The sequence below is a fragment of the Elephas maximus genome, chromosome 9, assembly GCF_024166365.1.
Source record: "Elephas maximus indicus isolate mEleMax1 chromosome 9, mEleMax1 primary haplotype, whole genome shotgun sequence".
In the NCBI taxonomy this organism is placed as follows: Eukaryota; Metazoa; Chordata; class Mammalia; order Proboscidea; family Elephantidae; genus Elephas; species Elephas maximus.
In genome coordinates this window covers 57,272,233-57,560,590 of record NC_064827.1, presented here as the reverse complement: position 1 = coordinate 57,560,590, position 288,358 = coordinate 57,272,233, and positions in this window count along the sequence as shown.

The window sequence follows — 288,358 nt, the reverse complement described above, 5'->3', positions numbered from 1 at the left end:
ACAATTATAGTAGGAGACTTCAACACACCACTTTCGGAGAAGGACAGGACATCCAGTAAGAAGCTCAATAGAGACACGGAAGACCTAATTACAACGATCAACCAACTTGACCTCGTTGACTTATACAGAACTCTCCACCCAACTGCTGCAAAGTATACTTTTTTTCTAGTGCACATGGAACATTCTCTAGAATAGACCACATATTAGGTCATAAAACAAACCTTTGCAGAATCCAAAACATCAAAATATTACAAAGCATCTTCTCAGACCACAAAGCCATAAAAGTGGAAATCAATAACAGAAAAATTAGGGAAAAGAAATCAAATACTTGGAAACTGAACAATACCCTGCTCAAAAAAGACTGGGTTATAGAAGACATTAAGGAGGGAATAAGAAAATTCATAGACTGCAACGAGAATGAAAATACTTCCTATCAAAACCTCTGGGACACAGCAAAAGCAGTGCTCAGAGGCCAATTTATATCGATAAATGCACTCATACAAAAAGAAGAAAGAGCCCAAATCAGAGAACTGTCCCGACAACTTGAACAAATAGAAAGTGAGCAACAAAAGAACCCATCAGGCACCAGAAGAAAACAAATAATAAAAATTAGAGCTGAACTAAATGAATTAAAAAAAATGAATTAGAGAACAGAAAAACAATTGAAAGAATTAACAAAGCCAAAAGCTGGTTCTTTGAAAAAATTAACAAAATTGATAAACCATTGGCCAGACTGACTAAAGAAATACAGGAAAGGAAACAAATACCCCGATAAGAAACAAGAAGGGCCACATCACAACAGACTCAACTGAAATTAAAAGAATCATATCAGATTATTACGAAAAATTGTACTCTAACAAATTTGCAAACCTAGAAGAAATGGATGAATTCCTAGAAAAACACTACCTACCTAAACTAACACAATCAGAAGTAGAACAACTAAATAGACCCATAACAAAAAAAGAGATTGAAACGATAATCAAAAAACTCCCAACAAAAAAAAAGCCCTGGCCCGGATGGCTATACTGCAGAGTTCTACCAAACTTTCAGAGAAGAGTTAACACCAGTACTACTAAAGGTATTTCAAAGCATAGAAAATGACGGAATACTACCTAACTCATTCCATGAAGCCACCATCTCCCTGATACCAAAACCAGGTAAAGACATCACAAAAAAAGAAAATTACAGATCTATATCCCTCATGAACGTAGATGCAAAAATCCTCAACAAAATTCTAGCCAAAAGAATTCAACAACGTATCAAAAAAATAATTCACCACGATCAAGTGGGATTTATGCCAGGTATGCAAGGCTGGTTTAATATTAGAAAAACCATTAATGTAATCCACCATATAAATAAAACAAAAGACAAAAACCACATGATCTTATCAATTGATGCAGAAAAGGCATTTGACAAAGTCCAACACCCATTTATGATAAAAACTCTCAGCAAAATAGGAATTGAAGGAAAATTCCTCAACATAATAAAGGGCATCACAAAGCCAACAGCCAACATCACTCTAAATGGAGAGAGCCTGAAAGCATTTCCCTTGAGAATGGGAGCCAGACAAGGATGCCCTTTATCACCGCTCTTATTCAACACTGTGCTCGAAGTCCTAGCCAGAGTAATTAGGCTAGACAAAGAAATAAAGGTCATCCGGATTGGCAAAGAGGAAGTAAAATTATCTCTATTTGCAGATGACTTGATCTTATACACAGAAAACCCTAAAGAATCCTCCAGAAAACTACTGAAACTAATAGAAGAGTTTGGCAGAGTCTCAGATTATAAGATAAACATACAAAAATCACTTGGATTCCTCTACATCAACAAAAAGAACATCGAAGAGGAAATAACCAAATCAATACCATTGACAGTAGCCCCCAAGAAGATAAAATACTTAGGAATAAATCTTACCAAAGATGTAAAAGACCTATACAAAGAAAACTACAAAGCACTACTACAAGAAATTAAAAAGGACATACTTAAGTGGAAAAACATACCTTGCTCATGGATAGGAAGACTTAACATAGTAAAAATGTCTATTCTACCAAAAGCCATGTATACATTCAATGCACTTCCGATCCAAATTCCAATGTCATTTTTTAATGTGATAGAGAAACAAATCACCAACTTCATACGGAAGGGACAGAAGCCTTGGATAAATAAGCAAAGCATTACTGAAAAAGAAGAAGAAAGTGGGAGACTTCACTCTACCTGATTTCAGAACCTATTATACAGCCACAGTAGTCAAAACAGCCTGGTACTGGTACAATAACAGACACATAGACCAATGGAACAGAACTGAGAACCCAGATATAAATCCATCTGCATATGAGCAGCTGATATTTGACAAAGGCCCAGTGTCAGTTCATTGGGGAAAAGATAATCTTTTTAACAAATGGTGCTGCCATAACTGGATATCCATTTGTAAAAAAATGAAACAGGACGCATACCTCACACCATGCAGAAAAACAAACTCCAAGTGGATCAAAGACCTAAACATAAAGACTAAAACGATAAAGATCATGGAAGAAAAAATAGGGACAACCTTAGGAGCCCTAATACAAGGCATAAACAGAATACAAAACTTTATCAAAAATGACAAAGAGAAACCAGATAACTGGGAGCTCCTAAAAATCAAACACCTATGCTCATCTAAAGACTTCACCAAAAGAGTAAAAAGACCACCTACAGACTGGGAAAGAATTTTCAGCTATGACATCTCTGACCAGTGCCGGATCTCTAAAATCTATATGATTCTGTCAAAACTCAACCACAAAAAGACAAACAACCCAATCAAAAAGTGGGCAAAGCATATGAACACGTACTTCACTAAAGAAGATATTCAGGCAGCTAACAGATACATGAGGAAATGCTCTCGATCATTAGCCATTAGAGAAATGCAAATTAAAACTACGATGAGATTCCATCTCACTCCAACAAGGCTGGCATTAATCCAAAAAACAGAAAATAATAAATGTTGCAGAGGCTGCGGAGAGGTTGGAACTCTTATACACTGCTGGTGGGAATGTAAAATGGTACAACCACTTTGGAAATCTATCTGGCATTATCTTAAACAGTTAGAAATAGAACTACCATAAAAAAAAAAAAAAAATAGAACCCAGAAATTCCACTCCTCAGAATATACCGTAGAGAAATAAGAGCCTTTACATGAACAGATCTATGCACACCCATGTTTATTGCAGTTCTGTTTACAATAGCAAAAAGCTGGAAGCAACCAAGGTGTCCATCAATGGATGAATGGTTAAATAAATTGTAATATATTCACACAATGGAATACTACGCATCGATAAAGAACAGTGACGAATCTGTGAAACATTTCATAACGTGGAGGAACCTGGAAGGCATTATGCTGAGCGGAATTAATCAGAGGCAAAAGGACAAATATTGTATAAGACCACTATTATAAGATCTTGAGAAATAGTATAAACTGAGAAGAACACATGCTTTTGTGGTTACGAGGGGGAGAGGGAGGGAGGGTGGGAGAGGGTTTTTTACTGATTAATTAGTAGATAAGAACTGCTTTAGGTGAAGGGAAGGACAATATTCAATACATGGAAGGTCAGCTCAACTGGACTGGACCAAAAGCAGAGAAGTTTCCGGGATAAACTGAATGCTTCAAAGGTCAGCGGAGCAAGGGCGGGGGTTTGGGGACCATGGTTTAAGGGGACTTCTAAGTCAATTGGCAAAATAATTCTATTGTGAAAACATTCTGCATCCCACTTTGAAATGTGGCGTCTGGGGTCTTAAATGCTAACAAGCGGCCATCTAAGATGCCTCAATTGGTCTCAACCCACCTGGATCAAAGGAGAATGAAGAACACCAAGATCCCACGATAACTAAGAGCTCAGGAGACAGAAAGGGCCACATGAACCAGAGACCTACATCATCCTGAGACCAGAAGAACTAGTTGGTGCCCAGCCACAACCGATGACTGCCCTGACAGGGAGCACAACAGAGAACCCCTGAGGGAGCAGGAGATCAGTGGGATGCAGACCCCAAATTCTCACAAAAAAACCATACTTAATGGTCTGACTGAGACTAGAGGAATCCCGGCGGTCATGGTCCCCAAACCTTCTGTTGGCACAGGACAGGAACCTTTCCCGAAGACAACTCATCAGACATGAAAGGGACTGGACAGTGGGTAGGAGAGAGATGCTGATGAAGAGTGAGCTAATTGTATCAGGTGGACACTTGAGACTATGTTGGCATCTCCTGTCTGGAGGGGGGATGGGAGGATAGAGAGATTTGGAAGCTGGCAAAATTGTCACGAAAGGAGAGACTGGAAGGGCTGACTCATTAGGTGGAGAGCAAGTGGGAGTATGGAGTAAGGTGTATAAAACTTATATGTGACAGTCTGACTTGATTTGTAAACGTTCACTTGAAGCTCAATAAAAGTTAAAAAAAAAAAAAGAATGCACAGGGTCAGTCTTTCACCTGAGCAGAGGCAGTGCAGTCCAGAGAGAACCCATCTCCTATGGAAGCAGAGATCGCCAAGGCTGTCTCTGCATGAGCCAGAGGGCTGGGTCTCCTGTGCTGGACCATTTGGCCTGGATTTTACATTCCCCAGAATATTAATATCACAGAGCTGAGCAGGATTGAAAAAAGCCATCGGCACAAAGTTTTCTTGTTTTCTTTTAGCTTCTCCAGAGATAGGTCTACAACTTTCTTCAAAATATGTTCACTCTCCATATCATTTAAAGCAAGCAGTTCTTTCTAAGTGGAGCAGGTGGCATTTGGGATGGGACAATATTTTTGTTGTGCTGGTTACTCCCTTGATTTGTAGGGTACTTCTCATTCTTGATCCCTGCCACTAAATGTGAGTAGGGCCCCCACCAGCCAATGAAACAACCAGAAATGTCCCACATGTTTCCAAACACTGTCCTTCCCCAGGGGAAAGTTTCATTTCTAACTTAGAGCCATTGTATGATGTCACCAAATTTGGTTTTAATTGAGGCTCATTTATTGCTTTTTCATGTGAATAATACAAGAACAAAATACCTAACTCCTATTGTGCACCTTAGGAGTCCCTGTGTGGCTCAAAGATTAAGCACTTGACTACAAACTGAATGGCTGGTGGATCAAACCTACCCAGAAGCTCCTTGGAAGAAAGCCTTTTGATCTATTTCTGAAAGGTCACACCCTTTAAAACCCTATGGATATAACACCAGATGTGAGTAGTGTGTGCACATCTTGACCAAGGTAAATGACGCCACTAAGATGTACACAAGAAAAAAGGACCTTTGGTAATTGCTATGACATATATAATTTTTCAACAACCCAAAAATATACCTGCGTGTATATATGTATGTATGTAAGTATATATGTGTATAGGTATGTGTATGTGAGCATATATGTATGTATATATAAGTGTGTATATATGTGTATGCGTGTATGTATGTGAATGCATATATATTTACACATACAATAAAGCACACAGGGGCCACAGTCACAGATACTCCTTAAAAAAAAACAAACCCAGTGCCGTCGAGTCGATTCCGACTCATTCCTCAGAGGATTGGTTTTCTGGATTTGAAGGCTTGGGACCATAATCTCGTGGGGCAACACAGTTAATTGACATAATATAGTTCATAAAATTCATGTTCTACATCCTAGTCTGGTGAGTAGTGCCTGATATCTTAAAAGCTTAGGAGTGGCCATCTGAGATACAAGTATTTGTCTCTAGTTGTCCAGAGCGAAAGACAAAGAAGGAAACCCAAGACTTAGAAATTACTCTATAGAACTATCTACACACACCATGGCCTCATCTACCCTGAGACCAGAAGAACTAGATGGCTCCCAGCTGCCACTACTGATCACTCTGATCAGGGCCACAATAGATGAATCTCGATAGAATGGGAGAAAAATGTGGAACAGAGCCACAAAATATTAAAAAAAAAAAAAAAAAATCCAGACTTACTGGACTTGTTGAAACCAGAGGACTCCCCAAAACTATCAGCCTGAGATACTCTCTAAACCTTAAACTGAAACTATCCCCTGAGGTCACCTTTTAGCTAAATAACAAATTGGTTCAGGAAGAATATCATCCATGAGTACTGTGCTTCTTTAAAAAAATTATTTATATGTGGCCAAATGGTTCAACAACTACTTTAAAACAAAGATGAGAAGGTAAGGGGGCAGGGAAGCAAGATTATTGGAAATGGAACAAGATCAGAAATGACGATGTTCACACACTGTGAAGAATGTAACCAATGTCGCTGAACAATTTGTGTAGAAATTGTTGAATGGGAACCTAATCTGCTGTAAATTTTCACCAAAAACACAATAAAACATTATTAAACATATATAGAGAGAGATGCAGTTCTACTCTGACATACATGGGGTTGCCATGAGTTGAAGTTATGCACCTACAATTGTCACGTGCTGAAGGTCTACAGAGGTAAGACACCTGCTCAGATCTTACTCTAAGTACAAAGAAAAAAGCAAATGCAAATATAATATTCAGTCATTCAAAAATATGTATTGAATATCTGTTTATGATTCAGACCCTATCCCATGTATACAAGACAGAATGTGGACAACCACTATGTGAGTTAAGAGGGAGAGGGAGTCTTCTCAGTGGAGGATCTAGAAAAGTTTCATGGCGGAAGTTGTGTTTCAGTAATACTTGGAAAGGATTTGGATAGATAGGGATTGGAGATGCCTGGGAGAAAACAGCACAGGTGGAGAAAGCAACACATGCAAATGAGACCAGGTGACCCAGTTTGACTGCGTGACAAGTGAGAACATGTGTGTGTTGGGAAAGGAGCCTGGAATAGTGACAGAAAAGGGCTAGAGAACTCTTGGGGAGTTTTGTTTCCTCTCTGTTGGCTACTGAAGACATTTCAAAGGGCGTGTTTATTCCAGATCCAGAATGCTAGCAAATGCTTGAAACCATTTCTCAGGCTTCTTTTCTTCTACTCTTTCCTCTGCTTGCAGGTCAGTGCACACGCATGTACACACAGGTTCACACACTTCTCCTCGTTCCCTTTCTGGGTAAAATAGCCTTTGTCCATTTTTTCTCATAGAAACTGTTTTCCAGTAAAATAGAGTTGGCAGATAGGATTTATTTATCCCTGACTGTGGTTTTTACAAATTGAATTTGACTGTGTTTAGGTCCGGCAGGACCATTGCAACTTACTGCAGGCCCCAATACTTCCTAACATCCACCACTACCACCTCTTGCCTTGGCTCTCTCCAGGTTGAAAAGTCCTTTGCCCGACCTTCAAAGCCTCTCATTATCTGGCCCCTGCCAACTTCGCTGTCCCGTCTTCTGTAGCTGCCTCATGTACCCTTCACCCCAACCATACTGAACTGAATCATTTTCTTTCACTCCTTTCTGCCTGGTTTTCATGACTAATTCCTGGCCCTTACATTTTCAATTCATGTAGTACCTTTTCTGGGATGTCATCCCCGAACCTCTAACCTAAATTAGATGTCCCCCCCCCACCTCCCTCATACCCCTTCTACCACTGTCACTCCCCACCCATCCTGACTTCTTTCAATTCCCATCCCAGTCTACCTCCTGATGCTGTTTTAAAGTACTCAACCCCTTTTTCCTTCTAACATTTATTGACTGAATTATTCATTTGACTGCATAGTGCACATTATTGCTATATTCTATTTCTTTTTTTATATGTTAACATCTTACGTATACTTCTTGTGGCTATCCAACCACTCTGACCTCCAATTGCATCCTGCCCCAGGGCGTTTGTGCCTTCTCTCCCCTTTGCTAAGAAAGCAATTCCCACCTTCACCTACTGCCACCTATAGGAATATAAAACAAATCCCACCTGTCTGACACCAAACCATAAAGATCAATCAAGTCAATGTTATCTATTATCAATTCTGTTCCCCTGTGTTCCACTTCTGTCCTGACACCAGCTGCACCTGCAGCACTTCTCCCTGATCCTAACCTGGGAGTCCCTCTATCCCCTCAGGATACCAGCTGTAAGCTCAAGGGTCCCCAGGCCCTTCACTTCTTATCTGCTGGCTCCCACTATTCTCTCAGGTTTGATAATTTGCTAGAATGAATGACTCATAGAAATGACACATATCATATGGTGTGGGACCTCATATACCTAGCCATGGAATTCGATTTACCTCTATCTAGCTGTGTTGTTGTTAAGTGCCGTTGAGTTAATTTCCGATTCATATTGACCTTATGTGATGAATTAGAACTGTCCCACAGGGCCTCCAAGGAGTGGCTGGTAGATTCAAACTGCCGACCTTTTTGGTTAGCAGCTGAGCTCTTAACTACTGTGTCACCAGGGGTCTGCCCCCTAGCTATAAAAAAAAAAATAGTGATTGATAAATGGTAAAAAATATCAATGAGAATAACAGTTTTATCCCAACCTGCCCTTAGTCTGGAAAGTTCTAGTCAAGGCAAAATGTGCCATTTTTTACTTTTCTTTTTTTTGTTTTGGGCTAGAAATTTAAAATGGAGGTTTTGAAGGGACTTTTGTTTCCCTTTGATGCTGAGATTTGTTGTGTACATGAGACCCTACATACAGACTTTGCTCCCAAAGGATACTATCACTGACTCATCAGGGAGAGATTTAAAAATGTGGTTTCTAATTGAATCATCTGTAAATCTATCAGGTGCTTCCTATGAATTCTATGGTAATTGAGATTCTGCCATGAGATATCAGTCATTACCAGCTTTTCTCATAATCCCATCAGTTCTCCTGGAAATAGAAAGGCTCTTAAGCCACCATTCAACCATACTGATTTATTAAAATCTAATGACCTGGAGTTCCATTAGCATTCCATGCTGATGACATGTTTTCTGGTAACTCCTTTTCTCTGGAGAGCAGAGGATAAATTTACAATTCTTAAGATTACGTCTTGGTTGTACACATTTTTGAACTTAGAAGCAAAATACAGTATCAGCCAAAAAACTAGCAATCCTTGAACTCAATATCCAGGGTCCATCTCTCCATACCATTCTCATGAAGGCCCTGGGCCAGGGGAAGAAGTGAATAATTCAGAAGTCAAAGTCCAGTTCTCCATCCAGACTGCTAATCAAACTCTTATTACCAACTATCCCATCCTGCAAGGGGCATATGAGGCTGGACTTGAGCTGTGAAGTCTTAACCGAGAACAGAGGATTCTAGCCAGAAGGTGTCACACGTTAACTGATCACTACCCTCCTCTCTGGAGTCCCTGGGTGGTACAAATGGTTAACAAGCTCTACTGCTAACCAAAAGGTTGGAGGTTAAAGTCCACCCAGAGGTGCCTTGGAAGAAAGCATCTAGAGATCTACTTCTGAAAAATGAACTATTGTAAACCCTATGGGGCATAGTCCTACTCTGACACACGGGGATGCCATGAGTTGGAATCGAATCAGTGGCAACTGGTTTTTATGCTTCTCTCTGCAAAACAGTAGGAACAGAGGCCAGGGAAATGCCAAGATCAGAAGAAATGAGCTGACTGACAAAGCACAGATGCCACTTATGCCACAAAAGTCCAGGATAATGTCTTGCATATCTCTCTGGCTTCCTTCTCTCCTGCCCATGTGCTCCCCCAGCCCCTTATATCTTTTGCCTCATAGCAGTAGTCTCCTGGACAGCTTGCCTCATTCCCTAGTAAAGCCGACAGACCTGGCTTTATTCATTCTCCAATATTTACAAGGCTCAAACACCCTATGCACTCTTTTCTGTATCCCACTGCCTTTCTCCACATCCATACACCCTCCCCACCTGCCCCCACCCCGGACATACACACACCATGCAAAGAATCCTTCCCTTAATATCTGATTTCCAGAGACTTCCCTCAGCCATAACTGATGGGTATAAATGGAGATGATGGACATTCATTATGCTGTAACAGACTTAAGGCTTGACCTTTCAGGCTGATGATACTGAGTGTTCCCTTCAATTCACCTTCCTGACAGTCAGAGTGATCTTTCTGAAATACTGCTCCTACCTTGTCACCCTATTCCTCCCTATTTAATAACATATGCCATTCCCACAATGCATAAATAACAAAATCCAAATTTCTTAACCAGGCATTCATTGGCCTTCATTCTCTCTTCCCAGTTCTCATCTTCTACCATTCTCTCTGCCCCTTCCATCCTAGACTCCCACCATTAGTCGTCAAAGCAAGCTTTTCCTTGTCTCTATGTTTTGCCAATGCTAGTCTATCTGCCTTAAATAAACTTACCTGTGTACATCTCAGAAACCCTGGTGGCATAGTGGGTAAGTGCTATGGCTGCTAACCAAAAGATCAGCAGTTCGTTTCCACCAGGCACTCCTGGAAACTCTATGGGGCAGTTCTACTCTGCCCTATAGGGTTGCTATGAGTCAGAATCAACTTGATGGGAAAGGGTTTGGTTTTGGTTTTTGGGTGTACATCTCCACCTGGAAAACCTTCGAGGCACAGATCCTAGTTCCTTTGCTTTCTTCTTCCTCACCCTCCCGAGCCCCAGAGTAGGGATTCCCTTTTCTATTTTCTCTTAGCTTCTACTTATACCCCTGTTTTAGTTTCTAAATTTCCATTAGGAATAGGGAGACCCTGGAGTATCAGATCCAAGTGGGGACCCAAAAGCCAAAATTAGGCTGCCAGGCCAAGGAGGGGAGGAGAAATAAGGTGTATTGTTAGTTTAGCCTAGCCATCAAGTGTAGATCAATGGAGGCTTGAATGACAGTCATATTTAAGAGTGAGGACAAAGGGATTCATCCAAGAGGGCCATGAAGACAGGCAGAAACCAGATACTTTAAAGCTAGATAAAAAGAGGGAACTGTACAAAATAGAAGGAAGAGTTGTGTTTGGGGGCAGGGGTGGTTGACGCTGGCTTTCATAAGAAGATGACATTTGAATTGACTGTTGATGAATTTGTACTCTTCAGTCTCAAAAGTAGGTAAAAATATCCCAGGGCCCTGTCATCAGTTTCCAGCAGCCGGGAAATGAATGGAGGATCACGCCAGAGAGTAAGGGATGAGCAGCCCTATTCACTTTCTGTAGAAATGTTATTAGTGTCAGCAAATTATTTGGAAATAGTGATAAAAATTATCTAGAGCTCTTCTTTGAGCTGATTCATACTCATGCATACTTACACTCGGAGATTAGGGGAAATTTATAAGCTCTGATTTCAGAATCATAACGAGAAACCTATTGGGTCATTCTGTTAAAATGATAACATCTTCTATTTATACAGAGGCTTACAGTTTGTTACAAAAATAACAGCTGGCACCTTCTGTGTATTTGGGAAGTGTGTTACATGCAATATTTTATTTAATCCTCATAACAATTCTATGACTAAGTCTTGCTCTTACCCACATTTTATAGATAATAAAATTGAGGTGTATAAAGAAGATACACAACTCACCTAAGATCATATGCAACAAGGACCTGAAACTAGGCAAGCTTTTCCTTGTCTCTATGTTTTGACAATGCTATTCTATCTGCCAAGATGCCAAGATCCTAAGCTATTATTTGTTTCTTGAATTCCCCTCAACCACTGTGAATAAGGAGAGGGCAAATTTTGTGACTAGAGTTTCTTGGAGAGAGCTGTTCCAGTACTAAGTTCTTTCCATCTCAGACAAATGTCAGAGACTTCAGTTAGATTATTTGGAGAGCCTTGAAGTGTGAGGGACACAGAAACTGGTGTCCCCAGCCTGGGAAATCTAGGGAGTGAGAGGCTAAAAGCTTTAGGGCCAGAGCCTGGAGAGTGAGTCTGTTTGACATCAGTCTGTTTTCCACGGTTGTTGGAGCAAGTGGTTTATGGTGTTTCCTGTGGACAAATTGTGGGCCATGTGGGAGAGAAAGGGGTGTGTGTGTGTGTGTGTGTGTGTGCACGTGTGCATGTGTGATATCTTTTGACCTATCCAGTGGTGTCACATTGAGGTGGGAAAGGAAACTGGAGGGTAGGGGAGAGAAGTCACTGGAATTTTGGACTGAGGAAGGAGTTGAAAGGGACCAGCTGGAATAGTGTTGCATCCATCCTTGCCTAAGAACTACAAGATAGAGGGGCCTAGAACGGACCCTCCAAAGAACCCACAAAAGTGCCTACTAAAGAAAGAATCAGCTCTAGACTTTTGCCTGTCCCAGAGAATTCAGAAGTAGCTTAGAATGGGATTCATACAAGCATGACTTTATCTATCCCTCTATCTCTCCTTTGATTTCTGAGTGGCACAAATGTTTTGTGCTGGACTACTAACCTAAAGGTTGCTAGTTTGAACCTACCCACCATCAGCAAGGAAGAAAGACCTGGCAATCTGCTTCCACAAGGATTTCAGCAAAGAAAACCCTATGGAAGACACATCAAAACTTCCTGAGGGACCAAATTACTAGGCTAAGGGCTGTGGCGACCATGGTATCCAGGAACACCTAGCTCAACCGGCGTAACATAGTTTATAAAGACAATGTTCTACGTTCTACTTTGGTCAGTAGAGTCTGGGGTTTTAAAAGCCTGTAAGTGGCCATCTAAGATACTCCACTGGTCTCACCTTGTTGGGAGCAAAGGAGAATGAAGAAAACCAAAGACACAAGGGAAAGATAAGTCCAAAGGACTAATGAACCACAACTACCATAGCCTCCACCAGACTGAGTTCAGCACAACTAGATGTTGCCCGGCTACCACCACTGACTGCTCTGACAGGACTCACAATAGAGGGTCCTGGACAGAGCAAGAGAAAAACTATCCAACTACTGAAAGGGGGAGAGTGCTGTCACATTACAGGGATTGTAACTGATGCCACAAAACAGTATGTGTATACATTTTTTTAATGAGAAACTAATTTGAGCTATAAACTTTCCCCTAAAAAAAAAAAAGCAAGATAAAATTTAATAAATTATCCAACTACGCTTGCTGATTTATTTATTTCTCCCCACAGTTTTATCAGTTCCTGTTTTATATATTTGGAAGCTTTATTGCTAGAGGCATATATAATCATGAAGGACTCAAAAACAAAAACCAAACTCGTTGCCGTCGAGTTGATTCTGACTCATAGCGACCCTATAGGGTTTCCAAGGAGTTGCTGGTGAATTTGATCTGCCGGCCTTTTGGTTAGCAGCTGAGCTCTTAACCACTGCCACCAGGGTCCTATAGGGTCACTATGAGTCGGAATTGACTAGACGGCACTGGGTACTGGGGGATCATCATGGAACCCTGCAGAGAGGGTGGGGGAAGAATGAATGCCCAAAGATAGTAGGTCAGCAAGGTTCTGTTTTCATTCCACCTCTTGCTCAAGCCTGCTCCTCCACACCATCACTGAGGCGCTGCCTTGTTCTTGAAGAAATGACAGATGCCTCCCAGCTTCTGTGGATGTGATGTAACCCTCAGAAGACCCACTGATGCATGAGAGGAGGGAAGGTCAAAGAGCATCGATACAGGGAGCAGAGGTAGGGCTTTACAGGGTACTCTGTGATGAGTGGTGCATAGAGATTCAGGAAAGATTTCCCAACTTTGGGAACAGTTTCTTGCAGATATACAGAAGTTAATTAATAGCTTAGAGATAATTGCTTTGTGGTTACTATTAGTTGTTAGAGTTTGGCCAAGTCATGCACCTCTTTGAGTCAGTCTCCTCATCTGTCAGATGGGATAAGAAGTACCCCAAACCCCCATCCCACCATAGGTGGGATTGCAGGCGACACTGGGTGAGAGGGGCTTGCAAAATGATCAGGACAGCGCAGGCAGCTTGAGACCTTATCCCGTGGCCAACCAAGTCCTCACTTCTTTGGTTCTGCGCTTGGAGGTTGAGTGGTAGACTTGGCCCAAGGGCAGCACCAAAGCTGTCATTGTGACCTATGAAGGTAGCATATTTATGTCCCTGGCATAAGTGCCACCCCCATGGATCTTTTCTGTCCTTGACTGATCTCAGGGCTCAGAAGCCTGGTGGGGGCAGACTCTGTCTGGGTTCTCTGCTGGTTGAAGGCCATGCAGCCCTCATCCACCACTGGATCTTTCAGCAGGCCCTGGACAGAAAGCGTTTGCTTGTTACTAATTACTGCGAATCTGCAGAATGAGGGATCTTATCCAGTCGCCACTCACCTTCCTCTCCCTGGAAGGGTGTGTTTGAGGGATGAGGACAAATGTACCAGCCCGTGCTTGGGGTGCTATAATAAAAGGGATCCCCTAAGGCAATCATACCAGCACAGGTATACCTGCACACCTCGGTGTCACCACTGCACTCAGCTGTGGGAGCTGCTGGGCCACCTCACCCCAATCAATCACGTGCAAGAGATCCTAAAGGAAACGGCTAGGCACTTATGTGGAAGAATCTGCAAAGGGCAATAATATTTCCTTCTCTTTATTTATTTATTTTTATACAATGAGTTATTTGTCACTAATGCAGTGCAATTTATTAATAGATTGTAGACTTTGAAAGCCCTGGATTTGAACCCTAACTTCACCACTGGGTGGCTGCGTGTCCTTGGACAAACTGCGTAATCATCCTAAAGCTCATTGTCCTTACTCAGAAAGTGTGACAATAATAACTAACACATCATAGAGTTTTTGAGATAAGTGAAATATATGACAACATAAAATTAAAAATGACTGAGCCTTCTAATTTAAATAAAGTGTTGGAGACTATGAAGAGCTATGTAAATGTTGGCTGTTAACCAGTATCACTTGCCTAGTTCTTGGCAGGATGTGTTAGTAACTAAATTTGTTTGATGGTATTTGTTTTGGGGTGATTCCTAAATTCAGAGTGTATTCTTAAGGTTCCAAAACCCATGTACCTGCCCTTGAACCCAGAAAACAGAACTAAAATTTTTTGAAAGACAGCCACATTCCAGGCACATGAAAACCCTGACTACAACCCTATATAGGGGATGTCTTATCCGAGATGCCCCCAATGATCTTGCCTCCTGTTATTCACATCCTTGTGTAATCCCACCCCCCTCCCACCACCCCAACATTGTACCAAGGTTGGTCTGTGTGACCAGTATAGCACAGGAGAAATGATAGTATGTCACTTTTGACATTTGGTTATAAAAGACCCTATACTTCTGTCTTGGGAAGTCAGCTGCCCTGCTGTGAGAGACCCACACGGGAAGGAACTGAGTCCTCTTACCAACAGCTATGTGAGTGAGCTTGGAAGTGAATCTCCCAGCCCCAGTCGCACCTTCGAATGTCTGCAGTCCTAGTCAACTGCTTGACTGCAACCTCTTGAGAGACTCTGAGCCAGGACCACCGAGCTGAGCCACCCCTGGATACCTGACTCAGGAACTGTGCGATAATACATGTTTGTTGTTTTTAGCTGCTAACTGTTGAGGTGATTTTTTATGCAAACATAACTAATACAGGAGGTATGATCATCATAACTATTGTAGAGATGAGAGAACTACGAATCAGAGAGGTTAAGTACTTTTCTAAAGTCATACAGTGAAAATACTGCATTTGAGCCCAGGTCATCCTGACTTCAAAACCAGCATGAGCTTGTCACTGATCGCTTGCCTCCTTCCCATGATAGAAATACACTAACACTCTAAGGGGGGAAAACAAACAAAAATTAGGCTTTTCAAAAAAGATGTATTCTTGTCATATATAGTTTTTATGATTAGTGAATGCTTTGGTTTGGGTTTTTTTTTTTTTTTGATAAATTATTTACAGTAATGAGTACTCCCCCCAGGTGAATACAGAAAAGAATTGGGGGGTGGGGAGAATTGATTCCTTTCAACACAAATGTCTTGCTGTCTACTGAATGCAAGGTTCTAGGGATAAATACAAACACCATGATTCTTGTTCCCAGGGAGATTACAGTCTGCTGTGGGCAAATAGGTAAGGTTCCAAAACTTATGTATCTGGCCTTGAACCCCTTCAAACAGAACTAATATTTTTTGAAAGACAGCTACGTGCTAAAAAAAAAAAAAAAAATTTTAGGCACATAAAAATCAGAAGATTACAACGGATAACACAGTCTATAATAGTAACTGAGAGCTTTAGAATCTGGTAGAATTTTGTAAAAATATACTACTTATCACCCATCTGATCTTGGGCAAATGACTGCTAAGTTTCTCATGTTTATCTTCTCTTGCTGTCCTTACCGAGTGCTAAGCTCTTTATATGCATTGTCCCTTTTAGTCCTCGTAATAGCACTACTAGTAAGTGTTATTACCCCAGTTTCATAGATTAGCACCTATGTCAGGGTTGCAAGGAGAATTAAAACATGTAATTCCTATAAAGAGCTTGACCCAGCATTGAGCTCTTGGCAAGTACTGACTAAGCGGTTGTGTCCTAATTTGGGTTACTCCCAAAGCAGACCTGGAGACAAGGATATGTGTGCAAATAGTTTATTTGGGAAAGAATGCCAGGAAGCTGTGAGAGAGTGGAGAAGTGACACAGGGGAAGGAAGAAAGCTAACAAAGTGTGTCTTAATGAGCAGGTTACTTCTGTGGGCAACTGAGGCTTAACCCCACTGGGGACTTTGAGACACGGTATGGAGCACACCTCAGAATTTTCCCACCAGGGCAAAGAAGATGCATTATTTATCCACCAACTCTTATCCCTCACTGGCTGAGGTTACCTTGCCAGTACTGCCCTACATGCACTCTCTGTGACCAAGGAACACTCTCAAGCAGAGGCACAGGAAGATCTTGAGTAGGGGAAATGCGTGCAGGTGACTCAAGGATAGGCCCAGAGAGCAACTGTTACAAGTAGCTATTATCAATGTTACTTTTACTGTTAATATTGTTAATAATAATAATATAGAATGATTGATACTGTGATGGGGAGATGGTTTAGGTTGCCATAGAGCACACAGGAGGGTTGCCTCACTAGCCTTGCAGCAGGGAAGTCAGGACAGGTTTCTCAGAGATGTGAAGTCATAGGAAAATGAATAGAGGTTTGGGAGAGGAAAATGGAATAGAGAAATGTTCCAGGCAGAAAGAAGCATGTATGAGAAGTAAAACCAAGGGACAAGAAAAAAAAAAATCTGTTGCTGTTGAGTTGATTCCGACTCATAGCAACACTACAGGACAGAGTAGAACTGCCCCATAGGGTTTCCTAGGCTGTAATCTTCACGGGAGCAGATCACCAGGTCTTTCCTCCCAAGGAGTGGCTGGTAGGTTCCAACTACCAACCTTTTAGTTAGTAGCCAAGTGATTAACAATTGTGCCACCACGGCTCCTTTGGGAAACCATCACAAGGAGTAATTTCAGTAGAATGGAAAGATCAGAAGTCAGATTGTAATGGATTGAGGGGTACATAGGAGGTGAAGAATCAGGGGCAGAAACTATTGGCTGTGAAAGGTAAGCATGGAGGGAAACATGTTAAAATGAGGGAGACACAAATTTTTAAGATGAGAGAAAAGGAAGAAACCAGATAAAAGATGAAGTCCCTAAGAAAGGAGTAGGAGATGGGATCCAGAGTGAGACAGAAGGAGGGGCACTTCAGCCACAGTAACAAGAGATGAGGAAAGATGGGGCATTCCATGTAGAAGAAGCTGATGTGGAACAGGGAGACTGGAGAGAACTTGGCAAGTTCAAGTAACAGCACAAGTGCTTCTCTGTGGCTGAAGGCTGGCTGCCCTGGAGCGGAATGAGAGGAAGGAGAGTGGGGAAGAGAAGAAGAGGAAGTTAGGCAGGGACTGACACTGAAAGGACCTGGAGTGACAAGTTTAGACCTTATCTTGTATGTAATGGCGATTCATGTAGGTTTTTCATACAGTATGATGATACTTTCCTCTCAGACAAGACTGCTGACCAATTATATAGGAGAGTGAGGGAGAGGATGACAGTGACATTTCTAGCTTGGGAAACTGTGAGATGTTGATGCCACTAACCTCCACAAAGACTACAAGGGGAGAAACAGGACTCGACATTTATTTTGAAAACCCTGGAATGTATCAGGATTGGTGCTGAACTGGGAGAGCCAGACTCCATATCACTGACATAAGGGAGATCGGCACTCAGGAGTTTCATAGCCAGAGCTTGTCAGAGCATCCAAGGCTGCAGCTAACACTAAGCAACAGGATGTTGCCAAAATGGCTTCCCACACTACCAACAGAGTTGGAGGTTAGCTTGAAAGTGAACTTTATCTGCATCTAGCTTGTGCCCACCAGAACTAAGGGACAAATGAACACCAGGCTGAGCTGTCAGATTATAAAGACAGAGTCACTGAATAACAGAATTGGGAGTCACCTCGGAGCTGATGTAACCCTGGTAGCAGTGGAGAAGTGGGATACGGACCTTAAGTACATCAATTATCTACTTGAGCCTCAGATTCCTCAGGTAAAATGGTGAAGATAATGCCTACTTTAAAATGTTCTGTCAAGACTAGTGACTTTTTATGTATTCTATATTTATTGACTACATATTTATCAGCGTTTACAATGTCTCAGGAATTTTTCTAATTAGTTTACAAATATTAGCTAATCCAACCCTCAGAATTACTATTATGAGGTAGGACTTTTATTACCCCCATTTTAAAGGTAGGAAAACTACAGCTCTGAGAGGGAAAGAGACTTGGCCCAAGCCACCGAAGTATTAAAAGACAGAACCAGAATGAGCATCCAGGCCTCCTGACTTCAGACCTGTGCTTGCCACTGAATAAACACAGGCTTTTTCCAGCTGCATCTTCACGTGCCTTTGCTCTGCTGCTGGATTCCAGGATGTGGCTTATGCCTGAGGAAATGCTGGGAACACTGTAGTGTTAAAGGGTCACACAAGTTTCCATTAGTGTTTCCTGAACATCTTCTCTCAGGCCCTTGGCCAGGTGCGTACTAATGCAGTTAGCTCTGCTCTGTGTGAGGAAGGTGGGCACCCCAGAGGCTAAGATCTTGGGATACCATGTCCTAGTAATACGTAGAAACACCACCCAGGCCTACCCTTTTTGACTTTCTGATCTGGTTAATCTTGAAAGGTTCTGCAAGGCTTGTTTCTGCATTGAGCGTTTTTCATTTCCTTCATTTATTATTCTTTCAGAGGAAAGTCACCAGCTAGGATCATGGAATTGTGACAGTAATTGGAAGCAATCAGTATTCTTTTGCTTATATATTAGTTCGTAGACACAAGAGTGTGGGCTCTACATTCCTCTCCTGCAGAAATATAAAAAGAAAGTTGGTAACCCCAGCTCTTAGGTATAACCAAAAAGAATTATAGAATCGCTGGGTTAGAAAAATACAGTCCACCTCACTCATTACAATCAACTAAACACAGGTTGCTAGGGTTGTTAAGAACCTTAAAATCCATCTGATCTAAATGCCCATTTGATGCCTGGAGCTCCTCCACCCCTCTATCAAACAAACATGACCCCACAGCTTGTTCGCCTCCAGAGGTAAACGCTTTACCTCTATGGATTTGACCAACTTAGCTTTACCTCTAAGTTGGTCAAATCCATCTCTAGAAATTTCCAAATGCTAACCAAAACCCCAATGCCGTCGAGTCTAGAAGCTCTTTATTACCCCGAATCCAAAGATTTCTTCCTGCAATTTTCCCTACCAGGCCTAGTCTCAATCTGCTAAAGAGTGTCTCTGTGGAGTCTCTCATCCAAATTATGGACAATAGACTCTTCTGAGCTTTTACCATCTTATAGAAATCTCTCCTGTTGTTTCTTTGTTTAAAATGGAAATAGCTGTCTTTCTTTTCACCATCAAAAGTCCTTTCTTCCCCAAACTTCAAATAAAGTACTTTCATGATTTCAAAGCTTTTCATATCCTAAATGACCTAATTGTTTTATCGAAAGAGAAAAGAATGGAGCCACCCAAACCCTTCCACATGCAGATATCTGGGGAACACCTGGTACCTGGGAAGTATTAAGCCAGGTCCTGGTCACAGGAGGAAATGATTTGGATAATCACGCCTGGTGCTGGACACCATCATTCTGCTATTCTGTGAGGACCCAGGAACCAGTTTGTGTCTCAGATCAAAGAAGCAGTGGGCCTCAGGGGAACTGATCACTCGAAGGCAGGCAGCCAGAGAGCGACAGTGAACCCTCACCTGAGACCGGCCAGAAAAGTGGATTTCCCAGTAAGGACCAGCTATGCAATTTGTGAGTCCAGTACAAAGTGAGAATTAGAGGCTTTTGTTAAAATTATTAAGAATTTTAAGATGGCAACAGCAGAGTGTTAAACCAAGCCGGGGCCTTGTGCAATTACGCAAGTGTGGGGCCGGGACTCTGGACTGCGTGGTTGGTCCCGTTCCTTCTGCTCAGGGAAAACCCAAGCTCTGTAGGGCAGGGAAGGCAGAAGAGAAGGACCTCTTCTCATCCTCTTATCCAAGATCGCTATAGCAAGATAATGGGACCAAGTCCCCTGGCTTCCTACCTGATGCATTTCTTACTCCATTCGCATTGTTCAGTTCAGTGAGAGAGTTCTTCTGGCCTTCCTTGCAGGAGACCCGGGTTTGATTCCTGGCCAATGTACCTCATGCACAGTCACCACTCATTTGTCAATGGAGGCTTGCATGGTGCTGTGATGTTGAGCTGACTTTAGTGGAGCTCCCAGCTAAGATTAGGAAGAAAGTTCTGACCATCTGCTTTGGAAAATCAACCATTGAAAACCCTTCGGATCACAGTGGTCTGATCTGCAACCTATCACGGGAATGGCGCAGGACCTGGCGGGGTTTTGTTCTGCTGTACATGAGCTCACCGTAAGTCGGGGGCCGACTTGACAGCATCTAACAACAACAATAAAGTCAAGAAGGCATTAATCCGTGGTTACTTATTCAGATCTGAAGAAACACGCTTGTCAGATTACAAAATTACTCCCAGGAGGTGGTATATAGAGTGGGGGAAACAGAGTCTGTCATATAATTCCCAGCTCTACCACCCACTAGCCAGGTGATTTTAAGGATGTCCCCTAAAATCTTCCTCAACCCTAGAGTGGGAATAACGATTGTCCTTCCTTCATAGGCAGCATTAGATAAAAATAATACATGGTAAGCGTTTAGCACAGGACCTGACACACAATAGTCAAAATATTTCATTAGTATTTCATTGAGATAAAAAATGGAAGAGGGGAGGGAACATGAAGAAAGGAGGGGGGGAAGTGAAAAAGGAACGGGGCGCAATCTTTCTTACCTCTGCTTCTGCCTAGAATGCCTTTCTTCCTCCTGAACGCCCCTCCTCTCCATGCCAGCTCCAGCATCATTTCCCCGGTGCAAGTAGCTCTCTTCTGAAACTGTTCATTCCCTATTTCTGGATTCTCCTCAGTCGTGGGCCTCAAGAAGAGAGACTGTGAGTGTCTGATTTCTTTCCTGTCACTAGACCAGTGCTCTTGGAGACATGGTCCAGCCATACCTTCCTTCCTGGCCCCAGGGTGTCTTCTTGTGCTTGGCACCGAGGAAGTGCTCTGTTCATGCTTACTGAAAGAAGGAAGGGAGAAGATTGAAAAAAAGAGAGAAAAAAGAAATTGAGTGAATAAAGATGGACAGACCTGCTGGATGCCAAGTCTACTGGGTCATTGGTTTACTGTGGAGTTGCCTCTTACAGTGAGGCCAGTTTTCAATGCCTGTGAACCACCCAGGCCCATTAGCATCCTCACAATCTTCTCCATAAGCCTCAACTTGTAGCCCCATCTAAGCACAAGTTCTTCTTCTGAAAGATAACAAAAGCATGAACATGGGTGGAAGGGGTGTCCAGGATTGGGAGAGGAAGTGATGGGGCAGATCTGGAGTTGTTGCCATACCTACACCCCACCCCCCATCATCCGCAGGCTCAAACATGGGCCCAGACAATGTAAGAGACTCAGAGTCCTGGGCAAGCCTGGTCAAGGCACTAAGCAGAGGAGGAAGGAGAGGAGAGAAGGAGAGGCAGTGTGGAAAGACAGTGCTAGAAAGGCTGAGGAAGAGGTTGGGTCCCAGTGGAAAGGGTGTAGGCAATTGCTGACCTAGTCGCTGAGGGGGGTGAGTAGAGGTTGAGGTAGGAGATCTGGAACACAGAGCTGGAGAGAAATATACCTTGACCCTTAGAGAGATATGGGGAAGGCTGGTGGAAGGCAAGGCTGGAGCCGAGCATTAGAATGTTGGCCGCAGTCCCTGCAGTGAGAGGTTAGTCTGGGCATTTTGGAATGGAAGTTCTCCTTAGGCAAACTAAAATCTCATAGCCCACCCTGCACAGAGGGGGACTTGCTCCAAAATTGACCCTCTTCATCTCCAATGCACCTCTTTCCACATATTCCCCCACATTAGCACCCTCCCTGAAGCCCTCATCTCAGTTAATGGACAATTTCTAAGTCATTCCAGCAGAAATATCAGAATCATCCTGCCCTTGAACTTGCCTCACCCTCCCTTGTAGCCATCCAATCACAATTCTCTCATCCTGTCTGCTACACTTGCCCATTCCTCTGCCACTGTCCAGTTCAGGCCACCACGATCTTGAACTTGGAGTACTGCAACAGCGTCTCTCCTTTCTTCCTTTCCCAGGACTCCTCTCATCAGTTGTCTAGTCTGCAGCCAGTTATTTACGTAAAATAAAGTCCTAATCATGTTTCTTCTCTGTTAAACACTGCCATAACTCCTTTGGGAGTTCCTGGGTGCAAACAGTTAATGTGTTTGGCTGCTAACTGAAAGGCTGGCAATTACGGTCCACCCAGAGACACCTCGGAAGAAAGGCCTGGCAATCTATTTCTAAAAAATCAGCCATTGAAAACTATTAAGCACTGTTCTACTCTAGCATATACAGGGTTGCCATGAATCAGAGTCAACTCAGTGGCAACTGGTTAGGTGCCGTGACTGGCTTGCACTCAGCTGCTAACCTAAATGTTGATGGTTCGAACCTACCTATGAGTACCACAGAAGAAAGGCCTGGAGATCTGCTTCCATAAGATTACAGCCAAAAAAACTCTATGAAGCACAGTTCTACTCTGTAGCACATGGGGCCATTGTGAGTTGGAATTAACTTGATAGCAGTGAGTTTGGTTTTGGTTTATATCTGCTTTGGTGTTTACAGGATCAGCTCCTTGGCATGACTTTCAAGACTCTTTGCAATCTGTCCCCAAACTACCTTTCCAGGCTCACCCCTCCTACTCTGTTCATATATCCCAAGCATCAGCCGTGCTTCAATCATTCCATGCCCTTTTACACCTCTGTGCTTTTGCTCAAGCTGTTTCCTCAACCAGGAATGCAATTCTGCTCCACACCTTCCTGAAATTTCCTGCTCACCCCCTATGAAAAGCCCAGCTAAACTGTCCCACCTTCACGGAAATCCAAGCCTCCGGTAGAGTTGCTCAGTCCTCAGCCTATTCCACAGAACTGGTCTGGGGCACTGATCACCTTGCAAGCTAATTAATGCCATGTGCCTGTCATGTCCCCTCCCTAGAGGCTGAGAGTCCCTCAAAAGCAAGGACTCTGCCTCATTCATCTCAGAATAGACTTTAGTAGACAATTCTTGAGCTGAACTGCTTTGTAATATGCCTGGCACCTGACTTTCACTGTGACTAGGGCACAATTGCCTAATTAAAACGCACCCACGACACTGTTTCTCACTACATTAAATCCCCCTGGCAGGTCCTCCGGGGAGAGGATATATTAACATAGACAAGTACATTACCGTAAGCGGAGCATCAGACTCCTAATTAGGAGATAAACATCTGGATCACGTGCATTTCAGCATCTGCAGTCTACACAGAGAGCCCGCAGACAAGTTAAGGAGAATGCACGTCAGTTCACACTGCCTGCGTCAGGCGGCTGGGATGTGTTTGTCAGCACAGTTGTATAATAGCTGCATGCTTCTCTGAGGGTGTGTAGATGAGCAGGCTGGGAGCTCATGCATCAAACTCTCCTCCCTTAAGCCTCAGGGATGCAAGTCCTAGAAAGGTACAACAGTCGAATCCAGAGGGGACAAGGATGACCAACTTAGTAAAGGGCTGTGGGGCACCCTGACCATGTGGGGCACTTAGAGATATTTTCAGCTGCTGCTCACAAGATGCCAGCAAACCCCTACTTTGCCAATCTCCCTTCTCTCTGGGTTCCCATTTCTCCTTTATCTAGTCATAAACCCACTTAGGTAGCATTTTCCAAAGTACTCTTTCATGCATGACCTCGTTGAAGTGATGTGGAGGGTAACCTGAGGATCAGAGAGGTTAAGTGATGTGACCAGGATCACACAGCAAGTGAGTAGTGAGTGGCAAAGAGTATTTTTTTCTCTCGTTGAATCCATCTGTTATTCTTCGCGTCTGTTGTACAAGACAGTTGAAACTCTAGAAATAAAAAAAAAAAATTTTTTGGGGGGGGAGGCATTAAAAGTGATTTTTAATTTTATTTCAATCTTGCAAAGAAATAAGATCCCATGAATGTCTTCTCTAGATAAATATGAAGGAGGATAGAGTTTAACACAGAGAGAAGATGGGGAAAGAGAAATAAAAACATTTTGGAGGCCAATATGTGCCATCAGTAAGAAAACAATATATTATCACAATTAACACCCATGATTTGGCTCGATCAATATTATTTCCACCTTATTCTGCAAATGAACCAAGCAATATTCTAGTGACTGAGCTAGGATTTGAATCCAAGTCGACTGATGGAAAACCCTACGTCCTGCATGCCTGTGTTGATGCCATTCTGCCCCCTCCCCAAGGCAGTCAGATCAAGGGTCCACAGTCATCCCCGGCCTACAGGAGCCTGGAGCCCTGATTTTCAGGGAACCTCTGTCCTGCTCCCCCTGTGCCTCACTCCTCATCCTCATCCTCATCTTCCTCACATTCTCCTATAGTGTCTGCCTGAATCACGGACAAATCTCCTCTCGCCAGCACCAATGCAGTGAGACCTGGTGCCCCCCAAGGGGCCTGGAATCATTCAGCCCAGAGACAAAGCAGGACTTAGGATTTTGTACATGTTCAGCACAGACCCTGTGCAGTGTCCTGTGCTGAGCTCCCTGCAGGAAGGGTTATCTAACTCACTTAACCCCTCCAGGCCTCAGCTTTCTCCTCTGTAAAATGGTGGTGAAGTTAATAGTCCTTAATATGGACTGGACTCATCCTAACTCGACTGCTTAGCAGCCGTGGCCCTTGGGCAAGTTACTGCTTCCCCTCTCGGAGTCTGCCTCCCACACAAGGTCTGACCGGAGAGTGAGAGGCTGTATGTTGAAATAACACATGCAAAGCTACATGCAAAGAGGTGTGTAGAGGTCAGTGGTTATTCTTCAACAAAAATGATTTTGTTTGATTCAGACTGTTTCTTTAGTCTGCCCAAATATTTTTGACAGTCCAACAAAGCACCTAAAAGTGTGGCTCCGGAGCCAGACCACCTGGGTCGAATCTCAACTCTCCTATTACTAGCAGTATGGCCTCAGGCAAGTAATTTAATCTCTATATTAGCTTCCCCATCTGTAAAGCTGGAAAATGCGAGAACCTACCATGTGGGGCTGTTAGTACAGATAAAATGATTAAATCGGCAACTGGGACTAGGAAGAATTTAATGAACATTAATGCTTTTTTAACTCAACATTTTTTACAAATACATTTTTGTATCCCAATTCCTTTGCAGGCACAGGGAATGATCCAGATCTGTCCTTGCTGTTCTTCTTTGAATGCACTTCTGTAAAATGTAGGTTGCAAACAATTACCCAAAGTGATTAGAAACTGAAAATGCAGAGATGGCTTGGTATGGCGAAGTCTCCACCTCGAGTTGAAACTCTGCCACAAGGGCTGTGTGCTCTTGAGAAAGTCACTCCTCTTCTTTGGGATTCAATTTACCAACCTGTGAAATGTGCATGTAGGTGTATGTCTGCACATGTGTGATTGTGGCAGGTGGCAGGAGAGGTGGAGAGAGACAGTGGTTATCTGACTTCAGTACTTTGAGGTCATGTCTGGCACGTGGCAGAAGCTGATGATTCCATGTGTTAGCAGGGCATCTCCACCACGTGACAGGGATAACAATAGACCATTCCATTCAAGCCAATATCAAGACAAGGCAGCAGGCAGGCCAGGTAAGGAAGGCACAGAAGCTGCTCAGGTTTGCAGGGCCAGGCGTTGACATGGAGCTACATCTTTCAGCCAGACCTTCTCAGGCTCCAGTGTGGAGGCCAGCAAGGGAATTCTGAGGTGCAATACTACCAGAGCCACACTCTGGTCAGGAGCAGAGCAGCACCCCGGGGCAAACCACAGAAGATCACTAGTGTGGGAATCTCATGATAGCCCAGGCTTACTGCTTGTCATGCCAACACAGCCAGGCAAAACCCAAGATGCATTTCTCTAAGTCCAGCATCTCTCAATTTTCCAAGTCACCACATTTTATAGCTTCCATCCCCAGGGTGCTAATCTATGCAGCCAACATTGTTTTGTTCCCTGGTCCTCTGAGACTGACATGCAGAAACATAACAGCCACGTGACCGACTTGAAATGTTAGGAATTGACAAGCGTCAATTATGTTAACTGTCTCCAACCGTTGCTGCGTGGCCTTGAATCCGATATTCCATCTGCTGGACTCTGTTTCCTCATCTGTCAAGAGGAAGGATGAGTCAATCTCTAAATAGCTCCCAGCTCTGGAATTCTTCAGTTTCAGCTTTTCATGTGAAACCTCAGTTTTCCTGCAGTCCCAATCTATAAAAAATGGAACACCCTCTGTATGTTTTCCGCAACACTCTAAGAGAGAAAATAAGCATTTAATGAATATCCCTAACCTTAAAAAATGTGCATTCGCTTGGCTACTTTCTTCATAAAGAAGCTTTGGAAAACACGGTTTTACTTAAAAAGCATAAGTGTTATAGCACCTAGGCTTAGAAAGACTGCTGACTTTGATCCAGAGCTACGTGTCCTTAGGCTTTGAACATCCCTGTACAACCCCACCCATGAAACACTCCAAAGCCAGTATGAACATCGATCTCCGAAGTATACCCCAATACCAACTTGGTTTGGTTCTTCCCAAGACTTTCAGTTTCTGATATTGGCTTTCCATCCTCCTTATTTCAAGGATCCATGTAGACAGACAGCTTGGGGTATTAGTATTAACTTTTGAGACTTGGCTCAAAACCCCATTGTTGTTAGTTGCTGCTGAGTCAGCCCTGACTCTTGGCGACCTCATGCACAATGAAACAAAATGCTGCCCATTCCTTCGCCATCCCCATGATCAATTGCAGATTAGACCGTTGTGATCTGTAGACAAGTTCATTGGCTGATTTTCAGAAGTAGATCGCCAGCCCTTTCTTCCTAGTCCGTCTTAGTGTGGAAGCGCTACTGAAACCTGTTCAGCACCACAGCAATACACAAGCCTCCACTGAAAGATGGGCAGAGGCTACACGTGAGGTACATTGGCTTGGGATTGAGCCTGGGCATCTGTCGTGGAAGGCAAGAATCCCTCCAGTGCACCACCACTGCCACTATAAAAATCCCACAAGCTGTTCTGATTCCATCAACAATGTCTGCTCTGCATAAGAGACACTCATATCAAGAAACCCTCGGGCCTCTCTAATTCTCTTCTCACTTCCTTCTCAGGAAAGGACTTCAGAAATAGCCTCACCTCGAAACTGGGCACGAGACTAAATTATATAGCAAATGTAGAAAAGGGAGGTTTGTAAACGAAAAACAGCCTCCTAAACAGGTTTTTTTGTCTTCTTCTTTTTTTTTTTTTTTTAATACTGGTCCAGAACACTGGAGAAAGCAGCTAGCTGTGCGGGGTTCTACTGTTGCCTGGCCATGGTGTGGGGGGAAGAAGGCAGGCCGCCCCACCGCAGTGGTTCTCGCCTTTGGAAAAGCCAGATCGCAGAACGTGCAGGCTCTTTGCCTCCCAGGGGTCGTGATGCGGTTCCTGCTAATACAATAGGAAATTCAAAACCTACAGTGCGGCATAAAATATCAATTTAGCCCAGGCTCCGAGTGCCGTTGCATGTTGGAGAGGAAAGAGGGAAGTGGCGGGAGGGGGTGTAATTTGTGTGGAGGAATGACAGATGTGGTCGATCCACTTTGGATTTATCTGCCCATCTGGACTTTCAAAAGGCAAGAAAGTGGTGTGGTAACAATTTCCTAGCATAGGCCACAGGCTGGTTAATCTTCAGGGATTTTTTTGAGCTAACTTCTGAAAACGTCGATTTGGCCTATTGATTTAATATTAATTGGCTTTGACTAGCTGGGGCGCCGCCAGAGAAATTCCGGGCACATTGCATGTTGCACTTGTCAATTCGCTGTCCTTACTGCAGTCTGGGCGGCGTGGCTGGGTGGCTTCTGCCATGGCACGTGGGCCCTTTTTAGGAAGCCCTTTTGGCCTGACCCAGGGATTCTGAAGCTGGGAGAAAAGTTGATGATGAGGGAGAAAAATTAACCCTAAGCGTGCAATATTAGCTCTCTGGGAAACTGAGCCCATTTCATTTGGGAAATGGGCCAAGCTGCTGAGTTGTGTGAAGAGCGAGAGAGAGAGAGAACAGACACTCAGAGAGAGCCAAGAGAGACAATTGAGTGACAGAGAACAAACAGAGAAAGAAAAACCAAGAGATCCAGAGAGAGACAGTGAGAAACAGAAAATGAGAGAGAGGAGAGAGAGAAAGACAGAAACTTATGATGAACAAATGAGACAAAGCCTGAGACACATAAAGAGAGAGACAGAGACACAGTGAGAACATAGATACAGAGATCCACATAGAGAGACTCAGAGACAGGGGCCCAGAGATGGAATGGAGAGAAGAAAAGAGACAGAGACAACACAGATAAAGGCAGATGAGAGAGAGGTATGAGAGAGAAAGAAACAAGAAACAAGTAGAGGGAAACAGAAAAATGGCAACTCATGGAGACAGAGGAAGACAAAGCAGAGGTACACAAAGAAGAGAGAGAGATAAAAAGAAGACAGAGAGACAGTGAAAAAACAAAGAGGAACAGACAGAGAGAGATCAAGACAAGAAGAAAAAGAAAGAGATAGACACAAAGAAATAAAGATACAGAGATAGTCACAGAGATAGCTAGAGGCAGAGGGAACACGGAGAGGCAGAAACTTACAGGGACAGAAGGAGACAAAGAAACAGAGGCACAGAGAACAGGAGATGTAGATGCACCTTCAGAGAGACAAAGAGAGCTAGGTGGGTAAGAGACTCAGCCGCCAAGGGAGCAAATGGAAATGCTGGGACTGGGAGAGAGTGCAGAGATAAGGAGAGAGAGAGGTACCCAGAGGGCAAAGAAAACAGGGAAGCATGAGGTAGCCGCAGCCCCAGAGAAAACCCGGGGAGGCCCTGAGAACAGATGAGGAGTCTCTCTTCTGGTCTGCTGCCTTTGCCTGCAGTCCCCCCAGGAACCGAGACGGCCGGTGCTCCAGTGCACTTTAGATCCCAGGGCCTGCAGAACCGGTTAGCATGTTGTGGTGTGTTGGGAACAATGACTGAATCATGAACAACTGAAAACGAAGGGGGGAGGAAAAATCCCATAATAATATTTTGTAGTCCCAATTTCCTACGTGCAGTTGCAGTTTCCTGCTGTGTGTATCTCTCGGTCTTAAGAACAAGGGCTATGCGAAAAGCTGGTTCATGGAGGTCTGCTCTGTGGCCTCCCAGTTCTCTGGGGCAGGGGGGCTGTTCTCCCTGGGGGGCCAGGAGAAATGCATCAGTGCTGAGGAACAGAATAAAAAGAGACAGGCTGTTCAGTCACAGTGGCTCAATTTTCTCCCAACTACCCAGTACGTCACAGGAAAATATGGCAGCCATTTAGTATCTCAGGAGCCCTGGTAGCTCAGTGGTTAAGAGCTTGGCTGCTAACCAAAAAGGTCAGCAGTTTGAACCCATCAGCGGCTCCTTGAAAACCCTATGGGGCAGTTCTACTCTGTCCTATAGGGTCACTGTGAGTTGAAATTGACTCAATGGCAATGGTTTTGGTTTGGTTTTTCAGTATCGCAGGGACGTACAGGCACCTAGGTTGAAACTGACTCACTGAGCTTCTCCCTCTGTAACCCGTCAGTCACTAGGGCCCCTCCTAACTCCTCGGCCCTGACTATTGCTGTGCTTATTCCCTGCTGCTAACACCGAATAGTTTCTCTGCCGCCAGCCTGAACTATTTTCCTCAGACACAAATCTAATCATGCCACCCCATGGCAGAAGCTGCATCCGACCCATGTCTGTGGACCAGTATCTAGCACAGAGGTGTTCTGTTTGTGGTTACAAATGAATGAAAACTCCAGCTTGATGAAATCATAGATTTGTAGGATCCAGCCATCTGGCCCAGCCCCTCATGTTATAAATGACTGAACACACGCACAGGTGCCTGTGGTAATTTAATGTTAATAAACGTTTTGGTTGGAATCCCTGGTAGTGTAAATGGTTAATGCATTCAGCTGCTAATAGAAAGGTTGGAGGTTCGAGTGCACCCAGCGGTGCCTCAGAAGAAAGGTCTGGCAACCTACTTTGGAAAAATCAGCCACTGAAAACTCTATGAAACACAATTCTACACTGCCACCAAGAGTTGGAATTGACTTGATGGCAACTTGGGGAGGGGGGGAAGCAAAAACCGACGTTTTGGTCACTTCCAACCCAAAGTTTTGCATTGTTCTCGGGTTAATTCTCTATTCCTCCCTCCACCCCTTTGGTTCACAGTGGCTGATTGAGGACGTGCCATTTCTAGTCTGGATTCAGACGTGCTCAGAAATGCCAATGGGCTGGGACTAGAGCTAGAGCCTTGGCCTCAGAATTACTCCCTCCATGTAAGATTTTCATTTTGGGGGACTCTATCAATTTCAGTTTTGTTTTATTTTTTTATTGTGAGCAAGGAATCTACTGGCTAACTTAAGGGGGAAAAAAAGGAATTTATTGGAAGGGTATAAGTTAGTTCACAGGAAATATATGCAAGTATGGCAAAGAGAAAACAAGATCCAGGGCAGCCCTGAGGATGGAGGTTTCTAGAAATGCGGATAGGCTTCTCACATCTCAGCCCCAAGGAGGAATGAGCCCTAACCCTCTTCCACCTGTGGTACCAGGCTCAGAATCCTGAGAGAGTCTGACTGATTTAGACGGTGTCAGATGTCACCCCCTTGGCCAGGATGAGGGGAGGCTCTTGGATAAAAATCCTACCAAGACAGACTCACAGCCCCACAAAAAGCATTAAACGGAGGAGCTGAAGTTCACCGAAGAACAAGTTCATTGATGGTATGAAGAGAAAAGGGTAGGGACCCTGCAGAGGAAACAGCATTCACTCTGGGATTTCCCGGAACTTGCCCGTACCCTCCAGGAAGTCATTATAAAGCCATAGCATATATTTCATTCAATATTTACGGTGAGCTTATGCCTCCTTTTCAAGTTGTCTGGGGAGAGTGCTGGGAAGGTGGGGCCTCAGAGGGTCCTAGTCACAGGGCGTGGAAGAGGGGAGAGGGCCATGGAGCCTGGCTTGAGGAAAGTCAGCAGCAGAGGGCTGGGTGTTCATGATCACCTGAGGCTGGGCAGCGAGCGGGGAAGGTGGGGACTGATCTGCCTGCAGTGCCCCTTAAGGGGCCCGGAATTAATGCTGTCACCTTGACCCCAAGGCAGAAAAACAGAGAGAAATATGTCGTAGGGGTCTGGCTCTTTCTGTACTCTGACTGTTTGGAAACCTCAATTCTTTATAAGCCAACGCATTTCCTCGCATCAAATTTCATATGAGAATATATCAGGATTTTTCAAAAGGCAACAGCTCCAACTGTTCAGCAGATGAGTTTACCCTTTGGCAACAGTTATGGGGTTCCCGTAACTGAGATCAGTGCGGACAGCATCGGGCCTTTAATGTTTCTGTGAACACCCACTGTTCTCTGCTCACTGCTCACCAGGACTTTGTCCTGAGCGCTTTCTCATAATGGAATAGGCCATGAATGGCCTTGTGATTCCATTATGCATCCCGTTTGCAATATTTTAAAGGCTTAGTTAAAAAAAAACAAAACTTTCTGCCTAGAAACATGCAGACCACTCCCAATTATAAGCACCAAGCCTAAAACTTGGCGGATCTTCAGGCTGAACACCTGGGCCTCTCTGGCTGCTGCCAGTGGCTCAAGGAATGTGCGTCTATTTCAGTACAGCCCACACAATAATTAAAAGGACAATTTGCTTCTACATAAAGCATCGCAGAATGCAGCCCCAAACCACATAAAAGCTGTTTCTGTGCTCACTGTAGTTTGGCTCTCCCCAGCCGGCCACAGTCTCCACTGGGGATGGTGGCTGCTTTTGTCTGGTAGTGCGTCAGTGACTTTCAGAGGCAGCGAGGTGGTGGGGAAAATCCCTGATTTCTACTCCTCACCTTGCTCCATCGTTTCCATGGAACCATTCCGAACTGCTGTTTGCCCACCTGCAAGTCGAGAATAAGAGACATAATTCTGCCTTTCTCTTAGGGTTGTGGTGCAGCCTCAAATGAAGAAATGTGTGTGAAACCACTTCAGACAGTACAAGGGCTCTGTACAAATAGTTTGCTACTTTGACTTCTGTGATTATAAATACCAAGACTTCTCCAGAAATATACACCTAGAGGAAATAGGGGTGAAGGGGTAGAGTTCAAAAGCATTTGGGAAGGATGGGAAAAGAGAAGCTAATCCACAAAGCACCAGTAAAATTAGAGGATACACTCCTGAATGAGACCCTAAGTTAGTGGTGTTCTGGAAAATATTTAACAACTTGCTCTCTGGGGGGAAAAAAAGGCCTCAGTTGCAGCATTTGCCAGTTTCCATGGTGTAAATACTGTCAACCATGGCCAATATTAAGACACCAACGTGACGTCAACTGGCTAGCAAAATTCCTGAAAATTTAGTAATTCTCTTTCTCTCTTTCTCTAGTGGGAGATGGCTCCAGCATACCACTGTCCTAAGACTTAATTGAGGTTAACTTCTTCACAGCAGCCTTACTCTGACATAGACCAGTTCACCTCCTGGATTTCAAACAGAGTTCATTGAGAGAGGAAAGCAGAGATGGATAACTCTAGAAGGTAGTCCTCCTCTGTGCTTTGTGTGTGAGGGACCCTGCAGAGACAAGTCTCTTGTCCACAGTGAAGTTGACAAGGAAGGGTCTTCTCTAGAGAAGGACTCTTGGATCTCTGCTGCCTCCAGGCTGAAGCACAGGCTGACCCCTTGCCCCCAGAACCAGAAAAGAGGAGGGTCTCTTCAGGGTTTGCATGGTTCACTTGCTCATTCCTTCTACCAATCTTTATTAAGCACTTCTGACCACCAAGCCTATACTGGCACAGTGGTTTCAAGGATCAGTAAGTTATGTTGCTTTCCCTCAAGTAAGGGAACAATGATAAAGAAATGAGAATTGTGCAGGGCATTCTAGAATAGCATCATCCAGGCTAGGAAGCTCAGGAAAGACACCCCAGGTTTTGCATGAGAAAATTACGTCTACTTCTATAAACAGCATTTGTAGGGTGCTGGGGAGTTTGTGGACACGTTCACATCCATCATCTTGTTTGACCCCACAATAGCCCAGGAAGCAGATTCAGCAAGGACTCCCACATTCTCCTTCTACCATCTCTGCTCCATGAGCAAGGTGGAGGAAACAGAACAACCTCAAGCCTGAGAAGAGAAAACAAGAATGCATTGCCAACTGATAGCAAAAAAGGTGGGTTTTAATCACGGAGAAACTTTTATGTTGGCTATTACTTTTTTATTACTTCTTCTAAGGAGCCCTGGTGGTTCAGTGGTCAAGCTCTCAGCTACTAACCCACCAGCCACTCCATGGAAGAAAGACGAGGCAGTCTGCTTCCGTAAAGATTTGCAGCCTTGGAAACCCTATGGGGCAGTTCTACTCTGTCCTGTAGGGTTGCTATGAGTCAAAATCAACTTAATGGCAGTGGATTTGGTTATTGCTCCTTCTTAAAATAAAGAAAAGTGCTCCTGGTCAGTGTCTAATTGGTACTTGGCAGCTCAAAATTCCCTGGGGGGGTGCCCCTAATAGTGAGGTAGAACACAGCTAGAAATAGCCACAAAATGGGTATTCATTCACGATTCCTAGAAACAATAAGATTTTCCTGAATCTGCTAGCACACTTTTTGCTGAGGGGTGTAAACTGGAGTTCTGTCAACGTTCCATCCTTCAGTGGCTTTTAGAACTGAAAATATTAGGAAAGATTTTGGTTTTCCTTTTTTTGTTGTTGTTTTTTGGGAGGAAGACCCCAGTTTCAGTATTTGTGAAAGGGGGATACCATGTACTCCTTCCCAGACAGTGGGGATGTTAGTGACTTAAGCATATAGGCCCTCGCCCTGTAGTCAGTGTCTTTCGTGCAACTAGTTCTCCTGGATCCATTGTGCTTGTTGGTGACTACAGAGTCAGGGAAGTCAGTCATCTGTCTTGTTTATCAATAACCACCCGGCAAACCTGTCCTTGAGGGATCATCTCAGGGGCAGCTGCCATGTTGTTGATTCCCACGGCCCCTCAGACCTACCTTTCTAGGTGAGCTGTGACATCAGGATGCAGGAAAGCTTAGAGTCTCTCAGGTCCAAATGGTGCCTCTGAAGGGTCCGCTGACTGTCAGCAAACAACTCATGAAGTAGCTGCTCATGGCTCCCTGAGGGGAGGAATTTTCTCTCTTTCTTTCTCACTCTAGCTCTCTCTCTCTCTCTCTCTTTTTTTTTTTTTTTGGCTCATGCAAGACCCAGAGATTCAGCTCAAATCCTCCAGTAGTTGGAGCTGGGAAAGTGGAGTGCTTTCCAGGCCCCGAAAATATCTGTTCATTTGTCTTACTGAAACGGAATTCGTGGTTTTAGGTGAAGTGCCAGGGCTCAGGAAGGAGCCTTGACCATCCACGCTAAACTGAAAATGCTCCAGAAAAGCCATTGGGCACCCCCCCCACCCCGGCCCCAAGAGGAAGAGTGACTGCAGAGGAGACATTAATATCTCTCATCCAAATAAAGTGTCCATCAATCTTCTAGATATTTTGTCAACAAATACCTTATCTACAACAGCTTGAAGATAACCACAGATTTGGGGAGAGCAGGAGTCCCTCTCCATTTGCCCTTCTGCTTCGTTAGTCTAGATGTGGGCATTTTTTAAAAGAGCAATATAGCAACATGTGTCCCCTGAGTGACAGGCCCTGTCTCAGTTGAGTCATTTAGGAGTCACAGCCCATCTACAGGCCTGTATGTAAAGGAAAGCCAGGACTCACCCCTTGGAATGTGTAAAGTATATTAGTGTGATTTTGTGCTCAATTTAAAAACTGAGTTTTGAAGTCTGACTCTGCGCCTCAGCTTTCTTTGGTGAAATGGGGTGTAGTACCAGTCCCAGCATCAACCAGTTTGTTGTTGTTAGGTGCCATCGAGCCTGTTCTGTCTCATAGTGACCCTATGTACAACAGAACAAAACACTGCCTGGCTCTGTGCCATTCTCAGTCATTATGCTTGAGCCCATGATTGCAGCCACTGTGTCAATCCATCTCACTGACATTCTTCCTCTTTTTCGATAGCCCTCTACAAAGCATGATGTCCTTCTCCAAGGACTGGTCCCTTCTGATGACATGTCCAAAGTATGTAAGATGAAGTCTCACCATCCTCACTTCTAATGAACATTCCGGCTATACTTCTTCCAAGACAGATTTGTTCCTTCTTCTGGCAATACATGGTATATTTAATATTCTTCACCAACACCACAGCATTTTTTAGAACCGTGAAAAGGTCCTAATGTGCTATACACATAATGGTAGAATTAGCTCAGGAGCCTCCCAGTAACCAAGTGGCACTCTTAAGTAGTGGGAGGGGAAAGGCTTTTGCTTTTTCTTCTCATATGGAATCTGAGCACCGTCCAGATGATACTGACATTGTGAAGGTCAAACTCCAAAATGCATCTCAAGTAGTTTCTACACATAGGTCATGTGGAAGAATACCAGAGGCTTGATGTCTATGAGATTAAGTAGTGAAAATTATTGGACAATCATTCCACAGAATTATTCCTCACCAAGGTAGCTGTCTTAGCTATCTAGTGCTGCTATAACAGAAGTACCACAAGTGAATGGCCTTAACAAACAGAAGTTTATTCCCTCACAGTCTAGTAGAAGCCTGAATTCAGGGCACCAGCTCCAGGGGAAGGCTTTCTCTTTCTGTAGGCTCTGAAGGAATGTCATTGCCATCAGTCTTCCTGTGGTCTAGGAGCTTCTTTGCACAGGGACCCCGGGTCCAAAGGACATGCTCTGCTCCTGGCACTACTTTCTTCGTGGCATGAGGTCTCCATATCTCTCTTCCCTTTTCTCTCTTTTATATCTCGAAAGAGATTAACTTAAAACACAACCTAATCTTGTAGATTGAGTCCTGCCTCATTAACATAACTGCCACCAATGCTACCTCATTAACATAATGGAGGTAGGATTTACAACACATGGGAGAATCATATCAGATGAAAAAATGGTAGACAAATAAACACAATACAGGGAATCATGGACTAGCCAAGTTGACACACATTTTTGGGGGGACAAAATTCAATCCATAATAGTAGTGAAAACATTAAAATAATGATTCCTGACAAGTGCTGGAAAAGGTGGTGTTGAGTAATAAGTTCTGGCACACACCACTGCACATCACTTGGTACAAGCTGGATCTCACAGGCAGAAGGGTTAGTAGGCTGCAGGAATGCCCTTGTGCAAAAGTGTGGCTGGGCCAGGGGACAGACAGATGACTATGGAGTTACACTCTCGGAGAGGAACCACCCCATTGCTGCTCTTGGGTATGGGGCAGGAGAGAAAACAGTTTTGTAAGCCTGGAGACAATGAGCTTAGTTTGGGCCTCAGCTGCTCTGCAGAGGTGTGGGGCCAATGCACTTGGCAACCTTGTGGGAAGCTGGCTTTGTGTGTAGGCCTTCTGGCTAGAGGGAGACACTGAGGCCATCAGTGAGCAGCCTGGCTTGTTTCTCTGCAGAATTCCTCCCTGGATATATGAGGGGGAGAAGGGGAGGTGGGAAAAGGAGACAAAAACTCAATTAACTGAGCACCTACTATGCATCAGGCTGTGCCAGCTGCTTTACATGTTTGATGTCACTTAATTCTTCCAAAAACTCTATGACGAAGGTATTAAATCACAACTGCAAGATGAAGGTCTGAAGCACAGGAAGATTAAACAGCTTTCTCCAGTTACTGAAGGAGAGAGACAGGAATCCACTGTGACTGTTTCTGACTCCAAAGCCATAGTTTTTTCTTCTTTGCGAAGATGAAAGAAGTCTCATGAGCTTAGAAACGTGGCTCCCAATTGTAGGCAGACACTGGCATCACCCAGGGAGTAGGGAGCTTAAAAAATAACCATACTCAGACCCCACCCCTAATGATTCTGTTTTTACTGGTTTGGGCTGGGGCCTGGGTACTGGTATATTTTAAATTCTCCAGATGATTCTAAGATGCAGCCTGTTATTCTACTCAAGAATAGTGAATGGACTCTTAGGCTTATACTTCTGGTAACAGCCCAAACCAGCTGGTGAGAGGACATAAGTGATTCAAAGGCTACAACAATCAAGACAGTGCATTCTAGTAGCCCATCTACATATATTGAAAGAAAACAAAACAAGATAAGACTCAGTGAGCAAATATAAAATAAATTATTACAATATCTTATGGATGGCTCGGAGACAGCAGTTGATATCAAACCACATAAAGAAGCAGACCATGATTGCTTCTACAATTCCCCAAATTAAAGAATCAAAATCTTTCCCAAATGAAGGTACAATCCTGGAATTGCCAGATGCAGAATATAAAAAACTAATTTACAGAATGCTTCAAGACATCAGGGATGACCTCAGAAATGAAATAAGGCAATCTACAGAAAAAGCCAAGGAACACACTGATAAAGCAGTTGAAGAAATCAAAAAGATTATTCAAGAACGTAGTGGAAAAATTAATAAACTGCAAGAATCCATAGAGAGACAGCATTCAGAAATCCAAAAGATTAACAGTAAAATTACAGAATTAGACAACTCAGGAGGAAGTCAGAGGAGCAGAATCGAGGAATTGGAATGCAGAGTGGGGGAGCTGGAGGATAAGGCAATTGACACCAACATAGTTGAAGAAAAATCAGATAAAAGAATTAAAAAAAAATGAAGAAACCCTAAGAGTCACGTGGGACTCCATCAAGAAGAATAACTTGCGTGTGATTGGAGTTCCAGATCAGGGAGGGATAACATAAAATACAGAGAGAATAGGTGAAGATCTGTTGGCAGAAAACTTCCCTGACATCATGAAAGACGAAAGGATATCTATCCAAGATGCTCATCGAACCCTATATAAGATTGATCCAAAAAGAAAAACACCAAGACATATTATCATCAAACTTGCCAAAACCAAAGATAAAAAGAAAATTTTAAAAGCAGCCTGGGATAAAAGAAAGGTCTCCTACAAAGGAGAATCAATAAGAATAAGTTCAGACTACTCAGCAGAAACCATGCAGTCAAGAAGGCAATGGGATGACATATACAGAGCACTGAAGGAGAAAAACTGCCAGCCAAGGATCATATATCCAGCAAAACTCTCTCTCAAATATGAAGGCAAAATTAAAACATTTACAGATAAACACAAGCTTAGAGAATTTGCAAAAACCAAACCAAAGCTACAAGAAATACTAAAGGAAATTGTTTGGTCACAAAATCAATGACATCAGATACCAGCACAACACAAGATCACAGAACAGAACATCCTGATATCAACTCGAATAAGCAGACCACAAAAACAAATTAAGATTAATTTTAAAAAGAAAAAAATGCTCAAAACAGGGAATCATTGAAGTCATTATGTAAAAGATCACAATAATCAAAAAGAGGGACTAAATACAGGAGGCATAAAACTGCCATATGGAGAGGAAAACAAGGCGATATAGGACGATACAAGTTAGGTTTTTACTTAGAAAAATAGGGGTAAATATTAAGGTAACCACAAAGAGGTCTAACAATTCCATAACTCAAAATAAAAACCAAGAAAAACATAATGACTCAGCAAACATAAATTCAACTACTATGAAAATGAGGAACAAACAATTTACAAAGAAAAACGTCTCAGCACAAAAAAGTAAGTGGAAAAATGAAATTGTCAACAACACACACAAAAAGGCATCAAAAAGACAGCACTAAACACATTCTTATCTATAATTACACTGAATGTAAATGGACTAAATGTACCAATAAAGAGACAGAGAGTCTCAGACTGGATAAAGAAACATGATCCGTCTATATGCTGTCTACAAGAGACACAACTTAGACTTAGAGACACAAACAAACTAAAACTCAAAGGATGGAAAAAAATATATCAAGCAAACAACAAGCAAAAAAGAGCAGGAGTAGCAATATTAATTTCTGACAAAATAGACTTTAAAGTTAAATCCACTGCAAAAGATAAAGAAGGACACTACATAATGATAAAAGGGACAATTGATCAGGAAGATATAACCATATTAAATATTTATGCACCCAATGACAGGGCTGCAAGATACACAAAACAAACTTTAACAGAACTGAAAACTGAGATAGACACCTCCACAATTATAGTAGGAGACTTCAACACACCACTTTCGGAGAAGGACAGGACTTCCAGTAAAAAGCTCAGTAGAGACACGGAAGACCTAATTGCTACAATCAACCAACCTGACCTCATAGACCTATACATAACACTCCACCCAACAGCTGCAAAGTATACTTTTTTTTTCTAGTGCACATGGAACATTCTCTAGAATAGATCACATATTAGGTCATAAAACAAACCTTTGCAGAATCCAAAACATCGAAATATTACAAAGCATCTTCCCAGACCACAAGGCCATAAAAGTAGAAATCAATAACAGAAAAATCAGGGAAAAGAAATCAATTACTTGGAAAATGAACAATACCCTGCTCAAAAAAGACTGGGTTATAGAAGACATTAAGGAGGGAATAAAGAAATTCATCAAATGCAACGAGAATGAAAACACTTCCTATCAAAACCTCTGGGACACAGCAAAAGCAGTGCTCAGAGGTCAATTTATATCGATAAATGCACACATACATAAAAAAGAAAGAGCCCAAATCAGAGAACTGTCCCTACAACTTGAGCAAATAGGAAGCGAGCAACAAAAGAATCCATCAGGCACCAGAAGAAAACAAATAATAAAAATTAGAGCTGAACTAAATGAATTAGAGAACAGAAAAACAATTGAAAGAATTAACAAAGCCAAAAGCTGGTTCTTTGAAAAAATTAACAAAATTGATAAACCATTGGCCAGACTGACTAAAGAAATACAGGAAAGGAAACAAATAACCCGAATAAGAAACAAGATGGGCCATATCACAACAGACCCAACTGAAATTAAAAGAATCATATCAGACTATTATGAAAAATTGTACTCTAACAAATTTGCAAACCTAGAAGAAATGGATGAATTCCTAGAAAAACACTACCTACTTAAACTAACACAATCAGAAGTAGAACAACTAAATAGACCCATAACAAAAAAAGAGATTGAAAGGGTAATCAAAAAACTCCCAACAAAAAAAAGCCCTGGCCCGGACAGCTTCACTGCAGAGTTCTACCAAACTTTCAGAGAAGAGTTAACACCACTACTACTAAAGGTATTTCAGAGCATAGAAAATGATGGAATACTACTTAACTCATTCTATGAAGCCACCATATCCCTGATACCAAACCAGGTAAAGACACCACAAAAAAAGAAAATTACAGACCTATACCCCTTATGAACATAGATGCAAAAATCCTCAACAAAATTCTAGCCAATAGAATTCAACAACATATCAAAAACATAATCCACCATGACCAAGTGGGATTTGTACGAGGTATGCAAGGTTGGTTTAATATTAGCAAAACCATTAATGTAATCCACCATATAAATAAAACAAAAGACAAAAACCACATGATCTTACCAATTGATGCAGAAAAGGCATTTGACAAAGTCCAACACCCATTCATGATAAAAACTCTCAGCAAAATAGGAATTGAAGGAAAATTCCTCAACATAATAAAGGGCATCTTTTTTTTTTTTTTTATATAAAGCCAACAACCAACATCATTCTAAATGGAGAGAGCCTGAAAGCATTTCCCTCGAGAACAGGAGCCAGACAAGGATGCCCCTTTTCACTGCTCTTATTCAACATTGTACTAGAGGTCCTAAAAAAAGTCCTAGCCAGAGCAATTAGGCTAGACAAAGAAAGGGCATTCGGATTGGCAAGGAAGAAGTAAAATTATCTCTATTTGCAGATTACATGATCTTATACACAGAAAACCCTAAGGAATCCTCCAGAAAACTACTGGAACTAATAGAAGAGTTTGGCAGAGTCTCAGATTATAAGATAAACATACAAAAATCACTTGGATTCCTCTACATCAACAAAAAGAACATCGAAGAGGAAATAACCAAATCAATACCATTCACAGTAGCCCCCAAGAAGATAAAATACTTAGGAATAAATCTTACCAAAGATGTAAAAGACCTATACAAAGAAAACTACAAAGCACTACTACAAGAAATTAAAAAGGACATACTTAAGTGGAAAAACATACCTTGCTCATGGATAGGAAGACTTAACATAGTAAAAATGTCTATTCTACCAAAAGCCATCTATACATTCAATGCACTTCTGATCCAAATTCCAATGACATTTTTTTAAGTGATGAAGAAACAAATCACCAGCTTCATACGGAAGGGAAAGAAGCCCCGGATAAGTAAAGCATTACTGAAAAAGAAGAAGAAAGTGGGAGGCCTCACTCTACCTCATTTCAGAACCTATTATACAGCCACAGTAGTCAAAACAGCCTGGTACTGGTACAACAACAGACACGTAGACCAATGGAACAGAATTGAGAACCCAGATATAAATCCATCCACATATGAGCAGCTGATATTTGACAAAGGACCAGTGTCAGTTAATTGGGGAAAAGATAATCTTTTTAACAAATGGTGCTGCCATAACTGGATATCCATTTGTAAAAAAATGAAACAGGACCCATACCTCACACCATGCACAAAAACTAACTCCAAGTGGATCAAAGACCTACACATAAAGACTAAAACGATAAAGATCATGGAAGAAAAAATAGGGACAACGTTAGGAGCCCTAATACAAGGCATAAACAGAATACAAAACATTACCAAAAATGACAAAGAGAAACCAGACAACTGGGAGCTCCTAAAAATCAAACACCTATGCTCATCTAAAGACTTCACCAAAAGAGTAAAAAGAACACCTACAGATTGGGAAAAAAATTTCAGCTATGACATCTCCGACCAGCGCCTGATCCCTAAAATCTATATGATTCTGTTAAAACTTAACCACAAAAAGACAAACAACCCAATCAAGAAGTGGGCAAAGCATATGAACACGTACTTCACTAAAGAAGATATTCAGGCAGCTAACAGATACATGAGGAAATGCTCTCGATCATTAGCCATTAGAGAAATGCAAATTAAAACTACGATGAGATTCCATCTCACTCCAACAAGGCTGGCATTAATCCAAAAAACAGAAAATAATAAATGTTGCAGAGGCTGCAGAGAGGTTGGAACTCTTATACACTGCTGGTGGGAATGTAAAATGGTACAACCACTTTGGAAATCTACCTGGCATTTTCTTAAAAAGTTAGAAATCGAACTACCATACAACCCAGAAATCCTACTCCTCAGAATATACCCTAGAGAAATAAGAGCCTTTACATGAACAGATCTATGCACACCCATGTTTATTGCAGCACTGTTTACAATAGCAAAAAGCTGGAAGCAACCAAGGTGTCCATCAATGGATGAATGGTTAAATAAATTATGGAATATTCACAGAATGGAATACTACGCATCGATAAAGAACAGTGACGAATCTGTGAAACGTTTCATAACATGGAGGAACCTGGAAGGCATTATGCTGAGTGAAATTAGTCAGATGCAAAAGGACAAATACTGTATAAGACCACTATTATAAGATCTTGAGAAATAGTATAAACTGAGAAGAACACATTCTTTTGTGGTTATGAGAGGGCGGAGGGAGGGAGGATGGGAGAGGGTTATTTACTGATTAGTTAGTAGATAAGGACTACTTTAGGTGAAGGGAAGGACAATACTCAATACATGGAAGATCAGCTCAACCGGACTGGACCAAAAGCAAAGAAGTTTCTGGGATAAACTGAATGCTTCGAAGGTCAGTGGAGCAAGGGCGGGGTTTGGGGACGATGGCTTAAGGGGACTTCTAAGTCAATTGGCAAAATAAATTCTATTATGAAAACATTCTGCATCCCACTTTGAAGTGTGGCGTCTGGGGTCCTAAATGCTAACAAGTGGCCATCTAAGATGCATCAGTTGGCCTCAACCCACCTGGATCAAAGGAGAATGAAGAACACCAAGGTCACACGATAACTATGACCCCGAGACAGAAAGGGCCACATTAACTAGAGACTTATATCATCCTGAGACCAGAAGAACTAGATGGTGCCCCGCCACAACCGATGATGACTGCCCTGACAGGGAGCACAACACAGAACCCCTCAGGGAGCAGGAGAACAGTGGGATGCAGACCCCAAATTCTCATAAAAAGACCAGACTTAATGGTCTGAGTGAGCCTAGAAGAATCCCAGTGGTCATGGTCCCCAAACCTTCTGTTGGCCCAGGACAGGAATCATTTCCAAAGACAACTCATCAGACATGGAAGGGACTGGACAATGGGTTGGAGAGAGATGCTGATGAAGAGTGAACTACTTGTATCTGGTGGACACTTGAGACTGTGTTGGCATCTCCTGTCTGGAGGGGAGATGGGAGGGTAGAGAGGGTTAGAAGCTGGCAAAATTGTCACGAAAGGAGAGACTGGAAGGAGAGAGCGGGCTGACTCATTAGGGGGAGAGTAAATGGGAGTATGCAGTGAGGTGTATAAAGCTCATGTGTGACAGACTGACTTGATTTGTAAACTTTCACTTAAAGCGCAATAAAAATTATTAAAAACAAAAGATGCAGCCTGTTTTGTTTTGTTGCAAATAGTGTTCAGATAAGGTCCTATTTCATCCGGAGTGAGCACAAAATCTACTTCTAAGATGTCCATCTGGGAGATCCCTAAGCAGGCAAGGGTAAGAAACAAATAGAAGACCCTTGACCCAATGGAAACTTTGTCGCACACGTGCTATGATAGTAGATTTGCAGTGAGCTCCACTAGAAGACCAAATGATACTGCTTTTTAAATGATCTAAAAATGTTGTAATTTGTATCTGAAAACATGTTGGTGTTTAAGAATTAAAGACACGCACACCCACACACGCACCAACTGACTGCTGGTGACAGGAAGCATGGACCAAGGAAGTGGTTCCTGATTCTTGTCAAAAGGCAGGAAAGACAGAGACGTCCGTAGGTTGTGAAATAATAACAGCAAATTTCACTGGAAATGTTTGCAGCAGACTCATCCATCCTTGAGAAATATCTCTTTGGCCCTCTCTGTTTTATTTTCTTCAACTCCCTTTTTCTCCATTAGCCTTTTTTAGGCTTCTGTCTTCTCCTGTGTTGCTGAAGGAGCCCCAGTGGTGTACCGTTTAAGCGCTTGGCTGCTAATGGAAGGGTTGGCGTTTCGAACCCACCAGCAGCTACATGGGCGAAATATGTGGCAGTCTGCTTCCATAAAGATTACAGGTTTGGAAACCCTATGGGGCGGTTCTACTCTGTCCTATAGGGTTTCTGTGCATCGGAGTCAACTTGACAGCAGCGAGTTTGGTTTTGGTTTTTGGTTCACATGTTGCCGTCTACTTGTTGATAAACAACACCAACACAGAAAGAGCAAATAATAAAGAAATGGACCTCCACTCTTCTGTAACCTGTTCTCCAAACCTCAATCCTTCTGATTAAACACCTTCATTGCCCATTAGAAGGTCATGATCAGAGGGAGGGAGCTGGAGTCAGACAGACAGGTTTGAATCCTGGCTGGGCCTCACTGTACCTGTGTTAAGCTTGAGCAAGTTACTTAGCCTTCTCTGTGACTTGTTTTCCCCTTGTGTAAGGTGGGGATAAAAATAGTGACTCTCTCATAGCATGATTTTAAGTATTAGAGTTAGTTCATTTAAAATGCTTAGAAGTGTACCTGGCAGGTATTAAAACTACCAAACCAAATTCGTTGCCATTGAGTCAATTCCAACTCATGGAGACCCCATGTGCTAAAGAGTAAACCTGCTCCGTAGGATTTTCTTGTCAGGTCTCTGTTCTGTGGAGCCTCTCTGTTTTGTGTACTTGTTGTATTAAGTGTCTACTGTTGCTGTAACAAATTACCACTAACTTAATGGCCTGAAACCACAGAAGTTTATTATCTTACAGTTCCGAAGGTGAGAAGTCATCTGGACAGTGCTCATATCCCATAGGAGAAGGACAAGCAAAAGTATTTCCCCTCCCCCTACTCAAGTTGTAAAACATCCTTCAGGTACCAGCATTCAGGGATCAATAAGAATTCATGGGAAATGAGCAAATTTACATATGTCTAATTCCATTGGAAATGGTTTCTGTGGTCATTCAAAAAGTTTTCTCAAGTAAGTAAAACATCAACTCAATAATTATATTTGTATCATTGATTTGCTTATTAATGTGTTTTTTTCTCATAGATAAAGCAAAATAAAATCTTAACCCAGCCATTGTCCCTATTATGAGACTCCAAATCCGTGGCCCTGGAATGAATGCGGTTCTGTAACTATTGTCAACCCCATGGTCTAATAGCTCTCCTTCCTGACCAGGCAGGAGTTCAGTGATCACCTGAGTGTGCTCCATATAAAACCAGCCATGGCAGTGCTGCAATATGAGCTTCAGAAAAATCACATGTTGTGAGCTATATGGGGAATGTTCATCGAAAGCATAAACACTTGGAACCCGTCAAGTTTATAGGCATTGGCAAGTGAGGATGTGCTGCTACACAGGAAAGGAATGAAGTGTTGAAGCAACCCAGTCTTTCCCCCCTGCTGACCATAACAATGATAATCTCGGAATAAAGAGCAGAGTACTCCTCCCTTACGTGGATAAAGCCCTCTGCCTCCCTCCCCTTTTGCACTACACCCAATGCCAGACGAGTCCCCTGAATTCATTCACTTTCACGTATCTTTGCCCTGCTTAGATCACCCTTCTCTGCATACTTCAAGGCCCTTCTCAAATGTCACCTCCTCTGTGAAGCCTTCCTGGCAGCCTAGGTGAAATTGTTTTCTCCTCTGTGTTCTTATAGTCCTGACCTCATTTCAGGTACATTCTTAGCTCTTTTTGAGTCTGTCTTTCCTACTAGACAGACAGCTCTTTCAAGGCAGGAATGTCTTTTTTATTTTTGTATTCCCTGATTTTAGCATAAGGCATGACATAAAGAGGTGTTTAATAAATATTTGCTTGAGGAAATTATAGTTTACCATCATCTTTCCAAAGGTCTGCCCTGAACCCTGCTTGCCTTTACTGACTGTGAGTACAAACACAAGTGCACACATATGTCCTCACTGGGCATGAACTGAAAGTCATACACAATGAAGCACAGATATACAAAACCTTAAGTATGAGGATGAACGACCTTGAAGTCAAGGAGATAAGCTGCCCCTCTGTACCCCACTGAGACAAAGCTACTTTATGTGACCACTTTTTGGTCATATCTGTATTTTAACCTGCTTGTTTTTGTTTTATATTTTATGATTCAATTATCTTTGTAATAAAAAATTATGCAATTACGCAGTAACTTTTACCTCACCAAATTAGGATTGGGCTCATTTCCAGGGGCTCATTTTTTGGTTACTAGTTTGAAACTCTTATTATTGGTATTAATCCTTTGTGTTCCATGTAACAAATATTTTCTCCTAGTGTTTCTTTTTTTTTTTTTAACCTTTTTCAGTTAACTTTTTCCAATCAGAAATTTTAAATTTTAAATTAAGTCACATTTATTGCTTTCCCTCTTTAACCTTGTTTTTTTTTTTTTTTTGCATATTGGTTAAGGCTTACTTATCCCAAGAATATATAACTAAAGTGTTCTTTTTACATTTGAGTTTTTAATCCATCTGGATCTATTCTTGAAATGGTGTAAAGTGCTGTACACATAATGAGTATATTCAATGGACAGTCAATTGCTCATTTAAAAAGTCCCTTTTACTGTACATTAAATTTATATTATACACACAAGTTCATTTCTACATTCTCTATTCTCTTCCACTGAGTTATATAGATATTCTTCCATGGATACCAAAAATTATTTTATTTACATAGCATATTTATGATAACGTTCTATATATGATGTGTCATCTATTTCAAATATAATTCACATGCATGCACACACATTCATATTTGGAGGTATGGAGAAAGAGTTACAGGATTTCATAGGTGAAAGAGTTTATTTGTAAATTGGAAAATCAGAGAACAATTTGAGGAGGAGGTGGCATTTGGGTTGAACCTTGAGGAATAGGTAGGATTTGGCCGTGACATGACAAGTCAAAGGAATGTCAGAAAAAAGATTTGCTATACCAAAATGACAGAGGCACGTGAACGCAGTCACAACCCTGTCCACCTCCAGCCCGTAACAGCAAGCATTGTAGTTTGGTTGAACTTTAAGAAATATTTGGAAAGGAGAGATGTTGGAAAGAAAATTGAGAGAGACAGATTGAAGCAGGATCATGGAATCCCCAAATGCCAGGCTAGGAAGGATGAACAAGCTTGATTCTGGGGCAGTAGGAGCCCTGAAAGGGTTTAGCAGTGGTGTGCCCTTACCTGTGTCTTAGGAAGATAACGTGTGGACAGGATTTTCTATTTTCGTCCTAATACATTGTATTAAAAGGAACTGATTAAGGATTGCAGAGCCAAAAATCTTGTATTTATGCAACAAACAGAACAGAAAAGCTGACATTCCCTTTTTTTCCGCCCAAGAGGCCTCCAGAGTCCTTAAAGTATTAAAATCTGTGAAGTGTGGCTATATCTGAGTGTCCTTGTAACAGCGATCTTCTAGGAGAGTAACTGTGACGGGGGACTTCTCTCTTATGCAGGGTTTCTCAGCCTTGGTGCGATTGACATTTTGGGCTGAATAATTCTTTATTGTGGGTGCTTGTCCCGTGCGTTAATGTTCAGCAGCATCCCTAGCCTCTATCTACCTGATGCCAGTAATAACCCCCCCCACCCAGTTGGGATGACCAGAAAAGCCTCCAAACATTGCCAAATGTCCCTTTGTCTAGTGGATCCTTGAGCCAAGTAGGTCCAAGGTGTTAAAAGAGCTAAGATAATAGAAGGAGCTTGAACTTTGGTGTTGGACACAACCAAGACCCACCACTTAGTAGCTGTAGGTTCTTGGACAAATCACATATAAACTCACTGAGTTTCAGTCTCCTCACCAAGAAAATGAAGATAATAATAACGACTTCACAGGGATGTTTTGAATATTAAATGAGATGACGTGTGCGTAAAGAGACAAATACTGTGCATGGCACACAGTAGGCGCTCAATAAATACGTGTTGACTCAGATGTCATTATCCTCATCTCCTTAATGCAGTTTTTCTCCGATACAAAAGAAGACTTTTGTCTTTGCTGAAAGTGCTTCTAAATGCCCAGTCCTTGGTATACCGTTAAATGCCAGGTTTCAGAGTCTTATGCATTGTTTACTCAGCATTGTGAAGAATGTTGAGCTGCCAACCAATGACCCAGGTTCTAGTCCATCGTCAGTCAACATGGAAAAGGTGGTCTTCGGTTTGGTTTTGTTCAGCCTCTGAAATAATTTTGTTATGGGTAATGCACAGTAACCAGAATGAACTCTCCCCCTGGCTAGGCTGCTGGGGCAGCTCCATTAGGATCAGAGCCTCTGGAGTTTAAGGATGAGAAAATTGTGGGGAAAAAAAAGCAAATATAATGGCCCTTCATTCTGCCCAGGAAGAATCCACATGGTAATTTCTTATGGGTATGACTCTTTTTCTAATTTTCTCTCCCTTCTAATTCTTCCTCTCTCTTCACTGAGAGTTGATTTTTTTTCTCATCATCTTTTACCCTCTTCCGCTCCTCCCATCTTCCTCCCTGAATAGAAATTTTTGCTCTTTTGCTATGGATAACTTTTTTTTTAAATCTCTCTCTCCTATCTTCTCCCTGTCATTTTGCTGCTTCTCAACATCTTTCTCTTTTAACTCCTCATTGTATATCCAATATTTGGTTATTTAAAAATAAGCTGTATGTTCCCTGTTCCAAATTTTAAAAGCAGAAGACTTGAATATTAAATTTATTTTTATATTTTAATTATATGTAATTTTTTAAATCTTCTAAACCCCTGACCTAAGTAGAAAGCTTTCTAACACTCTGACACTTTCACCCAACTTCACATCTTTCCCTCATCACTGGTGTAACGAGAATCTATTGGGATTCTTGAACATTTTTCTTAGCAGCTGGTTAGGCAGAGCTGGGGGGATTAATGTGCAAGTAGGTGAAAAACACTCTGTATTTAGATAGCACTTTGTTCCAAGAATCTCTGGAGAGCTTGGTTATTCTTCACAAGAATAGAAATGGAATCATTAATGCTCACCTGAGCTGGATTCCTGCTAAAAGAGAAAATAAACAGCTTAACACCCCCCCAACCCCCGCTGCCAACACAATTACCCTTTCATTTCACTTCCTCATTTCCTTTGCCCCCTCTGAACCAAACATCCCAGAACCTTTCTCTTTGACCATTTCTCTGCAGCTGCTGGTTGAGGCGGTCTGGGAAGCAGAAGGCTGATTATTATCCTGGGTAGGAGCCCAGGAAAACTGCCTTTTGCACTTAGTAGGCACTCATGACAGAAGATCAGATGAGTTGTGGAATGACATCAAGGACATCATACATGCAGGAAGTAAAAGGTCATTAAAAAGACTGGAAAAGAAAGAAAAAACCAAAGTGGATGTCAGAAGAGACTCTGAAACTTGCTTTTGAATACAGAGAAGGTAAAGGAAATAGAAAAAACAATGAAGTAGAAGAGCTGAACAGAAGATTTCAAAGGACGGCTCGAGAAGACAAAGTAAAGTATTATGATGAAATGTGCAAAGACCTGGCATTGGAAAACCCAAAGGGAAGAACATGCTCAGCATTTCTCAAGCTGAAAGAACTGAAGAAAAAACTCAAAACTCAAGTTGCAATACTGAAGGATTCTATGGGCAAAATACTGAATGGTGCAGGAAGCATCAAAAGAACATGGAAAGAATACACAGGGTTACTGAACCAAAAATAATTGGTTGACATTCAACCATTTCAGGATTGACAGAATACCAAATGAGATGTTTCAGCAAATGGATGCAGCACCAAAGGTGCTCACACATCTATGCCAAAAAATTCGTAAGACAGCTACCTGGTCAACTGACTGGAAGAGATCCATATTTTTGCCCATTCAAAAGAAAGGTGATCTGACAAAATGTGGAAATTATCAAACAATATCATTGATATCACATGCAAGTAAAATTTTGCTGAAGATAATTCAAAAGCAGTTGCAGCAGTACATCAACAAGAAACTGACAAAAATTCAAGTCAGATTCAGAAGAGAATGTAGAATGACAGATATCATTGTCGATGGATCTTGGCTAAAAGTAGAGAATACAAAAAAACGTTTACCTGTGTTTTATTGACTATGCAACGGCACTTGACTGTGTGGATCTTAACAAATTATGGATAACATTGTGAAGAATAAGAATTCCAGAACACTTAATTGTGCTCACGTGGAGCCTGTACATAGACCAAGTGGCAGTTGTTTGAACAGAACAAGGGGTACGGCGTGGTTTAAAGTCAGGAAAGTTGTGTGTCAAGGTTGTATCCTTTAATCACGTCTATTCAATCTGTATGCTGAGCAAATAATCTGAGAAGCTGGACTACATGAAGAAGAATAAGGCATCAGGATTGGAGGAAGACTAACAACTTGTGATATGCAGATGACACAACCCCTTGCTTGCTGAAAGTGAAGAGGACTTGATGCACTTATTGATGACAATCAAAGACCACAGCTTTCAATATGGATTACGCCTCAGCATAAAGAAAACGACAATCTTCACAACTGGACCAATAAGCAGCATCATGATAAACAGAGAAAAGATTGAAATTGTCAAGGATTTCATTTTACTTGGATCCACAATCAATACCCATGAAAGCAGCTGTCAAGAAATCAAATGATACATTGTATTAGGCAAATCTGCTGTAAAAGACCTCTTTCAAGTGTTTAAAAAGCAAAGATGTCACTTTGAGGACTAAAGTGTGCTTGACTCAAGCCGTGGTATTTTCAATTGCCTCATATGTGTTCAAAAGCTGGGCAATGGATAAGGAAGACCAAAGAAGAATTGATGCCTTTGAATTATGGTGTTGGTGGAGAATACTGAATATACCATGGACTGCCAGAAAAAAACACCAATCCATCTTGGAAGAAGTACAGCCAAAATGCTCCTTAGAAATGACAATGCTGAGATTTCGTCTCAGATACTTTGGACACATTATCAGCAGGGTTCAGTTCCTGGAGAAGGACATCATGATTGGTAAAATAGAGGGTCAACAAAAGAGAGGAAGCCCCTCAATGAGATGGACTGACCCAGAGCTGCAATGACAGGCTGAAGCATAGAAAAGATTGTGAGGGTGGCAAAGGACCTGACAGTGTTTCGTTCTGTGGTGCGTAGGGTCGCTATGAGTCGGAATCAACTCAACGGCACCTAACAAACATGCACTAGATTAAATGGAGCCCACAGTTGCCCCACAGCTGGGGATGGAATTTGCATCTTGAAACAACACCCCATGATTTAATCTTTAGTATCTTGTATAACATGTATACACAACGAACGAGCACAGCAGAAAAGGACTTCAAAGAGATACCAGGATTCACTGTTCTTGTAGGTTGATCCAACAAGGGTGAGGAATAAACCAAAGCAATGGTTTAGTAAAATTTACTCTGAAAAGTGTCCACCGGTGTCTTGGGAAATTTTACCTTTGGGGCCAAATCCAGGACTTGAGAGTTTGCTTGGAGACCACTTAACTTGCAAGAGAAGAACCCCAACACACAGCCAACTGAAATGGCACATGTAGGTAGTCTCCCACTCAGGTTTTGGAACTCAGACTAATTATTCCTCCTTTTTTGAGGCCTTCCTTTTTGTCCAGAGGAGATCAGTTTGCTTCCTTTTCTTTGATCCCACAGCACTTTGTGTTCACTGTGTTTGTTGCTCTTAATATGCTGCAATGCAATGATGTCTTTTCTTATCTCTCTAAGTCAAGGGGCAGACACAAAACACTTTGTTCTTCTCCATATCTATACAGAGTCTAGCACAGAGCTCATCCCAGACAAGGACTGAAGAAGAATCCCCTATGCTGGACCAAATCCCATCTACCTCCTGCGTTTATAAATAGTTTTATTGGAACACACGATCATTTGTTTACGTATAGTCAGTGGCTGCATTTGTGCTACAATAGCAGAGTTGTGTAGTTGTAACAAGACACCATATGGCCTGCAAAGCCTAAGCGATCATTACCAGTTGTAATTGAGTTGATTCTGACTCATGGAGACCCACGCGTTGCAGAGTCGAACTGTGCTCCGTAGGATTTTCATAGTTGTGACCTTTTGGAAGCAGATCACCAGGACATTCTTTGGAGGCACGTCTGGGTAGGCTCAAAGTGCCAGTTTTTCAGTCAGTGGCCAAGCTCTTAGCCACTTGCACCACCAGCCCTTTGCAGAAAGTTTGCTAACCTCTTCACAATGGCACCTGGCCAGTTTAACAGAGTCAACCCAAATGTCACCACATGAATGTTAAATAAGGCGGGGGAGGCTAGGTTATTACTGAAAGGAAAGAATCCATTCTGTCTTCTTTCATAAAGGCCTTATCTTTTGTTTCTGAAACATGAACGTTATCTCACTTTTTCTACATTCGCTCTTTTCTCTCTTTTTTTTTTCTTTGATAACCCTCCAGGATATTTCTGAAATGTTTTTTCTTTTATATATCAGTAACAAGATATGATTTATCCACTAAGTGTTATCTTCTTGAAGCGTGTTTTATATCATAGAAATAAAACTAATAATACAAAGCGAAAAAAGCAAAATACAGAAATTCACATACAGCCTAATTCTAGTCAATGTTTTTAAAAAGCATCATTCAGGGACTAATAGGAAGAAATAAACTAAAATGTCACCAGTGATGGCATCTAGGTAGCTAGATTCGAGTGGTTTTTCACTCTTTTCTTTATATTTTAGTCTATTTACAATAGTAATGAATCTAGCCCATCTGCCGAGCATCTTTGATAGAAACAGTTCTGATTCCAGTGTTTTTGTTACTAAGTGGAGGCTGCAGGCCCTCCTATGTTGCTACATGTTAGATGCACTCACAAAGCCTACCTATAATTTATCTACATCTTATTGAGCTTAGGATAAAAGTTGCTGGGTATGTGGAAAATATTGTTAGCGCTGTTTTTTGCATCCCCAAAACCCAGTGCAACCCCAGGGGGAAGAAAATCAGGTCTTCCCTAAAGTCTAATTTGTGATGTTAAGTCTACTTCTCAGGCTTATTCATGAAGATGGATTCCATTTTTTCAGCTGCTTTCTTTAATCAGCTTCTTTCTAATGCAGGCTCTAGGTTTCTGCCAGGAACCAGAAGAGAAAGGACCGCAGGCAGCTTTTTGTACGGTGGGAAGACACTGCGGTGTGGTGCCTTCAAATGTGGACTCCAGCTTCAGCTTTGCTACCTCCCATATATGTGGTCTTAGGTAAATCACTTCAGGTCTCAGAGTCTCAGTTCCTCCTCTGTGAAATGAAAAAATTACTAATAAATCACAAGGAGACCTGGTAGCACAGTGGTTAAGCACTTGGCTGCTAACTGAAAGGTCAGCGGTTTGAACCTACTAGCCACTCCACAGGAGAAAGATGTGGCAGCCTGCTTCCGTAAAGATTACTGCCTTGTAAACCCTATCAGGCAGTTCTACTCTGTCTTGTAGGGTTGCTAGGAGTCGGAATCGACTTGACGGCAAATGGGGTTGGTTTGGTTGGTTTTTAATAATTCACTGAGTTATCAGAAGGATGAAAGGGAGCAGTTTTTGTGTAAGAACCTACGATAGTTCTGGTACCCAATAGGTTCTTGTTAAATATTCTTTTATTTAAAAAAAAGAGAGAATGCTTTTTAAACCTGTGAAAGTGTTTGTTATGGAAGGGAATGCAAGGGGTTTGAGTGAAAGAATCTGAGGGGGAAATCACACTTCCTGTCTCTCTGACTCAGCCAGAAGCAGGAAGGATCTTCACTCACATGCTCTACTGGTTACAGGTTCTACTGTAATCTGTTTGAAAGAGCACTGAAAGATGAGTTAGGGAACCCAGGCCAAGGTTTGCCTCTAATTTCCTGTACAATCTTAGATAAGTCACATCCTTTCTTTGGGCCCCTCTTTTTTCACTTGTAACATAAAGTTATTACACAAGATTCTCTCTAAGGTTTTGAATGTCTAATACTCAAAGATGTTGAGAATTCAAAAGACTGCAAAAAGCATAACATGATGAAAGTAATTAATATCTCTGAATTGTACATGTAAAAAATGTTGAAATGGTAAATGTTTGGAGATATATATGTGTGTGTGTATATATACATGCATATACACACATACACATATCTCTAAACATATATATATATATATTCACCACAATAAAAAAAATTAATTATAAACAAAACAAAAAGCCCTGAGACAGTCAAACAAGGCAGTGGGGGCTGTCCTAGAATCCTTACTAGGAATGTTCGCTCATTGGTTATTTGGCAATTTGTTTAATTAAGATAAATATCAGTTCTGTCATAGACCCAGAAGATAACTATTGGGTACCTGTAACAAAACAAACTAGAGAAGATCATGGATTGCTGTTTAACTTTTTTAAGACAAAAATCGAAACAAATGCAGTCTGTTCTGCCAAAATAAAATAAAAAAAAAAATTGGAAGACAGTGTCATATTAACCAAATAAACCAGTAAAAATTTTTTAAAAATCACCTCTGGAATGAGAACATACAACATAGGTACAGTAATTTACAGCCTACCACATGCTTTTGTATATATAATCCTCAGAACAGTCCTGCGCCTGGGAAGGTCAAGTACTATGATCCCATGTAACAGAGAAGAAAAACAGAGGCCCAGGGTCACATGGCTAATAAGCGATTGAACCCAGACATGAACCCAGGCCTACCTGATACCAACTTCTGCAAACTTTATATTCTACCAAGACAGATACATTTCAATGCTCTGGGTGTTTACCTTGACGACCTTAAGTTTCAAGTGACTCCTTAATTAAATTACCACATATTTTCTGTTAGATTGTAGGTCTTCCTTGCTGTGCTCTGGAATTTACTCACCTAGAAAATTCATTTGCATGGGGTCATCTTTACAATGTCCACAGTCTTGATTTTATTGACGGAGAGTCCAAATTGAAAGGCAGTCCCACACGGGGCACCCAGTAACACCAAGAGTCAAGGGAGCAAGCTCAGTGTATCATAAGAAGCTCTGTTATGACAAAAACTTTTTTTTTTTTTCTGTGGCCTCGGAGAATAGCCTCAACCAGAGGTGAGACTGGGTCTGAACTCAAGCCAGGCACTTGCCGTAGCAGGATGCGGGCTGGATTGGTGGCTTAAGTGCTGGACAATGTGGGACAAGCCGCCTATCTCCTCTGAGTCTCAGTGTCCCCATGGGCTGATCTGCAGAGTAAAATGCCTAACAAACTTCTCCTTGACCTTAACACAATGGCTCAGACATCTCTTCTCCTAGGAAATCCTCTCTGGTACCTTCAAGCAGGACCCAGTTCCTCCTTTCTACCGTTGCATCACAGGCTTCCTTTTCTACAGTATCTATTATCACAGGTGTTATTACTATGTTTACTTACCTATCTCTCGACTACACTGTGAGCTTCTTGAAGGCAGAGATTGCATGATTTTTTTTTCTATATATTTTTCCTGTCTGAGCTATTCAAGTCCCCTAGAGCATTCACCCTTAGTGTTTGCAATATTATCTCCTGACAATATTTTCACAGTGGCCTTGAAGATATTTTAGGACTCTCTTTAACCCTTTATCCTTCTGAAATCTCCACATTTTTCATTTCACTTTAGCCAAACTGGCTTCCTCACTGTTCCTCAGATACAAGGAGCACACTGCTGATTTGAACCTTTGAGGGAACTTGCCTCTCCCTGGAAATGTGCTTCCCCCAGAAACCTCCAGGATAACTTCATCACCTCCTCCATGTCTTTGCTCCAATCTCACCATCTCCATGAGGCCAAACTTGACCACCTATTTAATTCCGCAGCATGCCTGCCTGAGCACCACACAGCACTCCTGATACTCCTTCCCAAGCTCAACTATTTCTCCTCCATAGTGCTCTCACCTTCTAACAACTATTTATTATTGTGACTTTCATTTGTCTGTCTCCCCCTGTAGAATTTAAGCTTTGTAGAGCAGGGATCTTTGTTTTGTTCACTGGTGTATCCCGTGTCCCTAGAAAAGTGTCAGGCGCGTAGTATAAGTTCATAACGTAGTTGTCAAGTCAAATGAAAGCTATTGATTCTTTTTTTTTTTTTTTTCTGCTTGAGGGCTTTAACTTCCCCAGTCAGGCTAAGCTCTTCCAATATTTTGAACTAAATATTCCAGATGATCCCTTAGACTCTCCCCCAGCCTTTGTGCAAACATTGCCCTAAGGATAAGAGTCCCATGGGATAGCTTTGCATATAGGAGAGGACAGCTGAGATAACGCAAACCTAACAGCTATTTCATGGTAATGGTTTTGCCTTAAAAACAAAAACAAACTTGTTTCTGCTCATTAAATAGCCCCCAAAGTGGATTTTCAAAATGGGTAGAGGCTCCAGCCCTGTCCCCGCCGGCCCCACCCCCCCACCCCCACCCGCCAAGATAAGATGAGCTGCTCTTAATTTGGACAGTACCAGGCAGGAGCTTAAGTTCCCCTCTTTGTCTTTCGCACCAGGGCTCCGTTTCCGCCTCTACGAGTCGTTAACTATACTGATCACAACTAAAACAAGGCTAAGAATCGCTCCTTGGAACGTTGTGCAACACCGTGGAACGTTGCCATAGTCCTCCGAGAATCGCCCCCAACTCTGCTCGGACTAATTTCTCAGGGATTTTACCTCGGCCAGTCTTTAAGCTGAATGTTTATCATTTTCCTTTATATTGTTTCTGGCTCCTCCCTTGCCTTTGAAGTATTCTGAAATCTTTAAGCATTTGGCCAGTCTCTATACACCGCAGGTCTTCTCCTTCGCAGAGGGCGCCTGGCCAAGTGAAAGGAATTGGAGCTCCCCTCTTGGCTGAGCCTATAAAACAATCAGATCGCTCTCCGCAGCCTGCCATTTGAAACGTGAGCTGTGCTGAAAGTACAGATAATGCGGCCTGTTCCAAAGAGATTAGAATATATCCCAGTAGGATTTCGGGTGAATGGAGAGGGAGAGTGTAGAGTCCCCCCCACACAGTGTAACCCTGTCTCCTCCAGACTGCACTGTCTACACGGGACGATCAAGGGGATGACCCCGCTCCCCTCCCTTCCTATCACCACCCTGACTGGTGAAATCTTACAGGAGTTTCCAGGTGGGCATTTTCCACAAAAGGACCATTTGGTCACGTCTATCAAGAATCACCGTTTTCTTGGCCTCCACAATCCCAGATCCCATGGCTTCCTCACATGGGAGGCAGACCCCATGCTACTTCCTTTGTTGTCCCCTCTTCCCCAAACAGGGAGAAATTTCTTCCCCACTTCCCAACCCACTCAGGTTTTCAGCTTTTTTTTTTTTGACAATTTCTAAAAGAAGAAATAGGCTTGAGCCATCATCCCATGAGAAGACCCTGGAAAGCCCAGCTCAGAGTCCAGAGCGGGCATTGCTACTTCAGGAAACAACATATTATGTACTTGAAGTTTAATTCTTATGAATAAGATTTGGTTGCAAATAGGCTTTATTCTTTTGAAGACTAAAAAATCAAGAATTAAAAAAGTTGAGGTGATGTTTTATTTCACCCAATGCTAATGTTAAGTTTTTAAAAATTGTTTTATTGTAGTAAATACAGATGTAAGAAAACGCTGGCCATTTCAACATTTTCGGGACTTACAATCCAGTGACATTTATATTCATCATGTTGTTCAGCTATCATCATTATCCATTTCCAAAAATTTCCATCACCCTTAACAGGGAAGCTCTGTGCCTCTTAGGCAATAACTACTCCGTTTCCAACTCCACCTGCCCCAGGTAATCACAAGTAAACTTTGGTCTCTCTGCATTTGCCTATTCTAGATATTTCATATAAGTGGGATCACACATTATTTGGCCTTTTCTGACAGGCTTATTTCACTTTTTTTTTTAAACAGATTTTTTTCACTTTATAAGCGTGTTTGCTATCTTTTATACATCATTCTTGGAACTCAAACTCAGCCTCACGTGGTACCAGCAGCACTGTGATGAAATACATGTACCTGGGAGGAGTAACCCTAGGAGGTGGGCCCGCAGGATGGAGCCAGGTGAGGTGAGCAGTGGTGGAGGCCAGAGTGGTGCGTAATTAAGTGTGCTTGGAAGGAGCAGAGGGGCGGATGGGATAATAAATGTCTACCCTGAGTGAAGATATGGCAAGGCCAAGCCTGCCCATGATGGGCCCCAAACCTCCAATCATGTCCAGCCTTGTGCAAGAAAAGCCAGATAGACCAGGGAACTGATGAAACTCCAGCAACTGATGAAAAGGGTTGTCACTTTCCTGGTGAGTCACAGAATTTGAACCTTTGTCTTGTCCAGCCTCAATCCCTGTCTCTCTTTAGTAGGGACTTAAGAGAATTTTGAGGAATGTGTTGAAAGGTGGCAAATGCTCTCTAACGTGGAAAAGTGGCAAATGTTTCAATGTTCCTGCCAAGCTCATGCTCTAGGTAGTTATGAAATCACTGATCCCCAGGAGCTCAAAGGATCATGTCGTTGATTCCTGGCCTCAGTGAGTGGACACTGGAATCCCAGCCAGAATATGCCTGCCAAAAGCCCCTTCAGTCTCCGTTTGAATGCCTCCAGGGGAGCGGAGCCCTTGACCCCTGGAGGCAGCTCAGTCTATAAGCATGCATAGTATTTCTTTAGTCTGTTTGGATTATTATAAATTTATGATAATGTGGTCTAAATGTCTAATGAATCTATAAGTATCTCTTGAAAATAGCAGGATCTCATGGTCCCCATGATTTCCAGGGAATTCCCAAGGAAAATCCTCAAGCTCCCCATATTGTAAAGGTGGCCACTAGTCACCTCTTCCAGCTGGCAAAGCTTGAAACAGTAGCTACGAAGAGGTCTCAGGACACTTTATATGACCTTAACCATCAGCCATTCCAGGCTGCTGGCTTGCTCCCTCTCCCCATCCTCATTCACTGTGAATCAAAGTGCCACCTTCTTCACATTTCCCAGCAGAGATTACTCTCATGTCTATAGTCTGCAATCCCATTTTATGGACACCTGCCTCAGTCTCAACATGGAAAGAGAAAGAATCTCTCAAATGAGAGCTACAATTACTCCCCTACCCACTCCATACCAAGAGAGGAGCCTTACAATAGCTAAAATCACACACACACAACATATTAATATGAAGCATTTGGATTAGTTCACTGTCTTAGGTCAGTCTCCCCAGAAGCAGAATCTGAGATGGCAATTCCAATACAAATGATTTTTTAGGGAAGTGTTCCCAAGAGAATCTAGAAAAGGAGTGGAGGAAGCAGGATAGGGAAGGGGAAGAAGCCCGGCAAGGGTACAATTTCAGGCAAAGTTCACTCAGCCTCAGCCTGATCCCACTGGGGAGTAAATGATGCCTCAGAGTTATCCAGGCTCCAGACAAGGGAGCTGAGGGTTAAGGTCCTTCCTCAAAGTCAGTCATTGGCAAAGGGACACTTCAGCAGGATGTAAACTCCTGGGGACTTCCAGCTTTCTGAGAATTTGAGCAAAGTGAATCCAGTAACCCAAGGGTGCCACCTGATAGAAACAAAGGCACCCAGAAGCCAGAGGAGGGGAGCATAGAAATGGAAATAGGGCCTGAGGGGACCTGGACAGAGCATCGACATGCCCACTCATTCACCCATGTCATCTTCCAAACAAGGAGTTTTATTGGCCCTAGACTTTATGTGAAGCCTCTGGGTGGTACAAACAATTAACATGCTCTGTTGCTAACTGAAAGGTTGGAGGTTCAAATCCACCCAGAGGCCTTGAGAGAAATACTGGGCAATTTACTTCCAAAAAATCAGCCACTGAAAACCCTATGGAGCACAGTTCTACTCTGACATATGTGGGGTCACCATGAGTTGTAGATGACCCAATGGCTACTGGTTTAGACTTTACGTAACTAAAGGACTATAGCTCTCAAATAACTTGCTATCCCTACAGTAAGAAATGGTCACTAAACTTCACATGGAGTTTTCAGGATAGAGTAGGGAGGGGAGAATTCTGCCTCACCATGCACCCCACTGTGTAGATATAATGCAATTTAGGTCCACACTGGCCGTTTGGTGGTGGACACTCATGTTTTGACCAACGCCATTCAAATAAATCTTTAAAGCCAATTTATAGACGCTGCTGCTAAGTCTTGTTGCTGAGCCTCTATATGAACGTAAGCTTGGTCGTGTCCCCAGCGTCACTAGAATCTTCTCTCCAGCTGCCCTTGAAGGCCAGTTGAATTACCTCTCAAAATATGGTAAAGACATTTATGAGCAAACCTGGAGCGTGTCCCCCATCTGCAGATGCTGGCATCTCTTGGAAGGTGGTGTTCATGTACATGCAAACTCACTCACATAAAACTCCTCTGTAAATACAAATGCAAACTCAAATAAAGCTGCTTTTACTTCCCTTACAGTAAATGAACCAAGACCTAGAAGACTATCAAATCAGGTATTTATCTTTGTATGTTTTTATTTAATTTTCCAATAATAACTACTAGACCTCTGGCGCCTTATCATTTTGTGTCTAGGAACCTATAACCCGCCAAAGAAATTTCAAAACACTGTCATTTCAGTTTTACCAGAGTTTTAATGGCCCAATATTAGGTTCTGTTCTGTCTTTCTCTCTTTGTTTTTCCTCCCTCGAGTAAATAAAAGCATACGTTCCTTTCTCCTTCTTCCCATTTCACCTAAATAAGCAGGAGAGAGAGTAAACCCAAAGAACAAAGCTCTTAAGTCAAACCAGCCCATACAAGTTAGACGCTTATGTCTGTTTTAACAGAATTTATCCTGTTTCCTTTGCCACCCACTTAATCCCTGGCACATGGGAGTAGGCATTCAATAAGAGGGCCTTACAGTTCCTCCCTCCTTCTTTTTCTGTAACTCTGGCCCTACCAAATCTCATCCTCCCCTGTACTCTCTGGGTGATGCAAACAGTTAATGCACTCAACTGCTACCCAAAAAGTTAGAGGTTGAGTCCACTCAGAGGCACCTTGGAAGAAAGGCCTGGTGATCTATTTCCAAAAACCCAACCCTTGAAAACTCTCTGGAGAATAGTTCAACTCTAAAATACATGAGATTGCCATGAGTCGAAATCGACCAATAGCAATGTACTATTCTTTCTACTAGCCCTTGTTGCTTGCCTTGAAAACCAGTTTCATGGTTTATCTCATTGTCCATTGCTCTCACAGAGATGAGCAAATGAATAACTGTGCATTTTTCAGCTCTTACTATGTGCCAGGCACCTTCCATTCATCGTCTCATTTCAATCTTCACAGACTCACCTGTGAAATAGAAATATTTCCCCCATTTGGACACAAGAAAACTGAAGTGCAGTGGATGTAAGTGACTTTTCCTAGATCATGCAGCCAGTCAGGAGCAGAACTTGACATTGAACTCTTGTTTGACTAAGTCTAATCATTTCTGTCCCATCCTATTTCCCATTTCCTGGAATATGCTTTGAGTCTTCAATTCCCATGTGAACACCACAGAATTCTAAGCACTTCTGAGACCCCACACTGGCGACCTATGATGAGAAAACTCTGATTTTAAGTACAAAAACCCAAATAACAAAAAGCGCAGCACATACTAGGAGAAAGAGAAGTGACATCTTCCTTCATTCAAAAACACACCCAAAACCCACTGCCATCAAGTCAATTCTGATTCATAGTAACCCTATAGGACAGAGTAGAACTGCCCCATAGAGTTTCCAAGGCTGTAATTTTTCAGGCGCAGATTGCTAAGTCTTTCCTCCCATGGAGCTGCTGGTGGGTTCTAACCGCTGACCTTTTGTTAGCAACTGAGCACTTAACCAGTGTGCCACTTAACCAGTATGCCACCAGTGTGCCATTTAATGCCTGGAATAGACCAGCATTATTGTCAATCCTGAACAAGACCAAAAGAATTCTTGTTCATGATTTTCACAGACTTACCTTGTAATAAGAGTTTTTAAAAAACATTTTGAATATATTGTTCACTCAAGTGCCAATCCCCATAGCTTGCAACTCAAAATGTCAAGATGGTGAAATACTCATTAGTCACTTGCTATAAGTTAGATGGAATGTGCTGGGACAAGGTGTCTGTAAAAGCAAATACAGTCTTGCTAAGCTGTCAGGTCACATAATGTACAGCATCACGCAAGGACACTCATCAGCAGAAGGGCTTAGATTTTGTGCTTCAAGTACACTGAGAAACTGGTTTCTGGAAACTTGGCTTTTCATTGAATGCTCTTTAAAGCCAAGCTAATGTGTTTGCTACTGTTATAACAACAAAATGTGAGTCACATCTGTGGTTTCGAGATTCCTAAGCTGGATCTGTGTGGCTGCTGATATAATCAGAAATAACCTCTGGGTCTTTGAGATTTGAAGATTCAAGAGGAAAATTGCCCAGCTGATGCAATGGTGATTTTCTTTATTGCTATCACCAGCTTTCCTGTTTTTAGCTCTTTCTGGGAAATTAACTAATGTTATATTTTCATTAAGAAATTTATTTACTAACAACACAAAATATTTCCTGAATTCAGCCTGCAAACTTAAGTTGATTCTCACCATGTGGAGATATTTCATTATGGGGGCGGGGGGTGAGGAACATGGAGTTGTGTGTCAGATTTGCATTTGAATTCCAGCTCTGGCACTTACCAGTTGTGTGATTTCAGATGGGTTGCTTAACTGCTCTGAGCCTCAGGTCCTTAATCTAGAAAACTGGATAATTATTTCTGTTGTCGTTTGGTGCTGTCCAGTTGGTTCCAACTCATAGTGACCTTATTTGCAATGGAATGAAACGCTACCTGGACCTGTGCCATCCTCACAATTGTTGCTGTGTTTCAGTCCATTGTTGCAGCTACTGTGTCAATCCATCTTGTTGAAAGTCTTCCTCTTTTCCTGACCCTCTGCCTTACCAATCATGATGTCCTTCTCCAGGACCTGGTTCCTGCTGATAACATGTCCGAAGTACCTGAGTGAAAGCCTCACCATCCTTGCTTCTAAGGAGCATCTTGGCTGTACTTCTTCCTAGACAAACTTGTTCTTTCTTCTAGCAGTCCATGATATATTCAATATTCTTCACCGACACCATAATTCAAATGCATCAATTCTTCTTTAGGCTTCCTTATTCATTGTCCAGCTTTTGCATGAATATGAGGCAATTGAAAATACCATGGCTTGAATCAGGCACACCTTAGTCTTCAAGATGACATCTTTGCTTTTCAATACTTTCAAGAGGTCTTCTGCAGCAGCTTTGCCCAAACCAGTATGTCATTTGACTTCTTGACTGCTGCATCCACAGGCATTGATTGTGGATAAAGTAAAATGAATTCCTTGACAACTTCAATCTTTTCTCCATTTATGATGACATTGCATATTGGTTCAGATGTGAGGATACTTGTTTTCTTTATGTTGAGGTATAATCCATACTGAAGGCTGTGGTCTTTGATCTTCTTCATTAAGTACTTCAAGTCCTCTTCACCTTCAGCAGGCAAGGTTATGTCATCTACATATTGAGGGTTGTCAATGAGTGTTCTTCTAATCTTGATGCTGCATTCTTCTTCATATAGTCCAGCTTCTCGAACTAATTGCCCAGCATACTAATTGCCCAGAATAATTATAATGAAAGCATACAGCCCTGACACACACCTCTCCTGATTTTAAACCACACAATATCCCCTTGTTCTGTTTGAAGGACTGCCTTTTTGTCTATGTACAAATTCTGCATGAGCACAATTAAGTGTTCTGGACTTCATGTTCCTTGAAATGTTATCCAAAATTTGTTATGACCCACACAGTCAAATGTCTTTACATAGTCAATAAAACACAGGTAAACACCTTTCCAGTATCCTCTGCTTTAAGCCAAGATCCATCTGACATCAGCAATGATGTCCATCGTCCCATGTCCTCTTTGAATCTGGCTTGAATTTCTGGCAGTTATGTCAATGTACTGCTGCAACCGTTTTTGAATAATCTTCAGCAAAATTTTATTTGCCTGTGATATTTACTGGGTTCTGGGTGTGATTTTAATGACATTGTTCAATAATTTCCACATTCTGTTGGATCACCTTTCTTTGGAATGGGCACAAATATGAAGCTCTTCCGGTCAGTTGGCCAAGTAGCTGTCTTCCAAATTTCTTGGCATAGATGAGTAGGTGCTACCAGCATTGGATCTGTTTGTCAAAATATCTCAATTGATAGTCCATCAATTCCTGGACCCATTTTTTTGACAATGCATTCAGGGCAGCTTGGACTTCTTCCTTCAACACCATTGGTTCTTGATCATATGCTACCTCCTGAAATGGTTGAATGTCTACTGTTTTTTTTTTTTTTTTTTTGGTACAGTGACTCTATATTCCTTTCATCTTCTTTTGATGCTTCTTGCATCTTTCAGTATTTCATCCGTAGAATCCTTCAATATTGCAACTCGAGGCTTAGTTTTTTTTCTTCAGTTCTTTCAGCTTGAAAAATGCTAAGCGCGTTCTTCCCTTTTGGTGTTCTAACTCCTGGTCTATGCACATTTCATTATAATACTTTGTCTTCTCGAGCTACTTTGAAATCTTTTGTTTGGCTCTTTTACTTCAGCAGTCTTCCATTTGCTATAGATACTGTACATTCAAGAGCAAGTTTCAGAGTGTCTTCTAACATCAGTTTTGGTGTTTTCTTTCTTTGCTGTCTTTTTAATGACCTTTTGCTTTCCTCATGTTTAATGTCCTTGATGTCATCCCACAACTCGTTTGGTCTTCAGTCATTAGTGTTCGATGCCTCAAATCTGTGCTTGAGATAGTCTCTAAATTCAGGAGGGATATACACAAGTTTGTACTTTGACTCTCATGGACTTGTTTTAATTTTCTTCAGCTTCAACTTGAACTTGCACATGAGCAACTGATGGTCTGGTTTGCAGTTGACCCCTGCCTAGCCTTGTTCTGACTGATGATATTGAACTTCTCCACCATCTCTTTCCACAAATGTAATTGATTTGGTTCCTGTGTATTCCATCTCGTGAGGTCCACGTGTATAGTTGCCGTTTATGTTGTTGAATAAAGGTATTTGCAATGAGAAAGTTTTTGGTCTTGTGAAATTCTATTATGATGTCTCTGGCTTCATTTCTATCACAAGGCCATATTTTCCAACTACAGATCCTTCTTCTTTGTTTCCAAATTTCGTATTCTAATCATCAGTAATTATCAATGCATCTTGATTGCACACTTGATCAATTTCAGATTGCAGAAGTTGGTAAAAATCTTCAATTTCTTCATCTTTGGCATCACGGTTGGTACATAAATTTGAATAATAGTTGTATTAACTGGTCTTCCTTGTAGGTGTATGGATATTATCCTATCAATGAAAGAGTTGTACTTCAGGATAAATCTTGAAATGTTCTTTTTGACGATGATCGTGACGCCATTCCCCTTCAGTTTGTCATTCCCGGTATGGTAGACTGTATGATGGTCCAATTCAAAATGGTCAACACCAGTCCATTTCAGTTCACTAATGCTTAGGATATCAATCTTTATGTGTTCCATTTCATTTTTGATGACTTCCAGTTTTCCTAGTTTCATACTTCATACATCTCACATTCTGATTATCAAAGGATGTTTACAGCTGTTTCTTCTCATTTTGAGTTGTGCCACATCAGTAAATGAAGATCCCGAAAGCTTTACTCCATCCACATCATTAAGTTCAACTCTACTTTGAGGAGGCAGCTCTTCCCCAGTCATATCTTGAGTGCTTTCCAAGCTGAGGGGCTCGTATTCCCACACTTTATCAGACAACGTTCTGTTGCTATTCATAAGGTTTTCACTGGATGATTTTTTTAGAAGTAGATCTCCAGGTCCTTCTTCCTAGTCTGTCTTAGCCTGGAAGCTCCGCTGAAACCTGTCCACCATGGGCATCCCTTCTGGTATTTGAAATGCCAGTGGCATAGCTTCCAGCTTCACAGCAACACTCAAGCCACCACCGTATGACAAACTGACAGGCGAGTGGTGAAATTATTTCTTCCTCACGATAAAGAATGAACTTAGATATGAAATAGTATCTGGAAAAATAGTAGGGATACAGCAAATGGTAACCATTATTCTTAAGGAGAGATTAGAAGAGGCACATTCTGCCTCAGGTCCAAAAAGGCAAGGCATGTCTCTGCTACTCTCAGGGCCAGTGTGGGGCATAGAAAAGTTCTTTGGTCTGGAGCTAGAAAACCCAGGCTTGTGTCTAGTGCTTTCACTTACTAGGCGTCTGACCTCAGAAAAGTCATCTTACATCTGGGAGCCTGAGGTCCTTCACTTACCAAATGAGGATCATATTTTGTCTTCTGATCAACTCATGAACTATGAGGATCAGTCAGACAGCAACACTGTAGGCTTTCCACAGTGTTGAGCCCTGTCCCTTTGTGAGAGGTCCATGTTATTTTGACCAGGCTTCCTTTTATATAGCTGAGCTAGTTGCTGTTCACTGGAGCTGTGTCTCCCTGATCTTTAGGCCAAGGCCTGGCCCTTGGAGAGTAGACCAGCCCCAGATGAGGCAGTCCACAGCATCAGGGACACAAGCTGAACAGAAACAGGTATGACCACACTCACAGAGTTCATACATCCTGTGCAGGGGGTAATTGTTCTGGCTCAGAGTGTAAGGGCTGAGGAGTTGCCTGGTGATCCAGGGGGAGGCTGAGGACATGAGTTCTGCCCAGACAGGGCAGTTTTGAGAAACCAAGGTGTTGTCTGTGTTACGGCTGCTTCTCCTCTCCTCTGACTTGCAGTGGGTCACACCAAAAAGTCAGCCCCATGTAGAAAGAAGCGGAAGGGCTCAGCTTTTGGGGCAGAAAGACCTTGGGAGAACCACTCCCCTCTCTGAACTTCATGTGTACAAACTTGTTATGTGAATTTAATGAGCTGACTTATGAGGAAAGACAAAATCATGTGCTTGGCACTTTTTTATGTAGCAAATGGGTTGTATTGATAAACTTCCTGCAAGGTGGTTGGTAAGACAATGGAGAAGAAAATGAAAGGGGGTATAGCTCTTTCTCAGTCACTCATGCCTGTGAACCATCCACATCACTACAAAAGTTTCCCTTCTCAACATCTTCAGATCAACCCTTTCTCCACTTTGCCTTAGATATTTTAAGCCAGCTTGAATAGCTTGGGCTATACACCCACTGATGTACGAAAACAAAGCAAGGATGCCCTTGCAGTCAACAATTGCCTTAGAACAAAGATGATAAATTTATGGGCACAGTGCTACTAGACCCCTCTTCCCAAGTCTATGACAAACATCACTAATCTTTATAACAAGATTTTCTGTTAAGCTTGATGTGACTTTGGAATTCTTCCCAGTGGAATGCTCTAGAACACTGTTACAAGACTGAAATATGTCACCTATTAGTCAACCCAGCCTTAAACCTTCCATTCTGCTCCAAAGTTGTTTTAGCCAGCTTTACACCCTGAACTTGATCTTGAATATTGGAACCTATGGATTTGCTATTTGCACACAGACAACTGGTGTTTGCATCCAGGCTTGCCTGCAGGAAACCTTGCTTAGGTAATCCTCTCAGTCTTGAACCCTGTGTGGCCAAGACAGTAGCCTGCTGTAGCTACGGGCCCTCCAGGCCCTGCTGCTCTCAACCTCTAACCAAGAGATTCATCCAAGCACTCCCCAGGGATTCACAGGAAGTTAAGAGGAAAATGATAAATGATGGAGTGAGATGTTTGTGCAGGAGGGGTCTTCTCTTGCCAGAACGATCTTTCCTATGGGAATGCCAGTTGGCAGTCATTAAAATGGCAAAGCAGCAGGTGTATATAACTATCTAGCACAAAACCTCCAGAATTTCTGTGAGCAGCCTCTTTGCATCCGAATAAGAAGGGGAGATGTTAGTGGAAGGAAGGGGATCATGGAAATACTGCAAATCCATATAGGCAGAAATCAGGGTAGAAGAAGAAACCATAAATTTTCTGTGAGCTATGGATGAGTCATTAAGCAGGAAAGGGGAGGATCCTTACTGAGTATTTCATTCTCAAGTGGCCCAGAAGAAGGGAGCATGAAGAATTTGCTCTGGGGACCACATCATAGTGTCTGCATTCTCAGCCTTTCTCCGGTTAAAAAGCTTTCCCATATTTGCCAGGTATTTTGAGCCTCACCCCAATATCGTGAGTCAGGAATCCCCTTTTGACAGATGAGAAAACCAAAGCACAAAACCCTGTCTGATTTGAGAATTCTCTGTGGTATCATACTAGAGAAATAGCCACATGGAGCTACAGCATGATAGGTGTCCTTTGGTTTACTTTTCTTTCTTAATTGCATCATGAAATTGGATTATATCCTGTAGATCTGGGGAAGGGCAGAGAATGTTATACAGTTTATAAAATCTTTGATATTTTAATGGTTCTGTTCCAAAAGAAGCAAGAGAAGGGAAAATGCAAAGAATAAAATGCTGACATTAAAATTCTGTAGTGAAACTCAATGGGGTGGAGACGCTATGTTCTTTAAAGTTCATGAAAAAAAAAGAGAAGTGTCTTTTAAGAAACAGTAACCACTGGAGATCTTATCAAAGGCAAAAATGCAAATGAGAAATTGTTTCCACTTTCTATTAATATGATTAACTAAGTGCTTGCCATGTTCTAGACAGTATGTTAAGTGTTTTGCCTTCATATTCCCTTTAACCCAATGGGATTGATATGATTGCTTTCCTCTTTTTAGAGATGAGGACTAGTCTTAGAAAGATTAAATAACTAGATCAAGGACACTCAGCTGGTAAGTGGCAGACCCAAGACCTGAACACACTCTGATGACAGAGTGTGTGCTCTTAACTGCTACCTCCCAGAAACTGTACTGGCAAATCACACACATTTTTTCATATAATTTTCAAAGAAAAGCTTTATGAGGTAGGAATTATTACTCTAAGTTCTCAGAGAAGGAAATTCATGTTCAAAACCCTGAAGTGACTTCTCTATGGCCACACAACTAGTTAGGAGAAGAGTCAGGATTCAGACACAGAACTTTTGGTTCCGTACCTAGGGCTATTTCTTCCTTCACATCTGGCATCATAATTCTTGTTGAGAAAAAAAAAATTTGAGTTAGTGCAGAATTAATTCCTCCATAAGAAGGTTTTGTTAAATTCCACAAAGGCTTACAGCAAATAAGACCAACCCACTCACAGCTGAAATACTCATTCACTCAGTTGCCCACTAGTATTTATTGGGTATCAATATGTACCAGGCATTGTCAAGTACCTTGGAGTACAGAATAAACACAGAATAAAAGACAGATCTCTATCCTCATGGTGCTTATTTGGTCCCACAAATGCTTTCTTTCCCAGGTACTCTTCTCAATACTGATGGATGTCATGGCTTGAATTGTGTCCCCCCAAAATATCTGTCAACTTGGCTAGGTCATGTTTCCCAGTATTATATGATTGTCTACCATTTTGTCATTTGATGTGATTTCCCTATGTGTTGTAAATCCTATTGCTATGATGTAATGAAATGGATTAGTGGCAGTTATATTGATGGGATCTACAAGATTAGATAGTATCTTAATCCAATCTCTTTTGAGACATAAAAGAGAAAAGTGAGCAGAGAGACATGGGGATCTCATACGCTAAGAAAGGAGTGCCGAGAGAAGAGTATGTCCTTTGCACCTGAGGTTCCTGCGCAGAGACGCTCGTAGTCCAGGGGAAGATTGATGACAAGGACCTTCTTCCAGAGCTGACAGAGAGAGAGAGCCTTCCCCTGGAGCTGACACCCTGAATTTGGATTGTAGCCTACTGGACTATGATAGAGTAAATTTCTCTTTGTTGAAGCCACCCACTTGTGGTATTTCTGTTATAGCAACAACAGATACCTAAGACAATGGACCACGTGGTTTCCTACATTTTCCCTGAAACCCCCAACACCTTAGGCAAAGCCTGGCTGCCAATCTGTGCTCAGAAACTGGCCTGGATATTTTTTGGGTTCTACAGAGATGCTACCCTGAGAATCCAGTGAGGCTGAGTGTGGTGATTCTGACAAATACCTTAGGCCCCTCCTTCACAAGTCTGGATTAGCAGCTTGTCCTGAGCAAATCTGGCTGCCAAGCAGAAACCTCAGAGCACAGACACATGCCTTGATGTCATCTGAGTACAGACACCTGCAAAGCAACTCTCTTTGGACCTTCCGCAGGACTGATTTCTACAGGGAAATCACTCTCTGAGCCTTATGCTGGTCTGCATACATGTATCTGCAGCCTTTCTGCTGCCTGGAAGAGCCTCCAAAGGGAGATTCCTTGGAGTGGTAATGGAAGCGCATCTTGTTTGTTTGGCTTCTCCAAATACAGGGAAGGGTTGGAAAGAAGCAATCAGATGGAATGACTGGCCATTAGCAGTTTCCAGTTGACTTTGCCAGGACCAGAAGAGCTATGACCTAACCTCTGCTTCAAGGAGACTGCAAACAAATGTAAACAATCAGTTTCCAAGCTCGGTGTCCAACTCTTGGTGTCCTGGTCCCCTCTGCATTGTAATGTATGTCTCCGTATCCTGGTAACTGCTAGAGAGAGGCTCTCAGTTGAGATGACCAGTATAGACTGTAATCTCAATAGAAGGCGAGGTCCATGTGTGCACATCATTTTACAGTTAATAAAGTCCTGCTATTTCCAATACCTCATTCAATGCTTCATTCACTAATATCGAAAGGCAAGTTTTGCTATTCTCATTTCACAGATGAAGAAATTACAGAGTTGTGGCTAGACACTAGTTCTATCGACTACCAAAACGGTTCTCATTTTTCTGCTTTATCTTAGATGAGATACATTTAAAAAGTAAGATCTTCCATGAAAGTTTCTTGTAAAGGTTGGAGATTATATAAGTCAATCAATCATCTGGCCCAGCACCTGGCATAAAGCAATCGCTTGGTAACAAATAGCCTTCTTTTTTTTTTTTAATAATTATTTTTTGGTAAGGTAGCATAGTGTAATTGTTCCACCATGGTTTCTGAGCTCAGGCCAACTTGCAGTGATATCTTGATTTGGGTAACTATTTAACCTCTTTTTGGAGGGGCATCATGTTTCATCATCTGAAATATGAGGATACTGATAAAAACTTTCTAGAGTTGCGTACATATAGATAAGAATTTGCTCCCAACACTGAGGTTCAAGAAGCAAACCACTACTTCAGCAAGGTAAATAGGAACAAGCTCTGTCTTCTTTCTAGGCAATTTAGAAAGATCCAGGGGTTTTCCATGGAGTTTGACAAATGAGAGAATTTACTCTTCAGTCCATAACTATTCACTGACATGTAAAAATAAACATGTGTCTGGGAACTCTTTCCCATTATGGTCAGTGTGGGCATTGGGCTATTTTGCAGTGGATCTGAGGCCTTGACTCTCAGTGGTCAATACAGTAGCATTCATGTAGAGTGCTAGCATTTCTCAGCATGCCCCATAAGTTCTTGTTCCTGTGGGACCTCCACAGCAGGAACCTACCTACCCAGGCTCTAGAATGATAACCTTCATTTCCTTTGTAGGCTGTCCTGCCTCCTTCTCCATCCAAAACACCATCCTCCCTCAATAAATTCCTCAAACAAAGTCCTGAGGGTGGGGGTAGGTGTGGGAGTATCTTCTAGGTGATTTTCCCTCGCAGGGTTGAAACAAAGAAGTCTTTAATAACTTCCTCAGGGGAGGGAACACATACTCCAGACACATTCTTTCCTACTTCTTATCATATGGTAAACACAAATTCATATTCTAATATGTTTTCTTGCCACATATAACAACAAGAAGAAATTTAAAAAGAAAAAAAAAATTGGACTTCATTAAAATTAAAAACTTTTGTGCTTTTTTAAAAATAATTTTTATTGAGCTTTAAGTGAAAGTTTACAAATCAAGTCAGTCTCTCACACAAAAACCAATATACACCTTGCTACTTTTTTTTTTTTACATACTCCCAATTACTCCCCCCTAATGAGACAGCCCACAATCTCCCTCCACTCTCTCTTTTTGTTTACATTTTTCCAGCTTCTAACCTTCTCCACCCTCTCATCTCTCCTCCAGGCAGGAGATGCCATCGTAGTCTCAAGTGTCCACCTGATCCAAGAAGCTCACTCCTCACCAGCATCCCTCTCCAACCCGTTGTCCTGTCCAATCCATGTCTGAAGAGTTGGCTTTGGGATTGGTTCCTCTCCTGGGCCAACAGAAGGTCTGGGGACCATGACCACCAGGGTCCTTCTAGTCTCAGACCATTAAGTCTGGTCTTATGAGAATTTGGGTCTGCATCCCACTGATCTCCTGCACCCTCAGGGGTTCTCTGTTGTGTTGCCTGTCAGGGCAGTCATCAGTTGTAGCTGGGCACCATCTAGTTCTTCTGGTCTCAGGATGATGTAGTCTCTGGTTCATGTGGCCCTTTTTGTCTCTTGGGCTCGTAATCACCTTGTGTCCTCGGCGTTCTTCATTCTCCTTTGATCCAGGTGGGTTGAGACCAATTGATGCATCTTAGATGGCTACTTGCTAGCGTTTAAGACCCCAGATGCCACTCTTCAAAGTGCAATGCAGAATGAAAAACTTCTGTGCTTTTAAGAACATTATCTAGAAAGTGAAAAGACAACCCACAGAATAGGAAAAAATATTTGTAAATCATACATCTGATACAGGACATGTCTTCAGAATACTTACAAAATATAAAAAGTTGTCAACAATAAACAAATAACCAGTTTAAAAATGGGCAAAGAATCTTAATAGACTTTTTTTAATACAAAATGATCAATAAACACATGAAAATATGATCAACACCATTAGCCATTCCAAAAAAAAAAAAAAAAAGCACCGTCGAGTCAATTCTGACTCATAATGACTCCAGGACAGAGTAGTACTGCCCCATAGAGTTTCCAAGGAGCCCGTGGTGGATTCAAACTTGTTAGCAGCTGAACTCTTAACCACTATATCACCAGGGTTTCCCCATTAAAAAATTAGGGACATGTAAATCAAAACCACAATGAGATGCCACTTCAAAACTTCTAGGATAGTGAGTGGTGTGTGAGAACGAATTCCTCAATTACCATATTATGATAATGTCAATAAATAACATTCGGCTCAACAGATAATGTCTAAAATTGATATAATACAAATATTATTCAGAAGTATAGCTTAAATACCAGTTAAGGTAGTTGAATACCTGAATATGGGGTCAGAACCAGGGAATACAGAAGGAGAGATAAAAGATTGCTCTTCTTTGTTATAAGATCTTTAACAGTATTTGATGTTTTAATAATCATGTTTATGTATTATTTAGTTAAAAAAGTGAAAATTGATTTTAAGAAAAAGTAAAAGAAAGACATGTACTTCAAGTTTTGTAGAAATTGACAGATTGAAAAGCATGAACAATTTGAATTTAAGAGATTTGGATTCAAAGCCATTCCATTAATTCGTGGTTACGTGATCTAAGACAAGTCACTCAAATCTTCTGAGCCTTAGCTTCTCATCTCTAAAATGGGTGTAACACCCTCCAACTTTCATATCTTCACCAGCTTGTGCTGTAGATCAACTGAGAACATGGACATGAAGAAGATGCTTTTTAATCTGTAAAGTTCTCTACAGATGTTAGCTAACTGCAATACAGGAAGAGACTTAAGCACTAATATTTCTATCCAGATAGTAATAGCTCAGTTTCCTGCCATTCAGCCCAACAGTTGTCCATTGTCTAGCACAGGGTCTGGCACACAGTAAAACTCCTTTGCTGCTGAGTCGATTCCAACTCAGGACACAGTAGAGCTCCATAAATATGTGAAAGAATGCATAAGAAATGCTTGATCAAAAATCATTTTTTTAGTTACTGTATTCAGTGCAAAGGGGAAAGGGTGCAGAATTAGGAAAAGGGGCTTATTCGTCTAATGCTTAAAGTTTCAGTAATATTTTGGTAATTAACCTTAAGAAAACTCACTCTTAGAAGACACAGAGGTGAGACAGAGCAGGCAATGTTTAGAAATCAGTAACTAATCAGTTCTGACTGACTGAAGGTGACAGGTTGGAGATTGAGAGAATTACAGAGGTCATTGAATGGCGGACCACAGAACTAGACTCAATATGACCAGCAAGAGGTAGCAAAACAAAACAAAACAAAAACCAAACCCACTGCCACCGAGTTGAATCTAACTCATAGTGATCCTATAGGACAGAGTAGAGCTGCCCTATAGGGTTTCCAAGGCTGTAATCTTTACGGAAGCAGACTGCCACATCTTTCTGCCATGGAACGACTGGTAGGTTTGAACCACCGTCCTCAGTTAGCAGCCAAGCACTTAACCACTGCTCCCCCGGGGTTCCTAAGCAAGCAGTAGGTAGCCCTTCTGTATTTGAGTGCAAAGTTGTGACATGAGGCAGAGCCAGGCTTTGGGAAAATCACTCTGGTTTCTATGTTGAAGGATGGACTGGAGAGGGGAGAGGAAAGCCTCGAGCAAGAAGAACAAGTAGGAGATTTTTGCATCAGTTTCTGAGATAGAGCAAGGTTGGATGCTGGCTGGTGGCAGTGGAGCCAACCAAGAGGAGAGGTGGGGTCGATGGGATCTTAAGCTGCACAAAGACCGAGGAAAATAGAGCCATGGACTGGGCAACCAGGCCACTCTTGGCGACACTCTCCAATACGAAAAGCTGACTGGAAGTATTCCCAGAACACTCCTTAAATTAAAGATTCACTCCAAGATCCTATCCTTCTGACTTTTGCTGGAATATGTAGATAAAATTTATGTTGAAAACTAATTTATAAACCAGGGAGACTCATGGGCAGCGTGACTCAGTAGAATGATTGTCCTTTGGACAGATAATTCCCAGCTCTGAAATTCATTAGTGTTGTGGGTCTGGGTGAATCACTTAAAAAACCTGAGTGTCAGTTCCTTTTTCATTAAAATAAGGATACCAACCTCAGCTGTGGAGGGCTGTTGGGTGGATTAGAGAGAATATATGGAAGAGGCTGGCATGGCAGACTATCCCGCCAATACGTACCCTTCCTCTCCTCAGTGACGCATCCCTGCCTGCACTCTCCAGTAGTCTTTCTTTGTGAGTCCTCATGCTCACTGCAGTTGAAATATTTTGCTTTTTCCTCAGGGAAAATATATTTTAAAAAATGATCATAAAAAAATTTTCATGGCCTTTTTACCATCTATCACTTTCTAAATCCATAACCTTCATCCCTGTCTCTTGCCCGACATTTCTGCCTTATTGAATTGTGTGGCTAGCATGCCTCAACTTGTTACTTCTCTAACCCAAGTGATACTTGCATAAGCTCAGAGGCATTGCTAAAATAAGGATCTCCTGCTGCCAAAGGTGCCAGTCAGCTGGCACTGTTGAGCCCCTCCCTCTAAATGTGCCCATACTCTCCCCAGTAGTGGCTTCCATGACTGATTTCTACCCTCAGTTCCCATGTCTCAGCTCTCTTTTCAGAGTCTGCCTGTCCATTACTGCCTGCCTCCTCAGGTGACAAAGAATGGCCTCCTACCAGATGCCAGCCAGCCTTCTGAATGTCCCTCTTAGTTTGAGAAAGGAACCAGGCTGAGCATGAAACAGTTCTTGGCAGACGGCAGGGGGGATGAGTCAAGGCAAAAAAGAGAACTGAGCCACGGTGACCTTTAGTCACCAGACTGGCATTTGCCATTCAACAAACATTTATCAAGTTCTGCTGTGGCTGCAAAGAAGAAGGATCAGTATTTGGAAAATATGGCCTTGATGACAGAAATGATGCTGGAGATCCCACGATAGCATTTTGCAAGACCAATGACTTAAAAAAAAAAAAAATCTGTAAACACCTTTATTCAACTTTTACATATATATATATATTTTATATATGTGGACCTTGCTGGATGGAATACACAGGAATCAAATCAGTTACATTTGTGGAAAGAGGCAATGCAAGAACCTCAATATCATCACTCAGAACAAGGCCAGGGGCCAAATACAAACCAGACGATCAGTTGCTCCTATGCAAGTTCAAGCTGAAGCTGAAGAAAATTAAAACAAGTCCACAAGAGCCAAAGTATGAACTTCAATATGTTGTTGTTGTTGTTAGGTGCCATCGAGTCAGTTCCAACTCATAGCGACCCTACGCACAACAGAACGAAGCACTGCCCAGTCCTGCGCCATCCTTACAATGGTTGTTATGCTTGAGCTCATTGTTGCAGCCACTGTGTCAATCCACCTCGTTGAGGGTCTTCCTCTTTTCTGCTGACCCTGTACTCTGCCAAGCATGATGTTCTTCTCCAGGGACTGATCCCTCCTGACAACATGTCCAAAGTATGTAAGACACAGTCTCACCATCCTTGCCTCTAAGGAGCATTCTGGCCACACTTCTTCCAGGACAGAATTGTTCGTTCTTTTGGCAGTCCATGGTATATTCAATATTCTTCACCAAGACCACAATTCAAAGGCGTCAACTCTTCTTCAGTCTTCCTTATTCATTGTACAGCTTTCACATGTATATGATGCGATTGAAGATACCATGGCTTGGGTCAGGCGCACCTTAGTCTTCAGGGTGACATCTTTGCTCTTCAACACTTTGAAGAGGTCCCTTGCAGCAGATCTGCCCAAGGCAATGCGTCTTTTGATTTCTTGACTGCTGCTTCCATGGCTCTTCATTATGGATCCAGTAAAATGAAATCCTCGACAACTTCAATCTTTTCTCTGTTCATCATGGTGTTGCTCATTGGTCCAGTTGTGAGATTTTTGTTTTCTTTATGTTGAGGTGTAATCCATACTGAAGGCTGTGGTCTTTGATCTTCATTAGTAAGTGCTTCAAGTCCTCTTCACTTTCAGCAAGCAAGGTTGTGTCAGCTGCATAACGCAGGTTGTTAACGAGTGTTCCTCCAATCCTGATGCCCCGTTCTTCTTCATATAGTCCAGCTTCTCATATTATTTGTTCAGCATACAGATTAAATAGGTATAGTGAAAGAATACAACCCTGCCCAACACCTTTCCTGACTTTAAACCAATCAGTATCCCCTTGTTCTGTCCAAAAAACTGCCTCTTGATCTATGTAAATGTTCCTCATGAGCACAATTAAGTGTTCTGGAATTCCCATTCTTTGCAGTGTTATCCATAGTTTGTTATGATCTACACAGTCGAATGCCTTTGCATAGTCCATAAAACACAGGTAAACATCCTTCTGGTATTCTCTGCTGTCAGCCAGGATCCACCTGACATCAGCAATGATATCCCTGGCTCCACATCTTCTTCTGAAACCAGCCTGAATTTCTGGCAGTTGCCTGTTGATATACTGCTGCAGCCGGTTTTGAATGATCTTCAGCAAAATTTAGCTTGTGTGTGATATTAATGATATTGTTCTATAATTTCCACATTCGGTTGGATCACCTTTCTTGGCAATAGGCATAAATATGGATCTCTTCCCGTCAGTTGGCCAGGAAGCTGTCTTCCATATTTCTTGGCATGGACGAGTGAGCACATCCAGTGCTGTATCTGTTTGTTGAAACATCTCAATTGATATTCCATCAATTCCTGGAGCCTTGTTTTTCGCCAATGCCTTCGGAGCAGCTTGGACTTCTTCCTTCAGTACCATCAGTTCCTGATCATATGCCACCTCTTGAAATGGTTGAATATCAACTAATTCTTTTTGGTATAATGACCCTGTGTATTCCTTCCATCTTCTTTTGATGCTTCTTGCATCGTTTAATATTTTCCCCATGGTATCCTTCACTATTGCAACTCGAGGCTTGAATTTTTTCTTCAGTTCTTTCAGCTCGAGAAATGCTGAGCATGTTCTTCCCCTTTGGTTTTCCATCTCCAGCTCTTTGCACATGTCATTGTAATACTTTACATTGTCTTCTCGAGAGGCCCTTTGAAACCTTCAGTTCTTTTGCTTCATCAATTCTTCCTTTTGCTTTAGCTGCTTGATGCTCAGGAGCAAGTTTCAGAGTCTCCTCTGACATCCACCTTGGTCTTTTCTTTCTTTCCTGTCTTTTCAGTGACCTCTTGCTTTCTTCATGGATAATGTCCTTGATGTCATTCCACAGCTCGTCTGGTGTTCGGTCACTAGTGTTCAATGCATCAAATCTAGTCTTGAGGTGGTCTCTAAATTCAGGTGGGATTTACTCAAGGTCATATTTTGGCTCTCATGGATTTGCTCTGATTTTCTTCAGTTTCAGCTTGAACTTGCATATGAGCAATTGATGATCTGTTCCACAGTCAGCCCCTAGCCTTATTCTGACTGATGATATTGAGCTTTTCCATCGTTTCTTCCCACAGATGTAGTCAATTTGATTTCTGCATGTTCCATCTAGCAAGGTCCATGTGTATAGTCACCGTTTATGTTGGTGAAAGAAGGTATTTGCAATGAAGAAGTCGTTGGTCTTGCAAAATTCTATCATTCGATCTCCGGCATTGTTTCTATCACCAAGGCCATATTTTCCAACTACTGATCCTTCTTCTTTCTTTCCAACTTTCACATTCCAATTGCCAGTAATTATCAGTGCAACTTGATTGCATGTTTGCAGCTGATAAAAATCTTCTATTTCTTCATCTTTGGCCCTAGTGGTTGGTGCGTAAATTTGAATAATAGTCATATTAACTGGTCTTCCTTGTAGGCATATGGATATTATCCTATCACTGACAGCGTTGTACTTCAGGATAGATCTTGAAACGTTCTTTTTGATGACAAATGCAGCACCGTTCCTGTTCCAGTTGTTATTCCCAGCATAGTAGACTGTATGATTGTCCTATTCAAAATGGCCAATACCAGTCCATTTCAGCTCACTAATGCCTAGAATATCAATGTTTATGCATTCCGTTTCATTTTTTGATGATTTCCAATTTTCCTAGATTCATACTTCATACATTCCAGGTTCCAATTATTAACAGACGTTTGCAGCTGTTGCTTCTCATTTTGAGTTGTGCCACATCAGCAAATGAAGGTCCCAAAAGCTTGACTCCATCCTCGTCATTAAGGTCGACTCTACTTTGAGGAGACAGGTGTTCCCCAGTCATCTTTTGAGTGCCTTCCAACCTGGGAGGCTCATCTTCCAGCACTATATCAGACAATGTTCCACTACTACTCATAAGGTTTTCATTGGCTAATGCTTTTCAGGAGTAGACTGCTGGGTCCTTCTTCCTAGTCTGTCTTAGTCTGAAAGCTCAGCTGAAACCTGTCCTCCATGGGTGACCCTGCTGGTATCTGAATACCAGTGGCATAGCTTCCCGCATCACAGCAACACACAAGCCCCCACAGTACGACAAACGGACAGACATGAACTTGAATATATACCACCTAAATTTACAGACCATCTCAAGAAAAAAATTGACACATTAAACCCTAATGACCAAAGACCAGATGGGTTGTGGGATGACATCAAAAGCATCACACACTAAGAAAGCAAAAGGTCATTAAAAAGACAGGGAAGAAAGAAAAGGCCAAAATGGATGTCAGAAAAGACTCTGAAACTTGCTCTTGAACGAGGAGTAGCTAAAAAGAACGTTAGAATGATGAAGTAAAAGTGCTGAACAGAAAACATCAAAGGACAGCTCCAAGAGGCAAAGTAAATTATTATAATGAAATGTGCAAAGATCTGGAGTTAGAAAACCAAAAAGAAGAACACATTTAGCATTTCTCAAGCTGAAAGAACTGAAGAAAAATTCAAACTTCGAGTTGCAGTATTGAAGGATTCTATGGGCAAAATATTGAACAATGCAGCAATCATCAAAAGAGGATGGAGGGAATACACAGTCACTGTACAGAAAAAAATTGGTAAACATTCAACCGTTTCAGGAGGTAGCATTTGATCAAGAACTAATGGTACTGAAGGTACAAGTCCAAGCTGCACTGAAGGCATCGGTGAAAAACAAGGTTCTAGGAATTGATGGAATGCCAGTTGAAATATTTCAACAAATGTTTGCAAAGGTGGAAGAGCTCAATTATCCATGCCGTGAAATCTGGAAGACAGCTATCTGACCAACTGACTGGAAGACATCCATATCTGTGCCCATTTCAAAGAAGGGTGTTCCAACAGAAAGAAATTACTGAACAATATCATTAATATAACACGCAAGTAAAATTTTGCTGAAGATAATTCAAAAGTAGTTGCAGTGGTACATTGACAGAAAAGTGCCAAAAATTAAAGCCAGATTCAGAAGAGCATGTGGAACAACAAATACTGCTGATGTCAGATGGATCTTGGCTGAAAGCAGAGAATACTGAAAAGATGTTTACCTGTGTTTTATTGTCTGTGCAAAGGCATTCAACTGTGTGGATCATAACAAATTATGGATAACATTGCAAAGAATGAGAATTCCAGAACATTAATTGTGTTCATGCAGAACCTGTGCATAGACCAAGAGGCAGTTGTTCAAACAGAACAAAGGGACACTTTGTGGTTTAAAATAAGGAAAATTGTGCATCAGGGTCCTATTCTTTCACCATACTTATTCAATCTATATGCTGAGCAAATAATCCAAGGAGGTGGACTATATGAAGAAGAACGCAGCACCAGGACTGGAGGAAGGCTCATTAACAACCTGTGACATGCAGATGACACAACCTCGCTTGCTGAAATTGAAGATAACTTGAAGCACTATTGATGAAGATCAAAGTCTACAGACTTCAGTATGGATTATACCTCAACATAAAGAAGATAAAAATCCTCACAACTGGACCAATAAGCAACATCATGATAAATGGAGGAAAGACTGAAGTTGTCAAGGATTTAATGTTACTTGGCTCCACAGTCAATGCCCATGGAAGCATCAGACAAGAAATCAAAGGATGTATTGCATTGGGCAAATCTGCTGTAAAAGACCTCTTTAAAGTATTAAAAAGCAAAAATGTCACTTTGAGGACTAAGATGCACTTGACCCAAGCCATGGTCTTTTCAGTCACCTTATATGTATGTGAAACCTGGACAATGATAAAGGAAGACCAAAGAAGAATTGACTTATGGTGTTGGCGAAGAATACTGAGTATACCGTTGACTGGCAGAAGAACAAATAAATCTGTCTTGGCAAAAGTACAGCCACAATGCTTCTTAGAACTGAGGATGGCCAGACTTCATTTCACTTACTTTGGGCATGTTATCAGGAGGGACCAGTCCCTGTAGAAGGACATCATGCTTGGCAAAGTACAGGGTCATGGAAAAAAGAAAACTGTCAATGAGATGGACTGGCACAGTAGCTGCAACAATGGGGTCAATTGTAGCAATGATTGTGAGGATGGCACAGGACCAGGCAGTGTTTCGTTCTGTTGTACATAGGGTACTATGAGTCAGAACTGATTCGAAAGCACCTAATAACAACAACATAGGATTAATAACATATCCTTGTTGTTTTACCATGGGCTATTTTGAGAATGGATTGACTTAACATATATGAAGCACAATAGCACATAGTAGGTACTCATCAAATGTAATTTTCCTCTTTCTTGTCTGATCTCTTCCCACCAAACATGGTGTTGTTCCCAAAGCTCTTCCAGTCAGTGCTTTCCTGATGAGTTCCCTTTCCTGATTATTTTGTCCCTTTCTAAAAGGACAAAATTGTATATAGACTCCCTTCAGAGCAGATATATTCTTTAATTTCTCTGAGCCTATGTTTCATGACCTTCAGGATAAAGTTCAGACTCCTTAATCAGATGTTGAAGTATTCCATGTAGATCTCAACCCCTTTGGTACTGCCTCATCTTTGAAACTCCTCGTCTTCCTTATTACAGCTCTATGGTGAGAGCACTCAGCCCGTGAAGCCACTGCCTGTTTGGGGAAATGTACCCAACACTTCTTGAGGATTGGACAAACCTTATTCACCCTGTGTTCCTCTGTTGATTAGCACAGAACCTGGCACAGAGTAGGTGCTCAATAAACATTTGTTGAATTAATGCAGGACTATATGAAGAAATAAATCAGTGAATCAATGAAGGCAGAAAATGATACCTGCCCTCCTTAAACTTGTAGAATTATTATTGTAACAAAAGATAAAAGATGTATGAGAGCAAGACACAATAAGAGATTCCAGGCAGATGTGGACCATTGTTCCCATGGGTTGATAAAATGGATCTTGAAGAGTTAGTGTGTGTGCTCAGATAGCATGTACTGGTTGCTGGAAGTGCTACTGTTTTGGTGGGAGCAGCTGAGGAGCCCTTAGAAAGTAATCTTGTTTACACTTATAGAAGGGACCACATTGTAGTTTCTGAATAGAGCCTGGCATAGAATAGGCATCCAAATCATATTCAGTATCAGCAGGGGCAGATACAATCCAGAGTTACGTTTTGTCACCAGGGGGCATCTGCCATTTCACTCAGTGATTTGCCAGTCTGGACTCTATAAACTCCACAAGGTTCAAATTGATCTTCTTAACTTCTCTGTGTCTCAATTTTCTCCACTTTAAATGGAGACATAATAGCAGTTACCTTCCTGAGTAGCTGTGTGAGGATTGTGTAGATTAGACAATGCATGAATGGAAGGTGCCTGTCATAGTTCTGCTCCTTCCTAAATGCTAAGGAACTGGCAGTGAAACTAGAGACGATAATGACATCGATGAGGCTGGTGATCAATAGTTCCCAGACCCCAGCCCAGGGCCTGGCTTGCACTAAAGCAATGTTTTTATTTATCTATTTGTAATAATATTTTATTACGTGTTAGCTGAAAGTTTTCACAGCAAATTAGGTTCCCATTTAACAATTTTTATACAAATCGTTCTGTGACTTCGGTTACAATTTTCACAATGTGTCAGTATTCTCATTATTTCCATTCTGTTTGTTCTGTTTCCATTGATCTAGCTTCCCTTCCCCTCCTTGCTTTCTCATCTTTGCTTTAGGGTAAATGTCGGTCTCATGTAGTTGATGTTTTAAGGGAGCACATTACCCGTGGATGATATTGTTCATTTCATAATCCAATCTATTATTTGGCTGAAAGTTAACCTCCAGAAATAGCTTCGGTTCCAATTTCAAAGGTTGTGTTAGGGCAGTTGTCTTTGGGGTTCCTCTAGTCTTCATCAGTCCAGTAGATCTGGCCTTTTTTAGAAATTTGAATTCTGTTCTACATTTTTCTCCCATTCTTTCCAGGACCTTTTATTGTGTCACTGGTCAGAATGGTCAGTAGTGCTGGGCACCATTTAGTTCTTCTGGTCTCAGGTTAGAAGAGGCTGTAGTTCGTGTGGGCTGTTAGTACTGTGGACTATTTTCTTCTTTGAGCCCTTGATTCCCTTCGTTCTCTTTTGCTCCATATGAGTGGAGGCCAATAGTTTTATCTTAGGTGGCAGCTCGCAAGCTTTTAAGACCCCAGATGCTACTGGTGTTGGTGAAGAATATAAAATATACCATGGACTGCCAGAAGAACGAACAAGCCTGTCCTGGAAGAAGTACTGCCAGAATGCTCATTAGAAGCAAGGATGGCGAGACATCGTCTCACATACTTTGGATATGTTATCAGGAGGGACCAGCCCCTGGAGAAGCACATCATGCTTGGTAGAGTAGCTGGTCAGTGAAAAAGAGGAAGATCTTCAATGAGATGGGTTGACACAGAGGCTGCAATGATGAGATCAAGCATAGCAAAAATTGTGAGGATGGTGCAAAGTCCGCAGTGTTTTGTTCTGTTGTACATAGGGTCGGTATGAGCTGGAACCAACTCAACAGCACTTAACAAAAACTTGCAATATTTGCCCTTTTGTGATTGGCTTATTTCACTCAGCATAATGTCATACAGATTCTTCCATGTTATGTTTCACAGACTCATCATTGTTCTATACAGTTGCATAGTATTCCATTGTAAGCGTGTACTACAATTTGTTTATCCATTCATCTGTTGATGGTCACTTTGGTTGTTTCCATCTTTTTGTATTGTGAGTAATGCTGCAATGAACACAGGCGTGCATATTTCTATTTGCATCACTGCTCTTATACCTCTTAGGTATATACCTAGAAGTGGGATTGCTGGATCATAAGGTATTTCTATTTCTAGCTTTTTGAGGAAATACCATACTATTTTCCATAGAATAATGGTTGCACCATTTTACAATCCCACCAACAATATATAAGAATTCCAGTCTCCCCACAACTTCACCAGCATTTGTTGTTTTCTGTTTTTTGATCATTGTCATTTTTGCAGGGATAAGATTGTATCTCATTGTAATTGTGATTTGCATCTCTCTAAAAATGGCTAATGGAGCCCTGATGACACAGTGGTTAAGAGCTTGGCTGCAAACCCAAATGTTGGTGGTTTGAATCCACCAGCTGCTCCTTAGAAACCCTGTGGGGCAGTTCTACTCTGTCCTATAGGGTCGCTATGAGTGAGAATTGATTCGACAGCAGCAGGTTTTTTTTTTTTTTAATGGCTAATGATTGCAAGCATCTTTTCACATATTTGTTGGCCACCTGAATGTCTTCTTTGATGAAGTGTCTGTTCATGTCCTTTGCCCATTTTTTGATTGGATTGCATGTCTTTTTGTTGTTGAGTTGTTAAAGTTTTCTATATATTTTATATATTTTAGAGATTAGACCCTTATCTGATATGTTATTGCAGAGCAATGTTTGTTGAGGAACAAATCAAGTCAGACTTCCAGAAGAACTGCATTAGGCAAGAAGGATAGACATGTGGACTGTTACTCAGTAAATCAACTGAACCCAAGATTGTAAATGATTTTACGAGAAAAAAAGTTTGTTTCTTTATAAAAGGGATGAAAAATGTGGTGAAAAAACAGGAAACTGGGATCTTGATGAACCAGAAAGAAGGGCAGTAATTGAAAAAAGCCAGATGGTCTCTTCTTTTTCTTAGCATTGGTTCCTTCACACGACAAATAGGAAACTACTTTGTATAATCTGCAATCATTCAGCTGGGCTAGACTATAAGGTATACTGGGACTCAGTGATCATTTGGGATTGAGAGGAGGGCTCTGGGACCAGCAGGGTTGGATGACTTAACAGAAGGAGAGGTAAGGCCAATCCCTGTTGGCCTGTAGTAGCAATGCATGTAAGATACTCTAAGTATTTACAAGGATATAGTTGTTTAGGTATAAGTTGTCTTGCTCTGCGTAATATGACCACTCTGTCCTGGTGAGAATTGATGGGGCAAAGGATTCACCTAGCCAGAATCTAGACATAAGGTATGAGCTGCAGCCTAACTCGATTGCCTGGCTTGAGAATCTGCCCTACAGGAATATTGCATATTGTATGCTGAGAAACAGACACAATCAGGTCTCTCTAGGGAAGTTCTAGACTGACACACAGAGAAAATTAAGTGAAAAAGAGTAGATATCATGGAGAAAAGCTGATACTAGAGAGAGAAGAAATTGGAGATAAAAAGAAAGAGAAAAGCTGAAGCAGAAGGCTGGGAAGCACTAACATAGGGATCAACAGAGCCTGAAGCCCATTATGGTTCATAAGAGGCCAAAGCTGCCATTGCTCCCCAAGGGGTCCTTATGCTGTTCTCTATGAGCCCTGGCAGAGGATCACCCAGCTTCTGGTGCTTCCCTACTTCCCTGTGTGTCTTTTCACAAAACCCCAATACTGGAGGCCACCTGACTTTTTGTTATTTGCAACCTGAAAAAGCCACCTGCCCACATCTCCTGTCTCAGGCTTGGTCTGCACCTATGCTGAGATTTAAAGGAACCTGCTCTGTAGAGGAGATCCCTGGGGCAGATGTCTTCATTTCTCCAATCTACTTGCCTGCCTGGGTTAGGATATAACCCTATCCAATGACTGAGGGTGAGGGAGGAGGCCCCAGCCCCCAGGAAGAGGGAGACTTGAAAGAGATAGGCCCTCAGGACTCTAGGGAAGAGATCTGAGGTGTCAGACCAGGCACTTGTCCAAGCAGGAGACAGGACTCATGTCAGGAGTCCAAGGAAAGCCTGGGATATCAACGGGCACCCCTTGTCCTAGATGGGAATATGCTCTAAGAAGTTCAGGAGCACAGAGCTGCCCATGCTGTCCCCCGGCTCACAAGATACCAGACACTGGCTGGTAGGGCCCCTCTCAGAGATACTTGCTATTTGAACAAGCTCCTCAATTAAGGGCAGTGCTGCATTGACTCAGGCAGGGTAAGGCTGGATTTGTAAGCTAACAGTCTCATTGGCTGTTTGTTAGTAGGCCTGGAGAAGACAGGAGCTTACAGCTGCACTCTTGTTTATTCATTTTGTACATATCCTAGTTAGAAACACGCTCTGCTAGGCTCTAAGCTATGGTGTTAGTAAAGACCACATCTCAGTCTTCTCTGTATTACATAGGAGGTATCCAGCAAACCATGGCATAATATATGAATAAACACTCAGAGTTGGGGGACACAAAGGAAAAACATACTGTCCAAAGAAAACCACAAACCTAAGATTTTAAATCTTACACTCTAACCTGAGCCTCTTCATGTATCATAGGCAGGATTCATCAAAAGGCTTCATGCTAGGAACAGAGGTCACCATGACATGGAAGAAACAATTCCATATCTGGTAATCCTGGTTCAAATCCTGCCTTTAGCAATTTTGAGCTAGAGGCCTAACAGAGGGTTACTTAACATCTCTGTGTCCATTCTTTTCTGTAAACCGAGCCCATTGTTGCAGCCACTGTGTCCATCCATCTCGTTGAGGGTCTTGCTCTTTTTTGCAATCTTCTACTTTACCAAGCATGATGTCCTCCTCCAGGAGCTGGTCCCTTCTGATAACATATCCAAAGTATGTAAGACGAAGTCTTGCCGTCCTTGCTTCTAAGAAACATTGTGGCTGTGCTTCTTCTAAAACAGATTTGTTTGTTCTTCTGGCAGTCCATTGTTTATTCAATATTTTTCACCAACATCATAATTCAATTCTTCTGTTTTTCTTTTTTATTGTCTAGCTTTCACATGCTTATGAGGTGATTGAAAAGACCATGACTTACTGCACCTTAGTCCTCAAGGTGACATCTTTGCTTTTTAACACTTTAGAGAGGTCTTCTGCAGCAGATCTGCCCAATGCAATGCCCAATGCAATACGTCTTTGATTTCTTGAGTGTTGCTTCCCTGAGCATTGATAGTGGAGCCAAATAAAATTAAATCATTGATGACTTCAATCTTTCTCCATTTATCATGATGTTGCTTATTGGTCCAGTTGTGAGGATTTTTGTTTTCTTTATGCTGAGGTGTAATCCATACTGAAGGCTTTGGTCTTTGATCTTCATCAGTAAGTGCTTCAAGTTGTCTTCACTTTCAGTAAGCAAGGTTGTGTCATCTGCACATTGAAGGTTGTTAATGAGTCTTCCTCCAATCCTGATGCTGTGTTCTTCTTCATATAGTCCAACTTTTTGGATTATTTGCTCAGCATACAGAGTGAATAAGTGTGGCAAAAGGATACAACCTTGACACTTACCTTCCCCAACATTAAACCACGCAGTATTCCCTTGTTCTGTTCAAAGAGCTGTCTTTTGGTCTATGTACAGGTTCCTCATGAGCACAATTAAGTGTTCTGGAATTCTCATTCTTCACAATGTTATTCATAATTTTGTTATGATTCGCGCAGTTGATTGCCTTTGCATAGTCAATAAAGTATGGATAGTCCTATACAGGGGATGATAAACCAGTAAGCAAGCTCTGCAATGGCCTACAGTAAGCAAGGTATGTACAGGTTTAATTGTGCTTACTTACTAGTCTGTAGTGCATAACCTGAAATCTTGCATTACAGATTAGTAAGTAAGCACAGTTACACCTTTGCATACCTTGTTTATTATGTAATCCATCCCTGAGCTTATATCGTAGATCTGGAAAGAGTCAGGAAACCTCGTTTCAGGCCCAGGTGCCACCTCTTATTGGCCATGAGACCTTGGGCAAGTTGCTTTACTGCTCTGTGAACCAGTTTCATCCTGTATTAAATGAGAAGAGAATTGGGGCTTAAAGAGATAATAACTGGAAAATGGCATGGGTACTCTTAAAGCAGTACACAGAAATGCTTTTTGTTTGTTGGCTTGTTTGGGCAGGGGATTCTAACCTCTGGACATCCTTTTAACTCAGTACTGAAGTCACTCCCAAGGATCACCCTTCAGCCAAAGACTAGACAGGTCTATAGGGCAAACAATAACACACATGAGGAAAGTGCTTCGTAGTTCAGTCATGCATATGAGACTTAATGGGCACACCGGCCCAAAAGCAAAGATGAGAAGGCAGGAAGGGACAGGATAATTGGATAAATGGAAACAGGGAAACCAGGGTGGAGGAAGGAGAGAGTGTTGACACACCGTGGGGTTGGCAACCAATGTCAAAGAACAATTTGTGAATTAATTGTTTAATGAGAAACTAATTTGCTTTGTAAACTTTCTAAGCATAAAAAAAAAAAAAAGGAAAAAAGAAAGAATCTAGGAGTCTCTGTAGATAAAATTAAATAGAGGAGAAAAACCATAAGCCCCCCTCCCTGAGCCCCTAGACTGCATGACTTTGGAATTTCTTCCTGGTTTATGTGGACAGTGAGTTGCCTAATAGAGGCTTACAGGAAAGCTGAGGGCTCCTTTTCTCTCCACCTGGAAAAGGAAAAATCCCTGCACCATTTCAAGGAAAGTAGACCTTCTCCACCTTGTAGGTTCCCTGTTTATGTTAGCAGCACCACTGTCTGTCTAGCTGCCTCAGTGGGGCGCCTGACTATCATTCCCAATCTCCTCCCTCGACCTCATCTCCCATATCCAATCTGTCACCAAGTCCTGTAGATTCTACCTCCCTCACCTCTCTCCAAAATGCCACCACCTCTTCCATCTCACTATGTAATTTGGTTTCCTTCATCCTTACTTTTCACCTGGCCTATTGCAACAGTCATCTAAATGGACTTTCTGTCTACTCAGCTCCCCTCACACTCACACTACCACAGAGGTCCTGCATATCAGCGGTGTCACTAGGGGCATGAGGGAGCAGGGGATGGAGGTGCAGACCACACAGAATGACACTGTCAGAACAGATGGCACCAACTTCCTCTTGGGCAGGCTGTGGGATGCACTCACCTCCCCAGGCCTGGCCTGGCATCTGTGCCCCCCACGGCACCACAGGACAAGCACACACAAGTATGAGAGCAAACCACACATACCTCCTCTGAAGCTTGAAGGATGGAGACACAGCCTGAGAGCAGCCAGGCCCTCTGGAGCTCTGGGCTAAGCAGTTCAATTTGAAGAACAACTCCACGCTGCCCCTAGCTGCACTATCACCTGTTTACATGCTGCCCAGGGCTTTTCTAACATCATGAAGCCGGACACCAGTGGGAACCTAGTCAGGACCTATGCTTGGGCAAATCTGAACATGCAGGGGAGTTACCATTCCACTGGGCAATCCTTAGTCAATGGAGGGATGCAGGTGGATTACAGACAATTTCGAGGCGCTTCTATACACTCTTCAGAGGCCTCCCCTTGCCCCCGAGGCAGAATCCAACCTCCATTGCTCATTTCGATGTTCACCTAGATATAGCATCCTTGTGTTGGCTTTCTTCCTTCGCTGTGTCTCTGCTTCCTAGTCCTCTAATCCTGAGATTATGCCCAAAGAGTAAGAACCTGCACACAAACCCTTATCTCAGGCTCTGCTTTCTGGGGGGAACCCAGGCTATGACCATTCCCTAGCTATCCTTCAAACATCAGTTCTGTCTTAAACTGTTCTTTATATTAGGCTTCTGTTTAAGATTGCTTTTGAACAAAAGATCCCACCGTTAAAACGAAGAGAGAAAGAAAGGAAGGAAGAGAAAGAGGGAGGGGAGGGGGGAAGGAGGGAAGGAGAGAAAGAGGGAGGATTGAAAGCCACTGGCCTGCAGAACAAAATCTGTACTCCTTACATCACCATTCAAGATCCTTCATGAAGTGACTTCTTCCCTTTCCAACCACACCTAGGTGCTCTAGAAGGAACTCAGCCTCCACACTGACCCACATCAAGCTGCCATGATTTCCCAGGAATGGCATGCCATTTCATGCTTCCTTGCTGGTCCTTTTTCCCCATAGACTCCTCTGCCTACTGGACTCTTACTCATCTTTTATATCCCAACCCAAATGCTGCCTCCCCTATGGTGCTTTTCTGGTGCTCCCACATCCCCTGCACATCCACTGCCCCCCACTCTGGTGGCTCTTGAGAATACCTTGTCAATCACCGTCATTATCAAGGTAACATTTATGGAACTCTTACAAGGGCTAGGAGCTCTGCTAACTGCTTTCAATGGACCATTTCACTTCAGCCTCACAAAAACCCTATAAAATAAGTATAATTATAATACTGATGATATATCTACAGATGGGGAAACTGAGGCTCTGGGAAGTTCAGGAGCTTGTAATGTTGGAGCACCTATTCCTTCAAGATTTTCACAATGTTGAGATTATTCATGCTTCTCTTCCATCAGACCTAAGTTTTCCTTCGGGGCAAGAGATTGTGTCTTACGCATCTCTATGTTCTCCTCAAAGTGTAGCCTAGCATGGAGTCCAGCACATAGGTGCTCAGAGAGTATTTATATGATGAGGTTACACATCAGTATAGAGGGAGGTCTCCTGGTCTCAATTAGACACCCCCAAAGCTTCCCACATGTCCCCACTGCACTGCCCCACCCCCCAAGACTAGATTCTAAGCCATCTCACTGCTTCTAAAGCTCCTGTGCTTTTCTTTTTATACAAATAATTGTTAATTTTTCTTGAGAATTTGCTCCAACTAATTTAATAATAAGTTTTTGTTGTTATGGTATTGTTACTGTCAGCTGCCCTGCAATTGGCACCTGACTTATAGCAACCCCAGACACAGTGGAAGGAAATGCTGACTGATCCTGTGCTGCTGCCCTCATGATCAATTGCAGATATGACCAGATGGTTGTGATCCATAGGGTTTTCATTGGCTGGGTTTTGGAAGTAGACTGCCAGGCCTTTCTTCCTAGTCCATCTTAGTCTGAAAGCTCCACTGAAGCTGGTTCAGCATCATAGCAAAACGCAAGCCTCCCCGACAGGTGGCTGGTGGCTGCGCTTGAGGTGCATTGACCAGGAATCAAACCTGGGTCTCCCACACGGAAGGCTAGAATTCTACCTCTGCTGCCTCATTTTGTTTTTATAGTTTGTTTATATCGTGTTATATAATAGTTTCTTGGCCTTTTGTGAGAGCCCCTGAGGGCCTCAAGGACAGGATCCTGGCTGGATTTGCCTCTGCCTTTCAAGCATCCAGGCCAGGGTGGGGCACAGAGGAGAAGCATCACATCAGTGCAAAAGCAGGGCATTTGGGACAGGATCATTAGGTATGGTGTCCTGGATGACAGGTGTTTTCCCCAGCTAAGCCCGGGCCCTGTGGTCCTGTAGTGAGCTTCAGAGCCAGCCTTCATGTTTCAGACATGCCTTGGATCCAGCTTCTCCCCAGAGTCCAAGTTTATAAACAAAAAACAAACAGAGCAAATAAAAACATTATCTCATTGGTGCTTGAGTCAGCTGCTCCAGATGGCTTGAGGGGGGCGGGGGTGTGGCAGAGCCAGCGAGGAGCTCTATCCAGCCTGCAGTGAGGCTGCAGCAGAGTGCAAAGAGGATGAGGCCACTCCTCTAGTCTGAGATCTGCAGTGGGGCCACCTTCACTGGCATTCCCACCCCACCTGCTGCTACCAGCCAGCCAGGGTGGACGCAAAACCTCCTGGCCCCAGCTAGCAGCCCTGCTTGCCCAGGACTGGCACAGGGTAGCAGTTAATGTGATAAACAGAGCTGTTGAATTAGCTAACTTTATATCCATTATCTCATTTAACCCCACAAATGGCCTTCGAGGTCAGGTTTCCGAGACCCACCTCACAGATGAGAGACTGATGCCCAGAGAGTTAAGTGATTTGCCCACAGTCATGACCTAATAAATGGAAGAAACTGGCCTTGACCCAAGGTCATTGCCCCTAGCTTGTGGTCTTCTCCCAGTCACCCTCCCCCAAGAAGCTGTGCGACCTCAGAGTGGATAGCAAGCTCCTTAGGAACCACCCCCCTGCCTGCCAACTCTCTGCCAGGGGCAGCCATAAGGGTGGAACAGGAGACACTTAAGAACAGTAAGAAAGAAGGAAGTTAGAAAGAAAGTCAGATTGGGTTTGCCAAACCCAATCCCCTATGTTGTTGAGCTATAGCAGAAAGAGTACAGCTTGGAAGTCAAGGAGCCCAGGTTCAAGTCCCAGGCTCCCTGATACTAATGTACTCTGTGAACTCAGCAAAGTCATACCTCCCCTTTGGGTTACAGTTCCCCTGACTGTGAAGTGAGCCCTGACCCAGAGAACCCAGGTAGCTGCCATTTTCTGCTCCAAATTATGGGTCCCACATTTTACCCTCCAGCCCTTTTACCTCTTCTGGACATTCCACAGACACAAAACTTCAATCACCAATACCCCAGGTTCACCCCCCTCTCCTGAGAAAAACTCAGAGCCTGGGGAGTGTTAGCAAGGCAGCCTCCTGGCCGTACTTATCCTCATGGCTTGATTTTTTTTTTTTTTTCCTCCCAGCCATGTCGTAAAGACCCAGAAACTCCAAGGAGAACTGTGCTCCATTCTCTTATTTTTCTCATGTGTTTCAGGATTTGGCTGTCTCCAGCATTTCATTCTCTAGACATGATTCAGAGCAGAAGTGTCATTGCATCTTGACATTTCCCACCCAGTCTGAAAGTCCTGCATGCGGGCCTATCCTGAGGCCTCCTTACTGTTTATTTAGTTACTAATTAGCACTGGTAGAGGAATAAGTGTAGCCTCAAGAATGTTGTCAAAAAACCAACAGCAACCAATTTTATACTGGAGGTGGGTGTGAGGAGGGGAGAGTGGAGGGACAGATTCCAAAGTCTGGCAGAGCCCAACAGAGCAAGGTTATGGGGATGAAGGGTTAGGGTGTAAAGAAGGTGGAGTGATGTGAGATGGAGGGGTTGAGGGGCTGGGGGATGAGAGGTCTAGCTGAACTTAGAAGAGAACTTAAAGCCATTAGAATGTGTCTGTCAGTTTGTCATACTGTGGGGGCTTGTGTATCGTTGTGATGCTGGAAGCTATGCCACTGGTATTCAGATACCAGCAGGGTCACCCATGGAGGACAGGTTTCAGCTGAGCTCCCAGAATAAGACAGACTAGGAAGAAAGACCCGGCAGTCTACTTCTGAAAAGCATTAGCCAATGAAAACCTTATGAGTAGCAGCGGAACATTGTCTGATATAGTGCTGGAAGATGAGCCCCCCAGGTTGGAAGGCACTCAAAAGATGACTGGGGAACAGCGGCCTCCTCAAAGCAGAGTCGACCTTAATGACGAGGATGGAATAAAGCTTTCGGGACCTTCATTTGCTGATGTGGCATGACTCAAAATGAGAAGAAACAGTTGCAAACATCTGTTAATAATTGGAACCTGGAATGTACGAAGCATGAATCTAGGAAAATTGGAAATCATCAAAAAATGAAATGGAATGCATAAACATCGATATCTTAGGCATTAGTGAGCTGAAATGGACTGGTATTGGCCATTTTGAATAGGACAATCATACAGTCTGCTATGCTGGGAATGACAACTCGAAGAGGAATGGTGTTGCATTTGTCATCAAAGAGAACATTTCAATATCTATCCTGAAGTACAACACAGTCAGTGATAAGATACTATCCATACGCCTACAAGGAAGACCAGTTAATATGACTATTATTCAAATTTACGCACCAACCACTAGGGCCAAAGATGAAGAAATAGAAGATTTTTATCAGCTGCTACAGTCTGAAGTTGATCAAACATGCAATCAAGGTGCACTGATAATTACTGGCAATTGCAATGCAAAAGTTGGAAAGAAAGAAGAAGGATCAGTAGTTGGAAAATATGGCCTTGGTGAAAGAAACAATGCCGGAGATCGAATGATAGGATTTTGCAAGACCAACGACTTCTTCATTGCAAATACCTTCTTTCACCAACATAAACGGTGACTATACACATGGACCTCACCAGATGGAACACACAGAAATCAAATTGACTACATCTGTGGAAAGAAACGATGGAAAAGCTCAACATCATCAGTCAGAATAAGACCAGGGGCTGACTGTGGAACAGATCATCAATTGCTCATATGCAAGTTCAAGCTGAAACTGAAGAAAATCAGAGCAAGTCCATGAGAGCCAAAATATGACCTTGAGTAAATCCCACCTGAATTTAGAGACCATCTCAAGACTAGACTTGATGCATTGAACACTAGTGACTGAACACCAGACGAGCTGTGGAATGACATCAAGGACATCATCCATGAAGAAAGCAAGAAGTCACTGAAAAGACAGGAAAGAAAGAAAAGACCAAGGTGAATGTCAGAGGAGACTCTGAAACTTGCTCCTGAGCATCAAGCAGCTAAAGCAAAAGGAAGAATTGATGAAGCAAAAGAACTGAAGATTTCAAAGGGCCTCTCGAGAAGACAATGTAAAGTATTACAATGACATGTGCAAAGAGCTGGAGATGGAAAACCAAAAGGGAAGAACACGCTCAGCATTTCTCGAGCTGAAAGAACTGAAGAAAAAATTCAAGCCTCAAGTTGCGATAGTGAAGGATTCCATGGGGAAAATGTTAAACGACGCAGGAAGCATCAAAAGAAGATGGAAGGAATACACAGGGTCATTATACCAAAAAGAATTAGTTGATATTCAACCATTTCAAGAGGTGGCATATGATCAGGAACTGATGGTACTGAAGGAAGAAGTCCAAGCTGCTCCGAAGGCATTGGCGAAAAACAAGGCTCCAGGAATTGATGGAATATCAATTGAGATGTTTCAACAAACAGATACAGCACTGGAGGTGCTCACTCGTCCATGCCAAGAAATATGGAAGACAGCTTCCTGGCCAACTGACAGGAAGAGATCCATATTTATGCCTATTGCCAAGAAAGGTGATCCAACCGAATGTGGAAATTATAGAACAATATCATTAATATCACACACAAGCAAAATTTTGCTGAAGATCATTCAAAACCGGCTGCAGCAGTATATCAACAGGCAACTGCCAGAAATTCAGGCTGGTTTCAGAAGAAGATGTGGAACCAGGGATATCATTGCTGATGGCAGGTGGATCCTGGATGACAGCAGAGAATACCAGAAGGATGTTTACCTGTGTTTTATGGACTATGCAAAGGCATTCGACTGTGTAGATCATAACAAACTATGGATAACACTGCAAAGAATGGGAATTCCAGAACACTTAATTGTGCTCATGAGGAACATTTACATAGATCAAGAGGCAGTTTTTTGGACAGAACAAGGGGATACTGATTGGTTTAAAGTCAGGAAAGGTGTTGGGCAGGGTTGTATTCTTTCACTATACCTATTTAATCTGTATGCTGAACAAATAATATGAGAAGCTGGACTATATGAAGAAGAACGGGGCATCAGGATTGGAGGAAGACTCATTAACAACCTGCGTTATGCAGATGACACAACCTTGCTTGCTGAAAGTGAAGAGGACTTGAAGCACTTATTAATGAAGATCAAAGACCACAGCCTTCAGTATGGATTACACCTCAACATAAAGAAAACAAAAATCCTTACAACTGGACCAATGAGCAACATCATGATAAATGGAGAAAAGATTGAAGTTGTCAAGGATTTCATTTTACTTGGATCCACAATCCACAGCCATGGAACAGCAGTCAAGAAATCAAAAGATGCGTTGCATTGGGCAAATGTGCTGCAAAGGACCTCTTCAAAGTGTTGAAGAGCAAAGATGTCATCCTGAAGGCTAAGGTGCACCTGACCCAAGGCATGGTATTTTCAATCACATCACGTGCATGTGAAAGCTGTACAATGAATAAGGAAGACTGAAGAAGAGTTGACGCCTTTGAATTGTGGTATTGGTGAATAATATTGAACACAGCATGGACTGCCAAAAGAAGGAACAAATCTGTCTTGGAAGAAGTACAACCGGAATGCTCCTTAGAGGCAAGAATGGTGAGACTGCATCTTACATACTTTGGACATGTTGTCAGAAGAGATCAGTCCCTGGAGAAGGACATCATGCTTGGCAGAGTACAGGGTCAGCGGGAAAGAGGAAGACCCTCAACGAAGTGGATTGACACGGTGGCTGCAACAATGAGCTCAAGCATAACAACCATTGTAAGGATGGTGCAGGACCGGGCAGTGTTTGGTTCTGTTGTGCATAGGGTTGCTATGAGTCAGAACTGACTCGACAGCACCTAACAACAGCAAGAATGTTGTCAAAACCAACAGCATCCAATTTTATACTGGAGGTGGATGTGGGGTGGAGGGGAGTGGAGGGACAGAGTCCAAAGTCTGGCAGAGCCCAACAGAGCAAGGTTATGGGGATGAAGGGTTAGGGGGTAGAGAAGGTGGAGGGATGTGAGATGGAGGGGTTGAGGGTCTGGGGGTGCTGGGGTATGAGAAGTCTACTGAACTTAGAAGAGAACTTAAAGCCATGAGAACGATTGAAAACTTTTCCTTCCCTCCTTTCTATTTGCTGACACATGGCCTGGCTTCAGCCCCAAATTAGAACACTATGAGGTTTTAGGGGGCTATAACTGTGGGTCAGGCCAGGTGAACAGAAGACCCCCATTGCCACAAAAATGATGTTCATAATGAATTTGCATTCACTGAATGAGGACCTTCTCCAGCCAGACCAGCACTGAGGATGTAGAGGTGAATGAACGGTACATGCCTCTGGTCTTAAAAAACTGGCCAGCCAGAGGAGAGGCAGGTGGAGAAGCAGCCAGGGAGTCAGTACGAGAAGGGGGATGACAAAATTTTATGTAAAGCTCTAGATGACAGGGAGGGAAAGGCATCCAGCTCTGGTTGGGGGCATTGGGACGGGCTTCCTGGTGGAGGAGACACTTGAGGTGGAGTTTGAAGGATGAGTGGAGACTCATGAAGAAGGGAAAGCACTAAAGGGCTTTCTAAAGGCTGCACTTGCAAGACCCTTTAAGTGAGGGTCTCCTTAAATTGTGTGCCCTAGGAGCTTCTCTCGCTTCACCCTAGTGTGTGAAAGCATGGAGTCACAAAGTTAGGTGGGTGGCACAGGAAGCTGCAAGCAGCTGCAGGTGAAGGAAGAGTGATTAGAACACTTGGGCTGGAGGAGAAGGCAGAGTCCAGGTCAGGAAGTGTTTTATCCTTAGGCTCAGGACTTGGGACTTCATACTCTAGAACTACGCTCTCCTATATGATAGCTACCAGCCCAGGTCAAGCAGTGGCTAAGAGCTCAGCTGCTAACAAAAAAGTCAGCAGTTTGAATCCACCAGCCACTCCTTGGAAACCCTGGGGGGCATTTCTACTCTGTCCTATAGGGTTGCCATTGGTCATAATCACCTCGACGGCAACAAGTTTGATTTTTTATTTGGAGCCACATGAAGCTATTTAAATGAGTTAATATTAAATACAATTACAAATTCAGCTCCTCATTGGCACTAGCAATATGTCAAGTGCTCAACAGCCACATGTCACTAGTGGCTGTTGTATCCGGCAGTGCAGATACAGAATACTTCCATCATCACAAAAAGTTCTATTGGACACCGCTGCTCTAGACAATGGGAGGCATTGAAGGTTTGTAACCTGAGAAAAAACAGGGTCAGATTTGTGTTTTAGGTGAGTGTGAAGGTCTGGCTCAAGGGAAAGAAATCACACACAAGCATCATTTGGAAGCCTGTTCAGTTAATCCAGGTAAGCCTTAATGAAGATGGAGAGAGAAGGGAGGCAGACTCCTAGTATAGAATAGGTATAATCTGGTGCCATGACTAAGAAGCAATGGAGTCTTGGGATTTAGAGCATACACTCCACATTCATTCTTCTTGGGCTTGAAACCCACGTCTGTCATTTTGCTCTGAAGTGAGGATTAGTGTCTGACTCGGAGTTATGGTGAGGGTCAAATGAAATCGTGTATGTCATGGACTTAGAAAACCACCTGACACATATGAAGTGCCCACAGAGGTCAGCTCTCATAGTTGCTGTTATTGTTGTTGTTATTGCTATTGTTACTCAGGTAGCAATACTCAAGCAGGCAAGAAAGGGTTCGAGTCCATCATACCATATTGTTCTACAAATAACATGTGCCTTCTGTGTTTGTTTGCCTGTGGTGCCTCCCCACCCAGGTATTTTTGTAAGCGTACTATGCTATTTTTTTTTACAGCAACATGTGGAAGAGGGTTGGCATGGTGGATCTTGTGAGGGTGCCTCGTGGGGAAGGGGGGAAGGGCGCAACCAGCAAACAAATGCAGGGGAGGTAGGTGTTATTTGTGTGAAAATACAGTATCTTAAAACCTAGGGAGTATTCTCTGGGGCTGAGCCCTATCCAGTGCTGCCGTCTTCGGGGACTAATGGGCTCATCTGCTCCTCCCCCAAAGGTTAGAGACCAGCGTCTTCCCCATGTCTACTTTCCCTGGCCCTGTGGAATCCTGAGGCTCAGCTACTCCCTCAGGGACTCCAGATCCAGACTACCTGGGTTCAAATCCCTCCATGCCACTTGGCTAGCTGTATGATTTTATGTAAAACAGGGATAATAATGGTACCTACATTGTGAGGTTATTGAGGGTCAAATGAGATAATACTCGTAATGTACTTAAAATAGGATTTGGTATAGGTCGAGGGGAAAAAAAAAGTCGCTGTTGAGTCATTTCTAACTAACGACAGTCCTTTGTGTGCTAGAGCAGAACTGTGTTCTGTAGGGTTATCGATAACTGATTTTTCAGAAGTAGATCACCAGACCTTTCTTTCATGGCAACTCTGAGTGGACTCAAACCTCCAATTTTTTGGTTAGCAGCTAATCTCATTAACTGTTTGCACCATCCAGAGACTCCTGGTATAGAATAGATATAAGCCGGTGCCATGACTAAGAAGCAGTGGAGTCTGGGATTTAGAACATAGACTCTGCATTCATTCTTCTTGGGCTTGAAATCCACATCTGTCATTTTGCTCTGAAGTGAGGATTAGTATCCGACTCGGGGTTATTGTGAGGGTCAAATGAAATCGTGTATGTTATGGACTTAGAAAACCACCTGACACATATGAAGTGCCCACAGATGTAAGCTCTTATTGTTGCTGTTATTGTTATTATTGTTATCGTTACTTGGGTAACAATACTCAAGCAGGCAAGAAAATATTCTAATTCCATCATATGTATCTGAGATATCCTTTTATTCTCACCTCCCACTTCCCTCCTCCCCTTCCACTACCTGCCAACTGTTGACCACCTCAAAGGGTGGTGGTCTTAAGGACACTGATTTGGAGGCCTTGCACCTACTCTTGTCCATGAACTCTTTAATAGAAGCATTTCTTCTTCCTCTTTGTGTGTTCAGTAGGCTTCCCTGCCTCATATTTCAAGTTTTTCACAGTAATACACCTGAAGTCGCTCTTGATGAGTAGGGGAGTTTAGGGATTTAGAAACTTTTGTGCTGTCTTCTAAAGAAAATCTAACTCCTAAAACTCTTGCTTGACCACTACAACCAAGGGGAAGATGTCAAAAGGTGGGCACTGAGGCTCTCTTTTTCTTGGCATTCATTCTCAAAAAAAAAAAAAAAAAAAAAATTAACTATTTCCCAGGAAAATGGGTGCCTCTGGCCAACTGGGGGAAGAAGGTTCTGTGCAAGGAAATGTGATAGAAAAATGTAAACTAATCAATTTCAAAATCATACTGTCCCCATAACCTGTGTGTCCATTAACTTTTCACTGCAGGGCTGGGATCTGGAGCTATGATGAGCCAACACAGGCCCTTTACTCTGCTCATCACTGGTTTGGATTAGGGTGTCCCTCTACACAGGACTTCTCAATGACCTCTCTGAATTTTCCCAAAACTTTACCAAAAGAACTGTCTCACATAGATGTCATAGAGCCTATGAGAACCCTCTGGCAGATGGCCCATGTGCCTGGGGAACTGCTGAGTGATGGAAGTGGTACCTGTGTTTTTTAAAGTCCCTAAATTCTTGTCACTAGTCCTCCCACACAGTCATGCATATAAATCAGATGTGATTGTGCTATTTACCACTCCGCATCTCTAAGTCACCCTGACATTGATCCCAGGACACTTCCTTGCTGCTTCTGCATCTACTAGAGACTGGGGGAACCCTGGGATTAATTGGGGGTTATTAACCTCAGACTGTGTGTGACAAGAGTAGGGGGTGGCAGCTAACTTCTGCATGCCAGGCATAAGGCCAGGCCCTTTGGCACTTTTTATAGACTCCTCACTTCTGGACACAGCTCATGAAGATGGGCATTACTGTCCCTGACTTTCAGGAAAGAGATGAAGCTTGGAGAACTGGCTTGTAAGAGATGAACCTTGATTTTGAATCCTGTTCTCCATCCCTCTGAAAGGTCTTTGCAGCATTTCCCATGGCATCCTCATCATTTTCCGGGTCCTGCAACTTGAGCAAGCTGGAAGGCTTGAGAGTGCCAGGGCAATTTAAATCACTGACCTCATTCAGAGTTCCTATCCATCGCCTCCAATTTAAGGTGAACATTTATCATTCACGTTGGGAGACTTCTGAAAGGGAAAGGGGAACAATTAATAATTATGTCTGGACAAGAGATGTAAATAGGGACAAAATTAGCCTCGAGGGTAACTGACCTGACTTGCTACAGGTGTTTAATGTCTGAAGCTTCCTGTGTACCACATACACACGCACACCTAAAACAAACCAACAGCCAAACCCACTGCCACTGAGTTGATTCCAACTCCTAGCGACCCTATAAGACAGAGTAGAGCTGCCCCATAGTGTTTCCAAAGCTATAAATCTTTATGGAAGCAGACTGCCACATCTTTCTCCCATGGAGCAACTGCAGGGTTCAAATTAGACAAAAGTGTGTATTGGCTGGGGATTGGGCACAATCAAGGAATGGACAGAGTGGAAGTCTGGCAAGAGTGAGCTCTTTTTTAAATAAATAGTTGTTTTCTTGTTTTTAATTCTAACCATGAAACCTGCTCGTTAGAGAAAATGTGGAAGAGGCAAAGAATAAGGAAGACACCAAAGAAAAGCCACTGATAATACTGACACAGTCCCTTTTAGTTTTCTCTTCTATACATATGCTTTATATACAATATATATATTTATATTTATGTATATATTAGAATCATATAGTTTAGTGTTCTGCTTTTCTTCCTTAAAATTTTAAATGAGCATTTTCTAATATCTCCAAGGATTATTTTTAAATATTTTGTTGTTTGCATGATTTCCTATTATAAAGATATAACTAATCAGTCCTTTACTTTGGTTGTGTGAGTTGATTCCAGTTCTTTGACTCCATAAACCGTATCATGGTAGATCACATTGTAGATCAATCTTTATCTGTATTTCTGTTGGGTTCTGGCCAAATTTCAGAGTTTCTGATAAAAAGGGACATATGTGGTCTGCACTACCCCCTCCCCTTTAATCCTGCCTTGAAAAAAATGTATACCTGGGCTAGGGCAGTCATCTTTGGACTATGAGGAAGACAGATGTGATCCTTGGAATAAGAATAAAACACAAGTCATTTCAAATGATGATGTATTCAGACACTGATAACTGTCACGAAAGAAGGGCGCATTGAATTAATAGCAAATATGTGTGCATGAGGAGCCCTGGTGGCACAGTGGTTAAAGCACTCTACTGCTGACCAAAAGGTCAGCAGTTCGAACCCACCAGTTGCTCCATGGAAGAAAGATGCGGCAGTCAGCTTCCATAAAGATTTATAGCCTTGGAAACACTAGGCTGTTCTACTCTGTCTTATAGGGTCACTAAGAGTTGGAATCAACTCAGTGGCAGTGGGTTTGGTTTTTGGTTTGTTTTAGGTATGTGTGTGTATGTGGAGAGAATGAGAAGACTGCTTAAATTAGGTGGCCAAGGAAGGACTTCCTGAGATAGGGGCATCTATATGGAGGAGTGTCTAACTTACAAAGTTGTCTGACAGAGAACAGAAGGAAGAGTTTCCAGGTAAAGGGAGCAACATTGCCAAGAACCCTGACGTAGGAAAAAATTTGGTGTGTCTAAGAAACTGAAAGGGCATGAGTGTAGCTGGAACATAGTGGTCAAGAAAGAGTGGAGCATGAGAAGACCTCGAAGAGCCTGGTGCAAAGGTCCAGAATTACAGGTAGTAAGCCTGAAAGGGGTTTTAGAATAACTTGTCCCTTCCTCCCAATCTCATTCTTGGCCCAGAGCTTTCTTTCTCACCTACCCACTGTTCTAGAAGGTTCATGTTCAATGCATCACAAGAGCTCCTGGACCTTGGGGGTCACCTGGTAAGGTGACATTACACACTGCAGGAAATGGTCCTTTGTTCCTGTCCATTTCAGTGTCATTCAGCTGGAGCGGTGGCAGCTTTATGGTGACACAGTGAGCTTGGGCCCCAATGCCAACTGCCAGTTTCAGTGCAGCATGTCCCATCAGGTCCCATTGCAAGCTACTAGCTTGTCCTTGAACAAGCCCTACTTGATTTTGTGCCAAGCCACTCAGGCAGCTATAAAGTTGGGCAATGAGCTCTGGCCTAGAAGTCCAGGGAGCTGAGGTTGAATTCTGTCTCAGGCTCTTACTAGCCTTGGGAAAGTCAATTGGCCCCTTGAAGCTTCATTTCCCCATCTGTAAAATGAAAATAAAAAAACACAATCTTGCTACAAGGACCTCATCCAGTCCTACACTCATACACTTTGCACTGACAGCTTGTGCCCTTATTTTTCACTCCTCAAAGGGTTAACATGTATTATGGGTTGAATTGTGTTCCCCCAAAAGATATGCTGAAGTCCTTTACCCCCTGTACCTGTGAATATAAACTTGCTTCGAAATAAGGTCTTTGAAAATGTTATTAGTTATCATGAAGTCATGTGGAGTAGAAAACCAAAACCTGTTGCTGTTGAGTCTATTCCAACTTATAGCAACCCTACAGGACAGAGTAGAACTGCTCCGTGGGGTTGCCAAGGACCGGCTGGTAGTTCAAACTGCCATCCTTTAAGTTAGCAGCCAAGCTCTTAACCGTTGCACCACCAGGACTCCTATTGGAGTAGAGTGGGCCCCAATCCAATCTGAGTAGTGTCTTCATAAAAGAGGAGAAGAGACACAAAAAGAGACAGACACAGGGGAAAATGGCCATGTGAAGGTGGAAAAAGAGATTAGAGTGGTGTGTCTACAAGCCAAGAATGCCAAAGATTACCAGGAACCACAAGAAACTAGGAAGAGGCAAGGAAAGATTTTCCCCTAAAGCCTTTACAGAGAGTATGGCCCTACTGACATCTTGATTTCAGACTTCTAGCCTCCAGAACTGTGAAAGAATAAATTTCTGTTGCTTTAAGCCACCCAGTTTGCGGTGCTTTGTTATGACAGCCTGAGGAAACTAATATAACGTGCATCACGTCCCATGGAAATATCATCATAGAGCAAGCCCCCAAATGGAAAGGAACGAAACTCAAACTTGCTTCCCTATAAAAAGCAGCCTGCCTTTGAAACTTGGCCTCTTGAAAACCTACTGAATTGAACATGGAGGAAAAGGAGATGGAAAAAAAAAAGTCTGAGTAATTAATCAGCATTTTGTCCAACCCAATTTGGTTTTTAAGGCACATTGATTAAGACTAACATACCTGCCAAGGCAAATTGTGGGAGTCCCGTGAGTGGTCTCTTAGATTTGACATCTGTGGTGTCTGCAATCCTCTCACTTGCAGACTGGCTTCAGTGAAGGTAACCATTTGATGTAATAGGAACCATATGAACTGGTGGCTGCTGTCAGTAAAAAGAGCCAACATGGCCTGTGTGGCCAGACACTACATCAAGTGAAGAGCAGGAAGATGAGAGCTGTGGGAAGGAAAGAAAACAGTTGTTTCAGTTGAAAGAGAGAGAGAAGCCCACCTGACAGAGATGGAGGCTTTGAGGAGCTGGAACATGAAACCAAGAGGCTCGTCAAGATGTTTGCATGAGGAATGGACAAAAAAAGAGAGAGTGGAGGGAAGAAGCGGGCTGTCTCATTAGAGGGAGAGCAATTAGGAGTATACAGCAAGGTGTATATAAATTTTTGTATGAGAGACTGACTTTATTTGTAAACTTTCACTTAAAAAACAATAAATTTTTTTTTTTTTAAAGAGATGTTTGCATGAAAGAGCAGCCCTCCCCAGCAGGGCTTTCTACACTCTCATGCCCCAACTGAGAGGTGGCAGAGAGGTTTCTGCTTGGGAATGTATAAGTGAGATCTCTGTAGGATACATACTCAGGCATAGAGTTCTCTCTTATCTAGCTGTCTCCACAGAAAGTTGGAGCGTGATGCTCAATGAGACTATGTAAGGAGGTAAGGGCAGGTACAAAATAATAATAAGTGTACATTTTAGATCCTTTTCATGTTTTGTAGCATAATAGAAAGAGCATGAATTTGAAAATTACGAGATTTGTTTGACTCTGACAATAAACTCACCCATTTTATAAATGCAAGCAAATTACTTATTTTCTCAGAACTTCAGTTTATTAGTCTATCAAATGGAAGTAATGGTAACCAACAGTTGTTGTAAAGAGTCCATGAGCTGATGCTCCTTGCATTTGGTAGAACGCTCAATTCCAATTCTCGTTCATTCATTCAAAAAATATTTGTTAAGTACTTACTAATGGGAGTCCCTGAGTGTTGCAAATGGTTAACACATTCAGCTGCTAACCAAAAAGTTGGAGGTTTGAGTCCACCCAGAGGTGTCTTGGAAGAAAGACTTGGTGATCTACTTCTGAAAAACGAGCCATTGAAAACCCTGTGGAACACAGTTCTACTCCGGCACACATGGGGTTACCATGAGTTGGAACCGACTCAGTGGCAACTGGTTACCTACCAAAGGCCAGGCATTGTCATAAAAAAAAAATAGAGGAATAAATCAGTAAGGAAAACAAAAGTCACCCAGCCTGTCAGCTTACATTCTAGTTGTAAGTAAAGCACAGGAAATGTTGAAAGGTGAAAAGTGCTATGGATAGCAGGGAAGGGAGATCAGGAGGGCAGGAATTGAGAGTGAAAGTTTAAATAGTGTCGTCAGGGAAGATCTTACTGAAAAGGTGACATCTGAGCAATGATTGAAGATGAGAGAGCAAGTTATGGAGCTCTTTTGGGAGTCTAGTACTGAAAGCAGAGGAAACCATTAGAACAAAAATCCTGAGCAAGAGAGAGCCTGGGGTACTCAGAGACACCAAAGAGACCAGTGTGGCTGGAGTGATGAGAGCCAGAGGTCAGAGAAGAATAGGGGTCTGGACATGTGGGTGTGGGGGCGGAGAGAGGCTATAGTGAAAAGTTTGGCCTTGGCTTGACTCCATTGGGTGGAAAGCCTTAAGAAGGTTTTGAACTCAGAAGTAGTGCAAAATCAGTCTGGCTGCTATGTTGAGAAGAGTTCGTACAAGAGCAAGTGCAAAAGCAGAGAGACCAGTCAGGAAGCAGTTGCAATAACTCAGGCAAGCAATAATGGTGGCTAGGATTGGGGTGATAGCATTAGAGGTAGTGAGAAGTGGTAGGTTCTGGATATATTCTAAAATGTGGGTGTGAGAAAAAGAGAGGCACAAAGAAAAAGACTGCCAGGTTCTGAGCTTAAGCAACTGGAAGAAGTTGACATTCCCAGAGATAAGGACAACCATCTCTGGGAGAAGCACGTTGAAAAGGGAAAATGGAGTTCAGTGTTGCACATCTTAAGTGTGAGATGCTTATTAGACATTCAAGTGGAGATGTGGATTATCCAGGTAGATGAGAATCATAAGCTTATAGATGAAACAGTATGAGATCACCATGAGAGTGAGTGGAGATAGAGAAGGCCAGGTAAAGATGTTTCTCCATTGAAAAACCATAAAGATTTATAGAGCTTAAGTAGTCTTCTAAAAAGCATCGTTTTCCAAATTCATGATCTACAACAAGAGCAAGTACACTGAGTATCTATAAGCACAAATCCTGTAAGACAGAGGGTGCTATTATTATTTTATATACAAGAAAATCAAGAACCAGAGAAATGCACTAACTTGCTCGATGTCAAATAACTAATGAAAACCAAAACAGGAATTCAAACCCAGGTGCCCTGACCCCACCTCTGATGCTTTTTCAACTACAGCCATCTTCCCAGTACTGTACTTACTTAGTATCTAAGGTAGAAATGAATCTTTTGTCTTCAAAGTATTTGTCATGTTACTGTAAGTTTGAAATCAAAACTGGGTCACTCTAGCAGTTAAGTGCCCTTATTTTCCAAGCTGGAGATCTTGAAGTCTTAGAAAATAAACAAAAATATCTTATGAAAAACTGTCTTGGGCAAAGATCAAGAAGGAGAGAGAGAGATCTTACCTCCTATTTTTCCCATAAGTACTCACTGTATCCTGGCCTCTAAATCGCCTTCTCTATCTTTGGGGGAGGTAGATATGAGGCAGATACAATCTTTCCTGTCTTCTAAATCAAGCACGTGGGATAGAAAAATAGAGTGATCTAAGTGGGGTCACCAAGTAATTCAGAAATGTGACTTGGAAGAAGTCCTAGTTATTTTGCACGACTTTTTCCTTACAACCTAACACTGCTTTAGACCATGTGTAAGGAAACTGGTGAAGATAAAATAATGTCTGATAATTTGCAAAGCACTTTTCATCTACTGTTGATGAGAAGGAGCCCTGGTGGTACAGTAGTTAAGAGCTCTGCTGCTAACCAAAAGATCAACAGTTTGAATGCACCAGCTGCTCCTTTGAAACCGTATGGGATGGTTCTACTCTGCCCGATAGGGTCAGTATGAGTTGGAATTGACTTGATGGCAACAGGTTTATTATTGCAAAAACACTTCTTGAGGTGGCTACTATGCATGTTAACATCCATTTTAAAGATAAGTAAGTCGCAGCTTGGAGAAATTAAATAATTTAACAAAAACAAAATGTTGCAACTTTATAAAGTAGTATTATAATCACTAGAAAATGAATATAAACTCATGAAAAATACAATTCACTTGGCACCTACAGCACCTACCGCAATCAAGCCTAATTCTGCTTTGGTATCATCATTTTCTGCGGTGTGGTCTTTACATTTGCCTGAATCTGCCTTCTCCCTTTTATGTTCCAGTGACATCGCTCCTTCTGAGAACCACCAAATGTTGGTCCTTCCAAGGGCAGGCAGGGGCATGGCCTGGGTCTTCTCCACCCTGATATCTCCAAAGCCTTTCTAGTCACCTGGCACAGTGCAGGAGCTTGGCAAATGTTGGCAGGGCTGCAGTGAACCAAAGTTGGTCAGCTGGGACCAGCCCCTGGGTTCTGCACCTCCATACTGGGTTGGGTGGTACAGTTTAACTGTTTGGCTATTAACCAAAAAGTTGCAGGTTCAGGTTCACCAGAGGCACCTTAGAAGAAAGGCCTGGTGGTCTGCTTCTGAAAAATCAGCCTTGGAAACCCAGGGAACACAGTTCTACTCTGATCCACATGGAGTTGCCTTGAGTCAGAATTGACTTGACTGCAACTTTTTTTTTTTTAATTGAGTAGATAAAATGGGAACAAACATGTTTTCATCACAAACCTCAGAAAAACCCTAGCCAAACACTTCTTACTGTTTTTCAAATTTGAAAGCTTGACTTTTTTTTTTTTTCTTCTTCTCCCACCTACACCTCAGGCTTTGTCTTGGCTTCGGCCAAAGAAAACTAATTCAGACGGGGCCATTTCAGGCTTGTCCTTAGTTCAAAGTAGGAAGAGAGGAAGTAGGAGATGACATTTTATTTTTTTGAGGTTTCCTGCTCAAATTTAAGACCAAAGACTTTTTTGGGCTTTTTCTGAGTCAGATGAACTGGTTAGAAGTGTTCAATTCTATTCAACTCATCCCATATTTATTAGCTGTGTTGGGCCCAGGATAAAAAGAAATTAGTTTGTGCCCTCATAAAGATTACAGCTTAGGAAACCCTATGGGTGCAGCTCTACTCTGTTCTGTAGGGTCACTGTGAGTTGAAATCCACAGCAGGCAACAACAACAACATATTCTCCATAGCGTACCTAGCCTGGAGCTAGGCGCAGAACTCTATTCAACAGAAGGCTCTAGAGAACTGAGGCTGCCCTCTCAAGCCATGTTGGAGAAATGGCCTCCTTACTGTAGGAATATGCCATGTTTTATGCAAATGACACAAACGTTATATGTATTTTTGCCAACCGTGCAACTCCTTGTTATCTTCCTAGGTGCACAGCATATGTTACCTGTGTAGGTGCACCATTGACATGAGTGCATTATTTGCAAAAAAATACGGTAGTTCACTAATTCCTCCTGAATTTGTTTCTGGGCTTTTTGTATTTCATGGATTAGGGAAATTTTGAGTGGGGAACAGTCATAGGTTTGTCAACTTCTTATTCTTCCAAGTAATGCAGTTATTTAAAATAATAATAAAAAAGCTTCTGTCAATTGTTATAATCATTACATAAAAGGAAGGGGATTTTTAACACCTTCCCCCAAAAAGAAGGACATAACCTCAGAAAGGAAAACCATTTTTCCAAGAAAAGATAGTTGGAAACGTAATACTGTAATTTTACAGATGGACAATATAATACTATAATTTTAAAGGATGTGTTTTTAATTTTAAAATAAAATACAATGTAAAATTTTATTTTTTATATTGTAGATAATATTTTTATCGAGAGAAGTTGTCAGTTGGGAGAATATGTATGTGACCGTAAGTCTTCATTATTAAAACTATTGTCAAAAATCAATTTTCAAAGAGACTATTGATGAGAATGGAAAGCACACACTCTTGAGACTTCACTCAGTTCAGAATATTCTGGGCATCCTTAGAGAAGTGAATGAGCAACTCAACTTCGCCATAATTCCAGCAGCTTCTCCCTTTTTCTACTCCCAGAGCTAGGAAGGAAATTCACTGAGTCTGGCTAGTAAGGATAGCAGGAAAGGATCTTCCAGTTTTTTTTCGTTTTTTTTTTTTTTTTGTCCCTGTGTAGCCACCTACAACAAAGAGCAGTTTATCTCCCTGGTAGCCCAAAGTGGAATAGTCAGGAATTTATCTGAGCAGGATATCAGAGACTTGAAATCACTTCATCATGGACCAGCATCTTTTAAAGCATGTATATTTGAGAATCTGCTCTAACCCTCTCATTTTTCTGGTGAAGGAGCTGGGACTAAAGGCATGCACAAAGCCTTACATTGAGTTGGAGACCCATTCAGCACTCAGCATATATCTTCAAATGGTTAGCACCATGTAGGTTCCTGGCCCTCATGTTATATGCTGTATATCATTAAAGATATTTGACTCTCAAGATAGCAGAAACTTTGATCTATCTAGCAAGAATGGGATTCCAACGGGAATTTGTTCCAACCAGGAACACTACAAATACTCCCTTATGGAGTCTGCCATCTTTGATCCATATTACAGCACATATTGCATTGTATATGTAGATGGGTGTCATGGATTGAATTGTGTCCCCCCAAAATATCTGTCAACTTAGCTGGGCCATGAGTCCCAGTATTGTGTGATTATTCACCATTTTATGTGATTTCCTTATGTGTTGTAAATCCTATTACTATGATGAAATGAGATGGATTAGTGGCAGTTGTATTGATGGGATATACAAGATTACATAGTCTCTTAAAATAATCCCTTTGAGATACGAAAGAAAGAAGTGAGCAGGGAGTCAGGGGACTTTATACCACCAGGAAAGCTGTGCCAGGAACAGAGTGTGTCCTTTGGACCTGAGGTTCCTGAGCTGAGATGCTCTGAGACCAAGGGATGCCTGATGACAAGGACCTTCCTCCACAGCCAACACAGAAAGCCTTCTCCTGGAGCTGGGGTCCTGAATTTGGACTTGTAGTCTACTAGAAGGAAACCCTGGTGGTGTAGTGGTTAAGTGCTACAGCTGTTAACCAAAAGGTCAGCAGTCTGAATCCTCCAGGTGCTCCTTGGAAACTCTATGGGGCAGCTCTACTCTGTCCATAGGGTTGCTATGAGTTGGAATCGACTCGACGGCAGTGGGTTTTTTTTTTTAGTCTACTAGGCTGTGAGAGAATGAATTTCTGTTATAGCCATCCACTTTTGGTATTTCTGTTAAAATAACACTAGATGACTAAGACAATGAGCTCACCTTTTAGAAAATATCTATGAGTTTATCACTTCTATGTCCATTTTTTTCTTTCTCAGTTAATTTATAATAAGAATTCAATAATTATTGGATATAGATCACTAATCTTGCAAGTTTATACATTTCTGCAGGAGTATACTCCACAGTGTGCACAGCATTCATTCTCATTTTTTAGGAGATAGCTTTGGTTAAATGGGCATTTCATCTGCAGAACCCACTGAACAGTTATTTTCTTGGACTAAATACAACTATATAAGCTCTTTCTTCCTTGTTACTCTACTCTCAGAACCACTTCATCTCCACCTCAGGCTAAGCTGTGTCCTGGGTCCTGGACCAACCAACCTTACCTGAAACAGAGTGGACTAAGGGAACTCAAGCCCAGAATTGAGGAAATCAGTCCCATGCCATGACAGCTTTGACTTTTGGCCCTAATCCAGGTATTGTGACTACTTCCTTGTACCTGAGACCTCAAGCCCACCTGGGACACCATTCTGATAAGTGGATGACTGTTTCTAATTTGCTTAATGTTGCAGGTCTTCCAAGGCTGAATTCTTCCTTAATCTTGCAAATTTTAACAAACACACACACACAGAGAGGAGGGCCATAATCACAGAAAGAGAAACCACCCTTTCCCTAAACCAACCTGATGACTGAAGGGCTGGCCCTGAATCCAAGTCCAGGGACCTGGGATCTTGCTGTCTATACATAGATGCCTCTGGATTTGCCTGGTCTGTAAGAGTAAGGGTCATTTTTTTTTTTTTTTAATAATTTTTATTGTGCTTTAAGTGAAAGTTTACAAATCAAGTCAGTCTGTCACATATAAACTTATATACACCTTACTACATACTCCCACTTACTCTCCCCCTAATGAGTCAGCCCGCTTCCTCCTTTCAGTCTTTCCTTTCATGACCTTTTTGCCAGTTTCTAACCCCCTCTACCCTCCCATCTCCCCTCCAGATAGTCTACCCTCCCATCTCCCCTCCAGACAGGAGATGCCAACATAGTCTCAAGTGTCCACCTGATGCAAGTAGCTCACTCCTTACCAGCATCTCTCTCCAGCACATTGTCCAGTCCAATCCATGTCTTCAGGAATGGTTGGCTTCGGGAATGGTTCCTGTCCTGGGCCAACAGAAGGTTTGGGGACCATGACTGCTGGGATTCTTCTAGTCTTAGTCAGACCAGTAAGGGTCATTTTTAAAATACCAACCTCAGACCAAGCCCTGTGCTAAACATTACACATACATGATCTCATCCATTACTTGCAAGAACCTATGAGATTGAAATGATTGTGCTCATTGTATAAATGAAGAAACTGAGGCCTAGAAAGCCTCCATGACTTTCCTACAGTCACACAACTGGTAAGTTGTGTAATTTAAATGTAGGTCCTTCTGATAAGGTCTCAGGGCTTCCTAGACAAACATTCATGCTGTGCAGAACCTAGCACAGGCCTGGCATTATGGTAGGTGCTCAAGGAGCACTGCCAGGTTGAAGAAATTCATAAGCTGTATATACCTCCATTTAAGAATGCTGTTGCTTGGCCACCACGCCACCTCCACGGTGATTCATAAAATGTCCCAGTTAATCACCACCAAGATAATTTATAAAATGTTCAATTAAATGTGAGCCATGACTTTGAGTAGAATCTTCACACAGACTAAAGAGGTGTCAGTTTTTTTTACTTCTGATTTAAGTACTTGGTAGGAATTGATCTTGAGGCCTGGCAAAGTCCCTAGATCTCTCGCTAATGGCTGGGTGCCAAGCCGGGCTCCCCTCTCCTCTTTCTTGCAGTTGATTGCTTGGAGGGAAATGCCGGCCCTTGCATGGACCCCTGCTGCACTTCATCTCGCTGGATTTGGCTCATCGTTCCAGCCAACTGAGATCATTGAGGAGTTTGATTTTGTCATCAATCATATTTTCTATCCCTCCCAGCTGTGTGTCAGCCACAGATGTGATAAGTGGACTTTATATGTCTTTGTCCAAATCACTGATACCAAATGTTAAGCAGAGTGAAGGACAGTTCTCCTGGGAAAACCTCTGCAGTGATCCCAGGGCATTTTGCGTGGGCCTTTATTTCAGCATTTGCCCTCTGACATGATCAGCTTTTTTAATCTATATGCAAGCTCTTCAGGGGTTAAACTTTAATATTATATCACTCTCAGTCCTCAAAAGGCACGATGCTGGGTATTGAAGAAACACTTGGTCAATGTTTACTGAATGGTACAATAGACAGAACCATGAATTTGTCATCAGAAGATACGATTCAACTTACAGCTAACCTCTTCCTAGTCATATGGCTGCATACAAGCTGCTTGTCCTCCCCAGGGCCTTGGTCTTGCCATCCGTAAATGGAAATAAGGATCCCCGCAGACAACCTCAATGGGCTAGTATGGAACTCAAAAGAAGAAATGGCTGCAAATGACCTTTTCACCCATTCTTATTCATGCTTTTATGTAAACGTTTCTTCAACCTGAAGTTCCTCTTCCCTTTCCCATCTATACCACCCTTACCACATTCCGTCCTTCTGCTTCTCTAGGAAGTCTTCATGGTCCTTTAAGCAGTCCATCATCACCTCCTTTTAACCCCCACAACGCTCTGCAGACCTTCCCTGGAACACATCTCCATACATCCACATCTGTCTGGTTTCTTGTCCATCTTCCACTCCAGACTATGGTCTTAAAAGTCAAGAGCTACATCTTAGGTATTTCTGTCCCTGGCACAAGCACAGGGACCTGAGATACAGAGGGCAGTCAATAACAGGTTTATGGAACAAATATGAATCTTTTGCAAGATGCAAAGTTGGCCCGATCTTGCCTCAATGGTGGCTGCAGGCAGTGGTGTGGCTACAAGGGTCTTCGTTCAGGCCACTGGCATGTGCCACAGTGAACAGAGCTGACTGGGCTTGAATGTTTTAAATTTATTCTTAGGGAGAAACAGATGCACATCTGATAGACAAAGCCAGCCTGAAGATCTGTGAGAACAGGTATCATGTCTGTTTTACTTACCCCTGATGCAGGCTGGGTTCCCCAGCAAGCAGGCTCTGAGACGGAGATTTGCATGCAGGAATTTTTCTGGGGAGTGTCTTTGAGGTCAAACCTGTGGAGGAGTGGGAGAAGGAGGATAGAGCAGAAAGAGAAGTCAAACTGCAACACAGTGGCCACAAAGGCCTCAGTTGGTCCCTTGGAGATCTCTGGAGCTGGGGCTGGCACTTCAGAGTTGTCCGACATTAAGGGAAGGTGATCAGGCCTCTATAGACATCCCCATTAACCTGTCTTGGCTGAAGACTGCCTTCAGGGAGGGGTGAAACCTTGGGCTGGGCAGCTGTCTTCAGTTGAGGACATTCCCAGAGAGGGACACAGCTGAGAGTTGCCAAGACTGGCAGCATCTGGAGACAGGAGTGTCTCCATGCAGCAGTGGGAGGGTCTATTACACAGCTTGTGCCTAAGAGCATCTGGCACATTGTGCCCCTTCAGTAAATACTCACCGAGTGAATGCATAAGCCAATAAAAATAGCCAGCCTCAAATGAAGATCTGTAAGCTCTCTGGCAACTTTCAACACCCATTCAATCAATGCACATTTAGAGTGTGCAACATACCTGCTGAGGCCTGGGTGGGTGCTTGGTTTGAAGATGAGTAAGACAGCGCCCCTTCCTTGAGAAGGGATGGCAGTCATATGAACAGCCAGTTCTACCCCCAGGTGAAGACTTGAGGTGGGACAAGCTAGAGGGCTGTGTTAGCACAGACAAGGCAGGTGGCTTCTTGAAGAAGGTAACATTGAAGCCAAGACAAGGAATGTCTAGGAAACATGAAGTGTAAGCAAGCAATGCTAATATAAAGAGACCACAACATTTCAGGGGTCCAGATGTTCTGAGGGCCTTGAATGCCAGACCCAGAGCCTGGACCAAACCCTAAAAGTAATTAGGGAACCACTGGGGGGCTTTCAGCAGAGGACTGACAGGCCAGACTTTCCTTCACAAAAGAACATGGGGTTCAGTTTCTTGTATCATTTCTCATCCAGGTATTCCATGAGGAGGGGCCAGTCACCCAAGCACATATCATACCTGAGCCCTCCACCCAGTGCATGGCATGAACTGTCCCACTGTTGAGTCCTCCGATAGGCTAAGGAACCCACTGCTCCTGCTCCTTGGGAGGAAGGGTGCCCTTTCCCTGACATGCAGTGAGCTCCTGAGGGTGTGACCCAATGAAAGGAACCCAGTGAACAAACCCAGTGTTGTCAATGCAGAAATTAGGAATACTCTCTGCACACCAAAAGAGACAGCCGCCTACAGTGGCATGAGTACTGCCCAAGGAGTCCTGGTTAGGTTGGCTTACAGTGCTTCTTCACTTATAAGCTCTGTGGTATGGGCAAGTCACTAACCCTCAATTTCCTTATCTGTAACATTAGAATAAGAATTTACTATACTAGTAATAAGGACATGCAAATTAATCCGATAAATGAGCTATAATTTTAAACCTATCAGATTGACAAAGATTTTTTAAAATAATGATCAGTGCTGAATAGAGTGGGTAATATAGGCCAGCACTGAGGGTAGGTATGATGACTGGTAATCAGCAATTCCAGGAAGCAACTTGGCAGCAAATACCAAGTCTTTAAAATGTGCATATCCTGAGAAACAAATCACCAATTTCATATGGAAGGGAAAGAAGCCCCGGATAAGCAAAGCACTACTGAAAAAGAAGAAGAAAGTGGGAGGCCTCACCTTACCTGACTTCAGAACCTATTATACAGCCACAGTAGTCAAAACAGCCTGGTATTGGTACAACAACAGACACATAGACCAATGGAACAGAATTGAGAACCCAGACATAGATCCATCCACGTATGAGCAGCTGATATTTGACAAAGGACCAGTGTCAATTAACTGGGGAAAAGACAGCCTTTTTAACAAATGGTGCTGGCATAACTGGATATCCATTTGCAAAAAAATGAAACAGGACCCATACCTCACACCATGCACAAAAACTAACTCCAAGTGGATCAAAGACCTAAACATAAAGACTAAAACGATAAAGATCATGGAAGAAAAAATTGGGACAACCCTAGGAGCCCTAATACAAGGCATAAACAGAATACAAAACATTACCAAAAATGATGAAGAGAAACCCGATAACTGGGAGCTCCTAAAAATCAAACACCTATGCTCATCTAAAGACTTCACCAAAAGAGTAAAAAGACCACCTACAGATTGGGAAAGAATTTTCAGCTATGACATCTCCGACCAGCGCCTGATCTCTAAAATCTACATGATTCTGTCAAAACTCAACCACAAAAAGACAAACAACCCAATCAAGAAGTGGGCAAAGGATATGAACACACATTTCTCTAAAGAAGATATTCAGGCAGCCAACAGATACATGAGAAAATGCTCTCGATCATTAGCCATTAGAGAAATGCAAATTAAAACTACGATGAGATTCCATCTCACACCAGCAAGGCTGGCATTAATCCAAAAAACACAAAATAATAAATGTTGGAGAGGCTGCGGAGAGATTGGAACTCTCATACACTGCTGGTGGGAATGTAAAATGGTACAACCACTTTGGAAATCTATCTGGCGTTATCTTAAACAGTTAGAAATAGAACTACCATACAACCCAGAAATCCCACTCCTCGGAATATACCCTAGAGATACAAGAGCCTTCATACAAACAGATATATGCACACCCATGTTTATTGCAGCTCTGTTTACAATAGCAAAAAGTTGGAAGCAACCAAGGTGTCCATCAACGGATGAATGGGTAAATAAATTGTGGTATATTCACACAATGGAATACTACGCATCGATAAAGAACAGTGACGAATCTCTGAAACATTTCATAACATGGAGGAACCTGGAAGGCATTATGCTGAGCGAAATGAGTCAGAGGCAAAAGGACAAATATTGTATAAGACCACTATTATAAGATCTTGAGAAATAGTAAACCTGAGAAGAACACATACTTTTGTGGTTACGAGGGGGGGAGGGAGGGAGGGTGGGAGAGGGTTTTTTTATTGATTAATCAGTAGATAAGAACTGCTTTAGGTGAAGGGAAAGACAACACTCAATACATGGAAGGTCAGCTCAATTGGACTGGACCAAAAGCAAAGAAGTTTCCGGGATAAAATGAATGCTTCAAAGCTCAGCGGAGCAAGCGCGGGGGTCTGGGGAACATGGTTTGCGGGGACTTCTAAGTCAATTGGCAAAATAATTCTATTATGAAATCATTCTGCATCCCACTTTGAAATGTGGCGTCTGGGGTCTTAAATGCTAACAAGCAGCCATCTAAGATGCAGCAATTGGTCTCAACCCACCTGGAGCAAAGGAAAATGAAGAACACCAAGCCCACATGACAACTAAGAGCCCAAGAGACAGAAAGGGCCACATGAACCAGAGACCTACATCATCCTGAGACCAGAAGAACTAGTTGGTGCCCGGCCACAATCGATGACTGCCCTGACAGGGAGCTCAGCAGAGGACCCCTGAGGGAGCAGGAGAGCAGTGGGATGCAGACCCCAAATTCTCATAAGAAGACCAAACTTAATGGTCTGACTGAGACTGGAGGAATCCCGGCGGTCATGCTCTCCAGACCTTCTGTTGACACAGGACAGGAACCATCCCTGAAGACAACTCATCAGACATGAAAGGGACTGGTCAGCGGGTGGGAGAGAGACGCTGATGAAGAGTGAGCTAATTATATCAGGTGTACACTTGAGATTGTGTTGGCAACTCTTGTCTGGAGGGGGGATGGGAGGATAGAGAGAGAGGGAAGCCGGCAAAATTGTCAAGAAAGGAGAGACTGAAAGGGCTGACTCAAGACGGGGAGAGTAAGTGGGAGTAGGGAGTGAGATGTATGTAAACTTATATGTGACAGACTGATTGGATTTGTAAACGTTCACTTGAAGCTTAATAAAAGTTATTATAAAAAAAAAAAAAATCTGGATGAACGGCCAGAGAATTATGCTGAGTGGAAAAAAAAAAGGTTATGTACTTTATAACACTATGTGTATAACATTCTCAAAACGACAGATTATAGAAAAGTGGGATTAGTGGTTGCCAGGGGTTTAGGGTGCAAGGATTCTTACGATAGAAATGTTCTGCATCTTGACTGTATTGATGTTAATATCCCAGTTGTGATATTGTATTATAATTTTGCTAGATGTTACCATTGGGAAAATGGAGTAATAAGTATATAGGATTTATCTGTTATTTCTTACAACTGCATGTGAATCTATAACTACCTCAAAATTAAAAGTTTAACTAAAAAAAAAAAAAAAAAAAATGTGCATATCCTTTGACCCAGAGATTTCACTTCTAGGAATATATTCTCAGGAAATAATTAGAATTTCAAGGGAAAAAAATATATGTTAAAGGGTATTTAGCAAAGCACTATTTAAAGGAACAAAAATTGGAAGTAACCTAAATGTCCATAATACCCATCAGCAGATAATTAATTTTACTAACTGTACTAATTAATTGTACTGATAAATCATAGCACACCCATATGTTGGAATACTATGCAGTAATTAAAAATTATGCTTTTGAATTTGATTTACTAACAAAAAATATATACTAAAATGCTAAAAAATCAGTCCCAATTTTGTAACAACAAAAAATGCTACAAAAATATTTTGTTGTTATAAAATTGAGACTGAAATATTGTTTTGTATTTTTTTCACTTACCATTGTGTTATAAGTAGTTGGTTACCAACATATTAACTGTAATTATCAATCTGGATATGAGGGCAGTTCTAATTTCCTACTCCTTTTTTAAGTATTTCAAGCATTCTACAATTATAATTGCTACAATTTTTCTTATAAACAGAAAAAAAGTAATTTTAAATGATAATAATGTGTGCCTGTGGGAATGCTCATAATGACAAATAAGATAGCATGCATGAAGGAGCCCTGTTAATAAGCCCTTGTACGCATATGAGAATCCATTCCGTTCTGAAAATCTGCACCTCTTTACCAAAGAATTGTCCCTTAAGAGAATGTGCTTGGAAATTCCCAAGAACCTTGGAAAATTCTTGGCAAAAAATGAAGATTTCCTTACAGGATAACATAGCAGCAATCTTCGAAGCATATGTCTTAACTATCTCCTAGTCCTTCCCTTCTCTTCAGTCCCACCGTCCTGTCCTGGGTCAACCCCTCATCACCTCCTGCCTGCACCACCGTATCTGTCCCATCTCTGGTCTCTTTGCCTCCTGGATCTTGGCCTCCTCCACCTGCCACAGTACAGCCAGGGTGATTGTTAAACACTACGCACATCTGACCGGGTCATTCCCACGTTGTTGCCACAAGGGAGTGCCTGGGCTTCTTGATGTGGAATATGAGGCTGTGTGAGACCTGACCTCCACTGAATTCTCCAGTGACATCTCCTGCTTCTCCGCCACACCCACAAACACAACCTTGGCCCAGGCCACACTGCATTGTACTAATTACCCAAACACTCCGTTCTTTTCGTGTGCCTCTGTAGGGCCGCTATGAGTTAGGATCGACTCGAGGGCAATAGGCTTTGGTTTTAGTATCTTCCTAGAAAAGCCTGATGGTTCATTGGTTAAGTGCTTGGCTGCTAACCAAAAGGTTGGTGGTTCAAATCCACGCAGTGGCTCTGCTAAATAAAAAGCTGGTGATCTGCTTTCATAAAGATTATAGCCAAGAAAACCCTATTGGGCAGTTCTACCCTGTCACAGGGGCTTGCTATGAGTCAGGTTGCGGGGCAGCACCTAGCAACAACATTCTCCTAGAATGCTCTTTGTCCCTGTTCATTTAACGAATTCCTGTTTAGCCTTTCCAGGCATTCTCTGTGAAGTTACCTTCTCTCCACTCTCCAACCCATGCCCAGAGATGTTCATTTTGACACATGCGATATTTCTACCAGAAAGTAATTCTTTTTGTGTCTGTCTCCTCCATTGGACAACAAGCTCCTCAAGAAGATGTCTTATTCATCTTTGAAACCTTGTCACCTAGCACATGCCCAACACAGCCCAAGATTTGTTAGTATTTTCTTAAATGAATCTTGTCAGAATTGCATCCCATGGCATAAAGCAAATTATGCCTGTATTTGCTCTGGCTGCCTGTGAGAGCTATGGTTGCTAACCAAAAGATCAGTAGTTCAAATCCACCAGGCACTCCTTTGAAATCCTATGGGGCAGTTCTAAGCCATCCTATAGGTTTGATATGAGTCAGAATCGACTCGGAGAAATGGGTTAGTAATGGGGCCTGTAACGCCGACTTCACAAAGTCCCCAACCACCCAAGTGATATTTCATAGTTGTCATCTGGAGGACAGGCAAGCTATGGGGAAAAGCAGATCCCCTCAATTACCAATTCTGACAACCCTCATTACACTCTAGGTCTCCCCATGCAAACAGACAGTCAGCATGTGATTGTAGGAGAAATAAAAGCATGCTTCTAGTAAAACCATGTTCCTTAGGTTGTCGCTCCAAATTCACATGCCTCTGGACTTTGCCAAATTGGCTCTTGGCTGTCCTCTCTCCCAAAATGACAGCATTCTTCTCAGCCCCGGGAGATGCCTATGATGCCTAAAGATTGAAAACAGATCCTGCAAGATAGATTTGGGAATTTGTAGAGTCCAAAGCGCTACTTGCCAATGTAAACTGCCCCAGATAACATAGCTTCCCTTCTCAATTCTGATTAGAGCTTTCTTGGGATAGAAAAACTCACTGCTTGAATGGTGCTCCCACCATCCATGAGGAAAGACAAGAAATCTAATTGGAGTGTGGAGAGTCAGCCAGATTAGGGTAAAAGGAATGCCACCCATAACCAATGGGCTTTGGCCTTTGGCCAGAACCATCATGGGATAAATGCACGCCTAATTGCTGAATTCAATAAAAATGAGCAATTATTGTATACCTAGTATTTGCAAGGCCCCTTGCTTGGTCTGATGAGGAATGAAGGATTAAGCAAGAGAGTAAATAAATGAGCCATTAAACTGCTCATTTACTGAAGAGAAAAGGTTTGGATACAAGGGTAAGTCAAAAAGTATTGCTACAAAATCATAGAAACCTTTATTAAACAAAAATATCAAAATATGAAGCTATAGTTTCTTGACATATCCTGTATCTAGGTCTATACATTTCTAAAGGCATGGTTTCCATCTGTCTAACCCTTCCCCGGAGAACTCTGCAATCTTCAATTTATGCCATGTCAAAATGGCAATGTTGGCATCCTTCTTTTTTTTTTTTTTTTTTGAGGGACTCAAACCATGTTCTTTTTAAATGTCCTTTGAATTTTGGAAAATAAAAAGGAGTCTAAAGGGATAAGATCAGGACTGTGGGAGGAATGAGTTAAGGTCTTCCAATGAAATTCTCATAGGAAAATCCTTGCTACCCTCAAAGAATGAGCAGGTACATTGCCGTGATGGGAAAAAAAAATTCCTCAGCGCAAAATTTCCTGGCCTTTTTCTTGCTAACACAGTTTTAAATTTTCTTAAAACTTCTTCATAATAAGCCCCTGTGATTGTCCTGTGTCCTTTGAGAAAATCTAGCAAGATTATTCCTTTGGAATCCCAAAAAACAGTCACCATAACCTTCTGAGCAGTCTCTTGGCTCATCTTTGAGGTCTTCTGAACCTTCCTTAAAGCACTTGATCCATCTAAAAACTACTGTTTTATGTGCGGCAGCATTCACATAAACTTGTTGCAAAGCTTCAATGCTTTGGAAAGATGTCCCCTTGAGCTTTGTTAAAACCTTGATATTAGCCCTGACCTCAAAATCTTTTATTTTTACGTGGCACAGAAAGTATCCTTTTGTTTTTGAAGGCACCCTAACGAGACTGAGACAAGTGTTTTACTGAGAGAACTTGTCAAGCCATCCACTGATCACAGAGACATGTTTAAACACGTTTTGTTTGGAATAAACCTGTGCATGTATGAACTGGAATGCTAGTAGCGATACTTTTTGACTTACCCTCGTAAATAGCCATTACAGACAGTAGAATAGGATAAGTGTGATAAGCCATAGAAAGTGCTGTGTGTATGCCAAGGGGCAGTGTGGAATGGTGAAAAGATCACAGGCTCAGTTTCCAATCAGATTCAGGCTCAAATGCAAGCCCAGCCAGTTACCTCAGGCAAATTACTGCACCTCTCACAGCTTCTGTTTCTTCAACTGTAAAATGGGCTCCAACAGACACTGACTGAGGAGTTAGATGGAGATTAAATGAGACAGAGGGTGTACACTCCTAGTCCACAGTAGCCCTAACTCCTTTCCCTTTCACTGTCAGTTGGGGCTGAGACCCAATGACCCTGGGCAAATACTTGGAGGTCCTGAGAGACAGTGTCAGGAAGGGAGGCCAGAGCGTTCCGAAGTGAAAGCCTTTGCCCCATTCTTTCAATTTTCAGAAGGATGTCTTCCTGCTCAGTTACCTTGAATCTGTGTCTTTCTTTTTACTTTCTTTCTTTCTTTTAATTGACTTCGCACATGTTCTGTCAGACGGGTTAAATATTATCAGCTCCTTCAGATTAAAATTTCTGCCAGCCTAAGAAGTTGAGCTGGGTTTGCTCAGACCCAGAAATGTTACTGTGGTGGCTTTGCCAATGAGGCGCCCAGCTCCTCACCAGGCTGCAGCACGAACGAGAGGAGGAAAATGAGCAACAAGCTGCTGAGAAGACGTGGCCATCTCCATTTACTGGCTGCTACCCTGGCTTGTGGTCTTGAGTGATGCAATTAAGCTTTGGGAATCTCGGCTCGGGTTAGCATGGCTGATTGTTGGAATGTTCAGACTTCTGACAGAAGCACTTGGGGCAGCTGGTTCATGTCTCTGTGCCTTGTGTCATTTTATATATAAAGAAAAGCAGATTTTCAAATCTATCTATAAACAGAAGAGTTAACTCACTTTTCCATTTGTAGTTCCTCTTACCCAAAATTCAACCAAGCAGAAATGCTATTAGCCCCATTACAGTCAGGCTTGAGGAGTTAAAATGTAGCATAATAGATAAAAGCACTGAGCTAGTTATCAGAAGACTAGGAACCAGTGTTGGCTTAGCACTGATGAGCTGGAGGACTTTGGAATAGCTGTTTCAGCCTCTCTGTGACTCAGTTTCCTCATCTTTTCAACAGGTACTATAATATCTACTCCACAGGGTTGATTTGAGGATTAAATGAGGTATTATATCAAGCACATGTCACATAGCAAGTACTCAATAAATGTTAGTTAACTCTTCTTGCAACTTCTACCCCATGAGATACAGGGTAAGTCCTTTAATCAGTGTTAGAATATTCCCATCTGCCTCATCATGTCTACCTCTTAGAGATGAATTGAGGAGTTAAAGCAATAGTGGGATGAAAGTGCTTTGTGCACTGGAAAAAACTAAGGCAAAATAAAACCCATCAGAACTGTACTTTTAACCACATGGGAATGGTCCAAGAGAGAAGAGGAGAGGATGACCTTTTCAAAGGTCCACCCCTTAATTCACCCCTTAAATCTAAGGGCCATTTTAGAATGCCCCACTTTTGCTTTGACCTCTAGGCTGATTGACCATTTATCATCAAAGAGCTGGAGAAAGTTCAAGCTCTGGTTACTATTGAAGTGGAATAATGCTGGCTACAGGGCTAGTGCCTAAACTCGTTGAATGCCATACAACTCCAAAGAAATAGAGTCTGGCAAAGCCTGACACCAGCTACGTGATTAACTGGACAAAACCTAAACACTTTAAGCCATGAGATCAAAGGGAATACTCTTCCCCAAAAGTAAACCCTCTTAGAAAATTAGAACATGATTCATCCTAACAAGCCACTTATGAGTCATAAGAGCAGGCTATCCCCTTCCTAAGGGATTAGATCCAAGCATGTCTCAGAAAGGAGACTGATGGGGTGCTCTCTCAGGACCTTCATAGCCAGAGGCAAGATGATCGTGATCTGAGACCAGACCCTGAGGGTTGATCTCCTGAGAAAGCTTGCTCTGGGTCTACAAAATGGCAAAATCCTTGAGAGCTGTGGTGCACTCGGTTCAGCTGACACTCCCAGTCTCTAGCTTAGGGCCCCATGCAGAGTGGGTCCTCAAAAACCTAGTTTTTCATGCTTGTATCAGAAAAAAGTCTTCACTATTAATTTATACCTTAGCCCTAACCTGACTATTGAGGCTCCTCTTCCACTACCTCCCCTCATCCCCCAAGGAGAGAGCAAGCCACTTGACCTTTCTGAGCTTTAGATTCTTCTAATGAAAGAAAAAAAAAAAAAAAGAGCCATTGGAAAAGAGTCAATGAATGAATACAAACAAGCATGCCTGCAAGACTCCTACTGAAATCAACAAAGAATCTCAGACCAATCAGAACAGGAAGAGGGCTGGGATATGCAGCACCATTATTTCTCTCTTCTTTGTAAAGGGGCAAGAAAAAAATTCTTCTCTAGCACTTGGTATCATCTACCCAGTTGTCCAAGCCAGAAACCTGAATTCTTTCTTAATTTCTCCTACTTCTATCTTCACCTAATCAGTCATAGTGCCTAAAAAAGTATTCTTCCTCCAACCTACATACTCCTCTTGATCTCCTGGGCCTCTGCACAAGTTCAGAAGCCCAGCATCTCTCTCTAGGACTACTACAGCAGCCCCTCAATGGTCTCCCTGCCTTTGGTCTTTCCCTCTAACCCAGCCTCCATATGACCATCAGAGGTGTTCACTCCCCTGCTTAAAGCCTTTCCTTGGCCCCTCTGCACCCAGGCTCAACAGTGTAAAGGCCAGTTATTTAGGTGAACACTTGCAAGGCTTTGTATAACCTGGCCCCTGACTATCTCACAGCCTCATCTCTCCCTTCACCAGGTAGACTCCAACCCCCCACCTCACCCAACCAGGCTCAGCAGGCCATGCTCTCTCATACATCTGCACCTTCACATCCCCTAGTGGCTTCCTACGTTACCTTTCTCCCAATTCACTCAACAAACTCCTCTGTGTTCTCCAAAACTCAGCTGAAGTGTTGCATCCCCAGTGGAGCCTTCTCTGATGCCTCCCAACCCCTCCCTCCAGAGTCAGGTACATCTTCTGTGCTCCCAGAGCAATCCTAGCTTGTGCCCATCCTGATATTTATTACAGGGTATTTTAGCTGACCAATTACTTACGTGTCTGTCTCCTTTATTACCAGCCATGAGCTCCTTGAGAGCAGACACTCGTTCTTGCTCACACTCCATCACCAGGCCTAGCACAGAGCCCGGGAGATGGCAGATGCCTCAGTAGTTGTCTGTGGATTAAAGATACTCCATGAAGTTCTGAGCCAAACAGAGAGAAACCTGCTCTGTAGAGACCAACTCTGGGGACCTCTCATCAATTCTCATATGTTTTTTGAATCAGACAAGTCAATCAAGTGGTTAGGAGAGACCAAGACAGTAAGAGAACAAAGCATAAGGGAAAGATTGCTGTGCTAGGAACAGGGATACTCGGCGTACATTCCCAGACAGGCTCCATATTAGCAGACTACTCTTGAACTAGTCACTTAACCTCTCTGAGCTTTAGCCTCCTCAAATGAAAACTGAGCCACTGGAAAAGAGCCAATGTTTTTCATTCCTGACTGTTCATTAGAAACTTGTGCAGTGGGACCTGGGCATTGACCTTTTTTTAAAGTTCCCTGGGTTATTCTAATGGCCAGAGTTGCGTGCCACTGAGACAGAGGATGGAAATTGTGACCTGTATCAGCTGGTGTGAGGGGCCTTCGCAACAGTACTAGTATTAATAGCACTAGTGTGAGGGGCACCCAGTCATGCCGGTGTTCACTCAGCTGATGTGAGGGGCAACAATAATACTGGTTGTACAACAGTGAGCAAGTTTCAGAAGTTCTCCATCTCTGAAGAGGTTCTAGTACTAAATGAGTGATCCATGTGTACTAAGCACATACAATTGTTGGAGACAGGAAGAAAGAGAGAAGCAAAGAATAAATGTATTGAACTCATTCAAAATGCCAGGTGCTGTGCTAGGTGTATGATCTCATTTAGTCACCACAATAATCCTACAAATATTCTTCCCACATTACCCATGAGGACATGTGGACTCATAGGGAGGAAATGACTTTCCCAGGGTCACATGATGGTAAGAATCAGGTCTTGACTGCACATTCCGTACTTGTTTCATTATAACATGCAGAGTGATGGCCATTTAGGGGCTGTGCCCAGGATAGTGGCACCTAGTAGGTGCTCAACAAAGAGTTATTGAAGGAAGGACATGAAATAGCACATATTGACCAGTCATATGCTGAGTATTATGTTACACTTGCACGCTCTTACCTCACATGAGTCAGATAGTATTAGCCTGATTGGACAGAGCTTTGGAGAAGTTAAATAAGCTACCTTTCTGAACATGGTTCATCATCTGGAAAAAAAAAAATCTAATTCTTCCTAACTTTCAGCATTAACATAAGATCAGAGAGCTCATTCATGGCAGAATTGGGATTCCAAAATGAGGTATGCCTGACTCCAAAGGTCATGCTCTCCCGCATCCCCAACACACACTCAGGACTTTGCCAGGCATCTTCCCAGAGGGCAGTATGCCCAAGCTAACCCAACCTTGGTCCATATGGCTTGGTCTTTTTTAGAAAGGGCTACAGCTGTTCTTCCTGTCTTCATGTGCCACTCCCATCCTCAGCTACCTGGAATCCTGGAACCCTGTGTCCAAAGGGGGCACTTAAGACAGAAGAGCTGCGGGGATGGATGTAACCCTGTGCCCTGGGTAGGCTGCCCTTCTGATGATCACGTGGCCACAAATGGGGAGCTAGAGAAGGCTCAGCACCATTTGCAAGGCCAGGCAAGACCCAGAGGAAGAAGTTTCCTCCAGAGGGCAACTGAACTGAGTATGTTTAGGGAAGGGCTAGTGTTAGGGAATTACTGTCATGCTCAGACCTTGGAACCCTGCAGATCAGGAACTAGCCCTAAGGGAAGCCAGCTAAGAGGACATGTGTCCTTTCTGCCCCACTCGATGCTCACAATAATAGCCAGGACTTCAAGTGAGGCCATAGGCCCCAGCGGGGTTTCCCCTGGGAAGCCAGAATAACCAAGGCTGGCAGAGTTAAAAATAAAAAAGCCCAGATGTGGAAGGCACAATTCAACCCTTCAAGTGAGTGATTCATACAGAGAGGTGGGATTGTCTCTGCCCTTTCATTTTCAACTTCCTTCAAGCAATTCCTAAGGAGATATCTTGTCTATGAGGTGAGAGCAAGGGAAAAGTATATTTTCTTACCCCAAGTTCTCTGGTGGTGCTTTTTGTAACCCTCACCATAAGAGAGAGGTCTATTTTATGAATGGAAATTCCCTTTGGTAACAGAAGGGATGGTTTCATGTCTGATAATGGCTGTTGTGTTAATAGGAAAGCGCACTAATATAGGGAACACAGACAGCACCAACACTGAAGCTGTGCTGTCTGAATTAAATCCTGGCTCCATGCATCATGTTGTGTGATATAAGTGAGTTCCTTTACCTCTCTGAACCTCAGCTTCGTCATCTATAAAATGCAGACAATAACAATAGGAGCTAAAAGGTACTGAACACTTAGATATCTCAAATCACTTTAGATATCTCAAATCACTTTGGATGGTAGAAGAGATTTAAATTCAGCGATGTAGCCTCATTATCAAACCACTCACCACACAGTAATAGTGTGTCAAAGCAGCTATAGGTAGTTCTTTATAGCTGACTTGGCATTTTTATACCATAGAACTTGTTTGACTTCTACAATAGTCCAGTTAGGTAGGCCCATTAATAGGGATGACAATACCCATTCCCAAAGAAATGATGCACAGAGCATTTGAGTGGCCTTTCTCTGTCTACCCAGCCTGCAAGTGGAGGAGAAGGGTCTGAACTCAGGTCATAACCACCATGCTATGCACTGGGCAGACGCCTTACAAGTTTCTCACTTAATATGTAGGACAGTGGCTTTCAAACAGGACTGGCTACGTTTGGTAATGTCTAGAGACAGTTTTGGTTGTCATAGCTGGTAGGATGGGTGCTATTGGCATCTAGTGGGTAGAGGCTGGGAATGCTGCTAACCATCCTACAATACACATGCCAGCCCTCCACAGCAAAGGATAATCTGACCCCAAATGTCCGAACTTTTAAGAAATTTTTGCAGATAAAGACATACATAAACAAAGACCCTATACTCACCCTCAGGGCCCTAGGTGGTGTAAACAGTTTGTGCTTGACTATCAACATAAAGGTTGGCAGTTTGAACTCATTCAACAGTACCATGGAAGAAGAGGCCTGGCAATCTGCTTCTATTAAGATTACAGACCCCCCAAAAACCCCATGGATCACTTCTGCTCTGTAACACTTGGGGTCACCATGAGTCAGAAGCAACTGGATGGCAACCACCACTACCAACAACAACATAATAATCCTTAATCACTGTAGCCTTTAATGAGCCATTTGCAGTGTGAGAGCACATGGAACTGTGGGTTATGCTCAGTCCCCAGTCCAGGACCTGTAATTTCACTGTCCTGTGGATAAGGTCATACAGAGCTCCTGGAGGAGCTCCTGTTCCAGATATTCAAGGCCCTTGGGGCATAATCTAAAGTATGGTTGGTCAGGGTGGGGCAGGCCTGGGGAGTCTACTGGGGGATCCTGGTGGGTACAGCTCCAAGAAGCAGCTTCGTCTCTAATTTCACGTCTTCTGGATACCCAAATCCCTTTAGTGGCTTACTAGTCATCTGGTCTAACAACATCTGTACATTACACAAAGTAGAGCTTCATCGTTATTCTGAAATCTTGATATAAAGAAGTTCAATTGGATTTAAAATCCATTTGTATTAGTATAAACAATCCAATACTTACCTATAGAAAGGGAAGAGTGTTAGAGTCTTCAAATATAATTCCAATTATAGAAATGCTTAAACGGCTGTAAAAATGTTTTAAAATTGTTATCATCTTTATGTGAAAAGTTTCCAGTCTAATGTCAAGAATATGAAGAGGCCATTATTAAAATATCATGGTTAGGAATTGATTGCAGCCAGTTTAAGCATAAAGACTGACATTTTTTAAAAGGTATATTAATGGAAGCAAGCTCAATTTCTCATTGGAAAACTTAAACACATTTATTTGTAAGTCTTATACATATTTTATATTTAATATATGCCTTAAAACTTTGCGTTTCATCATAATTATAATATAAGGAAAAGATAGTGATTCATTTTCTATCAAGCCCCAAGTATATATCTCCACATCCCCTCTAACCTAGCCTAATATAGCGTGCCAATATTCTTATTTCCTCTGAGCGCCATGACATGAAAGAGTTTGGGAAGCACTCTTTTAATGTACAGACAGGGCCTATGCCTTGATTTGCTAGTGGTGTTTATGTGCTACCACAGATTATAAGTTCCCTGGGGTTGAAAGTTGCTATATATGCATCTTTGAACGTCCTATCACAGGGCATTGAGTACTTTCTCAATAAATGCTTGTTTCAGACCTTTCTTCTCATAGACTGGTGACGTGAACTTATAATAACTATAACAGTAGCTACCATTTCTTGAGGACCATGCCAAGTACCTCACAAACATAATTTCTTTTCTTTTAAACAAAATATTTGATATACACACAATTATATATGAAATGTATCTGTCAGTTCAAAAGTTAATAATGTAATGAATCATTAAAAACATGATTTGTAATTTTTACCACAACCCCAGAAAGAGGGCCATGGTTGTCCCTTCTTTACAAATGAGAAAAGTGAAGTATGGCGAGGGTAAGTCAGCACTCAGGGCCACCCAAAGAATAATAAGATTTTAAGCTAGTAATACTTGACTGAGTGGCTGAGATTAGCATCTCAAAATCTATAGATATCAGACAAGATAGGGAAAGAGAAAATGTAAGAATCAAAGACATGAAGACATGGACACAAAAAATAAAGGAAGGAAGGAAGAAAAGAATGAACGAAAGAAGAAAAGAAAGAAGGAAGAAAGAAACAAGGAAGGAAGGGGAAGAAGTTTCTGTAGATTTGATGGACATCAGAGAAAACTACATTTAAAATCCACGGAGTCATTAAAAGAAGAAATAGAGGAGAAGAAAGGGAGAAAAAGAGAACTCATAGAGGCCTGAGATGAAAAAAATAAGTTAAAATTGTATATATCCTACCCTTAGGCCTTAATTCAACACAGATAAAAATTAAAAGCTATAGAAAACATACCCAATCACATGGGAATTTCTAAAAATCTAAAATAACACGTCAGTGAAATAATCCAAGAAAATTAATCAAATTTTTTTTTTTTTTTTTTTTTTTATAACAGGGAACACAGACCACACCTTTTACCTGACAGCACCCTGACCTGTCTGTGGTCATCAATGACACACAACCAGCCACCAGATGGGGCAGGGTCTTCACTGGGAGGGAAGAAGGAGAAGCTTCCAAATCCCACTAGTTCCCTTCCCACAGGTCCTATAGAGCAGTAAAGTGGGACTGGGGGTACCCTATGCTTGGGAGATGTTCAGGTGGAGATGACCAAGAAAAAAGGTAAGAAAGAGTATAGAGGAAATGAGTCTGGATTGAAATTTTGTCTTAGGGAAGGACCAAGGAGATGTTAGGAAATTTCACAGTATGAAGAGATCTGTTCACTGCGGTGATAAGGAAGAGGGATTCGAGGTGTCAGGTAAAGTCGGGTGTTCTCAATTTGTGTACAACTGTCCTGGGTTTAAGTTGCACCTTCAAAGGAAATTTAAGCGTGGTTCTGGTTTCCTGTCGGGTAGAGTGTATCCAATGACAGGCCACTAGATCTAAAAACATGGCCAACAAGCCTACTGTGCTGAAATGCATGGGTAGTAAGAAGTAATGTCACTAAATTTCACGAACATACTAGCTCAAAGTGTATGTGTGCAAAAATGGTATTTCCTCTTCCCTCTCTTGTAGATGGTTTTAAGACTATATTAAGTGGAAGGAAAAAATTATTACTTGAAATCTCTTTAGTAATAAGAAAAGCAAAGAAAAATGTGATTTAAAGATATCCCTTAGTGGTTTAGAAAAGAGATAATAAACTAGATGGAGTCTAGAATAAAAGAATAAATAGAATCTGGTGGATTTTTGTTACAGGGGAGAGGACAGACAAGAAATGTGAGAGGCAATACCGTAGGATGAGGGCCTTGTGTTCAGTAGAAGTTTGCCAAGCAAAGCCCAATTCCAGGATGGGATGGGGGAAGAGAGAAGTTGGGAAATTTTGCTTAACATAAGGAAACCACAAATACACTATTTCCTGAACATCCAGCGGGCAGGGGAGGGAGGGAGGAAAGCAAAGTCTACATATTTTCTCAGTAGATTTACAAGTGAAAGTGTAAACCGAAATATGGTCTACCATTCTAACAAGTCTTGGAAAACAAAACCGCGCTTTAAAGTATAATTTCCGAAGTTCTGGAGGTATCACGTATGGATAGGTGGATGGGTTCTTCTGTGGGATTCTTAATAAAATGGCATCTGGCACCTTGGCTGGGCTGAAGCAGTTATCTCACTTTTTGGTAGAAAGTTTTAATACAATGAAACCTCCTGTGTAAAAATGTTATATCTCTGACTTGGGAATCCTTCCAGGGCAGTCGCTGCTTTCTATTCACATCCAGAAGTAAAAGAACTACAGGAAGATAATGTTTTCTTCCTCAGCCCCCAAAGGCAGTTTTGAGACAAAGGAAGCATTGCTAAAGACAGGGATTTCTAGATGGTTTCTAAGAGTTGACTGGTTTTTGGTGAAAGAGAATTTTCCCAAATAGAATCATCTTGTATTTCCCAATTACATGCTCTAATTGCAGCAGAGACCCCGGGCAAGATGCTCTGCCGACTGCCTTTTGTGCTTGACTCACTGGAACAGAGGGAGATGCTGGCAGAGCCCAGCATGGCCCACAGCCCAGCAACTGCCTTTGATTGGGCTCTGTGGCCAGACCAGTTGCGGAAGGGTCTGCCCTGTGGCCCCTGAGGACTCTGAGAAGGAACAATTCTGACCAAGAATGACACACTTGTTTTCTGGAGAGGCACATTCTGGGCTGTTGTGGCCGCCAGTTTGTGGGGCTGGCAGGGGCCTAACTGGGCTTCCTCTGAGCAGGGCTTGTGAAGTTGGGTCTTCCCTGGTCTCAGATTCCTGGATTCAAGGCTTCCCTGTGAGGTGAGGAATGTGCCAACCTCCTCCTTCCCTCCACCACAACCAACCAGCCTAGGAGCAGTGACTACATCTCCAAAATTCCAGACATGTGAGTGAAGGAGAAGCATACTGATAATTAAAAAAATATATATATATATATCTGAAACCCAGATTGTTCCAAAAATTAAGAAAGATGGTTTCCGTACATAGAGATTCGGCATGTTTACTCTAACAATTCTCTGCCAGGGATGTTCTCTGTCTCTTCCCCCATTTGTCACTCCCCGACCCTCATCTCTCTTCCTCTCACTCTTGCCTCTCTCTCTACTGTGTATTCAGTCATAACCCTTATTTCCTTTCTCTTCCCAAACGAGCTACATTTAGACATTTTAGCTAATTTTTTTTTCACTATGGAAATCAATTTCAAAGAAAAATGCTTGAGAGTGTAAGACTTTGGGACAAGGGAAATGAGCGCCTGGGCTGTCATGTAATGATCTGGGCAAGAGAATATCATCTCAACTCAACAGTACCTACTGCCTTTCTGCCAGGCACTGCAAAGGATGCTTCAGAAGATCAAGGTGGAAGGGAAGGAAACAAGAATGAATGAAGCATTTTTCTTCATGTCAAGAACTGTGCTAAACTCTTTATATTTCTTAGCTTATTTAATCTCAAAACCTTATGAGGTATTTTGCACATACCCGTTGCTGTGGAGTTGACTCTGACTCATGGTGACCCTATAGGCTAGAGTAGAACCGCCCCATAGGTCTTCCAGGGAGTAGCTGGTGAATTTGAACTGCTGACCTTTTGGTTAGCAGCCAAATGCTTAACTCCTGTACCACCAGGGTCCCATTTTGCCCATAAACCCACTGCCGTAGAGTCAATTCTGACTCATAGCGACCCTATAGGACAGAGTAGAACTGCCCTGTAGAGTTTCCAAGGAGTGCCTGGCGGATTCGAACTGCCGACCTTTTGGTTAGCAGCCGTAGCATTTAACCACTACACCACCAGGGTTTCCATTTTAGAATCTTTCAATATTGCAACTCAAAGCTTGAATTTTTCTTCAGTTTTTTTTAGCTTGAGAAATGCCGGGTGTTTTCTTCCTTTTTTGTTTTCTAACTCCAGATCTTTGTACATTTCATTATAATACTTTACTTTGTCTTCTCCAATCACTCTTTGAAATCTACATGATTCAATCCACATGATTAAAAAAAAAAAAAAAAACCAAACCCAGTACCATCAAGTCGATGCTGACTCATAGTGACCCTATAGATTAAGCACAGCACATTTTTGTGTATGTGTGTGTGTTGGGCAAATCTGGCACAAATGATTTTTTTTATTGTAGTTTTGATGAAGTTTTACAGAACAAACTAGCTTCTCATTAAAGAGTTAGCATACATATTGTTTTGTGACATTGGTTACCAACTCAAAAACATGTCAGCATTCTCCCTTCTCGACTTTCTGTTCCCTATTACCAGCTTTCCTGTCCGCTCCTGCCTTCTCATTCTTGCCCCTGGGCTGGTATGCCCCTTTAGTGTCCTTTTGTTTTATGGGCCTGTCTTATCTTTGGATGAAAGGTAAACCTCAGGAGTGACTTCATTATTGAACTAAAAATGTGTCCAGAGGCCATACTCTCAGGATTTCTCTAGTCTCTGTTAGGCCAGTAAGTCTGGTCTTTTTTTGTGAGTTAGAATTTCATTCTATATTTTTCTCCAGCTTAAACACAGGAAATATTTTTTTGTCCTAGAAACTTCTCTTCTGAAGCCCCTTGTCATCCTGCCCCAATGTGGAATTTTTTGTTTTCTAGGTTTACTGTACACATATTATCTTAGGACTCCATTTTGTCATCGTTGCAGAAATTCTCTTATCTGCTCTCTGGACTGAATTGCCTGTATCTTAAATTCCATATCTTGTTCTTTCTTTGACTGAGCTCTTGTTTTTTATAGAGCACATCCTCCAATAGTCACAGGTAAAAGAGTATTAGAGATACTCTAATACTTTTTAAAAATCAACATCATTGAAATATAATTTACCCTTTATAAAACACACCCATTTTGAATACATGTTTCGATGGGTTTCGATAAATGTATACACCTGTGTAACCACAACCACAATGAAGACAATGGGACTTCTCATCACTCCAAAAGTTCCCTTGTACCCCTTGCCAGTCATCCTCATCCCCCATCCCCAGTTCCAGGCAACCACTGACCTGCCTTGTGTTACAAGAGTTTAGATTTGTCTTTTCTAGCTTCATATAAATGCAATCAAACAGTATATAGTCTGACTTCTTTTGCTCAGCATAATGTTTTAAAGATTCATCCACATTGTTGTATGTTTCAGTAGTTCATGCCTTAAAAAAATTTTTTTAAAACAGCTTTTTTGAGATATAATTGAAATATAACAAACATGCTTGTTATATTTCAATTATACCTCAAAAGAGTATAATTTGATAAATTCCAGCATGAATATACCCTCTAAACCATCACCATCACTCAGTGTGATTATTTTGAGATTCATCAACATTGTTGCAGTATCAGTCATTCGTTCTTTATTATCGTTGGGTGGTGTTCCATTGTATGGATGTGCCACAGCTTGTCCATCTATTGGTGGACACTGAGATTGTATCCAGTTTTGGCTATCACAAATAAAGCTGCTATGAACATTAAAAACAAACAAATAAACAACAAAAACCCTATGAGTAAAGCACTGTTGGTCCTATATTACAGAAGGAGAAGCTGAGGCTTAAAAGGTTAAACAACCTGACAGGACTTGCCAGTTTATTAATGCGGAGGTTGTCTAATCCCCAAGTACTAAGCTATACTGCCAAGCCTTTCATTCACGTTATCTTAACTCTATCATCACAACAAACTTGCAAAGTAGGTTGTTGTATCATTGTTTCATAGATGATGAAACCAATTCAAAAATGTTGAGTAACTTACCTAATGTCACACAGCTAATCAATGGCAGAACAATATGAACCCAAGTTTGACTATCATCTCCAGAGCATGTATTCTAGCCACCAAACCATATGGCCACCATCTCCAAAATTAAGGATTTTTAAATTTACTAAGAGTGTTAAAAGGAGCCCTGGTGGCACAGAGGTTAAGTGCTTGGCTGTTAACCGAAAAGTTGACCGTTTGAGCCCACCCACCATTTCCATGGGAGAAAGTCCCGGCGATCTACTTCCATGAAGATTACAGCAAAGAAAATCCTTTTGGGCAGTTCTATTCGGTCACTGTGAGTCAGAATTGGCTCAGTGGCACCCAACAACAGCATCAAGAGTGTTAAGACACACAAACAGCTATGATAAATCTCCTTGGAAAGCAAGGTATGGAGGAGGAAAAGCCACCTCTGATTGGGGGCAAGAGAAGGCCCTATGAAAAAAAAAAAAAAAAATTTTTTTTTTTTTTTTTTTTTTTTTTTCGGAAGGTGGTATTGAGATAGACTGAGAAGGATTGAAACATGGCCCTCCAACTACTCCGTGCCTCAGGGTGAAGAGATTGTATTATTCCCCTTTAGCCTGAGTTTCTATGTAGGGGCCTTCGTTTTAATTTTTCTCCATTGTTTTCTTTCCCCTGGTAGAAATCTTTGGCAGAAGAATGTCCAAATAGAAACAATAAAAGGAGCAAATATCGAGTAGGAATTGTTTTCCAAGAATATTAAGTCATGGTTTCACACCATGAAAAAGCAGAACAAATAAACAAATCATTTGATTAGTAATAATAATGATCAAATAATAATAACTATGTTGAGTTTTGATGGCATCCTTCACCCATCCTACCTCTAAATAGAGTCAGTCTTATTATTAATGAGATTGCCTCCTGTGCCCTGATTACTATCTTAAGATGGGAAAATGGTTTCCAGGGCAGCCAAGATGAGTTTCTGCCAATGGGTCACTAAGTCTGGTAGAGAAGATAGGGGGAAGGACTCCTAGGGTCCTCTTCCCACTGGGCTTGTTTACTTGTCTCCCAGAAACAGCATATCTGTGTTGAGTGCCTGCTTTGGACCGGGAATGATGTGGGGCCGGGAAGTGTGATGGCCTTGTTGGAAATGAGGCAGAGGTGCTGTCATACCAGAAATAGCCTCCTAATCTTTGCTTACTGAGAGGTTCTCCTGCCCATTGCACAATGAAAAAGTTACATAACTCATTTGTGCAATCTAGAATCTTGCTTCAAATCAAAGGTTTCACAACTGCGTAGTTTATTTCCAACGATCTGTATTGCACTTGGTCTAATTGTCAGAGGCTGGAGAAGAAACCAGGTCACCTCCAAGAATCTGAGAAAACAATAATTATTTCTTTCATTTTTTTAGATAATTATTTCTTGAGAACTCACTAAGGGTCAATTTGTGGGATTTGAAGCCAGGTCTGTTGGCACAGTGGAGGAAGGGTGGGAATCAGGAAAGTCTTCATAAAAGGATTCTTGAGCTAAGTTTCAAAGTATGAATAGGCAGACAGGAGAGGAATAGTTCCTCCAAACAGAGTGAAAGCAAGTGCAAAGGTACAGAGCATGAAACTGTATGATGAATTCATGAAATTATGGTAGTTAGACATGACTCAGTTCTGGTGAGTTCTACTATTTTATTCTAGCCCAGGGAAGTTACAGCAGGCTCATCTCAAAAGCTATAAAACATTCGAGATGCTTGCAAGAGTCTATTTCCACGAGCACTCCATGAACTCTTAGGAGAAAAAATGAAGACAACCTTTAGACTGACTCAAACCTCCAGGAATAACAGGATTAAAATGCTAGTTTGGGGAGATCATGAAAGTTCTCTGAATTCCACAATGGTCCTTGAAGTGATCCTGGAATTCATCCTGGGCTGTAAAAGCCAAAAGAAATTGGCTGCAGATTGGGATGCTAGTTGATAACTGATGAGGGGTGCTTCTGATTCTGAGAAAATGTAACATTGTGCTGCTTAAATGTCCTCCCCTTTAAACCACCCGCCCTTGGTGACTTGCATGTTGCTGTGATACTTCATGCTTTCTTCATGTATGATGTATGAAGGGTAGCTAAAGCAAATGGAAAAAATGAAACAAAACAGCTGAACAGAAGATTTCAAAGGGCAGCTTGAGAAGACAAAGTATTATAATGAAATGGGCAAAGACTTGGAGTTAGGAAACCAAAAGGAAAGAACATGCTTGGCACTTCTCAAGCTGATAGAACTGAAGAAAAAATTCAAGCCTTGAGTTACGATATTGAAGAATTCTATGGATAAAACCTTGAACAATACAAGAAGCATCAAAAGAAGATGGAAGGAATACACAGAGTCTCTGAACCAAAAAGAATTGGTTGACATTCAACCATTTCAAGAGGTAGCATATGATCAAGAACTGATGGTATTAAAGGAAGAAGTCCACGCCTCACTGAAAATATTGTGGAAAAACAAGGCTCCAGGCTTTGAAAGAATACCAAATGAGATATTTCAACAAACAAATGCAACGCTGGAACCGCTCACTTATCTATGCCAATAAATTTGGAAGACAGCTTCCTGGCCAACTGACTGGAAGAGATCCAAATTTCACACATAAGTATAATTTTGCTGGAGATAATTCAAAAATGGTTGCAGCAGTCCATCAACAGGGAATTGCCAGAAATTCAAGCCAGTTACAAAAGAGAACATGGAACAAGGGATATCACTGCTGATGTCAGATGGATCTTGGCTGATAGCAAAGAATACCAGAAAGATGTTTACCTGTGTTTTATTGACTGTGCAAAGGCATTACATTACAAAGAATGGGAGTTGCAGAGCCCTTGGTTGTGCTCATGCAGAACCTGTACATATACCAAGAAGCAGTTTTTCAAACAGAACAAGAGGATACTGCATGGTTTAAGATCAGGAAAGATGCATCTGTGTGGTATCTTTTCATCGTACCTTTTCAACCTGTATGCTCTGAAAAGCTGGACTATATGAAGAAGAACGGGGCATCAGGATTGGAGGAAGACTCACTAACAACCTGTGTTATGTAGATGACACAACCTTGCTTGCTGAAAGGGAAAAGGGCTTGAAGTACTTACTGATGAAAATCAAAGACTACAGCCTTCAGTATGGATTACAGCTCTACATACAGAAATCAAAAACCCTCACAACTGGACCTATATGCAACATGATAAACAGGGAAAAGGTTGAAGTTGTTGAAGACAATCATTTTACTTGGATCCACAATCAACACCCATGGAAGCAGCAGTTAAGAAATCAAATGACTTATTACACTGGGTAAATCTGCTGCAAAAGCGCTGTTTAAAGTGTTAAAAAGCAAAGATGTCACTTTGATTACTAAGGTGCACCTGACCCAAGCCATGATATTTTTAATCACCTCATATGTATGAAAAAGCTGGACAATGAATAAGGAAGACTGAAGAAGAACTGATGCATTTGAACTTTGGTGTGGTGAAGACTATTGAATATATGATGGACTGCTGGAAGAACAAATAAATCTGTCTTGGAAGAAGTACAGCAGAATGCTCCTTAGAAGCTAGGATAGCGAGACTTCATCTCATGTACTTTGGACATGTTATCAGGAAGGACCATTCCCTGGAGAAGGGCATCATGCTTGATAAAGTACTGAGTCAACAAAAAAAAGGAAGACCCTCAACAAGATGGACTGATACAGTGGGTACAACAATGGGTTCAAACATAGCAAAGATTGTGAGGATGGCTCAGGACTGGGCAGTGCTTCCTTCAGTGTTACACATAGGGTCACTGTGAATTGGAACCAACTAGACAGCACCTAACAACAACAGTCATTAATCATGTCTCCATTTTACAAATGAAGGAATTTGGCTTCAAAGAGATGAAACGAATTGCATATAGTCATATAGTTAGTGAGAGACAAGGCAAAGATACCAGGTGAGCTCTTATTGCCTCAAAGTCCATTGGCTTTTTCAACCCATTTGGTATTAAAGTATTCTGAAGCTCTGTAAAATAATACCCTTCAGTCCTAGGCCTCATGCTGTTAAATATCCTGTTGTTAGCATATCCTTTTGCTCAAGTTCAATTGCTCATCTCTGGGAAGTTTAAAGGCACCAGCCTGATGGGGCAGGGGAGAAAGATACCAGTATTGGTAGGTCAGCATCCATGTGCAAGCCACATAAATATACAATATCCCTGAATACTCCTCACAGCAGACCTCTGAAATGCGCCTTCCTTGGAGTGGAGCAATTGGGTTCTTGTTCACCACTATATCCCCAGCACAGGGTCTGATACTTGGAAGACACTCAGCATGTACTTCTTAAATTGAGATTGATATCTTTATCCTGATTTCATAAAGGAGAAACCTGAATGTTAGAGGACCTAGGCAGTGTACCTATGATCACAGACCAATAAGAGGCAGAGCGGGAGTTCAACGAAGGGCTCTCTGTAGCCATAGTTCCCTCTCTTTGCCTTTTACCAGGAGCCAAGGCTGCCCAGCAGCTTTTCCAGCTACCAACTTTTTCTTTCTCTGAACTCAAGAGAGTTGAAATTATCCTCACGTTATCCAGGTTGGAAGTCAAAGAAATGTGTGTATATGCGTGCGCACGCGCGCGTGTGTGCTCATGATTTGGAGTGGATTTATAAATAATAAAGCAATTCTTTCAAAATGTATTTGTCTATTGTCAGTAGTCTCTGCTTCTCTGAGAAAGCCATTAGTAGGAACATTCTGGAGTCTGGTCATTTTGCCCCACTTCTGCACATCTTTTCATGTTCATTGCTCACTAAGACCATCCTCCTTACATTTCCAAAAAATGTCCCTTTCCTAAAAACTAATATTCCTTGAATACCAAGAAAAACTAATATCTTGGTGTATTTAAGACCCAGAACGATGGAAAAACGTGGATTTTACCATGTTGATGGGCTTTTCATCCTTGGGTGTGGGAGTAGGGTACCTTCTTCATCTCAGAGGCAGCAGACATCTATGATTAACAATAAAAAGATGCTGGATGGGGATAAAAGCTGTATTTAGCATTGACTCCTCTGCTAAAGCAAGAGTCTGGGGGATGCAGCTTTTGAGGATTTTTTTTTTTAATGGAAGCTTTTGTTAGCTTAAGATATCTAATTAACTTAGGTCTTAAAATCACTGAGGTGCTGCATCCTCAAGAAAGATGCTTATCAAAATAGTTTCATCTAATGTAATTACCCTACATCTACTATGGAAGAAAGAATTAAAATATTTCGTTTTAGAGAAAATCCAATGTATTGAATGACATGAAGTATTTTGTTGTGGGATCCCTGTGTATGCAGTTGAGGCTAAATCAACTTACTAACCAGCGTAATTATCATATCCAGAGTTTGTCTGGGGAAATGCCTTCCAGAATAAGGGAAAACACAGCGTCTGTGCCCACAGGATGACTTGGCTATCCCCCGAGGATGAAAGGCTCCAGCTGCTGTGCAGTTATAATCAAACTGGCTCTCCCCCTGCCTCCTCAGCTCATCCATCACACAGTAATAACAGAGTCGCTGGCTGCTGATCTCCAAAATGGTGTTTAGGACATCAAATGCTTCAACTACCACCTATGTGTATGATGACTCCCAAGTGTGTGTCTCCAACCCAGGTCTTCCTCCCCCAGCCCCCAGACTCCAAATCGAGCTCTTCAGCTGCCTACTGGATATTTCCTGGACTTCCCATGCTTCTGAAAGGCAATATCTCCAAGACAAACTCACCGTCTTCCCTTCTTCACCTCCCACCACAAATAGACTCTTTGGCTTACGTTCCCTGTCTTAGCAGCCCCATCATCCTGCCAGTCACCCAAGAGACTATTTTTAAGGATTGATATTATTTTTTTAATAGACTTTATTTTTTACAGGAGTTTTAAATTTAAAAAAATATTTAAGAAGATCGTACAGAGTTCCCATACATCCCATATTTATTAACACCTTACATTAGCATGGTAAGTTTGGTGGTAGATTCGTTACAATTCATGAGCCAATTTTGATACATTATTATTAACTAAAGCTCCTACTTTATTTAGATTTCCTTAGTTTTTCTCTAATGCCCTTTTTCTGTCCCAGAGTCCCATCCAGGATACCACATTACATTTAGTTATCATGCCTCCTTAGATTTCTCTTGGCTGTGATCATTTCTCAGAATTTCCTTGTGGATGATGATCTTAACAGTGTAGAAAAATATATTGTTGGGTATATTGTAGGATGCCCCTCTACTGGAACTTGCCATGGCCTATTTAAGAGAAGACTGCAGAAGTAAAATGCCAACCTTATTTTTAAGGCATTGTTTAGACACTGGACAGAGTTGTTTGCTGGCTTCACTTCACGAAGGAAGTGCTAACACTAATTCTGACAGTACAGTTATTAAACAGAATTGTAATTATTAATTTTCTTTCTCCTGCCTAGTCTGTAACTCTCTATTAGACTGTGTTTGATTCATGTCTTTATCTTCAGAATCTAGTTTTGGGCATGAAACAGGGTCAGGGCTTGATGCATGTTCGAATCTTGGGCTTGTTTCCTCATCTGTAAAGTGGGATAATAGAACATATTTCATAGAATTGTTTCAATGATTAAAATACTTAACACAGGTCCTTGTACATAATGACGTAAGTACTCAAATATGTCAGCTGCTACCATTTTTATCACCATTCAGGGATCTACATGACAGGTAGGATCAAAGAGTTGAGTTTGAGCCACTCCGCATTAAGTGATTAGTTGGAAGTAAGAGGAACCAAGCTCACCTTTACCCCTTAGAGAATTCTCTTGTTAAAATTTATGTTGAATTTAGTTCTCTTTGATAAAACTTTACTGACCATCAATTTTGTCCTTAACAGTGGACCAGATCCAAAAGAAACATAAATCATGGTTTCTACCCTCAAAAGCAACATTTGATGAAGAGCCAAGCAGGGGACACGTGGGTGTGGGAAGTTCGGAGAAGTGGCTCTGTCTGTGTGGGCTGCATTGTTGCTAAGGCCTAGGATGTGGGTACTGAATGATGGGTCAGATTTGGATGGTCAGAGAGGAAGATTGGAAAGTCCTAAGAAAGGATCTAGAAACAATGAGTATTCAGCAATCCTCTGTCTGACAGAAGCCAGACCTGCCTGGCACTAGGATCTTTGTAGAAAATAGCAGGAGAAAGTGGCATTGGAGAAGACATCAGACAGAGCAAGATAATAGGGGTCGAGTGGTTTGAAAGTTGGCCTAAAGAATAATGGAGAGCCACTTACGTGTTTGAATGAGAGTAACAGGAAAAGATGGGATTTTTAGGAGGTAGCTATCCTTACAGAGGACATGACTAAATGGAGAAGGAAACACTGCTGGTAGAAAAGTTAGCATGCTAGTTTATTCATTTGTTCATCCATTCATTTGTCATGTATCTACTCAACAAAATTTATGGAACACCTATCCAGCATATGGATGTGAATAAGCCTTGGCCCCTGCCCTCAGGAGCCCATGGAGAAGAGGAAGAGAGATTAAAAAGGTTTCTGCCATAATCCAGAATACAGACTATAGTGAAACCAGAGAGAAAAGAATGAAATGATGTGTGGTGTATATATAGAATAAAAACAACTGTGTGTGTGTGTCTGTGTGTGTATATACATGCACACAGACTAATTATATATATTCACACATTGTATATTGTATATTATAGTATATATTATACATTATATATGTGCACAATTGTTTTTATAATGTATATTTGAAGTACTAATTGATAGAATTACACAGAGGAGAAAGCTAACTACTAGGAAAGGATAATCTCAATTGTAAGGCTGAATGAGCTGAAGTAGAGGTTGTTGTTGCTATTGTTAGCTGCTGTCGAGTCGGCCCCCGACTTATGGTAACCCCATGAACAACAAAATGAAATGCTGCTCAGTCCTGTGCCATCCCAATGATCAGTTGCAGATCAGACCTTTGTGATCCACAGGCTTTTCATTGGCTGATTTTCAGAAGTAGATTGCCAGGAAGTAGAGTTGGCCACTAACAAAAAAGGAATCCTGTAAGTTGGAGGTGACTTGGAGAAAGAAGATGAATGCATTTGGAAGAGGTTGTATATTACAAGAAATACTAATGTAACCAAACCTTCACCACCTGGAAGCAGTCAGGGGACAGATTTGAGAATGATCAACCATGCTATGATATGGATTCAACAGCACCCAGAGGAAAAGGGTGGGGAAGGGAGAACAAAGATAAGCTATGAAGCCCTGGGATAGCTTCACCCAATGAGGCATCCAGAGGTGATGTAAAGTCACAAGGGGGCATCAGAGGAGGAGATGGAGAAGTCATGGTTCAAGAAGTAGGAGAAGGTTCTAATAGGAGAGAGGTCCGAGAATGAGGTAGTTAACTATGTCAAATGCTACCAGACATAAGAGAGAAAATGTGCCCAAAACAGTGACTTCTAACAACAATAACAGAACGTTTAAACAATTACTGTGTGCCAGATTCTGACACTGCTCTAAAGCACTTACTGTGTTTTCTCATTTTTCTTTGTGCCTGACGTGGTATAAGACACACAGTAGTTCTCAATAAATGTCTCACTCATGTTCTAAGCCAAACTTGAGAGTCCTTAAGAATCTGGGTGTTTTGATAATATAGCTGGTGCTGGAATGTTAGAAACGAGTTCTTATAAGTTGATAGAGTAGTAATTTCTTTCCTCTGGTCACACTGTCTGGGTTAAATGATTGGTTTCCTCCTGGCCAGTAAAATCTTGTCTGATAAGATTCCTTCTCTCCTGTCTCATATGAGAATTCACTGTCTACACATGTGGAGTTGGGATATCATGTCTGGGTGGAGCCCAGAAGGTTCTTCAATCCAAACTCTCCAATTGATGAAATCTCTGAACATTGCCCTGAAACTTTTAGGGACTAGACATTCTTTTCCCATTGTGTTTATGTTCTAAAGTGCATTATGAAGGAAGGGGTATGTTCTGAGCATCAGCTGGATTCAGATGGGAGTTTGCGGGGCAGGTGGGAGCAGCCTGTACTTCCAAGAAAAGTTGGCCAACAAACTTTGTTCTCATTCCTCTCCATGGCATCTCTGAACTGCTCTGTATTCATCTAAAGATTGACCACAAATTAGAAAAACAGGAGGAGGTCCTTGTTGAGTGGCTTTCAGTTTGGAGACCCAAGTACCTCCAGAGTGCAGGGGGAATATCATATTAGGACAGGATTGCTGTATTGGTGTATCTCCAGTTCAGACTGGGACTCACTAACTTGGTAAAGTTACAGAACACAATGGAGAAAAACAAACACGTTTTTATTTAAAACTTAATTTTTAAAAAGGGGAACAGGAAATCTGGACCTAAAAAAACCTTAGCAAATAATTCCTTTAAGACAGCAAGCCTGCACCGACCTGATAGGGACCGCTCTAATGAAAAACACAGCTCCAAACTGTCTTGCCAGTCACAGGCTTAGTTCTAAACCATTCTCCTTGTCCAGACGGTCACTCTGAAAGGCATAAGATAGGTATAAGGTGGAAGATTTCACTCATGTAGTGGAGCCAGGATTCAAACCTGCTTCATTCTGTTCTCAATTTCTTCCAACTCTCTCCTATAAGTAGACATTGACCCCATGATCAATCAAAGGTCACAGGCAAAATCAGGTTCCCTTAGAAAGCATGGACTAGCTTGGAAAAAAGAAGTGGGACAGTGGTTTTAGGAATAGAAGGTTTAAGTGATGAAAGTCCACACTAGTGGGTAGTTTGGTTAGGTTGAAGGACAAGACTAGTCACTTAGATCTGCTGTCCTTGTCATTTCCAAGGCCCTTCGCTCTCGCTCTTGAGTTTGATATAAGTACCTCCTCTCCTTCTAAAAGGAAATTTAGATTTTGAAATCACATGTCTACTGAGTGAATGCTTTGTTTGGAATTTTGCTTTTCAAATATGTATCAGGACATGAATTAGCCATGCCTTCGGTGTTAGTAAGAGCAAGTTTGTGGTAGTGTTCTTGTTCTGTTCTAGTCCTTGGAACATTTGACTCTCATGATCAAAAAAAATTATTTCAACAATGGCAGGAGGGAGATGCACAGATGGGCTGCTGCAGATGAGAAAGCATGGCAAGAAGAATGGTTTTTGTCATGAACCACATATTTCTGGAGGCTCTAACTTGCAAGGACTGCAACTGACCCCAGAGAGAAAGAATATCCAACCAGAAGATCCTCTCAGTCTTACACCCCAGGAGCAACCTCTGGAGAAAAAGACACGACAATGATTTGAGGAAAGGACCGGAATGTGGTCACCCAGGGTTCAGAATCAGATGTACCTGATGTACCAGATGTACCTGAATTTAGATGTAGATGGAATGCATCTTCTCTATACTTCACAACATTACCTTTAGAGGTGAGTATTTTGACAATCTCTGTTTAACAGAATGAGGATCCAAGTTCAGTAAGATTCAGTGGCCCGCACAAGCTATAGGAATTTCAATCCAGGTCCCCTAACTCCAAATCCTAGAGGTTGTTAGAAGTTTCCAGTGTTGGAAGAACTTTTCTGTGAGGCCCATATCCAAGGGTATAATGTGTCAACAGGACCTGGAGCAGAAGTAAACCAAACCTGGCCCCTGGGAGCCAGCTGTGTGGCAGTTACAGACGATTGATCTAAGCTTTGGATCAGAACCCTGATTCTGCTGATTACTAACTAGATAATCTTGGACATGTTGCCACTATCCATGCATCTTCCAAAGCCAGACACACAGGTGTTGTCCTTGACACTTCTCTCTTATTCATCCTCACCATGTGATCCATTCTTATTTCCGTTTACCTTCTAAATATCTTCAAATGTATATACCTGTTTCCATCTTCACTGGTATCACTTTAGGCCTAAACTACTGCAAGAACTCTTAACTCATCAGTCCCCTTCCATGTTTGCCGTTCATCTCCTCCTAACCCACTCTCCCCACAACAGCCTAAGTCATAGCATGTCACTCCCTTACTTAGAAGTCTTCAATGATTTTCAATTCCTCTTAGAATGAAATTAAATTCTCATTCATGGTATACAATACCTGACCTGTTTAGGTCCCACCTATCTTTCTGGACTCATCCTGAGCCACTTTTGCCTTACTTTCATGGGTCCAGCTACTCTGTCATTTCTGCCTTTCAAACACTATGTTCCCTCTGTGCAGAAGCCCTGATATGGTTTGGTTCTTGCCCTGGGAGCACTTTTCACATCCTAATTCACTCACTTAACTGGACTCATTCTTCAGATCTCAGCTCATTACCATTGCTCTAGGGAAGCCTTCCTCATTACTTCTGCCTCCTCCTCCCCACCACTAAATCAGTTCCTCCTGTTACACACTGCACAGCTCCCTGCACTTATATCAGTTTGCAATTAAACATGGTACAGTGATTTGATTTCCTGTCTCACCTACCAGACTGCCAGTTACATTAGGGTAAAGACTATGTCCATTTTATTCACCATCGCCTTACCCCCAGCCCCAGCTCAGAACCTGGGATTTAGTAGTAATACTAATACTACTGCTAAAAATAATAATACTGATGCTAGTGGATAAAATTACTGAGTGCCCACCATGTGACCTTCTTAGTTCTAAGTACTTTGCTTATATTCGTTCCCTTAAATCTTGAAAATCCTATGAAATTAGTAGGCGCTCCACTGAGATCCTTGATAAACAAACATGGTTCGTTTGTGTGAGCATCATTTTCCTTATCTACAAAATAGAGAAAGTAATATGTGAGGGACTAAGAATCCAAGTTGATATACCTGTATTTTCTCTGATTATTTACAAATGAAAGAAAGAATAGAGCCTTTTAAAAAATTTCTGTGGGCTTTTAAAAATATATAAATGTGTTCATGTGTAGACCCTTTACCTTATTCCAAAGCAACATTTCTCAACCTTTTTTTTTTTTTTTACTATCCATCCTTCCAAAGAGAAACAGCTAACTAAATCTGAAATTCTCCACAATGAGAAAAATTAAATATTAAGAAATAAGATTTTGTTGGGTAGAGTTGAGCTTTGGAAGACCACAAACCATTATATCTAAGTTTTTTCTCACAAAGAGCCAGTATTTGTCCCCTTGGCAGCAATATGGTACTTCCTCCTTTAAAAAAAGGAAATCAAGGAAGTAGAAGAAGAAGGAAGGAAGAAAGGAAAGAAGGAAAAGTAAATTGAAGGGACTAATAGAGATCCTATAATGGAAGAGGAGGGCTCAGGGGAGAGATGAACCCAGGCCACCAGTTTTCAGGCACACAGCCCTTAGATCTGATTCCCTGTGGTCCTTCATGCTCCTCTCTTCCCCTTCTTGTATGAAAGCCCATTCCCTTTGACATCATCTTTTCCCCCATTATAATCAAAATCCTACAACACGCCAAGTAAGGCTCTGTGCTGTGCAGATCCCATAGCATGAAGGCTCAGTTGCTTCCCTCAAGGGAATACAATTGGTAATGATGGCATCTCATGGAGAACAGAGTTTGGAAAAGGCATTACCCACTTGGGGATATCAGGAAAGACATTAGAAAGTAAAAGTATTCTTTGCAGTTGGGCTGGAAGTGGGGTGCAGGGCTATGATAGGCAGTGATGGGAGGTATGAGGGTGAGGGTAGAGGATACATCCTGGGAAAATAGTTGGTGCAAGATGTGTAGGCAGGCATACCCTGGGAGAAGGAGTAGTCCAAGCAAGTTAAATTACAGGGCATGTGGTATGAAGGGAGGGAGTGGGAACTAGACTAGAAATCTTTGGGAGAATCTTGAATGACAGCATTAGAGAATTGCTAGGAAACACTGACAGTTTTCAACAGGGGGGTGACATTAGAAGATACATGTTTTACAAACTTTAATCTGGAAGGTGGGTGGAGGATGAACCAGAAACAGAGAGGCAGGAGCCTAACAAACAAGACTTTCCCATGGCCTAGACCAAGATTTCTCAACAGTGACACTATTGACATTTTGGGCCCGACAATTCTTTGTTGTGGGGAGCTGCCCTGTGCATTGTAGGATGCTTAGCAGCAGCATCCTTGGCTTCTACACACTAGATGCCAGCAACACTCCTCCCCCCATTGTGAAAACCAAAATTGTCTCCAGACATTGCCAAATGTCCCCAAAAGGCTAAAATCATTCATGTTGGATACCCTGATGTAGGCAAGGACCAGTGGAGGCCTGATCCAAGATGATCACAATGGGAAAGGAGGGGGCAATTAGGCAGCAGATGCTTTTAGCTCTATAGATGAAGGCAAAGGTGAAGTCTAGGAAAATTTGACATTGCAAGAATGAATGATTGACATACCATGTACAAAAACCAACTGAAAATGGATCGATCACCTAAATGTAAGAATTAAAATCATAGAAAACTCAGAAGAAAATGCAGGGGTAAATCTTCGGGACCTAATTTTTGACAATGGACTCTTAGGTATAACACCAAAAGTGTGAACAACAAAAGATGAAATAGATAGATTGCACTTCATCAAAATTAAAAACTTCTGTGCGTCAAAGGACTTTAGCTGGAGGCTGAAGGTCGATGTTTCTGGATACACACAGAGATAGAAATGTATTGTAGGCTCTTAACAGAAGCTCAGATAAGTTCTTATGAGTGAATGAACACATGAATGAATGGCATACATCAAAAGGGAGCTTGGAAGCTAGAGATAAGATCATAGGAATAAATGAAATCACGAAAATAAAGTTGAGAAAAAGATTAGACAAAAACAGAACCTGGCATAATGTCTCCTATAGTGAAGAGCAACAAGGTAGAACCATTTATTTTATAGCTGTTATATTATAAATAAGCATTTCTTTTCCCCAGATGTAGCCCTGATGGTAAATAAGAGCAAACTGATATCCCTGGGAGGCTGGAGACTTGGCCCAAAACTGCCTCAGGAAGCACATTTGATTGTAGTTTCAAGTTTCATCTTAAAAAATCTTTCGAATATGTATTCTAGCCCATGTTACGGACTAGTTTGTTTTACTATGAAAATATTTTGAAGTATTTGTTTTCTCCCCACAATGTTTAAGTAGTATAAATAGTCTAGTAAATTCCCCTATAACTGGCCAGCATTCCCCTATAACTGGGCCACCCATGCCCCAGTTTGAGACACGGGAATAGAGAAAATAACAGAATTGAGAGTGTGACAAATCTGAATGCAAATTCTGATCCTGCCACTTACTGCTGTGTGACCTTAAGAAAGCGTCTTGACCTCTCTGAGCCTTGTTTTCTCAAAAGTAAAATGGTCTAAGGCTACCAATCTCCGTTGTGAAGATCCAAGGAAATGAAATACTGAGTACATAAAACAACAACAAAACCAAACCCATCGCCGTGGAGTCGATTCTGACTCCTAGCAACCCTGTAGGACAGAGTAGAACTGTCCCATAGAGTTTCTAAGAAGGATGTCTCTAAGGAGTTTCTAAGGTGGGTTTGAACTGCGGACCTCTTGGTTAACAGACTTAGCTCTTAACCACTACACCACCAGGGTCTCCATAAAGTACATACTAGCTGTTTAATAAGTAATATAGCTCATTTATTAGTGAGCCCTGGTGTTCTACTCTGTCCTGTAGGGTCGCTATGAGTTGGAACTGACTCAATGGCCACGGATTTGGTTTTGGTGGCACAACGGTTAAGCACTTGGCTGCTAACCGAAAGGTTGGTGATTCAAACCCACCAGTTTCTCTGTGGGAGAAAGGACCTAACGATCTGCTTCTATAAAGATTAAAAAACCAAATCAGTTGCTATCGAGCCAATTCCAACTCATAGCGACCTTATACAACAGAGTAGAACTGCCCCATAGGGTTTCCAAGGAGTGGCTGGTAGATTCAAATGGCCGACCTTTTGGTTAGCAGCCAAGCTCTTAACCACTGCACCACCAGGGCGCCTTACTACCGAGAAAACCCTATGGGGGAGGTTCTACTCTGTCATATAGGGTCACTATAAGTTGGAATTGACAGCATACAACTACAACAACAGCTCATTTATTATCTGGAATAAGGGAAGAAAGGAAGACAGATGTACAGAGGCAAAGAAGGGGAGGCTGAGATGCTAGGAAGATAATCAGGGTAGTCCAATATTCTGAAAGCTTGAGGAAGATGGCATTCCAGGAGTAAATTATTTTGAAACTATCAACTGGCTCAGAGAGAGAATGAAGGCATCTGAGAAACATCTTTGGAATTGTCGCTTGAGTTGCTTAGCTGTGACCCGAGAGAGTAGTGTTAGAGACGAGCTGAGGGTGAAGTCTGATTAACCAGAAGGTAGAAAGAGAACAGCAGGTAGGAGGAAGCCTAGACTATTCTCACAAATTTGGTGAAGAAGAAAAAGCCAGGCTATTGGAGGCAGTAAGGCTGGAAAAGTTCATGAAAATGAACTTATAATTGACTACCCACAGCTTGGAAAGATCTATAAGATAAGGGCTAATGGCATTAGAATCCAAATGGAATATCCATACTTAGAATGGTAGATTGTGTTCATATGTCTTTCATTTTTTTAGTCAAACATTAGAAAAATCATACAAGTTTTTTGCATTGTTACACACACACACACACACACCATGGTTCTGTGGTCAAAACAATTATAGTAAATGCTATGCTTAAACCAGATTTAACAAAAAAACAGTCTCTTCACTTACTGTGAATCTCCAAGGCAAAAACGTGTACCATTTTACCAAACATGCCAACACGATCTCCTGTGACATCACCATGTTATTAAAGCTGTTGTGAAAGCACATTGACAGCCGGGAAGGACAAACACGCACTGACATCACTTCAGTGCTGGACTGAGGCTCATCTGTTACCGATGGGACAGAAGCCCTTTCCTATCAAGGCCTGAAGCCGCAGCAGTGCTGGGTGGCCTTGTCTCTGGAGCCCTTGCAGTGTGGGTTGGAGTCAGAGAGTGGGTCAGCCAAAGGCCAGGGAGACTTGCTGACCACCCTGTCTGTTAGTGAAATGGCCCATGCACACTTTGGGCAAACACCCCTAGCTCACGCCAAGCAGCTGCTCTTCCTCTCCTTCACATACAGTATCAGACACACCTTTTTCACCTGCTGGAGACAGGACCAACCACTATGTCTACAGGCCCTCATCACCTCCTGTCTGGACCACTGCAAGAACGTCCTAAATAACCCTCCTTCTACCTTTCTCCACTTGTCCCACTTTTGCATGACCCCTGTGGCCTTTCTAAAACAAGCTTAAAATGTGAAACTTACTGGCCTAGAATTTTCCATTTGTTCCCTATTGCCAAGAGTGCAAAACTCATTCTCCTTGACTGGTAATACAAGAAACCTCTCACCCTGGCCTCTGACTCCCTCTTTAGTTTTACCTCCCATCCCGTCCGCACTACCCGCTCTGTGTTGGCCAACCGAATTCCACAGTTTCCAGATACACCAGACCCTTTCACACATCAGTGCCTTTGAGCAAGTTGTTCCCACTACCTCGGATACTCCCCTGAGTGTCTCCCTTTGGCGAACCCCATTTCATCCTTCAAGAACCCAGCGCAAATATCATCTCCACAGGAAAGCCTTCACTGAACTCCTCCTTATCACCAAGGACAGAGGGAATAAAATCCTCTTTGTGTCCCCATGTCACTTTTACACACTTCTGTGAGAGGGGCAGTATAGCATAGTGGCTGAGAGGACAAAACCCAATTTTGTCGTTATTAACTGCTGTTGAGTTGGCCCCCAGGGCATGGTAACTGGGTATAATGGAACAGAATGCTGCTCATTTGTGATCCATAGGGTTTTCAATGCTGATTTTTGGAAGTAGGTGACCAGGTCTTTCTTTACAGTTCATCTTAGTCTGAAATCTCTGCTGAAACCTGTTCAGCTCACAGCAAAACACCAGCCTCCGCTGACAGACAGGTGATGGCTGGGCATTGGCCAATCTCCCGCATGGAGGTTGAGAATTCTACCACTGAACCATAGTAGACTATCAAGGTTCAAATCTCAATTCTGCACACACTAGTTCTCTAGCCTAATGTGTACCCAGATTCAACTTTAAACAAGGGGAATAATAGTAAATACTTACTGTGTAGAATTGCTGTAAGAAATAAATGTGTGAAGGCACTTAAAACCCTCAGACGGGTGCTCCATTCATAGTAAGTGCTCAGTAAGTGCTAGCTATTATTATTATATCCACTAATTTTTTTTTTTACTGTCATGACCTGCTTAGGTGTCTCTCTCCTTGTCTAGAGAAAAGGGTGGGGACTATGTCTTATTCCCTCTTATACTCCTTTTGCTTTACACAGTTCCAAGTAATAGGCCCTCAGTAAATGTTTATTGAGTAAGTAGATTATTTTCTAGGCAATAAAATATTCCCACGACTCCAAAGATTATATCTCAAGGAACTTTATTTCTTTTTTTACTCCATGGAAAGGAAGATGTTAGGTACATCCATAAAACACTTTGTCCTGAGCAGAGACGCTAGGAGTAAATCTCATGAGTCCTTTAGTGAAGTTGGAGTGTGGCAGTTTAATTAGAGCCCTGATTGCACCAGGGCTGGGTGACTTTGGGTAAGTCACTCTCTTTCATTTGCTTGAATATACTTTTTAAATGTCAACTGTGGGCCAGACACTGTTCTAGGAGCTGGGGAGAATGCATTGCACAAGACAGGCAAGGTTCCTATTCTCTCAGACCTCAATAGGAGGGAGGCAGTGTATTAAATGATGAATAAAGAAAGAAAGAAAAAGAAAAGTTGAATAGTGACAAGTGCTATGATTGAAATGAAATAAGAAAACATGTTAGGGAGTTCCTGGGAAGTCTACATTTGAAAAAAATATGTTGAGGAAGGCTTCCCTGAAGGTCAGGAGTAACCCTTTGACATGAGATTGAGATCCACGGGAAGGGCATTACAGGCAGGAGAGGGCAGCTACTACAGGGCCAGATGTGAAACTGAGCTTGGAGTATTCCAGGAATCAGAAGAAAGAAAGCCTATGTGCCTGGAGCTCAGGTAGGAGAGGTACCAGGGAAGGAAATTGGGTATCATTCTAAATGCAACAGGTAGTTCTTGGAGGATTTTGAGCAGAGAGTAATATGGTTTGATTTACACTTTTCTAAGATTCACTTGCTGTAGGGAGAATAGATCATGAGGAAAGTATAAGCAAGAGTGCAAATAACGAGACTAGTTAATAGGTTATTCCATTGATATAGGTGAGAAATGAATACGTAAGTTAGGATGGTACCTGTGGAGATGGGCTTGTGTATGCTTACGAACCACAGTCTTGATGCTGAATGCGGGAGTAAGAGAAAGAAAAGAATCAATGATGGCTCCTAAGTTTTGGACCTTAGTGTTTGAGACAATCTTTTGCCAGTTGCTGAATGGGAACAGCTGGGCAAGGTATATATTGGTGGTGGGAGAGTAAGACTTCTGTTTTCAACATGTAAAGTTTGGGATGCCTAGTGGATTTCCATGTGGTGAAAACAGGAAGTTGAATTCAAGTCTTGAGTTCAGTGGTAAGGTCAGACTGTAGGTATGCACGCAAAAATCACTGGCCTTCAGACAGCATTCAAGGCTATGGGAGTAAGTACAATCACCTAGGGAGAGCATAGAGATGAAGAAGAGAAACAGTCCCAGAGCAGAGCCCTGGAGAGGCCAGCGTTTGGAGGTGGAGCACTGGTACCAGCAAAGAAGACCAAGAGGAAACAGCCAATATTGAAGTGCAGACTCTAGAGGAGCGTATTATCATGAAAACCAAGAGGACAAAATGTTTCAAAACACAGGGAGTGGTAAAGTGGGTCAAATGTGCCAAGAGATTAGCTAGGAAGTGGCTTGACTTACGCCACATGAAAATCTTTGATGACTCTGAAGAGATCAATTTCACTTTTTGACTCTTGGAGCTACTTTGTCTATCTTAAAAGAAAAAAAAAAAGAAGGAATTTATTTCAAGGTTTTGTTTTTTTTTTTTTGAGCAGAAGTATTCTTTCCTTAAAAATAAATCATTAAAAGAACTCCACGATACAGAAGAGAACAAATCAGAGCTGCTTTAGTTGAAGTAGCGGCTTTAAAAACTTATCTAGCTCCATCCCTTCTCCCCTTCAGTTGACCCTAGGGCAGCTTTGGGTACTCCAGGGCTTCTCAGAGGGCAGATCCAAAACTACAAAGCTGGAAGCTCTTTGACAAGGAGGATCTCGGTGAGGTGGAAATGTGTGAATAGCTCTCAGTCTGGTGAGCAACAGGAGACCATCCACTAGCTAGGCACCTCCTTGCATCTGGCTGGATTTTCTGGTGTGAAGAGTACAGCATCCAGGATTATGGGTAGGAATGCTTAGTACCTTCTAGAATCATGGCTTATTCTGGTCTCTGAACCCATGGCTCATTCTAGTTTCTCATTTTCCTCTCGAGTAGTCCATAGGTTGCTCAGGGGCGCACCCACTCAACTGGTTTGCCCAGATCCAGCCATCCTGCCACACCTTCAAAAAACATCCAAAGCTCTTCCTTTGTTGCAAAATGATTCTGTGTCATTTCCATAAAACGTGGAGATCTGAGCATATGTTCACACACGCAACTTGTGTATACTGGGGGATTTAAAGGGAGACGTCCTTTCAGGGAACAGGCCTGCCGGAATAAACTCCTGGTTGACTTAAAGGAACCACCAAGTGTCTCATGGTTTGCATCCTCTGTGTCCCCTCAATGTAAGGTACAGTGTTGCCTTATTGAAAACAATCACAAAAGGCATGATTGAGCGTGTTTAGTGGGAGATAAGGAGGCAAAGAGAGTGTGAGGGATGATTAGCAAGTACCCAATAAACAGAGGGAGATAAAGTTCTTAATTCATGGAGTGCCTACTGTGTGTCAAGTTCTCCGCTAGCCCTAGGAAAGGGGTGAGATAAACACAAAAAGATAAATTCCCCAAAGATATCCCTTTTGCTTATCTGAATTGAGTCACCTTCCTTCAATTAGTTCTAAAAGACAGTCTAAAATCAGGTCATTCATTAGAATTTCAGGGTTTCCCCAAGGAGCACATTCAGACTACCAAAATATGAGTCCAAGTATACTTGTATCACGATGGTATAATAACCCACAGCTGACATCTATATGCAAAAGCACTTTACAGTTTACAAAACTGTTTCATATACATTAAGCAATAGAACATTCCTTTCTCTCTTGGTTTGTGTAGCCTTTATGTTTTCCTATAATTTTCTTGTTAACTTGTCCTTGTTGAACCTTTCAGGATCATTTCATTGTTGTTGTTTAGTTCTGTGTTGTATGTAGCCTGCCTCAAAGACAAAGGCCTGAAATGGGGAAGTATCATGTGGGGCAGATGCAAGGGTGGTTATTCCAGACAGGATGCTTTTCAAAATCACTGACACCCACTGGCCTCTGGCTGGTACCTGGCCCAAAGGAGAGTGGACAGCCAGAGCACTCAGAAACCAGGTAGTTAACGCTCTTGCCTGATGTAGATTCCTTAAATCATCACCCATCCAGAGAAACCCAACCCCTAGGCTAGGCCATATTTTCCCAGGCTAGCCCCTTGGCATCACCACATCCCCACAGCAAATGAAACTGGGTGATGGTGTCTGGGCAAAAGAAAGTCCCTACTGTACCCTCCTGGGAGCCGGGAGAGTGGGCACTGGTGACAAGGCTTATAAGTGTGATACATTTGTTCACTTCACCTTAGATCTGAGCACACACAGCTCAGGTTTATAGGACACCTTCTTTCCAGCTCACACTCAACGGCTATTAAAATAATGTTATCTAATCCTCACGACCACCCTATCAGGGATGTATATATTAATAGTCTCATTTTACAGGTGTGGAAATTGAGGCACAAAGAAGTTAAATAATATGAGGAAGGCCGCAGAGCTCTTGACAGAATCTGGTTTTACCTGTTTCCAAACACTATGGTCCTACTACCCTACCATCCAGCTCACACAAATACAAGAAGCATGGCCAAGGTTGGAACTCATGTCTCTTTACTAACCTCCGTAGACAAATAAAGCAGTCCCTGACATCCTTTTCCCGTGTGTTTAGGTATTTGGTTCATGCTTGTAGTTCGATATCTAAACATCCCCTCACCCCTTTATTTTTTTCGTCTTTTACAGATTTTGTCGTCAAGATATTACTCTTGGAAAGTATCTTGCTTGGAAAGTGCCCATGGGCACTGGAGATTCAGTTTGAAGGGAAACACTTGGAAAACATTTCTGATGACTGTAATAGAGGGAAAGTACACCATCCTGGCTGGATTCCCCCGCCCCAAACCCTCCCAAGTCTTGTGGGAGCCAGAGTGGGGTGGGGGTAGTACATGGAAACCCCAGGACGGGAGGTGAAATGGCACGTGTGCCTTTGAGATTATCTATGGTCATTTATAGTCTGAGATTAATGGGCCACAGATCCTAATGCAGCAATGATAGAGATGGCACCTGGATTTTCGTCTTAATCCGTGGAGCTAAGCAGACATCAAAAAGCTCAGCAGGTTGGTTCAGATCATTATGATAATGCTTAATAACAGGCGTGTTTATGGAACTTCTATCTCCATGGCTTGTCATTGCCTCTACACAAAAGACTCTGTTGCAAGAAATAGAAACAACACTGGGAACTGAACGGTTTCACCAAATAAATCAATCTCTCCATGAATTTTGAACCCACTTCTGATCCGGAAGACTCCAGCCATAATATGGCCTTTACTCCATTGATGCAAAAGCCATTTTGTCCATATCAGTGGATGTAAGGGGAACAATTCATAGAATCATGTATTGTATAAATTCCTAATACAGCATACGTCATGTTGCGTTAAAATCTGCCTCTTCCTCTGTTTTTGTTGTTAGTTGCCCTCGAGTTGATTCCAACTCATGGCAACCCCATGTGTGCAAAGCAGAGCTGTTGTAGAGAGTTTTCAAGGCTATGACCTTTCAGAAACAGATCGCCAGGCCTGTCTTCTGAGGAGCCGCTGGGCAGATTCGAACCACCAACCTTTCAGCTAGTAGTAGGGCGTTTGACCATTTGAGCCACACACAAGGCCTATGTTTCTCCTTCCAAATAACGGAAACTCAGGAACTGAGACCATTAATAATTCACCTCTTTATTTTCAGCATCTAGCCCAGTGTCCCAAAGATAGTAGATGCTTAGTAAATATCTGCTGAAATGTTGAACTGATGATGTCATAACTATGAGAGGGGCTTTCTAGCACAAACCCTTTTATTTTACTGATAAGAAAACTAAAGCCCAGAGAGTGGACATGAATTACCCAGAGTTACTGACCTGGTGACCTGAGCAGACCTGAGTCAAGAAACTTGACTAGCCTTCTGTTGCTCTTTCCACACTGTATACCAAAGCCTTGGAAATGACTAGCCAATCAAAGAGACCAGCCTCCCAGGAAATCTGCTATCAGAAAGGTCTGACTGATATAATCCTGTGTAACCCTGATGCCAAATCTCCAAACCTCTCTGATGACCTCCCAAGGTAGAGTTCAACAGCACTGGTTTATTCCTAGGTTGGAATTATATGTCAGATTTAAACTCTTGAGCCAGAAGGGTAAGACTTTTTCTTCAAGTTCTTTGAATGAATAAATAATCACCCAGAAATCCTTCTGTTCGCTTGAGATTTTACTTTTGTTACTGAATGCACATCGGCAATAATTACTGGTGTTTTGCTCATTACTTTGTGTCATGAGTGATGCTAATCTCTGCCCTTATTTAGAACCAATGTTTTAAAAAAAACCCTTCCAATCTGATCATACCCAAGAAATCTCCAATTGTTCCTATGCCAAATAGGCAAAGGAATACCAGGCTTTATTTTGGAAGCTTGAGGCTTGGCCAGATGCTCCAGGAACTGCCTCAGATCATTGGGTCAGACCAGTCCTCTGGTCACTGATGCCAAGCTCAGAATGATGACTCTTGTGAGTGGATGAGTTTTTGTGAGGCAGCACACATGAACTCCAGCCCCTCTGTTGCAACCTGGCATGGGTAGAATAAGGAGAAGATCAGGCTCATGAACTTGGCCTCATTAGCCCCAGGACCTCCTCAGTCCAGAATCCACAGCAGGTGTCAGTCTAAATGATAATGAGAATCAGCTGATGTAGTAGGCAGGGTGGTTAAATTAAGGAACAGTAGCAGCCAAACAGGTCTCATCTGGCTTCTTGTGGAAGGAAGACAGTGAGGCATACCAGTTGTTGTGTCAATTCTGACACATGGCCACCCTATAGGACAGAGTAGAACTGCCCCATAGGGTTTCCTAGGATGTAATCTTTACAGAAGCGGATCACTAAGTCTTTTCTCTCAAGGAGTGGCTGGTGGGTTCAAGTCACTGCTGAAAATTTGCATTTCTACCCCAGATATACTGAATCAAAATCTACATTTTAAGAATATCTCTGAGTGACTCTTATGTACCCCCACGTGATTCTTAGGTATACATAAGAATCACCTGGAGATCTTGTTAAAATATAGATTCTGATTTACTGTATCTGATTTACTGCTGCAAGTTCTCAGCAGGGGGTTGAGCCAGTTTGAAGCTCAGGTTCAAACCACCAACCTTTTGGTTACAGCTGAGTGCTTTAACCATTGCTCCACTAGGGTTCCTTGATACAAACCTACTGGTCTGCAATTGCCATGGCCATGTCTCAACCAGGCCCATGATCGATTTATTTACTGACATAGATAAATGATAAATTTGATGAAATGTTTCATGTTTTATATTAAATAAATTATTTGATTAAAAAAAACAAAAACATAATTGTTTTCCCCCTTTCTTATCAGGAAGAAAAAGTAGCATTTTATTGTCAGAGGTCATGTTATGGGTCAGACTGCTTTAGGTCCTAGTCCTTGATCCACTATCTCTGTGTAACCTTGGCTAGATATTAACCCCTTTAAGCCTCAATGTCTTCATCTTTAAAATGGGAACAGTAATTTTACCACCTCAAACATTGCTCTGAAAACGAGCCTTTAAAAATAAATTAAGAATTTTTTAAAATATTAAAAGCATGGACTATTAAAAGTACATAGTAAAAGTTTCTTTTCCTTCCCTTCTCTGGGAATCATTGGTTTTACACTCAGTAAAAAAAAAAAAAAAGTTCTGAACTAAATGGATTCAAATGGGCACCTCTCTTCTTAGTACCTCAAACAAATTGAAGGATGATTCAATTGTTAATGCAAGCAGGTGGTAGAAGCAGCACAACACATTCATCGCTGAGGCAATTCATCAGTTACTATGATTGATCACTCCGCTTGTTTTATGAGAAAACTTCCTTTGCTCCTAATGACCCCCAGATCTCACTTGTGTTGTAAGATGAGGGTGTGTCCCCGAGGGCACGCAGGTCATTTTCTTTATGTATAAAAGGGTATGCATCTACTTGGTCATTGCCACACCCAGCAGGAGCACCTGTGTGCTTTGTGAGGCGAGGTGCTTATGTCTACGTGTGTGGTATGTGTCAGAGTCGGAGTTTGTGGAGTCCTCTTGATTGTCTCCATGTTTTTGTGGAGATTCCTCAAGATATAGCAATTGGGTCCTGACACTGTTCCTGTGGAAAAGGGCTTGGAATGGTCCTAATATGACCAACAAGACTCATCCTAAAACTAACTCCTGGTTCCCTTTCCTAGGCCTCTTCACAGCTTCTATCCATGTGCTTGTATATATCTGTATATGTATACCAAAAAACAAACAAACCCACTGTCATTGAGTCAATTTCAACTCATAGCAAGTGACCCTGCAGGACAGAGTAAAACTGCCCCATTCGGTTTCCAAGGCTGTAACCTCTACAGAAACAGACTCCTACATCTTTCTCTTGAGGAGCAGTTGGTGAGTTCCAACAGCTGACCCTCCAGTTGGCAGCCAAGTACCTAACCACTACACCACCAGGGGTCATTCTTATATATATACACATATGTACATATAAAAAAATATAGCCGACGTTTTAAAATCACAGTGAATTATTTATACCATCTTGAAATATGTAGAGTTATTTCACTTCATCATACCTTTACATATGCTAACCCCTCTGTCTGGGACACCCTACACCTTCTTGTACCTAATCTTCCTTCTAGAAGCAGCTCAGGTGGTACCTCCTTTCAGAGCCTTATCTGACTTCTCCAAGATAGGATGGGACAGTCCTTTTTCTATTCCTGCTGAACATATTTTTATTACACCACTTCCACATTGTAGGTTAATCACGTGTTTGTGAGCCTAATTTCCCAAACCAACAGTGAATTTTTTGAAGACCTAGAGCATGTTTTATGTATCTCAGCATCCACAATACCCAGCACAAGACCTGGCAAGTTGTAAATCTCAATATATATTGAATGAATGAATGAGTGAATGAACGGCTCAGGTCCAACCCTAGGCCTGGTGGCTACAGCCAAACAAGACTGAGAGCTTTGTAAGGTAGGGTGGGATCTTGCTCAGTAACCCTTGAAGCATTCAGAGAGAAAAGAGCTCCCTAAGGCCAGTGACCTAGCTTGTATAATACTGTGATAGTTGAGTGGCTAACAGATCGAATAATTTGTCCACTTTCCTGGAGTGATGTTTTTAGCTTGGGCTCGCCTTAACTCAGAAAGCTGAGTGCATGATGCTGCATGCCTTGTTCAATGGAGTTAAATTAAGCTTAATATCTTATGACTCAAGAGTCTTCACACCAAGGCTTGGCACTTAATATTGTAATTACCCCTTTGGATTAGAACTGCCTTTCATAAGCAAATCGGTGCAGTGGTTTGACAAGCTTGAGGAATTGTTTTTGGAGCTCACCCTACAAGTTCCACAGGGAACTATAATCTCGGTAATTACTGTTGAAGCGAGATTCCAGTTCTCGATGTACCAGGAGGTAAATGAATAAGAGTCACACGCTGCACCCTTTCCCATCTCAGGATAGGCTGTGGAGCTGAAAACAAAGAATGAAGGTGGAAGTAAACACAGTATGATCACAAGTCTGCAGTGCTTCTTCTTTAATAGGACTCAGCCTCTGGGGATTCAGTACATTGAAAAGAATTCTTTGGACGCCATATTGTTGTTGTTGGTTCCCCACCCACCCCTCCAACTCAACACATAGTTGGTGGCACCTACTTTGCTGGACTGTATTAACTTTTGGGAATATACAGATAACGCAGACATGAACCCACAGACTCTTCCCTCCAGGGGCTCCCAGATTAATTTTGGGGTAAATGTAGAAATAAAAACCTGTTAGATGCAGAGTCTGTAATAACTTAATAAAGCGATTGGCTCAGAATCATTGAGGTCCCTGTCAATTTATAGATCAAATATTCCCTGAAGAATGAGCTCAGAGATCCACTGGAGGTGCTACTAATGTTCTGCGCTGTTTTTTAAAGGACAAATGTTTCACCAGGGACAGCGGCCTTATCCCAAACCACAGGGGAGTTTTGCAGCCACAAAAGCATCCAGCTTACAAATAAGCAGCGCTGCCCTTATGTTCCATGGCCCTCATGCTGGCTTCCCTGAGAGGCTGGAACAAGTTCCAGTGCTAAAGAGGACCATTTCCCTGTGGGACTTAAAAGGGAGCCCTGAGAAATGATTATTTCTTTTTCTTAGAGAAATTATGTTGGGGACTTCCTACTCTTCAGAAATATGATCCCTTGTGGTTAAATCCTAAAAATGTGGCTCCTCACTGTACACACTTTATAGATTCCCTCCCCCACTTTTGTTTTTCCCTCCATTACCCACAGCCTGAAAATTCATTTAAAAATTAACAGCACAAGAAGGAAAAGGCCACAAGACCCAGATTGCTAGCAGATGCTCTGGGAGGGCTAGTAAGAGGAAAGGCAAGTGGAATTAGGCAGTGTGAGGACACGGTCCCCTACCCACTTTCTTTAAAAGGCTCCACAGAATCAGGTGAGGCTCTTTAGAACACACCACCCTTCACTTACATGCTCACTCTTTCATTCTTTCAACCAATACCCTTTGCATAATAGCGTGTGCAAAGCCTGCTGCCGGGTTCTGGAGCCTCAACAGTAATCATAATAATTAACATTTATTGAGTGCTTACTACAAGCAAGGCACTATTCTAAACATTTTATAATTACAAACGTTGTTAACTCAGTTGTCATAACAGCCCATTTGCAATCCTCAGATGAGAAAACAGTGGCACAGAGAGGTTGTTTTGCCCAGTGTCACACAGGCAGGAGGAAGCAGAGTCAGGATTCATTCCCAGGCAGTCTGATTCCACAGTCTAAGGCAGAGGTTGAAAAACTTTTTCTGTAAAGGGCCAGATCATAAATATTTTAGGCTTTGGGGACCAGATGGTCTCTGTTACAACTATTCAACTCTATACTGTAGCACAAAAGTAGGCATAGATGATACGAAAACAAATGAGCGTGGCTGTGTTCCAATTAAACTTTATTTATAGACACTGAAATTTGAATTCCACACATTTTCACATGTCATGAAATAGTCTTCTTCTGATTTTCTTTCAACCATTTAAAAATGTAAAAATCATTCCTAGCTCATGGGCCATACAAAAATAGGCACTGGGCTGGATTTGGTTTGTGGGCCACAGTTTGTCAATTCCTGGCCTAAGCCATGATATCTATCCATGTGTGAATAAAGAAAAATTGTTATCTGGAGACTGTCGTAGTCTAGTAAACAGTGTAGTGCGGGAGATGTGTAAACTCAAAGCTCTTTTGAAAACAGTTTCATCTACACATATGTTGCCTGCTTTGCCTGAGTTACTCTACCTTGCATCTTCTACCCTCCACCTGGCTAAATCCTATGTGACTTGCAGACCCCAGCTTAGCCATCAGCCTCTTTTAGGAAGCTTTCCTTGGCACCACCCCTGTCCCCAGTCTCTCTTTTGTTTTCTCCCAGCATCCTGTCCATTCCCCTATCATAGCATCATCCCACTGTATTGGAGTTGTTTGTTTACATGTCTGCTTTCAGTGGGTAATCATGTCCCACTCAGTGCTATTTCCCTGGATTCTGACCTGGTCCCTGGCACATGGTAGAAGCACAACGAATGTTTGTGGAATTAACTTATAGGTGAGCGATCTTAAGAATACGAGAGGAGGAGGGAATTTTTGGATGTTGGGCTAAATATGAGCACTCTAGGCCCACAAGATAAGGAAGTGTATTCCAGAAGAAAAGAAAAATGAACTGCATGTGACAGGACATGAGGCAGGGATGAGGAAAATGTAGTGTGTTCAAGGAATGACCAAGGATTGACAGAAATTCCAATGTCAAGAGATGAGCCAGACAACATGCCGTTGATGAGGGTGATACCCCTGCAGGCAGTGGCAGAATAGCTGAAAGACATTTAGCATAGATAGACATGATATGCTCAGATTTGTGCTTTAGAATAGGGGTCAGAAAACTATAGCCCATGGACCAAATCCAGCCCAAGATCACACAACTACAAATGAACTGAACTAGGGATGGAACGCAGGGGTATGTGAGCCCAAGTCTGTGCTCTTTCCCTTCACCAAGCCACTTTCCCCGATCTAGGGATCGGGCCCTGGCCCTGGACTCTCTGAATGTTTTGGAGGTTCTGCTGTCCTAGAAACAATCCTGGCTCACACTGATGGATTCCAAATGCCATATTAAAATTAAAATTTAGAAGAAGTGAAAGTCGTTGGAATGGAAGAAGAAAGACAAGAGTCGTCACTCTCACCCTTGAGACACAGAGGTGAGCAACTATCCAGGGCTTTAGGAGGGGAAAGGATGATCCATACCAGATTAGCTCTGAGGGGAGGGAGCTTGTTAAGGGGATTTAAAGTCTACTGTCTTAATAACCCTTTGTAGTTCTTTGGCGCCTGGCTTTTCTTGAAGCTCAAAATATTTTGCAAACATTAGCTCATTAATCCTGCAGCAGTTTTGTGAAGTGGGTAGCTGTGAATGTCTTATCCCTACTTGGGAAACTTGAATTTGTGGAAAAAGGAGGCTCCGACTGGTGAATGGGGTGGAAGGGAGACCACGCATGGCAGGCCAGAGGCTGAACTAAGCTAGAGTCATTTGGGGCTTTTTTTTTTTAATCATTATTTCTCTTCTTTTTTTTTTACTCTAACAGAGGAAAACTGGACAGTGGGGAAAAATACGAACTCTGGAGCCTGCCAAACCTAGATTCCAGGTCTAGCTTGGCCCTTTTACAACTGTTGCTTTGGGCAAGTCCCTCAACATCTGTGAAATTCAATTCTTCCTTTATAAATTGGGGTAATTTCTCAGACCAATTTATATTCTGACCAATTTACATTACTCATGTAAATGTTAAGTGCATGTCAAAGTCATTTGAAAATCAGAAGTTCTCAGTGAATATATTTAAGAGATCTATATTTTTTCTTTTTATATTAATAATTCATGAGACATGGGTTTTGTGTTCTGATGTGTGATGCTCAATCATATAAGCTCAGAACTGGAAAGGGAAGAAAGGTGGCCTAGGGATGGCTTTCCAGGTGGGAGAGCAGGAGAAGCTGAAGCTAAGTCCTAGGGACTGGACTTCTTGGGCATGCTCAGAGAAACCAATGGCCCGGCCTGAGCGGAGCTGTCCTGAGATAAGGCTGAGGAAGCGGCTCAGGTGTTAGAAGGATGTTTCATGGGCAAATGGAATCCTCGTAAGTTGTGAGCAGGTAACCAACTCTGGTCAGATCTGCAGTGGGAAGAATGCCCTGGCATGATTACAGAGAACCAATGAGAGTGACAGTCTTCAAAGAGGGACGCACACCTGGGCAAGATCATTCACTGTAGTGTGGGAAGAAAAATTTTATAACAACTAGTTAGTAGTCATTTTCTAAATCTCAAGCTTTTAAAAATTACTTTTGTGTGTATGTTTTAAAGGCAAATAATTTATTTCTATAGTATATATTATACAAATAATATATTATGTACTTTATATATATAGAGAGAGAGAAAGTGTATTCAAATTTTTTACTGATAGAGGTACACAGTCTAAAGTTTGAAGTCTACTGCATGAGAGAAGAAACTAGATACATAATCCACCGGTAATTTCCTTAAGACATCTGAGATCGCGTTAACAAAGACCTGGATGAAACAATAGTTTAAGTAGAAATAAAGAGGAAAGAATATAAGGAACATATTAAACAGGAAGAAAGGTTAGGACTTGACAACTTTTTGGCATGAAGAGAACTGATAACAGGAGAGGGAAGCGGCAAAGCTGACTTTGAGGTTTCAATCCTTGGCCAAGAGAGTGCCAAGGATGGCGCCAATGAGGAAAATGAGAACAGTCAGAGAGGAAACTGGCTGGAAGGGAAGATGAAGAGTTCTGCTTTGGCAAAGCTTGATTTAAAATAAGGACAAGAGAGACCCAGGGTTGGAGGAGATAAGAGGCTGGAGCTCAGAGGAGATGCCTGGCTAAAGTTGAAGGACCTAGGTGCCTCCCGTGGTGGTGAATGGGGAATGGAATCTCCCAGGAAAAGAGGGTGGGCAGTAAGGAGTTGTCAAAATGGGAAGGGAGGTTCCTAACCAAAATTCAGTCTTAAGAGAGCTCACTGTCAGAGAGGTACCTGAGGTCAACTGCTATTTCTGTGCTGTATGGTGTCAGGCTAATAGTTTATTCCTACAAGGTTATAGACTTGTAGGACATCTGAGCTTGAAGAGGCCCATAGAAATCATCTAGTTTACAGTTAGTTTGGTTTAAACAGATTTTTAAAACAATAATCTTAACAAACCCCAAAACATGTCAGTGAGAGTTCTTAGCTGCAAACACCAGAATCCTTTCTGGCTAATTAAAAAAAGAAAGAAAGATATTTAAAAGAATATCAGAGAATCCTTAGGAAGGCCAGAAAAACAAACTTGAGACTGAGCTTCCAAGAGCAGTGTTCAAAACCACACCTCAAAGGAATATTATTCTGCAATGAAAAGGAGTGAAGTACTGTATTTTTATGCAAATATTGCACACCTATGTTTGTTTGCCAGCTGCACCCACCCCCCATGAGGTATTTTCATAAGTGTGTGTCTTAGGCTGGATTCTCTAGAGAAGCAAAACCAGTGAGGCATACACATATTGAGAGATTTATCTCAAGCAAATGGCTCACACAGTTCTAGAGGCTAGCAAGTCCTAAGTCCATGGATCAGGTGTCAGGCTGGAGGTTTCTCCTGACTCACATAACTGCAGGGGCTGACGAGCCCAACATTGCCAGCTCAGATGGCAGGCCGCTGGCTCACAGGCTACGGAGGCTGATGAATCCCAACATTGGCAAGCAATATGGCAGATTGCCGGCTCAAGACCAATGAACCAGAGGTCAGATGATGACAAACCAGATGCAGGATCCAAAGCAACCAAACAAGCTTTCTCCAAAACGTCCATATATATACTGGATACAGGTTAGACCCCTGAGGAAACTCTCCTTACAACTGATTGGCAGATCACATCAGATCACATCATAGAAGATGACTACATCATTACATAACTGTCAAACTACATTATTACATAACTGCCAAAATACATCATGACATAACTGCCAAACCACTGAGAATCATGGCCCAGCCAAGTCGATACACAACCTTAATCATCATGTCTAACATTTACAGCAACAAGTAAAAAAAAAAACTGACAGAGTAGCATTTATGAAAATACCTCACAGGGGAAGGGCACAGCTGGCAAACAAATGTAAAAGGTGCACGTTATTTGCGTAAAAATACGGTATCATACAAACTGCAGCATGGATGAACCTTGGAAACATTATGTTAAGCAAAAGAAGCCAGACACAAAAGAACACATATAATATGGTTTCATTTATATGAAATGTCTGGAATAGGCAAATCAATGGAGACAGAAAGTAGATTAGTGGCTACCTAGGACTACGGTGGAGGAAATACGGGTGGGGGAGGGAGTGACGGCTAAGGGGTATAGAGTTTCTTCTTGGAGTAATACAATTGTTCTAAAATTGTTTGTGGTAATGACTACACCATTCTGCAAATATTCTAAAAGCTAAGTGGGTGGATTGTACGGAATGTGAATTGTATCTCAACACAGCTGTTAAAAAACAGCAGCAACAACAACAATGTGGAAAGAGTGATGAGAAGAGAATCAATACTGCCACTTCTGCAATACCAAACAGGAAATGCCAAGGACTTAATTTTAATGTACCTTCTGCTGTCAGCACCCCTGGTGCCACCTCTGCCTCAAGGACTTAGCTGAGCAACGACCGGTGCTCCTTAAAACTCTTCATCTCTGTCACCACCCATGTTAGCACAATTCAGTTTCTTCAAAATGCTCACTTCCAACTCCGGGTTCTGCATGATGCATCTGACTAATGGAGCAAAGACGCGTTCTGTGACCTAGCTGCAAGGGACTCAGAGAAATGCTGGTCGAAAGGTGACAGGCAGCCACAGTGATAGTGAACAGCCACTATTGGAATATTAAATTCCAGAAAAAAACTTAATAGAAATTGATCGTTTTAACAGTCTACCTAAGAGGACTTTTTTTTAAAACTCTTAAAGTAAAAAGCAGCCAGGTGGAGTATAAAGGATGGAAAGAATGGTGAGGTGAATGAGCACAGGCTTAGGAGCCCACCAGACCTGGGTTTGTACCATACCTGCCACTTATCGGCTGTTTGACCCCCATCAGTCATTTAATGTCCAGGTGCGCCTCACCTGGAAAAAGAGAGCAACAAATGCCTACCTTGCAGGGTTGTTTCCAGAAATAAGACAACGGATGCTAAATAAGTCTTCGTTTCTTCCAATAAAAAAAGAACCAATATTATTGGTTCTATTAATTTTTATTAGGTCAGACTCAATTTGCTCTTCTGATTTTCAAGCTTTTTTCATAATTTTTTCAGATATGATATTGATTTATTTTATTCTTACATTGAATTTTGTGCCCTTTTGTTGCTTGTGAGAGTGTTGTAAGCTCAACTGTATAAAAATTGCATAGAAAAAGTACAGGAAGAAAACATTCCAAAATGTGGACAAAGGTTGTCTCTGGTTTGTGAAAGTATGAACAATTTGTTTCCAGTTTCTTTCTACTTTTATTGCTTTTCATTTTGTTTTGTTTCAACTTTTGCAATAGTGAGCATATGTGACTTTTAAGATCAGACAGAATCAAACAAATCAGAAAGTGAAGATGGAAGCTATGAGCATATAAAAGATACACCAGCAGCTCTTTCTTCATTAAGCCACCTCACCCGATGTGCAGGAGAAATCCCTAATTAGTAGACTACAGCATCATCTCATGGGCCAGCCCTGGGAGATAGAGGGGGTAGTTCTAGACATCTCTGACCTGCTCAACCAGCCATGCTATTCCAGATACCACCTCAGGTCATAAAACTGAGGAACTCTTCACACATTTTCCACAAGCCTTTAGTATTCAGTTTACTTGCCAGGATGTTGTCTCTTAACACATGGGGTCCGAGCCCCATGTTACTTGTGAGTTGTTAAGAGTAGAATGAGAACTTTGATTTCTTGATTCCCTTGTATCCTTAGCATTCTCCTTCCCACCTGTTAAATCTAACCCTCCAGAAACACATTTATCATAGGTGTAAATAACTGCTAAGAGTCTCCTATGCTTGCTCTTCCAAGGGCTCCAGGAAAGGTGACCTAACTCTACTGATTTGATATGCAATCATTTTTTAGTTTCTGATGGCCTCACTGGTAGGCTTTGTTACATTACATCATAACCTCCCTGATGTTTTGGTAGTATTTGAGGGCAGCGAGAGCTGAGACATGAATGGCTAAAGTGTTAGGAGCTAAATTTTTCAAGCAGTCATAAAGATAAAAACATTGTACCACAATGACCTGGGAAAATTAATAAACAACTTCTCAAAAATGTATGTCTTGATGTATTTGACCTCATCATTGATCCTCTTACAATTTTTCCTTGGCTCTCTGTTGCCTTCACTCCAAGATTCATACTCCTTAGCATGCCAATTAAGGCCTTTTATGTCAAGAGTTTGCCTGACTCTCTAGCTTTAACTCCTGCTTCCTCTCAGTCTCATTAATTCTCTCATGCAACCACATCAAACTTCCACATACACTTTCTTACTTCTCTACTCATAGACATAGCTCCCTTTGCCTGAAATTCCCCTTTCTTCTACTTCCGCATAAGACCCAACTTGATCCCAACTATTCTGGGAAGCATCCCTGACTCCTCCAGGGAAAAGTAGTGGCTCTCTCCTGTTTGTCCTCAAAGTGCAGAGGCCTCATTCAATAGCCAATCCATAAGCATTCGTTGAAGACTCCTATAAACTCTGCACTGTGCTCCCATAACCCCTTGCACTTATGTCTATTACAGCAAGTGTCACACTGAATACTATTATTTGTTTACCTGTCTGGAAGGTGCAGCCTGGCGACAGAGAGCCATGTGGAATGTTTGGTTAAGACAATGGCACTATTTCCTTTCTCTTCCAGACCCACCCAGCTAGAGTCACCTGAGCCAAGTCCAGGACAAGGAGAACGTGTTACCTCTGATTCAGCCTCAAAGAGCCCTTCAATAGGGAAATGACTGAGTAAGTTAGGGTTTCTCTTAGCCATGGACTATTATATAGCCATTATAAAGAATAAATTCAAACAATACCAACTGACTTAGGAAGGGATTTTCTGAAGGTCGAGTTCAGTGAGAATAACTAGGTACAGATAAGTGTGTATAATATGATCCCACATTTGTTTACCAATGAAATAAACCTCTTATCTATATATGCCTGCTTATATTTATGTATGTCCTACACAGCATAGCATGCATAGTATAATTCGATTTCAAGAAAAGTATGGAGCCTGGTGTATGTGTATTTATATTTTATTGTGTATGAATGAGAAAGGAGAAAATGATGAAAGAATCCATGTTGGTGTGTTGGTCTTGGCTAGCTGGGAGGCGCAGAGGAAACAGAGTAGGGAAAGAGTTTTTAGGTTATCTATCTTTGCATCATTGGTCTTGTTATGATAAGCATATATTACTTTCATAGTTTGAAATAGTCAAATAAAGCAAATTATTTGTGCTAAATCAATATTCTCCCCAAGGATGCATGCTCCTCACCTGTATGCTAAACAGTGAAAAAAGAAAGAGTCTGTGTTCTTGTAGCCCCCCATCACCTGTGCACTGTACATCATGGTCTGCGGATCCACAAACTGTTTTCACAGTCCATTAACTTCTGAGACATTCTCAGCCTTTCTGTCTTGTAGGGTCAACTATATTTTAAATGTGATTTTCCAGAGACTGTAAGTAGCATACCTAAGGCCACACAGAAGGCACCTAGAGAAGACTGAATTATAGCCCAGGGTTTTGGACTCCAAACCTAGTGCTCTATTATCAAAGGTATAAAATTGTATAATGTAGAAACACCTTTTAAAATACCAATTTTTAAAAACCGTGTAAGAATCAAGTGACTTAGTACATCTAAACCCTTTAAAAGTATAAAGTATTACACGCGTCATTATTATGGTGACTCCTTAATTTCCTTCCAGGCACTTTACCTATAATTAGGGCAAGATACCATCAGTTACATGAATTGTGGATCCTTGATTACAGCCTCATATGTTCATTCAACAAGCATTTATTGAGCACCTAATACGTGTCTAGCACTCAGTTAGGTACTGGGTCAGCCTTAGAATCCAAACAAGCAAGTTTTCCATGGGCATTTGGCCAAGAGCAATTAGTGGAGTGGCCTCCAACATTTTTTCCTTTTAAAATTAAAGAGACTATTTTATTAAGCATGGAAGTTTAGTAAACATTAAAAAGTTTTTTATTTCAAACTCTTCAGGCAAAGATTAGACTGGACTATAAGACAAAATGATACTGCTGAGGAGTGGGCTTCTTAGCTCAAGTAGACACATGAGACTATGTGGACAGCTCCTGTCTGGAGGCAAGGTGGGAAGGTGGAGGGGGACAGGAGCTGGTTGAATGGACATGGGAAATGCAGGGTGGAGAGAAGGAATGTGCTGTTACATTGTGGGGAGAGCAGCTAGGGTCACATAACGATTGGTGTATACGTTTTTGTATGAGAAAATGACTTGAATTTTAAACTTTCACTTAAACCCACTGCCGTCAAGTCAATTCTGACTCACAGCGACCCTACAAGGCAGAGTAGAACTGACCCATAGAGTTTCCAAGGAACACCTGATGGATTTGAACTGCTGACCTCTTGGTTAGCAGCTGTAGCACTTAACCACTACGCCACCAGGGTTTCCAACTTCCACTTAGAGCACAATAAAAAATTTAAATGTTGATATATGCTTTTTCAAACTATGTGCAGAAGCATTTAATATGAAAAATCACAAACTCGTTCTGATAAAATGATGATTGCAGAATGACAAAGTTATGAATGTAATAGCAGTTCTCCATATTCACTACTTAAACACACAAATTCAATGAAGACTGTGTATGGTTAAAAAATTGTTTTCCCTTCCAAAAAAAAAAAAGAAAAAAACTTTTTAGTTCAGCAGGACTCACAGATCAGAAAATACTTAAAAGAAATCAGCATGATTTTGAGAAGGGTAGACTATAAATAAATCCAACATGAAGGAGCATGAGGGATGACAAACAGAACTAGCATTTTTTAGCGCATACTATGTGGCAGTCACTTTACATATATTATTTCAATATACATGCTCACAATAACCCTCCAAGGGTGGGATTATTATTATTCCCAGTTTGCCTTGAGACTAGAGTTCAGGGAAATGTGAAGGAACTTTCCAAATGTCACAGAGAAAGTTACGGAGTCAGTGTTTGAGCCTAGACTCATCTAACTGTAAACAGCAGAGGTTTGTTTTATTACTTTGCTTGCAAAGGAGACAGTTGCCCTAAAGAGCACATCAGGTTTGTGACCAAGAAGAAATGGTGACTGAGTGTATCCCTTGCCTGGGCCATGTATATCAAGCAGGAGTCTCTTGTTCATGCTGAAATAGTAACACTTTCATTTATTGATATCCTGTCATCCCTGAGGCACGGTTCGAGACATTGTTCCAGGCACATTACATAGATTCTTTCCAAACCCAACTCTAGCTGGTTCAGTTCCTCCTAAGAGGTCTTTTTGCTTCTTCACTTGTCTGTCTACATGCTCCCTCATTACAACATCAAAGGAATCTCCTTAAAAGTCAAGTCAGAGCAGTTCATTCCACTGCTTAAAACTCTTGAATGACTTTCCCTTTCACTCAGAACAAACACGAAGTCTTTAGAATGGTCTGCATTGTCTGACGTATCTGCCCCACCTCCTCAACCTCACATCCTACCACTCTTTCACTTGCTCACTTTGTTCTTGCTCCACTGGCCTCCTTGCTATTTCGCCAACATTTCAGGCTTTTACACTTTCTATCCCCTCTGCCTCACATGCTTTCCCACAGGGATCTTTACTAACTTCAAGTCTTTGTTCAAATGTCTTCTCTTCAGGGAGGCCTCCCACTGATGACTTGATTTAACACTGTTACCCCCACCACTCTCAGCCTTCACCATCCACCTGCTGCCATAATTTTCTCTAACATCATTTATCACCTTCTAATACTGTACATAATTTACTGATTTATGTTGTCTAGAATGGAGGAACCATGAGGGCAGAAATCTTTGTTTGATTTGTGCGTTGATGTATTCTCAACACTTAGAGCAGGGCCTGCATGCAGTAGGTCATCACTACACACTGGCCAAATTGATGAATAATTCTCTACCCTGTAAAGATGTCTCTTATTATCCCCATTTTAAAGCTTCAGAAACTCAAGATCAGGCTATGATGTGATTGCCCAAATCAAAAGCTAGGGTCAAGCAGGGATTCAAAACCACAGTGTCTTCTCTGGAAGGAAGAAAGGGAAGAGAAGGAAGTACAGGATACTTCTCCCATACTCAACTCTCCCAGTTCCACACTCCCTACCAGCAACTTCAACCAGCATGGGCCCTATCTTCTGCAATAACATTGGAAGAGTGTAGAAGTGAGTAGAGACACTTTTTCCATTGTTGTTGGTCTCTGTTGACAGCCTCTGGGAGCCCAAGCTGGGAATTAGGCTGTGATTCTGCTTTTAGAGAAAGAAATAAAAAAGTGATGCTAATAACACATGAGAACATCACAGGGTTGAGCCAAGGAGTCAGAGTGCTTTAGTCTCTCACGTGAATTGTTCTTTGTGCATACTGAATGCCAAATATGAAAATTAACAGGCATGATAAGATAGAATCAGCTCTGCTGGAAAAGTCCCTGTTTGCCCAACACAAATTGCCTATGATTGGGGCAGTCACACATCCCCATCACACTCTGACATCAAACATGCCTGTACAGTGAATACTAGGCTTTGGCTACTCCTAGGCAAAAATCAGCATGAACTCCATCAAGTCATGTCTGTGCTTTTCTGTTTATTAATTTATTTTCAAACATGGATTGAGTGTCTTCTCTTTTGTAGACTCTGTATTGGGTCCTGAGAACATGGTATCGAAGCAGACTACTGCTTTCAGGGAGTTTAAGTTCTAGTAGGGAGACAGTCACAGAGGCAACCACAATGAAAGCCATGTGAGCTTGGATTGAGAGAAAGGGGGGCAAACACTTGAAGGGCACCAGGTCTGGGAGACTTCTGTAGAAGATGGCCTTTGAGACAGTGAGATTCCCTTTGCAGCTAGACTGACCCATGGGTTGGCAAGCCCTAGAAGTGCTCAATTGGTCCCTAAGCCTGCAACCTTCAGAGGTCATGGAGAAGCTCCTATGCTACACCGTATCTGGAATAGATCTCTGAGAAGCAAGTGGACTAGAGGTGCCTGTTGTAAAAAAAAAAAAATTTTTTTTTTTTTTGTAAACTAGGGGTTAATGATTAACTAGAGCCAATATCCTCTCTGTCCTGTTCTAAGCTTAAGAAATTCCTAACAACAATACCATCAATTATTTATTGAGCCATATGCCCAGCCCTATGCTAGCTACTTCACATTCATTCTCACTTAATTGTTACAACTATTTCACAAATGAAGAAACTGAGGCTCATAGAAGTGAATGACTTTGTACAAAAGCCACAGAGCTGAAAGCAGTACAAGAATCTAGGATTTTGATCTCAAAATTCAGGGCTCTTTCCACAATACAGGGCCCTTCCTCTTCCCACTTAATGCTGATGTTGCTCATAGACCTGCTTCTATTATTGGCCTTGAGATAAATTTCTTGGAGAACTTTGAGGGACACCTGCTATTATGGGACAAAAAGGAAACTGATAGAACTTTGTGGTCAAAGTAAGTCATGTTAAAATTTCAACTGTCATTAACTACCCTTGGGAACTCAGGAAACTTGCTTTACTTCCCTGGAGTCTTAGATTTTTCTTCTGTAAAATGGACATACCAGTAGTTAACTCAGTGCGTTGTTATGAAACTTCAAGGGAATAAAGTCCATGATATACCCTGCACTTTATAGGCAGTCAATACAGGTGAACAGAGCGTTTCTTCAAGGTTCCAGTTTGGAAGACAAGTGAACATAGACAATGACCATAAGCTAAGGAGTTGTGATCACGTCTTTCTTGAGTTAATTTTTTTTTTGGCAATTAATAGGGAATCTCAGCACTACTTTGGAGCTATCATCCTTGAAAACAAACTACAGACATTGCTAAGACACTTTTCCTGTATATCTTACTAATGGCCATGAAGAACACAAAAGAAAAGTGCAGAACTCTAACCAATCTCACCACCAAATTGAGCTAATCCATTTCTTGAAAGTCTGTCAGTCATCAATTACAAGCCCTCCACTTTGAAAGGTGTTTGGCCCTAAGCAGTTATTAAGGGAATGTGGTGATTTCCGGCATGGGAAATACAGTGTAAGTCCCACTGTAATTACTACGGAATCCTTGGAGTATAATTACCAAACAGGCTGCACAAATGGCATCTGCTGGCACTGCCAGAACAATCTGTGTTCTTTCAGTCAAGCAGCAGCTATCAAACCCTTTTATTGAGTGAAATCAGATATCCTGATCGATCCTCTTGTCTAAAAACTTTAGCTTTCTTTTGAGATGATTATAGATTCATATGTAGTTGTAAGAAATAATATAGAGATATTCAGTGTGTTCTTTCCCAAGTTTCTCCCAATGCTAATATCTTATAAAACTATAGTACAGTATTACAACCAGGATATTGATACTGATACAGTCAAGATACAGAACATTTTCATCACCACGAGGATCCATCATGTTGCCCTTTCATAGCCACAGTCAAATCTCTCCTACTTCCATGCCCTTCTAACCTGTGGCAACCACTAATCTCTTCTCCAAACCCATAATTTTTCGAAGATGTTATATAAATGGATAAAATAGTATGCAACCTTTGGGATTGGATTTTTCACTCAGTATAATTCTCTGAAGATCCGTCCATATAGTTGCATGTATCCATAGTTTGTTCATTTTTAATTGCTGAGTAGTATTCCATGGTATGGATGTATCATAGTTCATTTAACCACTCACCCATTGAAGGACATCTGGGTAATTTCTCATTTTGGGGCTATTATGAATAAAACTGCTATAAGCATTTGTGTAAAGGTTTTCCTGTGAACACAAGCCCTCATTTCTCTGGGGAAAAGGCCCAGGAGTGCAATTGCTGGCTCCTATGGTATTTGCATACTTAGTTTTTTAGGAAACTGCCATAGAGCTTTCCAGAGTGGTGGCATTAGTTTACATTTCCACTAGCAGTGCATCACTGATGTAGTTTCTCTACCTGTTCAATGTGTTTGCCGTTTGTTTCCTTTTTTTTTTTTTTAATTTTCCCTATTGCACTGGCTAGAAGTTCCAGCACTATGTAAGCTTGAAAAAGAAAACTTGTGAAATATTTCCTCCCCTTCTATTTTCTGGAAGAGATTGCATAGAATTGGTGTTAATTCTTGTTTAAATGTTTTATGTTGTTGTTGTTAGGTGCTCTTGAGTCACTTCTGACTCATAGCGACCCCATATACCACAGAAAAAAACACTGTTCAGTCCTGTGCCACCCTCACAATTGTTGCTATGCCTGAGCCAATCAAATGTTTTATAGAATTCCCCAATGAGACCATCTGGGACTGGACACTTTTTTTTTGCAAGTTTTAATTACAAACTCAATTTCCTTAATAGCTATGGGGCTATTCAGATTATCTATTTCATATTAGGTGAGTTGTGGTAGTTTGTATTAATCGAAGAATTAGCCCATTTTGTGTCAGTTATTAAATTTGTGTGTATAGAGTTGTTTATAGTATTACCTTTTCCTTCTCACATCTGCAATGTCTGTAGTGGTATACCATTTCATTCCTGATAGCTGTAATGTGTATATTCTCTCTCCCTTTTTTTGTTAGTCTTGCTAGAGATTTGTCAATTTTATTGATCTTTTCAAGAACCAGCTCTTCCTTTCATTGATTTTCCCTGTTGTTTTCCTGTTTCCAATTTAATTGATTTCTACTCTTGATTATTTCCTTCTTTCTGCTTGCTTTAGGTTTATTTTGCTCTGCTTTTTCTGTGTTCTCTACATAGAAGCTTAGATTATGAATTTGAGATTCTCCATCTTTTCTAATGTATGCATTTAGCACTATGAATCTCCCTGTCAGTGAAGCTTTAGTTGTGTTCTACAAATTTCTATATGCTGTGTTTTCATTTTCATTCAGTTTAATACATATATATGTATAATTTCCTTTGAGACCTCTTTGAACTATGGGTCATTTAGAGATGTATTGTTTAGTTTCCAAGTGTTTGGAGATTTTTCTCTCGTCTTTCTATTATTGATTTAAAATTTGATTCTATTGTGGTAAGAGCACATGTTTTGTATGATTTCAATTCTTTAAAAATTTTTGAGGCTCGTTTTAAGGCCAAGGATATGTTACATGGACATTTGAAAAGAATGTGCATTCTGCTGTTGTTGGATTGAGTGTTTTATAGATATCGATTACATTATGTTGATTGATGGTGCTGCTGAGTTATTCTATAGCCTTGTTATCTATCTAGTTGTTCTTTAAATTGTTGTAAGAGGGATTTTGAAAGTCTTCAACTATAACTGTTAATTTGTCTATTTCTTCTTTCAATTCTATCAGTTTTTGCTTCTCATATTTTGTAGCTATATTGTTTGGTAAGTACATATTTAGTATTGCTATATCTTCTTGGTTGATTGACCCTCTTATCATTATATAATGTCCCTCTCTGTTCTGGAAATTTTCTTTGCTCTGAATGCTATTTTATTTGGTATTAATATAGTCAATTCTGCTTTCCTTTGACTAATGTTTGCATGTAATGTCTTTTTCCCATCTTTTTACTTACAGCCCTGTAGACAGCACATTGGGCTATGTTTTTAATCCACTCTCCCAATCTCTGTCTTTGAATCGGTATATTTAGACCAGTTATATTTAATGTAATTATTAATAAATTAGTGCTTAAGTAAGCCATTTTATTAATTTTTTCTATTTGTTCTCTTTATTTTTTATTCCTTTTTCCTGTCTTCTTTAGGGTCACATGAACATTTTTAATTCAATTTTGATTTATCTATAGTGCTTTTTCTTTTTCTTTTTGTAACCATGGTGGTATAGTGATTAAGAGCTCAGCAGCTAACCAAAAAGTTAGCTGGTGGATTCGGCAGTTTGAATCCACCAGCTGCTCTTTAGAAACTTTATGGGGCAGTTCTACTCTGTCCTATAGGGTCACTATGAGTCAAAATCAACTCGACAGCAACAGGTTTGTTTGTTTGCTTTGGATAGTGTTTTTTAGTATATCTTTTTGTATAGCCTTTTTAGTATTACTCTAAGTATTACATAATATATATACATAACTTATCACAGTCTACTGTTACCATCATTTTACTAGTTTGAGTTAAGTACAGAAACTCTACCTCCCTCTATATCATTAACAATCTGTGATATGTAGATGACACAACCTTGCTTGCTAAAAATGAAGATAACTTGAAGCACTGAGAGACGAAGGTCAAAGACTACAGCCTTTGATATAGATTACGCCTGAACATCAAGAAAATGAAAATTGTCACAACTGGACCAATAAGAAGTATCATGATAAATGGAGAAAAATATAAAGTTGTCAAGGATTTCATTCTACTTGGATCACCAATCAATGCCAGGATAGCTACAGAATATGAAGGCTCAGTGCTCCTGGTCTTCTCTCATTCTCTATGAAGGAAAGCACATAGAGCCCCTTATAGAGTGAAGTTCTATGATGCTTAACTTTTTGTGGTGAATATAATTTTTCACTCTGTTCTAGCACAAAATCTAAGAAACCATGTTAATTAAATAACCCACACAAACCAGTAGCCATACCTAAGTATACAGACAGGCTCACACTGCCTCCAACATTCAAGACCATCAAAGTGCATTCCTGAGCAGTCTGTTGAGTGATTATAAGGCCTACAATCATGAAGGGAAGGAATATTTACCAGAGTTCTTCTGTAGGAGGAAGAAACAAACATTATGGTGAAATTCTTTGCTACATAAAAGTATTCCATGAAATGCAAAGGCACAGAAGGTGTCCCAATCACTGCCACTTTGTAAGAATTCCAAAGCACCAGGAAATATCACTTCCAGAAATACCTGCAATTATAAGTTTATTTATCCCTGCATCAGTCATCAGGTGTTTCATCCTCAGAATTACAAAAGTCACTATTGCTGTAATCAATTAGGCCACACAATGACATGGATGAAGTCCCTCATGTATTTCCTTTCTCTGGGGTTACTGGTATGCAAAAATACCTTATGCAAAAGTGTAATTTTGTCACAAAAACATCAAATTGTGATCTGTGTATCAGGTTCAAATAAGGCCTTGTGTACAATACTTACAATAGTCATGTGAATTGACTGAATATTCTACATTTTACAGATGAGCAAATTAAGGCTCTGAGAGGCCAAGTAATTTGTCCAAAGCTACACATCAAGTAACCTCAAATCTGTGATCTTAGACCCTGCTTCTCTGACACTAATACAGTGCTCTTTCCACTTCCCAACCTAGTAATTAAATCAGGAGAAATTAAACCATCTACAAACAGGGAAAGTATGCAGTGTCAAGAGAACTATGCCGGTGTAGTCAAGGTTGTAGACATGGCTTAGGGCAATTAGCTTTTCTCTCTCCTGTGGCCTAAACTCTAAATACCGGCCAGAGTATAGGCAAAATGGTCAAAATAGTTAACTCAGTGAAATTTCTCACATATACATGGTTTTTCTGAATTTTAATTTTTTCTTTCCGTTATTCACTTTGACCCTCAAAAGTAAAATATTATGGATTTTCCCATCTTCACCTTAAAATAAAGAAACTGAGGCTCAGAGACAGAGTGTGATGTGACTGCTTATGACCATACAACTGGTAATGCAGGAGACTGGAACTAAAGTCCAGGACCTCTGACTCCAAGCTCAGTGCTCTTCCCACTGTCCCAAAATTGCCATAAATAGACTCAGACTCTCCCCAATGCCCAAAACATTGTTTTAAAGTCCATAGTCTTCTCGGGGACAGAGGGGACATTTTGGGGATAAGACCATGCATTTACATGGTCCCAGCTGAGCCTATGTTGTCCTTCATCACCCTGGTGCTACTTAGATTTCTCATGCATTCCCCTCCCTAAAGCAAATCCAAATGAGCAGTGCTAAATGTCTGACCACCAAGGTCTCTTTCCTCAGACATTTACCCATGCAAGATTCATAGGCCAGAGCCCCACCCAGGGAGCATGTGTGGACATTTGGTCGTTGTCCTCAGCATCCATTTTCCTCCCTCTTCCTAACTGTACCCTGAATATCCCAGTAATGTGTTTTGAGTGGAATTAATTCTGAATGATGACTCCCTGAAAGTATCACCAAAAGAACCAGTTGATAAGACAAAGCTGGGAATATTCTCACTGAGGCAAAAGAGAATAAGTACTACCTTGACAGAGTCTTAACATCACAGGGGCAAAGTCAGTTTAAGAGAATTTGGAGTGCAGTTTAAGGTGAGCTTTCAGTAGAGTGGTGAAAAAAAAAACTTTTTTTTTTTTTTTTCAGTTTTTCAGTAGAGGAGGCTTAATTAGAATTGGATAAGGATCATATACAACATTTTGGGGCTGGTAGACAAAGCGAAATAAAGGTTTTGAGCCAGGGCTTCAAAGAGTCTTGCAGAGTAAACAGTCTTGTTGTATTTATTGAAAATTTCAAGTCTGATGTTCATTTAAATGGAGTTTTTGGGGGGGGGAAAGATGGGGCAGGAAATTCTTGAAATGAGCAATAAAGTAATCTGTAACTTTTATTTCCCTGGGCAAGTGTTCTCTGGAAGAGTAAAGCTACCACAATAAAGATAGTAGAATGGTAAATTTATGTAACTGACGACAGTCAATAGTAAAGTCAGGTTAATGGAGACAGTCAGCTGTGTAGGCACAGATGGATTCAATGTTTCCTGACTAACTTAAATGAATCAGCATAGTCTATTCCTTTGGTCACAGTGATTGGTTCAGCAATGGGCACACAAACCAAATCAGGTCAATCAGCAAAAATGGAGACATAATTGAGCTGTCTGCAAAGCACACTTTCTAATATTTACTGAATTTGTACCCTAGAGTCTGTAGCCCCATAAGCTGATGGCATTGAACTCACAATCATAGGAAAAAGCCTTCCTGGGATAGAGCCAATACCAAGGAAGAAGGTCTGAGAAAGGAAAGAGAGAAACCAGGTTCCAGTCCAATCATTTGAATCAAACTTGAAGCCAGCTCTAATAAGGAACTTGCCAATGAAGTAAGCAATATATTTATACCAAACAAACCTGTTGCCATTGAGTCAATTCTGACTCATAGTGATCCATAGGACAGAGTAGGACTGCCCCATACGGTTTCCAAGGCTGTAAATCTTTAGGGAAGCAGACTGCCACATCTTTCTACCGGGGAGTGGCTGATGGATTTGAACCACTGCCCTTTTGGTTAGCAGCCTATGCTTAACCACTGCACAACTGATGCTCCTCGTTTACTTTATAGTGTAAGTCAATTAAAGGTGGATCTTCTATTACTTGCAGTGCAAAAAATTCTAATAGGTACAGAGCATATGTAAGGCTTTCCTATATGTGTGACTTTGAAAATGCTGTTTCACTTCTCTGAGCTTTGTTTTCTACACCTATGAAATGGAGATAATAGGATTGTTAAGAAAACAGAGGTAATGTATTCAAAGTGCCTAGCCCAATACCCAGCACATATCTTTACTCAATAAATGGTAACTCTAGCTATGACTATGCAACTAACCAGTAGAGTGACACAGGTAAGTTACTAAACCTCTCTGGGCCTCAGATCCTTCATGTCTTGGGACTATTAACCCCCACCCAACCCCCAGATCTCATTATTCTGTGCATTATCTTGCTAAAACTAGAATGAGTTAAACTGGAAATATACCCCCCCACTCCGGCTCTGACCCTGCCGCAGTGATTCAACGAGCCAGTCTTGAGGGATGATATATTGGTATTTGATACCAGCTGGGGTTCTTGGCCATGATAACAAACAGGGTACAAAGATAACTAACACTTGGTCACCACTGAGCAGATTCCAAGTACTATAGTATTTCAGATTTGGGAAGCTGGCTGAATAAATATTAGCCTTTATCACAACTCAAACAACCCCAACTGCCAAACTAAAGACTTCTAGGGGAGGAATTGTGTTCCTTCTGCTTTGAGAAACAGAAATCACAATGCAATTTTGTCACACTGCCCAGCAGATAACTCTTTTTAACTAGAAAATAGAGGTGGGCACCAGCCTGTTTTTAAAGGCGTTTCATGCCTATAATCCTTCAGGAACACAGGATCAGGATTACATAAACAAGAGGCACTGCCATGAAATCGGAGATGAGTTTTGTCTCTGGCCAACCTGAGAATTCTAGTCATAAGAGGGCCAATGTGAAGAATTGTTGAATGATACTTCAAAAACTCCCACCCAGGAGCAAGAAGTTTCCAACCTCATTTTCATGGCAGAATTCCTTTCTGAGATGCAAAAGCTGTGTTGACACAAACAATGTAAGTTGGAAGACTAAAGCAAGCATATGCATAATTAAAGCCAAAAACATCTTAAATGATTCAGTTGAGGCAAAAGAGTTTTTCCTTCTGAATTACGTAGGTAATCACCTTGACTTCAATTAACATCTTATATTTGCACATCTTTTTACTGTTTTCAAAGCACTTTCACTTATATGATTCTCAAAATGTCATTTGACAAAAGACAAAAGTGAGGAGCAAAGAGGTAAAGTATCCTGTCCAAAGTCATACAACACTGAAATTGTAGTTGGGATTAAAGGGGTGTGTTATGAATTGAATTGTGACTCCCAAAAGATATGTTAAAGCCCTAACAAAAAGATATGTTAAAGTCCTAATCAACAGACCACTCATCTGTCAGTTTGTTGTACTGTGGTGGCTTGCATATTGCTGTGATGTGGGAAGGTATGCCACCGGTATTTCAAATACCAGCAGGGTCACCCATGGTGGACAGATTTCTGTGAAACTTCCAGGCTAAGACAGACTAGGAAGAAGGACCTGGTGATTTACTTCTGAAAAAATTGGCCAGTGAAAACCCTACAGACAGCAGCAGACCATTGTCTGACAGAGTGCCAAAAGAGGAGCCCCTCAGGTTAGAAAGCACTCAAAATACCACTGGAGAAGAGTGGCCTCCTCAGAGTAGAGTCAAAGTTAACAATGTGGATAGAGTAAAGCTTTTGGGGCCTTCGTTTGCTGATGAGGCACAACTCAAAACAAGAAGAAACAGCGGTAAACATTCACTAGTAATCAGAACGTGGAATGTACAAAGTATGAATCAAGGAAAATTGGAAGTTGTCAAAAATGGAATGGAACACATAAAGATCAATATCCTAGGCATTAGTGAGCTGTAATGGACTGGTATTGACCACTTTCAGTAAGAGACTCATATGGTCTACTATGACGGGAATAGTAAATTGAAGAGGAAGCATCATATTCATTATCAAAAAGAACATTTCAAGGTCTATACAGGAGTATAATGCTGTCAGTGATAGGATAATATTCATACACCTACAAGGAAGACTCCTTAATACAAGTATTACTCAAATTTACATACAAACCGCTAAGGCCAAAGATGAAATTGAAGATTTTTACCAGCTTCTGCAGTTTGAAACTGATCAAATATGCAGTCAAGATGCATTGATAATTACTGGTGATTGGAATGCAAAAGTTGGATGCAAAGAAGGATCAGTAGTTGAAAAGTATGGCTTTGGTGATAGAAATGATGTGGGCGATCACATGAGAGAATTTTGCAACACCAACAACTTATCCATTGCAAATACCTCTTTTCACCAAAATAAATACAGACTATACACATTTTTTATACACATGGATTGTCATTCCTGGCATAGTAGACCATATCGTTGTCCGATTCAAAATGGCCAATGCCAGTCCATTTCAGCTAACTAATGCCTAGGATATCAATGTTTATGTTCCTTTCATTTTTTGATGATTCCAATTTTCCTAGATTCATTCTTAGTATATTCCATGTTCCAGTTATTAATGGCTGTTTGCAAATGTTTCTTCTCATTTTGAGCCCAGAACACTTAATTGTGCCCATGAGGAACCTGTACAGAGATCAAGACGCAGTCATTTGAACAGAACAAGGGGATACTGTGTGGATTAAACTCAGGAAAGGTATGCATCAGGGTTGTGTCCTTTCATCTCACTTATTCAATTTGTACATTGAGCAAATAATCTGAGAAGCTGGACTATATGAAGAAGAATAGGGCATCAGGATTGGAGGAAGACTCATTAACAACCTGCATTGTGCAGATGACAAAACCTTGCTTGCTGAAAGTGAAGAGGACTTGAAGCACTTACTAATGAAGATCAACGATCATAGCCTTCAGTATGGATTACATCTCAACATAAAAAACAATTCTCATACTGGACTAATAACGAAAATCATGATAAATGGAGAAAAGATTAAAGTTGTCAAGGATGTCATTTTACTTGGATTCACAGTCAACACCCATGGAAGCAGCAGTCAAGAAATCAAAAGAAGCATTGCATTGGGCAAATCTGCTGCAAAAGACCTCTTTAAAGTGTTAAAAAGGGAAGATGTCACTTTAAAGATTAAAGTGTGCCTGACCCAAGCCATGGTGTTTTCAATCACCTTATATGCATGTGAAAACTTGGCATTGAATAAGGAAGACAAAAGAAGAATTGACACCTTTGAATTATGGTGTTGGCAAAGAATACTGATACCATGAAGTGCCAAAAGAACGAACAAACCTGTCTTGGAAGAAGTACAGCCAGAATACTCCTTAGAAGCAAGGGCGATGAAACTTCATCTTACATACTTTGGACATGTTATCAGGAGGGATCAGTCCCTAGAAAAGGACATCATGCTTGGAAAAATAAAGCATCATCAAAAAAGAGGAAGACACTCAAGGAGATGGATTGACACAGTGATTGCAACAATAAGCTTAAGCAAAACAACAATTGTAAGGATGGCACAGAACCAAGCACTGTTTCATTCTGTTGTACATAGGGTCGCTACGAGTCGGAAATGACTGGAGGCACCTAACGATAACAACAACATACACCTGGACCTCACCTGATGGAATACGCAGGAATCAAATCGACTACATCTGTGGAAAGAGATGATGGAGAAACTCAATATCATCATCAGAACAAGGCCCCAGGTTGACTGCGGAACAGACCATCAATTGTTCCTATGCACGTTCAAGTTGAAGTGGAAGAAAATCAGAACAAGTCCATTAGAGCCAAAGTACAACCTTGAGTATATCCCACCTGAATTTAGAGACCATCTTAAGAAGAGATTTGACACATTGAACACTGATGACCGAAGACCAGATGAGTTGTGAGATGACATTAAGGACATCACACATGAAGAAAGCAAAAGGTCATTAAAAAGACAGAAAAAAAAAACACCAAAATGGATGTCAAAAGAGACTCTGAAATGTAGAAATGAATGTAGAGTAACTAGCAAAAGGAAAAAATGATGAAGTAAAAGAGCTGAGCAGAAGATTTCAAACGGCACTTGAGAAAATGAAGAAAATTATTATAAATTATTACAATGAAATGTGCAAAGACTTGGACTTAGAAAGCCAAAAGGGAAGAACGCCCTCAGTATTTCTCAAACTGAAAGTACCGAAGGAAAAATCCAAGCCTTGAGTTGCAATATTGACAGATTCTACGGGAAAAAAATTGAATGATGCAGGAAGCATCAGAAGAAGATGGAAAGAATACACAGTCACTATATCAAAAAGAACTGGTCGACATTCAACCATTTCAGGAGGTAGCATATGATCAAGAACTGATGGTACTGAAGCAAGAAGTCCAAGCTACACGCATTGGTGAAAAACAAAGCTCCAGGAATCAATAGAATACCAACTGAAATGTTTCAAAAGAGGGATGCAACACTGGAAACACTCACTTGCCTATGGCAAGAAATTTGGAAGACACGTGCCCAGCCAACTGGAAGAGATCCACATTTGTGCCATTCCAAAGAAAGGCGATCCAACAGAAAGCAGAAATTATGGAATAATACCATTAATAATCACAGTTAAGTAAAACTGAAGATAATTCAAAAATGGTTGCAGCACTACATTAACAAGGAACTACAGGGAATTCAAGCCTGATTCAGAAGAGGATATGGAGTAAGGGATATCATTGCTGAGGTCAGATGGATCTTGGCTGAAAGCAAAGCATACCAGAAAGATGCTTACCTGTGTTTTATTGACTATGCAAAGGCATTCAACTGTGTGGATCATAATGAATTATGGAAAACATTGCAAAGAATGAGAATTCCAGAACACTTAATTGTGCTCATGAAGAGCCTGTATGTAGATCGAGAAGCAGTCATTTGAACAGAACAAGGGGGCACTGCCTGGTTTAAAGTAAGGAAAGGTGTGGGTCAGGGTTGTATCCTGTTATTCAATCTGTACGCTGCGCAAATAATCCAAGAAGCTGGAGTACGTGAAGAAGAGTATAACATCAGTATTGGAGGAAGGTGATATGCAGAAAGCAAAGAAGCACTTACTGATGAAGATCAAAAACTATAGCCTACAGTATGGATTACACCTCCATATACAGAAAATAAAAATCCTCACAACTGGAGCAATAAGCAACATCGTGATAAATGGAGAAAAGATTGAAATTGTTAAGGATTTCATTTTACTTTGATCCACAATCAACACCCATAGAAACAGCAGTCAAGGAATCAATCAATGTATTACATTGGGCAAATCTGCTGCAAGAGACCTCTTAAAGCATTCGAAAGCAAAGATGTCACCTTGAGGACTAAGGTGCACCTGACCCAAGCCCCAGTATTGTCAATCGCCTCATATACATACGAAAGCTGGACAATGAATAAGGAAGACTGAGGAAGAATTGATGGATTTGAATTGGTATTGACAAAGAGTATTGAATGTACCATGGACTGCCAGAAGAACAAACAAATCAGTCTTAGAAGAAGTACAACCATAATGCTCCTTAGAAGCAAGGATAATGAGGTTTTGTCTCACATACTTTGGACATATTATCAAGAGGGACATGTCCTTGGAGGACATCATGCTTGGCCAAGTAGAGGGTCAGTGAAAAAGAGGAAGATCCTCAATGAGATGGATTAACACGGTGACTGCCGGACCAAGCAGTGTTTCATTCTGTTGTGCATGGGGTTGCTATGAGTCAGAACCAACTTGACAGCACCTGACTCTGTTTGGAAATAGGGTCTTTGAAGATGTTATCAGTTAAATAATATGAAGTTATACCATTGTCAGTGGGTCCTAATCCAATCTGAGAGGTGTCCTGTAAGAGAAGAGACACAGAGAGATAGGCAAAGGAAGGACTGTGAAGAGGCATCTACCAGCCAAAAATGCCTAGCAGAAGCTGAGAGGGCAAGAAAGTCTTCCCCTAGGTTCTTCAGAAGGAAAATGGCCCAGCTGACATGTTGATTTGCACTAGGTGTCAGAGCCAGAATTAGAACCTAAGTCTTATGACTCCTTGTCTCCTTAGGCAAAACCACATCTCACACTTTTCTTTTAGAGACAATTTATCGTTGACTGCATTATAGACATCAAGGTCTTTCAACAGAATCTACAAGTCAATATTCCAGGGAGAAGACAATGAGACAACTTAGTCATGGAAAGAAAGTACTGTTTATTGAACAGATTTTATGTACTAGGCCTGGTACCTAGTACTTTAAACATTAGTGCATTTCATCCTCTCAGTGGTGCAATGAGGTGGAAATTATTATCCTAATTTAAGTCATCTCAGAGTGTAGAGGATGCGGTGACTCCACATCTCCAGCACAATGCTGATGGTACAGTTGCTGTCTAGCCTCCACTGACTGGTACCACCCTTCCTAAAAAGAGCTTGGGTTAATCATTGATGCCACAGTTGCTTGCTGAGCACCCACTCATTAGCACCTACTGGTTGGAGTCAGCTGCATCCTGAGCAGCAAGTGTGGTGAGGCCACCGGAAAGGAAATTTGCTTGAAGAGAAGGCATGTCTTTGCCTGCCCAAGTGATCTAACCAGGTACAGAAGATCTCTAAATGAAGAAAACCAGAAACAGTAACCTAGGCAGCAAAGAGAAAAGAATGTGCAAAAATACAATGCTGTGAAAGACAAAGGAGAGTTCAGGGAAGAGCTGCCTAATCTCATGCGGCTGACCCAGGGGGCCTGGGGAGAAACAGAAAGAGCTGAGCCTGGTGAGGTTGGCAGCGGTCTTGAACGTCATGTTCCAGAAGACCTTCAGTTTTGTCATGTGAGCTGTGGGGATTGCGCTATTGGAAGGTGGTATAAAAAGGAGAGCAGTGTGGTAAGGTTTGTGTTCTAGAATAATCTTTCTGACAATAAATAGAAGATGGAAGAGAGACAACAGGCTCAATGGAGGCGGGGAGACCAATGAAAGCAGTATTGTAGGATGCATCTCTTTCTATGCTGCCTTGAGCAATACTTCATGATAGAAGCAGCCCAGCATGGCTCTCATTCAGGGGCCAGAACACCCATGATGATAGACTCTCTAAATCACAGTGAGGTGAATCTCAATGCCACAAATCTGCAGCCTAATGGGGAAGTTTTGACCAGGCTCTATTGAGAAAGAAAATATGTGTCTGCATATAGGTGTATGTGTGTGTGCCACAAACTTACTTTTCGGGCCCACAGTGCCTCAGAGTCTTTTTGGATGGGAGTCAGCTTTGGGCCATAAATCACCAGAGTCATCATTTTTGCGGGGATATGTTTGCAACAGGCCTTGAGTTAGAAAGAATGTAAATTTTCTAGAAGCCAGAAAAAGATGAATAAGCATTTCTTCTCTGATTGTTGATGCAGCGTGCATAGCCCTTTTTTCCTGAAATAAAACAGGACTGTCAACTCCATATGCCTCTCTCTAGGTTTCTGGAAAGTATAATGTATCAGGGCCCACAGGGATATACCCCCACTGCTTCTCCCTGAGCGATTAGTGACAAGAGGCCATTCTGGGGCAGAGATTGTCAGGCACAGAAAGGTGAGTCTGAGCCAAGTGAGAAGCCATGTAGAGCTCAGTTCCGTAGGAGGAAAAGCCACTTCTAGACACATGCCTCTCCGGCCAGCATGTCATGAGGCTGAGGAGTCAGACTGTGAGAGGCCATGTGTGCTCTCCAAACGGGCACTGGAGTAGGAGCTTCCAGCCTGAGCTCCAGACCCAGCTCTACATTAGGCTAGCTCTGAGACTTCAGGCAAGTTACTTCCCCTGTCTGTGTTCAGAAGTCTCTGAGCATAAAACAACGAAGTAGACGGGCTCAGCTTCCAGCGATCCATTCTGATAGGAAATCTCTATAATCAATCAAGCAATCAATCCAACCGAATACACAGTCAGTGAGTACTTCCTGAGGTCTAGGACCTGGGGCTAGGTGTTATACATGGGCATTAAACCCTGTGCCTACCCTCAAAGAGCTTCTGTTCTAGTGCCTGAGACAGACCAAACAATTACCTGCAATCGTTGTATGGAAAAAGGGAGCAATGCAGAGAAAGGAGTGCTTAAGACTTTCTGAAGAGTAGAAATGGGGCAGTCTGAGAAGCCTTTTGGGGGAAGAAAAGTGTTAGCTGGACTTTGAAGGACCAAGCCTAATGGCCAGCTTGAATAAAGCCTAGGGGCAGAAAAGTGCTGTGGCTGGAGCATCCAAGGAGGTCCTGCATCTCCTGGGCTGTCTCTTCTTTCTAAGTGTACTCACAGACCTCGCCCTTTTCCCTCCATTCACTTGGGCTCAGACCAAAGAGAAGTCCGTAGAACTCCCTATTCTGGGCTTGGCAAAAGGCCTGTGGGTCAAAAAGAAGGGGTGAACACAGGGAGCAGTGCCAGGATCCTTGGTGGCTCCTTAGGTCCCCGCTATAAAGAAAGGATGGAGAGAGGGGAACTGTGTTTTTAATCTCTTTTCTTTTCATTATTTTATCTAACTTCATTACATATACACTAACACATGCACATGATTTTATTTGACTCCATAGTGCATTTTTTTATTTTCCATATTTGCTTGGCTCTCCACTCCTTTCCCCTCCTTTAGTGTCTCGCACCTCCATACCCCTCTCTCCCAGATTCCATGCATCAGTCAGGGTCCTTGCAAGAAACAGATGGCACACTCATGCAGAGTATCCGAGGAGCTTTTAATAAAGGACAATTTTAAAGGCATGAAGAGGGTTAAGAAAAATCAGCAAAAGTGGGTGAAGACCCTATCTGGAAATAGCAGCTAGCGCTATAGGCCTGAAGGCCCAAAGATAAAGATTACAAAACGGGGAGAGAAGGGTCGTATAAGAGTTCTACCTCCCCCCCTCCCCCGCCCCACCCCGCACCCCAGGAGCTGTGGCTTTCAGTAAAGGGATGGCACCTACCTGTAGCCACTTGGTTGAAAAGAAGCCAAGGGAAAAATACCCCGACCTTACATTTCCTCCCTTCTTCTCATCTGCTGATGTCTCCAACTTACCAACCAACCAGAAGCCAAAGTGTATGCAGAACTATAGCCTTGGCCCATAAAGATCAGCCTCCAGGGCACAGAGCTGGATGGGGAACGGCAGCAATTGGATTTGGGAAGCAAACAGAAAACACCCAGCACAGCCACCTAGTGTGCACTCTTCCATAAATTTCTCTGCAAACATGGAATTCTGTAACCCCAACCCATCGCCGTCAAGTCGATTCCAACCATAGCGCCCCCAAAGGAGAGAGTAGAACTGCCCCATAGGGTTTCCAAGGCTATAATCTTTATGGAAGCCAACTATCACATCTCTGTCCTGTGGAGCGCCTGGTGGGTTCGAACCACCCACCTTTCGGTTAGCAATCAAGCACTTTAACCACTGCATTACCAAGGGCTTCTTTGGAATTCTCTAGATAACCTGTATAATCATATACACTGTACATGAGATTTTTGTCATTGTTTTACAAAAATAGTAGCATATCACATAAACTTTTGTTCATCTTTCTTTTCTCACTCAACAATAACTTGTGAACAAATCCACCAAGTTGTCTCGTAGAACTTTATTCATTCTTTATTGTTTTCTTTTTAAATAGCTGCAAAATTCCCATAATATGGATGTAATATAAGTTATTCTGTAATTCTTTGACTTATTTTCCAGTTTTTTGTCAGTATAAGCAGTGCTGCAAAACACACTAGATTAGTGTTTTTTTCCGTGCTATAAATTCCCAGGATGGAGAAGGCTTGAGTCAAGGGTATGCATGTGGAGTTTTAAAGAAGATGTCAGAATGCAACTATACTATGGTTTCTCAAGTACTTAAGAAGAACAGGCAAAGACTGGAAGAGGTGATATAGAAGCCTAGCGTCCCCACTTATGTGTCATCTTCTCTGGCAGGCCATTCTTGATCTCCCCCTCCTCATATTGTTATTGTTCCTTTGTCTGTCTTTCCTTATCCCTGTTACTACCCTGTTCCAAAGACTATGAACTTTCTGAGATCAGACATGATTTCCGGTCCTCTGAACCTCTGCCATCTGGCATGGGCCTGACATAGGTTAGGCTTTCCATGTTCATTAAATGAATGAATGAGTGAACCAAACAAAGGTGACAATAACCTTCAGGTTTCATTCTCTGCTTTCCCAGGATGAAAAAGCACCAAGGATTTAGAACTGAAGCTCTGAATCAGCACGAGGAGCATGCCTTTGAGTAGAACATTCTCTGTGGTCCACTTCTTGGGTCTTGATCTCAACAGAGATGGTGCAAATTGTGAGAAGCAGACCTCAGACCTGGACGAAACTTAAAACGCCAGAGTTTAGATTAGACCTTTCCCAGATACATGGTGCTTATCTCTTTTACTCTCAGAAAGGCAAAATAAAAACAAGACTCTAGCTCATTAAAAATCTTTGGAAATCGTCTCACAACAAAGCATAGTTTCCTGTAACAATAAGGAGAAACTTCTTTCAGTCTTCTGTTTGGATTCGTTAATTTGGCTCCCTCCCCCAGATTACTCGTCCCGGAGCATGTTGTCTCAGTCCACCAGCTGGTGTGGTTGTCAGCAGAAGTCATTCTTCTCACAGTCAGTGCTTTCTGAAGAAATAAAAGGAAATGACAACTTAACAATGACGTCTCTGCTCTTCCAGAAACACAAACAGAAAAGATTGTTTTGAGTGTTTTTTCAAGTGCTCTATTTTTTTTTATTATTTTAATATTTGTCTTTCTGGTGTCTCCAGAAAGACTGAATACATTGTGTTCTTCTGGAAAATGCACTCGTCCTTGCCTGAAACTGTCAGCAGAGTTCTCAGTGGGTCTGAGTTGATGCCATCATGTGTGGGACTAAATGAAAAGAAGCCTTTGCTAAAGGGACTGACCTTGGGTGGACTGACTCATGGATTAGGGCTTGGCTTCCTCCATCTTGTCCCCCTCAGATCCTGGGACAGATGAAGTTTGGGAGAGGTGGAGGAATAGAAACAACTGAATGTGCTTCCCAAGTAACAGGAGATGTTAGAGAGCACTGGCAGGCCAGGATGCTTTCATGCAACCAGGATGTCTGAAGGGAGTGATTCACGCGTATGGAGTGGGGGGATAGGATGTACTGGGTAGAAGGGATGGTTCACCAAAAGTGGCTGGAGACACAGAAGGGGAATCTGTAACAACGTTAACCAGGAGACCAAGGGCATTACCAGGGAAGGGAGGCCAAATTCTAACCCATGGTTTCTCATCATTGGCCCTATTGACATTTTGGGCCAGATAATTCTTTGTTGTGAGGGGCTGGGCCAGAAAAATGCTTTGTTCTGAGGAGCATTCTTGTGAACTGTAGGATGTTTAGCAGCAACTCTGGCCTCTACTAACGAGATGCCAGTAGCACCACTTTTCAGCTTGTGACAACCAAAAATGTCTCCAGACATTGCCAACTGTCCTCTGGGGAGCAAAATTACCCCTTGTTGAGAACCACTGGCCTAGTTTAAATGTGAGACAGCAAAGAAGAGACTGAGTGAGAGTTAGATATCAGAAATAACATGAGTCAGTTGTCATGAGGTACACAGGACAGGTCCAGCCAAAATGTTTAATCACAAGACAAAATGGTGGTAACACATGGGGAGGTGGTCCAATTTTCATGGGATGGCCTGGGGATTTCTGGTAGTTGAAAAGCCTATACAAGGATGAACACAGCTCTTCCCTTTCCCTGTGTCGGTTCCTTTCCTTTCAGAAGGACATAGCTTACCAATGGCTGCAACCACTAAACAACTCTGCCATTTGCTTCCATTATAATCACAGCCTTTGCAAATGATTCAGTACTACATTCATAGTGAACACAGACAAAATCATCTTTAATTTCATAGAATCCTAAGGATATGCACCTTGGAGGGGCCGTACAGATTATCTGATGCAGTAGCCTTATTTTACCAACAATGAAAGTGACTTAGCCAAAGTCACACACGTGCAACAAATTATCCCAAAACTGAAAAAAATATAACATTTTTTCACAATTTCTGCAGGTCAGGAATCTGGGCAGGGCTTAGCTTTGTCTTCTGCTTCAGGATCCCTCACAAGGCTACAGCCAAAGACAGCTGAACTGCTGTCATCTCAAGCTCGACTGGGGAAGGATCTGCTTCCAAGCCCACTCAAGTGGTTATTGGCTGGACTCAATTCCTCACAGGCTGCTGGACTGAGGGCCTCAGTTCCTCACTGGCTGTTGTAGAGGTTTCCCTCAGTTCTTTGCCACTCCATAGAGCAGCTTACAACATGGCAGTTTGCTTCACTGGGGTAGTAAGGGAGAAAGCCAGAGAGAGAGAGAGGGCAAACAAGATGGAAGTCACACCTTTTTGTAACCTAGTCGTGGAAGTGACATCCCATCACTTTGCTGTATTGCATTTGTTAGAATCAAGACACTAAGACCATCCCACACTCAAGGGGAGGAAGTTACTCTACAGTGTGAATAACAGGAGGTGGGTATCACTGGGGGCCATTTCAGAAGCTGCCTGCAAGGAGTTATCAGAGTACCCTGATCTTCAGAACCATTGCCTCTAAGAAAAATTGGTCCCTTGTGCCAAGGTGTAGATTGTGTGGTCAACTAGAGCAAATTGACTGCACAAAGAGGAGTTATAGGGTCTATTCGTCTATTATCTGCCCTGATCTTCAAGTTTAGCTATGTGCCTTCACCTTCTGGCTTATATCCATCATAACATTTATGTAATGGTCTGTTTACTTATCTGTCCCTCCTAATTGGCAATGTTTCATTCATCTCTGTTTCCCCAGCAACCAGATCAGGCCCTGACACAGTACTAGTACTCAGGGACTGTGTTTAATGAAACTGAACATACACTTGCCAGTAAGGAGTTGCGGTACCACTCTGGCTTGTGGACTCAACTTTCTTTGATGAGAAAACTTTCTAGTAGGTTGAATTTGACACCAAGGGAGTGGGGCTCAGGCAAAGAAATGCACTGGCTCTGGGTTAGGCATAGTCGGCGGGGCCTTTTCTGAGTGGGACAAAGAGAACATAGAGACTGAACAACAGTTTCTCCATTGCTGGTAAGATATCTACTCTCAAAGGAGCAAATGTCTAATGTTTAAGTAGTTTTATTTTGCATTTTTGGAGGAAGCTCTACCGTTGGAGTTTTAAATAGTGCCAAGAAAGAATCTCTGCAAAGAATTATCTTCCCTCTTTGTGGTAGATACTTGGATTGACATTCTCACTTCCATTTCACCCTTCTTATACTTGAATAAAGGAGCCCTGATTACACAATGGTTAAGCACTCAGCTTCTAACTAAAAACTTGGTGGTTCAAACCTACCCAGAGGCTCTGTGGGAGAAAGAGCTGGCCATCTGCTCCCATAAAGATCACAGCCTAGAAAACCTTATGGGGCAGTTTTACCCTGTCATATTGGATTGCTATGAGTAAGAATCAACTCGATGGCACATAACAACAACAACAAATACACTTGAAGAGGTTGGAAAGCCAATTAGAAGCACTAATATGACTTGAAAGGAAGAAGTGAGGCACAGGTTGTCTCTTTGGTTTCTGGCTATCTCTACTACTTAGGAAAGCTGTGGTTATCTTGCAGCACACTGTACTGTTTATTATGCAGGGTCCTGGGTATTGACAAAGCCAGTGGTGGTAGTGCTTGATCTGACTTCCTGATTCCTGAATTGTCTATTTCCCAGCTTCCTGGTGTCCAGTCATTGCTGGGATGGTAGCTCCCAGTTAAGACTAGCCAAGCTGCAGTGACACTCTCAAAGGCAGTAGCTCCTCTTGTAGGTCAGTCTTGTATGTATTGTTTGGAAATCATCCAAGAAGCCCAACCTAAAACCTGCTCTTTCATTCTTTACAACTGTTTTATAAGCATGCAGTTGTTAATATTAAACTCTACCCTACTTAAAATACCTAGAATGATACCTGTTTCCTGCATTTAACCCTGATAGATATATATTTTGTCACCTGAAGTTCACCATTTTAAAGTCTTCCCTTTGGAACTCAAAGCCTTTAACTCGCCAATGTCTCCTACTTAATCATAAATGGAAAGAACCTTGAATGACAACCCCTCTAACTTATCCCCCTAATTCTCTTTCTGGTATTTTCTAGTTGTAGCTCCTACACTAGGTTGTCCATACACAGAAGACAGAGCAGGAATTGTGATGGACACCAAACATCAGATGTCTTCCTTCACACATGCTTCTCCAGATGTATAAGCAGGCTGAAGAGCCTGAGCCCACATTCCAGGGGGACCAAAAGTCACTTCCCTACTCCCATGCATAGGTCTCTGTGCAGCAATTCTTTCCTATCTGGGAAGAAACCTGACCTGGTAAGAGAAAGTAGCTATATCAATTAGAGAGGGCAACTCAATCTCTGCTGGGATAGAGTCATGTTCCAAGTTTCTTGGAATATATGAAAATACTAAAAATGTGCATAAAATTTAGTTGTCTTAGGGAGTCAGTGAGTCTCAGAGAAATGACCAAGCCAGACCTTATTTCCAGCCCAAGCTCTTCCACTTAAGAAATGTAACTTTGTGCATGCTGTTCAATGTATCTGAGCCTCAGTTTCTTCCTCTGTAAAATGCGTAGTCAGTGCAAAGATCAAATACAATGATCTTTCTGACTCCTAATAAGTATTAGATGGTTGTAGTTCCTTTCTCTCCACTCAATCCTATAAGAATGTAACCAATGAATTGGCGGGGCCAAGATGGTGGAACAGTCAGACACTTCCTGCAATTCACTCTTACAACAAAGACCTGAAAAAACAAGTGAAAAGATTATATTTATGCCAACCTAGGAGTCCTGAACATCAAAGGCAAAGTTAGAAAAGAGCCTGAGTGGCAGGGGTAGGGAGAGATGGTCCAGAAGTGGAGAGGAGTTGCTGGACCTGAATCGCCAGAATCCCTCAGGCACCATTCCCAGGAGTGGCTCTGGCGGGCTGGGAGTAGTGTTCAGCTGCAGTTTCTACAGGAGAGGCAGCCAGCCTCACAGCCTACTCACATCTCTGGAACCAGAGAAGAACAGTGCTCTTGGCAAAAGGTAAGTACTTACTTGTATTTTGCCACACCCCCTGCCCCCAAGCTGGCTTCAGTGGCTGTCCATTTCCCTGGGCCTAAGATAGGCCCTGTTGAGCATCTGGAGCCATCCTCCCAGCCTTGGAGAAGGAATAAGTTCGCAACTGGGAGAAAAGATCATTTTCCAGCTCTGCTAACCTAGGGAACTCAGGACAGAAGTGGCTCCTGTCCAGGAATAAATGGTCCATGGACTTTGAATACCTTTCCCCACTGCATGGACATGCATGGGCCTATTTCAGGGGAATAGGCCATTGTTGGCAGGCTGCAACTGTTTCAGCTGTGTGGTGGAGAGCTGGGTGTTTGATATTTGACACTGCTTTGCCTATTAAACAGGACCCTCACCTACCCACATCAGGGGCCTAAGGACTGGTGGCTCCACTCAGATCACCCAGCTACCCATGACAGGGGTCCAAAGATAACTGGTACCTCCCAGTCCTTACAAGCAAAAACATTGTGTGCTCAAGTTCCATCTGCAGAACCCACCTACCTGTACACTTTACAGAAGAGGGACAGGCTATCCTCAAAGACACTTGGGGGATGATTCTTAGCCCCCTGCCTTGTTCAGAGCATGGCCCCCTGCTGCAACCAGCTACTGGTACCTACACCAATCACCCCTGCCCCTCTAAGACTGTAGAACAGAGCCTGTACCACACACCTGATGATCAGCTACCTGGAAACTTGAGCTGAATTCATACAAGAAAAGTGAATGGACCCCTAGACTAAAAAACCTGATAACAGCTCTAGCCATCTGGGGAGAGGACGTCAGAGCTCCAAAGGCAAAAGAAATCAAGCTAGCTCACTTAAGCAACCCACTTGAGCATATCAAAACAAAATAAGGCAAGAAGCTAAGATACAGTAAGCAAACATAAAGTAAACTAACACAATAACTTATAGATGGCTCGAAGACAACAGTCAGTACAAAGTCACATAAAGAAACAGACCATGATCGCTTCAACAAGCTCTCAGAACAAAGAATCAAGGGATATTCTGGATGAAGGTGCCTTCCTGGAATTACTGGGTGCAGAATTCAAAAGATTCATATACAGAACTCTTCAAGACATCAGAATGAAATTAGGAAGGAGATCATGCAGTATGCAAAACAAGCCAAGGAGCACACAGATAAAGCAGTTGAAGAAATTAAAAAGGTTATTCAAGAATACAATGAAAAATTTAATAAGCTGCAAGAATCCATAGAGAGACAGCAATAAGAAATTCAGAAAATAACTATAAAATTACGGAATTAAACAACTCAAAAAACAGAGGGCCAGAATTGAGCAACTGGAAGGCAGAATTAGTGAACTTGAAGATAAAGCACTTGGCACCAATGTATTAGGAGAAAAACCAGATAAAAGAACTTTAAAAGAATGAGGAAACCTTAAGAATCATGTGGCACTCTATCAAGAGAAATAACCTACGAGTGATTGGAGTACCAGAACAGGGAGGGATAACAGAAAATACAGAGAGAATTGCTGAAGATTTTTTGGCAGAAAACTTCCCTGATATCATGAAAGATGAGAAGATATCTATCCAAGATGCTCATGAACTCCACATAAGGTAGATTTTAAAAGAAAGTCACCAAGATATATTATAACCAAACTTGCTAAAACTAAAGATGAAGAGAGAATTTTAAGAGCAGCTGGGATAAACGAAAAGTCAGCTACAAAGGAGAGTTAATAAGAATAAGCTCAGACTACTCAGCAGAAACCATGCAGGCAAGAAGGCAATGGGATGACTTATATAAAGTATTGAAGGAAAAAAATTGCCAAGCAAGAATCATATATCCAGCAAAACTGTCTCTCAAATACGAAGGCAAAATTGGGATATTTCCAAATGAACTACAAGAAATACTAAAGGGAGTTCTTTGGTTAGAAAATCAAAAATGTCAGATATCATCCGAAGACTAGAACACTGGACAGAGCAATCAGATATCAACCCAGACAGGGAAATCACAAAAGTAAATCAAGATTAAAAAAATGCTCAAAACAGGGAAACAGTGATGTTATTATGTAAAAGAAGACAACATTAAAACAATAAATAGAGACTAAGAAATGTAGTCATAGATCTTTCATATGGAGAGGAAGACGAGGTGATACAAAGAAATAAAAGCTAGGTTTAAATTTAGAAAAATAGAGGTAAGTATTAAGGTAACCACAAAGGAGACAAACTACCCTACACATCAAAATAAAATACAAGAAAAAAATAGAGACTCAGCAGAAATTAAATCAACAACAACGAACACGAGGAAAAGACAATACGTAAAGATAAACTACTCAGCACAAAAAATTAAATAGAAAAAAGAAACTGTCAACAGCACACAAAAAAAGACATGAAATGACAGCACTAAATTCATACCTATTCCTAACTACACTGAATATAAATGGACTAAATGCACCAATAAAGAGACAGACAGTGTCAGAATGGATTAAAAAACATAACCTGTCTCTATGCTGCCTACAAGAGACACATCTTAGACTTAGAGACACAAACAAACTAAAACTCAAATGATGGAAAAAAATATATCAAGCAAACAACAATCAAAAAATAGCAGGAGTGGCAATATTAGTTTCTGACAAAATGGACTTTAAAGTTAAATCCACCACAAAGGATAAGGAAAGACACTATATAATGATTAAAGGGACAATATACCAGGAGGATAAAACCATACTAAATATTTATGGACCTAACGATAGGACTGCAAGATACATAAAACAAACTCTAACTGCATTAAAGTGAGATAGACAGCTCCACAATAAGAGTAGAAGGCTTCAATACACCACATTTGGTGAAGGACAGGACATCCAGAAAGAAGCTCAAAAAAGACACGCAAGATCTAAATGCCACAGTCAACCGACCTGACCTCATAGACATATACTGAACACTCCACTCAACAGCAGCCATGTATAATTTCTTTTCTAGTGCACATGGAACATTCTCTAGAATAGAACTCATGTTAGGTCATAATGCAAGCCTTAGCAGAATCCAAAACATTGAAATATTACAAAGCATCTTCTCTGGCCATAGGGCCATAAAAGTAGAAATCAATAACAGAAAAAGCAGGGAAAAGAAATCAAACACTTGGAAAGTGAACAATACCCTGCTCAAAAAAGACTGGGTAATAGAAGACATTAAGGATGGAGTAAAGAAATTCATACAGTCAAATGAGAATGAAAACACTTCCTATCAGAACCTCTGGGACACAGCAAAAGCAGTGCTCAGAGGTCAGTTTATATCAATAAATGCACACATAAAAATAGAAAGGGCCAAAATCAAAGAATTATCCGTACAACTTGAACAAATAGAAAGAGAGCAACAAAAGAAACCCTCAGGCACCAGAAGAAAGCAAATAACAAAAATTAGAGCAGAATTAAATGAAATACAAAACAGAAAAAACAATTGAAAGAACAAGACCAAAAGCTGGTTCTTTGAAAAAATTAACAAAATTGATAAACCATTGGCCAAACTGACAAAAGAAAAACAGGAGAGGAAGCAAATAACCCAAAGAAGAAATGAGATGGGCAGTGACCCAACAGACCCAACTGAAATTTAAAGAATCATATCAGATTCCTGTGAAAAATTGTACTCTAACAAATCTGAAAACTTAGAAGAAATGGATGAATTCCTAGAAAAACACTACCTACCTAAACAAACACAATCAGAAGTAGAACAACTAAATAGGTCCATAACAGAAGCAGAGATTGAAAAGGCAATCAAAAAACTCCCAACAAAAAAAAGCCCTGGTTCGGGACAGCTACACTGCAGAGTTCTACCAAACTTTCAGAGAAGAGTTAACACCACTACTACTAAAGGTATTTCAGACCATAGGTGATGGAATACTCCCAAACTCATTCTATGAAGGCAGCATATCCCTGGTACCAAAACCAGGTAAAGACACCACAAGAAAAGAAAATTACAGACCTATCTCCCTCATGAACATAGATGCAAAAATCCTCAACAAAATTCTAGCCAATAGAATTCAACAACATATAAAAAAAATAATTCACCATAACCAAGTCAGATTCATAGCAGGTATGCAGGGATAGTTCAACATTAGAAAAACAAATAATGTAATCAAATAAATAAAACAAAATACAAGAACCACGTGATTTTATCTATTGATGCAGAAAAGACATTTGACAAAGTTCAACACCCATCATGATAAAAACCTCAGCAAAACAGGAATAGAAGGAAAACTCAACATAATAATGGGCATTTATACTAAGCCAATAGCCAACATGATCCTAAATGGAAAGAGTCTGAAAGCATTCCCCTTGAAATCAGGAACCAGACAAGGATGCCCTTTATCACCACTCTTATTCAACATTGTGCTTGAGGTCCTAGCTAGAGCAATTACAAAAAAACCCAGTGTCATCGAGTCGATTCCGACTCACGGTGAACCTATAGGACAGAGTAGAACTGCCCCATAGAGTTTCCAAGGAGTGCCTGGCGGATTCGAACTGCTGACCCTTCGGTTAGCAGTCGTAGCACTTAATCACTATGCCACCAGGGTTTCCGCCAGAGCAATTAAGCTAGATAAAGAAATAAAGGGCATCCAGATTGGCAAGGAAGAAGTAAAAGTATCTCTATTTGCAGATGACAAGATCTTATACATAGAAAACCCTAAGGAATCCTCAAGAAAACTACTGAAATTAATAGAAAAGTTCAGCAGAGTATCAGGATACAAAATAAACATAAAAAAATCAGTTGGATTCCTCTACACCAAAAAAAGAACATCAAAGAGGAAATCACCAAATCAACACCATTTACAGTAGCCCCCAAGAAGATAAAATACTTAGCAATCAATCTTACCAAAAATGTAAAGAAAACTAAAAAACACTACTGCAAGAAACCAAAAGAGACCAACATAAGTGGAAAAACATGCCTCGCTCATGGATAGGAAGACTTAACATTGTAAAAATGTCTATTCTACCAAAAGCAATCTATAGATACAATGCCACTCCAATCCAAATTCCCATGGCATTTTTTAATGAGTTGGAGAAACAAATAACCAACTTCACACGGCAGGGAAAGAGGCCGCGGATAAGTAAAAAAAGCATTACTGAAAAAGAAGAACAAAGTGGGAGGCCTCACTCTACCTGATTTTAGAGCCTATTATACCGCCACAGTAGTCAAAACAGCCTGGTACTGGTACAACAGCAGATACGCAGATCAATGGAACAGAATTGAGAACTCAGACATAAACCCATCCACGTACGAGCAGATGATATTTGACAAAGGCCCAAAGTCAGTTAAATGGGGAAAAGATAGTCTTTTTAACAAACAGTGCTGGCATAACTGGATATCCATCTGCAAAGAAAAGAAACAAGACCCATACCTCACTCCACGCACAAAAACGAGCTTGAAATGGATCAAAGACCTAAATATAAAATATAAACAATAAAGATCATGGAAGAAAAAATAGGGACAACATTAGGAGCCCTAACACATGGCATAAACAGTGTACAAAACATTACTAAAAATGCAGAAGAAAAACTAGATAACTGGGAGCTCCTAAAAATCAAACACCTATGCTCATCCAAAGACTTCACCAAAAGAGTAAGAAGATTACCTACAGACTGGGAAAACTTTTTCGCTATGACATTTCTGATCAGCATCTGATCTCTAAAATCTACATGATACTGCAAAAACTCAAGTACGAAAAGACAAATAACCCAACTGAAAAATGGGCAAAAGATATGAACAGGCACTTCACTAAAGAAGACATTCAGGTAGCTAACAGATACATGAGGAAATGCTCATGATCATTAGCCATTAGAGAAATGCAAATCAAAACTACAATGAGATTCTCTCTCACTCCAACAAGGCTGGCATTAATCCAAAAACACAAAATAATAAATGTTGGAGAGGTTGTAGAGATATTGGAACACTTATACACTGCTGATGGGAATGTAAAATGGTACAACCACTTTGGAAATTGATTTGGCGCTTCCTTAAAAAGCTAGAAATAGAATTACCATACGATCCAACGATCCCACTCCTTGGAATATATCCTAGAGAATTAAGAGCATTTGCATGAACAGATCTATGCACACCCATGTTTATTGCAGCACTGTTTACAATAGGAAAATGATGGAAGCAACCAAGGTGCCCATCAATGGATGAATGGATAAATTATGGTATATTCACACAGTGCAATACTATGCATCGATAAAGAACAGTGATGAATCTGTGAAACAATTCATAACATGGAGGAATCTGGAAGTCATTATGCGGAGTGAAATTAGTCTGTTGCAAAAAGGACAAATATTATAAGAGCTTGAGGAATAGTTTAAAAAGAGAAGAAAATATTTTTTGATCGTTACGAGAGGGGTAGTAGTTAAGAACTATTGTAGGTGAAGGGAAAGACAACACACAGTACAGAAGAGGTCAGCACAACTGGACTAACCAAAAGCAAAGAAGTTCCCTGAATAAACTGAACACTTTGAAGGCCAGTGTAGCACGGGCGGGGGTTTGGGGACCATGGTTCTGGGGGATATCTGAGTCAATTGGCATCATAAAATCTATTAAAACATTCTGCAGCCCACTTTGGAGAGCGGCGTCTGGGGTCTTAAAGGCTAGCGAGTGGCCATCTAAGATGCATCAATTGGTTTCAACCCACCTGGACTAAAGGAGAATGAAGAACACCAAAGACTCAAGGTAACCATGAGCCCAAGAGACAGAAAGGGCCACATAACCAGAGACTACATCAGCCTGAGACCAGAAGAACTAGATGATGTGCTTCTACAGCTGAAAACACAACAGAGAACCCCTGAGGGAGAAGGAGAGCAATGGGATGCAGGCCCCAAATTCTTGTTAAAAAGACCAGACTTAATGGTCTGACTGAGATTAGAAGGACCCCAGTGGTCGGAGTCCCCAGACCTTCTGTTAGCCCAAGACAGGAATCATTCCCAAAGCCAACTCTTCGGACAGGGATTGGACTGGACTACAGGATAGAAAATAATACTGATGAAGAACGAGCTTCTTGGATCAAGTAGACACATGAGACTATGTTGGCATCTCCTATCTGGAGGGGAGATGAGAGGGCAGAGGGGGTCAGAAGCTGGCTGAATGGACACATAAAGAGAGAGTGGATGGAAGGAGTGTGTTGTCTTACTAAAAACAAAAGGTCTTACTAGGGGGAGAGTAATTAGGAGTATATAGCAAGTTGTATATAAGTTTTTGTATGAGAAACTGATTTGATTTGTAAACTTTCGCTTAAAGCACAATAAAAATTTAAAAAAAAAAAAATTTAGACCAAAAAAAAGGAATGTAACCAATCAAGAGCTCAGATTCTCATAACATGTAAAAGTTGGAAACAGTCTTTAAAATCCTATGCTTAGCATGGTGCCTGACAGAGAGCTGACAGGCAATAAATACTTGTTGAACTAAAGAACTAATTGTTGAAGAATGTAATGTAACCATTTTATAACCCCTCTGAAGCTCAGAAACATGGGGAGACTTGCCAAAGTCACATAACTAGTTGGTGACAGGACCAAAGCCAAGAACAAAACCCACTGCCTTAAAGTCAATTCCAACTCATAGCAACTATGTACGACAGAGTAGAAATGCTCTACAGGGTTTCCAAGGCTGTAATCTTTATGGAAGCAGACTGCCACATCTTTCTTCCGCAGAGCTGATGGTAGGTTTGAACTGCTGACTTTTGGATAGCAGCAGAGCAGTTAACCACTGTGCCACCAAGGCCTCTGGTGCTCAACATATAACCCTCAACTTCCAATCAGTATTCCCTGCCCTGACTCAAACTTTTTAAAACCATATATGCATCTCAAAATGATTTGTAGAAAAAATACCACTGATTTATGGGATACAAATCATAAATTATCCTTGAATACTAATTTCTCAGCATCTGAGGCCCATTTTACATGGAGCAGGATTTCAGATTTCCTATTAAAAATCACTTCAGGGACCAAGGATTACAGAGCCTAGCTCCCAAAAGCAAACATTCCCCAACTCTCCACACTGAACTCCAAATAAGATTCTGAGAATGAAACAAAGAGAAAAACAGGGGATGCTGGAATGCGGAGGGGAGGGAGAGGGACCTTTTGTGGTGTGGACTCTAGCAAAGGTCTAGAAACTTCCTCCTTTTGGGAAGGGAGAAGAGTGAATCTGAGATCTGGACAAGGACATCCTTAGTGGTAAAAAAAATATTATGAGGAGGCAATCCGAAAGCCATGATTCACAGCATAAAGTCCCATTAAGCAAACCAGGTGACTGAGAGGGAGAAAGAGAGAGAGCGCTAGCTGAACATGAGAAGCAGCTCGACAAACAGGCTAAAAGGGGAATCATGAAGTTCAGAAAACGGATAATGCTAGAGAAAATTGCCATTGATTTAAATGAAAACAGTCCAGAAGTTTAAGAATAATAGGGTCATTGGACGGGTTCTTTCTTCTGGTCTGGATTCCAACATCTCTCTTGTCCTTGGAACTCCCAAGGTAGATTCTTCCTGTGGATGAATTAGGCTGGGCGAAGAGAACAGGACAGTTGCTCATAATTTTTTCAGCATATCTAGTTGATTTATCTGTTGATACCACTGTGTTATGGCAGATAAAACACTGCAACATTAGAACAAGCTGAAACAGACTTCTGGCATTCATAAAAGCCATATGAAAACCACATGTAGGAGATGTGGGAGAACCGGTCCAGATACGACAGTGGATGCAAACAGGCACAATCCTTTGCTTAGAGCTGAAGTAGTGCAGTGCTTGGCTGCAGAACTGTAAACACCGCAGTGGAATTTGGGACTCATCACTTTGTAGAATCCTTGGATTGTTCTGCTATCAGACAGGTGAATGTCCAGACCTGACGGGATCCACATCTTTTCCTTATCTTACTAGGAGGCCCCCTATTAACCAAAAGGAAGTTTATAGCATTCTTCATTCCACTCACTTTGAATCTGTTCGCCTCTACGTCTTTTAGGAAGAAAGTGAGGCCTCTCACTCTCTGGCTACAAAACCAATGTTTTTCCTTTCCTTAGGAGATAGCTTGGATGAATTGGGGGTCAGAAGATGTGAATTGAAGCTAGAATCTGTTAGATACTAGATATGTGACCTTGGATACAAATCTGAAGCTCTTTTCAGATTCCTTATCTGCAAAATGATCATAATCATCACTCAGAGTCCTCAAGAAGAAAATGTGGAAATGTTTCTACAAATTCTATAGGGAGGCAGTGAATCACAGTTCAGACTTCCTGAGACTTATGTAATGTATGTTGTTGTTAGTTGCCATCCAGTCAGCCCCCTACTCATAGTGACCTCATGCACAACAGAGCTGGCCCTGTGCCATCCCTGTAATTAATTGCAGATCAGACCATTGTGATCCATGCGGTTTTCATTGGCTGAATTTCGGAAGTAGAATACCAGGCCTTTCTTCCTAGTCCTTCTTAGTCTGGAAGCTCTGCTGAAACTTGGTTAGCATCATAGCAACATGCAAGCCTCCACTGATGGGTGGGTAGTGGTTATGCATGAGGCGCATTGACCGAGAATTGAACCCTGGTCTCCTGGATGGAATTCTCCCACTGAACCAATGCTGCCCCCGTTGGGTAATATATAAACTCTTTCAAAAGGAAAAAGAAAGAAAAAAATCCTCATAGAACCCCGCAAAAGTGATCTCAGATGTGGAACGCAGTCTCCACTTTGTGATCCACAAACTTAAGCAACAAATGTCTTATTTTATATATTAAAAGGAAATCTCTCCATTTCAAACTATCGCTATGTTTTTAAGTCATTTTTAATTTATAATAAGTAAAATATTTTAACTTCATCATCAAAAATTCAGCATTTTAAAAATGGGATCCGTCTTGTTTCCCTGAGAATGAACCATGGATCAATTCTAGGTTGAGAAACACTGGCAGAGCGATTAAGAATTCAGATGTGGAAACCAGATCAGGATTTTCATCCCGGCTATGCTAGTTACTGGATCCCTGGTGACCCAGCGGTTAAGAGCTTGGCTGCTAACCAAAAGGTCAGCAGTTCAAATCTACCACCTATTCCTTGGAAGCCCAATGGGGCAGTTCTACTCAGTCTTATAGGGTTGCTATAGGGTCGCTATTAGTCGGAATCGACTCCATGGCAACAGGTTTGGGTTTGTTTTTGTTTTTGTTTTTTGGTGCTATTTACTAGCTGTGTGATTTGGGGCAGGGAACATAACCCCTCTAAGCTTCAATTTTCTCATTTTAGATTATTGGTCCAAAAAATACTGATCAAAGGTGAGAAAACTTTCTGTAATGATAGTCCGCAAACAAAATTTTAAGAAAAGGAAATCCTAGTCCAAGAGTCTTTGAAGCAGAGAGTCAGGTCTGGCTAGCTTGGGCAAACTCCTCACTGAGCCTCACTTTCCTACTCAAGAAAATGGGGCAATAATGTCTGACCGGCTCATCTACCTTGAAGAGCTGCCAGGACCATCAAAAGTGTTTGTGTGAGGAGCCAGGGAAGCACCATGCAGTACAGAACTTCTGGAAATAGGATGCTTCAACATTCCTCAAGGCTTAGAAACCACCATCCTTATCTGAAAAATCAAATCCATCTAGAAGTCAGAGTTCTGATTTATGGTCTCTGTTTCTCATGCCAAAATGAGCTTGGCCGAAAGTGCCATTAACTACCCACTGCTATGGTAGGTTCCTTGTCAAGATCCTTTTTATCAGTCAGCTGGCTGTGAAAAGCCAGATAATACTTAATGACAGCCATCACCCAGAGAGCCCAGTGGTTGTGCTTTGTGAGGCTCTGGCAAAGTCCAACCTTCTCTGGACTAGGGTAAAACACTGGTCAAGCATGAATGAATTCTCTTCTCCCTCTCTGGCTTCCCCATGACCCACAATGATTCCAATGTAAGCCAAAGGAATAGGCAAGGAGAAGGAGAGAGGGGCATCCGTAAGTGATTTACTTGCTCCTTCCCTACCCCTCCTCTCCTTACTTTTTCTCCTTCTACATCTAATACCAACAGGGTCACCCATGGTAGACAGATTTCAGCAGAACTTCCTGACTACGACAGGCTAGGAAGAAAGGCCTGGGGATACACTTCTGAAAATCAGCCAATGAAAACCCTATGGAGCACAATGGAACATTGTAAAACATAGTGCTGAAAGATGAGCCCCCTAAGTTGGAAAAAACTCAAAATATACAGAGTCCACAACAATGAACTCAAGATTACCAACGATTGTGAAGATCGCACAGGACCTGGCAAGGTTTTGTTCTGTTGTACATGGGCTTTCTATGAATCGGAGTTGACTTGTCGGCAACTAACAACACAACAACACACTTACCACAGAGGCACACATGATGACTAATTAGGGTCCGTGATAGAGTGAAAAAGTTTCTTTCCAACCCTCTAAGAATGATCTTGACACACATCTGGGGTAGTCAGCTAATATTTCAACCCTGTTAATTAAGGAAATCCTGGTGGCAGAATGGTTAAGTGCTACAGCCGCTAGCCAAGAGGTTGGCAGTTCGAACCCACCAGGTGCTCCTTGGAAACGCTATGGGGCAGTTCTACTTTGTCTTACAGGGTCGCGATGAGTCCGAATCGACTCGACGGCAGTGGGTTTGGTTTGGTTTGGTTTTGGTTAATTAAGGTATCTCCATGTTCCAGGAGCTGGACCAGAGGCTTTCATATAAAATTATCTCTACTTCAGCTTCACAATCACCCCCAAATAGTAGAGCTATTGTTCACATTTCACAGCTGGAGGTAAAGAGTAAACTGATACCCTCGCATAGGGATCGTACTGCTGGGTCCACTGCCTCTGTTCTGGGTGTTATCACTATGATTGTGGCAGTCCAAAGAGCATCCCCTAGATATTAGGATGGTTTAGTGCCAGAATGACCCCAAACAACTGTGTGCCCTTAGGCTTTCAGCTTAACCTGTTATGAGCCATAGCTTCCTCCTATTTAGCTTCTGCTTGGGTGCAATATGGTTATGAAATTTAATTGGGATAATATGTATATATTCTTTCTCCATTGTGAGATACTGAACACATGGGAAACGTTGTTATTAAAGTCATAGAAAACACCATAAGCTCCTCAGTCAGACTCTAAGACGCCTCTTGAAAGAAGCAGGAATTGTACTGATTACCAGAGAAGAGCTGGTGGAGATATCCTCACATGAGACCTAACCTGAGCATATCCACTGGCGTAATACAAGAAAACTTTGGGACAGAGATCTGATGGCTCACTACTGTTATAGGTTGAATTGTGTCCTCCCCACCCTACCCCCAAATATATGTTGAAGTCCTAAGCTCTAGTACCTGTGAATGTGACCTTGTTGGAAAATGGGGTCTTTGAAAATATTATCGGTTAACATGAGGTCATGCTCGAGTATGGTGGACCCTACTCCAACATGACTGTTGTCTTTATAAAAAGAGAAGAAGACAAGTAGAGGCAGACAGAAGGAAGACTGTTTTATGAACATGGAGGCGGAGATTGGAGTGATTGGAGTAATACATCTACAAGCCAAGGAATGCAAAGAACTGCTGGAAACCACCAGAATCTAAGAAGAGGCAAGAATGGATCTTCCCCTAGAGCCTTCAGAGAAAGGATGGCCCTGCTGACACCTTGGTTTTGGACTTACAGTCTCCAGAACCGTGAGGCAATAAATTCCTGTTATTTTAAGCTACCCATTTGTTTGTACTTAGTTATGGCAACCCTAGGAAGGTAATACAGCCAAGACCACATGAACTACAATATAGAGTTCATATATCTATCTGACTGATATGCCTTCCAGTTGTGTGATTCGGGGATATGTTTTTGAACTTTAGTCTGTACCTTACCAAAAAAATCAAACCCTTTGCCATTGAGTCAATATCAACTCATAGGAACTCTATAGGACAATGTAGGACTGCCCCATAAGGTTTCCAAGGCTGTAAATCTTTGTGGAAGCAGACTGCCACATATTTCTCCTGCAGAACAGCTGATGGATTTGAACTGCCAAACTTTCAGTTAGCAGCTGAGCATTTTAACCACTGAGCCACCAGGGCTCCTTCGCTACCTTACAAGGCTGTTGTAAAGATCAAGCAAGAGAAAGTATGTGAACACTTTCCCATGTCAGGGGAGCTCAGTGACTGTATTAGCCCTGAAAGCTTGGTTAGTACTCACATTTATACAGCTGCTGTCCACAAAGGAAGAGTCCATGGATGCAGAGAACAAGAAGGGCTTTACTTCCCATATGTAGATCAATGAGAAAACCTTCAATCAGAAATGTTCCTGCAATGGAATACTACACAAAGATAGAGAACAATGATGAAGCCGTGAAACATCTCATAACATGGATGAATCTGGAAGTCATTATGCTCAGTGAAATTAGCCAGTCACGAAAGGACAAATATTGTATGAGACCACTATTACTAGAACTCAAGAAAAGGTTTAAGCCCAGAAGAAAACATTCTTTGATGGTTACAAGAGTAGGGAGGGAGGGACAGGGGTATTCACTAACTAGATAGTAGACAAGAATTATCTTAAATGAAGGGAAGGACAACACATTGGGTTGAAGTCAGCACAACTGAACTAAGCAAAAAGCTAAGAAGTTTCATGAACACAACAAAACTCTTCAAGAGACAGTGTAGCAGGGGTGGAGGTCTGACAACCATGGTTCCAGGGGACTTCTAGGTCAACTGGCATAACAAAGTTTATTAAGAAAATGTTCTACGTCCCACTTTGGTGAGTGGCGTCTGAATTCTTAAAAGCTAGCACTCGGCCATCTAAGATGCATCAATTGGTCACAATCCACCTGGAGCAAAGGAGAATGAAGAACACCAAAGACACAAGGAAAATATGAGCCCAAGAGACAGAAAGGGCCACATAAACCAGAGACTCCATCAGCCTGAGACCAGAAGAACCATATGGTGCCTGGCTACCACCAATGACCACCCTGACAGAACACAAGAGAAAGTCCCTGACCGAGCATGAGAAAAGCGGAGTGTAGAACTCAAATTCTAGTAAAAAGACCAGACTTAATGGTCTGAGACTGGAGGGACCAGAGAGGACATGGCCCCTGGACTCTCCCTTAGCACAGAATTGAAACCATTCCTGAAGCCAACTCTTCAGACAAAGATTAGACAGGACTATTAGACATAAAGTGATACTTTTGAAGAGAGTGCTTCTTAGCTCAAGTAGATACATGAGACTAAATGGGCAGCTCCTGCCCAGAGGCAAGATGAGAAGGCAAAAAGGGACAAGAGCTGGTTGAACGAACACGGGAAATCTGGGGTGGAAAGGAGGAGTGTGCTGTCACATTATAGGCAGAGTAACTAGGGTCACATAACAATGTGTGTATAAGTTTTTCTATGAGAAACTAACTTGAACTGTAAACTTTCACTTAAAACACAATTTAAAAAAAGAAAGAAATGCTCTTTCAAAGAACCCTTGCCCCAAAGAAAGCTATTTAGGGAACAATCACTGATAGACATTCTGTTTCTGTCCCCAGACTACAAGAAACCCAAGAACACTGGCCTCTTCAGCAAACTGCTTGGACACTGGGCCTAGCTATGACTGACAATCAAGTTTCAGGTGGATTGTCAGGCAATGGCACTTTGCAAAAGAAGTTTTACGAGCTCCAGAAACTGCTACCTTGATACAGAGCTGGGTCTTAGTGTTAGCCCCACCTGGCCAGTAGTAGTTGACTGCCAATTGTTCTTTGTCCTAGGTATGCAGCAGATATCAATAGGCCAGACCGACAGACCTAAGTAAATGATATAGTTGTTAAGTACAGGAAAGAGCTCCTCCTGAGTAGATTTGGGGAAGCCATACTCTCTACTCTGCTCATTTCCTTTTTTTTTTTTTTTTTTTTCTGTTACCATTGAGTCAATCCCAACTCATGACGACCCTATGTGTTACAGTGTAGAACTGCTCCATAAAGCTTTCTTGGCAGTAATCTTTACAGAAGCAGATCACCAGGTCTTTCTCCTACAACACTGCTGGGTGGGTTCAAACCTCCAGTCTTTAGGTTAGCAGTCGAGCACTAACTGCACCATGCACGGACCTTTCTCTGCTCATACTCTTCTCAATTTCCAGTCACATCGTGAGTTCAAAAGCCAGGCAGAATTTTATCCATGTAAAGAACGCAATTGTACTTCCTGATCTTCAGACCGATGGTTTTCACTGTGATATAAAGTTCCACGTGTCCTTTTCAGTACTCTGTGTTTGCCTCATTCAAATGTTTGAACAAAAAATTAGAGGGTGGGGGGGAAAAAAAACCATGAAGAAGATCTCAAAAGAAGAATAATGTGTTATGAAAGAATAGATAAGAAAGTAAACCCATGAGCAGATGATGAAAGAGGAAGTGGCATTTAAGCTGAAACACTGGAAAACAGGTAGAATTTGGAAGCTTAAAAATGGAAGGGGGAAATGCATTCTAGGCCAATGGAACGACATAAAGATAGGGAGGCAGGCTATTCAAAGGATTTTAAAGAGTAAAGAGTTAGAGGGATATGGACTATTCTGTGAACCCTACATACACACAATCTTCTTGTTGGCCCTTGTTCAAATAAGACAGTCCATTTTGGTGAGAGTTGGGTGGAGAACCACAGCATGGCAAAAAATTCTGGTGCTCACCCATATTTAATTTTTGTTTTTTCCTGGGCATGTAGGAGGATTCTACTTCCCCGCCACCCTTACAGTTAGGCAGGGCTCTATAACTAATTCTGGCCAATGTATTGTGTGCAGAGTTGATAAGTGTACTTCCTAGCTAAAGCTATTGCTAGTGCATTCATCTCCAGGACCACTTTCCCTGCCATGTCAAATATTTTTCCAAGTAGTATAGCTACAGGACAATGGAGACCACTCACATATAGATCACTGAATTATTACATGTAGAGCAGTGGCCTAGAAAAGTCTCCTAGATCTTTAGTAAGCTTCTCACAAGCAAGAAATAAACCTCTAGTTAAGTCACTAGGATTTTAGGAACGTTTGTTACAGCAACATAATCTAGCTTATCCTGACTAATACAAAGAGTTTCTAAAAAGAGACCATGAGTCTTATGAAGACCACTCTGGACCTAATAAATTTACTCGCTTCCCTGGGGATGCCAATTCTAAATATCTTTATGGCCAGAGAAAGAGATATCTATTCTATTTGTACCAGGTTTCCAGCACACATAGCCTTCCAAGTGCTGTTCCAAGAATAGGCGGGATCTGGTCAAGATAGCAGCACTACCAAGGACTTTGTGGGTTTATTTTAAAGCAATGATTGAGGAAGATATCATTGAAAATCTTAAAGCTACACTGAAATTTGGATAACTTGAACTATGACTTCATGGTAGCTTTGCATAGTAATAGTTGCTACCATTTAGTGAATTACTGAGACTCTGACATATTAGTGGACATCTGAATGGCCTTAGCCAGTTTCACCCTTGCAACAATCCTGCGACATTAGGATTATTATCCCCAATGTGCAGATAAGAAAACAAGCTCAGAATAGGAACATGACTTGCCTAAGTTCATCTAGGTTGATTAGAGGATTGTCAAGATTTAAACTCAGATATATCTGACGCCAAACCCAAGCTCTTTCGCAGAGCTATGCTGCTTCTTAAAACTTATAGGAAGGACGGATAAAAATAGAATTTTACCCAGAAATGTTCATCTTTACTATAATGAGGAAAATAAATGAAATGTGGCAGAGACAATGTTCACTGAATATTAATTTTCTTCCCTACATTGCCCAGTCTCCTCAGCAATTAGGTTGGGTTCACGCAAATCATTTTGGCCCAATGAATTGTGAGCAGACCTGACTTGTGTTATTTGCAGGCTGAGGGAGTTAAAAGTTTCTTGCGTCCTTCTCTTCCTTTGTTTACCTGGAAGTTTACATAATCCAGTTGGAGTGGCTACAAGATGGAAGAGAACCTCCAAAGCTCTGTGAGATTTTATGTGAGAAATAAGCCCCAGTTGTGCTAAACCAAAGACAACTTCTTCTAGAGACTTTTTTTTTTCCTTATTGAACCACAGGTTAATGGAACTGAATTACTCCGAATTACTCATAACACATTTCGATCATTGATCCTCGCATGGGCCACTTCTATTTATTTCATTAGTTATTTTAAATAATGTGTGCATTCACGAAACCACCCTCAGAACTAAAATTAGAACCTTAACAGTAACCTTCATCTAACTACATAGTCCCTCTGCCAACTCTTTCCCCTGCCTTCCCTTACCCATATCAACTATCACCTTAAATCCTATATTCCTCATTCCCTTGCCTTCTTTAATATATGATCTTATTGCATCTACGTGCATTCCTAAAAAGTGTATTTTTTTATATTTTAGTTGTTTATAACTTCATAAAAATGATACTAAAAAAAAAAAAACCTGTTGCCATCAACACATAGTGACCCTATAGGACAGAGTAGAACTGTCCCATGGAGTTTCCAAGGAGAGCCTGGTGGATTTGAACTGCCAGCCTTTTGGTTAGCAGCAGTAGCACTTAACCACTATGCCACCAGGGTTTCCACAAAAATGGTATTATGCCATAGGTAAGCAATTAGGACCTAATTATTTTTATTTAACATGACATTGGAAACCCTGGTGGCATAGTGGTTAAGTGCTACAGCTGCTAACCAAAAGTTTGGCAGTTCAAACCCACCAGGTGCTCCTTGAAAACTCTATGGGGCAGTTCTACTCTCTCCTGTAGGGTTGCTATGAGTCAGAATCGATTCAACGGCAGTGGGTATTATTACATTATTAACAAGAGGCAGTTGTTTGAACAGAACAAGGAGACACTGGATGGTTTAAAATCAGGAAAGGAGTGAGTAGGGATGTATCCTCTCACCATAGTTGTTCAATCTATATGCTGAGCAAATAACCCAAGAAGCTGGACTAAAGGAAGAAGAATGCAGCATCAGGATTGGAGGAAGACTCATTAACAACCTGCTATATGCAGATGACACAACCTTGTTTGCTGAAAATTAAGAGGATTTGAAGCACTTAATGATGAAGATCAAAAACTACAGCCTTGGGGGCGGGGCCAAGATGGCGGACTAGGTGGACGCTACCACGGATCCCTCTTGCAACAAAGACTCGGAAAAACAAATGAATCGATCACAAACATAACAATCTACGAACTCTGAACAACAAGCACAGACTTAGAGACGGAAAACGAACAAATACAGGCAGACAGCGACTGTTTTCAGAACTAGGAGCCAGCGTACCAGGCAGGTGACCTTCGGAGCCCAATCTGGGGCAGAGCCCAGGGGGGCAGACAGCACAGACAAAGGGCCCAGCCCTACCCCCCCGAACCCATCCCGGGAGAGAGTCTAGCTACTTGGCGTGGGCGGCGTAGTGGCGCAGCCAGAGGGAGAAGCACCCGGGAGGCAGTGACTGATCTTGGAGCGGGGAGAGCAGCGTCCCAGCCAGGGAGCCGTTCCGCTGGGATTTTGGCGAAAGCGGGCGGGGCGTGAGCGCAGGGTCCAATTATATTCCCCGAATTGACCCAGGGGGCGGGCCCACCTGGTCGTGCAGGTGACGCCCACCTAGTTCGCGTGTGCGGTGCGGCGCACCGGAGGGAGAAGTCCCCAGGAGGAAGTGACTGGTCTCGGAGCAGGGAAAGCAGCGTCCCAGCCGAGGAGCCGTCCCGCTGGGATTTTGGCAAAAGTGGGCGGGGCATGAGCGCGGGGTCCAATTATATTCTCCTCAATAGACCCTGGGGGTGGGCCCACCCGTTCGTGCGGGAGACGCCCAGCCAGTTCACGCCAGCAGTGCTGCGCACCAGAGGGAGAGATCCCCGGGAGGAAGTGACTGGTCTTGGAGTGGGAAGAGTAACGTCCCAACCGGGGAGCCATCCCGCCCGGATTTTGGCGGACGGGGGTGGAGCATGAATGCGGTGATCAGCTCTATATTCTGTGGTGCTACACTCCTAGGTCTCTGATCCCTCCCCCACCCTCCCCAGGTGGCTCCATTAACATCCGAATACCTGGAGCCAGAGGGACAATTCAGATAGGGATCTGACTGAATTTTTTTTAGCTGATTACCTGGAAAATCTAGTTTCCCAGTGATGGCTCGGAGACAGCAGTCCATATCAAACCACATAAAGAAACAGACCATGACAGCTTCTCCAACCCCCCAAACAAAAGAATCAAAATCTTTCCCAAATGAAGATACAATCCTGGAATTATCAGATACAGAATATAAAAAACTAATTTACAGAATGCTTAAAGATATCACAAATGAAAATAGGATAAATGCAGAAAAAGCCAAGGAACACACTGATAAAACTGTTGAAGAACTCAAAAAGATTATTCAAGAACATAGTGGAAAAATTAATAAGTTGCAAGAATCCATAGAGAGACAGCATGTAGAAATCCAAAAGATTAACAATAAAATTACAGAATTAGACAACACAATAGGAAGTCAGAGGACCAGACTCGAGCAATTAGAATGCAGACTGGGACATCTGGAGGACCAGGGAATCAACACCGACATAGCTGAAAAAAAATCAGATAAAAGAATTTAAAAAAATGAAGAAACCCTAAGAATCATGTGGGACTCTATCAAGAAGGATAACCTGGGAGTGATTGGAGTCCCAGAACAGGGAGGGGGGACAGAAAACACAGAGAAAATAGTTGAAGAACTCCTGACACAAAACTTCCCTGACATCATGAAAGACGAAAGGATATCTATCCAAGATGCTCATCGAACCCCATTTAAGATTGATCCAAAAAGAAAAACACCAAGACGTATTATCATCAAACTTGCCAAAACCAAAGACAAACAGAAAATTTTAAAAGCAGCCAGGGAGAAAAAGAAAGGTTTCCTTCAAGGGAGAATCAATAAGAATAAGTTCAGACTACTCAGCAGAAACCATGCAGGCAAGAAGGGAATGGGACGACGTATACAGAGCACTGAAGGAGAAAAACTGCCAACCAAGGATCATATATCCAGCAAAACTCTCTCTGAAATATGAAGGAGAAATTAAGATATTTACAGATAAACACAAGTTTAGAGAATTTGCAAAAACTAAACCAAGACTGCAAGAAATGCTAAAGGAGATTGTTTGGCCTGATGACCAATAATATCAGGTACCAGCACAATACAAGGTCACAAAACAGAACGCCCTGATATCAACACAACTCAAATAGGGAAAGCACAAAAACAAACAAATTAAGACTAATTCTAAAAAATAAATAAATAAACAAAATAATACACATAACAGGAAATCATGGAAATCAATAGATAAACGATCACAATAATCAAAAAGAAGGACTAAATATAGGAGGCATTGAACTGCCAGATGGAGAGTGATACAAGGCGATATAGAAGGATACAAGTTAGGTTTTTACTTAGAAAAATAGGGGTAAATATTAAGGTAACCACAAAAAGGAATATCAATTCCATAACTCAAGAAAAAAGCCAAGAAAAACGTAACGACTCAACAAACACAAAGTTAAACATTATGAAAATGAGGATCTCACAAGCTACTAAGAAAAACGTCTCAGCACAAAAAAGCATGTGGAAAAATGAAATGGCCAACAACACACATGAAAAGGCATCAAAATGACAGCACTAAAAACTTATTTATCTATAATTACACTGAATGTAAATGGACTAAATGCACCAATAAAGAGACAGAGAGTCTCAGACTGGATAAAGAAACACGATCCATCTATATGCTGCCTACAAGAGACACACCTTAGACTTAGAGACACAAACAAACTAAAACTCAAAGGATGGAAAAAAATATATCAAGCAAACAATAAGCAAAAAAGAAGAGGAGTAGCAATATTAATTTCTGACAAAATAGACTTTAGACTTAAATCCACCACAAAGGATAAAGAAGGACACTATATAATGAGAAAAGGGACAATTGATCAGGAAGACATAACCATATTAAATATTTATGCACCCAATGACAGGGCTGCAAGATACACAAAACAAACTTTGACAGAACTGAAAACTGAGATAGACACCTCCACATTTATAGTAGGAGACTTCAACACACCACTGTCGGAGAAGGACAGGACATCCAGTAAGAAGCTCAATAGAGACACGGAAGACCTACTTACAACAATCAACCAACTTGACCTCATAGACTTATACAGAACTCTCCACCCAACTGCTGCAAAATATACCTTTTTTTTCTAGTGCACATGGAACATTCTCTAGAATAGACCACATATTAGGTCATAAAACAAATCTTTGCAGAATCCAAAACATCGAAATATTACAAAGCATCTTCTCAGACCACAAGGCAATGAAGCTAGAAATCAATAACAGAAAAACTAGAGAAAAGAAATCAAATACTTGGAAACTGAACAATACCCTCCTGAAGAAAGACTGGGTTATAGAAGACATCAAGGAGGGAATAAGGAAATTCATAGAAAGCAACGAGAATGAAAATACTTCCTATCAAAACCTCTGGGACACAGCAAAAGCAGTGCTCAGAGGCCAATTTATATCGATAAATGTACACATACAAAAAGAAGAAAGAGCCAAAATCAGAGAACTGTCCCGACAACTTAAACAAATAGAAAGTGAGCAACAAAAGAACCCATCAGGCACCAGAAGAAAACAAATAATAAAAATTAGAGCTCAACTAAATGAATTAGAGAACAGAAAAACAATTGAAAGAATTAACAAAGCCAAAAGCTGGTTCTTTGAAAAAATTAACAAAATTGATAAACCATTGGCTAGACTGACTAAAGAAAAACAGGAAAGGAAACAAATAACCCGAATAAGAAACGAGAAGGACCACATCACAACAGAACCAAATGAAATTAAAAGAATCATTTCAGATTACTACGAAAAATTGTACTCTAACAAATTTGAAAACCTAGAAGAAATGGATAAATTCTTGGAACAATACTACCCACCTAAATTAACACATTCAGAAGTAGAACAACTAAATAGACCCATAACAAAAAAAGAGATTGAAACAGTAATCAAAAAACTTCCAACAAAAAAAAGTCCTGGCCCAGACGGCTTCACTGCAGAGTTCTACCAAACCTTCAGAGAAGACTTAACACCATTACTATTGAAGGTATTTCAACGCATAGAAAAAGACGGAATACTACCCAACTCATTCTATGAAGCTACCATCTCCCTGATACCAAAACCAGGTAAAGACATTACAAAAAAAGAAAATTTTAGACCTATATCCCTCATGAACATAGATGCAAAAATCCTCAACAAAATTCTAGCCAATAGAATCCAACAACACATGAAAAAAATAATTCACCCTGATCAAGTGGGATTTATACCAGGTATGCAAGGCTGGTTTAATATCAGAAAAACCATTAATGTAATCCACCACATAAATAAAACAAAAGATAAAAATCACATGATCTTATCAATAGATGCAGAAAAGGCATTTGACAAAGTTCAACACCCATTTATGATAAAAACTCTAACCAAAATAGGAATTGAAGGAAAATTCCTCAACATAATAAAGGGCATCTATGCAAAGCCAACAGCCAATATCACTCTAAATGGAGAGAACCTGAAAGCATTTCCCTTGAGAACGGGAACCAGACGAGGATGCCCTTTATCACCGCTCTTATTCAACATCGTACTTGAAGTCCTAGCCAGGGCAATTAGGCTAGACAAAGAAATAAAGGGTATCCAGATTGGTAAGGAGGAAGTAAAGCTATCACTATTTGCAGATGACATGATCGTATACATGGAAAACCCTAAGGAATCCTCCAGAAAACTACTGAAACTAATAGAAGAGTTTGGAAGAGTCTCAGGTTATAAAATAAACATACAAAAATCACTTGGATTCCTCTATATCAACAAAAAGAACACCGAAGAGGAAATAACCAAATCAATACCATTCACAGTAGCCCCCAAGAAGATAAAATACTTAGGAATAAATCTTACCAAGGATGGAAAAGACCTATACAAAGAAAACTATAAAACTCTGCTACAAGAAATTCAAAAGGACATACTTAAGTGGAAAAACATACCCTGCTCATGGATAGGAAAACTTAACATAGTAAAAATGTCTATTCTACCAAAAGCCATCTATACATATAACGCACTTCCAATCCAAATACCAATGTCATATTTTAAGGGGATGGAGAAACAAATCACTAATTTCATATGGAAGGGAAAGAACCCCCGGATAAGCAAAGCATTACTGAAAAAGAAGAAGAAAGTGGGAGGCCTCACTCTACCTGATTTCAGAACCTATTATATAGCTACAGTAGTCAAAACAGCCTGGTACTGGTACAACAACAGGCACATAGACCAATGGAACAGAATTGAGAACCCAGATATAAATCCATCCACATATGAGCAGCTGATATTTGACAAAGGACCAGTGTCAGTCAATTGGGGAAATGATAGTCTTTTTAACAAATGGTGCTGGCATAACTGGATATCCATTTGCAAAAGAATGAAACAGGACCCATATCTCACACCATGCACAAAAACTAACTCCAAGTGGATCAAAGACCTAAACGTAAAGACTAAAACGATAAAGATCGTGGAAGAAAAAATAGGATCAACCCTAGGAGCCCTAATACAAGGTATAAACAGAATACAAAACATTACCAAAAATGATGACGAGAAACCAGATAACTGGGAGCTCCCAAAAATCAAACACCTATGCTCATCTAAAGACTTCACCAAAAGAGTAAAAAGACCACCTACAGACTGGGAAAGAATATTCAGCTATGACATCTCAGACCAGCGCCTGATCTCTAAAATCTACATGATTCTGTCAAAACTCAACCACAAAAAGACAAACAACCCAATCAAGAAGTGGGCAAAGGATATGAACACACATTTCACTAAAGAAGATATTCAGGCAGCCAACAGATACATGAGAAAATGCTCCCGATCATTAGCCATTAGAGAAACGCAAATTAAAACTACGATGAGATTCCATCTCACACCAACTAGACTGGCATTAATCCAAAAAACACAAAATAATAAATGTTGGAGAGGCTGCGGAGAGATTGGAACTCTCATACACTGCTGGTGGGATTGTAAAATGGTACAACCACTTTGAAAATCCATCTGGCGTTATCTTAAACAGTTAGAAATAGAACTACCATACAACCCAGAAATCCCACTCCTCGGAATATACCCTAGAGATACAAGAGCCTTCACACAAACAGATATATGCACACCCATGTTTATTGCAGCTCTGTTTACAATAGCAAAAAGGTAGAAGCAACCAAGATGTCCATCAACGGATGAATAGGTAAATAAATTGTGGTATATTCACACAATGGAATACTACACATCGATAAAGAACAGTGACGAATCTCTGAAACATTTCATAACATGGAGGAATCTGGAAGTCATTATGCTAAGCGAAATGAGTCAGTTGCAAAAGGACAAATATTGTATAAGACCACCATTATAAGATCTTGAGAAATAGAAAAAACGGAGAAGAACACATACTTTTGTGGTTACAAAGTGGGGAGGGAGGGAGGGAGGGAGAGGGCTTTTTATTGATCAATCTGTAGATAAGAACTGCTTTGGGTGAAGGGAAAGACAACACTCAATGCAAGGAAGGTCAGCCTAATTGGACTGGACTAAAAGCAAAGAGGTTTCCGGGATAAAATGAAAGCTTCAAAGGTCAGCGGAGCAGGGCCTGGGGTCTGGGGAACTTGGTTTGAGGGGACTTCTAAGTCAATGGGCAAAATAATTCTATTATGAAAACATTCTGCATCCCACTTTGAATTGTGGCACCTGGGGTCCTAAATCCCAACAAGCGGCCATCTAAGATACATCAATTGGTCTCAACCCACCTGGAGCAAAGGCAAAGGAAGAACACCAAGGTCACATGACAACTAAGAATCCAAGAGACAGAAAGGGCCACATGAACCAGAGACCTACATTATCCTGAGACCAGAAGAACTAGCTGGTGCCCAGCCACAATCGATGTCTGCCCTGTCAGGGAGCACAACAGACAACTCCTGAGGGAGCAGGAGACCAATGGGATACAGACCCCAAATTCTCATGAAAAGACCATACCTAATGGTATGATTGCGACTAGAGGAATCCCAGAAACAATGCTCCCCAGAACTTCTGATGGCACAGGACAGGAACCATCCCCGAAGACAAATTATCAGGCATGAAAAGGACTGGTCAGTGGGGGGAAGAGAGATGCTGATGAAGAGTGAGCTAATTAAATCAGGTGGACACTGGAGAGTGTGTTGGCAACTCTTGACTGGAGGGGGGATGGGAAGATAGAGAGAGAGGGAAGATGGCAAAATTGGCACGAAACGAGAGACTGAAAGGGCTGACTCAATAGGGGGAGAGCAAGTGGGAGAAGGGAGTAAGATGTATGTAAACCTACATGTGACAGACTGATTGGAATGGTAAATATTCACTTGAAGCTTAATAAAAATTAATTTAAAAAATAATAAAATAAAAAAATAAAAAAAACTACAGCCTTCAGTATGGATTACACCTCAACATAAAGAAAACAAAAATCCTCACAACTGGACCAATAAACAACATCGTAATAAACAGAGAAAAGATTGAAGTTGTCAAGGGTTTCATTTTACTTTTCCACAGTCAACATCCGTGGAAACAGCAGTTAAGAAATCAAACAATGTATTGCATTGGGCAAATCTGCAGAAAAGACTTCTTTAAAGCACTGAAAAGCAAAGATGTCACCTTGAAGGCTAAGGTGCGCCTGACCCAAGCCATGAGCTTCTCAATCACCTCACAAGCATGGGAAAGCTTGACAATGAATAAGGAAGGCCAAAGGAAAAATGATGCATTTGAGTTATGGTGTTGGTGAAGAATATTGAACATACTGTGGATTGCCAGAACAAATAAATCTGTCTTGGAAGAAGTATAACCAGAATGCTCCTTAGAAGCAGAGGTAGAGACTTCATCTCACATACTTTGGACATGTTATTAGGCGGGACCAGTCCCTGGAGAAGGACGTCTTGTTTGGCAAAGTAAATGTGGTGGCATAGGGGTTAAGAACTTGGCTGCTAACCAAAAAGCCAACACTTTGAACCTACCAGCTTGCTCCATGGGAGAAAGACATGACAGTCTTCTTATTTAAAGTTTCTTCTTCTTGCTGTTGTTAGGTCCCGTAGAGTTGGCTCTGACTTGTAGCCACCCTATGCACAACAGAAGGAAACACTGCCTGGTCCTATGCCATCGTTATAATCGTTGTTATTATGCTTGAGCTTATTGTTGCAGCCACTGTGTCAGTCCACCTCATTGAGGGTCTTCGTCTTTTCCACTGACCCTGTACTTTGCCAAGCAAGATGTCCTTCTCCAGGGACAGCCTTGGAAACCCTATAGGGCAGTTCTACTCTGTCCGGTAGGGTCACTATGAGTAGGAAATGAATCAACCCTACAGCAGTGACTTGGGTTTTTAAAGTGGATGGTCAGCAAAAAAGAGGAAGACCTTCGTGAGACGGATTGACACAGTGTCTGCAACAATGGGCTCAAACATAGCAATGATTGTGAGGATGGCTTGGGACCAGGTAGTGTTTCATTCTGTTGTACATAGGAACAGACTTGACCACATCTAGAAACAACAACATTTGTCTATATCATTGAATGTTGCTGCAATTTACTTATTTTGAGTGCTCTATATTGGACTTTATTCTTTTTGCGGGGGGTGGTGTTCTGCTCATTATCATTTCCAAGTTCTATTTAGTTGCCGTATAAAAAAAAATTTTTTTTTTTTATTATAAGTGTATACGGCAACTAAATAAGAGGAGCAAAATCCATAAATATTGCAGGCAAACTTCAAGTAGAACAGGACTGGGGTTCAGACTGGCCTGCGTTCAATCCAAGTTTTACACCTCGGGACACAGTTTCCTCTTCTATGAAACTGCCACATTGATACTTTCCTTACTGGACTGTAGTAAGGATTCAACAAAAAAAATGAATGGACCAAGCACCTTTGAATTCTAACATGCTACATAAATATTACTACAAGTGAGAGAAAAGTGCTTCAATCTGCTCTTTAAAATTCACACACACACACACACCTTGTTCCCTATGTCAACTAAAATCAGCACATTCAAGCTTGTAACAATATTTCTACTCTGGCTGTCCCCATGAGCAATCATCAATAGAATAAATAGCAAATTGGAATCATCCATCTCCCCTACCAGATGTCTCCACCCTTCTTGCTCTTTGAAGATTCAGATGATACGCATTATCCATCTTCCAACAAATTACAGGTGAAGTAGGTTTGGAGTTAGGTACATTTTACCCAGCATATATTTCTTTTCCCGATGTGTGTGCGTGTATGTGAGTGAGATTATTCAACTGAACCGTGATTTGTACCAAACAGAGTGGTTTGTAATAGTTAAAGGACAGTAGACTTTGCAGGCATCCAAAGCAGGTTTTTAACCCAGTAGTTGTATTTACAGCCTTATCTCAGAGGAGGCATATAAGTTTTCTATATCTCTGTTCTCCCAGCAGTAAAGCACGGTCATTATAAATTTTAATTTAGATAATGTAAGGTGAGTGCTAAGGACAACTAATTTTTAAATGCTTATTGAAATTTTAATTTTCTTTTTATTTCCTCTTCCTCTGTTGTCAGTTTTGTCAGAGGTATACTGGTAAAGAAGCAGTGTTCCAGTATGTCTTGAAATAAGAGAAACTCTGAGACTCGACAACGCAACACAGCTAATACTGGCAGAATCCATATTGGGTATGGTGGGGAGCAAAAACTTGAGAAAAGCTTTGACTTTCTAGATGCTTGTTTTGACAAAAGCAGAGACTCTGACAACTTCTTACCTGGATAGGGAGCAGAAATCAGCAGGGAACTAACACTGCATCTCCTTCTGGATAGCGAGTGGGAACTGGTCAGTTAAGTCAAATAGATAAAACCTTGCAGGAAAAGTAGACACTACCAGGTTAATCCTCATGACACCCCTGGAGGAAAAGTCAGCTTCAGATTCAAAGAAAATACATTTTTAAATCTGGAGGAGAGGTTCCTGCAAGAGAGCATGGCTCAGAAGGGTGGGAAGATTCCCTGAGACTTAATTCAGATAATAACAAACAGTAAGTTAATTCAAGGAGGAAAATAAGGTTTGGGGCCAACTAAGGAAGACAGACTATCTGTCCATCAAATTATCCAACGAGCTTACATTTTAAAAGGCCAGGTAGAAGAAAACTGCCAAAGATTAGAGAATGAATTAGATCTGTGAGACATAGGAAAGGAAGGCTTGAGCCTCTCAATTCTAGTCCAGAATCTTTGCCATCAGTCAGTGTGATGTCTCCTGGCAGTGGCTTAGATGAGGAAAAAGAGGAAATTAGGTCAGTAGAAGGAGAGCATTCAGTGATGGAGAAGAGCAGGCTAGGGTTAGACAATGTGCAGTCCGATATGGTAGCACTAGCCATATGTAGCTATTTAAATTAAAATAAATTAAAAATTCAGTCCCTTTTTCACACTAGACACATTTCAAGTTCTCAGTAGTCACATGTGGCTGGTGACTACCACAGTGGACAGCACAGGTATAGAATATTTGCATCATTGCATAAAGTTCTATTGGACAGGACAAGAGGGTTCAGAGCTTCAGCAATCCCAGGGTTCAAGCTTGAAGCAGGAGCTGGATGCAAATAGGATCAGGATTGAAAAGGAGCACGTGAAGCAATGTGGTGGCTGTTATTTGAACCTGCCCTAGCCCAGCCACCTGGATAGGACCAGCCGACTAAGTTGACTTTGGATGACCAGGAGACTCTAGCTCTTAGGCCCTCTTCTCCTCTGGCTTTCTTTCATTCTGTCCCAGTTTTGAGGATGTGAAGGCAGAATCTCCATGTAGGTACTTGGATTCCTTGGGAATGAAAGTCTGTGTGTGAAACAGAAAACTCTGTCTCCTTAACATGATAAACTCTTATTGCCCAAAAACTCTGCTGAGGGTTCCCTGGCTCAGAAAAAAACAAAGGAAAAGGAGATATTCCTCAATACCTCTGCAACAAACCACCAAGAAGTCAATCTACCTTGAGCATCAGTAACCCAGAGCAGATACTTTGTTTAAAACCTTCACGTATAATTTTCAGAGGAGCACCTTGACCTGTTTTAAAAAAAAACCATTGCCATCAAAGTGATTCCGACTCATAGCTACCCTACAGGACAGCATAGAACTGCTTCATGGGGTTTCCAAAGAATGGCTGTAGATTCGAACTGCCAACCTTTTTTTGGTTAGCAGCAGAACCCTTAACCCCTGTGCCACCAGGGCTCCAAAACCCCAAACCTGTTGCCGTTGGCTGATTCTGACTCATAGTGACTCTATAGGACAGAGTAGAACCACCACCTAAGGTTTCCAAGGAACTGTTGGTGGATTCAAACTGCTGACCTTTTGATTATCCACCATAGCTCTTAACAAATCCACCACCAGGGCTTTTGGGCTCCTTAGGGGGTCACTATTGGAGCCTACAGAATAATGGTAGGACTCAGAGCTATGAGCATTTTAAATTTCCATAGTCACTTGAGCATTTTCTTAGTCATTGCTTACAGTGGGACAAATAATTTTTTGCATGGTTATTTTTTATTACTGTTACTGATGAGATCAACATGGTAGGGTGCCTAGCTACCAGAATTTCTCCCAGCCCATGTATTTCTCCCTGCTGTCTAATTCCCTCTTTGCACCAAGAAAAATAACAATTCAGCCTTGTAAATCACAAAACCATGTCCACATTGCTAAATGCCCATTCCCCCTTCAGAGACATCTACGCTCATCAAGCCATAGAACAACAGAGCCAAGGGAGTTTCAAGGCTAAATTGTCAGATCCCTTCACTTCCCAAAGGGTAGATTTGGGGAAAAGATCTCAGCAGCTAATGAAGGATAGAGCAAAGATCAGATACCATTTCTTTAGACTAAGCTTCCTTTCAAGCTCTCATATCGCAGTCCAGATATTGAAGAATCCAAGTACCTACACGGAGATTCTGCCTTCACATCCTCAAAACTGGGACAGAATGAAAGAAAGCCAGAGGAGAAGAGGGCCTAAGAGCTAGAGTCTCCTGGTCATCCAAAGTCAAATTAGTTGGCTGGTCTTATCCAAAGGCTGCTTTTTCCATCTCACTGAACAAGCTCCCATTGGTTACCTCCTATACGCATGGCACTGCACTAAGGTTACAGGATGCATAGATGTAGGTGCTGCCTCTGAGGTTTTAAAATCTGGTGAAAATATAAACATACAAATAGTTAATAAAAATTTTCTCTCATCCTTTAACCTGGTGCTAATACCAGACTGTGTTTTGATTCTGAGTTTTTGAGGGCTGGCAAAAAGCTGGGAAAACTTTCTGCCATTTTGCATAAAGTTTTTGACATCGGAGTGCAAGATTACGGTGGAGAACCTCCAGACAGAGCAGAAAGGACCTCCCAGTCCCTACTAATTATTAGCTGCATAGCCTTGGGTCAGTTACTTCCTGTTTAGGGTTGCCAGAGTTAAATAAAAGTGCAGGACACCTGGTTAAATTTGAATTTCAGATAAACAATAAACTCTTAATATGAGCATATTTGAAGTATTTCATGGAATATGCTTGCCTGAAATTCATATTTAACTGAGTGTCTTGTATTATATCGGGCAAACCTATTATTCACTTTGTTAGGCCTGTTTCTTCATCTGTGAAATGGGATAACTGTATCTACCTTGCATGTATAATTAGGATTTAATTAAGGTATGGGAAGCCTTAGCACATAGTAAGTACTCAATAAATAATGGCTCTCCTCGCTTTCCTCTCTCCTCACAAATAGCAAAATGCACTTGAACAAATGTACCCTGCCAGTGAACGACTTTCAGGGAGCTGGAGCAGCCAGGTTTGGAAGGGAGAACAGAGGTCCTCTGGCCCAGCTCCTCCACCCACCCAGGACTCCCCTGTAGAGTCTGGGGTGTGCACTTAGAAACGAGTGCACAGGCTTGTATTAACTGTGGGTCTGGCCATATTTTTGTGACATATGTGGATACAGGGATCTGAATGTGATATGGAGGAGTGGCATTTATATATACTAAAAGGAAGAGTACTTGAATGATAGGTGATCAATATATGGTTGGCTCTTAATCTCTGAAAGGAAAAACAACTTCCCAGCAACTTAATGGTACACACACAAAAGGATCAGAAATCCAGCTGGGCATTGTAATGAGGGTCAAAAATGAGAGATAGAAAACAGCAGGTCCTGGAGGCTCCTATTCCTACAAAAAAAGGCAGTGGACCCAGGGATGAAGCTCTGGTCCTAAGGAAGCATCTCTGCATTGTGCCCTGCTCAGACCATGTCACATATACTCCTCCCAGCAAGCCCACAAAACAGTTTGGGTTCTTGCCCATCTTGAGAGGTAGTGCAGACGTTGCAGAGGCAACTCCAACATGGCAGGGCTGGGGTAGGGAGAAGCTGCTGCCTGACTGTCCTTGGGAGTCTTTGCTCTGTGTGCTCATTCCATGATGTTGGGCTCTGCTGCTATTAGTTAGTGTTGCCACTTATCTTGAGTTACCAGGTAAAATAAGACCCCTCTATGTTTCATGTGTGCCCGACCATGTGTGCCCGACCTTTAACATTGCAAAGGAGGGGAAATATATTTTGTCAGGCCTGTGCTGTTATCTTAAGGGCCACATTGTTATTTTACCGTAGGTATTAATTTGTCCTTCTCAGGTTGTTGTTGCTATCCTAGGTTGCCATCCAGTCTATTATGACTCATGGTAAGCCCATGTGAGCAGAACAGAACTGCTCCATAAGGTTTTTCAAGACTCTGACCTTCAGCAGCAGATCATCAGGCCTGTCTTCCTAGGTGCCTCTGGGTGAGTTTGAATCATCAACCTTTTGGGTAGTAGTTGAGAGTTTAGCCACTTGTGCCACCCAGGGACTCCTTCTTCTCAGGTACCCATGGTTATATACTTCTGAAAGATGAAAGGTTAGCTGTAATAAAACTGAGTTATGGTCAAATCAAGCTCTACCTGAAAGACCTCTAAATAGGAATCACACTTTTACCTTGAAATGTAGTTTGTAATGGTAAATAGTTAAAGAAAAGGAGGAGCGGGGAGCAGGATAAGAGGGAAGAGCTCTTGTATTCATTTCCGAAATGTTATTCAGGGTCCCCAAGGTCCTGTCAGGAGTCCATGACGTCAAAATGGTTTTTCTAATAATTACTTAGGTGTTATTTGCCTTTTTTCACTTTTCTCTCAGAAATATACAGTAGTATTTTCTAGAGGCTATATGACATATTCATAATTATCTAAAAAGTCTATTAAAATTCTCCTCCCTTTTACAACTACTTGTCTATGTGAGGTTGGATTTTCTTTATACACATCAACCAACATAACATATAGCAGCAAATGTTGTGTTATATATATTTTTACAACAAAAAAAAAAGATAATAAATAGCAACAGATTGCATGAACAAGCAGATATGAGAATCCTGCTATTTACTGTGAAGCCAGGCACTAAAGAGAATTGCATTGTTTAGCCATTCTTCCCACTAACCATTCTTTTTTTTTTTTTTTTTTGACTCCATAGAAATGTTTATTCATGTTAGTCTGCAATGGATTTCCAATAAGGTGAATATTGATAGATATATATCCACATAAACAAAAGATCTTTGGGGTCCTCAATATTTTTTTGGTGTAAAGGTGTTTAGAGATGAGCAAGTTTGATAACAACTAGTTTAGGGGAAACAAAAAGAGGAAAAAAGTATGAAAGTAAATGCAATTTATAAAGATAATTCGATTGGTTCTTATGGAGTCAGGGACTACATTTATTGACTTGCTTTCGGTGAACACAAGGGATACAAATAGGATCTGTAAGTAAAATTCCAACAAGAAGATTTCAGCTCAGTAAGAAATTTCTAATGGCCTGAGCTATCCCAAGATGAAAGGGACTGCCTTGGCAAAGAGTGAGCTCCCCATCCCTGGAATTATGTTAGCAGAATCTGGCAAACATCCTGTCAGGGATGTGGCAGAGGGGAAGCCAAGTACCAGAGGAAGCTGGGGTAGGGTTTGGATGGGTAACTAAAGGTTTTAAAGATCTCTTACAACCTGAGACTCTAACTTGAGAAAATATCTGAAATGATTTTCATAAAAGTCAAAAGCAGAGTTTTATTGGCCCAATCCCCACCCTAGAATTGCTCCCTTGCCAGCACAGGGAACTAAAACAATGACTCTTATAAGTTGCCTTATAATAACCCCTCATGTTTACATTGGAATTGACATTGGAAGAGTCATGGTTACATTGGAAGAGTTGACAAAACTCTTCACTAGCTTTATTTAATGTGCTTCTCCTAACTGCCACATGAGGTAGACATTTCACAGATGAGGCTCCAAAAGGCAATGGGAATTGCCCAAAACGATGCAGCAGGTAAGTGGTATAGCCTTTTGGCATCAAGCACAATATTCTTTGTAGTGTATGTACCTCAACCGCCTCCTTACTGGCTCAAGGATTGGGCGAGTGCCCAAACTCAAAAACACAGCTCTGACATCTACTCACTCCTTCTCACGTGGTTCATGCGTAATGAAACTGTTTACCTAACTTGGCTCCCGCCAAGGTACTCAATGCAATATTCTTGCTCATGTAGAGATGTCTCTTATACCCAGGCCACCCTCCTCTGAAAATTCTTTCCTAGGAAACACTGGACTCTTATGAAGCCTGAACTGTTCAACTTTCCCCAGGCACGCTAATGAGTTGTTTTAAGCTGTGTGTGTTTCATGTTCAGGAAATCCAGGAGCTGAGCAATGGCAGCCCAGGCATTCCGGTGTGAGGTGCCGCCCATCTCCCATCTTCCTGCCCTATGCTCAGATGTTACCACCTCTTTTGAGTGGCACTTCCACCCGCCTGCAGCCATACCTCCTTGGGCAGTGATCCCATCAGATTTTACAAGCCAGGCAGGGTCGGGGCTGGTGAAAATATGAATGGGAATGCCCAGAGCAACAAAAGCAGCAGGCAGATTTCCTTGGGAAATGGGGGGTGAGCCAAGCCACGTGTTGGCAGCTATGGGGCACCAATGGGAAGGCAATGTGTGACAGTAGTTAAACCCCAGTACATGGGACAGTAACTGGAGACAGACATATGGGGATTAGCACAGAACTTAGATTCTGAGAAGATAATCTTTGAAGGCTTTAGTTTTGATGACTTTCAAACAGTTTCCTACTGGATCACCAGAATGCAGGCTTCTTGGCTGGTAACAATTTCTAGAGCAGAAAAGTCTTAGGCTGGGTTCTCTAGAGAAGAAAAACCAGTAAAACATATGAATATCTATATAGAGAGATTTATATCAAGTAAATCGTTCATGCGGTTGTAGAGGCTGGAATGTCCCAAGTCTGTGAGTCCGCCTGGAGGTTTCTAATGCAAGTAGCCACAGAGGCTGGCAAGTCCAAGATCAACAGGTCAGACAGCAGTCTCTTGACCATAGGCTGCGAAGACCAGTGAATCCCAAGATTGGCTGGCAAGACGGCAGGTAAGCTGCTAGCTTGAGTCCCAAGAACCAGAGGTCAGATGAACAGGAGCCAGCTGCAGGATCCAGAGCAAGCAAAAGCCCACGAGCCTTGCCAGAATGTCCACTTATATTTGATGCAGGCCACATACCCAAGGAAACTTTCTTTCAACTGGTTAGCTACTACTCACAGCAGATCCCATCACAGAGGTGATTACATCATATCTAATCTCATCATAGAAGTGATCACATCATCACACGATTGCCAAACTATATCATAGTTGCCAAACCACTGAGAATCATGGCCCAGCCAAGTTGAAAGACAACCTTAATGATCATAGTCCACCCCTTGTCAACTTGGCACCTGTACACATCACCTTAAACCATACACAACCTCTGGATAAAGACGATTACAAAGTCATAATTGTGTCTAATATGATACAACAAACACACATTCAAGGCAGAAATACTTATAGCAATTACAGTCCTTGTTTCCACAACTGCTCATGTGATTGCAACTGGTATTTATAACTACCTTCGTCCACCACCCATTCTGTATTCCCTTTGCCCTCAGCAAGGACTTCAGCTGGTCATGGTTCTTTGCCTGGTGGGGTGACCCAAACCTTCATTTCTGAAGGATCTGGGTCATTAGTAGTCATGCCAGAATTGGGTTGCTGTAGTCTTCCATTGACAGTAATCACGGAGCATGGTAGTACTAAAAGACCCCCTAAGAGATTGCCCACATTCCAGACATACTCAACTTACCTCCATTATGTAATATCAATCTGATTTCCTCTTGGTAATCAGGATCAATCACACCAGCCAATACAGTAACTCCCTTCTTTGCCTGTTCATTCAGAGGCACATGGAGCCCAAAGCAATGTGTCTCTGGGTGGAAGCATTCCTCTCTTTGCAACTAAGGCCTCTAGACACACAGAACATAAAGTGGAAGGGACAGGAAGCAAAAATTTTGTGAGTGGGTTACTAGGGGTAATAATGAATGGTGCCACTCTCATTTCTACTCCTTGATCCCTGGACTTAAGAATCCTGGCTATGGGAGAAAAAGCGCCATATATTGGATGCTGATTTAGAGCATATACAGCCTCCTGGAGAACATTGCCCCAATCCTGCAAGGTATTGCCACCAAGCTGGAGCCATAATTGTGTATTTACAAGGCCATTCCATGAGTATGGGTCCATTGCCACAATTCATTTGCTGTGAAGTGAGTGTCTTGATCTGAAGTGACACTGTGTGAGATGCCATGACAGTGGATAAGATATTCAGTAAGTCCATGAATGGTAGCTTTGGCAGGAGCACTGCATGCAGGGAAGGCAAATCCTTATCCAGAAATGAACAGACACTTCACCAAAGAAGGCATTCAAGTGGCTAACAGACATATGAGGAAATGCTTGCAATCACTAGCCATTAGAAAAATGTAAATCAAAACCACAATGAGATACCATCTCACCCCGGCATTATTGGCAGGAATAATTTAAAAAAACAGAAAATAACAAATGTGCAGAGGCTGCGGGGAGATTGCAACTCATGTGCACTGCCGATGGGAATGCAAAATGGTACAACCATTTTGGAAAACGATATGGCACTTCCTTAGAAAGCGAGAAATAGAAATACCATATTATCCAGCAATCCCACTCCTAGAGAAATAAGAGCCATCACACAAATAGACATATGCACACTCACATTCATTGCAGCATTGTTCACAATAACAAAAAGATGGAAATAACCTAGATGTCCATTGTCTTGGTTCTCTAGTGCTGCTATAACAGAAATACCGCAAGCGAATGGCTTTAACAAAGAGAAATTTATTTCCTCACAGTCTAGTAGGGTAGAAGTCCAAATTCAGGGTGTCACCTCCAGGGGAAGACTTTCTCTCTCTGTTGGCTCTGGAGGAAGGTCTTTCTCATCAATATTTCCCTGGATTAGGAGCTTCCCCTCGCAGGAAGCCTGGGTCCAAAGGACACGCTCTGCTCCCTGTGCTTCTTTTTTGGTGGTATGAGGTCCCCAACTCTCTGCTTGCTTCCCTTTCCTTTTAAGATAAGAGGTGGCGCAGGCCATATTCCAGGGAAGCTCCCTTTACACTGGATGAGGGATTAGTAAGGGTGCTACAATTCCACCCTAATCATCTTTAACATAAAATTACAATCGAAAAATGGAGGGCAACCACACAATACTGGGAATCATGGCCTAACCAAGTTGACACACATTTTGGGGGGACACAATTCAATCCATGACACCTGTCAGTGGATGAATTGATGAACTATGGTACATACACGCAATGGAGTACTATGCAATGATAAAGAACAATGAAGAATCTGCAAAGCGTCTTACAACGTGGGTGAATCTGGAGGGCATTATGCTGAGTGAAACAAGTCAATCACAAAAGTCAAATATTGTATGAGACCACTACTATAAAAACTCATGTAAAGATTTACACATAATAAGAAACAATCTTTGATGGTTACGAGGGAGGGGAGGGGTGTGGATGTAAAAACACTAAATAGACAATAGGTAAGTGGTGACTTCAGTGAAGGCTAAGACAGTACACAATACTGGGGAAGCCAGCACAACTTGTCAAGGCAAGATCATGAAAACTCCATAGATACATCCAAACTCCCTGAGGAACCAAACTACTAGGCGGAGGGCTGTGGGCCCAGGATTTCAGGGAACATCTATCTCAATTGGCATAACATAGTTTATAAAGAAAATGTTCTATGTTCTACTTTGGTGAGTAGTGTCTGGGGTCTTAAAAGCTTGTGAGTAGCCATCTAAGATACTCCACTGATCTCATCCTGCTGGGAGCAAGGGAGAAGGAAGAAAACCAAAGACACAAGGGAAAGATTAGTCCAAAGGACTAATGGACCACATCTACCATGGCCTCCACCAGACCGAGTCCAGCACAACTGGATGGTGCCCAGCTATGACCACTGACTGCTCTGAAACAGATCACAATAGAGGGTTCTAGGCAGAGCTGGAGAAAAATGTAGAACAAAATTCTAACTCACAAAAAAAGACCAGACTTACTGGCCTGACAGAGACTGGAGAAACCCAGAGAGTATGGCCCCTGGACACCCTTTTAGCTCAGTAATGAAGTTACTGCTGAGGTTCACCCTTCAGCCAAAAATTAGACAGGCCAATAAAACAAAATGAGACTAAAGTGGCACACCAGCACAGGGGCAAGGACTAGAAAGCAGGAGGGGACGGGAAAGCTGCTAATAGGGAACCCAGGGTCAAGAAGGGAGAGTACTGACATGTTGTTGAGTTAGTAGCCAATGTCACAAAACAATATGTGTACTAATTGTTTAATGAGAACCTAGTTCATTCTGTAAACATTCATCTAAAATACAGTAATTAAATAATAAATACAAATTTAAAAAAAGAAAAGAAAGCAAGTGCCAAACTGTGTATGGGGAAGTTTTCTATAGGATACTATTGCAATTATGTCTCCTTGGAAAAAAAGAAGTCATATAATTGTATTTAGAGATAGATAGCGGAAAAAAAAAAAAAAGCAGGGAGTCAGCAAACTTTTCCTGTAAGAAGACAGAGAGTAGATATTTGAGGTTTTGTGAGTCTGATGGTTTCTGATCTGACCACTCAACTCTACCATTGTGGCATGAAAGCAACCATAGATACTTCATAGATGAATGGTCATGGCAATAAAACTTTATTATAGACGTCGAAATTTGAATTTTATATAATGTTCATGTCACGAAATAGTCTTCTTCTTTTGGTTTTTCAACCATTCGAAAATATGAACAACATTTTTAGCTTGTGTGCCATAAGAAAACAGGAAATGAGCCTGGATTTGGCCTGTAGGCTGTAGTTTCTTGACCTGTAGTCTGGAACAATGCTTCTCAGATTATATTTGGTAAATGACTGTTATTTTATTTATTTATTTTCATTTCCAGTCTTTCTCAATTAGGTACTTTGTAAATTTATATTAAAATGGGTTGCTATCAAAACAAAATAGGAAAATTATGGAGTCAATACAACCCCAATCAAAATTCTAGCAGCCTTCTTTACAGAAATGGAAAAACCAAACCTCGACTTCATATAGAATGACAAGAGGCTCCATTCCAAATAGCTAAAGTAATGTTGAAAGAGAAGAACAAAGTAGGAGGACTCAAACTTCCTGATTTTGTAACATTTTATACTGCTAAAGTAATCAAAACAGCCTGGTACTGATATAACAATAAACACATAGACCAATGGGATAGAACTGAGAGTCCAGAAATAAACCCACATACCTATCATCAGTTGATTTTTGACAAGGGTGTTAAGTCCATTTGATGAGGAAAGAAGAGTCTCTTCAATAAATGGTATTGGGAAAACTAGATTTCCACATGCAGAAAAAAAAAACAGGATCCATGCTTCACATGATATACAAAAGCAAATTTGAAATGGATTAAGGACTTAAATGTGCAAACTAAAACCATAGAATTCTTAGAAGAAAATGCAGGGGCAATGCTGTTAGGCCTAGCTTTTAACAATAGATTATCTAACATGATAACAAAAGCACGAACAGCAAAAGACAAAATAAATAAATGGGGCCTTAAAAAAATTAAACCTTTTGTTCATCAGAAGGCTCTACCAAAAAGTGAAAAGACAAGCTATTGACTAGGAGAATATCTTTGGAAACCATATATCCAAAAATAACCTAATAAACAAAGTATATATATATAAAAATTCAAGAACTTAACAACAAAAAGTCAAACAACTCAATCACAAAATGGGCAAAGGACTTGAATAGACGTTTCACCAAAGAGGACATTCAAAAGCAATCAAACACATGAAAAGATGCTCAACTTCATTAGCCAGCAGAGAGATGCAATCCAAAACCACAAGGAGATACCCTTTTGCTCCCAATAGGACGGCTAAGATGAAAAGAATAGAAAATAACAAGTACTGGCAAGGATGTGGGGAAATTGGAACCCTTATCCATTGCTGGTGGGAATGAAAAATGGTATAACTGTTGTGGAAAACAGTGTGGTGGTTCCTCAAAAAACTAAAAATAAACTACCATATAACCCAGGATTCCACTCCTAGGTACAGGACCAAAAGACTTGAAAGCAGAGACTCAGACAGATACTTGTATACCAGTGTTCACTGCAGCACTATTCACAATAACCAAAAGGTGGAAACAACTTAAATGCCTATCAGTGGATGAATGAATAAATGAAATATGGTACATATATACAATGGAATACTACTCAGCCAGTAAGAGAAATGAAGTCTTGATACATGCTACAATGTGGGTAGAGATTAAAGACATTATGCTATGTGAAATAAGTCAATCTCAAAAGTACAAATTTTGTATGACCTTTTATAAATAGACAAAAAAAGAAGGCAAATGTGTAAAGAACAAAGTTTATTAGTGGTTAACAGGGGTGGGAGGGAAGAGGAAAGGAAGAGGGGTTATTGCCTATGGAGTAATGAGTTTCAGTTTATGGTGTTAGAAAAATCACATCGATTAAGGAAGTATAGGGCTGCCCGGCCAATTGATGTAATTGCTGTCAGTTAGCTGTGCACCTAGAAAAGGCTGAATTGGCAAAAGCTGTGTGATAGATACATTTAAAGCGATGACCAAAAAAAAGAGTAGATGCTAAAGCTGCTTGTGTACAACCAAACACTTCATAGAATTGTTTCCTTGGTTTGGAGGTTTAGGGTCACAGTTTTAGGGGACATCCCAGTTAACTGGGGTAATAATGTGTTCAGTCTTTCTGTTCTGCCTCCTAGTCTGTTGCATATTTTCCTGGGGTCTTAAAAGCTTGCAAATGGCCATTCGAGGTACAAAAATTTTTCCCTAATCATCTGAGCCAAAAGAGGGAGAAGGAGAGTCAGGAATGGTAGGAGAAAATGGAATGTGTGGCTAATTGGCTTATGAACCCCTTTGCCATGAGACCAGAACTGGGTGGTGCCCTGCTACCGTTACTGAACATTTTGATCAAAGATTCTATAGAAGAATCCTGAACAAAAGGGAGAAAATGCAGAACAGAATTTTGAATTCTCATGGAATCCAGACTTCCTGGAGCCATGGGGGCTGGATGAACCCTTGAAACTGCTGCCCTGAGATAAGCTTTAAGCCTTAAAGCAAAAATATTCCCTGAAGTCTTCTTAAAACCACAAAAAAATAGTTTAGCTTAACTATTAAAGAATGTCTGCCTTGAGCATTGTGCTCTTTTAAAATCTGTCTGTATGGGATCAAATTGACAATAGCAACTCAAAAGACTAGGTAGGAAGTTTAGGAGGCAGTGAGTTTATAATAATTGGGGAGGAACAGCTTGGAAGAAGAGGGTGAGAACGGTTACATAACTAGAAGAATGAAATCAATGTCACTGAATTGTACATGTATAAAGAAAAAGAAATTGTTAAATTGGTGTATTTCTGCTGAGTATTCAACAACAACACAAATAAAGTTCTTTTAAAAAAGGGAAATAGAAAAAAAAAGTTACCAAATATAAGTCCGCTGATCACATGACTGGGTGCTCCAGCAATGTCACATTGTTACCAGCGTTTCTACTGTACACTCTCAGTGTCTAAACTTCTCTCACCACAGACCATATGGCTGTACTGCTTACACTTTAGGTGTAAGTCTAAGCAACTCTTCTGTTGGTCAAAAATTAATTAGCTTATCAGTTGTTTAGATTATCATATAGTATCTTTAAGGTGCTTAAAGCTGTGGTTCTCATACACAGGCAAGCAATCCCCTTCTTTGTCTTATTTACCTCTTAACAAATATTTTGTTACCCCTGCCGTGGGTTGGGAAACCCTGATGGCGTAGTCGTTAAGAGCTACAGCTGCTAACCAAAAGGTCAGCGGTTGAAATCCACCAGGCGCTCCTTGGAAACCCTATGGGGCAGTTCTACTCTGTCCTACATGGTTGATATGAGTCGGAATCAACTCAACAGCAATGGATCTGGTTTTGTTTTTGGTATCATGGGTTGACTAGGCAACGCCCATCTACCAGCTATAATTCTATCACAATAACCACTGCTAAAAAATATTTCTCTGACTCTGCTCCTAGCCTCTAAATCCCCTTTCAAATTCTCAACCACCAGCCTATGATGTCCTGCAGCGTGTCTCATCAGGGCTCTTCAAAGAGTTATTCTTGATAACAGTCTACTTTTTGCCTCTTTGCATGCTGTGGTGCCTGGGTTCATACACCTGTCACAGTTTCTACCATTCCCAGACCCACAACAGCACCATGGCCTTTCTTCCTTTTTCTCTGGAGATGGTCATTCTCTTCTGTCAGCCACCAGGTCTACACGACTTCAGAATTTTTCTAACTTACTCCTCTAGTCTTCCCAAACAGAAAAAGTCATACATGACAATACCCTATGGCTCATTCTCCTCTAGGAATCACAGAGGACCAGCCCTTTACCTTTTTACCCACTTGTACTAAAAGACAGGCATCACCAGAGATGATCTGAGTGGCACTTTCCCTCCAGCCTCTGACTACTCAACTTTTCCCATATTTTTTCTTTTGGGAAAGGTTTTAGTTTTTAATTCAGACTTTTTGATTTTTTGTTGGTTTTGTCTTGTTTTTTAGTAAAGTTATAACTATTTAGATTTTCTGTTTCTTCTTGTCCCATTTTATTTAACATGTGTGTAGTAGGCAGAATGATAGCCTCGCAATGGCCCAATGTCCTAATCACCAGGACCTGTGAGTATGTTATGAGGCAAAGCAGAATTAAGGTTGCAGATGAAATTAAGGTTGCTAATCAGCTGATCTTGAGATGGAGAGCTTATCCTGGGTTATCTGGATAAGCTGCATTATTATTGAGCTCTCATTAAACAGAGAAGAAAATAGTCTTTGATGGTTACAGGAGTGGGAGGGAGGGAGGGAGAGGGGTTTCCACTAATTAGGTAGTAGATAAGAACTATTTCAGGTGAAAGGAAAGACAACACACAATACAGGAGGGGTCAGCACAACTGGACTAAACCAAAAGCAAAGAAGTTTCCTGAATAAACTGAATGCTTCGAAGGCCAGCGTAGAGGGGGTGGGGGTTTGGGGACCATGGTTTTAGGGGACATCTAGGTCAATTGGCATAATAAAATCTATTAAGAAAACATTCTGCATCCTACTTTGGAGAGTGGCCTCTGGGGTCTTAAACACTAGCAAGCGGCCATCTAAGATGCATCAATTGGTCTCAACCCACCTGGACTAAAGGAGAACGAAGAACACCAAAGACACAAGGTAATTATGAGCCCAAGAGACAGAAAAGGCCACATAAACCAGAGACTACATCAGCCTGAGACCAGAAGAACTAGATGGTGCCCAGCTATAACTGAGGACTGCCCTGACAGGGAACACAGCAGAGAACCCCAGAGGGAGCACAAGAGTAGTGGGATGCAGACCCCAAATTCTTGTAAAAAGACCAGACTTAATGGTCCGACTGAGACTAGAAGGACCCCAGACCTTCTGTTAGCCCAAGACAGGAACCATTCCCAAAGCCAACTCTTCAGACAGGGATTGGACTGGATTGTGGGATAGAAAACAAAATGATACTGGTGAAGAGCGAACCCCTTGGATCAAGTAGACACATGAGTCTATGTGGGCAGCTTCTGTCTGGAGAAGAGATGAACAGAGGGGGGCAGAAGCTGACCGAATGGACACGAAAATAGAGAGTGGAAGGAAGGAGTCTGCTGTCTCATTAGAGGGAGAGCAACTAGGAGTGTATAGCAAGGTGTTATTTAAGTTTTTGTATGAGAGACTTAAATGGTTTGTAAACTTTCACTTAAAGGACACTAAAAATTAAAAAATAAAATGAAGGAGGCAAACACTTTGCTGTACTGGGGCCTGATGCAGGCTTCCTGGAAATGGCTACTTTCACTTCCAAGCCACATTTGAAAGCGATGTGGGCAAATCAACCATGTCCAGAAGAACATGATCAGGAAAGCAAAGATTAAGCCAAAAAAAAAAAAAAAAAACTTGTTGAGTAGATTCTGGCTCATAGCAACTAAACAGAGTAGAACTGCCCCATAGGGTTTCTAAAGCTGTAAATCTTTATGGAATCAGACTGCCATGTCTTTCTCCTGCGGAGCAACTGGTGGGCTTAAACCACTGACCTTTCAGTTAGCAGTCAAGCACTATAACTGCTGCACCACCAGGGCTCCTTAAAGCAAAGATTACTAACCTCTTATGGGCCAAGCGCTGGGTTCAGCACTTTGCTTATCTCATTGATATACCCATTATACAGATGACAAAATTGAGAGACAGAGAAGTGACTTAGCCAGAGTCACACAGTTTCCCCAACAGAGCTCTGTCTCTGTCTGATATTTCCATTCCATCGTGCTAACTTCTAGACACCAAGAAAGTGAGAGATCAGGAAAACAACTCATTTAAGACATAACTCAGCCCATTGAGGATGCTTACTCTGGAGAACAGACAACAAAAATCACAGAAAGTGGCCTCTGACTTCAGAAGGGCTGCCACAAGAAGAAATAAGCAGAACTGTCCTGCGTGGCTCCAGAAAACTAAAGATATATACAGCGTGTAACTTTTTCAGACAGGCTTCTTTCACTTTGTTGTTATGTGCCATCGAGTCAACTCCAAAAGGTCAGCAGTTCAAATCCACCAGCACTTCTTGGAAACCCTATGGGGCAGTTCTACTCTGTCCTATCCGGTTGCTATGAGTCAGAATTGACTCGATGGCAATGGGTTTGGTTTATTCTTTTGGTGAGTAAATGGACTAGCAGACAGCCAATTTTCAAAAATTAATTTAAAAAAACCCAATTCAAAAGTAATGTAGACTCCAGGTAATAAGAATGGTGAGGCCCACAGAGAAGATTAACCAACTTTTTACAGCAAAGCAGGAAAAAGCTACACAATTTATATACGTACAAATTCTGAATGACTAAGCTTGCCCGGCTAAGGCTTTTCATCAGTGCCTTACTGAAGAATTTAGAAGTTAGTATTCAAAACCCATTTAAGAATTTTATTATGCAAACACATCTATATTGTATATGAGGAAGCATAGTGCAGTGACTATATGGGTTCTGGGTTCAAGTCCCGCCTCTACTACTTATGAGCTGGGTGAGCTCAAACTCTCTGTGCCTCAGTTTCCTCATCTGTAAGATGAGGATAATAATAGTAGCTATCTCACAGAAATGACTTGAGGATTAAACGAATCAATATTTGTGAGTCACTTAGAAGAGTTCTTGGCACATCGTTAATCCTATATAGATGTTTGTTATAAGCCTGTAGTTTTCATTCCATAGTCTGGGTTTAAACTTCCTAATGAAAACGTTTCTGTTGTCTTCCTAGCTCTAGGTAAAGACTCTTTCTCCACACAAGCCTCTAGGAATTGTTACATATAGGGATTGCCCTACTAGCAATGGCAATCAGGGACATGGCACTGAGGGCCAGCAAACCCAGGAGAGCTAACTCCCCACAAAGTTCTGCTTTGAAAAGGCGGATTCCCATTCTCCTTGGTTACAGTTAAGTTCTTAAGTGGAACCACTGAGTCTCTCCAAATAATTTCTCTGTGTGTTCTGCCAAGCCCCAGTTTGAAAGACCTCTTCTTTTGCCCTTGCCCAACATGCTTCAGGTTTGGGTCCAGCATAGTTGGCGGGGATTGCCAGCACGCTTCTCCCACTTACTGTCAATATTCCAGCTAGTTCTCCTGGGAGTCTTAGAGAATCAATCAACTTCCCCTTTCTTCCTGCTGTGGGGCAAGGGCAGGCTGTTCCTCTTGGCTTGGGGTTATGTGTTTCATTTTATGAGTCCCTTCCTTGTTGCTTTAACATCCTTTCTCTGTCACCAGACCTGGGCCGGGAGATGGTCTTCCCAAATAGCACAGATGGCCTAGAAGTCCTGCATTAGGTCCTGCGGGAAAGTGCAGAGGCGGTTAAGCAGTAATGGATGTGAGATCTGAGAGGCCTTCCTGCCCTGGTTTCACAGCCTCCTTGCCAAGTCTGTCTGCCATGAACCTGTGTGCCCCCAGGGGCATTTGGCAGGGTGTAGGTGGGGATAGGACCAAGCCCACTCAAACTAGATGGACTCAGACTCGGGAGGGTGATTCCTTAGTAGGAAGTCAGGCTGGACCAGAACAGCAAGAATAAAGGTTGGGGCCACAGAAATATTAGGAGTCTCCTACACTTGGCTAAGAATGCACAGAAGGTCTATGTCAAAGTAGAGGCTTGAATCTGTTCTCTTACCTCCAAGCTGAGCACTCATCTAGTGATCTCTCTCTCACTCCCTCTGGAATGGGAATGCTGAGAGCATCAGATTTCCACACAGAACTCCTAAAAACAGAGGCAAATAGCATATTTGAATGAAGCCCACATAAAGGCAGCAGCAACATATGGAGAGAAACTGGGTCTGATGACATCCAGCCATTCCAGGAACCAGGCTGTGTGCTATACACAGATTACTTCCTTTAGTATAGTTCATTCATTCAGTGGGGTGACAGACAATCTGACATTAACAACCTATTGATTAACACTCCTAGGGGAACTTATACTGGAGAATGGTTTAGAAGGAGTGCAAATGGAAGCAGGGCATGGTTAGGAGGAGGTCATTGCAACCATCCAGGAGAGCAGAAGGTGAACAGGACTAGGCATTGGCAGTGGGGATGGTCGGAAGTGGAAGGATTTGAGAGATATTACGGAGGTGGCATCAGTAGGTCACTGTGTCTGCTTTGGTATGAGGCATAGACACAGGAAAGAGTTCAGGGTGACCCACAAGTTTCTGGCTGGGGTGTTTGACTGCTTAGTTAATAGTACAACTGACAAGTCGAACACAGGAAGAAGAGCATATTTTGAGGTTGTGGCAAATGATGGCTTTGAGGTGCTTGAGGAACATCCAAGCAGAGATTTCCAGGAGGCTGGTAGAAATACCAGCCTGCTGCCAGAAACAAGGTCTTGCTGCACATAAAGATTAAGAAGACCTCTGCATCCTCAAGGTCATTGAAGTTAGAAGAATTGAAGGCCTGAACCAGGCCAGTTGGAGTGAGAAGAGACAGCAGCACACATGAGACCTTGAGCATCAAACCTGGAATAGTGCTCAAGCTATGTCTGTCGACTGGTCAACTCTGTGCTTGACAGTGGATGGAAGGTAAGCTCTCAGAGGGGCCCACAACTTACTGAGTGTTTTGTCGATTTTCATGAGACCAGCCCTGGTGGCAGAGGAGAGGTGGCCTGTTTTTCCAGGGCTCCCCTTCTGCCAGCACTGTTCCCTGGTAAGTTCAACCGTGCCGCTGTCAAATTCTTCACCATCTACAATGTGCACATGCTTTCTCATGCATCCCTGGCTCTGAGTGGAGCTCAGGGCTCAGCTGTCCCCTAGAGATTCAAGAATGAGAATGTCTCCTCCACTCCAAGTAGCCTCAGAGACCGAATTTCTTCTCACAAGAAAGAGGAAGAATGGGCCAAGACTCCCTCAGTCTCTGTCCTCCCACTGCCCACCCACCAACCTGTTGACTCCTTGAGGGCTAGAAATTTAACCGTTTATCCCTGGATCTCCAGGGCCCAACAGGAGGAGCTCAATGGATGTGGAGCAGGTGCTGTTTGCAATCATTAACATGAGTAACAATAATGACGTAAATTCCATCCTTTACAGATATGAAGATGTTGGGGGGAGGAATTATATCCCACCCCACCCCCCACCTTAAGGTGACTTTTTTTCTAGAGTGGCTTTGGAAGTAGAACATTTGCAGCCTATGATGCTAAAACAGAATATTCAAAAGAGTATGAATACTGTAAATATAAACCTACCTAGTTTTCCAAGAACATAAAATAGCTTTTAGAGGGACACAAAGCCTTCTTTCTGTGCACATTTCACCCCACAGGACACTTCCTAAACCAGTTGGTGAATCAGGGCCCCAGAAATTCTATCATGTGACTTAACCAGCTTTTTTTTTTTTTTTTTTTTTTTGCCATCCACCCTGATTGAAGCTGAAACATTCCAGGGAAACTTGCTTTCCAAAACTTACACTTCTCCAGAAAGGCAGAAAATAGCTTGCTTTCATTCAAATCCACTGTAAAGATTTCACTTTAAAAATAAAATAAAATGGAACCAAACGCTCCTGGCGTCTAATCTGACTACAAATTGAAAGCTATACTAGTGTTTACATGGTTTTGGGTTTTATTAGGAAAGAGTTGCCTGGCATTAATAATGCGATATTTAGCTGGAATGGAATTCAGCTCTCCTTTTTTCCAGGCTCTGGGGGGAATGAGCACACCCTGCCCACGCTGTGGGTCTCCATGGGCTCATTTAAGGAGGAGGTGCTCAAATTAGGGCCAAGAAGAATCACAGCCACCATGAACTTGGAGCCTACTAAGTCCTTTTCGTATGTCAGACCAAGGTGATTTCCCAACATTCATTGTACATGAATATCTTCAATCCCACTTCATAAACTAGGAAATCGAGTCTCAGAAGGATTAAGTTCCTTGCTCAGGAAGATCACAGAGGCTATAATTGGGGGAACCAGAATTTGCATCTGAGCTAGCCTTCATTTATTCATCAGACCCTTTGGTTGATCTAACTCAGTGACTCTCACCAGAGGGGAGAAGGAAGGATAGTGGCTGGGGAGTGAGATTTTACCCACCCCTCCAGGGGACATTTGACACTATTTGGAGACATTTTTGGTTGTCACAATCAGGGGGATGCTACCAGTATCTAGTGGGTAAAAGCTGGGGGCAGGACTGAGTTTCCCACAATGCCCATGACAGCCCCACAACAAAGAATTATCTTGCCTTAAATGTGAAGAGTGCCCAAGTTGAGAAACTCTGAGCTGACTCTAAGTGCCAGATGAATACAGGGACACATGATGTCTTTAAAGGACACATACATATGGTTGTATCACAGTCACAACAGGAAAATTCATTACAATTGCTTGATAGTAGACAAGTTCTTTCATTGGTCAAAAAGAATACCGACTTTTTCATTAAAAAAATTATTAAGTGAGAGATAGTTATTTGGCTTAAAGTATTTTGGGGAGAAATAATTTGGCAATTTCCTTTTCCTTTCTCTGAAACATGATGAAACTTTGTAATTCTGAGGACATTGTAGAGCCCAGCCCCAAAGGGGACGGCTCCCCTTTGGAAATTTTCTGGAGAGACCACTGAGGGGCAGTGAGAAGTCAAGACCACTGGCTCGTAGTGTAGCAGCGAGACCTTCTGCCACTGGGTGATGATGGTGAAAATTTTGAGTTGCTTCTGACTGAGATTGGAGTCCCCGAATGAAACAAATGGTTAACATGCTCGGCTGTTAACCAAAAGACAGAATGTTCAAGGCCAACCGTAGGTACCTCAGAAGAAAGGTGTAGTTATCTACTTCAGAAAAATCAGCCGTTGAAAACCCTATGGAGCTCATTTCTACTCTGAAACGTATTGGGTCTCCATAAACAGAATCAACTCAACCGCAGCTGGTGGTTCTGAGTGGGATCACCCTTCAGAGGTCCCTAGAGTCAGAGCTTGATGAGTTTGGGGATTTAGTAGGTACCATCTTGGTGGATAAAAAAAGAGCAAGTATGGAATCATTGGAACCACACCCAAAACGTTTCCAAAAATGGGAAATACAAGGAAGAGATTAGGAGCCAAAAAATCATGGAAGTGTATCCCTGCCATTGAGGGAGGAAACCAGCAAGAATGAACCAAAGTGTTGTTGTGAACAGAACCAGGGGCCTGCTGAGGCACATAGGAGTCCATCTGACTATTTCAGAGGCATCAGGCAAGATAAGAGTTAGATGAATGAAATATAACCCCACTTAGACTCTTCCAAAAAATCAGCCGTTGAAAACCGTATAGAGCACAGTTCTACTCTGACACACATGGGGTCACCATGAGTCGAAATCAACCCAAAGGCAACTGGCCTGGTCTGCTGTAGACTCTGGAAAAGTATCTACTTTCTTCCCCAAAGCCCCAGCCTTCTCTGTAAACTGAAGGAGAAAGAAAACCTTCAAAGTTTGAGGTAGAAACTGGGGCACTGTTCTGTGCCACGCTGGCTAGGCAAGACCGCTGTAGGGAGAAGTCCACCCACATGTTCACACTAGGGCAACCCCAGTCCTTTTGAGCTTTTCACTCGGAAAGGGCCAGTCTTCAGCTTCACGTATGCACATGTAGAGAGCCTGTACTGAAAGCAAGACCAAAAGGACGTGATGTGTCACAGGCCACGTATGTACAAAGACCCAAGCTGCATTCCAACCCACTGGGCCTGGCAGATCCTGGGCAGAAGCTGGTCTGTGTCATACTGTACTTAGCCTGTGCTCTCCAATTTCATCATTTCTGGCTCAAAGTGGGCCTGCAATTTTCATTTCTTTATGGGCTTAAGTAATCTATTGCAAATGTCACCAGCAGGCTGTAATGCATTCTTGCTGAGGAAACTGTTCTTTCTTTTCAGCAACTTTCTGCTTGAAGATCTGCCGGGCCGGGTAACTGTTTTACGTTAGCTATAATGGTGTTTACATTGGATGCATCAATGTTTAAATCGCTGCATATATTTGTTGTTAGTAGGGGAGTTTAAGGAGGCAGTGGCATTGTTTAGTCCCAGTATCTGGGTGGGGAGGGGGGCTTCTATTAGTATTGATAATATTTTACAAGAAACCTTGCAAGGATGTTTATAATAATAGCAATGCTGTTTATCTTACCAGGATTATGTTGAAGCAACTTTAATTGTATTCATATTAAACATATCAGTGTTAGGACTGATGTAATATGTTTAGCATTAATATGAAGGTTGTTAAGTTGGGGGCTTTTGAGATAGAATTAAAGGGCCAGGAAGACAATGGTACATATGGAAAGCATTTTGGGGGTTTCTGTTCTTGTCTAACAAGAAGGATTAGTGTGTTTGCCGAAATACAGTATAAGATGTACAGTGGGTTGTAACGTTAGCATCTGTTTCCCTTACGATTGCGTTCTCTTGGCTTGTGTGTGTGTGCACGCGCGATTACACTTGAGTCCCTGCATTCTCACAAGCTCCACCAAAGCCCAAATGTCAGGGATACTTCAGATGCTTTGCAGCTGGCTGTCGCACCCAGAGATGTTTCAAAATGGATTTTGTAATGGCTTATAAAAGTCCCACATTGTGCACGGGCGGTTATTGAGTGTGATATAGTGTGCACAAGAATGTTCCAAATTCCCTCCCGCTGTATCCATCAATCTGGCTCTATTAGGGTTGGCAGGATAATGGCTGGAGTGAGGCTCTGGACTTTCTCTCCAGCTGAAAGAAGCATCCTAATTATCTACTCATCAGAGCTACCCCACTCCTGGCTCGCAAGACCACTGCCAGTTCAGGCCCAGAAATTCCATCTCCGCACAGTCACTGTCCAGGCCCACAAAGGCTGAGATAGACAATTGTGTGTCCAGCCCAGCTGGGGAATCACAGCCCCAGTAAATTCTGGAAATCCATTCGACTACCCAGCTGGAGGCAACACTTGGATTTAACCCATCAAGGCTCAGTTTTCTCCTCCTCCCTTCCAGACTGGTTCAATTCTCCCTGGGCCCAAATGGTTTCCTGCGACTGAGATGCAGCTCGACTAAGTCAGAAAGTCTAGGTTTCCAAAACGTGAGGATGATATCTGTACCTTCTCCTAATCATCAGAAGGATTAAATGTGGGAACAAATGATAACACCTTGCAGAGTAGTTAAAACACATCATGGGCTCTTAGTGACCAAACTGGGAAACTCAGTGGAGCATTAGGGCTTTACAGGAACCTGAATAGGTTGCTTTATAGATACATGACTATTCTCTAGTAAAAAAAAAAAAAAAAATTCTCTAGTAGAATACTTAAAACAATATTTATAAAGAACTTTCTCCTTTACAATACTTTTCACAAATATCCTGTAAGCTTATATTCGTATCATCACTAAGACTTTTATCTCCATTTTATCTATGAGGGAACTAAGGCTTAGAGAGGTGGAGTGACTTGCCATTTGCTCACTGATTATTTCCTGACCTCCTACATATGTACGGGCCACTCAGGCTTTAGAGGTAAGGGTCCCCACCCCACTGTGATTAGCAAGTGGTTGAGAAAGGCTTGAACACACAGCTTCTCCAGCTCCACATGTCTCTCCCTTCCCCACCATGCTACCTCCCTTGCAGAAAGTTCTCAGGAGGTCTGCAAATGTGAGAGGGGTCAGGCTGGAGCACATATGTAAATAACTATAATATAAAGTGAAAACAAACTTAGTAGCCATGAGAAAGGGGCAGTGTGGTGGGATTTGAGAAAAGGAAGTAATTATGATCAGCCAGCAGGATCCAGAAGGCCTCATGCAGGAGGTGGAATTTGAAGTGTTCTTGACGGATTAATAGGACTTAAACATGCAAGGGGAAGAGAAGGACATTCTAGGCAGAGAGATCACGGTGGTAAGCATGAGTACTGGGGCAGGAAAGTAGGAGGAGCACATGGGGGATAGCAGGTAGTTTCCATTGGACTCAATGAAGGGCATGGAAAGGCGTGGAGCAGCAGGTCCCACTGAGTGCTAATGCGTAGCCAAACAGGGCAAGCTGACGAATTAGGCTTTACTCATTGAGAAATGTGGAACCAAGGAAGGTGTTCAAGCAGGAGCATGACATACACAGTAAGAGCTGTTTTCATAAGATTAAACTGAAAGCTTTGGATGAAGTTGGCAGGAGGAGGAGGGGTAGTCTGACCAATGAGAAGACTGGCACAATAATCCTGGCAAGAGGCAAGGGAGACCTGATGAGGTTGATAGAGGTGGGAATGGGCAGAGTCTCTGCATGCCGCAGAGATCAAAAGGTAGAAATATGACCACATATGACTGGTTTTTTCCTCTGCTCCTTGAAGGCTGGGAGGGGCATTGGCAGGTAGCTCTAAGGAGAGAGGTTGAGGGGCAATCCTTGTGCTAGTAAGATTCAGCAATGGGTTGTGTTTCCCAAATATACTGGTAGGTGGAGTCTCTGTACCTCACCTCAGGTAAGTTCTTTGGAAGAGTTTTCTGTTTCCCCTAGAGCTTAGTCCCATGTAAGCCCACCCTGAGCCACAGTAAAATAAGACAGATTACCAGGCTTTCCTCAATGGTCCAAGGAAGGATTGGCAGGTGAGCCAGGCCATTAGAGAAGGGGTCACCAAGGCAATGGCATCACTAGGGTTGTTGTCACCTGTTACTCAGTGGGATAACTCATCACCCACCTGCCCCATTGCCTACCATTCTCTAGGGTTGGTGTCACCCAGTGCACTAACTCATCACCATACCCCTTCACCCCTCACCAACTCTCCCAAACCCCCAGCCACCACCCCTCACCCTCCACCCTCCCCTCCTTGGCCAGTGGGAGAGGGGAGGAACTAGGAGAACCATGGGGTATGGGGCTGGGAGGGGTGGGCACCATGGTACAGCACTTGACCCTGCTCCTGGAGCTGGGTGTGGGTGAGAGGCAGGGAGGGGCCAGCTGCTCAACCCACCTGAGGGATAGCACCGTGAGTTACCACATTGGGTAACACCAACCCTAGTGATGACGCTGCTTTAAGGTGGGCTCTAGAGACATAGTATCAGCAGTTCAAATCACAGCTCTGCCACTTACTAGCTGTATGACCTTGCAGGGATTACATATTCTCTCTGTGTCTAAATTCCTTCATTTGTAAAGTCGGTTAATAACAATAACCATTTCATAGGCCTGTTATGAGGGCGTCTTAGTTATCTCGTACTGCTATAACAGAAATACCCCAAGTAGATGGCTTTAAGAAGGAAAAATTTATTTTTTCACAGTTTAAGATGCCAGAAGTCTGAATTCAGGGCACCAGCTCTAGGGGAAGAATTTCTCTCTCTGTCAGCTCTAGAGGAAGGTCCTTGTCTCTTCTGAGCTTCTGCTTCTGGATAATCTTGTAGCTTGGCATCTCTCTTCCCCCATCTCTGCTCTGGTTGCTTGTTTAATCTCTTTTATATCTGAAGAGATTGACTACCCTACACTAATCATGTCTCGTTAACATAACAAACACACCCCATTCCCAAATGGGGAATTTACAACATACATTTTAAAACAAAAAAAATCAAATCTGTTGAATGCAAAATGGTACAACCACTTTGGAAATCTATTTGGTGCTTCCTTAAAAAGCTAGAAATAGAATTACCATACTATCCAGCTATCCCACTCCTCAGAATATATCCTAGAGAATTAAGAGCCTTTACACGAATAGAGACATGCACACCCATGTTCATTGTAGCACTGTTTACAATAGCAAAAAGATGGAAGCAACCACGGTGCCCACCAACGGATGAATGGATAAATAAATTATGGTATATTCACACAATGGAATACTACACATCGATAAAGAACCATTACGAATCTGTGAAACATTTCATAACATGGAGGAATCTGGAAGGCATTATGCTGAGTGAAATTAGTCACTTGCAAAAGGACGAATATTGTATGAGACCACTATTAGAAGAACTCGAGAAATAGTTTAAACAGAGAAGAAAATATTCTTGGTGGTTACAAGAGTGGGGAGGGAAGGAGGGAGGTGGGAATTCACTAATTAGACAGTGGACAAGAACTATTTTAGGTGAAGGGAAAGACAACACACAATACAGGAGAGGTCAGCACAACTGGACTAAACCAAAAGCAAAGAAGTTCCCTGAATAAACTGAATGCTTCGAAGGCCAGCATAGCAGGGGCAGGGGGTTGGGAACCATGGTTTTGGGGTACATCTACGTCAATTGGCATAATAAAATCTATTAAGAAAACATTCTGCATTCCATTTTGGGGAGTGGCATCTGGGGTCTTAAACATTAGTAAGCAGCCATCTAAGATGCATCAATTGGTCTCAACCCACCTAGAGCAAAGGAGAATGAAAAACACCAAAGACACAAGGTAATTACGAGCCCAAGAGACAGAAAGGGCTACATAAACCAGAGAGGACATCAGCCTGAGACCCAAAGAACTAGAGGGTGCCCTGACTGATGACTGCCCTGACAGGGAACACAGCAGAGAACCCCTGAAGGAGCAGGAAAGCAGTGGGATGCAGACCTCAAATTATTGTAAAAAGATCAGACTTAATGGTCCAACTGAAACTAGACGGACCCCAGAGATCATCGTCCCCAGACCTTCTGTTAGCCCAAGACTGGAACCATTCCCAAAGCCAACTCTTCAGACAGGGATTGGGCTGAACTATAAGACAGAAAATGATACTGGTGAGAAGTGAGCTTCTTGGATCAAGTAGACACGTGAGACTATGTGGGCAGCTCCTGTCTGGAGGGGAGATGAGAGGGCAGAGGGGGTCAGAAGCTGGCCAAATGGACACAAAAATAGAGAGTGGAGAGAAGGAGTGTGCTGTCTCATTAGGGGGAAAGCAATTAGGAGTATATAGCAAGGTGTATGTAAATCTTTGTGTGAGAGACTGACTTGTTTTGTAAACTTTCACTTAAAGCACAATAAAAATTAAAAAAAAAAATCAAACCCATTGCTGTTGAGTCAATTCTGACTCATAGTGACCCTATAGGACAGAGTAGGACTGCCCCATAGTGTTTCCAAGGAGTACCTGGTGAATTTGAACTGCTGACCACTATGCCACCAGGGTTCCCACATATATTTAAAAAAAAAAAAACTTTTTTTTTTTTATATTTTAGGGGGACATAATTCAATCCATAACAGAGGATTAACTGGGTGAACATACATAAAGATCCTAGAATGGTACCTGGCACATAAAAAAAAAAAAAATTCACGTAAATTATGACATCCATTAGTATTCTGGGTACTGACTGGGATGGAAAAAAAAAAAATCCATTGCCTTCGAATCAATTTCGACCTATAGTGACCCTGGGATGGAGGTGGTAGTCAGTTGAAGGCAATGGCTCAAGGAAGGGTTTTACCAAGGCTTTTGGAAACCCTGGTGGTGTAATGGTTAAGAGCTACAGCTGCTAACCAAAAGGTTGGCAGTTCAAATCCACCAGCCATTCCTCAGAAACCATGTAGGGCAGTTCTACTGTGTCCTATAGCGTTGCCATGAGTCAGAATCCACGGGCATTTGTGTACTTATCATCCCAAAGTCTGTACAGGCTGAAAAAAAGTCAAATTCCTTGCTAAGAAATATCATTCAAGGCACCCTGAATGCCTATTACACACAAACCAGGCACTGGGCAGGAGAGGGCTGCTCTTGTCAGGGCCTATCGGAGGAACGGAAGCCTGTACAAATTGTCAGGACTCACAAGAGGTCTAAGACCTGACTATGTGACATGTTAATACAAATCCACCTCTCCTGGGGTGTGTGATAGTGGTGACCACGCTGCATATCAACTCAAATCCTGCCTTGTAGGGGTGTCCTCATAGTGCCAAGAATAGGGTGAGAATGAGGCACTGGCCTCAGGAGCAAAATTAAAGGGTGATTTAGGGAATAATATTGGAATCATTATTCCCTGTCCTTGAGCATAGAGAATGTGACCCAGCCTGGGCTCACAAGGACTCACAAAGACACATCAACTGGGCCCTGAGGCATAAAGACAATAGCTAGGATAATCTTTGACAATATCTTTTAGGGAACCTTTCACTTAAGCCAATCAAACAGAACACAAAAGGCTTTCCACTCTTATCTTTTTCTATTAGCATTTAGTGAATAGAAAATTTGCTGGATCAATGAAGACTCTTCTGATTGTCTTACTGAAACCTATACCAATGATTGTTTAAGAAAAACAATTCAAAATGTAAGATCACAGTTTCTAGCCAATCTAAAAAAGTGAAGCTTTCAATGGTTCTACCCATTTATAATGTTAATGTATACTGACAGCTCTATAACATTCCTGGAACTCCAGCAGACATGGCTGTGGCAGCATGCTTGTCCGTTTTCCCATTCTTGCCTATTCGGTAATATTCCTTGGACTCGGGCAGACATGGCTGTGGTAGCATGCTTATTCATTTTCCCACTTTTGTCTATTCTATAATTTCCTTGAATTCAGGCAGACACGGCTCTGGCAGCATGCTTGTCTGATTTCTCACTCCTGCCTCTTTGAATACATGCTGAATAAAACTTTCTTTCTGCTTTACTAAACTTTGTGATGTTTTTACCCTAAAACAAGGGGTACCAAAACTCATTTACCAAGATAATTAACATTTTAATGAAATGTTCATAAAAATAGAAAATTAATACAAAAAAAAAAAAGAGGCTAGGACAAAGAATATGTCACAATTGTAAATAAATACGAGATCTGACCCTGCACTTCCATGATGGCCTCACTTGCCTCACCGAGATCCTGGCTCTAGGGACCCAAACTTCTTCATGAGTCCAGGCTCACTTTCTATGACCCTGATCTAGGACCTCAACTCAAGCTTCTCATCTGGGGGTGGGGGTAGACAATAACGATAAAAATAGTAGCTAAAATTTACTGAATACTTGCGAATCAACTCAACAGCAGTGGGTTTGGGGTTTTTTGGGTATTCTCAAAAGAGAAGGGAGAAAGGCTTTAAAGCAAAGGTCAGCAAACAGGCCTGTGGGTCAAATCCAAACTCAAGCCTATTTGTGTAAATAAAGATTTCTTGGAATGCAATCACACCCATTCATTTACGTATTGTCCGAGAGGCCAAGCCCTCAGGAGGGCTGAAGACAGACATCATGTTGGACTCAGCCGGTTGGAAATGGCTTTCCTGAAAAAAATGGCCCTAAAGAGACCAATTCAAATGACCCATTCAGCTGACAGGGAACTAGGGAAGAGGCTGGGAAGAAGCCATGTGTAAGTAACCCAGTGAAGCAGTTTATTCTTTTGAGTGAGTACAGGGCTTGGGGTCAGAGAGATCTGGGTTATACTCCTGGCTCTACAATTTATTCACTAGCTAAGCAAACTGAGGCCTTGGCTCTCTTACATGTAAAAAGAATATAATAAGGCAATTTTTTGAGGATTAAATGAAATCATGGAGCCCTGGTGGCATAGTGTGGTTAAGAGCTAGGCTGCTAACCAAAAGGCCGGCAGTTCTAATCCATCAGCCACTCCTTGGAAACTCTATGGGGCAGTTCTACTCTGTCCTACGGGGTTGCTATAAGTCAGAATCCACTCGGCAATAGGTTCTTTTTCTTTTATGTATGGTATAACAAAAGAAACATCACCTGGTCCTGTATCATCCTCAATCATTGCTATATCTGAACCCATTGTTGCAACCATCGTGTCCATCCATCTCACTGAAGGCATTCCTCTTTTTCACTGACCCTCTACTGAACCCAGCGTGATGTCCTCCTCCAGGGATTGGTCCCTCCTGATAATGTGCCCAAAGTACTTGAGATGAAGTCTTTCCATCCTTGCTTCTAAGGAGCATTCTGGCTGTACTTCTTCCAAGACAGGTTTGTTTGTTCTTCTGGCACTTGATGGTATACTCAATATTCTTCACCAACACCATAATTCAAAGGTGTCAATTCTTCGGTCTTCCTTTTTTACTGTCCAGCTTTCTCATGCATATGAGATGATTAAAAATACCATTGAATCATGTGTACTTTAGTCATCAAAGTAATGTCTTTGCTTTTTAACACTTTAAAGAGGTCTTTTGTAGCAGATTTACCCAACACAATACATCTTTTGATTTCTTGACTGCTGCTTCCATGGGCATTGATTGTTGAGTGACCCTGTATAATGGAGTAGAACTGCCCCCATAGGGTTTCCTAGGCTCTACTCTTTATGGTAGCAGATTGCCAGGTCTTCTCTCCCAAGGGTTCGAAATGTGCCAGACATCCAATTAGCAGCCAAGCATTTACCATTGCATCACCAGGTTGATTCCTTTGTCCCATCTCTAGCTTTCTATGATCCCTTAGGCAAAGATCAAAGAGGGGCTTTTCAAACTTTAAAGACTTTGGGATCTTGTTAAAATGCAGATTCTGGTTCATTAGGTCCAAAATGGGGCAATAGATCTGCATTTCTAATAAGCTCCCAAGTAAAGCTACTCCTGTTTCCCTAACATAATTGTTAGTAGCTCACTTGCTTTCACTTTGAATATAAAATTAAAGAATCACAGTAGTTATAGCACCTCTCAGGCAGAATACATTTGTGGATTCTTCTCCTCCACCAGTAAGTCTGTTCCACCTAACTGAAAGCTCCCTAAGGACAAAGTCTGTGTATCCTCTCTGTTTCCTCTGGTGGCTGGCTCATGGCTAGGCTCAGAGCAGGTACTCTGGAAATATTTGCTAAATGGGACTAAATCAAGTGAGCCAAACAACTTAACTTCTCTATTGCAGAGTCAGTCTTCAAAGTGCTCTCCCTAAAGGCGTTGATTCTCAGTCTCTGCCTCTTCTGAGGAAGGGGACAATTGTCCCTGGAGCCAACATGCTGGATGTGAGTCAGAGAAGAAGCAGAAGTGAAAGGCAGCCAGAAAGCAAGAGGCCCTCTCTGGCTGGCACTTGAGGTAGAAGAAGTCACTATGCAGAAGGCACACCCTACAGACCCTGGTGAGGAACAGGAGCAGGGTACTCCTCTTTCCACAGAGAGAAAGACCCAGCCTATTTCACAGGGCCCTGCCGCACCCCAGAGCCCCTGCACAAAGTGGGGCTTTTTGTGTCTCATCCTTCATCAACCATTTAGCCCACACTAAGTGTCAGGGATATGAGCCCAGAAATAATGGACCTGTTTGGTGTCACTCTATACCTATGTTTGACATTTCCAGATGTCACCTTTGTTGCCCCAGATGCTCCCCTTGTGTTTGAGTTCACCCAAGTTACACAGCTAAGAAGTAGCAAGACTAAGTCTTCCGACTCCACATCAGGCACTTGACCCAAGACTCCTGGGCTAGAAATAAGATCAAGAGAAGAACATGGAAAGATCATAATTTTGAAAAGGTTTACTTAAGTACATTACAAAAATCTTCACCAAGCTAACATGCTATAGAGAACCACTTGCCTTAATATAAACACCATGTCATGGACACAAACAAATAAACCCAAAGAATCCCAAGCCAATTGCTGTTAAGTTGATTTTGACCCATACTGACCCTATAGGACAGAGCAGAACTGTCCCATAGGGTTTCCGAGGCTGTAAATCGTTATAAAAGCAGACTGCCACATCTTTCTCCTGCTTTGCAGCTGGTAGCTGGGAACCACTGAACTTTCATCCAAATGATTGTTGGGCCCCACCCCAGAGTTTCTGATTCTCTTGGTTTATGTTAAGAGTCCCCGGGCAGTGCAAACGGTTAGCACTCAGCTGCTAACCCCAAAAGGCTAGAGGTTCAAGTCCACCCAGAGGCACCTGGAATCTGTTTACAAAAAGCAGCCATTGAAGACCCTATGGAACACACATGGGGTTGCCAGAAGTCAGAATCACACACATGGGGTTGCCAGAAGTCAGAATGAACTTGAAGGTTATGTTTGTTTGTTGTTGTTGTTATTGTTTTGTGGATTTATTTGGTTTGGGTTGGGGCTCAAGAATTTGCATTTTTAACAAGCTCCCAGGTAATGCTAATAAAGCTGGTCTGGAGACCACATTGAGAACTTCTGCTCCTTGGAAACCCTATAAGGCACTTCTACTCTGTCCAACAGGGTCACTATAAGTTGGAATCAACTCAGTGGTAGTGAGTTTTGCCCTTGATTATCTGGGAAAAGGACTCCTCCTAGCAGCTAGATCCAGGGTTTCCAAGGCCTGCAGAGAATTTGCATTTCTAACAAGTTCCCTGCTGAGAATTTGCATTTCCACCCTGATATAGTGAATTAGAATCTACATTTTAACAAGATCCCCAGGTGATTCTTTTGTGTAACTTCCTGGAAACTTGTCAGAATGCAAATTTTCAGCAGGGGTTCGAACAGGAATGAACCGGTTCAAAGCCCTGTCTAGACCATTCTCTAAAGAGCACATTAAAATCAGCTGGGGACCTTGAGGAGCTCTGGTGGCGCAGTGGTTAAGAGCTCCCCTGCTAACCAAAAGGTTGGCAGTTTGAATCCACCAGCTGTTGTTCCTTGGAAACCCTATGGGCAGTTCTACACTGTCCTATAGGGTTGCTCTCAGTTGGAATCAAGTTGACACTAATAGGTTTTGGTTTTGGGGGAATGTGTAAAAAGCTCATACCCAGGTCATAGCCTGGACCACTACATCAAGATCTCTGGAGGCGCGACTTAACCTATCAATGTTTAAAAACAAACTTGTTGTCATCGAGTTGATTTTGACCCATAGCTACCTTATAGCACAAAGTAGAACTTCCCCCATAGGTTTTCCATGGAGTGGCTGGTAGATTCGAACTGCTGACCTTTTGGTTAGCAGTCAAGCTCTTAACCATTGTACCTCCAGGAGTTCTACCCAGGTGATGGCAAAATGCAATCAATGTTGAAAAAGACTCTAAAGCCTGTTTTCCCAAAACTTGATTTCCTTTGGCCCTTTTGCTAATTGGATGCCCTTTGTAACCTGAATTGAGTGAGTTTCCTTTCTCTTCCATATGTTCTTGGCACAATTTTTTCCCACCTCATTGCAAACTCCTCCCACATTTAATCCATCATGGGGTGAAGGTGGAAACCCTGGTGGCGTAGTGGTTAAGCACTACGGCTGCTAACCAAAGGGTCAGCAGTTTGAATCCATCAGGCCCTCCTTGGAAACTCTGTGGGGAAGTTCTACTCTGCCCTATAGGGTTGCTATGAGTCAGAATCTACTTGACGGCACCGGGTTTTTTTTGGTTTGGGGGTGAAGTTGGGGGGGTGGAGGGGGCAGGGGGGCCAGGGAACTGACAGGATCAGAATTTGTAATACCTTCAAAACAGTTGTAAAATATTTGTTCAACGTTTATTTAATGAGAATGGTGAGAAAGTTATTTTCTCTTAATACGGACTATAGTCAAAAACAAGTTCTCAGGTAATTGACTCGCCAAGGAGAGTCAATGATCTTTAAAAAAAAAAAAGGCATATCCCATTTTTCTGTGGTTGTGATTTTCTGAATCAGACCAGCTTCTTAGGAGGACTATTAAAGGATTCAAATTTAGATAAAATGAATCACCAACTTTAAAAGAACACCACATCACTCACGCTTTGGCTTCAGAGTCTCAGCTGACAGCTATTGCCTGAACATGTCACAGAAACTCGCAGCTGAGATAGGCAATTGCTAGCAAGACATTTTTTTTTTAACTTCCACTCAAAGGCATTTTGTACTTGGGTGAGAGAGGAACCAGTTTATAATTTGCCAGTTACCTAAACTGTTGCACGAGGCTTCCTAAATAAACTGGCACCATATTTCCAATTCAAATCCATGAATTTTGGCCTAAGAAGGAGAGACGTCCTGGGATGTGGCCCAGCCAGGCCCTCCCCTCCGTTCACATTGGCTTACAAGCTGTTCTTTTCCATCACACACGGTATGTGATAGCCATAGATTAGCAAGAAGAATTGGCTGTTACAAACACCAAAAAAAAACAAACAAAAAAAATTCCAGCTCATAGCAACCAGGGTGGTAGAAGTTATCACTGATGCCAAGTGCAATTGCAAGGCCAAGTAAGGTGAGTCCTCAAAGGCAAGGAAAGAAAAGCATCCATTAGTTTAAAGAGTAGATGTCATGTGAGAAAGTGGAGACTGAGTTTGGAAAACTGTTTTGAGTTTGATTTAGAAAAGGAGGAGGAAGGTGAGAAAGGAGGCTAGAAAGACGGTAGGGTCAAGGTGAGGAGGGGATGATTATTTGATCTTAGTTTTGGTTTTGGTTCAGGATTAGAAAGACCTGAATTTGTATTTAAAGGCTGAAAGGAAGAGTGGTGCAGACTAAGAGATGAAGGTAAAGTAAATAGAGTTCCAGTGACACAGAGACGCTCATCACTGAGGTGACAAAGAGGGTGAGATCCAAATGTTTGTTGCACTTTTCTGCCTTTCCATTCAGTTGCTGCCTTTTTTCCCCACCAGTTAAGGGGTATTTTGTCTCTACCAAACCCACAAAGATGACACACATGACTGGTCAAGGGGAGGGAAAGGGACTTGGAAGAGAATGGGGTTATATTAGCGAATATTACAATTGGATTTCTAAAATTCTATTAGAGGAGCTATTTTAACACTTGTTGTTTGACTGTTTCATTAAGTTAAGCATGCATTCAGTAAAGTGCACTCACTAATCTCAATGTAGAACTTGTTGAGTTTTTACATATATGTACAATGGTTTAACTATCAAGATACAAAACATTTGTAGCACCCCAGAAGGCTCTCTTGTGCCCTCCTCTTCCAGCCAATAGTGCTGATTTAGGAAATAATATTGGAGTCATTATTCCCTGTCCTTTGAGCATAGAGAATGTGACCCAGCTGGAGCTGGGCTCACAAGGGCTCACAAGGATTCACAAGGACACATCAACTGGGCCCGGAGGTATAAAGACAATGGCTAAAATAACCTTGGAAAATATCTTTCAGGGAAACTTTCACATAAAACAGAACACAAAAGACTTTCCACTCTTATCTTTCTCTGTTAACATTTAGTGAATAGAAATTCGTTGGAAAAATGAAGACCCTCCTGACGGTGGTTACCGAAACCTGTACCAAAGATTGTTAAGAAAGGCAATTCAAAAAGTAGGATTACAGTTTCTAGTTAATCTAGGAAAAGGTGAAGCTCTGAAGGGTTTTGTCTATTTTGTAATGTTAATATATACTAATGATTCTTTAACTTTCTTTGGACTCAGCACTGTTTCTAGCTAATCTAGGAAAAGGTGAAGCTCTGAAGGGTTTGACTATTTTGTAATGTTAATATGTACTAATGATTCTTTAACTTTCTTTGGACTCAGGCAGACAGAGCTGTGGCAGCATGCTTGTCCGTTTTCCCACTCTCGCCTATTCGGTAATATTCCTTGGACTTGGGCACACGTGGCTGTGGCAGCGTGCTTGTCTGTTTTCCCATTCTTGCTGATTCTGTAATATTTCCTTGGATTTGGGCAGACATAGCTCTGGCAGCATGGTTGTCCGTTTCCCACTTTTGCCTTTTTGAATATATGCCAAATACAACTTTCTTTTTGCTTTACTAAACTTTGTGATTTTTTTACCCTACAACACCACACCCCCATACCTACTGTTCCAACTTCAAACTCTACTGATCGTCTCATTTTTGAACTTCATACAAACGGAATTACGTGTGAATGGCTTATTTTGTTCAACATGTCTGTGAGATTCATCCATGTAGTGCTATCGTTATTTTGTTCATTTTTTATTGCTGTAAAGTATTCTATTGTATGAATATGCTGCAATTTATTTCTTCATTCTGTTGATAGACATTGAGTAGCTTCTAGTTTGGGGCTTTTATGAATAAAGCTGCTATGAACATTCTCGGACATGTCTTAGTGGTCATAGGTACTTTTCTTCTCTTGGTTGTGTATCTGGGAGTGGAAGTGATAGGTCCTATGGTTGGTGTAAAGGAGCCCTGGTGGTGCAGTGGTTAAGTTCTCAGCCGCTAACCAAAAGCTCATGGGTTCAAACCCACCAGCCACTTAGCAGGAGAAAGATGTGGCAGTCTGCTTCCATAAAGATTACAACCTTTAAAACCCTATGAGGCAGTTCTGCTCTGTCCTACAAGGTCACTATGAGTTGGAATCGACTAGACAGCAATGGGTTTGGTTTGGTTTTAGTTTAGAGTGGTGTATAAGAAGCCCTAGTAGTACAATCGTTAAGCATCAGCTGCTAACCAAAACGTTGGCAGTTCAAACCCACCAGAGCCTCCATGGGAGAAAAGACCTGGCAATCTACTCCTGTAAAGATTATAGCCAAAGAAAGTCTATGGGGCAGTTCTACACTGTCATATAAGGACTCTATGAACTGGAATTGACTGTATGGCACACGACAGCAGGGTTGATGCAAATGGTGATGTGCTCAACTACTAGCCAAAATGTTGGTGGTTTGAACCCACCCAGAGGCACCTCAGAAGACAGTCCTGGCAATCTGCTTCCAAAAATTCACAGCCTTGAAAACTCTATGGATCATAGTTCTACTCTGACACACATGGGGTTTCCATTAGTCAAAATCAACTCAACAACAACTAACAGCAGTAACAGAGTTGGTATAGTTCAATGATAGAATTTCTGCTTTTCATGTAGAAGACCTGGATTCCATTCCTAGCCAATGTACCTTATGTGCAGCCACCTCCCCCATCTGTCACTGAAGGCTGGTGTGTTGCTATGATACATAACCGGTTTCAGCAAAGCTTCCAGACTAACACAGACTAGGAAGAAAGGCCCAGTGACTTACTTTCAAAAAAATCAGCCACTGTTCAATCCACAGCCTATCATGGAGATAGCACAGGACCATTTCCTTCTGTTGTGCATGGGATTGTCATAAATTGGGGCCAACTCAATGGCAGCTAACAATAACAACAACAGGGTTGGTGTGTGTTTAGCTGTAGGAGATAAGAACAGGGGTGCCTTTGAGTCCTTGAGGCTTCTTCCATGAACCACGGGATAAAGCCTGAACTTTACAGCACATGGTACCTTCCATGATATTGCCCTTGTCTACTTCTCTAATCTTAATCTCTCACCATGGCCCCTTTTGCACCCTACCCAGTAGTAGCCACCAAAACTCCTTATGTTTTCCTCAACATTCCCCATGCCTGTGCTAATGCTGTTTCCTAGGCCTGTGATCCCTTCTTCCCCTACTCAAACTCTTGGAGAACTCCTACTTATCCCTTAAGACTCCTTGAATGAGTCCTTTCTTGTCCTTTCCCCTTCTCTCTCATTAGCAGCATTTTTCTCGGTGCACTCAAAGCATTGTGTACTTACCTTTATTAAATCCAATCACTCTGTGTTGAGATTACTTGGTTATGAGACAGAGAGATCTCCTGCAAGGCTGGGCCTGTGTCTGAGTCATCTCTCTGTCTGAAGGCCATGCACAGGGCCTAGAACTAAGAAACCAAAACCAAAAACCAAATCCATTGCAATTAATTTGATTCCAACTCATAGCAACCCAACAGGACACAGTAGATCTGCCCCATAGGGTTTCCAAAGAGTAGCTGGTAGATTCAAACTGCTGATCTTTTAGTTAGCAGCCCTATCTCTTAACCACTGTACACCCAGGGCTCCGGAACTAAGAAAGGGCTTAATAAATATTTTGGGGATTTAATGAATGAATTGGATTTTAAATAAAAGGGGAGAAAGAGCTTTTTTTTCCCCCACTCCAAAGATTTAACAATAGGAAATGAACCACCCACTTCCATAACATTTCAAGTGGAATTGCTTACTATCTATGTAACAGATACTGAGGATGAAAGTTGGTGAGAGACAGAGTTAGGTTCCCAAGTGACAGTTTCCTTCTCTTCTCCAAAGAAAGCATTTCCCAAACTCTAAAAGGCATGCTAGTGATTCAGACTTTGTCTATGTCCTCACAATACCAAACACTCAGATGCAAAGTATTTTTATTATTTTTTTTGTAAACTGTCCAGATGTTCCCAAATATACAGATGTCCTCCCTGATATAATCTAAACAACTCAGTATCTTTGTCACAATTTATGAATATATTTGGTATCACAGAGACAGATTTTGAAATTGAGTTATAAATCCGGTGAAGATAGAGCCAAGGGCAGGAACTCTGACCTGCTCACTGTACTCTAAAGGGTGCCTGAGAAATATATGGCCCAGAGAGAAATCAAGAAGAGATACCAGAGGTGTGCGAAGTTTTCAAAATCTAACAATTCCAGAAAGTTCCCTGGTCAATGTGTTTCAGCTGATCACACACAGTTATATGGTGATGGAGTCATTCAGCCTTACTGCTTCAATCCTTCTCAGCACTCCGAATTACTCGCAGCCTTTCTCAACACATGCCAGGAACTTTCAAACCTCCAAGCCTGAGCATATGCTGACTCCTTTGCCTAAAACGCCTTTTCTTAATTCCTACCCAGCCCATCCTTTCAATCCTAGCTCTTATGCCATATCCTCTGTGATATCGCCCCAGGTGCCCCCCAGCTGGAAGTGAGCTCTTGCTCTTGCCTCTCAATTTCCTCTCTGTCCAAATTCTTCTAAGAGTCAGTTCAAATGCCTGCACCCTTTGGAAACCGATCTCGCGCTACCCAGATAAGGAGTTCCCCCAACACTTTCTGCTCCTTTCTTGAGTCACTTGGCATTTTCTATGACATATTTTAACCCCTTCCACAAATAGTGAGCTCTTTAAGGTCAGCATCTTTATCTAATATATATTTGTGTCCCCCAAGGAAAATAGCAGTTAAAATATCGACAGATTGAATGTTACAATTTCAATTTATGACCTGTGACTAAAATATGGATATCCTGAAGGATGGAGGGAACAGTGGGAAGAGCACTGGATTAGGAGTTAGGCAGACCTGGGTTCCATACTGGATCTGCCACCTACTAGGTCTATGTCTTTGGCCTAGTTATCTCACCACTCTGGGCCTTAGTTTTCCCATCTGTAAAGTAACAGAGTTGAACTGGAGAGGATGTCTCCAAAACTGGTGTTAACAGAGTAGTCCAAAAGGTAAAGTTAAATGGAGGTGCCCAATTATGCCAACTTTTCTATACCCAGGCACAACACAGATCTGGTTCCCTGGAAGGAAATAAATCAATTTGCACAAAGAATGCTGCTTTCCAAGATTTAAGGTTAGGGAGACTTGCTGGAAAGGGCAGCATGACGTCAACAAGGTCCTGTGGCAGAGAAGAACAACTTGATTCCTCAAATAAAATTACGTTAAGGTAATGGGAACTTCATGCCATGAGTATAGAGGCTTAGCAGGAGTGTCTAAGTGTCTTTCGGAAGGGCTGGTTTTGTCCTATGTGCTGTCAATGTTGGATACCTCTGTGGATCCAGAGCTCTAGGCACAGCTGTTCCGCTTTGAAGAACAATGACTGAGTATGAGAGAGTGACAGAAAAAGAGCTGTAAAGGTAGAACCCAACTTGGAAGGGGCTGGGGCTATGGGACCAATAATGGTATGCTAGGATGGGTAGACAGACAGTTGTCCTCTACAGCAACATGGTAGCAGGGAAAGTTAAGAGCAGTAATGGCCCAGGTAGGCATAGCACTCCTGGACGATTCCAAGAGATGAGCCTTTCCGCTAACAGGCCATGTGGTAGCTCAAGCAATCAGTTGGAAAACTAGAAGAGATTTGATCATAATGATCCTATTGGATTAATATAAAACTCAGCTCAGAGTGCTACTCTGCCCCAACTTCAGAATAAAAATTCCAAGGCCAAATAAGTTTTATAATCATTACAATTGTATGCCCCTTTGGAGGTTCACCATATATATGAGCATTCGATAGTTTGAGATATCTTTACTACAAAACTCAGTAAAGACACCTATTTAACTTACATTAAAAGCACCTGTTTAACTTTATTTAAAGTCATCATTTCCCAAAGTTTATTTGACCTTAGAGTTTCCTGTTCTCCCTTTTTCTCCTGTAATCCTACCAGAATCCTACAGAACTCATGTTCTATGAAACACAGACTTTATAAAATACTTGATGTGGGAATGCCTAAGACCTTTCTAGTGAAACTTATGAAGGATCCTAAGTTATTATTTAAAAAAAAAAAAGGGATGAGGATGCAGAATGCCCTTTCTTCTGTCCCCTACTCTATATCATCTCTGAAGCAAATGGCAATGTCAATGGTAGACAGAATTAAACTAGAGTTCAAGGGAAACCCAAATGATACCAAAGACAGCATCATCACATTAAGAAGCCAGTTGTTGGCCTCAGAACCAAAGAGAAATGTGTTCCCAGTAGAGCCACCAACCCATGCCTTCAGAAGTTAGAGGACTATAACTACACATTGACTCTATCCCTGGTCAAAAGAAGAAAAAGGTTTATTTCCTAATACAAAGTTGATTTTGAAAGTAACATTTCTTCTTTTAAGCAATTTTTAATTTCATGTTGTAGAATTGTTCTAGCCCTTGAAAATTCCCATCGGAACACAAGTTGGTCTTTATTTGCCAAACATTCACCCAGTCTTGTTGATTAGATTACATATTCATGTTACCTTGAAAAACTAATGAATTTCTGAGATGTGACCTTTTAATTTTAAGCTACTAACTGGGCATTTGGATCATTGACTGTCAGAAGTGATCATTTTACAGTACACATCTTGTTTTGTATGCCCAGCCCTCCTTCCCCTCACTCCTCCATATTCTTGTAACACCACCATGCTTCCTTGGGCAAATTGTTTTTCTCTACTCCAACTAGGTGATTTTGACGGTGGTTCCCAGCTGGCCTGCTAAAATAAGGCCTGGTCAGGGCAAGATGGGTAGCTTCCTAAAGAGTTTCTGCTCTTATCTAGCCTATAAGCCAATTGAGGGTCAGAATTCAAGCTGATTTACTTCTATATCCCCAGTGGTCTTCCTGGCATTGCACGTGTAGGTCCTAGGTCAATGTTTAGGGAGTGAATGAAGGCTTTATCCAGCTGAGATTCAGACTCAGAGAAGAAGGAAGGACATTGTTCACAGCAATTGAGGACAGGGAAGGAGGCTGGCCTTTTAGAACTGAAGCATTTGGTCAGAGAATGCCTATCAGCCAGACTAAAAAGCTGAGTCACTGGAGAATTGAACTTGGCTTCTTAAGTAACGCCCTGGCTAACATTAGGATTCCTCCTTGAGCCTGGGGTAGGGCTCTCACAGAGAGTCAAGTGGCTTCAGCTGTCAGGAAAGGAGGGCTGTGTGGTCAAGAGCTGGGCACTATCTGGCAATATCCGACTGAGTCCTTCTTGAGGACAATTCGACTACATAGTTTCTATGGACCCTTGAGCTCTGAAGCACCCCTGGTTCTTTGTCTTCTACTGAGGGGGCTTCCTGATCTCTGTCTCTTCACCCATTCTCTCTCCCCTCCTTTTCCCTTACCTCCTTGGCTCTACAATGGCGGGTTACACAAAAGCCGCAAATTCCAAGCTATATGTAGCATAGAGTGGCTGTTTGTCCCAAAATACCACGTCGCTGACTGCAGCAAACACAAATTACAAGCTTTATCTAATCACAGTTATATGACCAGTCATTTTTGGTTTCCAAAAATGACAGTGAGTGGCGTGCTTCTGCAGCTGGTGGTGGCACCGGCTTGGGTTTCAGATCTCAAGTGCACACAGATGCGCATGGAAACGGGCATCCCAAGTGACCGATTCAGAAAGGGAAATAGGAGAAGGAGGGGAGGAAGTATAACTTGCCAGATAAACAAACTCCACTGGTTCAGACCTCCAAAATAAATTCTCTAAAATCATCAAGTTGCATCGCCATTGTGCTAAAGCATGTCAACGCTCATCTCCCTGTCATTTGATACCACCATGTTCTAATCTAGAGGATGACACCAAAGCAGCAGCCAAATGGCCATGTCAGGGACTGGAGGTAATCCAGCATTTGGAAATCACTGATTCTGTTTTTATGTTGGTTTTTCGTTTTGTTTTCACCCAGATCAGATGGCAGTGGTATCAAGGTAAGAGCCCTGGGCTTGGAGCCTGGAATCTGGGCTGGCTTATGAGCTCCATGACCTTAAGCAAGTCAGCCCATCTCTCTGAGTTATCTCATGAAGAAAGCAAGGCTGATAATACCACCTACCTTGCAGACAGATGTGAGGCTGAGTTTAGTGTGCATGAGAAAGTGCCAGCAACACATTGGGCACAAAGTAGTCTCAAGAAAAAGGAATTAGTCACTTGCTAGGAGCCAACTTCTCTTTCTGCATCATTTCATCAGAGCCATTTTCCCTGCTCCTTACTCCCAGGCATATGGGCTTTCCTTTGCTAGGAACAGGAAGGAGAGGGGCCCGGCCTCTCTCCGCACATCTTGCAGCGTCAGTCTCCGACTTGATGAACATGGCCTGTGATTCAGAGTGCTCAAATACTGCTCCTCAAAATAAACTGGTATTCCAGTGAGATTCCAGGGCACATGTGCACACTCGGAAGGTACTCCTCAGAAATCTTTAAATAGCCTAAAGATGTGCTGGAATGATCCACTCTGTTAAAGGATGAAAACATTTAGGGAAACAAGGCCCTATAAATACCTACATTCCTCCATACCAGATGGAAATCTCAAAAGGCCACACTTTCCAGGAGATTTAAGCTTTTACAGTGGGCTTTTTCGGCTGCAGAAACCTGTCTTTCCAGGGCCAGCAGAGGGGAGAAGAAGGATGGACAACAATGCCAGTGGCTGAAAGTAATAACAATGAACGGTCCGAACTCTCACTGACTTTCACTTCCCTAAGCTATAAATAAGTCAGCACATTTTTTTTTTTTTTTGATTCCATGTTAGTCCCCTCCCATGAATGGTCTTTTAAGAGAAAGAACTGGAATTTGAGCATCACATTCTAGCTGTGTAATGCTGGAAACCTCCTGGCTTCCCCTCACCCTGAAAAGTGAGTATGTTGGATGAGCTCTCAAGGCTCCCATTAAGCTCTAGCATTCTATTCTATCTAGGCCATTTTTTCTTAGGAAATGGGTTAGGGAAAGGATCTGACACAAAGGGACAAAAAGTCGTTATCCTCACCTGCCATCATACCTGTTTCAAGCATATGAATTCTGCCACTCCCCATACTTAGATCAGTAGAGTAGTTGACTCGACATCAGCATCGCCCAGCCTGCACCCCACTGGAAAAGGGATAAAGCCTCTGGAGCTGAGTCCATTTAAGCACCAATTGCATTGCTGATTTCTAACTTCAAAGCAAGCACACTAGGAGAGATAATAGTAACAATAAAAACTAACATTTGTGGAGTCGGTTCTATGTGTTTCACATTATATGTGTTTCATGTCCCTTATTTCATTTGATCAGCAGAACAATTGTATGAGGGAGCTATTTTTATTCTCATTTTATCAATGATGAAACTGAGATGTAGAGAGCTTAAGTGATTTGCCCAAAGTATATCTCTATTTATTCTGACTGCTGGGAGCCTCAAGGTCAAATTTGGGGGGAGCTCTATATAAGTGCACTTTGTGTTTTTGTTATTCCTGATTCCATTTTTTTTCTTCCAGACTCTACTTTCCTATTTTCTTTCTTCCCTGCTTATAAGTTCTTTCCACATTTTTACTATAGTTATATAAAAATATATAGTGGCCTTAAATCTTTTTTGTGAATAAATGAATGAGTGGCAGCCAAACAGTGGCAGAGCCCAGGTGAAAACTCAGGTCTCAGGTGCCCGAGCCCACTGCCATCCTGCTCCAGAGTAGGCCAATTGCCTGGGAAATGTGTATTTGCAATGGCAAAAAGTCCACAGGCAACCAAAAGAAGTTCCCAATCTGAAAATACCATAGGTTGTCTGGGTTCTGGCTGAGGATGGGGTAAAGGGCTGCAGAAGTGCACCTCAGAGCTGGAACATTTTTTTCTGGAAGAATTTAGCTCTGTCGATAAGAGGTGCAGAAAGCAGAGACCCAAGAACCCGGTTCAAAAACCAAAAAATCAAACTTAGTGCCATCAAGTTGATTCCAATTCATAGCGGCCCTATAGGACAGTGTAGAACTGCCCCATAGAGTTTCCGAGGAGTGGCTGGTGGATTCAAACTGCTGACCTTTTTGGTTAGCAGCCAAGCTCTCAACCACTGTGCCACCAGGGCTCCAGCGTGAGGTTCAGGAGGGAGCAAACCAAGAGTCATTGTGTGTCGTCCGAGTTGATTACAACTCATAGCAACCCTATAGGACAGAGTAGAACTGCCTGCCCCATAGGGTTGCATATGCTATGAATCTTTATGGAAGCAGACTGCCACATCTTTTTCCTATGGAGTCAAGTGCTTAACCATTGCATCACAAGGGCTCTTCTAAATGAAGAGTAGCTCCTGACTATGGGTAGAGTAAACCCTCGATATGTCTCAAGGAACTGCAATGTTCTAGCATCTCTGTAGGAACACAGCCTCTGCTTGTGTCTATCTCAAAAATCCACCAAAACCTGAAAAAAAAACATCCACAGGGATGCAAGAGCTTCACAAAAAGGAGGGATACAAGATAAAAGGGCAATAAGCTATAGCAAGAAACATCTGTGAATGTGTAAAGGGACAAAGGAATCTATTTATAATACATAAAAATTTGGGGCAGGCTTAATGAAATTCAAATGAAGCTACAGAATATGATTGGAGAAATTAAAAAGGAAATGAAAGTTCAGTGCCCAAATTGTGGTAAGCATTGTACTGAGTGTTTCATGTGCTTTCCCTCGTTTAATTAGAATGACACTGCTCTGAGGTGGGTCTTATTATCCCTGTGTGGTTAGGAGGAAACTAACTTTGAGTGGTTAAGTACCCTGGAAAAACTAGCAGGTGGCAACAAGGGAATTCATATCCATGTCAGTCTGGTTGTAAAGACCGTGCTCTTTCCATCTAACTACACCACTTAGAGAAATGACTCAAGTCCAGTCTCCCATGACCCACCCAATAATGAATGCATGTCTTAAATGGAAACTAGTCCAAATATCAAGTGCTTTCCTTTTAGAGTTTGGCGAGTTAATCTAAAGCTCAGAGGAAAAATGAATGAATGAGAACATGCAAAAAAGAAAATGTGAAAAAGAAGCAGTAATAGAAGAATCAGACCTATTAGGAGTTACAGCATATCACAAAGCAAAAATAATAAAAAATTTAAGATTTTTAATACAACTAGGTGGCAATTTTGAGATAAATTAATTTAGCTTACACCTTATATGATAAAAAAGAAAACTCACATGGATTAAGAGTAATCAATAGAACATAACAGAATTTGAACAGAATAACCACTATTTTGGAGAAATGTTAATTTGATAAGTAGAAAATAAATAGTATAACTTTCAAAGGATTAAGAAATTCAACTCTGTTACAATATAACCTATCTTCAATAAAAAAGAAACACAATGTAAAAATAAAAACTATTTCCAAAATATGGCACAGATGGCTCAATTTAACATCTATGGTGTATAAACAGCCAGTACAATTAGGGCCCCAACAGAGTAATAGACATCAATTAACACATGGACAATTGCACAGAAGAAATAAATACATTTTTAACCTCAGAAATGTAAAATACAACAAAACACCATTTTATACATATTTTCTGGTGGCACTATATTCTGGTGCGGTTCTTTCAGAAAACAGTATAAAAGCATATAACAAAATCCTTAACACTATGTACCCTTCGATCCAGTACATCTATCCTAGAAATTTATCCAAAGAAGGTAATCAAAAAGAATAAAAAATTTATGCACACAAAAGTGTTCTTTGCAGTCAGTAAAAAAGAAAAAAAAAATAAATATAATGACTATAACAAGCTTGATATGGTGAAATGGTTGTGGTATAACGACCGGATGGAATATTCGGCAGACATTATAAGATGATGTAACAACATGGTGTGGAGAACAAAAGGCAGTTCGCCAAGCTGAACGTGAACTAAAACTGCAAGTACATACACATGTACACAAATGGAAGAGCACTGGAAGGGGCCAGAGAGAATGGAAAGTTCTATGAAGGAGGCACCTGATGAATAATTTTCCGTATTTTGAATTCCCTTCAATGTTTTTCTGATGAGGCTTTAGTCATAACTTAAAATCTGCTTTGAACAAGGCATTTTTGAGCACCCACGGGATGCACAGCAGCGTGCTGGCAGATACTTCAGAATGGTTCTTGGAAGAACTCTCTGGACCTTGCTACCCAGAGGATGCAGTCTATCTCTAATACAAACAGGCAGGTGCGCTGCTCTTGGGACAGGAAAATAAAATGGGAAGGCTCTTCATCCCTGAGACCAATATGTGACTAAGCCCATGAACCATAAATCTGACCTGCCCGATATCCAAAAATCCAGCTTTCTATCTATGTGCCTTAATTCCTGCAATCCTCTCCACTCCCGTCAATAAGACATAGAAAGAAGGATAATAAAAACTAAATTTCATCATAACTATTTTGGGAGGTGGTCAACATTTTGTACTCATCTGCAGACACTCCTGGCTAAGACTGTCTTGGTGGGGAAATCTGAGGATTGGTTTCAGGGTAAGCTCAAGGAAGGTTTTTAAAGGAGCTCTCTGAATTAGAGGTTGAGAATTATTGAATTCTATTATGGTTTCTTAGCCTCTTTTTGCTCTGGCCTCAACAAAATTTTTAAAAAGTGAGCATGGGATTCACCCAAGGTTAGTGACTACTGTGACTGGCTTCTAGGGCCTTAACCTGGGACTTTGGAGGCCATGGCGTGGGGTAAAAGGTAGCAAGGAGTTGAGATGGTGTGGGGACACATAGCAGAGGCAGAAGAAAAAGGGGGAAGGGGGGCGGGACACACTAAAAATCCTAGAAATGTTCAGCAGAAATACAGAATTGTTTAGGGGCATCTTAAGTATTATAGCTAAGGCAAGAATGCCGTAGACATACTTTAAAAGCATTCCAGAAGGAAATTCTTGAGCCCCTACAGAAATAAAGGTCGTGCACTATAATCTATATGGTTTTCCTTTACAATAAGATGAAGTCCAAGCACTACCACATGTCATTTAAGGTCTTCCTGATTTGTTTTTCAACAAACCTAGTGCCATCTTTTACTCAAACCTAGGTACTAGCTTGACTTTTCCTAAATAGACCTCATGACTTACCATGGTCTTGCCTACATGTTCCTTTTTACTTGGATGCCTCCTTTTACTTCTATACCTAGAGGAGGGAGAGCTGCTAAGGCCCTAAGTTTCTACAGCTCTGGCTCAAACACCATTTCACATCCTCTCAAAGAGTCCTCCACTATATTTTATTATGATCACCTTCTTTAATATTTTCTTCATTCATTCACTAAACTCATTCAGTTATTTAGCCACCATTGGACAAATATTTATTGACTGCTGACAGTGTGCCAGGGACATTGTGTACCACATGATAGATGGATGGGATAGGTGGATGAGTTTATTTTGTGAACTATCAGACGGGAAAAGAATGTTTGGGCCTGTGGATAAAAGATTGGAGGTCCAACTGGAGGGCCCCATAGAATTGAAACAAGTGTCAACAACAGACACCACGCCTACATTCCGTGGCACAGAGCCTTTGGGAGCCCTATGTCATGATCACTGTAGAGCTGCTTATCCCAGGTTAGCCTTATCTCTGCCATAGACTGCTGCAGTCTGAATAAGCAGAGGGATCATTTGGGGTGGGAGCTCTCACACCTTCAGCGGGGAGTCTGGGAACGGTAGTCTTTCATGGGCCCTGCCTGTCCCCATCTGTGGTAGCGACAAGACCAGGTGGCATATTGAGGAACATAAAACCTTTAGGAGCGGCCTCCCTATCCTCCTATGGGAAGCCCTGTATCCCTTCCTGAGGGACACAGGAGCACCCAGTTCGCTTCCTTTTGAAATCTAGCAAGTCTACCTCTTGGCTAAGGTAGGTTCCTTCTGAGCCTGATCCTCTGTGGCAGAAACATCCACAACTCCAAAGGCATCAGGGAAAGCTACTCATTCCTTGGCCTTGTAAGGCCCTTTGGTGCTACTGTTAGATTAGAAGAACTTTTATTTCCTCCTTGCCCCTCTATTTTTGATTATATATACTTCCTCTATTTGCTGCCCTAATAGTCCAAGCCACCCCCACACGCCACTTCCACAAGAGAAATAAGCAGAGGTAAATGAACCACTTCTTCCTCAGCTCTCCCGCAGTCCTTGGCCCTTCCCTCCACATTGCAAATGCCCCACAGTTCATAGGGATTGCTGGTTGGCCTGTCTGTCTGCCGCCTTGGACTATGAACTTCTCAATGCAGGTCCTCTGCCTACTTCATCTCTGTGCCCCTAGTCCCCTATGCAGCATCTGGTATACATATAAGCATTTATTGCATGAGCAGAATGAAATGAAAGTTCTTTATACCTATGTGTTCTGACACTTATCTTCATTTCTCATTTAAAGTCCCTCCAGGTAAAGACACATGGAAAAATTATGCCTTGTATTCTGTTTCTTATTCTGTTGCTGTTCTCTCCAAGCTGCAGAACTTCATAGTTTCCAGGCCTCTGTTCAGTGAACAACTGTTGCAAAAATTAAAAATTGAAAAAAAAAAAAAAAGAACTGGCAAATCTCTTAAAGATCAGTTCAACCAACCCCCAAAGACCAGATGGACCCCAAAACCCGTGATACTGCAGTGTGTTCCTTGCAGAACAGGAAGTAAAGCCCTTTACATGCCACGGCTTCTTTCAATTCTTTGTACAGAGGTGCCCAGCACATAGAGGCCCAGGGTGTAGGGGCCAGCCCTCCGTACTAGGTGTACAGCCATGCCAAGTGGCTCAGTATTAGGAGGCCTACCCACAAGGCACTTGCCACTTCCTTATGGAGGGGTCATCGCTGAAGTGATGCTCACTCTGGTCTGGCTCCAGCTCACTCAGCTCACTACATTCTCTCCTCTCTGGTGACTCATAGTACTGGCCTTGCCTCCGGCACTGACCCTCCCTCCTCAAATAGCTCTCCTTCCTCCGAGCACTGAGCCAATGACAGGGCCAAGGCTACTGAGCAACCCAGGGGCTCTCTGCCTATACCTAGATTCTTGCTCCTTCCTACCTCCCCAGCTATGGACTTCACAGTACCTCAGGTATCCCTCTGATTCTATCCGAATTGCATGTGATTTCCCGTTAGGACCACATAATATTTGTGTTAAAAAAGGTCAGGAGCACAGGTACAAATGTGTACAGGGAGCTCCCTTTTGCCAGCCACCTTGCTTTCGTGCCCAGGGCCACCCTGAGTGAGTGCTTCCACCTGCCCCTAGGAGAAGGCTGAGAGAAACCTGAAGTTCCTGAGGGGAGTTTGGCCACAAAGGCAGGAGGAACACTTTCTTCACTGATATTTCAAGACTATTTCACAATCGCTAAACCACCAGCCATATGCAATCACTGGCTGAGAAGAAAAAGTACCAGTCTGGATTGGAGGAGTGTGTGTGTGTGTGTGTGTGTGTGTGTGTGTGTGTGTGTTAAAACACAAAATAATAAAGTTTGAAGAAAAAACTTAGGCAGCCAACAGAATTCCTTATAAAGGCAGTGTGGGCCTTGGCCAAAAGGACATGTATGAAGCAGGGAAAAGAAAGAAAAGACCCAGTTGTTAGATCCTTAGATATGAAAAATAAAACCCCCAAGGCAGACACAAAATATGATATACAGACAGAATTGTATTTCTTAAATACAAACATATAAATTAAAAGATAAATTGGAAATAATGCTGTTTTTAACATCTCCATTTCATATTTTGGGGCTCTGTGAAGTCACAAGTTGAAAGATCAAAAGGAAAGATTTTGCCAAGATGATGAGACCAAAATTAACAAAGATTGTTTGTTTGTTTTTTCAATTCCCTGCCAAGGGAATAGAGGGAATGGTCTATCTCCATGGTAGGGTTACCAGATAAACTGTAAGACACTCAGATAAATTTGAATTTCAAATATATAGCAAATAATTTTTTAGCATAAGTATATCCTAAATAGAAACCCTAGTAGTGTAGTAGTTAAGAGCTAAAAGGCGCTCCTTGGGAACCATATGGGACAGTTCTACTCTATCCTATAGGGTCATTATGAGTTGAAATCGCCTGGACGGCAATGGTTTTTTTTTTTTTAAATATTCCAAATATTGCACAGAATATGCTTAAATTAAAATCTTAATTGTTGTTTATCTAAAATTCAAATTTAACTGGGTGCCCTGTCTTTTAACTTCCTAAATCTAGCAACCCTACTCCCAGGCCTTCAGGCAGTAAGCCAGGGTACTTCAGTTTGAAAGACTGCAACAATTTCAGTCCTCCTTCAACCTTTGGCAGAATGTCAGGCCTGTATGAGATCATAAGAACTACATGGTGCTCAGCTACCATTACTGAATATTTTGATCTAAAATTCTATAGAAGAATCCTCAAAAGAGGGGAAATGCAGAACAGAATTCCAAATTCTCATGGAATCCAGATTTTATGGAGCCTTGGAGGCTGAGCGAACCCTTGAAATTACTGCCCTGAGATAATCTTTAAACCTTGACTCAAAAATATCCCCTGAAGTTTTAAAACCAAACAATAGTTTAGTTTAACTGGCTTAACAATAGTTTAACTTAAGTAGCTTAACAATAGTTTAGCTTAACATCGCCTTGAGCAATGTGCTCTTTTAAGAACTGTCTTTATGGGATCAAACTGACAATGGCAACATGAAAGATTAGATAGGAAACTTAAGGGGCAGTCAGGTTATGTTAATGTGGAAGGAACAATTCAGAAAAGGAGGGTGAGAATAGTTGTACAACTTGAAGAATGTAATCGATGTCACTGAACTGTACATGTAGAAATTATTGAATTGGTGTATGGTCTGCTGTACATATTCTCAACAACAACAAAATAAAATAAATTATTGAAAAAGGAATGTGAGGCCTGGAAGATGATCTAGTCCAATGTCCTCATTTTACAGACAAGGAAACTGAGGTCAGAGAGAGGAAGTGACTTGCCCAAGGTCACACAGGGACTCAAGAGTACAACCAGAACACTAACTGAGCTTAATGCCCCAAGTCGGTTTGCCACAAATGACAGAGAAATCCAAGTTACTATCTATAAACGTCCATCCAAAGTTCAAACCACTTTAGAACCAAGTGTGTATAAAAATAATCCATGTAAGATCTTTGGGCCTGTTTGGAAACGTTCAGTTAAAAGCTGGGGAACTGTGACTTCCAGAACTTTTCAAGGGTGCAGAGCCTTGACTCTAATGAAATCATATATGAAATCCAGTATATAAAATAAGTAAAAACTGGAACTGCTGTGGTTGAATCAGGAGTAGGGTGGGGCCCTTTTGACCCTCCCATTCTCTACTAAAGCAGCCCAAAATTATATTCATGGATTCTCAAGTTCCAGGAAGTGCCATAGGATCACCACCAGTCTGATGGAACAGGCACGGGCACAGCACAAGCACAGGCATTGGATTCAGAAACTTCATCGCCATCACCCTTGGGCCAAACACTAACTCCTCTGAGTCTCAATTCCGTCATCAGTCAAACAGGGAAAATGACAATTACTAATGGCAAGCTGCCACTGCACGCAATGATAGATGTGTAAGTGCTTTCTTTGGGTGCTGGAACGAGCTGCACAAGCAGGAGTTCTTGTAGGTTTTTGCTTTTATGTAAATTAAAGACAGAAGAATTAGCAGGAGAATTAGTGCAGGACTGATTTTTTTGCTCTAGTTTTGCTCTACTTATCCGTCAAGTACTTTCCAATCTTTTATTGTTATTCCTCCTGAGATCTTAGGACTGGATTCTGACAAGTCCACTGTGGCTCTTGCTGAGGGATTCTAAAATGCTGAACAGTCAGATTATGAACATAGTGTCTGCGAAGGCTCAGGGAGACCAGTATGGCTCAGTCCTCAGTGTGACTGGGAGGAGATGTAAACGTATATGAATTTATCTCTCTTCAATAGATCAACTAGCCAGGACTTTGTCAGGCTCAGGAGAAAAGAAATAAATCCAGAAGCCTCTACTGAAAAGCCTCTGTGCCGGGCTCCTTAAGTTTCAAATCTCTTATGAAGTCATCCCTTATATATAAGGAATCCTTGAGGGATATTCTTACAAGGCCATTTACTTTTGAGGGTCGCTATACAATGGCATTCAGAATAGTCCAGTGCATGATAGGACCCAGAGATCTGCTCTTCATAGATACACTTATAGACAAGGGTCAGAGGAGTTCACCAGGAAACTTTGAGGCACAGCCATGTGAGATGACTATTTGCAAATTCCTCGAATTTTGAAGTTGAGGAACTAGTCTCACAGAAATATCAGTCCTTTAGCAGAGGGGAAAGGGGTATTTGTGAAAATAAGTTGTGAAAGGAAAGGAGAAATAAAGAACTTGGAGAAACTTTAACCTTGTGTAAGCATTTCTATTTAGGACCACTCTAAATTGTGCTAATGGGATCTGTATTCCCAGAGCTAGTTCCATTCCACAGTCCTGTCTGAGTATCACCCCACTTCTGCAGGGAGTCCAGTCTTACTCTTGTCAAAAGGACATTTAACCTCCTAGAATTGAAAGTCTGGCCAGGACTGCTATCAGCTATGTTGGCCCTTGGCATTCATATTTTAGAGTTTGGAAAGAGTTTTCCCATCTATGAGCTCATTTGTTCCTCTTTATAACCCTGGCAGGAAACCCTGGTGGCGTAGTGGTTAGGTGCTACAGCTGCTAACCAAGAGGTTGGCAGTTCTAATCCGCCAGGCACTCCTTGGAAACTGTATGGGGCAGTTCTACTCTGTCCTATACGGTCGTTATGAGTCGGAATCGACTCGACGGCAGTGCGTTTGGTTTTTTTGGGTATAACCCTGGGAAGAGTCTCTGGGTGGTGCAAAAGTTTAACACTCTTGGCTGCCAGCCAAAAGGTAGAAGGTTCGAGTGCATCCAGAGGTACCTTGGAAGAAAGGCATGGTGATCTACTTCCAAAAAATCAACCACAGAAAACCCTACGTAGCACAGTTCTATTCTGATACTTACGGGGTCGCCACGAGTTAGAATCAACTCAAAGGCCACTGGCGTAACTTTAGGAAGAATATTGTCAGACCCATAACCCAGATGAGAAGATCAGACATAACCAGGCTTTGCAAGAAGGAAGGCAAACCCCATTCGCAATTATGAAACAATATTTAAACTACATAGGAATACACTGAGTGAAGAAATTTCCTGTCACATTTATGCTTTTGGAAAACAGCATTTCCAGAGAGTAAGCAGAACCAAAACTAAGTATTAATTGCCTAATAACTACAGTTTTAACTGGATAGAATTTTATTAGATACCCAAGTTGGCATATAATGATTCTAGGCGAAAGAACTGAAAATTATTATTTTCATTTGTTTTTCTCAATAGATTCTAGTCCTTTCATTAATCTTTATTAATGGGATGGGTAGGACATGGAAAATAAAGCAAAAAGGATGCTTAAATTCCTCAGAATTAGAGAAGCATGACATGTAAATAAAAGTTTTCCGCTACCCACCCCCCCACTACCACCAAAGTATGCTTGTTTAGGGAATAGAGTCATTTTTCTCCATTAAGCCAGCTCTATCAAAAATGTCAGCCTGGAATTGGAGCCACTACAGACAAGCCTGCCTCGTAAGTGCCTGCAAATGAATTGCTTGGACCTGAGGCACTTCCACTTAGAATAGAATGAAGAGGCTGCGCTGCTGGTTGCTTGGCACCCATGCGGGTATACATTCATGGAGAGATTTCCTCAGAACTCTGGAATAACTGAACTCTGTATCCACTGCCTTGTTTTCCAGATGAGGAAATGGTGGTTGAGAGGGTGAAAAGGTCTTGACCCGGGAAACTCAGGCCATGGCAGCTCTGGGGCCAGAATCTAGCACTGTGGGGTGTGCACATGCTGCAGGGGAGGGTGGAGGAGGGGCTTGCTAGAAAAGGATCCTTCGAGAGGTGACATCTGAGCTGGGTTGGCGAGTAGAGGTTACAAAGGTGGGACAGGGTTGGGTAGTACATTTACAGAAAGAGAGCGGCAGTTATAAAGTACAAGAGATCTAGGTGTTGAGGGTCCAGGAGGACATTCCATTTGTCTGCCAAAGCAGGTGGAGATGGGGAGAGAGGAGGGCAACACCCACATCAAAGGTCCTCATCTTCATTCTGACTGCCTCTACCTCCTTCGTGCCGGCTCCCAGCCAGCTGCCCATGCTCACACTGGGGGTTTCATCCACTCTCTTGATTTCAGCTGCCTTATAAAGCATGTATCTCTATCTAGACCAGCTCTCCCTCTTGAGGTCCTCATCCATTTCTCTCCATCCACTCTTCTGTAGGAGTAGAACATGCTACTGACACCTGGGGGCAAAGAGGGTAAAGGGGGAAGAGAAGAGGGCAAGGAGGCACTGGAGAGAGAAGAGAGAGAGAAGGAGCCCATGCAGTCCTACCCTTTTAGAAAAGTCATGTGTTGGAGGCGTGGTTCTAGCAGAAACAGGGGGCCCCTTCTCCCCTTCAAGTTTTTGCTCACAGCTTCAGCAGGGTGGAAGCCAACGGAACCATATGAGCTTCAGACCTGCCACGGCTGCCTTGTAGAGAGAGGTTGTAGTTTGTGGGCTTCCTTTCTAGGGCTTGTCTCCTGCTCTCACCCAACCCTGTGATATTGCCTCCTACCCCCATTCCTAATAGGAGCAGGATATCATACCACTGCTGAGGCAGCTATATTCCAGTCCTGAATATTTGGGGCTGAGTTGTGGATGAAAGATACAAGTTCTCGAAGTTCTCTGCAGTTGACAACTACTTACCTCTCCAGAATGGTGGCTAGAAGTGGTCCGCAGAAATAGGCCTGTCCTTCTGACTTCATGAAGAGCAGCACTGTTTTTTCTCACTGTTTTTGATAATTTGAAAATTTTTAGAGTTGGGGGATGGGGAGGTTTGACTGTTTTGAGGAAACCAAAGTTAGAATAAGCCAGTGATTGAAATATTATATGAGACTACTATTATAAGAACTTAAGAAAAGGTTTAAAAACACAGAAGAAATAATTCTTTGGTGGTTACAAGGGTGGAGAGGGAGGCGGGGAGAAGGGTATTCACTAATTTGATAGTCGACAAGAATTATTTTAGGTGAAGGGAAGGACAACACACAATACAGGAAAAGTCCGCACAACTGGACTAATCCAAAAGCTAAGAAGTTTCCTAAATACAACAAAACACTTCAAGGGACAGAGGAGCAGGTGGTTTGGGGACCATGGTTTCAGGGGTCATCTAGGTCAACTGGCATAAAAAAGCATATTAAGAAAATTTTCTGCATCCCACTTTGGTGAGTGGCATCTGGGATCTTAAAAGCTAGCAAGTGGCCATCTAAGATGCATCAATTGGTCTGAACCCACCTGAAACAAAGGAGAATGAAGAACATCAAAGACACAAGGGAAATAAGAGCTCAAGAGAAAGAAAGGGCCACATTCCAGAGACCCCATCAGCCTGAGACCCGAAGAACTAAATGGTGCCCGGCTACCACCAATGACTGCCCTAACAGGGAACACAACAGAGAACTGCTGCTGGAGCAGGAGAAAAGTGGGATGCAGACCTCAAATTCTAATAAAAAGGCCAGACTTAATGGTCTGACTGAGACTGGAGAGACCCCAGAGATCCTGGAACCCGGACTGTCTGGTAGCCCTAAACTAAAACCATTCCCGAAGCCTACTCTTCAGACAAAAGATTAGACAGGACTTTAAGACAGAAAAATGCTACTGGTGAGGAGTGTGCTTCTTAGCTCAAGTAGACACGTGAGACTATGTGAGCAGCTCCTGTTTGGAGCGAGATGAGGGGAACAGGAGCTGGTTGAATGGACAGGGGAAATACAGAGTGGAGAGAAGGAGTGTGCTGTCACATTGTAGGGAGAGCAACTAAGGTACATAACAATGTGTATACAACTTTTTGTATGAGAAACTGACTTGAATTGTAAACTTTCACTTAAAGCACAAAAAAAAAAAAAAAGCCTGTGATTGCATTGACTTCCTTCAGTCGTGTGCTGGAGTTGACCAGTACTGGCTCATGAGAACTGAACTTGCACATCTCTTTGCAACTGCATGTTCCTGACGTCAGGTTGGTAGGTTGAGATTGATCATGGTGGGAATATTTACACCATGAACATTGGCAAGTGCTTCAAATCTTTTTTTTTTTTTTTTTTTTTGGTGGAGGGTAGGGGAGTTGGTTTACTGGCAGCCACTGGTTTCCTCTCTCCCTCCTGGGAGGAAGCACACAAAGCCAACACTCAGATCAACAAAATGCATCAGTATCCCTGGGCAGATGTAGTGCAGAATGCTGGTACTTTGAAATGGCCTAAGAAGTGAGAAACATCACATCTTCAGTGACCACTCTTCTGACAACTTTGGAACACACTGACATCAATTCTTTGCTCCCCAGTTATGGGTTGTTTTCAGAGTACAGTGAAAAGAAATCTGAATTTGGAATCAGAAGGCATGGAGTTATGTTTCAGCCTCACAAAGGTGATTTGGTTAGTCCTTGAGCCTCAGTTTCCACATCTCTAAAATGAGGTTGACAAACTGCTTTCCACAGTGATTGTGAGAACTGCATAAAGTAACATTGTTGTTGTTCTTAGTTGCTGTCAAGTCAGCTCCAGCTCATGGTGACCCCACATAAAACAGAACAAAATATTGCCCAATTCTTCATGATCCTCACAAGCGTTGGTATGTTTGAGTCCATTGCTGAAGCTATAGTGTCAATCCATTTAATTGAGGGGTCCCCTCGTTTTCACTGACCCTCTGCTTTACCAAATATGATGTTCTTTCCTAGTGATTGGTCTTTCCTGATGGAACATCCAAAGTAAGCAAGGTGAAGTCTCTCCATGCTTGCTTCTAAGGAGAATTTCAGTTGCATTTCTTCTAAGATTGATTTGCTCATTCTTCTGACAGTCCATGAAGTTAGTCTTCACCAACATCATAATTCGAATGCATCAGGTCTTCTTCTGTCTTCCTTTTTTTTATTGTCTAGCTTTTGCATGCATATGAGAAAACTGAAAAGACCATGGTTTGGGTCAGACACACCTTAGTCATCAAAGTGATATCTTTGATAGAGCACTGGGGAAATCCTGATTATGAAAAACAGAGGCTAGAAAATGTGGGAACCATCTTTTCAACCAAATGAAGAGCTCCTCTCTTCATTTAAGTTGAATTCCACCCCTCCAGGTGGATTTTACATCACTCTCGTATTAACTTGGCACTTCCATCTGCACGAGCCTTTGTGATCTGTGCCAGCTCAGCAGAAGAGCTGTGAGACAATCACGGGCAGGTGGAGCAGGCTTCACCACCCTCCTTTGCCCTCTCTGCTGGTGATGCTGATGATGACTCCTTTGGGAGCTGTCACAGCCAGATGTTGGCAAGCATGACAGCTTTGGAAACTTTTCCAGCTGTAACATCTTTGATCACTGGGAACTCTCTAGATTCATAAAGAAACAAGTCATATTAGCTGTGTTGAGAGCACATTTCTTTCTTTAGGATCTCTGGAGAAAGAAGTGCCCATTGCAGGGCGTCCCAAGGGAATAAGTCCTTGGAGAATGTCTGAGGGCAGTGTTCTGGTTAATTTTGCTGCATAACAAATTACTCCAATACTTTGTGGCTAAAAATAACCTTTTTAGTATATTCACAGAGTCTATGAGTTGCGGATTTGGAAAGGAAACAGGCTTGACTGTTCCCCAATGTCTGAAGCCTCAGCTTGGAAAATTCAAAGGCTGGGGTGACTAAACGGGTAGAGATGAAATCATCTGGAACACCTTCATTCTCATTTCTGGCAGTCGCCTGGGACCTTAGCTGGGCTGTCAATCAGAGCACCTGCACATGCCTCTTTCATGTAACCTGGGCTTCCCCTCAGCATGGTAGCCTCAGGCTTCTTAGATGAGAGCTCAGGGCTCCAAAGGCAAATGTCCCAGCTATGAAGGTGGAAGACCACGCTCATCCCCCAGCCCCAACCTTCCATGACCTAACCTCAGAAGCCACTCAATATTACTTCCACAGCATTCTATTCCTCCTGAAGTTGGAAGGCCTGCCCACTTTTAAGTGGAGGGGAATTAGATGTCACCTCTTGTTGGGGAAATGGCAAAATTCTAGAAAAGCATATGGAATAGGAGGTATCCTTGAGGCCATCCTTGCAAAATACAATCTGCCACAGGTAGCAGCAGATATTTCTTTCTCACTCAGCACCCTTATCTTCCCAGCTGTAAAATGAGCATCACTACAGCTTTGACATCTGGCCCTAGCCTTAATAGGGATCTGCTTTTCTGCAAGCCCAGGACTGGGTCAGGTTCATCATTCCTACTTGACATTCCCATAAAAAGGATTTTGCAAGCAGCTTGGGGGCCAGGGCCATGACTTGTTCATTTGGAATGTCACATCCACATGTTGCTCCTGGCACAGAATGGGGCACAGAAATGGTTATTCAACTGGGATTACTGGGTTATTCAGAGTCTTATACCCCCTAAGCCATTGCCATCGAGTCAGTCCCAACTCCCATAGGACAGAGTAGAACTGTTCCATAGAGTTTCCAAGCCTTTAAATCTTTATAGAAGCAGACTGTCACATCTTTCTCCTGCGGAGCAGCTGGTGAATTTGAACCGCAGTCCTTTTGGTTAGCAGCCAAGCACTTAACCACTGCACTACCAGGACTCCTTCAGAGTCTTACAGAATAGAATTTTTTTTTCTATACAGTTGGCCCCCACCCCACCCTAAATAAAAAAAAGTAAAACATTTATATATAATGCTTATTATGTAAGTGTTTAAGTGTCAACTAATTTCATCTTCCTAGGAGCTCTTTTTTTTTTTTTTTTTTTTTAGGAGCTCTAGAAGGTAGGAGCTATTATTATCTCCATTTTACAAAATGCGAAAGCTGAGGCAGTTTTAATATCTCACCTGATCACTCAACTAATAAGTGCCAAAGCCAAGATTTTAACCCAGTCTGGTTCCTAGAGCCTATGCTTTTACCCACTATTCCACACCTCCCAGGATGCAAAGAGTATTTGTCAAATAAACAGGCTGTCAAGAGTCCAACAGTGATGCAGCCACCTCCTTGAACTTATGCAAGTCCTTGCCCTGTCTGGGTGGCCATGTCTTCATTATAACACAAAAGGGATGGACTAGATTTCTAAGGGCCTTCCAGTTCTGCTATACATATCATGTCTTCACAGATGTACTAAACTGAAAGTTAAACCTTTTATGATGCAAAATTTTATGATCCTCTAGAAAGAGGCTAATGGGGCTTTCAGAGCTTACTGAGGACCTGAAGTTCCAGGACAAAAAGCTATAAAGTATCATTCATCCTAGGAATGTATCCTGAGCCCCAACTGGTACCAGATTCAGTGTTGGACACTAGGATATGGCAGTAAGTAGGACACACACAGGCCCTATCTCACGGAGCAAATAGCTTGCAGGGTTAGGGTGGGATGTAGGGCCCAAGTATAGAACCACTATACTTGGGGTGCTTGAATGAGCATAGCAACGGGATCTGGCCTCATGAGGAGGATCAAAAATTACATGATTCTCACTTTCTGATCCTGGCCAGCTTTTTCTCTGGAGACTGTTCAGAGTCCTGAATGAGAGGAAATGAGCTGAGACACAATGTTCCAGTCCGCACTGTCTTTTCCTTGTTACCAACAAGTTTGTCCAACCTATACTCATTGCCCAGCCAGCAGAGAGGAGGAGGGCTGTCTTAGTTTCTTAGGAATCCCATAACAAAGCACCACAAAGTATGGTTTATAAGAACAGAAATTTATTCCCTCCTAGTTCTGGAGTCTAAGAGTCCAAAATCAGGGTATCAGCTATGTTGATACTTTTGGTTGATACTTCTGAGGAAGAATCTGGTCCACACCTCTCTCCTAACTTATAATGACTGCCCAGCAATCCTTGGTGTTCCTTAGCTTATAGACACATCGCTTCAATCTCTGCCTCTGTCTTCCCATGTCTGTCTTCCCTCTCTAGGTGTCTCTGTGTCTCTTCTCCTCTTTTATAAGGACACCACTCATATTGAATTAGGACCCACACTACTCCAGTATGACCTCATGTTGACTAACTGCTTCTTCAAAGACCCTATTTCCAAGCAAGGTCACATTCCCAGGCATGAATTCATAGGACTTCAAGATAGCTTTTTGGGTGACACAATTTAATCCGTAAAAGGGCATATGACCCCAGAGTGATATTTTGATCCCGTTTGTCCCTTCAGCAATTGGGGAAAACCAATGTGGCTAACAAGGAACACGTCAGACTAAATGGAAGCATCCCTCCCCTCAGAACATCCTTCTCTAGATGCCTTTCTGCTTAAAAGGGATGGAGGAAGTAGTGAGAAGGCACGGCAAGGTAGGTCTACAATAAGAAAGCAACAGACCAGGAAGAGGCTACAAATTGGTGAACTCCAGCCTGCACTGCCTGGAGTCAACTCTAATGTTGCCGAACTGACTGTCCTGTCAAAAGCCGGCACAGGGGAGAGATGGTGAAAGGTAAATGCCTTCCATTTGTTCCACTCTGTGGTGCTATTAGTAGTGTCAGATCTTTATCCGAAAAGCCTCACTTAGGTAAGGGAGTATTTTGTTCAAGGCTTTGAACCAGTTTGTTCTAGTTAGAAGCCCTGATTTTGCTTTCGTAATAATCTTCTGCTAATAGGATTTCCCCTACATTTTTTAAGCTCTCCTACTTCAAGCCACACCAAATCAAACCTGTGATTTATTTTCCTTCATCCTTTCTTCCGCCTTTGCAACTATGGCAGCAGCCATTTTCTAGCTCCTACTGGGTGGGAACCTCCCTCTCCTTACTGTTGTTGTGTGCCGTCAATCAGTTCCCACTCATAGCAACCCCATGTGACAGAGAACTGCCCCATAAGATTTTCTTGGCTGTTATCTTTACAGGAGTAGATTTCCCAGCCTTTCTCCCTCAGAGCTCCTGGGTGGGCTAGAACTGCCAAACTTGGTTAGCAGTCCAATGCTTAGTTCGCCACTAGGGCTTCTTTCTCCCTCCTTACTTCTTATCAATCTTTAAAGATCAGTATCATCATCTGCCCTCACAGATAAGGCTGTCAAGTTTCCTAGAAGCAGACTCATTGACTCATGTTCTCACAGGTGGGCAGTGGGTGACTGAGCTATGGTCTCGCATGATGTCACAAAGCCCCTCCACCTGCATGCTGCCCCTCCCCCACCAGAAGGGCTACCAAAACTCTAAATCCCTAGAATCTTGGTGTTTCAGCTGAACTGATCCAGTTTATAGTTCCTATACTTAGTCAGTCACTATAGATGTGCTAACATTGATTTGGGGAATGTTTCTAAGTATAGAATTTTGTAGCTTCTCAAAGATATTTTGAATTGTCCTTGAAAAGATAATTTTTCTAAAATGAAGTCAGAGTTTTGCTGCTGTTGTTATTTAATAATAGGTTTTAATTACCCTCTTGTTGTTTTATTTGATATCACTGAGAACTTGCTACATGTACTTCAAGGGAATAAAATGATACCAGAATAGATTTATGGAAAATGAAAACAGGAACTGGTAAAATCAACGCTATTTCACAATTATTTGCTTAAGGAGTTTGCAACACTCAGATTTAGTTGCCTTTTTTTTCCCCCCTGTTTCAATGAATGGTTAGTCTGAATGTGAAACATTTTGAATTTGCTGGAATACTATGTACCCAGCCCATAGGAGGAGAACTCTATGAAAAATCCAAGTATTAGAAACTGGCATCTAGCACGAGGTGAGCTCTGCTTCCATTTTTCTTCAATTGGGAAGCAGATTTCTCTGTAACCCTCAGAGGGCTTGAGTTTCTAGCTCTTTAGAGAACAGAAGAACAATATCACCTTTCAAAGAGAGGCCACTTGTGCTGTGGCGTAAAGGCTACTCTTCTGTTTTAAGGGTGTAAAGAAATAGGCTGTGCCTCGGCGACCTCACCTCTGCATCCATGATGTACTTACCAAAAAGGCTGTTGGTAGATTCATCTATGCCATGTGGTACAAGTTTACCAAAGAGTTTTGAACTGTGAAAAACCCAGTAAATGGGGGTGATTGGTATAGCCGTCATGGTGATCGTGATCCAGAACATTACTTAATGATCCACAACCTTGACTGCGCCCACCATGTGCCAATGAAATATTTTCATCAGAACTAATTCTAATCCAGTTCTGGCAAAAGCAACGCCTGTGGTAAAACTTCACTCTTATGAGTGATTCCAGGAATCTGTGATGACTCTTAGCTAAGGGCTTGCCTTAAACTGGCCTTTGATACTAAAGGGGGAAAAAATTCACTTAGTCATTCACTCATTTGTTCTTTCGTTCATTCAACAAACCTTGAGAGTCTTTAACAAAGAAGTTCAAACAGAAGCTGTCAGAGGAGGGACAGCTTAAGCATTAGAGAAGTACTATTTCCACATAAAGGGTTCTTCACATGGTAAATACTCGTTTACTAAGAGTGGGCGTGAAATTGCTTTGCAAACTATTAAGGTCATTAAAAAGCAAGCTGCTCGCTTAGACTTTGACACTTTCATTAGAGCAGGTCCTAGGGGTTTCCCTCATTGGGCTTTTGATCACCTAATTCAGGTCCACATGAGGTGTTTAAAATTCTAAAACTTATTTTAAAGTTACATATTATATTCAACTGCAGCTTATCTATTTCATTGTAGACTTTCTCCAATTCTTTGGAAGTGTTAAGGTTTTACAATTGATGGAATGTGGGCAGACCGTCAAAGACAAAGACAAGGCCTTTCAGATGACGGGTGCCTGGAGGCATCCCAGAGGTCAGGAGAAGGCTCCTCCCTGAAAGGACACTGAAAGTTACCAAGCACCAAGAAATGGGCTAAATAATAAAAACCAAAACCAAACCCACTGCCATCAAGTCGATTCCGACTCATAGCGACCCCATAGGACAGAGTAGAACTGCCCCTATAGAGTTTCCAAGGAGCGCCTGGAGGATTCGAACTGCAGAGCTTTTGGTTAGCAGCCGTAGCACTTAACCACTGTACCACCAGGGTTTCCGTGGATAATAAACCAAAAAAAAAAAAAAAAAAAAAAAACCAAACCCGATGGATAATAAAGGGTATTTAATTTTCTGGGCTTTAGCTGGAAGTCAATAGTGTGGTAGAAACTGTTGTAACTCCAACTCATGGCAACCTATGTTAACAGAAGAAAACATTGCCCAGCCCTACGTCATTCTCACAACTGCCAGCATGTGTTCAAGTCCATCATTGTGGCTCTTGTGTCAATCCATCTCACCAAGGGTCTCTGTCACCTTTGCTGGCTCTCTATTTCACCAAACATGATGTACTTTTCCAAAGATTGTTCCCCTTTCTTCCCCCACTCCCCCATGACAGGCCCAAGACAAGCAAGTGAGGCAGTATTCTGTTGTGATCCATAAGGTTTTCATTGGCTAATTTTTGGACGTAGGTCATCAGGCTTTTCTTTCTAGTCTGTCTTATTTTGGAATCTCTGCTGAAACTTGCACACCATGGGTAACCCTGCTGGTGTTTGGTGGCGTGTCTTCTTGCATCATGACAATGTGCAAGTCACCACAGTACAATGAACTGACAGACAAGTGACGGCTGGGTTATATATCAGAGTGCTTATACAGAGTCTATCACTTCATAGCTTGGTTACCTTGGAGAAGCCACTTAAACGTCTGCTAGCCTCAGTTTCCTTATCTGTAAAATGGAGATAATAATACCACAAGTTTATTGGGAAGGTTAAATGAAGTAAATCTTATCTGTAAAGTAACAAGCAAAATGTCTGCACAGAATAGTAGGCCAATATATAATAGTTACCACCATTGTCCATTAGTTTCAACCATAAATGCTAATACAAACAGGAGGCAGCATGAGCCCCTAGTGTCTTCCAAGGGAGTGGGGGTGAGGAGAGATGAGCCCCCTGTCCAGTAGAGCTCTTGTTCCTGCCTTTGCCTGAACTCTCCTGCCAGTCTTCCCACCTTCTGTAGCTCACTATAGCTGCTGTCTGCCTCCCACATACCCCATGGGGTAGGCAAGATCAGCCACTGAGCACTGAAAGATAATCTGAATTTTATTGGTGCATATTTCAGATATCATTCCTTATATTTCTAAGTATTTCATAATCTATTACAGCTGACATTTCTTCAGCATTTACTACGTGCTGAGCCTTGTATTTATTCTGTTTACTCATACAACTGTCAAAAACACTCTGGGTTATCATCTCCACTTTAAAGATGGGGAAACTGAGGCATAGGCATGTTAAGTAACTTGCCTGTGATCACACGGCCAATAAATGGTACAGCTTCTACTCATAGAACTATTTTGGTAGCATAATGTTGTCGTTAGCCCCTGACTCGTGGTGACCCCATGCACAACAGAAAGAAATGCTGCCTGGTTCTGTGCCATTCCCACGTTCAGTTGCAGATGAAACCGTTGTGATCCATAGGGTTTTCATTGGCTGATTTTTGAAAATAGATCACTAGGCCTTTCTTCCTAGTCTGTCTCAGCCTGGGAGCTACACTGAAACCTGTTCAGGATCATAAAAACACAATAGGCCTCCACTGCCAGACAGGTGGTAGCTGTGCTTGAGGTGTATCCACCAGGAACTGGACCCCTATCTCCCACATGGAAGGGGAGAATTTTGCCATCATAAAACAGGTGCACAATTTAAAATAAACAAATATACATAAATTAGGATTGAATCCTCAAATTTTTTGTTGCTAGGGTTGTATAATTTTAAAAGTTTTGATTAAATCTAAATTCTTTGCCTTGGCTTTCCAGACCTATTATCATCTTCTGCCTGCCTCTGCAGTCTTATTCCCAGGTCTTTCCCTCGTGTGCAGAAACATGGGGCTTCAGCCTCCAGGACTTTGCTGGTGCTTTATTGGTTATCTTTAACTGGAATGCCCTTCCCTCAGGACCAGTCAGCAGATAAGACTTGAATTGTAGTGAAAACACAATGTCCTTTAATGGGAAACTATGCATTATCTAGAGGACACCTTCCCTGTTATCTGATTCTGATTCTATGAGAGTTATTTTACAACTCTGAAAATTGTAGGTAATTAATTAAAAAAAAAACCCATGTTGTCAATTGAGTCAGACTCACCGTGACCCTGTAGGACAGAGAAGAGCTGCCCCACAGGGTTTCCAAGGCTGTAATCTTTACTGAAGCCGACTGCCACACCTCTCTCCTGCAGAGTGGCTGGTTTGAACCACCCACCTTTTGGTTAGCAACTGAGTGCTGCACCATCAGGGCTGCAGATAACTGATAGCAATGCAAAATAATTCTTGTTTATAGAATGTAAACTCTGTTCCATCCACAGAGGTTTAACTGACATCTCAACTGTGGAAAAAGCTGGTTTTGCCTCTATTTGCCTATTCATTTAAATATCCTTGATCCATAAATGTGCAACTTCTCTGGATTCTCTTTTGTATTGGTTATAATATCTGCCAGCTTCACTCATTAATTAATGAGTGAAATAAAAATTTTAATGTGCTAATTTTATATCTGAATGACAGTTATGTTATTATTATTATTTTTTAATTATCATTTAGTAGAACTGGCGTCTCACCCACTGTTCATGCTCTTTTCTTTTCTTTCATCCCACTATTTCAAAAAACTTCATGGAATACCTGATGTGTGCCAGGCCCTGTGTTGGGTGCTGGGGATCTGGGTTGAATCAGGCAAGGTTCTCACCAAGCAGTGACTCACACCCAGGTTAATGGGGGAGGCACAATAACACAGAGACTATCCTATTCCAGCGTGATAAATGCTCGATAAAGGGAAAGACGGAAACTGGGAGCACATGTGAGGAATCCCAACCCCAGTTAGGACCCAGAGAAAGTCTCTTAAGAATCAAGGTAACAAGTAATATGAGTTAATCCCATTACAACAAATTCTAAAATTTTATCTGAGAACATTGGCTGAAATATAACTTTATATTTCATGTTACTTGAATTAGGTGAACTACACCTTGGCAACACTTGATTTCTCATGAGATATATTAGTAATAATATTTGCCCTGCACTTTATTTGAAACAATACTGTATTTTTTTTCCCAAAGAACATAGTTTAATATTCCAAATTTGTGTGCAGAAATATTACTTGGGATTATTTAAACAATAGTCATCAAGCAGTGTTCCCCAAGAAAAGGAAAACACATGCACACAACACCAGGCCTATAAAGCCTTCCTTGACACCAGGCAAAGGAAATTGGAGCATGTATGAACATGAAATAAAAACTAAGACATATATGTATTTAATCGTGCTTTGTATTGGTTATCCATAGGCAAGTTTGTCTCTCCATAATTAATTGATTTTATTCTCTTCTTATTCCAAGTGCTTTGCCCACTCATTCATCCAAAACTCTGCTCCGAATACCTGTCTGGCTCTATAGGAGCTTCAGGGGGTTATATGATGAAACACACACACATACACACACAGTTCCTGTCCTAAAAGCCTGTAGTCCTCTGGACAGGGATGGGGGCAGGGCCCACATGTAAATACACATGATGCAATTTAATTTCTGTTATCATGTAGGTTATATTCAAAGAGCTATGAGAACAAA